Source organism: Neovison vison, chromosome 1 (genome assembly GCF_020171115.1).
Source record: "Neovison vison isolate M4711 chromosome 1, ASM_NN_V1, whole genome shotgun sequence".
NCBI lineage: Eukaryota > Metazoa > Chordata > Mammalia > Carnivora > Mustelidae > Neogale > Neogale vison.
Window position 1 is genome coordinate 108,723,972 of NC_058091.1, and position 288,358 is coordinate 109,012,329.

A 288,358-nucleotide genomic window follows, 5' to 3' on the forward strand; every position below is an offset into this window, starting at 1 on the left:
ACATCTTTCATTTTTTTCTATTGTCTTTACTCACACACCCATGCACATGCACACACATGCAGACATGTACATACACACTCACAAATATTTTGGTCACAGCCCAGAATTATTATTGAGAAGTTAAGTAAGCAGTGATCTCTCATAATTTGAAAGATAGAATACATGTATGAATAAGATTCTAACATGGCTTACACATAATATGTAGGTAGCATGTGCTTAGAAAGAACATTACTGCCTAATTTCTATTTTGTAGTTGTGGTGTGGGTGTCTGCTTCAAAATTATGAAGTTCAGGGTAATTCAAAACAGTAGATCAATGGAAGAGAATAGAGAGCAAAGAAATAAACCCCCCATTATACGGTCAATTAATCTTCAACAAAGGAAGTAAGAGTATGAAATGGGAAAAAGACAGTCTCTTCAACAAATAGTGCTGGGAAAACTGGACATCTACCTGTATAAGAATGAAATGACCATTTTCTTACACCACAACAAAAGTAAACTCAAACTCAAACTCTCTCTCTCTCTGCCTGCCTCTCCATCTACTTGTGATTTCTCTCTGTCAAATACATAAATAAAATCTTAAAAAAAAAATGGCCAGAAGAAATGAATAGATATTTCTCCAAAGAAGACATACAAATGACCAACAGATACATGAAACTGATACTTGATATCACTCATCATCAGGGAAATGCAAATCAAAACTACAGTAAGATATCACCTTACACCTGTCAGAATCTCTAAAGTCAACAACACAAGAAACCACAAGTGTTGGTTAGAATGTGGAGAAAAAGGAACTCTCATGCACTACTGGTAGGAATACAAACTGGTACAGTTACTGTGGAAGACAGTATGGAGGTTCTCCCAAAAACTAAAAATAGAATTATCATATGATCCAGTAATTGCACTTGTGGGTATTTACTCCAATATAAAAACACTAATTTGAAGGGATATGTACTCTCCTATGTTTACTATAGCACCATTTACAATAATGAAATTATGGAAGCAGCCAATGTATCCATTGATAGCTGAATAGATAAAGAAGATGTGGGGGATACACACACACACACATACACACACGCACACACACACACACACACATTATGTATGTATAATATATAATATGTATAACATAATATATATAATATTTATAATATATAATGTGTTGATAATACATATCACATGCACACATATAAAATGTGTATAATATATATGTATAATATGTATGTATAATACATATCATACATTATATATTTTATAATTTAATTAATAATTATATATAATATATATTTATTATATTCTATAATAAAATATATTTTATATAATGTATAATATTATTAAGCCATAAAAAAGAATGATATCTTGCCATTTGCTATCTAAAGAATATAATTATAAATATAATTATATATTAAAAATATAATTTTGCCTGAGTGGCAAAATAAGCCACTCAGGAAAAGACAAATATTACTCACAGTAGAAGTTAAGAAACAAAACAAAAAAATGAAGGGGGGGAGAGAGACAAACAAACAAACAAAAAGAAGTAAAGTATTCTTAACTTTGGAGAACAAACAGATGTTTGCCTGAGGTGAGGTGGTTGGGAGGAAGGGTGAAATAGGTAAACGGGATTAAGAGTACACTTATATTGAGTACAGAGTAATATATTGAATTGTTGAATCATAATATCATGCACCTGAAACTAATATAACTCTGTATGTTAATTGTACTGGAATTAAAATGAAATTTAAAGTTAACTTTATTGAAAAAAATAAAGTATTTAATCATGAAAAAATCAGAAACCATTATTTATTACTTATTACTCCCTGGTATATAATCAATTACAATAAACTCTTTAAAGGCATGTTATATGTGTGTTCACCATTGTGTATCCTGGCATTTAGACTGTATCCTGTTTAAGTAGCAATTATTGAATAAAGCATACATAATGCTGCTCCTAGAAAACTAGCCTAATTTCTATACATGTTTTTCATCTTGCACTTTCTGTGTCTGTATCTACAATTATCTACCATGCTTCTAAAAACAGGACTTAAGAGTTATTAACTGATGAGCATGTGGGAAATAAGCAGGTAATAAAAATGCATTTGGCTTATAAAGGTAACCTTTCTCATAATAAAGTATTTTTGTAATGTATATTCCAATTATTAGCAAATGAAGAGATAAAGGCACAATGTTACATTTTATATAACCTGTCCTTATAAGAGAGAGGCAGAGAAAGAGACTTGATGAAGAATAGGAGAAGGAAATTTGACCATGGAGGCAGGGATTGGAGTGATGTGGACAGGAGCCAAGGAATAATAACAGTCATCAGAAGCCAGAAGAAGCAGAAAATGGATTATCCTCTAGAGCCTCGTGGAAGTATGGTCCTGGTACAGCATGATTTCATCCTACTAAAATTGATTTTGGATTTCTGGCCTCCAAAACTGTGAGCAAGTCGATTTTTGTTGTTTTAAGCAACCAAGTCTGTGGTAATTTGTTACATCAGCCACATGAAACTAATACACACTCCTCCCTGAGCTTACACCTAATGCCTCACAGAAGGTCCTATATAACAAGCTTAATATGGGAGAAAATTTTAGATTAGTGCCTGCATATAGTTCCGAGATGAAAATGGACAATAGCTGTACTGCAGCCATGTTCAGAGGTAACTTTAAAAGACAATGCGGAGAGAAAATCTTCCTACATGAAGTAGGACACTTTGTTATCCCCATGGTGCAGAAAATGTGGCCTGAAGAAAAGCTACATATCTGTCTAATTATGTGATCAGGTTTGGAGACGAAAATGATCTGAAAGTTTGGAGACACAAGGCTCTGGGTAAAGGCATTTCAGTAGGCATATCGGAATGAGCATGCAGTGTGAAGATGTTCTTCATCACATTTTGATTCTCACCAGAAGGTTTTTATCCTGAAAGAGGTACTGAATGACCAAATAGACTAAATAATGTGGCCACTTAACCATCCACCTGTGGGTGGACACAAGAACAGAGTAGTCATGGTGGCTGACTGAAGCTATGCTCTGTATGGGCCCAACAACATGGATGCCCGCTCACCAATACCAGTCATTTTATCACTACCTCTGAATATCCAACCTATAAACAAAGAAGACTTATATGGAACTTCCAGAACAGCACTATTCCCTGAGGAGTTAAGAAGCTGCTTGATGACAAGTTAATTATATTGAGACCTTTCTTTCTTAGGTTGCTTTTCTTGCCTGTAGAACCTCAGCCAACACAAATGAAGCAGACAATGATGATTTGCTCTTCTTTCTAATCTCTATAACCTTTATTATTTTCCAGTTAATTATCTGTGATTTTCTCATGTGGAAGGTTGTGTTCTCAGTACACAATCTTCAATTTTGTTACTTCCATATGGCTTTCAATTTTGTCCTTTATCCTTCATTCATTTTCTGAAACCTAACACAAACGAGAAATAAGATTAGTTTTTAGCTGATTTGTGAGCTAAAGTTTATCTATCTTTTGCTTTCTTGTATCTCAATTTAGAATTATATTTTCAGGGTCTTTTTTCCCCTTTAATTCGCTGGGAACATGAAATGTTTCATTCTGATGTATAATATCTTTGCATTTGGGGGAGTTTGTTTTCTGTTTTATGGATACCCTATATGATAAATTATATATTTGTTGCTTGTTCAATGGGAGTAGTTTAATCCTGGCCTTCCATGTGCTGAAAAACATGATGTCAAAAGGTGGAGAAATGAACAAAAGCAACTGAAAGCTTTAATCATATTAAAAAAAAATGGGGGGGGCTCCTGGGTGGCTCAGCGGGTTATGCAGTGGACACTCGATTTTAGCTCAGGTTATGCTTTCAGGGTCGTGATATTAAGTCCCTCCTGGCATGGAGTCTGCTTGGTATTCTCTTTCCATGTCCTTTTGCCCCTTCCCTGCATGCTCTCTTGCTCTCTCTTCATCTCTCTCTCTCTCTTAAAAAAAAAAAAAAACTGTCACTTTATTTGTGAGTCTGAATATACAGAGTCCTGCAGTTTCCAGCATCCCACTTTTTAGGGCTGAGCAAGAGGTTTTCATCACTTATTTTGAAGTTAAGTATAAATAATGGACTTTTTTTTTTTTTTTTTTACTTTACATTTCTTACTTGGTTGCATTAGGCCAACAGCAGAAAACCTCTAATTTAGGAAAGTAGGCCAAAAGGGAAAAAAAAAAAAACAGAATGTCATTTCTTTTTAAATATTTCTGACGTTATGGATGTGGAATTCAGTGGGCCATTTATTATACCTTCTCTGTGGTCATGCTCAAACCACTGGAATTTTCATTGTTCTCATATTTTGCACATGTTTTCAACAACGTCCATTTGTTACTAGGAAAATCTGTACCCTGTCAGTTTATTCAATGTGTTTCAGTAAGGGAGGGAGTGCAGAAATAGGCAGCTTACATTTATCTTGAGAACTGTTCTCTGATTGTTAATTCGCTCCCTCTGTTTTTATACCTCCATGAGTGTGTATGGGTCTGTATGAGTGTGTGTGTTAAAGCCATGATTATGAAAAGTAAGGATGCACAAATTATCACGTCTCTGTTTCTTTTTAGTTGGATATCAGCAGAATAATAGTCATGTCACCCACACAGAAATAAATGCTCTTTTTCATTCACACCCTAGGTCCCAGTTTATATTTTTATAGCATAATTTATGTTATTTGAAATGATTTCTGATGGTCTACCCAATATGTGGGCACATTTGATCACATTATTGATAACTGTCATATTTTATTCACTGTTGATTCTACTTCTTCATACCGAATACAGTCCAACATCTTTCTTACTGGTTCTGATGTACAAGTCCAAGCAGCTACCACAATGCTCCTCTCAGAACTATTGCTATCTCCTTCTCAGAAAGAACAGTAATGTGTTTTAGCTTTTTAGCACAGTCTCTAACTCTTCTCCACAATGAATGTCCTACTGACAGGGAAACTTCAGACTACCACACTCCAAGATGCTTTATGGATCCCTTACTTCTGAATTCTATTTAGTTATATGTGCTGCAATATACTGCGGCTAGTTTTCCTTAAGTTTCACCAATTTTTATGTAAGAAGCTTTTTATTTTTTATTTTTTTAAAGATTTTATTTATTTATTTGACAGGCAGAGATCACAAGTAGGCAGAGAGGCAGGCAGAGAGAGAGGAGGAAGCAGGCTTCCTGCTGAACAGAGAGCCTGATGCAGGGCTCCATCCCAGGACGCGGGGATCATGACCTGAGCCGAAGGCAGAGGCTTTAACCCACTGAGCCACGCAGGCACCCCTGTAAACATCTTTTTAGAATATTTTCCTTTCTATATGATCTAAATGTAATTGCATAGACTAGATAGGTGACGTATGTTAATGACAGGAGCCTTGCTACACTGTGAATCACTTCCCCCTTCTGACAATCAAGGCTTTGATAATAAAACAAGCCCCTTGAATATGTATTCAACTTCCTTTAAATTTGTTTTCTTCCAGAAAACACATCAATCCTTTATGAAAACAGAATCTATAAGGTTTCAATGCACCATTTCTTAGTTATGCCTACAGATGTCTGAATCTGAATGGCGAATAGAGTTTTGCTTCAAGCTAAAATACCTCTATAATGAATTATGTATATAAGACAGTACATGTTTGATTATGTTGCTAGATGTTTTCCTAATGGGTATTTTAAATGTAAAACATGAATATTGTGATTCATTAAGTTGCTTTATTTAAATTACATTTTTCAAGTTAACATTAATAATATCCTTCAGTATGCATCAACTATCCAAATCTTTTGGATAATTTGATTAGTTTTATCTTCAGTCTTCAACCTTGGAAGTACTTTCTAAGCACTTTCTTGAACCTACTTTTGAGGTTAAATCACTGTGTCATTAATATTTAAAAAAGACTAAATGGAAAGAGATGCTCATAAAGTCCAGACATCTTTGTCACTGATATAATAGGGCAATGAGACAATTTCCCTCCTAAGAACCGGAAGATGGTTCTGTCTGTTCTGTGTTGGCTCATTTATCTCTGTTACATTGATGAATTCATTTTCATGACAATACTTGGTCTGAATAATGAAAAGCTGGAAGAGATAGTCTGATGGTCGAGATGGAATATTTAAAATTTTCTTTCCAATTATAGCTAACCATCTTTTTAAGATTTACCATTGAGATGATCAATCATTTAGGGTGAACAAAAATTCCTGGATGATATTTTTAACTAAATTACAAGTCATTTGAATAGCATGATCTCTTTTAAAGCTTTATTAAACTGGTATGAACTCCAAGTCATTATATCTTCTTAAACTTAAGTACATAAAGTATAACTATGTGTTTTCAGCTATTCATTTGGCCAAAACTTGAATACACATGACAAAAAGTTTATTGAAGTAATGACAACCTTTATAAAACAAATCAACTTTTTATTATATGTTCAGTTCTGTATATGCTCACTAGTTAAACAGATAGGCTAGACAGTTATTTCTTCAAGGTGACTTAAAGCACCACTTCTCAAACTTCAGGATGCCTAAGAAGCACTTGAGGATCTCGGTGGAAACTGAGACTCTGCATTTTTTTTTAAAATTATTTATTTATTTATTTGACAGACAGAGATGACAAGTAGGCAGAGAGGCAGGCAGAGAGAGAGGAGGAAGCAGACTCCCTGCTGAACAGAGAGCCTGATGCAGGGCTCCATCTCAGAACCCTGGGATCATGACCTGAGCTGAAGGCAGAGGCTTTAAGCCACTGAGCCACCCAGGCACCCCGAGTCTCTGCATTTTTAACAAGCTTTCTCTACATCTACCTAACTAGTCAAAATCTGGTGGCAAATTTTCTCTATAAGAAGTTCATATAGTTGGATGGATTCTGTTTTTTGATTGGTAGTTAAAACATTTACAATTCTGAAAGAAATGATGCTTTAAACTCAGTGACAATTTATAATATTTTAATGATAACTGAGAGGATAAGTTAGTGCCATTTGACTAAATTATGGCTATGAAATTTAGTAACAAAACAGGATATTATCATTAAAATGATGACTCTTCTTTCATAATTGTTACAGCACACCTCATATGGCTTTTTTTTTTTTTTTTTTTTTTTGGTGGTGCCAGGAATTTTTCTAAGGTTTTATATTTTATAAGTCATTTTCATGCTTCATGCTTACAAGAAGCTTGTCAGTTACAGAGAATAATTATCCCCATTTTACTGCTGATAAAACAGAGGTAGAAAGTGGGTCGCCTGGGTGGCTCGGTGGGTTAAGCCTCTGCCTTCAGCTCAGGTCATGATCTCAGGGTCCTGGGATTGAGTCTTGGGATTGATTCCTGCATCGGGCTTTCTGCTCAGTGGGGAGCCTGCTCGCTCTCTCTCTCTCTGCCTGCCTCTCTGCTTATTTGTGATAAATAAATAAAATCTTAAAAAAAAAAAAAAGAAAGTATTTAAGTAACTTTGTCGAGATCACAGAACCACAAGAAGTAAATCAAGGAGCCAGACTCAAAATTTAAGCAGGTTCTATAGTTTGAATCCTTAAACACTCTGCTATACTACTTGTGTTTCAGAATGAAAGCATTATAGCAATTTTAATTTTAAAAATTGAACTAATAATTTAATCAAGGTAGAAATGGAAGGGAAAACTTAAGGTTTTGTAAAGATGCTGTTTAGCAGATCTTCCTCCAGTTGAAGAAAGAACACACATGGAAGCTTCAGCAGTCAGAGACTCTTGCTTACTTATTTGTGGCTCTCTTCCTGTCACGTGACAGGGACACAGTAAGGAGATGGCCATCTGTAAGCCAAAAACAGAGCTCTCATCAGAAACTGAGCATTGTTAACACACTGACCTTACATTTTCAGCCTCCAGAATGTGAAAAAAAAGAAAATTTCTATTGCTTAATTTACATGGTCTATGGTATTTTGTTATGGCAACCCATGATGTGGTATTGAAAAGTGGGGTGCTACCATGTAAATACCTAAATAGGTGAAAGGAGCTTTGGTACTGGATAATGGGTGAAGTCTGGGAGAGTTTTCAGGTGCATGCTAGAAATATGGATATTAAATGTGATTCTGGTGAAATCTGAGAAGGAAATGAGAAGCATGTTACTAGAAACTGGAGGAAAAGTGGTTCTTGTTATAAAGTGGCACGGAACTTGGCCAAAGTATATTCTAGGGTTCTGTAGAAGGTAGAACTTGTGAGTGATGTACTTGTATTTTAGTTGAGGAGATTTCTAAGTATTGAAGGAATGGCTTGTTTTTTCTGACAGCTTATAGTAAAATGCAAGAGACAAGAAATGAATTGAAGAAGGAATTGTTAAACAAACAAAAAAATGAACCCAGAAGTTGAAGATTTGGGAATTGCTCAGCCTTTTCAATATCTATCTATCTATCATCCATCCATCTATCTATCTATCTATCTGTCTATCTATCTATCTATTTCATTATGTTTCTTCTTTGGTTCCCAACGTACTTTAGTATCATGTCTGTATTTCCTTGACCTCCTCTCCAATATTCCTCATTTCCTCTTTCCTAGAGTTTTCCCTACCAGGTCCTTCTTTGCAAAATTTTGCTAACCTTGATCTCAACACCCCATTATTATTATTATGTCTATAATTACCTCTGTCTTTCCTTGGGCCCTACCAGTCTATGAGGAACCAAGTATTTTTTTTGTCAGTTACTACCACCCCTTATGTGAAATTCTTTGCCTTAGATTCCCAGTATCCATTTCAGACTTTCTACCTTTAGCTTTTAATCTCTTTTCACAGTTTCACCTTATAGGTCCAAATAATTCATGTCTATTTCATATATGTCCCCAGCGACTTGCTGTCAAAGTCTGTTTCCTTGGTGGACAATCAGTGAAATTGCACAGGATCCTAAGTCAAAGGGCTCTAGTACTTGAGGTTTAATGTACTGCACATGCTGTTTTGATTCTTAATAAGTTTATCATTGCATTTATATTTTCTAAGTGGAATCTGAGGGAACCATGGAGCATGTGCCAGAGGCTCAGAGTGTCGGTTTTGGGGCTGGTAGAAAGGTCTTCTGTGACCACCATGGAACCTATTCTGGGCTGCCAGGATGTGGGGATGTGTCTGGGTAGGAGTGTGTGCAGGGGCAGGACCTGACCACATCACTTGGAGTCTTTGTTGGAGTAGGTCATTGAGAGGACATGGCCATTGGTTGACTTGTGAGCTGAACTTGGGCAAATGGAGCCTCCTCACCTCCTCCTCTTTCCTTAGAACTACATTCTGCCCACTGTTCTTGCCCACAGCAAGAGCTGTTTTTAAGGACACAGCCTTGAAAGAGCAGTGTGTTGTTAAGAGCCTCTGCACAGTGTACATGAATGGACCCAGTTAAGGCTTCTTTAGAAACTTTTCACATTTGGTCAGTGAGTGAGATCAGTGAGTGAGGAGATCTAGCTGTCTTGCAGTCACCCAAGATAATCTTTAAATGCCAATTCCTTGGTTGTTAAAACTGCCACCTACCGCTCTGGAGTCCTGTGTGGCTTTCTTTGGTCCTTCCTTGCCCTCCATGAATGGGGACAGTTACCAGTTTTCACTTCAGAAGCTCCCAATTTGCAAACCAACTGTCTTGAGATGGGACATAGCAGAGGCCTAGGTCCCCAGGTTGGCAGCTTCACAGGGTGTTTGGTGGGCAGAAGGCTGAAGGCTGCTTCTCAATGGGACTGAAGCTCCTACCCATCCCATTTGAGGAATGGAGTAGATCCGTGTAGAATCTTAACCATTCTTGAGTTTTGCCCTTCTGCAAGTATCCCTAGGCCAGCTTACTTGCTTAAACAGATCCTCCCTTCCTTCTTCCAAATGAGTCTGGTTTGCATTCCTGTCTTTGGCCAGCTTGAGGCATCCTCCAGGGATGAGCCATGATATAGGAATGAGGTTAATAATTAAACATTCTAATTTTTCTTTACTTAGAATAGAATTATGTAGAAAACAAAACCATCATGACAAACTGGGAGAGGGGAGAGAGAGAGAGACAGAGACCGATGGAAAGAAAAACACACTTTATACCATTAGCAACACTTTTTATTTGATTTTTTAAACAGAAAACCCTGCATCTGCACTTTGCATTGAGCTCCATAGATTCCGTAGCTGCTCCTGCTTGATGTTCACTGCCATCCTCAGGCCTAGGATACAGACCGCCTACCTGAGACCCACCACTTTTGGTTTTGCACCAGCATTTCTTCCTTCTGTCCTCATTTGATGCGTGGCTTTCTTCTAGGATCTTATTACTCACATTCCACCCATTCATTCTCTTTTTGAACTATATTTGAATGAAAGTGGGAGTTGATTTTAAAAATGCATATACTGATAATGATTATACTGAGATTATAAAATGTGCTAAAGTTGTACAGAAATGTTAATAAATTAATAACTTTGAGCAATGGGCTCCATTAAATACCTTTCTGCTTGAAATATCTAGAGGAGCTTTCCTTTTCACAAGTAAATATTGAATAATACAGTTTATAAATTAAACTAGACTAAAAGAAATCCCATTTCTTCCTTAATATTGCAGAATATCAAAAGTTACTGGAATGGGATTTCTCATGATATTTAAAGGAGGTGATATAGCTCCAAGGGAACCATATTTGAACAATTAAAAATATGGGAATTTTGAATTTAGGTTTAAGTCTAGGCTCTGAGTTTACAACTAGGAGACTTTTGCTAAGTTTAGTAACTGCTAAGATTTAGTTCCCTCATTTATACAATAGAGAGAGAATAGTACTTTTCACATGGTTAACTCAATGATTACATGGATAGTAACACTTCACAAGCACTATGCAAATATCTTTTATTGTTTATATAATATCTTAACTTCAGAATTCTTTATGGGGATTAAATATATAGAAATTTGAAGATTTTCATAACTCTAGTTTTTAAGACCCCAGTACTAAACATTTGATTTGGCACTTATGAGGTGCCAACCACACAAATTTAAATAACTCAGATTGTTTTTTTGTTTTAACAGTGTAGAATACAAAGTTTGTCCTCTATCCCACCATGCTTTTTTTTTAATAATGTTTTATTTTATAGTGAATCTTTAACATTTTTCATGCCAATGATTTTTCTTCTTTAGTATGGAACACAATGGGATAATAATTTAATCAATTATTTATTTTCAATAATGTGACTGCTTTCAAGTTTTCAATGTTCTAAGCAAAATTGTAATGAGACTTCTTGAGGCTAAATTTTATGGAAATGTGATTATTAACTTATATATTTTATTCTTAAATAATGTAATTTCTTAGGATGATAAAATAAAATTTTCATGTTTAACTTTAAAAAAAAATTATAAATTAAAATTTGTGGGTGGAGGGTCAGTGAAGTTAAATTTAGTCAACATAGGTCATCTTAAAAATGACCTGGTTGATTTCGTTCAAATTTAAGTTGTGTGTAATTGATGTTAGTTATGTAAGTGAATTCGCCAGGCAATTTTTAAGCACCTATTAAGGATAATTGGAATCTTAAGTAGCCAAATTTTTGTATTAAATACAGCAAAGGAGTGAGCCAATTGAGAAGCATGTGCAACCTTGACAAACTTAAGAAAATTCAAAAAATTTATGATAATTTCCACTATGCATGAAATAGTGTACAGTATGAATAGAAAGTTATAAGAGAAAATGTTATATAGGACTCAGGACGTTTTGTAATTTTCTGGTAACATGGTTTGATCACTTTTTTGCTTAAATTTAGGTAAGGTAAATCAGGATCATGATCAATAAAGAAATGACAACTGCTCTTGTTAACAACCGGGGTGCTATTGCCAAGATTGTTGAAAGAAGCAAACTATGTCTTCATATCTTTTGCTCAATAAGCACGTTTTAAAATCATTTCCTGGTATGCCTCATCAAGCCACTGCTTCATTTCTTCCCGCATAATTTTGACAGAACTGTTTGTAAAATCAATGCCTGAGAGCTGTGTTTGGATTTACTGCTGGATCCAATTACTGTGTATTATCATAAAAAGCATCAAACTGAAAATTATTGATGGTGCTTGTTTTGTGAGCATGCCACTGTTAATTCTAAATATAAATATTTTAATGTCATAATTTCTTACTATTATAGAAAAGAAAAGAGAAATAAGACTTCTGATATGGAAAAATAAACCACTTAAATTTAAACAAAGTTCTTACTTAAAAAATAAATGCAATTGTATTTTATACACAATTCAGACAAAAGAGTACTTTAAACAGCTATGATTAATAATACTTGCCAAAGACTGCATGAACGAGTATTTTTATGCAAAGAAAATAGTTTGTCAGGAATGTTGGCTTAAAATTTTTATTATGTCTCAACTGCACTTACGATGTAAAGGAGAATTTGGCAAACTGTAGAGCCTGTGGGCCCAAACTGTCCCACCCCATTCATCTGTTTGCAGACTGGAGTTGGTTTGCCTTACAACAACAAAGTTCAGTCATTGTGACACAGACCTTACAGACAGCAAAGATAAAGTACCTACTCTTGATCCTTTACAAAAGGAAAAAAAAAAATAGTCTGCTGGCTTGCTTTAAAGTATTAAAAGTAGATTTTTAGATAACAGTTTCAATATTTAAAGGAAATTTTGAAACTTCAGTACGATCCTAAATTTGTTAGAGGTATATAATTGAACTTCGAAGCTTGAAGTATAAAAATACTATAGCAAATTAAATTTCTATCTGTCTATGCTATTTGCAAAATGAAAATAACCGCAATTACAACTACCGGTCATTACAGTTACTTATGGGAATGGCTTAGTCTTCAAAGACTCCTACTGACTCTTACCAAAAGGGTATTTTTTGAAGAAAAAGTTTAGCATTGACTAAAAGCATTGACTTGGATAAAAAGATGATAGAAAAACATGCATATGCATAAAATATGATGATAGTTGAATACAAATGGCAAGAACTGCTGGTTCATTAAATGGGCACTGAGAGACTTAAGAAGGGAGATCCAACGATTCTGAGCCTAAATAAAGCCCTCTCATTTCCTTAAATCTACTTGAGTGTGAGAGTGTTTTCCATTACCCTACCTCTGTGAGTATCTCCAGCACCAACATGGTGATTCCCATGAGGAAGATGGTATTAGGAGAAATAAAAGAAGACAAGATCACTACAGAACTCACTGGAATGAGGGCAGTTACAATTCAGACATAAAGATGGGAAAATAAAGTACTATGTGTACATGTAATACAGCTAAGTGTTGTAATATTTGTTTCCAATTGAAGTATAATTTATATACTGTGTTATGTTAATTTCAGGTGTACAATATATATATTATTTTTATATACTAAGAAAAAGTGTTATTTTTTAATTCTTCTTTTGGATAAGCACTCAGAAAATATTAGATATATTCAGTTGAATTTTGTTTGTTTTAATTTTAGTGTAGAGCCCTTTAAAACGCCCCTTGAGAAACAATGGCATTTAATAAGTGAGGGGAAAAAAAATGGTGAATTACTTTTGCAGTCTTACCCCTTGGTGTTAATTCAAATTCATTTTCCCTGGCAGTTTTTTTTTGTCTCAATCATTAATCAACTTTCTTAGACACTAACTTAATGGAAAACATAATGCAAACAGCCTTTACTAAAAGTAAAATTTTAATTTTCTTTGCCAGGGCAAGCATAGTGTTCTTTCCCACTTCCCCCACCACCCCAAAGGGAAAAAAATAACTGATGATAACAGATAACAGAGCTATAAGAGGAGTTATCACAGTTCTCTATCTATTATAAGACAGTAGAAATTGTATATAGGAACAAAGTAAATGGGATTTTTGAACTCTCTTTAATATGTTTATTATGTCTTTTAAAAAAATATATTACTTTTTAATTTCTTTTCAGTGTTCCAGAATTCATCATTTATGCACCACACCCAGTGCTCCATGCAATATGTGCCCTTCACAAAATCTGTTATGTCTTAATATTAGTATGACCACTTATTTTCACATGTAAAATTAAGTATTTAATATAATTCATAAAGTTACACCCTCAGTATTTTCCTTTGTGAGAATTCTATTTAATATTAAAATTTAAGCGTACATTTTTTTCTTCTTTGTTACAATAGCTCTATTGTTGGAGGCCACGGCATGGTTGGAGTCATGGATCAAACCAAATCAAACCCTGACTTGTGTCTCCTTTAAAATTCGGACACCTTGATAAGGGGTTAAGGACAGGAAACTTGAGTAACACTGAGGAAGGGTCTGTGCTACATGTCGTGAGCTCCCTTGAAATGTGCTCAGGTCCCTGTTCGGGAGCCACTTGTCGCGGCCCACACGACAAATCGACCAGGAACGTGAGGGTAAGATGATGGTGAAAGGAAATTAAGAGACAAAGAGATGGGGGCAGGAGGAGCACTGAGGAGGATGTCCAACACTGACCATTTTATTCCACATCTTATAATCATTTATAAGGCAGACCACAATAGAAGGAGTTAAATACATCAGTATCTAGTCAGATGACCGCAAGTTCCTATAACAAGTTTACATTAACTACAAACAAATCTCGTGATGCCATAGTCATGGCTAATGCCATTAGCTACCATTAATGCAAGACAATCAACCAGGGAGTGGGTTATGGGAAGTACAGAAACAACAAGGACCAACTAAGAATTCATGACCCTGACCACATTGTTCCCTTCTGTAGGGAGAGCATGTGGGAAGTCACGTAAGGGAGCGCAGGACACGTAGCACAGATCTTTCCTCAGGGTTTCTCAACTTTCCTGTCCTTAACCCCTTATCAAGGTATCTGGACTTTAAAGGAGACACAAGTCAGGGCCTGGTTTGATCCATGACTCCAACCGTGCCGTGGCCTCCAACACTCTCTAAGGACTGTAAAAGTAGCAATTATTTATTTAATATGCCTGTAACAATCTTGCTAATACTAATGATCCGTCCAACATTTAAAATCCTTTTTATTTTCTCATCACTTTTTTTTCTAAAACATGTTTTTGTATGATGAATTCTCCAAGTTATGAAACATAAGTTTCATGATAGGTTATATGAAACTACAAGTTTTTTGTTATTTCCTCATTGTAAAAAACTGGCAAAACTTGTAGTCTCCCTAAGATTCTGCCTTTGCAAAAATATAATAAACCCTATCTCATAAGTTTGTCTTAAAGACTGAACAAAGTAATGCATGTGGAAACATTTTGTGAATTTTTAAACACCCTTCAGACAGGTATTACCATGGTCATTGTAAAACGTATTTCTTAATTAAGAAGAGAACCATTATTCTTGATAAATTGTTATTTAGTACCTATTTAAAAAAGAGAACTCCTAAGTAAGCACTACCTCAAATAGTGCTCAAATTCAAAGATTCTTCAATTCATTTAAAAGGTGTATATCTAAGTTTTCATTAATATCACACCAAAATGTTATTTGCGAAAATTAGAAAGTTAATGATTCCCTTAATCATGCTAATCTTTAAATTGAACAAACCCAGTAAGGAAACAGGAACATTCTGTTCAACAATGATAATGGAGATGATTACAGAATTTTAATCTAACAGACACAAATCTTAGAAGAAAAGTAAACCCAAGTATTTACTTGTCAAGAGGGAAAAAATGTTAGTTTTATTGGTTCCTTGTCTTGGATGGATATGAATAAACCAACTTAGAATAAATATGCCACTTTATTATTTTCTGATTTCTGGAAAGAACCTCTCATTAGCAAAGGGTATCTATAATTTTTCTAAGAAAAATGTTATAATCAATTATTTTTCTTAATATTAATAATTATGGCAATATTAATAATGCAGCCATGCACATTATAACATTCATACCATAAATAATTTATATACATTAGTAGTTGCTGAATAATTAATATAGCTCAAGCACACAGTAATTGGCTTGAATTGTGAGAAATATAATTGTGAAAATAAAAACAATTCAGATTTTACTTTTTACATTGCTTTCGTATGTTTTCAGCCATCTCAAAATCATAAGAGTTAGAAGAAATTACATTTGGAAATGGAAAAAGGAGGATTTTTCCTCAGCGTTTTTTTTTGATAGGTTAACCAGGCTACTGAGCTCATCCTATATTCACAAGAAATTTGTGAGATCCAGGAGCAGGTATACTAATGCATGTTTCCATTCAGGTAACTGAGGTTACCAGAAACTATAGAGTTATGATTTTCAAAAAAATGAATTTAGGGGCACCTGGGTGGCTCAGTGGGTTAAAGCCTCTGCCTTTGGCTCAGGTCATGATCCCAGGGGTCCTGGGATCGAGCCCCGCATCGGGCTCTCTGCTCAGCAGGGAGCCTGCTTCCTCCTCTCTCTCTGCCTGCCTCTCTGCCTACTTGTGATCCCTGTCAAATAAATAAATAAAATCTTTAAAAAAATGAATTTAATAAATGAAAAGATATTATTATCATAGCTAGTCAAAATCCTTGAATTCAATTTAATAGCTAAGCAATGTCTGTGCACAAATTATTTACCAGGTATTGTAAGATATAAAATATGAGAAAGTAATAATTCATACTTTAAAGAAACAGATTCAGCATAAATGTCCAGAACTTGAGGCTAGAGTGAATTCAGAATAAAAATAAAAATTTTCTCAACTACACATTGTCTTATTTCTTTAATTATTTATTTATTTCAGTGTTCCAAGATTCATGGTTTATGCGCCACACCCAGTGCTCCATGCAATGTGTGCCCTTTTTTAAAGATTTTTTAAAAATTTATTTGACAGACAGAAATCACAAGTAGGCAGAGAAGCAGGCAGAGAGAGAGAGAGAGAGAGAGAGAGAGGAAGAAGCAGGTTCTCTGCTGAGCAGGGAGCCCAACGTGGGGCTCGATCCCAAGACCCTGGGATCATGACCTGAGCTGAAGGCAGAGGCTTAACCCACTGAACCACCCAGATGCCCCAATGTGTGCCCTTCTTAGTACCCACCACCAGGCTCAACCAAACCCCCACCCCCTTCCCTCCAAAACCCTCAGTTTGTTTCTCAGAGTCCACAGTCTCTCATGGTTTGGCTCCCCCTCTGATTTCCCCCAATTCACTTCTCTCCATCTCTCAATGTCCTCCATGCTATTCCTTATGCTCCATAAGTAAGTGAAACCATATGATAATTGACTCTGTCTGCTTGACTTATTTCACTCAGCATAATTTCTTCCAGTGCTATCCATGTTGATACAAAAGTTGGGTATTCATCCTTCCTGATGGAGACATAATATCCCATTGTATATATGGACCACATCTTCTTTATCCATTTGTCCATTGAAGGGCATTTTAGCTCTTTCCATAGTTTGGTGAATGTGGCCATTGCTGCTATAAACATTGAAGTACATATGGCCCTTCTTTTCACTACATCTGTATCTTTAAAGTAAATACCCAGTAGTGCAATTGCAGGGTCATAGGGTAGCTCTATTTTTAATTTCTTAAGGAATCTCCACACTGTTTTCTAAAGTGGCTGCACCAACTTGCATTCCCACAAACAGTGTCAACTATGCATTTTCTTTTCAATTTTGGAGGCTGGAAAACTTCCACTGTTATATGTAGAAATGTTATCTTGGCTCTTTGGTATTTCTTTTTTTGTTTTAATATTTTTAAATTTCATTTAAATTGAAATTTCACTTCATTTTTTAATATTTCATTTGACTCAAACTTTTCAAAAATACTTCTAGATTATTTGATTTTCACTATCATGCTTATGGCCTATTAATATCACACATCATTGTGTGTTTAAATATTATATTTTTGGTACTGGTAAATATTGTGTCTTTTATTAAGAATTGCATTTCAACCCCATCCACCACCCAAGATATATCTATACTGGTATTTGTCTGGGACCGAACTTTTAGGTTTAAAACCTGTAGGTCCTTTAACTTAAGAAATCATATAGGGAATGAGCTAGTCTAAACTGGCTTAGGGCAGGTAATCAAATTTTAGCATTTAATTGGGTGTCTGTAGAATCAATATTCTTATGTAGTTCAGTCTTTTAAGAATCAAAATTCTTAAATGAAGGAAAGAGAAGAAGGCAGGGAAGCAATAAGGAAGAAAGGAAGGGAGGGAAGAAGGAGGGAGGAAAGCAAAGAAAGGGGAAGAAAAGAAAGACGAAAGAAAAAAATATAGAATACAATGGCAGGGAAAATAGAGTCTGAATAGCCAATTTTAATATAATACTATACTTTTCTTATAAAAATATAACCTTCATCATTAAAAAGACCAAAAAAAATCTGAAAATGTCCCTAAGAAGACATATAGTAGGCCACATTTTAAATAGCACCAATATTCTGCCTATCAGAGGCCAAATGGCTTTACATTGATTTTTATTATCACGAAGTTATTTTGTTTGAAATTCTTATTGAGTACCTTGTTGCTCTCAATAATTCAAGAAGGCCAGTACATTTCAGTAAAAGAATCAGTGTAATTCATTTGTATGACTCATTGAATCCAAACTAAGGCTGCTTCACAGTTTTGTTTTGTTTTTTTTTAAGTTTTTATCTATATTTTATTTTTCTTCAAAGTTTAATATTCAACTTCTATTAAAAGTTAGTACCTTGTGGGGCACCTGGGTGGCTCAGTGGGTTAAAGCCTCTGCCTTCAGCTTGGGTCAGGATCCCAGGGTCCTGGGATTGAGCCCCGCATCGGGCTCTCTGCTCAGCAGGGACCCTGCTTCCTCCTCTCTCTCTGCCTGCCTCTCTGCCTACTTGTGATCTCTCTGTTAAGTAAATAAATAAAATATTTAAAAAAAAGTTAGTACATTGTGACTAATAATTTATAAGGTATAAATGAACAGTATTTCAACTGAGACACACGTCATGTCTTTCAAGGAATGGTAAACAATTTCTTAAGTATATCAGTTATAGATACACACATGCTGTAAGAGAACAGCAATGACAGACCTACTGTGGAAATACATAGAGACATATTGGTGAACTTTCTCCTTGTAGTCCTGAATAAAATAGACTTTGACATTCCTTAGGAATTAAGTCTCATGATTTCAAAATATGAAAATAATAAACAACAACACAGACCACCCTTGAATGTTTGAAGATGCACAGAAAAATTTTTAGAAACTATCATGTCTGATTTTTTCTGAATAAAAATATGAGTCAACTATTTACATTGTAAGCAATTGCCAACTCCAAATTTGATCATTCACTCTCAATCTAAATGTTTTTGGGAGCTAAGAGCTACCCATTTCGAAGTAATAACTTCTTTCTCCATATTAATCTTATACCAACGTTAACAGTTAGATTTATATGAATACCAGTCTTTTTATTATTCTGTCATAAGATATACTATGCAGCCAGAAGAAGTGGAGAACAATCAAATTTATTTGATGAGAATTCTGGGTAGATGCCTGGGTTCCCTTATTGAAAAAAAAAATAATCATCCAGAATCAAATATCTTTTTTTTTTTAATTTTCAGCATAACAGTATTCATTATTTTTGCACCACACCCAGTGTTCCATGCAATCTGTGCCCTCTATAATACCCACCACCTGGTACCCCGCCCCTTCAAAACCCTCAGATTGTTTTTCAGAGTCCATAGTCTCTCATGGTTCACCTCCCCTTCCAATTTCCCCCAACTCCCCTCTCCTCTCTAACTCCCCATGTCCTCCATGCTATTTGTTATGCTCCACAAATAAGTGAAACCATATGATAATTGACTCTCTCTGCTTGACTGATTTCACTCAGCATAATCTCTTCCATTCCTGTCCATGTTGCTACAAAAGTTGGGTATTCGTCCTTTCTGATGGAGGCATAATACTCCATAGTGTATATGGACCACATCTTCCTTATCTATTCATCCGTTGAAGGGCATCTTGGTTCTTTCCACAGTTTGGCGACCGTGGCCATTGCTGCTATAAACATTGGGGTACAGATGGCCCTTCTTTTCACTACCTCTGTATCTTTGGGGTAAATATCCAGGAGTGCAATGGCAGGGTCATAGGGAAGTTCTATTTTAATTTCTTGAGGAATCTCCACACTGTTCTCCAAAGAGGCTGCACCAACTTGCATTCCCACCAACAGTGTAAGAGGGCTCCCCTTTTTCCACATCCCCTCCAACACATGTTGTTTCCTGTCTTGCTAATTTTGGCCATTCTAACTGATGTAAGGTGATATCTCAATGTAGTTTTAATTTGAAACTCCCCGATGGCTAGTGATGACGAACATTTTTTCATGTGTCTGATAGCCATTTGTATGTCTTCATTGGAGAAGTGTCTGTCCATATCTTCTGCCCATTTTTTGATATGATTGTCTGTTTTGTGTGTGTTGAGTTTGAGGAGTTCATTATAGATCCTGGATATCAACCTTTTGTCTGTACTGTCATTCCGTGGGTTGCCTCTTTGTTTTCTTGATTGTTTCCTTTGCTGTGCAGAAGCTTTTGATTTTGATGAAGTCCCAAAAGTTCATCTTCACTTTTGTTTCCTTTGCCTTTGGAGACATATCTTGAAAGAAGTTGCTGTGGCTGATACCGAAGAGATTACTGCCAATGTTCTCCTCTAGGATTCTGATGGATTCCTGTCTCACATTGAGGTCTTTTATCCATTTTGAGTTTATCTTTGTGTAAGAGAATGGTTGAGTTTCATTCTTCTACATATAGCTGCCCAGTTTTCCCAGCACCATTTATTGAAGAGACTGTCTTTTTCCAGTGTATATTTTTTCCTGTTTTGTCGAAGATTATTTGACCATAGAGTTGAGGGTCCATATCTGGGCTCTCTACTCTGTTCCACTGGTCTATGTGTCTGTTTTTATGCCAGTACCATGCTGTCTTGGTGATCACAGCTTTATAGTAAAGCTTGAAATCAGGTAATGTGATGCCCCCCGTTTTATTTTTGTTTTTCAACATTTCCTTAGCGATTTGGGGTCTCTTCTGATTCCAAACAAATTTTAGGATTATTTTCTCCAGTGTTTTGAAGAATACTGGGGAATTTTGATCGGAATAGCATTAAAAGTATAGATTTCTCTAGGCAGTATAGACATTTTAACAATGTTTATTCTTCCGATCCAAGAGCATGGAATGGTCTTCCATCTTTTTGTGTCTTCTTTAATTTCTTTCATGAGTTTTCTGTAGTTCCTTGAGTACAGATCCTTTACCTCTTTGGTTAGGTTTATTCCCAGGTATCTTATGGTTCTTGGTGCTATAGTAAATGGAATCGATTCTCTAATTTCCCTTTCTGTATTTTCATTATTAGTGTATAAGAAAGCCACTGATTTCTGTACATTGACTTTGTATACTGCCACATTGCTGAATTGTTGTATGAGTTCTCGTAGTTTGGGGGTGGAGTCTTTTGGGTTTTCCATATAAAGAATCATGTCATCTGCAAAGAGAGAGGGTTTGACTTCTTCATTACCAATTTGGATACCTTTTATTTCTCTTTGTTGTTTGATTGCTGTTGCTAGGACTTCTAATACTATGTTAAACAAGAGTGGTGAGAGTGGGCATCCTTGTCGTGTTCCTGATCTCAACGGGAAGGATGCAAGCTTTTTCCCATTGAGGATGATATTTGCTGTGGATCTTTCATAGATAGATTTGATGAGGTTCAGGAATGTTCCCTCTATCCCTATACTTTGAAGCGTTTTAATCAGGAACAGATGCTGGATTTTGTCAAATGCTTTTTCTGCATCAATTGAGAGGACCATGTGGTTCTTTTCTCTTCTCTTATTAATTTGTTCTATCACATTGATTGATTTGCGAATGTTGAACCATCCTTATAGCCCAGGGATGAATCCCACCTGGTCATGGTGGATAATCTTTTTAATGTGCTGTTGGATCCTGTTTGCTAGGATCTTGTTGAGAATCTTAGCATCCATATTCATCAGTGATATTGGTCTGAAATCCTCCTTTTTGGTAGGGTCCTTGCCTAGTTTGGGGATCAGGGTAATGCTGGCTTCATAGAAAGAGTCAGGAAGTTTTCCTTCTGCTTCAATTTTTTGAAACAGTTTCTGGAGAATAGGTGTTATTTCTTCTTTGAAAGTTTGGTAGAATTCCCCAGGGAATGCATCAGGTCCTGGGCTCTAGTTTTTTGGGAGGTTTTTGATCACTGCTTCAATCTCGTTACTATTGGTCTATTCCAATTGTCCATTGGTCTATTCAGGTTGTCAATTTCTTCCTGATTCAATTTTGGGAGTTTATAGTTTTCCAGGAATACATCCATTTCATCTAGGTTGCTTAGCTTATTGGCATATAACTGTTGATAATAACTTCTGATGATTGTTTCTACTTCCTTGGTGTTTGTTGTGATCTCTCCCTTTTCATTCATAATTTTATGTTTTTGAGCTTTCTCTCTTTTCTTTTGGATTAGTGTGGCCAGTGCTTTATCGATCTTATTGATTCTTTCAAAAAACCAGCTTCTAGTTGTTCTATTGTATCTCTGGTTTCTACTTCATCGATCTCAGCTCTAATCTTGATTATTTCCCTTCTTATGTGTGGAGTTGGTTTGATTTGTTGTTGATTCTCCAGTTCTTTAAGGTGTAGAGACAGCTGCTGTGTTCTGGAGTTTTCAGTTTTTTTGAGGGAGGCTTGGATGGCTATGTATTTCCCCCTTAGGACCACCTTTGCTGTATCCCATAGGTTTTGGATCGAAGTGAATGGATCCACTGACACATCCCTCATGATAACTTTACAATTCAGTTTTTCAAAACTAAGTGTGCATTTCTCCTTTAATTATCTAAATATCCTTGAATTACCTAATTCCTCAAGATTCTTGATACACTTGTCAAAAAAGAAACCAATATATCAGAGCTTATGGTATGGCTCAAGAAGGGCACGCTATCTTACATGGATTATATAGGACCGATTTCACTAATTATCTTTCTTCTATTGGACACCAAGTTTGATAAATACATTTACTATTTAAAAGCCACATAACATTACTGGTTCATATTTGCCAAAATATTTTTTAAAAGTCTTTAACAAGTACAGCAGTGGATCCAATTCTTACCAATTCTTGTACTTGCATAACTTTTTAACCTAAATGCATTAATTTACATTTCTTCTTGTTGAACACAATTCCCTTGAATTCTACACATCAATCTAGTCTGTCAAGAACTTTCTGAATCTTAATTTTGCCATCTATCATATTATATCTACTTCTGCTTTTTGTCATCTACAAAATTGATAAATATATCTTCTTTATTTTAATCAAAATTGTTTGGATAACAATTGCACAGGACAAAACTGAATTTCAGATGTGCACCTCTGAGCCTTGGTTTCTTTATTTCTAAAGAGGTAGAGCTGATTTAGCAGCTTTAAAATTCTATGACAAGCAAATCGAAAGCCATATTTTGCTAAATATATATTCTTTAGAATATATAGAAATAAATTTATATCATATATATGATGCTTAAAACACTTAAAGTGTCTAGTTCTTTAATAATTCTGCCACCAATTACTATTTTAAATTTAATGCATATTCTAGAAATTTCCAAGTGTAGGGTTACAATTCACTGGTAAATTGTGATTACCATAAGGCATTCCCAATGCATTGTTAATACTAATAATTAGGTGTCTATATTATTGTTATTTTATAATTTTGTCATTATAATATGGTATTCAACTATATCTCAAATATAACTTCAATCTCCTCCTGTTGTATTCCAATGATTTCTGAGTGAGAACGAAAGGTGTGGAATTACAGATACTGTGCCAAGCCTGTAGTACTCAGAGACCTGATTTCAAGCCTACTCATATAAAATGTGAAAGGAAAATTTGAAACAGCTAAATTTAAATGTAAACTCCTTGACTAAGATAATGGATCTTATTTGCCACAGTATCCCTGAAAGAATACATAACAGCATGGTACATAACATTTCTATTTTATTTTCTACTTGCATAACAAGATTAATTAAAGAGACATTTTTATAAGTAATCCTTAAATTAGCATTCCTAAATTAGCTCATTTTTATGTAACAACATTTCATTTCTTGGTAGATCATAATCCAGCACTTTACTTGAAACAGTTTTGTTTGGTAACACTATAGGCAATAATAAACAAGAACAATTTGGGGCACCTGGATGGCACAGTCAGTTAAGCATCTGCCTTTGACCCAGGTCATGATCCCAAGGTCTTGTGGTGAAGTCTTCATCTGGCTTTCTGCTCAGCAGGGAGCCTGCTTCTCTCTCTGCCCTTCCCTGCCACTTAAGTATGTGTGCTCTCTCCCTCTCTCAAATAAATAAGTATAATGTTAAAAACAAACAAACAAAAAAAATTTTTAAATAATCTCATATAATAATAAAGATCACCATTCCTTATTTCTAAGAACATGCTTCTCATTTACTTCTCTGCCCTCCATGAGGTGCCTTCAACTTTCCTATTCCAATGATTATATCTACTTTTCAAGATAGCACAGGCTTTATCTATCAATGTCTTGTTTCCTACAATTACAAAGAAAGGAAAATTTCTGGGCAATATTTAGCTGATGGGATTTCCAAGGAAATTGGTGAAGTTATATAGCCTAGTTTCTTCTTGCTACTTATTGTGAAATAGGAAGGGAAAAATAGAGAGAACATTGATTGAGAGAAAAAGTGGTAAGTATAAAGGAACTAGTACTTGATAATTTTGGAAATTGTAAGAATCTATATTCAAAATCATGTCTGGAGATAAACATCTGAAATACAGACACTTAAAGGGCCCTCAAATGTAAATTCAATATGAGCTCCTCATAAAGATTACCATCTACAATAAAAAGCAAGACACCATGAACATGAATTATCTGAAATAAGAAACAGCAGATTTAAATCTCAAGGAACATATGAAATGAACATATAGGAAATAAAAATGATTGTACATCCAATGCTTAAACATAAAAAAATAAAAATTATAAAACAGATATGAAAGAACCAAATAGAACTTCTGGAAATGAAAATAAAAACAAACCTTAATAATTAAAAGACCAACTAGACTAAGAAGACTAAAAAACACTAAACAAACAAAAAGACTAAAAAATACTAAAAATATTAGCTATGTCTGGGTGTCTGGGTGGCACAGTCAGTTGAGGAGCATCTGACTCTTCATTTCAACTCAGGCCATGATTGCAGGGTCCTGGGATCATGCCATACATTGTGCTCTATGCTCAGTGTGGATTCTGCTTGAGATTCTCTCTCTCTCCCTCTGCCCCTCCCACTCTTTTTTTCTCTTTCTCTCTAAAATAAGTGAATAAATCCTTTTTAAAAGAGGTTAATATGATTTTACCCAGATTAAATAAAAACAAATAAAAATGTGGGAAATTATTGTGGAAAGTTTCTGGAATATATTACAGAAAGAAAGGAAATAGAAAATATGAGATCAGATAAGGATATGGATGAGAGATTATTAAGGCCCTAGCATATATTAATCAAGGTTTCAGGAAAATAAAAAAAAAAAAGGAGAGAGAGAAAAAGAGAGAGAGAGAGAGACAATTAAGAGACTAGTTCAAAATCTACTACTTAAAAGGAAATTGATGATAATTTTACAGAATTAATGATAAATATCAATAAAAAATTATGAACATATTATTCTCATGTTAATATTTATGCAAAACATTTAAAAAATGCTCAAGACAAAAACAATAAGTAAAAGAGTCAGAGAAAAGGTACTTATAAAGTTAAATGTGTGCATGTTTAGTGGAGCAAAATGGAATTTATAATATTCAGATAAGAAAGAAGCAAACAATGGGATTTACTTAACTGCAAAACAAACACCTTTGTTAAAATTAACAACCGTTCATGACAAAAGTCCTAAATCAAGTATGAAGGATAACTTTGTAAGTTGATTAAATGTATCTATAAAAATAATCTATAACTTGCTTCATAATAAAGGTGAAGATTAGAAATAATTTTACAAATATGAGAACATAAGTAGGCATGATAAGTATCACTATCATTGTAATATAAGATGATATATTAAGAAAAGAAAAAAGTGTAAAGATTGGGTAATTGAAAAAATAGTGAAAGGAAGAAAATTCTCATCTTTCAGAGAAAAGTATTTGTATGCCTAGGTAACCCCAAATAGTCTAGGCTCAAAATATAAGAAAAAAGAGTATAGAAAACCTGTAAAATCAACATCCAAAAATCAATTATAAACCTAAATGTCAGCAAAGCTAAAATTCATGTGTTTGTAAAAGATCAAAACTGAAAACTGAAATCAAATCTATGTCATTTTAGATTGTCTGTCAAAAATGTGTAAGTTGTATATACAGAAAGTTTTATTAAGGATTCTTCAAAAAAAATAAAAATAAAGAGATAAGTCATAATCATTAGCTAGAAGGATTAGTATCATTAAGATACAAAAAATATTTCCCCAAGTAAGTCTATCTATTCAATATGCCATCAATTGAATAGATGTTTTGGCCTTGAAAAGCAAAATATAAAATGTACATAGGAATACAAAGGACCACAAATATCATATTACTGAAGAAGAGGAACACAGAAAAGGACCTAAACCATGAACTTTCTAGTTCTATTTCAAAGCAATAATAAGCAAAGTGTAAAGTTGATATAGGAATAGGAAAATAGACCAAGATATCATAATAGAGAGTATGGAACAAAAAGTAAAACCTAAAGTTGATTCACATTATTCACAGTAATGTTCTAATAAAGAGTCTGGAAAAAGTTAGTAAATGCTAAACCATTGCACCTATGGGGAATTATAAAATTAAGTTCCTGAGGACTCCTAATCACATACATCAATCCATCAGCACATAACCTTCTTTAAGTGTGTTTTTGCTTAAAGACACCTCATTTAATATACATTAACTCATGGCCAGAACCAAATATATGTATAATTTTCCCCCCCATAAGGCACATCCCAGACTTCATACACTCTATAGTATGGGGCAGCACTTTAACCTTATTCTTGGGACTATATGAAACAGCAAAATTACCATGAACCCTCACACAAATTCAAAATAGATCTCCCTAAAAAGTTTTAAAAGAACTCCCATTTATAATATGAGAGTTGAAGTGAAAAGGCAAAGTGTCACCTGGCTCAACTTCAGTTGGGAACTTCATATAAGGTACCTCAGTAAGCTACCTTTTTTTGGCTGTTCTGCATATGCCCATGAATTGTCATGAAAACACCAAGAGTATTGATTTGGGGGTTACAAATAGATTTTTGTGAGTAGCCAAGTTTTTAAATGCATAATATGCAAATAAAAACAAACAATTGGATATAGACGTTGGTATACAACTTGAAATGTCTTTGAAACTTACAGGAAAAGCATGGATATATTAGTTAATTAGTTGTTTCACTGGCAATCACCAGTTAAAAAATAAATATTATATCTTCCTCATTTTTTAAAAATTTTATTTATTTATGTTAGAAAGAGAGAGATAGAAATAGCAAGAACAAGAGCGGCAGAGAGTGAGAGAAAGAATCTCAAGTAGACTCCAAGCTGAGCTCAGAGCCAGACATGGGGCTTTTTTCCAGGACCCTGAGATCATGACCTGAGCTAAAACCAAGAGTCAGACACTTAACTCTGCCACCCAGATGTCCCATATCTTCCTCATTTTTAAAAACAATTTGATGACTATTACAAAATTAGTAAGAATAAAATTTTATTTTTTTATTTAAATTCAATGAACCAACATATAGTGCATCATTAGTTTCAGAAGTGGTGTTCAATAAGAGTAAAACTTTAAATGACTAGAAGAAAATATGAGATTATCTTTATGACCTTTTACTAAGGGAGTGTTTCTTTAAAAAGAGAAAATCTCAAACTAAAAAAAAAAAAATAAAACAGAAAATAATAAATTATATTATGTTAAAATGTAAAAATTACGTTTATCATCAAAAGAGATTATTAACAATAAATCATACACTGGGAAAAGTTTTTTGTAATACATAAAATTTTTTAAAAAGCGTTTTTTAAAAGACTTTATTTATTTGAGAGAGAGACACACACACAAAAGAGAAAAGGAACACAAGCAGGGGGAGTGGGAAAGGGAGAAGCAGGCTTCCTGCCGAGCAGGGAGCTGGATGGGGGGCTGGATCTCAGGACCCTGGTACCATGACTAGAACCAGAGGCAGACACTCAATGACTGAGCCACCCAGGCACCCCAAAATAAAAAATAAATAAATTCATATTGCATATAAAGATATAATCCCACAAATTCCATTCCTGGGAAAATGTCCTAGAAAAATTATTTTCCAAGCAACTTCAGATGTTTTGGATATGCATTTGGAAATGTTTATAGCAGCTTGTTTTCAAATAGAAAAATAGAACAAGTTAAAAATAATTGTACCTGCCTTGATAGAAGAATGTATGCATAAACTATAGTATATTTTGAAGAGATACTTGTTGGAAATGGAAGTGAATGAAGTATAGTTATGTAGCAAAACTTACAAACATGATATTAAGTAAGCAAATAAGTTGCAGAGAAACATGTGCATTATAATATCATGCATGCACTTTCAAAGTACTAAAAACTTCATAATGCATTACTTATAGAAACATGTGTATAAAGACATATAAAACTAAACTGGAAAGAAGGAGAAAATGAGTAGAAAATACAGACTAGTAAATACTCTTGGCATGAGGACAGAGAGTGTTTTTCGATTTGAGTGGTAGACCCAGGAGCTCCAAAAATACTCTTATTTTCAGTTTGTACTGTATAAACACATTCTTTTGCTTTTCTTCATTATCTGTTAATTTATTAGGTTTTTACATATAAAATATGTTACAGAAAAATAGGAATTTAATAAAAGTGAAAAAAGTTGTTATTTAGTAATCACTTTTCTGAAGTAATAACATATGAAATGTTTATGGAAGAAAGACATTTTTATGCCCTAATAAAGTGTCAAAAATTAGAAAATTTAAAGTTAATTTTTGAAACAACCAAGAGACAGGACACTAATGATACCGATGAGAGCATTTCAATCCAGAGGTTTATTTTGTGATGAGGCCCATTTCTCTGTTCTGATGTTACTTAATGGTCTTTCAAATGTCTAAGATCCATTATTTAATTTAACTTAAAGTTACCAATAATATTTTTAAATTAATTTGATTTCCTAAGAATTTTTAGAAATGATGATAATGTATTTTTCAAACAGGTTAAATATTTAGATATATTTAACAGATTTAATGGATGGACATCTGAGTTTATCAGAAAATCTCTTGTGGATTTATTTGGCAAGGTATTTTAGTAAGTATGAGTGTTGGTAAGTGGGATGAGTAAAATTCATGCTCTTTGCACTTAACAGGGCCTTCCCTGTAACTTAGCCTCTCTTGCCTTTGTTCCTTTTAATCTTCTCCTTTTTCATTTCCGTCACTCTTGCTACATTAGATCTCCTCCTACAGAGTTCGTTCTCTTGCTCTGCCTCTTTCCTCCACCTCGGTCTCTTTCTCACTCCATCATTTTCTCTCTTAATCTTGCTCACAGGATCCTTTTCAAATATTCCTTCATTCATAGAAAACTTTCCCAGCAACTGCCACTTTAATAGAATTTCAATGTGAATAGACTTGAGTTGAAATTATCTTCTGGCACTGGTTAAGTGATAATCATGTGTGGACTCATTTCCCTTATATATCAAAATTCTTGAAAGCAAGAACTGCTCCTCTCCCATTTTCTGTTTCTTGTAATTTTCACAAGTTAGTACAAACCTTGTACTTGCACTCTTGTAATTCTTGTACAACTTAGTAAACCAAAAATTTTAAGCTGAATCCTGATTTAGGTCCAAGATTTCCATCAGGATAGTAGTCTTAAAAAAAAAAAAAAATCTTTCAGATAGTTGGTAAATAAAGTTCAATCCTTAATAATTTTTATCCAATAACTAATTTTCTAATATTTTCCTAATATAAATATTTTATTAATTATAGTTATATGATTCCATTTACATATATATCCAGATATATTTATAAGAAACATGTGTATAATGAGCTGAGATATACCTAAAAGCAAACTTTAGTTTAATAGACTCAAATTGAACCTGCTGATTGTTTTTAACTTCAACTGTCCTGCTGCTTGGTATTCTTCAGTGAGGTCACAACCACTCATAAGGTCCAAATTAAAAAGTTATGTAGTGGCATTGTTGCTATAGGGCCCCCCAAAAAAAAAAAAAAAGACATTCCCATTTTCAGAGACGTTATTTGTTGTTTTAGTATGAAGTTTAACATTTATTTTTTTTTAAGATTTTATTTATTTATTTGACAGACAGAGATCACAAGTAGGCAGAGAGGCAGGCAGAGACAGAGAAGCACGCCCCCTGCCGAGCAGAAAGCCCGATGTGGGACTCTATCCCAGGACTCTGGTATGATGATCTGAGCCGAAGGCAGAGGCTTTAACTCACTGAACCACCCAGGCGCCCTTAACATTTATTCGTGATGCAACCAAAAATAAGCTTCTTACACTTAGAAACTCTTTATCTGTTGTACAGTAGACAAGTACAGTAGACAAGTACGTATTTTAAAATGCCATTAATTGTGTTAGATTAAACATTTTCCTGTGGAGATTGGATAGGCACAAATGACAAAGTATTATGTTTTTTAACCATACAGCAGTTTGAAGAGACACCTTTTTTTTTTTAAATCTCAACTGACAAATAGTTCAATCCTATGACAGAGTAATACAAATAAACAATAGGTGCATTAATTATAATCCCAATATTTCATGATGTTTAGCATGTCTTTTAGTGAAATAAAATGACCCAACAAGTCTAACTTTTTAGTTTTGTAAGATTTTATTTGAAAAAATAAGAAATATATAGCTGTCTATTTTCTTTCTATGAAAACAAAAACAAATGTAGCTAACCAATAGTCTTATTAGCATTGTAAACTAAGGCAAGTTAGCCAAACTCTCTACACTTCAGTTCCCTAGGTATGCTTACAAAAAAGTAGTTTTGTTTCTAAGATTGTAAAATTGAACTAGCAACCAGAAGCTACCTCTTTATACATCAATAAAAACTGTATAAATTACCATATTAACTGCCAAAGTGCTGAATCAAAGATCTGCTTTACTTTCAGAAGAATTTGATATTACTCAGAATTTTGATTATAACATTAGTGTTTATTCCTCAAACACACACTTGCAGCTTCAGTCATTGGTATCCTCCAAAAGAACTTTGAGAGTCACTTATTTTGCACATTTGCTACAATCTAGGGTTATTCAGTTTTACAGACCTTATTTATATCTATAACAATATATCCAGAGATCACATATTAACTATGCCAATAAACTGAGAAGTAATGGAAACAACATTCATTATTGAGATGTTATTGTGGGCCAGCCATTGTGGTAAGAACGTGAGACTTTCATTTTAAAAGTATTCCTAGAAAGTAGATACCATTATTATCTTCATTTAAGGAAGAACAAGTATAGAATGGCAACAGAATTTATGAGATATGTATCTGAGATTTCAAAACCAAGGTTTATCACACCAAAATGTGTATGTTTAAACATTTCAATTTATTGGTTTCTGGACTTGGTAATGAGGTGAAATTAACAAAACTCTTCAGGAATCACACATAGAGCTAAACTTAGTTTTACTATGTAAGATGCAAACTATCTATGTCTGGAGAAAATAATATTTACGCTTTCTATTCAATGTGCTTCGGTGGCACGGTGCTCCTCAAGGCTTTGTTGATGAATAGTCTTCAAGAAAGGATAACTGAGTACATCCTCAAGTTTCTCTAGACAACATCACTTTACTGTCTTGTTAGCTTCGGGAATTTAGGAAATCAATCCTATGAACAGAGCTGTAAACATACTACCAATTTATTTTTCCTCTGCTATATTCTTTGTACTGACACTGAGTTATTTTAAACAAGCAAACAAACAAACAAAATGCTCTTAAACCATGTAAATAGCAACCATAGTTTACATTACAGTTCACTCTTGTGTTGTACATTCTATGGGTTTAGCAAATGTACAATGTTATGTATCCATCATTATGGTATCGTGCAAAGCATTTCACTGTCTTCAAAATCCTGGGTGTTCCATCTTTTCATTCTTCTCACCTATTCATTCTTCTCCACCTCAACCCCCGGCAAGCATTGATATTTTCACTCTCTCCATATTTTGCCAAAATATCATATAGTTGTAATCATATAGTTTGCACCCTTTTAAGCTTGGCTTAATTCACTTAGTGATAGGTATCTAAGATTCTTCCATGCATTTTCATAGCTTGATAGGTCATATTTTTTAATGCTGGATAAGATTCCATTGTCTTGATATACAACAGTTTATTTTACCCTTTCACCCACTGAAGGACATTTTGCCATCTCTAAGTTTTGGCAATTATGAATAAATATCCTATAAACATGCTTGTGCATGTTTTGTGTAGACATAAGTTTTTACCTCCTTTGGTTAAATACCAAGGAGCGTGACTGCTGGATCACATGGTAAGAAGATGCTTAGTTTTGTAAGAAACCACCACCCTGTCTTCCAAAACGGCTGTACCATTTTTCACTCCCATCAGCAATGAATGAGAATTCCCATTGTTCCACATTCTTACCAGTATTTGGTAATGTCAGCATTCAGGATTTTTACCATTGTGATAAGGTCTATATTTCATTGTTATTTTAATTTGCTTTCCTTAATGATAATATGATGTGTAGCATACTTCTGTATGTTTACTTGCCATCTATGTATCTTGTTGAGTGATGTTTCTGTTAAGATCTTGGCCCCATTTTTAAAAATTGGGTTATTTTCTTACTGTTTAGTTTTAGAGTTTTTTGTAAATATTGGAAAACAGTCTTCCATCATCTTTATCAGACCTGTCTTTGGCAAATATTTTTTTCAAGACTGTAGCCTGTCTTTCACAGAGCAGAAGTTTTAATTTTTTTTTTAAAGATTTTATTTATTTATTTGACAGAGAGAAATCACAAGTAGTTGGAGAGGCAGGCAGAGAGAGAGAGGGAAGCAGGCTCCCTGCTGAGCAGAGAGCCCGATGCGGGACTCGATCCCAGGACCCTGAGACCATGACCTGAGCCAAAGGCAGCGGCTTAACCCACTGAGCCACCCAGGCGCCCCCAGAAGTTTTAATTTTAATGAAGTCCAGCTTGTCAATTATTTATTTCATGGATCATGACTTTTGTATTGTATCATTCTAGAAGTTTTATAGTTTTATATTTTAATTAGGTGATCTATTTTGAGTTAACTCTTGGAGAGGGTGGAAAGTCTGTGTATAGCAAATTTTTTAAACAACTGAAGTCATCAGAAAGTGGCTGAAGGAGTACATGTTTATCAGTGTATAAAAGAATATTACAGGGAGGGTCTGGGTGGTTCAGTTGGTTAAGCATCCAACTCCTGATTTCAGCTCAAGTCATGATCTCAGGGACGTGAGATGGAATCCTGTGTTGGACTTCATACTTAGTGTAGAGTCTGCTTGAGATTCTTCCATACCACCCTCCCCCATCCTTCTCTTACCCACTTCACTCTTCCTCCACTTGCAGTCTCTCCATCTCTCTATAAAAATAAATAAATCTTTAAAAAAAAGGGTGGGTTAGAGAGTAAATAAGAGGTAGGTGATTGGACTTATCTGAACAATGAGATGAAAAATGTGGCATAAATTAAAAACTCAGTAAGAGAGAAAGGAATTATGATATTATTGTTTATACTAGCACCCAGAACACTGTCCACTAATTCTTTGTTAAATAGAATGGAACGTTCATCCATCCACCAACCACCATGTTCAAACATCATGTATTGTTAAAAATAAAGGAGTAAGTAGCATTTAAATATAAACACATAAGCTGATGGATTAAAACATAAATTGGTTACATATGTGATATACAGTGATCACAGTGAGCAGGTTAATCTAGTCTGCAGGTAACCTAAAGTGTGTGTGTGTGTGTGTGTGTGTGTGTGAGCATGATGTAATAAACGCAAAGTCACAATGGATTGGGTGAGAATTATTGGGAGTTTTAATGAATATGAATTTTAGTCAAATGAGTAGCAAGGGGTGGTAATTTTTTAACGGTTTTTGGTGAGAAACAGTTTGGTGTAACAGGGACCTGTCAATTTCAGATTTAATTAATTATATGGTATGAGATTGAAAAGAGGGGTGCCAGGGATGGCCAGCAATCCCTGTATTAATGGAAGAAAGATTACTCCAAACTTTGCTGTGAATAAGAAGCCAAGGGTCAATGCTCACAGACAAGAGACCTTTGCTCTTCTTTGCTTCCAATTTTACTGGTCCTACAGGGTAATCATAAATCCTTATCACTGTTTCTGAAGCATGTGTTGAGTGACAAGGGGTCTTAATGAAACTGGGAGGATCTGTTTACCAGAAAAATATGATATGCTAATCTACATGTTCTGAGTTCTGCTAAACATAGCCTAAGGGACCACGCATACATTTCTTAGATCACAGGGCAGCTGTTTGGGCTAAGAAAGCAACTCCCAGGGGCATTCCAAGGGCAGAATGGTCACACAAACCTCCCTTGGAATTCCAAAGGCCTACACCCTTCTTTGAAACCTTTCCGGCGCTTAGGGGACTTGGTGTTACATTTTAGCAAGCCAGGTATTACATTGATTTCACTCTTTACAGAGGGGGTTAATTAGTAGATAAGAGGAGGTTTCTTTCTGGAAATGATATTTGACCTGGATGATGAGAGGACATTTGCTTAGTGGTGGTAGATGGGGTAGTATTTCAAGTAAAGGAAGCAAAGTACAAAAGTTCTGGGAAACAGAGAGCAAGCAGTGTTTCTATGGCAGTGAGTGAGAAAAGTGATCAAATATGAGGCCCTAGAGGTCAATGGGGCCATATCAGGAAGGATTATTGAATATAATTTGGTCGCTTTTTAGGTATGAAGTTACTGGAAGAATTTAAGCAAAAATAACTCTGGAAAAATGGATAAATAGTGAAAGACAGCAAAGTGAAAGAAGGGAGACAAGTAAAGGGATCATGGTAGTGGTCCAGGGAAGAGATTATGGGGACTTGGACTGGTGTGACAACAGTGAGCTAAAAATGACAATAAATTTTTATTTAATTTGAAAATGTATTACTTGCTAATATAAAGGTTTTACTTCTAGAGGATGGAGCTTTGTACTTATTTCAAGAGGCCTTATAAATTTTACTCTATTTCAAGGAAAAAATTCACCTTTCAAAGAGAGATTTAGGGACGCCTGGGTGGCTCAGTTGGTTGGACGACTGCCTTCGGCTCAGGGCGTGATCCTGGAGTCCCGGGATCGAGTCCCACATCAGGCTCCCAGCTCCATAGGGGAGTCTGCTTCGCTCTCTGACCTTCTCCTCGCTCATGCTCTCTCTCACTGTCTCTCTCTCTCAAATAAATAAAAAAATAAAATCTTTAAAAAAAAAAAAAAACAAAGAGAGATTTATATGTAATATGTTAATCATAATGTGTATGATTACATGATTATAATTGTACATTAAATGAACTGTACGATTACATAAACTTTGAAATTTCAGATAAAGACCTAAGAAAATTTCAAAAATTTTTATATTTTATAAAACTTTTCAAACTAATTCTTAAATGATGGAACAAATGAAAACACAAAAGTAGGCATGGCTGTCTGGCTCAGTCAATAGAGCATGCAACTCTTGATCTCAGGGTTGTGAGTTTGAACCCCACACTGGGTTCAGAAATTACTTAAAAATAAAAATTAAAAAAATCTTAAAAAAAAAAGAGTAAAATTTTCCATTTAAAATATAGTGTTCACAAAAAATCAATAATAATAAGATGACCAGGTACCTGGGTGGCTCAGTCAGTTAAACATTTGACTTTGGCTTAGGTCATGATCTCAGAGTCCTGAGATTGCTCTCATTTTCTGATTCCATGCTCAGTGGGCAGTCTGCTTCTCCCTCTGACCCTCCCCTGCTTCTGCTCGCTCTCTTTCTCTCTCAAATAAATAAAATCTTTAAAACAATAATAAGACTAATGCTTCAATAAAATATGAGGATAATGCATTAGATAAAAGACCCAATTTTATCCTCAGCAGAGGATTTTTTTTAACTTCAGTTTCTATATTTTTAGTGAAAGATTGTATTATGTACTGTGATCACTGCTAAAAACAATCACTCTTACCAGGGACAGGGAGCATTATAGTTAGGAAAACTTCAGTTATATGTTCACCCCTGACTTTCACGTATGGAGCACAGTTTTATATGGCTGAAAATTCTAGTGGGGTCACATACAATGAGGGAATTCTGGTCTCAAAGAAAATCCTTCCTTTAGCAATGGACTCTGTTTCCCTGAAATATACTTCAAAAATAAATGCCTATCTTAATGCCAGTGCCCATTATTAAAAAAGCAAAAAGAGATGAAAATTTACCCCTCTCCAAAGATGCACCTCAAAGTCATTTGTAGTTATTGCATCAAATTCCCATCTTCTGGTAGTCCTCTTTCTCTTAACAATCTATCCAGTTAGTCCTCTTAACAAAAATTAACTGAGATGTTTAAATGATTAAATGAAAATAACATCACCAAGGATAAACCTGAAACTAATGCAGCATTGTGTGTCAACTATAATCAAGAGAAGATGTATGAAGAAGGAGGAGGTAGAGGAGTTGAAGGAGAAGAAGAAGAGGAAGGAGGACAAGAAGGAGAAGAAGAAGGTGGTGGTGGCCTTTAGTACCATCTCATTTTGAAAGATGAAAAAGGTAGGAATTCACCACCTTGCTTGTGGCATTTAAAAGGATTATCATAATTGTGGTCAAATAGGAAATCCTTTCTGTTACTTTCCAGAACTTGAATTTGCTGGTTGTACAATTTAGTTCACTGTTACCACACAGGTCCTCTGCTGTCAGTTTCTGTATGTTTTTTGGATACTGGTTGTTACACATATATGACATTGAGATAAAACTAGCTCAGGCAGAAGGGACTTTATTGATTCGTATAACCATCCTTGCAACAATTGGTGTAGCCTCATATACCGAGGAATGCAAAGCTTAAACAGTAGGATCAAGCCTCTGACTCTCATTCCTTTCTATTTCGCCTACCTGTGCTTGTAGTTCCTCTCCTTTGCCTTCTCCCAGCTTTGTTTCCTTCTGTGTTGCCCTCACTTTCTCATAATACATTTAGCCTTCTCCACTTGACCTTGAAACTGGGCCATCAAAAGTACCAGTTTTTAATCCTTTGGAGTTACTAACCCCTGGAAGTCCTTATATTACCAACATTATGTTAATTACAGGGATCAGTTTGGATTAACCCTGTTTCCTAACAGGTTCCTACTCTGCACTATACGGGGTGTACACTATGTGTTCAGGACTGGGGCACGTATCTACTTTGAAATGTCTATGAATGTCCTGCTAAAAAGAATGGGCTAGTTCCTAAAGGAAGTACACCACATATAAGTAACGAACAAATTAATTAAGGTGCAGAATAAATGTTCAAAAACGGACAAATAGAAAGTCTTAAGAAACCATTTTTAATCCCATTGATAATTCAAGTAATACTAATTAGAACAAAAATTTCTCATTGATATTATCAATTTGAAAACATTTTTGTAATGTTAATAAAATGCAATGAAATGATTTAAGGGAAACTCTCATGCTTTCCTTTATTTAACTTATTTGGAAGTCAATTTGGAATGTACATCAAGACCCTTACGTGTTCATCATTATAATTAAGTAACCAATATATTTACATTAATATATCCAAAAGAAAAATCATATATTTACAGTAGACTAATATAGACTATTATTCTTTCAAGAATGATCTACCTTAATAAATTATAAATCCTCTGAAAAATTCAAACATAAATGACTTTATAAAAACATTAGTATGATAAACTTAAGGACCAATAAATTTACTGCAATTATTTTTTCTAATAAAAACTTCACAAAAATATAAATATTTGCTTAATGTAGGATATGAGATATCATATGGATATGAATCATAGAACATCATTCTTGGATATTAGAAATATATACCACATTCATAAAGAGTAAATATGTATAATAATACAGAGAATAATATAATAACAATATAGAGAAATATAAAGAAAATGCAAAGACCTAATTTAGGAATGATGTAGATAATATGTAAATATTAACAGAAAAAGATAATATAAAGCACTAGATAAAATATATATTATAATATTTAGAAATCCAATTATATTAGTAATTACATGCTGTATATTAAAAAATTCATGACATCTATGTAACATTGCATATGAAGAATCCAAGAAAATACATTTATAAGTAAAATATTTGTGAATATAGATGAATAAAATTTAAATAAGAAATTATAACATTATAAGAAATGAGAATACTTTAAAAGCAATGAAAATCAGCTGATCAGGATCTCTAATTTTCTGGTACTTTACTGACTTTGTTGAATCAATACACTTAATTATATACAAGCCATGATATAATACCTAGGTTAGCTAAATCAATGATCAAAAAGTACCTATAAAATGTTGTTCCTTTAATGAAGTAAAGTATAAAACATTAATGAAAATATGAAATTTAAATAATTTATGTTTTACATTTAAAAATAGATTTTGTATAATGAACAATAATACAGAATATTAATTATAATATAGAATATTAATTATATTGAACCTGTATGCATTAAGGACACGGACTTAATAATATGTGTTATTTTGTAATTATCTGTTTATCTATTTCATGAAAATTCATTTACAAGACATTTAGGCTCTACTGCAGTTTTTAATAATACATGGTTATGCATTAGCAGGGATAGTGTAATTTGGGAGACAACTATTATTATAATATATTTTTATTATTTCAGTTTTTAAAGATTTGTTTATTTAGTTCTCATTATACTTCAGAAACTTTGCAAGGGTGTAGATAGGTCCCTATTGAAAATGGAATTCTTACTTAATAATCATAATTGTTTCAATAAAGCACTGTTGAGTCATAATATCTATTTGAATATATATTACTAAACAAAATCAACTGCAGTATATTTTGTTTAATCTGAACCATATATTGTATATATCAACCAATGCTTAAATAAATCTGTATATCTTTACCTGTTTATCATTTACCTATCAATACCTTCTATTATTTTTTTCTAAACATAGTGATATTGATTATAATTTTAACCCAACATAATAAAACAGGGTAACTTGCTAGACTATTTCTTGTGCATGGACTTAATTTTTTATGTAACTATAAAGTAAGAATAAAAGATTTCAAGTAAGTGCCCTCTATGAAGTAGATAATACATGACAAGCCACATGTTGTGTTATTGTTAATAAAATTCAAAATAAGTACTTTAAAAGCACAGCATTTATTTCCAAACATGTTAGAATTACACTTCAGCAGTATATTTGCATGCTATAGATCCATTATTTATGAATACATCATAAAACACATCTAAAAAATACCAACTTATATGAAGCTCTTTATAAACATCAGTATCTCAATCTGGTTAAATGTTTATTTTATTTTACTGAAGGGTAAAGTGGCATACATAACACTTGATATCAAAATCTTTTCCCATCTTAACCATGTGTAAGAGTAGGAGGCTGGTAATATTGTACTTTTATTTTTTAATTTTTTTTTCAGGAGAGATAAAACTGTCTTGAGAGTACATAAAATATGTTTAATTCTTTTGGTAGGTCTGAGTTTGTTTGGGAACAGATTTTTACAGCCAACTTTAAAACCTGTAAATGAAATGGAAATTTAAAAACTCCAAACTGTTGCAGCCAAATTACAGAAGATGTTGAATTCAAACCATAACTTTTATGAAAAGTGTAAGTGAAAACTATTTTGATGCTGCCTGAATATTAAAATCTGGCCAATGTTTTGTTATTGCTTCTTTTTTTATAACCACCAAATTCGAAGTCTCTGCCCCTGAATTTAATTTTCTTATCCAATTTTTGTGTCACTCCTCTATACTTCTTTATTTAGCTTTCTCCTTTCTCCTGCATTTGTTACTTTTTTAGAAAAATGACCTTTCTTTGTCCTCTATTTAATTCAGTCTTCTTCCATCTCCTTTCTTCAATAATTTACATTAAACAAAAGCCTCTAAATAAATAACTTTTCTGTCTTCATTGGTGTTTTCCAGGGGAGAACAGTTTTACATACTTTCTTTCTTTCTTCCTAATTGCTGTGGGCCAGGAGGTCTCAGCTGGATCCATCAGTCTCTGGGGAAACCCAGGGTCTTAGTGCCAGTTCTGCCCACCCATTTCTCTCTGCACCCTCTCTAAGAAAGGGATCACTTTCACTGAAAGTGAAATTTTACTTCACCCACTAGAGAACCTGTACACGGGTTTTTCAGACACTCCTTCCTGAGGCACTAGTGTTTTTACTATTTCTCATTCTATAGATGACATGAAAATTAATGTAGGATGAATAGGTGGAGCAAGAGAACTTTTAGGGCAGTGAAAACATTATGTATAATACTATAATAGTGGACACATGTCCTCATACAATTGTAAACCCATAGAATGTACAATATCTAGTGAACTGTAATGTGAACTATGGATTTTAAGTAAATAATGTGTCAAGTGTTCATAAATTGTAACAAATGTACCACTTTAGTGGGAGATGTTCATAGTAAGGAGGCTATGTATAAGTCAGGGGCACATGGAAAATTTCTGTACTATCTGCTACATTTCGCTGTGAACCTAAAATTGCTTAAAAAAAAAAAGTCTATTTTTTTAAACAAGTGATTCCAGGGGTGCCTGAGTGGCTCAGTTGTTAAGCATCTGCCTTTATCTCAGCTCATTATCCCAGAGTCCTGGGATCAAGCCCTGAATCAGGCTCTTTGCTCATCAGGGAGTCTGATTCTCCCTCACCTACTCCTCCTGCTTGTGCTCCCTCTCTTGCTGTGTCTCCTTCTGTCAAATAAATAAATAACATTTTTAATAAATAAATAAAAAATAAAATGGTACCAGATAAAGGAAAATGTGAAGTTTTAAATATAACAATTAAATGTCTAATGCAGAGCTGTTTGCTGTAGCAGACAACTAAAGAATCATCAGTAGAGAATTAAAGAAATTATGACATTATCATTAAAAATGTGTAGCAACTGAAACAATAAAGTAAATCTTCAAGAAATAATAAGAAAAAAATCTTTAAGATTTCTTATTACATGACGATAACAAAGTTTGGAGCCATTTTTAGTTGTATAATAAAGAAATGTGTATTTACTAATCACACATTCACTTGCATATACATACACACACAGTACATATATATAAACAAATGATTTCTAGAGTAATTAAAAATGGTCACAATGGTTGCCTCAGTATAGGGGATGAAATACTGGGGGACCAGTGGCAGGAGGCAGACTTTTCTGTCACTCTGTAATCTTCATGCTGCATATCAGTTCCTCATTTCTTTGTTTAATCATGTACATATTACTCCTTATTAATTTATTTTGAGGTGAAAACATAGAGCATTCGAATTTAAAATTAATTATTTATAATTTATAATTATAAGCATATTTGGAATATGTAGGTGATATAATGCCTGTACCTTTACAAATATGTCGATGTAAAGCAGTCTGTATTTAATTATGATAAGCTGATAAGAAAACAATAAAATGACAAGGTTGCTTGTCAATAATATATTTCAGTCAAGGAAAGCTGTGAAGAATGAGTGAACACACGGGAATGCATGTCAGGATGAACTCCAAAACTCCAAAGCCATGGGTGCCGAATTCATCTTATGATAGATTTTTCCATTCAGCAAAGGAACATGATCAATCACATCAAGCTTGCCATTAATTTACATTGTATTTGTTTTATATAGTATTTACAGAAATTTTTGTGAATTGGATTTGGTTCCATAATTTTTAATATGTTAAGCATTAGGAGTTGAATCCCGATTTTGTATTGTTCAGACTATTTACTGGCCTCAGCAATTTAGGTCAACATAGAAGATCTAAGGAATTCTTTTTCTAAAAGAGCATATGCATCTTTTGCCAAAACAAAAACAGAAAATTAAAAAAAAAAAAAGAAAGAAAGAAAAACAACTGCTATTTTGCAGAAAATTCTTGAAATGAACTGACCTGAGTTTTCTGGGATGAGAGAAGTACAAAAAGGACAACAGTTAAATATTTTGCCATAATTTTAGTCTTTGGAACTCTCTGCAAATTTTACTATTTGTCATTGTTCAATTATGTTCTCAGAGTCTGCTTATCCCATATTTAATTCCAACTCTTTCATACTCAGAAGAAAATCTTGTATTTCACTGAAACCATTGAGACCAACAGACAAGCCGTCTCTCTTCTCACCCTCCTTTTCACATAAAATAGATACCTCTCTCACCTCTCTTTTCAATAGTCATGATGCTTATAAGTCCATGATGGAATGCTTAAAAGGAATAGTAGTAATTTCCCTGAGTTCTTACAACCTAATTCTCACTCAAATATTTTCTTCTCTCTTTGAAGAGAACATAATAGATTGCTATTTAATATGTGTTGAAATGAAGTAAAATTTAAATGTCTGAGACATCATTCAAAGTTTGCTTTCCCATAATATTTATTTTAAGGAAAGAATATTATAATTGCTTGTTTTAGTAGTTATAACAAATTACCACAAATTTAGCAGTTTAAACTAACACCCATTTATTATCTCACAGTTCTGTGAGTCACAAGTCTGGGTATAGTAGGATGTAGCTGGCTCCTTATTCTGGATTTCAAATTCAAGATGTTCCTTTCTGCAGACTCTGGGATGAATCTCTTTCCAAGGTCATTCAGGTTGATGTACTGATTCAGTTTCTTGTCAATTGGAAGACTTAGGTCTTTGCTTCCTTGGAGGCTGTCAACCAGGGGTCAGCCTTTGCATCTGGAGAGTGCTTATATTACTTATCATATTTTCCATCTGGTTTCCTTACATATTGCATGTACATGTAGGTTGAGTCTCCCTCAAGTTTCAAATCTCTAAGACTTCTCCTTTGGCTACATGTCTCTGATCGACTTTTCTGTCTTCCTCTTTTGCTTTTAAGGATCCATGTGATTACATTTACCTCCCTTGAGTAACCCAGAATAATCTGTCTTAAGGTCACTTGGTTAGTTGGATTAATTATATCTGCAAAGTCCATTCACAGGTTTATTAAGGATTAGCATTTGACTGAATAATCATAGAACAAAAATCTTGGGGGATATTTATAATTCTACCTTCCACATTAGTCTTGTCATCCACAGAGTCAAAACTTGGATTTAATAAGTAGTACCTCTAAAGGATGTAACTATAAAGCTCTCATAGGCTCAGACTAAAATCATCTGTTTATTCATTTAGTAAATATGTATAGAACACCTATCCTGTGATAGGTACTCCAGTTGGTATTGGTGATACAACAATCATAATATAAATATATTACCATTTTTATTAAAAAAATAAAAAAATAAACTCAATTATAGTCCATCACTTAATAAGCAAATGACTGTTGAACACTATTGAACACATAATCACATTTTGTGTGGGGAGGGGAAAGGATGGGAAAATGACCTAACAGGGACATAAAATCATTTTGACTAAATTGAGTTTCTAGTGGACTCATTTACTTAATTTAGTCCAGGGGTGGAGCTACCTCTCTTAAAACTCTTCAAACTTACTCAGTTCTCTTCCAGATATTTTGCAGCCTACCTCTGTCTTCACATCTTTGTTGATCAGCAGTCCCCAGGCACACAATACTTTCAACATGCTGAACTCTTTGTAATTATCTGAACAATCTAATTTTGCTTCAAACCTACCTGCTACATCTTAAACCAGAGTTCTAATCATTACACTGAATACTAATTTTCTCAACCATTAACACTTCATCATCCTTTCATTTTCGGTGACCCATAGCTTCCTGCAGATAGCTTCAATATAGCATACAGATTTCAAAAAACTCCACCACAATATTGAGTTATTCAAAATGGGACCCTATATCTTATGTTGCTCTGAAACACTAGTCTAGAGCCTAGACTAATAAAATTAATCAATGAAATCTGAGTTAAAAAGAAAAAGAAGGAATAAGGAACATGGAAGGAAAGAAGAATAGAATGGAGGAAGAAAAGAAAGACAGTGGAAAGAAATGAAAAGAAATAGGATGTACATCAGATTCTTTCTCATCCTATCTGTCATATGTACTTAGTTCCTACATAATGAATCTCACAGATTTATTTTCAAAATATCATGCCTATATCTTAAAAATTATTGCATTTGATACAATTTTACTGATGAATATCACAGATGAAAATTGTTTACTTCTGTATTTGTAAAATACTTTTAAGATTGTTCTGCTACTGTAAATGTCCATTTTGGAAGTACTACAGCCACTATATATTAATTAACATTAGGCATGTAATTTCTAGAACTTACTAAAAACTACAGATGGAAATTTTAATCCCTTCTATTTTTTTTTCCTTTTAATTTAAACCAGTGGAATTTGTGTAGGATTCATGAAGTATTTCATTTCCCCTCACATCGTTTAGTTGTCTTTATCTTTCATTGTGTTGACTGATAATAAAAGTGTTCTTAATATCCTTATATTAGTTTTAGGCATTTTAGGTAAGCAAAATATTTTTTTTTCTAAAAAAATTGTTGAAGTATCACTGTTATCACTTTAAATTTCATTATTTCTAGCACTTAAAATAGCTATAAAATGTAGCCATTACAAAATTTCATTTTTTAGATGTGTTTGTTTATATACTGATTGGTGGAACATTACAGGCTAAGCAGAGTAAACAACTTGGAGTCAGAGGACACGTCTTTGACCTCCTGGGATCTGTTTCCATAGGATGCTGCTGTTAGTTGTGACAGTTTCTTGGACACTCTGCTTTATGAGTGCTGAATCATAATCACCTCAGAACATTCCACGTTTGCCTGCAAATAGTGCTCTGTTTCACTTCCCTTCATTCTATTTCCAATATTTTTTTGGTATCGAAAAAACTCAAGGCACAATTTGTGAATGAGATTGTGCACATCTATCATGTCTGTTTTATGAAGCAAAAAGTGCAGACTGTTTTATGCTTCATCAGCAGGTGTAGTTGTAGCACTTCACATATAATAGTCCCCTCTTTCCATGGGGAATACGTTTTAAGACCCTCAGGCGATGCCTGAACTGAAGAAGCCTGAACTGAAACCTATATATACTGTGTTTTATTCCTAGATAAACATCCCTACGATAGAATTTCACTTATAAATCAGGCAGGGCAGGAGATCACCAACAATAACGATAATAAAATATATTTATTATAATAATATACTATAAAAAGTTATGTGAATGTGGTCTCTTTCTCTCAAAATATCTTACTGTGTTGTATTCACCTTTCTTCTTGTGATGATGTGAGGATAAAAACCTACATGGTAAGATGAAGTGAGGTGAATGATGTAGGCATTGTGACGAAGTGTTAGGCTACTCTTGGCCATGATACATTAGAAGGATACTATGCTTCCTGACTGCAGTTGACCATGAGTAACTGAAACTACAGAAAGTAAAACTGCAGATAAGGGAAGAGTACTGTGTGTCATGGAGACATGACTTAAATCAACCATCAAATACATCTGTGAGAGACCCTATCTCTTCTCTTGTCTGCTTAGACTGTAGTTAATGAAACTTAAAGGTAGAGTGAAGTTCCTTTATGCTTGAGTAAGTCAAAACTAATGTAAGTCTAGAGGGTAGAAAAGAAAATTATTCTATAGAAAATAAAAAGAAAGTCTCTAATGATGAAGATATTCAGCTTGGCTTACTTTGTGTAGAAAATCACAAAGTAACAATCAGAATTCCAACTCTTCATTTATTTTATTTTTTCACATCTAGTATTTCTACATTCAAATCATCTTCTCCATTCAGTGACAGTTAATTATCATGCACATTCCTTGGTTCTATCATTATTTTTGGAAAAACTTTCCATTTTCTGTTGGAAAAAACACTTAAAATACTTTTTAAAATTTTCTCCACTGTTGATTTTGTGATAGTTTCAAGCCAATGAATATAAAAAGAAATGAGTCAACATCTGACTCACGAAAAAATATCCCCAACATCAATTCTCTGTTTCTTTACATTTATATTTAGTGGAGAAAAGTAAACTTTGCTTGAATATTCTTAGTTCTGACATCTTCATTCTGTCTTTCTCACCTCAATCCATAGTACCCACTCCCATCTACATTTCAGATGAAATTATATAGGCTCTCATGAAGTGCTAAGTTAAATAGAAAATTAGAATAACATTTCATCTAGGCTAGAGGAATGGATGTGGAAAACTTTCACTGGGAACTCTACAAATTTAAAACCAGATAGTGACAACTCTGGGCCCCTCCATATATCTAAGTGAGAACTGGTTCTATGAAGAAACAGAGCTTAATTGACTACTATGGGAAAAGTAGAACACCAAGATAGGAATGAAATTTCTGAACATTGAAAGCTATTACCATTCTTATAATGCAAGCCACACATTAAATTCCAAAGGCCACTGGTATTTCAAGAACTTGCAATAAATTTTATAACCTTGCCTGAATCTGTAGGCAGTTGAGGTGTAATTACAAAATAAGACTAAAAAGGAGAGCTTCCTTCTTTCTATACCGAGGCCCTGCTGATGCCAAATCTCTAATGGAGTTAAAGTCTTCCTCAGTGGTAACTCCTCCAGTCAAAGAGACATACAGGTGCAGAGAAAATAACATGGAGCTGGTGACAAGGAATCTGGCAACAGAGATGAAGTATAGCTTACAAAAAACGTGTGTGAAGCCATGTGAGAAATAGGCACATTGAGAAATTGGAGAGACATGGGATTTTTGAGGATTTATGCAACAGTGTTGTGCTGAGAGCTTAATAAGGCTTATTTCCTTGACTTTTTCTAAAGACCTATTTTGCTATATTGAGGCTGGCATATCTCAGAATTTAGAGCTATACAACAGAAGGATTTATTTATTTATTTATTTGTTTTGTGAGAGAATAAAGCAGATTGACTCTTAATCCAATGAAAATATATATGGCAAAATTATATAGCAAACTGTGAAACCGATTTTGTCTTTATTGAAATTCTCTTTTTGCCAATTAATCAGAAGGCCAGGCTTTGTGATACCTTGTCCCAAGTACTATTTTCAGAGCAGCAAGGTGAAACAACAGGAAATTTCTGATTTCTGCATTTTATAAAAGCATAAACTATATAAAGAGGAAATTATTTTTTTTCTTTTTAAGATTTGATTTATTTATTTAACAGAGATCACAAGTAGGCAGAGAAGTAGCAGAGAGAGAGGAGGAAGCAGGCTCCCTGCTGAGCAGAGAGCCTGATGCAGGGCTCTATCCCTGGACCCTGGGATCATGACCTGAGCCGAAGGCAGAGGCTTTAACCACTGAGCCACCCAGGTACCCCTTTAAGAAGAAATTCTTAATCTTGGAACCATAGATGAGAATTTAGGGGTTCTGTGAATATAAATATAAATATTGCATCATTTTTTTTCTCAATTTTCCCTAAATATGAGTTAGCATTTTTTTCAATTACAAATGTGTACAATACCAATGGTACCTGAGACTTTGTTACCAATAGACATTACAGATATTTTCTGTCATGTCATACTGATTATAGATACCTCAAAATAATTTTGATGATTATCACAATGTCAAAATCACTATAAAAACCATCGTTATATTGACCACATTTATTAAGATGTTAATCATGGTACTCAGATATTATATCACAAATTTGTTTAGAATATTTGCTAATGTATTTCAATATAATTGGTCTTCTTTTCATTTTTTGAAATACATTTATAACATTTATTCTGAGAATGGATTTATATACACCATCAGGATGTCAAAAGGGTCTATAGTACAAAAATGGCTAGGAACTTTGATTTGAAAGATGTTCTGAAGTGTTAAAGCTTTTCAGAGGAGTCTCAAATGGAAAGACACAAGATAGTGAGTTCCATTAATACCAGAAGCACAGGCAGCACATGTAGACAGTGTCATGGGAGATACCAAATCCTCAGAGGGTATTGGCTAACTTTACAACCCAAGAAAAATGTAGTGTAGGCAACAAATAATGCAGACTTTAAATAGAGTCTTATGTCCCTGTAATGATCCCAAATCAACACAGCGTCACTTAGTCTGATAGAACATATATGGCAGAAGAATGGCTATCTCAAGTAAGGCTAGGGTGGAGAAATGGAATATAATCAGTGGTTTTTCCCAGCTGCTTGACAATGTCATTAAGACCAAAAAATTATCATACTGGGCTGGCAATGTCTAAAAATATCTGAGTTTAAAATGTCTATAAACTTGATGCATTGGGAACACAAGGTAAAGTTTAAGCGATTTAAACAAAAATGCATAAAAAATTGCAGATCATGCCTATGTTTGGGAACTGAAATGCAAAATCATTACACATGAGATCTTTAAAAATAAAATTTGGATCTTTTGCACTGTAAGCATCTTCCTTCCTATCTTTATAGATGTAGTTATTTATTCAAAGTTTATTAAGTCAACCAAAACAAGTTTTACTAAAATATAGAGCTTTATGAATAGAAAAGTAGCATTTGGTCTTGCTTGGTTTTGGAAGAGGGAATGTGTGTGTGTGTATGTGTGCACTTTTGTTAAGTGAACAAATTCTGTTCTCTCATAAGATTCATGTTGGCCAAATTTAAGTGCTAGCTATTGGTCTGACAGAAGATTAATAAATTCTCTGGCTTTTTCATTCTTTACCCTGCAGGAAAGACTTGTTTCTCTTTTTCCATCTGTGGTCATTCTCTACTGTGCAATAAATAAAAGTCAAGAGGATCTTTGGTTCACTTCCCTCAGGTGCTCTGAATCACTCTCCTAAAGCTATTATTACATTGAAGGACGTGGAAACTAGTACACTTACTTAGAATTTGCTTTGTGCTTTTCCAGTGAACAGATATGAATTAGCCTTAATTTTCCAACCATCTGTTTTCCTTCCACAGTTAAAGTTAATAAGAAATTTATTCTGATTTCTGGCTTGTTATTTTCTTTTGTGAGTTAGATTTTTCCTTGCTTTTCAAAAACCTTAGGTACTGAAAAACCACTCCAATGTCAGTACAAAGTGCAAAGTACCAACACAATTAACAAGTAGGGGGATGGAAAATTTTGTTAATTAATCATGAACTCTGCCAAGTGCAATATTCATTGTTGCTCACTGCCAGAAACATTAACTGTATATTTTTAATAAAGTATGACTTTTTTTTTCTCAGAAAGTGTGAATGCTTAATAAAATGAATAAATTCTTGGGGCAAATTTTCCTCATTAGTGAAAGGTTACTTACCACAAACAAGGCAGATAGCCATGTCCTTACTTCCTTCCTATCCTATCTTTTCTATTCATCCCACTTCATTTCATTGTTTTAAGTCTAAGACTGAAAATGAGGTGTGAATTTTCTGATTTCATAATTAGCCAATCAAACTGGTAAAAACATTTGATTAACATTTTTTGAATATGCTGTCAAGTTTTGCATGTGATTGCTAGATACACCTGTTAAATGTAAAGATCTACCTGACACCTAATTGTCAAGAAAATCCAGTGTGTGTCATACTTCTTTAAACTGGAAATACTTGGTAGCAGTAGTGGGTTAGGAAGGAAAAAAAGTTCCATTTTATATAATCTCATGAGTCTATTTCAGGAATACAGATTTCATTAGTATCTCAATTTATGTATTAAAGAAGAAAAAGAGAGAACGAGAGTTGGTATTGGTAGATGGTAAATTTTGATGTGGTTCCAATGGAAGAAAAATGCTGATTCTAGCATAAAAAATGATTAAATATATACAACTTTGATGGATCCTACATCTTTTGAGAAATAAATAACTCTGAAAATCCAAAGGAAATTAAATAGGAGAATATTTAAACCATAACTCTTCTGGCATATCTAGTAAGGATTATGAAATATACTTATATTAGAAAGTCTGGAGTTAAATCAATCAAAGTTCTTTATCTGTCAAGAATCTCTCTTGTTGACCTCAATAATCTGTTTCATGTCACCCTTTTCTTTATAAGAATGTCAACAACTTTGGCACATAAATTTTTTCAGTCTATTATTTTCTTATAAAGTTTCCATTCTTGACATGTTTCTGGGATTTTTCCCCCCAAAGGCAGACACATGATGTTTCACATTCACAGACAATAGATACAGCATTCAGTTTGGAAGGAGATTTATGAGTCACCTAATTAAACTCATTAATTGGAAAGGTGTCATGAATATAATGAAAAATAAATTCTCTTTTTACTCCCATGCATGGGTATATTACTTATGTACACTTTTGCTAAATAAGCCAAAAATGCAGTCTGAAGTATCTATTCAATCCTTCTCTTTAACTGAGATTAAAAGTTGAATAAGAATGACAAATCAAAGAAACAGAGCATCAAACAAGCAAGGCATAAGAAGAAAAACAAGTGAAATGAAGCCAGGCCCAGCAACATGCTTCTTGTTAGAAAATCAAAGGTCTTCCATGAAGTCACAGAGCTTTGTCCACGTGGTGAAAATTTTACCTCGAGAATATTACAATCACTTCAAAATACGAAAAACATCGTGGTGTAGTGGAATCTGTGCATACTTGGGAGGAAATGCTTGGTTTCTGACATTGCATAGTCTCTGGTGGTCAAGTAGAGGGAAAGATTGGGGTGGATTTAGCAGCGGATGGACAGAGGTTCCTAAAGATGGTGTACAAAGGGCAGCAAGATTTCAGGAATAGAATAGTACATGGGAAGAGAGTGAAAAGGAGACCAAGGGGTTCTGTGAGTTTTCCAGAGAAAAAGTGTCATTTTTTGACACGCTCTGGCACATATGTAAAGGGTGCTGACCATTGGCCTATGACAAAGTTTAAGTATTCTTAAGAGTATCTCAAAATCTATTACATAATTGATTAATGCATATTTTAGAACTTCAAGAAAGGTATCTATTTAAACTGTGAGAGTAGAGAGCAAATTGTGCTTTACAAGTTAATTATTTTGTGGTAAGTGATACAATAAGAGTATAATGAAGATTGTATTTTTATTTTTTTAACTACTCTCTGTTAATGTTGTAAAGTGTAGCTTTTATTTTTTCTTCTTTTCTTTTCTTTTCTTTTTTTCAAGATTTATTTACTTGAAAGAGAGAGCACACACAGAGGGAGATGGAGAGTGAGAGTGAGGAGGAGGCTCCTCACTGAGCAGGGTGCCTGTCCCAGGACTCATTATTAGGCCCCAAGACCAAGACCTGAGCTGAAGGCAGATGCTCAACAGAATGAGCCACCCAGACATCCATAGTGTAGTAACTTTTAAATTCCCTAGACAAGAACAATAGATTGTAATATACCCATTTCATTCAGAAGAGCCAAACACAATCTACTGAGGATACACCTAAGGATGATTGTGATTTTGAATTTTCTGAGATAATCTGAAGGGACTCTGCCCAGTCCAGATCTCTGATACAGCCAAAATGTAAATACAAATTGCCAGTGTCTTCTAAATAGTTAGGACCACGTTTAAGTGGTAAAATTCACAAGCTTTGAGTGTACCCCAGTACAAGTCTGCATTCCTGGGGGTAAGAAAAGAATGTTATACTCTAATATTGCCCAGGAAAAAAGAACAAAAACTGGACAACTTAAGAGTTATAACCTATTAGTCAAACATTTGACTTAAATACTTAACCTTACCTGAAGATACGTTTATAACTACACAAAAACACATCAACTTAAATTCTTATTTTATATAGGTTAATTGTAGATAAAGATAATTTGGTTAGTTCAAAAAAGCTTTTCTGGGGGCACCTGAGTGGCTCAGTCAGTTAGGCATCTGCCTTTGGCTCAGGTCATGGTCTTAGGGTCCTAGGATCAAGCCCCACGTCGGGCTCTCTGCTCAGTGGGGAGCCTCCTTCCCTGCCCTCCCCCACCCCCATTCCGTCTCTGCCTGCTTGTGATCTCTCTCTGTCAAATAAATAAATAAAATCTTAAAAAAAAAAAAAACTTAGAAAAAAAAAAAAGCTACTCTGTTATAAGGAGGAGCAGGGTTGGTAATGAAATTATCTGGTCCAGGTATAACATCTTTAGGACTCAGTGGGGTATCTGCCATTCAAGATAGATTGTGAAGTTACTAAAACTAGTCATATTTTGAGAAATAAAAGAGATTCATAAATGCTTTTCATCTTGCAGTTTCTATAGTCAAATCTTCTCTCTGTTCTCTTACTGGAAACCAATAACATATATTTTGGGAATTATCCATGATTTATTTCGAGTAACTTTCAAATGTTTAACCCTTTCTCTCTACCAGGTTTGGAAAATTTTCCACAGTCTTGTCATACACTTAGATAGTCTTTCTTTTGCTTTATCCAGTTTTATAAAGGCAAACTATTCATTTACAAAAATACCATGTTCATATTTTATTCCTGAAATTTCAGATTTGTTCCTTTTCACATTTTCATGTATTTATTTCATGGTCTTTTAAATACATTTTTTTTTCTTTATCTCTTTGGATGATCTTAAGTCATTTGCTGTATATTTTACATTTCCTCTAATAAGATTTTTTGTTGGCTTTTTAAAATGTTTATAGCTTCATAATGTCTCATGAGCTTTCTAAAACTTATTTAAAGCACTAGCCATGGATGTTTCTCCCAGCACATCAATGGGATGGATTTGAGGTTGCATTTGCTGTGATTCCATAAAATACACAAGTAAGAAACATATAATCTTAGCAGCTGTTTTCATGGCTTGTGTAAGGAAGAATATTACAAATTGTTTAAAGTACAGATTCAGGCCTCAGGGAAGTCTTTGTCCTGATTTCAAAGTGAGCTAGCTGGGTGCTCCTGGTTCACAGGAAATCGGTAAAAACGTATCATCATAAACACATTTGAATGCAAGAAAGACTCACAGATATGGTCTCTGCCTAGGTGAATTTGCACACAAGAAGAAAAACCTCTCTTTCTTCTTTTTTGAGATTTTGAGTAAATAATTAGCAGCAGTCATAATTATAAATATTTAAGCTTGACCTCCCCCTCCCATAGTTTGTTTATAACCTGTAGGATTTCTTATTAATTTCTTTTTTTAGTGGCTATATATTTAATCCTCAGATTTGGACTTTTCTCCTGAAATTTTGGCAATTATTTAATTAGTGTTTGACATGATTAACACAGTTGTTTAATATGATTTAAGGATATAGCAAGGTAAGTGAAGCAGGTTTTTATGTAACAACTCTCTTGTTTCACATTCATATAATTTTAATTATAAAAGCAGAAGAAAGACCTACTGAACTCATAGCATGTGTAACATATGCATTTAGAAACACTGACAACTTGGTGATCACAGCTTTGTAGTAAAGCTTGAAATCAGGTAACATGTAGAAACACTGACAACTAAGAAAGATAAATGACATAATTTGAAAAAAAATTAAAATGTTCTTCATGTAATATATATATATACTTTTTTTTTTGTAAGTGATGAATCAATAACATCATATATATATATATACATATATATATATATATATATATATATATATACACTCCCCCCCTCCCCCCAATAGGCATCTAAGATCTTCAAATATCTTATTTCAGTTCCATATGCCAATTGTGGTGACTGTTCTTAGTCACTGGATTTTTTACAATTTTGCACTTCTATATCAAAAATACTTTAAGTGCAATATTTCAAATTTTATATAATTTGTGCGTTGGTTGTAAAGCAAATAGTTAATGTAGTCATTTAGGATAGTAGTTTTGAACTAACTTCATAGGCAAACTCTCTTTACTGGAATCCTGTCTGTGTCATTTATAACCATGATTTTGAACAAGTTGCTTAGCTTCTAGAAGTGTGCCTCAGTTTCCTCATCTGAAAATGAATGTCATGTAATGTCTAACCCATGTAATTTCACTTTATCATTCTTATTATTCTAGATGTAGAATATAATAAGTAATTCTGTTACTAGATGGTTCTATACTGTCTCAAACACTAATCTCCAGAATTAAAGTTTTATTTCCATTGTTCAACGTAACAGGGGAACATTGTTTCTTCTCTTGAATTTACAAATTGTCTTGCTTTTCTATTCTAAATAGTTGTTATGCCTTGTGAATTTAATATATTTTTTCCCTCAGTTTATATATTTGTTCTTTGAAGGCAGGGATTATAGCTAAAACATAGGTAAACATACCATCATTCACATATTTTGAATTGCTGAATAGTGGCATATTGTCTGCACCATCTTACAGCATGTATCTTTCACTAAATGATGTATCTTGGGTATCTTTCTTATTAGTGATATAGAGATGACTCATTTGGGTCTCCAGCTTTTTACCTTGAAAAAATTAACATGTAGAGAAAAGTTAAAAGAATGAAAAATCGGTAGTATTACTTTAACCTGTATTCAGCAGTTGTTAACATTTACTATATTTACTTTATTTATTCTTTTTAAAAAAAAAATTTTATTTACTTATTTGTCAAAGAGAGAGAGAGAGTATGAGTAGGGTGAGCAGCAGGGAGAGGGAGAAATAGGCTACCCCCCTAGCAAGGAGCCTAATGTGTGACTGGATCCCAGGACGCTGGGATCATGACCTGATTCAAAGACAGAGCCTTGACCAGCTGAGCCACCCAGGCATCCCTGCTTTATCTATTCTTATATGACTATGTCTATACGTGTTTGTTGAACAATTTGAACAAAAGTGTTAGACGTCATGACAATATTCCCTATTTATTTAAGCATGATATTATGAAATATCAAAAACAAGGACATTCTTCTATATAACCTAATGTTATTATCACTACAAAGATACAGTAATATTTTGTGGTATACTCACCATGTTCAAATTTCACTTATTTTCATAGTTAAATATGCTTGTTTAATTTTTTTATCTTTTGCAATCTATGAGTCTCTTTTTTTTTTCCAATTTATTTATTTTCAGAAAAACAGTATTCATTGTTTTTTCACCACACCCAGTGCTCCATGCAAGCTGTGCCCTCTATAATACCCACCACCTGGTACCCCAACCTCCCACCCCCCCACCACTTCAAACCCCTCAGACTGTTTTTCAGAGTCCATAGTCTCTCATGGTTCACCTCCCCTTCCAAGGATCCTTCATTGCATTTGATATCATAGCTCTTTTAGATTTCATTATTATAAAGCAAATTCAGCAAACTCAGTGGTTTTTTGTTTTTTTGTTTGTTTGTTTGTTTTGGAGAGTTCTTACTATTCACACCACATGTCTGGATTGTATCATAATGACTGTATTCAAGTTCTAGGTAGGGATATTAAATATATATTGTATTTTAATCGCATCCCTCCTGAGGGCAAACTATGATGAAGAGACAAAAATATGAGGTATAGAATGGTGAAGAAGATCCCTATGATATTAATTTTAATGGCATTATTAGATTTATTTCCAGACGAAGTGCACACATATTTCAAAACTACTCACTAAAAGAAATTAAAAGGCATGAAATTACAGTTGCCATGAGTGCCTCAATGGTTAGAAATTGACTTTTAAACACCATTCCTTATTAAATGGCAGCAGGTCTGGGGCAGAGAAAGTTCAGGATGAGTCTGGAACATCTTACTGTTTTAAAAAGCAAAGAAATACTCACAAATAGGCACAATTCAAAAAGAACATAAGAACTAGCCTTCATTCTCAATTTTGGTACAATTTTGAAATGAAAAGGAACTAGAGTAGTAAATATTTTGACAGATTTAGTTAAAAAACACCTCCTGATACCATGATGCTACTTAAGATAAAGTTATGAGACAGAATAGAGAATACTGTTCTCTAGAAAAAATGCCATATTATAAGTGTAGATGAAATGATAAAAGTAGGCATAGCCTATATATATATATATATATATATATAGGCTATGCCTACTTTTATCATTTCATATATATCATATCAGTCTCATATATATCATATCATATATATATACATATATATACACACACATATATATTTAAGAAATTTAGTTCAAATTTTAAAGTGATTTTTACTGTCTTATATATATTGGTTCAAATGGACATTTTTTCTATTATTTTTGTTTCAGAAAGACTATATATTCAAAGTTATCATGAATAGGGTTTGCCCCATTAACTAAATACTTTACATATCTAAATTGTTAAATTACTTAATATTTTAAAAATATTAATCAAATGTTATACAACCTATGGAAATATTTTAAATTATGGCATATACTTAATATTTGTCTTTTTAAAGTTTATTTGAATGATTAGAGGTATCAGGGTTATGTCCAAGGGAGTATCTCTGAAAAGAGCTGATGTTCAGAAACTGAACATCTAAATGGTCTCAATGAACTGAACAACTAAATGGTCTCAATGAACTCATAGACAAATATTTGGCTTGTTACCATAGCCAAGTCCTAATAATATCAAAAATTATTCTTTTATCATTATTTATCTTTTTATCCTTTAATCATTATTTAATAAATTTCATTAATGCCTAAATATTTCATTTAAAAAGAAGAAAAATTATATGAAAATTTTTACTGTTCCTAAATATCTTAGTTTTGGGGTACTTAAAAAGTTAATATGCAGGCAATTGCTCTATTGCAAGAGGCAGGCACACAGTCTAATCCTAGAGAGAGGGATAAAAGGGAGCTAGGCAGGGAAGGAAGGAAAACAAAAAAAGGAAGTGTGTTACCAATGCTTAGCTTTGTCAGAAAACACATCTGCTGCAGGAATCATTGAGAAACACCTTGTCTGAAATCATTCCCTCAACATCCAAGAAGGGAGGAGGATGTACCCACCATTCTTTTTACTGTTTTCCTGTTCATCAAAGTTCACCTGCATGAAAAAAGAGATGCTCTGAGGGTAAGAGCAGAGCTACAACACATGATGTTTGAAGGCAGTATCAGAACTCAATAAGATTCTCTGTAGTGGAAACCCAAACTTCCACTCCATAGCCCAAGAATCGTTCCATAATTTATGGGGACAAGTGTGAAAGGAAAATGTGGACCTCTCATTGAAAAATTAGTAGGAATTTCATAGTGGCACAGCAGACTCTGAACCTTGCCCAAGGCCCTTCTGAGCGCACAGCCCTGTGGGACTGCACCAGTGACACATGCATGAAGCCATCTCTGCCATGGTCTATGCAAAGGTTACTGGTTGCCAGGTGATCTTCCTGGAGGGTGACAAAGATTCTGTCCTTCACCAAAGACTAACCAGGCTCCTTGGAACTGTCTCCTCAACTAGGCCTTAACCTTGGCCTATGAGGACTTGAACAAAACACAAACATATTTTTTAGTAGTCACATTCCTCAGATGACCCTGAACCTCCTTAAACTGCCTGCCTCAGAAAACTCGAGGCTACCAAAAGAATTTACTGTTCTTTATAGCAAACACCTGAAGAGACTGAGCCCCTACCTCCCAGTCTCTGTGAGAAGATAGGATCTTAACTTCCATAAGCAACATGTAACAATCACAGATGGCTTTCACCTGAACCAACACCTCCTTTCCCCTTTGTGTTAACTTTTCATTTTCCTGACTCTACTGAGCCCCCACTTAGCCTTCTTCTTATTCTCTCATTCTCCCTTTAAAACTTTCTGCCATCTTCATAAAATTTGAAGTTGAGTTCAGTTTACCCTGGACTCTGTTTCCTATTGCAATGGAATATTACTGATTAAACTCTGTACTTAGCACTTGAACTAGGATCAGTCTTTGTTGATCTTTGGCAAGATGGATAGAAAACCATGGTCCAGTGAATCTAGGGAGGTCCTGAGTCAGGATCTGTTATCCTGAAAGCCTAGTTTTTTAAAGAAATACTTTTTTTTTTTTTTTAAGATTTTATTTATTTATTTGAGAGAGAGAAATCACAAGTAGGCAGAGAGGCAGGCAGAGAAAGAGAGGAAGGAATCAGGCTTCCTGCCAAGCAGAGAGCCTGGTGCGGGACTCGATTCCAAGACCCTGAGATCATGACCTGAGCCAAAGGCAGAGGCTTAACCCACTGAGCCACCCAGCTGCCTGAAAGAAATACTTTTAAATTAAGTGAGTATTACTTCCTTTGCACATTTTTTCCATTAGCTTCTTAATTATTATTTCTTAAAAGTATTCATTATTGTTAGTTTTTCATTGAGTAAACTCTATAAGTCATGAATCAATGGCAATTATGACAAGTTAGGAAAGCATTTAACTTATTGAATTTCCTGATGGTGCCTTTTTTGCCTTTCTTCAAGTTCATTTCTAAATTTGTCTACATCACATTTGAAGAATAGTACATTTGTGAGACAATATTGGTAAAGTGTAATGGGATTAAAACATCAAAGATCGTTTGTCATAGGCTTGTACCTGATTCAAATATTTATATGATTTTTTTTTCTACATCTCTTAGTACATTTTGAAGTTGGACTTTAAAATTTCTGGCATCAGCCTTCAATGTCATATAAAGAATAATCTTTTGGGATGCCTGGATGGCTCAGTGGATTGAGCCTCTGGCTTTGGCTCAGGTCATGTTCTCAGGGTCCTGAGATTGAGCCCCACATTGGAGTCTCTTCTTGGTGGGGAGCCTGCTTTTTCTCTTTCTCTGCCTGCCTCTCTACCTACTTGTGATCTCTGTCTGTCAAATAAATAAAAAAATAGAAAAAAGAGTAGTCTTTTTCATATTTTAATTCTGTCCTAAATACCCTGAACATAGCTTCAAAAATTAATAAGTAATATTTTAATATTTACATTAAACAAGTATAATGGATCAATTTGAATAAGTCAGGTGCTATTTAAACCAAAATTAGTTAAGTGCAACATCTTAAGAATATTTTATATAGGCATGCATGTTTTACTAAAATAAAAATCATTTTTATTTGGAAATGTATATGAAAGTCAATATATAATTTTTTAAATGACAGAAAGAAATGATTATTTTATTATTTTAACTGCTAATAGTTTTTTTCCTGTTTAAGTAACAATTTAAGTTGTTAATATGTTTCTTTATAATTGCAAGCACCATTCATAATGACACTTCCTTGAATTTATTAGCATCATATTTTTCTTTTGGTATTTAATTAATCTTTCTTTAGTATTATATTATAATCTTAATTATGAAAATTGCATTATTTATAATCCTTTAAAAATATTTCCTCTTCTTAAAAACAATGTGTCAAATATTTTGTATAACAATATTAAAATTCAATCAAGTAAATTTGGGCTAATTTAAAGTTGTATATTCTTCATCAAAGAATAAAATTACATATGAAAAGATGGATTGATTGTTTGAATACACCATACATATACAGAGTGTTTACAGACTTATGATTGGACTGCAGACATATTCTCAATTGTTGTTCTGACATCCAATTTTTTTTTCTTTCCAATTCCTTTTTTTTTTTATTGTTGCCATACCGATTGTATATCTCACTAACTAGATTTACCATTAGACTTTCAAATTCTTCAAAAACTGCTCTGGCTTGAGTGTGTAGCTTCTAGAAACTTTTAACTGTATTTTTTCTATCAAGAAATTTAATCAAATTTGTTAAATGCTATTTAAAAACTTTATATATTGATCTTATTATTATGGTCAAGATATATTGTAAATGGTTTGATATTATGTAAAAAGATGTTTTATTTCTTCAAAAGCATTTTTCTAAAAGAGAAGTCACTTTAAGAAACCATCGTCTCTCTGGTTTTATTTGTTTGTTTATTTATTTATTTATTTTTGCAGGTCACCTGTCCTGCAAAACTGCAGAGAGTTCTAGGGCCAAAAAGAAACCTTTAGATTCTAAAAGGGAAGTAAAGGATTTATTATTTTTTGTCACATAGTCTAGTCTTGCTATGTTTTTCCCAGTTTGGAATATACTGTTCTAGCAAATGACATCTTAAGTGACTTCTTTAAAAAAAAAAAGAAAAGAAAAAAAATGTGGAATTGAAAGAAGCATATATTGTTTGTTTCATTTTGTTAATAAAAAGAGAAAAGAATCCATGAAACAAGATGGGATAGGGAGGGAGAGAAACCATAAGTGACTCTTAATCTCACGAAACAAACTGTGGGTTGCTGGGGGGAGGGGGGTTGGGAGAAGGGGGGTAGGGTTATGGACATTGGGGAGGGTATGTGCTTTTGGGTAAATTGGAAGGGGAGATGAACCATGAGAGACTATGGACTCTGAAAAACAATCTGAGGGGTTTGAAGTGGCGGGGGGGTGGGAGGTTGGGGTACCAGGTGGTGGGTATTATAGAGGGCACAGCTTGCATGGAGCACTGGGTGTGGTGAAAAAATAATGAATACTGTTTTTCTGAAAATAAATAAATTGGAAAAAATAAAAAATAAAAAAATAAAAAAAAAAAAAAGAGAGAAAGGCAATGAGGATATCAATGGATAAATCCTGGTGTGACCATGAGGGATTTTTTATTACAAGACATTTAGGAAAAGGATCATAGGAATTCACCCAACATGTCAGAATAGTCATATAGAGGAAACAATAAGTTTTTGTTTGTTTGTGTGTTTGTTTTTTACTACTGATAGATCTATCAATACAGAAAAAAAAATCTGTTAAGGAAGGCTGAGATTTCTGCTTTTAGTTGTCTCATAATTTTTGTCTATATTTTTATTTCAGCATTATAGGCTCACATTTATTTTCATAGGAATGCAAACTTATTTTATGAAACGTAAATGTCAAAGTTCAAATTGAGCTGCGTATTATTGAAAAGCTAGTCTCCATTAGCTTGTTTTTTAATGAATCTTGACTATACACATTTATTATCTCTAAAATATAGTGATTCTGTGATATAGAAAAGCTTGGATTATCTAATATCCCCAAAATAGTCTATCTGAAAGTAGACTCAGAGAAAAATTTACTGGCTTATTTTAAACAGAGTTACTGATCAAAAGCTAACCTAAGCACAGTGGTTTAAGAATTCAAAAATTTTGCCATAAATTCGATATTCATAATAAAAAAGGTGTTATCTAACATATGCTATAATTTCACAATATTGTAAGGACTGAAACAAAAGTGAATAAAATCTGGCCCCTATTCTGAAAAAGATTAAAAAAAAAAGTGTCAGAGTGCTTTATATTCATTTAAAATGCATTAAATATTTTTAAGAGCTTTAGAAGAAGGACCAGAAGATATAACCTAAAAGCAAAAACAATGTAACAACTTTATGTTAGGGTAAGTAATACTTTACAATTGAAACCTAGTTTCTTCTGCAAGTGATGGTCTGTGAATAAATAACAAATTGTGTTAACAGTACTGTTTGTTGCTAATTTCTAGCTGTAGCTACTTATATAATATCTCCAGATACCCTCAAAAATCTTAGTTATTTCTGAACATTCCCAAATATTGTCTTATGTGTACATACAAAGAAAGCTTATGATTATTGTTACAGAAAGAGTGTATAACATGGTCTTAATCTCTTGCTCTAGTTCTTCATTTCAATCTGTTGCTTGTAATGTCCTCAACCTTTTAGCTGCAACTTTCGTCGATTTTATAAACACTGATGGCTATAAGAAGGTGATGCTTCCTCATGCACATACTGCTTATACCTCAAAAAGTACCAGATTGCCACTACGTTTTTGGCATACTCAATATGTTAAAGCTTTTGGGCCTGTTCAGAAGTAGAGCAACCGTCACGTTACAGAATACGGCAGCAAAGAAGCGGAACAAATAGAAGGGTTCAGGGTGATAAAAGGTACTTCAGATTCTTTTTTCTTTTTTTTCTTTTTTAAGATTTTATTTATTTATTTGAGAGAGAGAAAGCGTGCATGAGCAGGGAGGAGAAGGAGAAGCAGGCTCAACGTGGAGCTCCATCCCAGGACCCCTGGGTCATGACCCCAGCCGAAGGCAGACCCTTAATGTACTGTGCTACCCAGGCTCCCCATTTCAGGTTCTGTGTTAGATCTTTCTCCCTGAGGCTCTGTAAGACTCTCAGGGTTGGACCTGGCATGTGACACATGTGAAAAAATAATCTCTGCCTTTCTCTTTACTTCTAGCATGCGGATCTTTAAACTCCTATAATTAATTTACTGAAATAGATGCTTCAGGGTCACCCTGTTCCCTAAGTGCATCAGATACACGTTGTGTAATATCTGAGTGTGATCTGTAAACTAAACCTGGGTTCAGGTAACTTAAAACTTAGATTAATTTAAAAATTACTAGGATGTTTGCATTTTTCTTGAAATTACTACTGATTTTCTTCATACTGTTATGCAGGATTAAGTACTGATAGTAAGCTACTTTGGTCAATATTTCATTTTGTTCAACTTTAAAAATCCAAGCTTGGAGTTCTAGCCTTTCAAAGTTTAATATAGACCTTCTTTGAATTATGATGGTTTAGGTCCCAATAAACTCACAGTAAGTTTAAACTATCATTAGGTTGAAAATGCATGCAATATACCTAACCTACTGTATATCACAGCCTCCCTTAAATGTGCTCAGAACATGTACATTAGGCTACAGTTGGGCAGAAACATCGAACACGAAGCCTGTTTTGTAATAAAGTGTTGAAAATCTCATGTAATTTTTGTATATTGTACTGAAACTGAAAAACAGGGTGTTATCTGGTACAGAATGACTTTTGGAGTACTGGTTGTTCACGTTCAGGTTTGCGTGGCTGACTGGGAGCCAGAGTTCACTGTCCACTGGCCAGCATATGAGAGAGGATCATACTGCATATTACTAGCCTGGAAAGAGATCAAAATTCAAAATAGTTTCTACTAAATGTATAACAATTTTGCACCATTGCAATGTCAAAAAATAATCATTTGGGCCATTGTAAATCAAGGGCTTCTACGTGGCTGGACAATTTTTACTTTACAATAATTATGACCACAGTGGCTCTATTTAATTATCAACAGCCTGTGTTACACCCAAAAATTCCAAGAATTGTACTTTGTTCAAAAGATAACAGCTATATAATTCAACTCTAGAAGCACAATATGTATCAAAGGGATAACTGATTAACTATGCCACTATAGCTGACTCATAAAGATCCATGCTCTACTACATCAAAAATGCAGGAAATGTGAATAGTAAATTCAAATCAATATTCTGCTGATCAAGATGTTATAGGATTTTTTTTCTTTCCTCCAAATAGGATGATAGCTATATTTTATGTCAAGTGAAAGTTTATCTAGCAAAATATAATTATCTAGCAAAATATATCATGACATCCTTGTGAAATAAGTTGAGGGAAGTGAGGAGAATGAACATAATTAAGGAAGTTGATAATTTGGTGAACTAGGTAATCAGTACCTGTAAAGTTGATGTCAATCTGGAAAGTAATCTTGAGTGGACAATCCAAGTTACTGTCTCAGGCTTTTCCTAACTAATAAGTTTTTATATATACTTTAGTGAGGATAGTCATGATATGCAAAAGGATTACAAATTACATAAAGTTTTGAAATATTAAAAGTATATAGAAGTAGTGAATCAGCATAAAAGAAAATCTAGACAGTAGGTTAATAAGAGGCAATAGGTTAAACAATCCATGAAACATAATACAAGGCAAGTATATTCTTTACACTGAGTACAACAAGAATGTAGGCAGGCTTCTAAAGCAGATGGTATGAAAACCTAAGGGTCTGATTAAATGAAATATAAATCAATAGTGCAAATTGTTTTTCAAATAATCTAATGATAATGTCAGGTATATCTAATTAAAACTATTGTGGTAGTCTCCCCTCTATAGTTGTGTTAGATGAACCACACTGGAAGCATTTTGTTCACTTCTGGGCATTACACTTGAAAAGAAATATAATGTATTAATCTTCTCTTGAGACTAGTGACAATGATTTTAAGGAGAGCAGAGACAAGGAAGGGAAAACAGAGAACAAGGAAACTAATGTTCGCTGGTTATCTACTCATTACCACATTTTCTCATTAACATTATGCTCTGATATTTGCATATGCCCTACAAGATAGGTAATACTGTATGTTATTTATAGGTGAAAAATCAGAGATATAGGAAGTTGAGATAATGGGTGGGGTCACAGATTGTTAAGAATTAAAGCCAAGTTTGAACATGTACCAGTCTGATTGTTGGTGACTGTTACTGACATTATTATGTTGTTCCATTATTACATGAAATTTAAAAATATTAAATGAGAATCATACCCCCTTAAATTTAATTAAAATATTTGAAAGCGTATCATGTTCTAAGCACTGAAAATACCCTTTACAGAGAGCTTGCCCTGGGTACTGACTTTCAAACATATAAATCCTGGAATTAGGGAATGATATTATGATGATAATCTGTTCCCCTTTGATTATGTTGTTTTGTTTGTTTTTGTTTTGCTTTGTATTGCTTTTTGTTTTGTTTTTGTTTTTTCTTTCCCCATAAATAAGGATTGAAAAAATTGCTTAGATTTGAGGCAAAATAGGATTAGATTTCTGGAACTCTCTCCTTTGAACCAGAACTTGGAATTGGATCAAGGAAAGAGGCATATATACAGAGAGAATGTTTAGCTGGGCAGCTGCTGCCTCATACCCTGTTAAGTGAAGACTCAAAGCACAAAAGGATGGTTTATTTTCTCACTGTTTTAACACCTTAAGTCTACACAGACAGATAAATGTGGACCGGGGTTTGTCAGATTCGATCACGCTCATCTATCAGCTACTGCCTACTCCTCTTAAAGTACGGGAAGAGTAAGTGGAATAAACTATCAGATATATGGTGTATTTCACACTCAACACAAATTCCCATAGCTAAAAACTCTATTTTTCTGACTTCCCTCTGATTAGGTACATGAATGTAAATTGGCTTTCGCAGTTAAACACACTGATGCAAGGTTTGAAAGGCGGAACACAGATGAAAGCAATGTTTCCACTGCTTTTTGAAGGTTTCTGCTGGCAAGCCAGGTTGCGGAGATGTGCAATTTTCTGAAGCAGGACTAGTAGACCCAAGCTGCAGTGTGTGGGTGCTGGGGTGTTGAGGGAACAGGTGATAACCTCTTGCCAACAACTCTGTCCAACCCAGCTAGCGCAATGCGTTCTTAAGCTAATAGACCCGGTGGCATCTTCCTGATTTCCTTCCTTCCTCCTAGGGTAGAGGGAGTAGAGCCTCTGGCAGGTTAGTTCTGTGATGTTCTGGGAACTGTGCCTAGATACGTAATCATCTGGCCTACTCCAGCAAGCCCAACCCTTTTTAAGCATCTACTTCTATTATGCTGTTTTCTATCTGAAATAATAGAATTTTGTCCATTTTCTTCAGTGAATGCAAAATAATAGCACACTGAGAGACATACCCTCCCTAATGCCATAAATGAGAAGAAATTTCTATGTCTTGGACAGATGAGAGGGTGAGAGAAGAAAAGATATCCTACCTCCAATGACTACATTTACGAATGGCATTAAAAGAATACAATAATGCAGAGATGAAGAAACTATTAATTCTGCCTTTGGGATCATAGAGGATTTACAGTTGATTTGACATTTGAATTTGGTGTTGAAAAAAAAGAAAAAGGATTTTATCAGGATGACTTGGTGGAGGTAGAGTATTTTAGCTAAAAGAAATAGGTAGAATAACTGCATGGCGAGTTGAAAGTTCATGGTGTATTTAGGGAGTCATGGATCAGACTATGTGATTAAAAAGGTGGACAAAACCTTTAGCATGGTGTGAGATAAGACTTGAAAGGACATTTGGGGCCCGAGTCTCTATTATTTTGATATGGCTTTAACACTAGAGAAATAAACTAAGTACTTTTCCTTGGGGTATATGTAATGTTTGTATATGTCAAACTGATTTTTAATAACTACACATCTATTTTGTTAAAGAAATAGGTCTTTTTGTGTGGCTTCAGAGAGAAGTTTAGGAATTTTAGGAGGCAAAAGTTATAGCTATTCACTGTGGTAGGTTGGGATATTGTTTCCAATTCTTTACATTCTGTAGCAGAATTATACATCCGTACTCCTAACCATGTGTCCGTACAGCCCTTCCACTTAAAGTAGATGACATAGTTGTCTGCCACGTTGACGTTAGACAGGCCCCTTTGAGTTGCACTGGAAGAGAAGTGGTCTGAAGAAACAGGGTTCCCATTCTGATGAAAGATTCCAACCCACTAACGTGGTTTGCCTTGCTCTCTGGTACTTTTTGCAACTGCCAGGAGAAGAACATTTCTTGAGCAGTCACTGTTATAAAGACACTGGGAATGCACACAGCATACCTGGCTCCCACCTAAAGCCTGGGGCCAAGCCCATCCAAATCTTAACAAAGTCAAGCTGACCAGCATACCAGTAAGAAGAAAATAAAGGTTTGCTGTCATTACGAGATTTGAGGGTGCTTACTATGAAGAAAAAAACCAGAATCATTCTGCAGAAAAGACTTTTAACCATCCAACCTCTTTGAAATAAATAAAAAAAACTTTGGAGGCACTATTTCCGGGAGTTGAATACTAGTGGCTGCCAGTTATTGCTTTTCATCTCCACTGTTGTATCCCTGGAGTTAACCATAGTTCCTTCTGCTTGGAAGACTCTAAAAGCCACTAAATACATCCCATTATTTGAACTATGTATCGCATGGTGGCAAGAATGGCTTTTTGCAAAGTTGTTGATTCATTTTATCTCTTTTTAAAAAATACTCCAATACTTCCAAATACACTTAGATGGAAACCCAAACTCCCTACAAGACCCTGCATGATCCTCTACCAGTTTTGGGCTATTCTTTACCTTCCCAAGCTTTTTAACAGCTTGTTTTTGTTTTTTTTTTTTCTCTCAAATAACTCAATTTTATTAAGATCCTCTACACACACACTTCCTACTGAAAACTGAAGGGCACAACAAAAAAAAAATTACAATGTCAGAAAACCAGAAAATCTAGCATATGTACCCACCTTAATTTTGCTTACCAAACCACCCAGAGTTTTCTTGTACTCCTTCTGCACAAGTTACTTGGCTTCTAATTTTTGATATTAGATCTTAATGACTTCAGGTCTCTCAAACACACAGGCAACATTCAAAACCTATTAGTGCTTCCTTAGGTCAAATCAAAAGGTGCAAGTATACTGAAGTCATCCAAATGCAAACTACAGGACTCCTCACAAATTACTGGCATCACGGTTAAAAAATAAAAAATAATAAAAAAAAGATATTAAAAAAAAACCCTTGTAATATCACAGATTATCAAAATATTAGTTTGCCCTAACATAGAGCAGCATTCCAAGCTGCTGCAAAATGATCCTAAAATCACTAGCAGAAAGAAATAGTTCAAGAATAAAAGTCTGTTTACATTGGCTCCACGTCATAATTATTCTCCATGCTGGTTTCCTCAGCAAGATCTTTGTGATACAGACAATAACGACAGCGACATCTGAATCGTTCCACTCTTGTTTCACCCTCCTCCGCTTCCTTTTGCTGTAGATCTTTTTGAAGCTGAGACCCCGGGTTTAGGTAGCACTAAACTCTGTGCCACATTATCCTTTCCTACTACACGTGAACCACATTCTTCAACTTTTTCTGTGCGATCAACATGCCTATCTCATTCTCATGTAGTGTAATTGGAATTACTCTCTGACAGATATTCTTTTCCCCCTCATCTTCCTGTAGCTGATTCGTTCTCATCCTTCATATATCAGCTTAAAGATCTCCTCTGTGTGGCTTTCCTAGTCATGCTGCCATTCTTTCTTTATTTTTTTAAAAGTATCTTACAAAACCAGCAACTTGTTTATTTATTCAGTTAATTTCCCCACAAAAATATATGTTCTGTATGGGTAGAAACCATGTTTGTGTTGTGATCTTTTTGCCTAAATCAGGTGTGTGTATATTTTCCAAAAAAAGAGAAAAGAGACTAAATGAATAAATAAATATATCCTTAGAGACATTATGGTGTGGGTTCAATTATTGGCTAAAGATTGAATAAAATGAACTCTATGATTCTTTTATCTCAAAAATTCCTTGTGTAATTAGACTTGTGTGATTTATTAAACTGTAACTGGGAGAATTTAAGACCATATCTAATCCCTTCCTTCTGCCTTATTTTTGCATGGTAAGCTTTGACCTAACACAAATGGAATAGCCACTGAAAGTATTATTTCTAATGTCCCCAAATTGAACCAAAAACCCACCAAAGCATTCTTTGCAAATTACAGCACTTATAGCATATATGAAAGAGGACGGCAGTTCCACGTTTTGGATGGCATTTTCTTCTCCAGTGTGGGTTAGACTATAACTTTCTTCATCATTTATTGGGCTCTAGAGACATGAACGCAATTAAATAAACAGGCTGGTCTGAAAACACAGTGGCGCAACAATTAAATCAGGCCTGGAGTTGTCATGTAAATTTGAAATCTTAAGTATTGGATCAACAGAACCTACTGCCATCCGTTAAGCACCACACCGCATCCGCACCTTCTCCTTGTAATCTGTTTTACAGGAATTTTAGTGTGTGTGTGTGTGTGTGTGTGTGAGAAATCTTGTGTTTCAGATTTGAAGCATTAGGATAAAAATGCCTAGGCAAAGATGCCTTAAAAAGCTTGGGAAGGTAAAGAATAGCCCAAAACTGGAAACAGCACAAAAGACCATTAACTGATGAATGGGTAAATACAATATAGTATATCTGTACAATGGAATATTTTTCAACATGAAAGGTATAAACCACTGATACATAGTATGTAAAAGAAGCAGTCACAAAATTATACGAATGTATGATTGTATTAAATGAAATGTCCAGAATAGCAAATCCAGAGAGATAAGTAGATTAGTAGTTGCCAGGACTTAAGGAAGGAGGAAATAGGGAGTGACGGCTAAATGGGTGTAGGGCTTCTTGAGGGTGCCAAAATAGTCTAAAATGAGATAATGGTGATAGCTTCAAAAAGCCACTGAACTGTATACATTAAGAGGCTGACTTTGATAGACTGTAAGTTATATAACAATAAAGGTGTTATGAAAAAAAATGCTTGTGAGGCAAGAGTCTAAGGAGTAGGGTTATTCTCAAGTTAGCTAGAGCCACAAAGATTTTTTTCTAAAAGAAATCACCTCCAAATTATGTTCTCTGTACTATGGAAATATATCAATGGGTTATTTAATTATTGATATATCCAGCTATATATCAGTAATTTCTCACTGGATTGTTTAGTGTAGGAATGACGTATGCTTCAGTAATTCTGAATATATGTTTGCCTCAAGCTCCTTTTATTTCTTTTTATAAAGTAGTTCCTTAGAGGTAGATAAGATAGTGATATCATTGAGACCACTAATCTATTCTAATAAACTGTCAAATAATTACTCCACACCTAAGATAAAACAAAATAAAATTTTGTATGGAAAAGAATAGTTTTACATATATCTCTGGAATTGTCAAAAGTATTATTTATTTATTTATTTATTTATTGGGGCAGCAGAGCAAGGTTTATTGAGAGATAGCAAAGTGATAGTACAAAGCCCCATGGAGGGAGGGGACCCTAGGGGGTTGCCATAAAACTATCCTTTTGAACACCACTTGGTTTAGCCTGTGAGTGTTTAAGGGTAAAGATTAAGTCTTATTCATTGTATTATTAGTCCCTAGCAGAGTCTGACAAAGTTTAGCTACTTTAAAAATGTTTGTCAAATATTTACTTGACAATAAGGAAATGGATTTTTTTTTCAAAATTTTATTTATATATTTGACAGAGAGAGAAATCACAAGTAGAGAGGCAGGCAGAAAGAAAGAGGAATGTAGGCTTCCCACTGAGCAGAAAGCCTGATGCAGGGACCCTGAGATCATGACCTGAGCCAAAGGCAGAGGCTTAACCCACTGAGCCACCCAGATGCCCTGTAAACAGATTATTTTGAACTCTATTCATCAAGGTACATTATATTGAAAAAAGAAGATTATATTGAAGTTATAATATGTTCAAAATTTCCTTTTGTCTTTTAGAGCATTTTGTCATCCTCAGAATCAGAACATTGCTCATTTTTGAATATTATAAACTGATGTATCATTACTTCTTGCACATTTTATTGATTTATTTTGTGTCTAAACAACTTCTTTTTTTTTAACCAACTTCTTTTTATGTCTAGACGACCTCTTACATTCTAACCCAGAAAGCTCATATTGTTACCTGTATTTGATCAACTGTGAGACATGAGTTTAAAGATGTAACCTCATTACAATATTTCTAGGGAGCCTATTCTAGAGCATATTCCATAGAGTACAAATCTCCTGGCACAGCTTACTTAAAAGAAGAAAAAAAATAACACAATGAAAGGTTACACATGCAAGTAAAATTAGGCTTTTTACACACTATTACCCCCCTTCACAGAGCATCACAAAGTCATTGGAATGTTAGACTGTGAGCCATCTTTGAAAATAGACCTATTATTTCAGTTTCTTGGCTGTGATATTACGTTAAACTTTTGTAAGATGTTACTGTTGGGGGAGACTGTATGAGGTCTGTATGGATATTATCTGTATTATTTATTACAGTGAATGTGAATTTACAATTATCTCAACATAAAAAGTTAATGAAATACACACAAACTGTGGAAGCAACCTTAGCATTGCCCTTTTAACATCATATGCATATATTTCTTTGTAAATAAATAACTGATTCCATTAACAAACTTACTTAGTTTTATCTAACCTAATATTTTCAAAACATATTTGATTGGAGATTTCTTTTATGAGATTTATGGAACATTTTGCAAAACATTGCCTAGAAGATTCCTAGCTGAAGTAGTTATGTTTGAATTACAAAATTTGGGACAATTCAGTATAAGTCAGATTTTCCCATTTTTTTCTACTGCTATTTGAATCTTATTTTGAGTTCACAGCTTATCTCAGCAACACCTAAGGATTTTTAGTGTGTCTGTTTAAGATAAGAATGACTATATTTCTTTTGTGCCACCAGTGCCTAATACAGAGCTATGTATAGGGTTGGAATGAGCTAAGGATGCCTGTGCTGGTAGTCAGTCTCTCTTTTCCTTCCCACAATAGGGCATAAGAAGGGTGTAGTATCAGGCGCCTGGGTGGCTCAGTGGGTTAAGCCGCTGCCTTCGGCTCAGGTCATGATCTCAGGGTCCTGGGATCGAGTTCCGCATCAGGCTCTCTGCTCCGCAGGGAGCCTGCTTCCCTCTCTCTCTCTCTGTCTGCCTCTCTACTTGTGATCTCTCTCTGTCAAATAAATAAATAAATAAAATCTTTAAAAAAAAAAGAACGGTGTATCAGTGACTAGGGTGATTTACATGAGAAAATTACAAATATCACCTAGTCCATTAAAGTCAATATTGGTTATCAAATGAGGTTTAAAACAAGTTTCCGTGTAGTTTTTACTTGGGACCTAAACCTTAAGGGGGAAAAAAATAGTTGTTAGGGAAATATTTCAATGGTTACTTTTGGTTCAACATCTGAAAGAAAAAAAAAAAGACAACTAGTTAAATGGAATATAATTTCAGATATATAGTGAAATAAATGAATAGTAATTTAGAGAATCAGAAGATAAAAGAAAGAAAATATCTGAAAAATAATATTCTCTAGTACTGAGAAGTTGATATATATTTTAGTCCAAAAACTCAACTGTATAGTAATTATTGGGATTTCTTTTTCCTTCAAATAAATTTAATTTCTTTTTCTGAGATCCCATTTATCAGGTCTAAGGAAAAATAAATCTAATTTTTTTTTGAGAGATCCCTCCTTTTTCAAAATTGTGCCACTTTTCTTTTTTTTTAATTTTTAATTTTTTTTAAAAGATTTTGTTTATTTATTTGACAGAGAGAGATCACAAGTAGGCAGAGAAGCAGGTAGAGAGAGGAGGAAGCAGGTTCCCTGCTGAGCAGAGAGCCCGATGCAGGACTCGATCCCAGGACTCTGAGATCATGACATGAGCCGAAGGCTGCTTAACCCACTGAGCCACCCAGGCACCCCTTAATTTTTAATTTTTTAAATTTCTTTTCAGTGTACCAGAATTCATTGTTTATGTACCACACCTGGTGCTTCATGCAATACGTGCCCTCCATAATACCCACCACCAGGCCCACCCAACTTCCCACACCCGACCCCTTCAAAATCCTCAGATTGTTTTTTTTTTTTTTTTTAAGATTTTATTTATTTATTTGACAGAGAGAGATCACAAGTAGGCAGAGAGGCAGGCAGAGAGAGAGGAGGAGGAAGCAGGCTCCCCGCTGAGCAGAGAGCCCGATGCGGGACTCGATCCCAGAACCCTGAGATCATGACCCAAGCCGAAGGCAGCGGCTTAACCCACTGAGCCACCCAGGCGCCCCAAAATCCTCAGATTGTTTTTCAGAGTTCGTAGTCTCTAATGGTTCATCTCCCCTCCAATTTCCCTCAACTCCCTTCTCCTCTCCATCTCCCCATATCCTCTGTGTTTTATACTCTACAAATCAGTGAAACCATATGATAATTGACTCCCTTTGCTTGACTTATTTCACTCAGCATAATCTCTTCCAGTCCCATCCATGTTGATACAAAAGTTGGGTATTCATCCTTTCTGTTGGAGGCATAATACTTCATAGTGTATATGGACCACATCTTCCTTATCCATTCATCCATTGAAGGGCATCTTGGTTCTTTCCACAGTTTGGTGACCTTGGCCATTGCTGCTATGAACATTGGGGTACAGATGGTCCTTCTTTTCACTACATCTGTGTCTTTGGGGTAAATACTCAGTAGTGCAATTGCAGGGTCATATGAAAGCTCTATTTTTAATTTCTTAAAGAATCTCCACACTGTTTTCCAAAGTGGCTGCACCAACTTGCATTCCCACCAATAGTGTAAGAGGGTTCTCCTTTCTCCATATCCTCTCCAGCACACATTGCTTTCTATCTTGTTAATTTTGGCCATTCTAACTGGTGTAAAGTGATATCTCAATGTGGTTTTGATTTGAATCTCCCTGATAGTTAGTGTTGATGAACATTTTTTTCATGTGTCTGTTAGCCATTTGTATGTCTTCATTGGAGAAGTGTCTGTTCATGTCTTCTGCCCATTTTTGACATGATTATCTGTTTTGTGTGTGTTGAGTTTGAGAAGTTCTTTACAGATCCTGGCTATCAGCCTTTTTTCTGTACTATCATTTGCAAATATCTTCTCCCATTCCGTGGGTTGCCTCTTTGTTTTGTTGACTGTTTCCTTTGCTGTGCAGAAGCTTTTGATCTTGATGACGTCCCAAAAATTCATTTTCTCTTTTGTTTCCTTTGCCTTTGGAGACATATCTTGAAAGAAGTTGCTGTGGTTGATATCAAAGAGGTTACTGCCTATGTTCTCTTCTATGAGTCTCATGGATTCCTGTCTCACATTGAGGTCTTTTATCCATTTTGAGTTTATCTTTGTGTATGGTATAAAAGAATGGTCGAGTTTCATTCTTCCACACATAGCTGTCCAATTATTCCAGCACTATTTATTGAAGAGACTGTCTTTTTTCCACTGTATATTTTTTCTTGCTACTTTTCTTATGTAGCATGAAGACTGAATGACTAGTACCTTTCCTCTGCTCCCACATCTCTCATACATATGATTATTAATATTGGCATTTTAAATACTATTTATATATCCTTGTATATTGCTTCTTTTTAAAAAATATTTTATTTTTATTTTATTCGTCAGAGAGAGAGAATAGCAGGCAGAGGGAGAAGCAGTCCCCCCACTGAGCAAGGAGCCCGATGTGGTACTCAATCCCAGTACCCTATTCCAGGACCCTGGGATCATAACCTAAGAGGAAGGCAGATGTTTGTTTAATCAACTGAGCCACCCATGTGCCTCTGTATTTTGCTTCTATTAGCAACCTCAGGACAGGGACAATTTCTTTGTTATCTTTTAGTTGATAATTCTTGAACAGATCCCATTATATAACAGTTTCTAAATATATGATCTCAAATGAAGAGTGGTCAAATGATACTTAATAATTGAGTTGTCACATGTGTAAATGTTTTCTAAAAAAGAACCAACATTTTTCAAAAGGGAGAATGATTCTGTTCTGTGAAACTCGGTGTCTTTTTATTGGTGATATCATTACTTATATTTCAAATTGAATACAACTTAAATGAATTTATAGAATAGTGAAAAATAAACCACCTAATTAAATTTACCTAATTGTGTCCTAGGCTGGAAAGGGTTAACAAAATAGTCAAAAAGGAGAGTGTTTCCAACAAAGGAGATTGAAAAAAAGTTTGGGGGAAAAAAAAAAAAAGGCCCATAGAACACTGTGTTTGGAATATTGTATCAGCTACACTTAGCCAGTAGGTTTTTTAACAACAAAAAGAAAAAAGAAAAAAAAGAACCGATTTTTCTAAGTGGGATATTGTTTCTCTGTGCTTTATCTATAAAATGAAAATGAGAGTAAAACAAACACCATCTTTACAAACCAAGGAACAGACACTTCACTACAGAGAACAAACTGATGGTTACCAGAGGGGAGGTGGGGTGGAAGATGGGTGAAATAGGTGATGGGGATTAAGGAGGACACTTGTGATTGGCAGTGAGTGTTGTATGGAAATTGTATATCTGAAACTAATATTACACTGTATGTGAACTAATGAGGATTTAAATAAAAACTACAAAATGCCATCATTAAACTCTTTCTCCTTCCTCTTCCAGGAGTAAAATGGCTCCTCATTACTGTTTCCATTTTTTGAGCTTCAAATTGTTCTTCTTCATTTTTTGAGGTATTTACTTCCTATCTCCTCTTCAAACTCTCTAGGCTAATTCTTTCTCCCACTCTTGGAAAATCCATCCACATTTGAGTTCTCCAATTGGTTCCTTCACGTACCTGTGATCATCTGACTTTTTCCCACTCTTCAATCATTCCCTCAACATTACCTCTCTGTGGACCTGGACATTATCGGAAACTGTACCGACCTGAAATCACATTTTCAAAAAACATTTCACTGTAAGTTTACAAGCTTCTGATTCATATACTTGCTTAAAGTATAAAATCTGTCAAATACCAGAATTGCCAACCCCACAAAAATAGCTCCATTAATTTCCTAGGACTGCTGTAACAAATTGCCACAAACTGGTTGGGTGAAAATGACAGAAATTCATTCTCTCCCATTCTTGGAGCCACAAGTCTGAAACGACAATGCTGACCTTGCTATATTCCCTAAAAGGCTGGAGAGGAGGATCCTTACTTGCCTTTTCCAGATTCTGATGGCTCCTTGTGTTTCCTTGGCTTGTGGCAACATCACTCCAATCTCTGCTTGTGTGTGATCATGGCCTTGCCTGTGTCTGCCTCTGTGTACTTTGCTCTTCTTAAAGAACCCTAATTTATTAAATATAGGACCTACTCTAAACAAGTATGACCTTATCTTAACTAACAATATCTAAAAGACCATATTTCCAAATAAGGTCATATTCTGAGGAAAGGATGAACATGAAGTTTTGGGGGGATGCTGTTTAAACCACTGCAACTGGTGTGCCCGGTGGCTCAGTTGGTTAAGTGTCTGTGTTCAGCTCAGGTCATGCATGATCCCAGGGCCCTGGGATCTAGCCCCATATTGGGGTCCCTGCTCGGTGGGGACTCTACTTCTCCACCTCCCTCTGCTTCTCCCTTCACTTGTGCTCTCTTTCTCTCTCTCAAAATAAATAAAAATCTTTTTAAAAATAAATAAATAAATAAACCACTGCAACTGATCAACAGACTTTACCACTTTCTTCCTACCCTTCACCAACGTCCTGTCTCTACCTTATTCATTATCCAACATAATCTCTTATGTTCCTTACTAGCATATTCACTCCATCACCCCTCACCAGCCCTCTCCAAAGCATTGAATGAATCTAAGCTTTTGCTATCTCAGCGTCTGCAGCAAACAGACAATAAGACAAAAGGTGTTTTAAGTTAATCACAATCTTGAAATGAGAACTCAGAATTGTCTAACAATTCTAACATCTAATAATGTTTCACCAATATTCCCGTGAGAACATTTCCTTATTTTCTAAGGAAAATATAGCATTGTTTCTTTTTAATCACTCCTTCTTTACTTTTAATCATCATCTACTTTTAGCTGATACACTTGTCTGATCAGTAGAACCCTCCTCCTTTCCTCATCATTACAATAAGTAAATAAATCACTTGCCTCTATCTGCCATCCTTCTTTACTCCACTAGGCCTAGCCTACTCTTCAGGAAATTTTTTTTTTTTTTTAAAGATTTTATTTATTTATTTGACAGAGAGAAATCACAAGTAGGCAGAGAGGCAGGCAGAGAGAGAGAGAAGGAAGCAGGCTCCCCGCCGAGCAGAGAGCCCGATGCGGGACTCGATCCCAGGACTCTGAGATCATGACCTGAGCCGAAGGCAGCGGCTTAACCCACTGAGCCACCCAGGCGCCCCATACTCTTCAGGAAATTTAATCTCTCTCTAAGGATTGCTGACCCCATTCATGTCCAAATATTTTGCTGCCTCTCTATTCTAACCATTTTCTTTCTCCAACAATCTATTATCCTATTTTATTGTCTTCAACATATAAAAATACTTTACTATTTTCACTATTTATTAATCCATTATACATCCTTTAATTTTTTTTTCAAATTATCTAATTCATTTTTATTATAAAACCACTGATTGCATACTCTGTACCTAATTTCTTACTTCTTGTTCTCATAATGATTTGCATTCAACGATTTTGTCCCCTACCTACTCAGCCTTACAGGTCGAGATCATGCCACAGGCCTTGTCATTGGCAATAAGTGCACCCATCTCATCATTCCATTTCTTTGACCAACATCTCCTCTTTCTAGTTCCTTTCCTTACTTTCTCTACTCAAAAAAAAAAAAATTCCCACCAGGTTGTCTAATCCATCAACTGACTTTGTTACCTTTTTCCTGTTATTTTTCTCCTAATTTTCTCCTTTCTAACCTTAATAACTTAACTCAAATTCTATGGTCCCTTGATTTAATTGCTCAAGTATGCATGCTCAATGCCTGCTCTCTCTCTCGCTTCAGAGGAAAACATGTAAAATTAAACTTAGAAATATCATTTCATAATATATGATTATATTTTTAAAATGATTTTAAATTTAAAATATGATTTCATATTTTTTAAATATGAAAGCAGTCAGCATATATATGTGTGTAGTGTGTGTATGTGTATATTCACTTATATATGTAAAATATGGAATCTGATCATAAATTTAGGTCTCTTGAAAATTTCCTAATGCTAAAATATGCAAAACTAGTTATATAATAGCTATATTAGTCGTATGCATACATTTCTTTTAAAATGTATTTTCTCCTTTTTAAAAATGTTCTGCCTTTCTTACATCCTATTTTCATGTATTTTAAGCTTATTATTCACTTCTAAAACATTCTTCAAACTTTTGCTTTTCTAATTTAGTCTTTATAGGTATAACAATCATATAGTGCATTTTAGAATTCTTTACTATTTATTTTGTTTAGGTTCTATAAATACACTTTTCCTTTTTTGTGGTACAGTTTATCTTGACATATAAGTTCCTTAATTTAAGAGCTTTATCTCATGTTGATTTTTCTGACAGCAATTGTAGTATATAGAAAAGTACTCTAATTTCAAAAATGGGGAAGAGTTTGAATTTGTAATCAATTTGAAGTATTTCTGATATTATACGTGAGATACAGATATAAATTTTTTTTTTCACTGTGGCTACCAAGACATCCAATCTCAGTTTATTGAATATCCCATTTTTTTCTTGGGAATTTGGTATGCTACTTTTATCATATTGTATACTGCCTTATTTATCAGTGTCAATTTCTAAATGTATTATTATGTATCTTTGGTCTCTTTGTTTTCTCTCGCTGTATTTTTTAATTAATAAAAAGTTTTGTAATATAAATTCATATCAGGTCAGTTTAGATTCTACCATCCTCCTTTATTTTTCCCTTCCAGAATTTTTCTATTTCTACTTTTTTATTATTCCATATAGAATAATTAGAATGAGCTTGATATTTCCCTTACCTCTCCACAAATAAAGCACTGTTGGTTTTTTGCAGGACATATAGAATATACAAAGACCTCACTTATTTTCTGTTATCATGTAGATGAGATTTCTTCTACAAATCTGTAGCTATTGGGCAATTCTTTTCACAGCCCTCCCTACTCTGATTATCTAAACTACTGGGTCAAGGAGAATTTCTTGGGCTAGGCCATCTGTCCATCCTAGTTCTCTAACACATTATTACAAAAACATGCTGGAAGAGAGTTTTGTTAGGACTCTTTGAAATCCATTGCTGCCTCTGCCAGAAAAAATCTCACACTCTTTGTGTTTTTGTTCTTTTTGTGTTACAGGGTAATTTAATGATTCAAATTTTCTAAATTTCCTATTTTGATTTTCTTTTAAGTTATAGTCTCCTTTGCAAAAACCATCTCTGTGTTTCTTGGAATGGCTACCAGTTAACACAATAACTTATTTCCTCATTTTGTAGAAGAAAGAACAATAAAAATAATTAAGTTTGGGGCCATACAAGTTATAATTAATTCGTAACTATTGTGATTATCCTTTGTTTAACAAAATAAGATAAGAATAATAAAAATGACATATTGAAAATCCAGTCTTCATAGTTTCACTATATATATAAATATATATATGTAAGCTATATATTTTACATATCTATATTATACATATGTATAATTGCTTCTTTCTAAGTTAAAGATACATATTTATATTAAATTAACAAATAGTTGCCTACAAATATAATAACTGTCTCCAAATTATTTTAGTTTCTTGGTTTGAATGCACCTGTCAATTAATAAAAGAACATTGTGATATGTGATATGGTATTAATTAAATGTCACTGAAAAATTGCTAATATCCTCACTGGGTAATCATGAACTCAATCCTTTCACGTTCACCTCAAGAGGGTATCCCACCTACATTCTAATAATTTTGGCTAACATAATTTATTGCCCAAGACTGTTAGTTTTATCTTCATACTAGAAATTAATTGACATCAAATATAAGCCCATCTTGTTGGGGTTATTTTACTCAAAATTGCTGAGGATGTCTCTGTCTCAGGTCCCATATGCCAAACTTGTAACCCAGGCCAAACTATAAAAGTGAGACATGGGTAAGAACTAAAGCTTTAAAATCTATTTAAACATTTGCAGATGGATTTTTTTATAATTATCTCTTGAATGGATATTAATATGTTCTTGCTATTGACTGTCCATATTTTGCATGGCTAAAAGCTTTTCCCATCAAAACACAACTACACAGATAGCAGAACAATAAAATAAGTAAACAAACTTAAAAAAGATTTTTCTGAAATTTGTGTTCTCAACTTCCATTATACCAACTACCTTATCAAGTCAGAGTATTGTCCATTGATAGCAACTATGATCAATAAGCTTTGTAAGACACTGTTCATCATACAGAAAGGAATTGCCCTTATCACTGTAGGTCATCACTGAAAATTAAAAGAGCAAATGACTTCATGAAATCAAACTTGCAAGTTTATTTGGAGAGTTATTATAAATTATTAAAGCAATATACTTTTTTTTTTTTTAATTTGGGTGTAGACAGTTTGTTCCATATTTAGGTATTAAAAACTCCTGCATGCCATCAGCTTTTAGACCACTGTTGAACCTTATTGGAATGACCCAAATCAGGAATTTTCATCTACTAACCAGTAATTAAGTTAAAAACAGACAACTTTTGATTCACATTTCATAATTATAAAAACATGAGTCAATGGCATGATATCTTCATTGCTCACAAACTTCGTATATAACTTAAAGATATTTCAGGTTCAATTCCAGACAACCCAAAAAAGTGAGTCAAATGAATTTTTTGGTTTTCCAGTAGATATAAAATTTATATTTTCATGATACTGTAGTCTATTCAGTGTGTAATAACATTATGTCTAAAAAGTCCCAATGTACATACCTTAATTAAAAAAAATACTTTATTGTTAAAAAATGTTAACCATCATCTGAACTTCTACCAAGTTGCAATCTTTCCTGATGGAGGATCTTGCCTTGGTATTGATGGTTGCTGACTAATCAGGATGGTAGTTGCTGGGATTGGAATAGCTATGGCAATTTCTTAAAATAACAATGAAGTTCACCTCATTGATCCTTCCTTTCATGAATAGTCCATCTGTAGCATGAGATGTTATTTTTTAGTATTTTACCAACAGTTGAATTTCTTTCAAAATTGAAGTCGATCCTCTCAAACTCTACCATTCTCAAACCCTCTCAAAACCCAGCTTTATCAACTGAATTTATGTAATGCGTTAAATCCTTTGTTGTCATTTCAATGGCCTTCACAGCATCTTCACAGGTTTTAGATTCCATCTAAAGAAATCACTTTCTTTGATCATCCTTAAAAAGCAACTTCCTCATCTATTATCGTGCAATTCAGTCACGTCTTCAGGCTCCACTTCTAATTCTAGTTCTCTTGCTATTTCCACCACATCTGCACTTACTTCCTCCACTGATGTCTTGAAACTTCATTTGTAAAAAATGCAATATCTGTGAAGTGCAATAAAATGAGGTATGACTGTGCTGAAGATCTCTCAAGATTCCCTGGGAACAGATGGCATCATGAAGGAGACAATTTCCCCCCAAAACTTCAAATTAAGCAGCAGACACCCATATGTAGACAGCTTCCACCCAAGATTCCCAGACAAAGACATTCCAATGCCAGGAGTCACTATCTATCACACAATTTCTTTGTGTCTATCTCCTCCTTTTTATAGGTATCTTTTAGGTTTTTTGTTTGTTTGTTTGTTTTTGTTTTTACAATTTAGATTTCTAGATTATCAGTTATCAATGATATAAACCTTCAGGTTGTTTTACCTTTAATTCTGTGATTTGACTTTCAAAGTCTAATCTTTGGTATTTTGTCAACATCCAACAAATAGGATAAAGACTAAAACAAAGATATAATTAAGCTTGGAAAACTGACAACTGTCAACTTCTGAGTCATCTGGTTAATAAGTTCAGATGAAGGATGGAGTTGGTCTTCTTTGCTCAGAACACATAATGTAGGTGTGTGGCTAAGAGAAGCATTTTAGAACTTTTTAGCAAATCAATTTCTTGCTGTCTTTGACATCTTAGTACCATGTCACATTCCGTTCTGCTTCTACACAACAGCTAATACAACATATGATTGAAGTTAAATACACAGACACACACAAATGAAATCACACACAAAAAAGATCTCACTCAAAACTCAACCATTCCTAAGCTTATGGACCTCATCAGTTTTTTCAAACTTACATGCTATCCAGAAGCAAAAATCTGGACTTTGACTTTTGCTTAAGCATGTAGGCCCTGAATCCAATGCTGCATGGAAAGAAAGACTGAGAAAGACCTTGAAGGACTAAAACTTTCCACTGAGACTTAGAGGACTTTAACCCTGTCTTATGGTCGGTTCTGTCTGCTATCACAAAAATACACACACAGACTGGGTGGGTTAAATAAAAGAAATTGATTTCTCACAATTCTAGAGGCTGAGATGTCCGAGATCAAGGTGCTGTCAGATCTGGTGTCTGGTAAGAGCTCACCTTCTTATTTGCAGATGGCTCTTTTTTTGTTATTTACACACACTGAGGAGAGCAGAGAGAGAAGCAAGCTTTCTGCTGTCTCTTCTTGTAAGTGCAGTCGTTCCATTGTGAGGGCTCAGCCTCAAGACCTAATTACTTCCTGAGAGCCCTACCATACCATTATATTGGAGATTAAGGTTTCAACATATGAATTTGGGGGGAGACACAAATATGCAGTCCATGGCTGCCCTTAATTGTTAATTTATAACGCTTTTGTTAAGTTCATATTGTCCCACCAATGTCTATCTGAGACACTAGCTTTGCTACCTTTTTATCCTGGCACATGACTAATTTAACCTCAATTTTCCTAAATCTACTGAAGAATTCAATGAGAAACAATTTTCAGAACAAGGTGTACTCTGACCAAATTTCCCCTGTCTGTGCTACAAAATCTTTAAATTCTTTGCTTTCTGCAAAACACTTATTTTAGAGTTGTCCTCAGGTAGTAATAATTTAGCAGACATTTAGCTAGTGGGTTTTGGTCTGTGTGTGTGTTTTTGTTTTTTTAGTTTGTTTGTTTGTTTCTTTTTTTTTCCTGTCATGTGTATAATAATATATAAACTAAAATTTCATGGAGAAAACTTTCTGGTCTTTTTAAAAAATTTCTTAAATTTCTATTTAATGGGACTACAGATTAATACTACTGGTTATTTAAAATAGATGTGGGTATCACATAGCTTGAGTATTATCGTTCAGGAAATATATTTGTGAGCCTACAATGGGTCAGTCATTGTGTTGGAGATTGTTAAGTAAAGTAAATTTTGTTCAAAAATTATGATATGATAATTTAATTAACACCAAAAACAAAAGTCTGAACTACATAGCTGTCAAAAGCTAACTATATTAACTTCACAATAGGTTTTTTACTAAAAGAAAACAATCTCATAAATGGTTATTATTGTTACTGGTTTGACTTTCAACAACAACAACAAAATGTTTGGTTTCAACATCTCATCACGTAGTAAAAAAAGAATATCTTATAAGAGCGTACTTAAAATGTCATGTTTATATGTTTCATATGAAAATAGATTTATTTATCACTTTAAATGGTGACAGTCAAATTTTCACCTAGGAAAATTTAAGTATTCTAAAGCTATGTGTAATAAAACTGGTTTTCCTTAGGAAAAACAATCAAGAAACAAAAAAGCCTGTTATTTAGTATCCTGAATAGGAATCAGCTATCTAAAATTTCTTATTTGCTTCAATGGGAATGTCACAACTTTTAGTTAAAGAATAGATCATCAACTAAAAACCAAGAAGAAAAACACCTTTAGTTCATCTTTCAATAACCATTCTTACTTTTTAGCTTTGATCAAAGGTAGTCTGTGACTGAAATAAACACAAAATAGAGTCCATGCACAGTCTTTGCATTGTATAGTGAATGTTGAATAATACTACATGATTTCATTGTGCTTTTCTTCATTTTAGTTAAAATTTCTTTTTTTTTCTTTTTAATTTCCAAGATTCTTTAATGTTTGCAGCTGAAGAACCTGGCACATTTCTGTGAAAATACAGTAGGAAGAAGAGAAAATAGAAAACAGGGCTTGGGGGGATGAATGTACTCAGTCATCACTTGTGTCCATGTCCTGTATCCAGAACTTTATCAGACTTATCCCAACCCATATATTATTACTAAGCAGACACTAGAATTCTCATATCACTCTTTAGTGTGCATATAAAGTAAAAATAGGTATAGAATATAGAAATGTGATTAATATATGGTTGCTGCTTGTGAGAAGTCATACATTTCAGGAAAAAAATTAAAATAACTCTTCATTTCACATAGTAAAGGGCATTTAAGATCATTTGGTAACTTGTTTTAAACAAGAGGCATGACAAAAATAAAATCCTAGATGAAGGGCGCCTGGGTGGCTCAGTGGATTAAGCCGCTGCCTTCAGCTCGGGTCATGATCCCAGGGTCCTGGGATCAAGCCCCGCATCGGGCTCTCTGCTCTGTGGGAAGCCTGCTTCCTCCTCTCTCTCTGCCTGCCTCTCGCCAACTTCTGATCTCTGTCTGTCAAATAAATAAATTAAATAAATCTTAAAAAAAAAAAAAATCCTAGATGAAGCTGGCCAATATTAGTCTGACACTTCCTCTCTCAGTTTAGCCATGGAGTTTGTAAATATTGAAATAATATCATAATAAGATATCCTTCTTATTTATTCTTTAGAAATTACATTTTATTATACTCATTAATATTATCTACTTATATTTTTATAACACATGTTGGCCACTGTAATGTTTAAAGAAAGACAAAATATATAAGGAAAATAAAGCTGCTTCAGAGAAAAATAACTGTGAGTATGAAAAACAAAATCCAAAATCAAAATTTGAGTGTGAGATATAACGTGGTAAACCAAAGAATGACAAAGATAGTTAATTACATCACTGATAATTGCAATTTAGAGCATATCCTACTGTGCTACCTTCTTCCCTATCTGCCCATTCTCTTCAATATGCCTTCACATAGCCTTATTAATTTTGTACTAGATCAATGAAGATGACTATCCAGAAGCAAAATAAAGCTTTGCCCACAGGTTGACTTGGCCAGAAAGAAAAGGTCTGTGTATTCTGCACAGCTCCTAAAGCCTTTTTTTTATGGTACTTTGATGAGTTAAGTGTTATACGCAATGGATAAATTATTGATCTCTACATCTGAAAATAATTATGTACTATATGTTGTCCAATTGAATTTAAATTAAAAAAAGAACTATTCAAATTTCAAAAAATGAAATTTTATAGAGAATATTTAAAGTCATTTATGGAAATAAAATTCTCAACAACTAAAATTCATTTATATTATTAAATAAGCCATGGGTGATATACCATTTTACTTGCAAATTGTATTCCTCAAAATCTAATTATAAACCATATATAAAGGTCTGACTTTTATTGTAGTAATGCTACTAAAAAAGAACAAGAGAAGTAGTAATTTGTTATGTATCAGTGAGTAATGGAGTCTGGTAAGAGTAACAAACACTTCCATAGCTCTTAAAAAACTCTAAGTACCTAATATGTTTACTTAAGACTCTTCACTAATCCCAGTTTAAAGAAGAGAAAACTGAGGGCAGTGAAGTTGTGTAATTTGTACAAGGAAACATATTTATTAAAGTAGGAACTTAGATTTAGTCCTAGACCATCCAGTCAGAATCTGTGCTCTTAACAATGATGTCATAAAAAGGGATTTGAAGGGAAGAGTAGAAAGAGAGAGTGAACTGGAATGGGAAAAAAGATAGCGGGATACAGATGATGATGGATGATAGAAGATAGATAAATGATAGACGATAGATCGATGGATGAGAGAGAATAAATAGACAAATGGTAGGGAAGCTTACAAACAACTTTGTTCTCTGCTTACAGTCTTAGGTTGATAATGACAGGCACGTTAATGTGCATAAGAATGGTGATGACCTTCCTGTCCCTCTTCAGCAGCCTTCTTGCCTGTCTATTCAGAAACCCTTGGGAAACGTCTCAAGTACAGCATCAGGGAGGTTATGCCCAGCCTCTCAGCCACACATATTACAGGTGGTAAATCAAATGCCCTCATTGTTGATACGAGTAATTTTAACATCTTTATTTTTCCTCTGATGGATGAACAGAGGGCACTGGCCTCTTCCGAATGACTGCAACTGCATAAAAGCTGTGGCTCTGGGTTATTTTACTACAGAAAACATCTTTTGCCATGGGTCATTGTAGGTTTTATTTCAAGGAGATTAATCCTCCTGAGGGAGAAAGATAAATTTGTCGTGTATTACTTCTGAGTGGCTCTCACAGATGTGCGGAATTAACTGATAATGATGCTTCCTGATGCTATCGAGGACAAGGGATAGTCATTCAGTCCAGGCTGCATTCATCATCTAGAGGATAACAAGGGGGATGTTCAAGGATCCTTTGCACACTTCTTTCCCTATTTCTGTGCATTGTGAGCTATGGACTGAGGGACAAGACTTGACATAAGCTTTAGCCAGGAAAGAGAAGCAGACCTTTGCTAGCACAGATACTGCTGAATCTTGCACATACTTATGGATTTCTACATGTGAATATTCTCTCAGTTGTTCCAGGTCAAAGATAGGGTTCCAATATTGGATCAGCAGTTGCTCATCCAATTCCATATACCAAAAGAAGATATATATATATTTTTCTGGTATATTCTTCTAAAGAGAGAGAATTAGATTGAAAAAAAAAAAAAAACTTTTATCTAACATTGGATTTATTGATTATGGTCTTTTAGTTATTTTAATCTTTTAAAAGTTGAGCTGAACACATTTGTATTCACTTCTCATCTAGGTTAACAAAGACTATATCATATATCAAAATGTTAATATCTCTTTATATTCCTCTAAAACTTTGTATATTTTACAATAAGGTATTTTATTTGAATGATTTTTCAAACCAATATTTTTCTATTAAGAATGTCCTTTTAAAATGTCAATAGTCCTTTTAATCTCACTCGTGCTCTTTCAAGTCCTGATACGTACCTGAAATACAACCCATTACACAAGAGATGGTGTCATACAACTCCTGAGCCTTGGTCATTTTAAAAGAAATCTATTTTCAGTCTCTCTCTGTTTTTTCTAAGCTACATCCTTTCTGGATTTTCCCCATTCTTTTCTTTTTCTCACTAATGTTTTATCCCTCTTTCCTTTAGAGGTACTCTCCCTTATTTATTGTCTAAAATTAAATTGTGATTCCTTTTTAAGCTCCTTCATTCTGGATGAGATAGGTAGTCACATGAGGTGTTAAGACATGAGAACTTCTTCAACAGCTATAGAAACAAGAAAGAAATTGATAGTCCTCTTAAGTTATAACAAGCACCTCTTTACATGACCAGAAATTTCTTTATTTCTGGTGTCAATGAAGTAAACAATGGCGTCTAAAATTACAAACAATAATAACAGCTACAAAAGCCCAATAATCTCTAATCACGTATCTACATTAAAACTTGGTGTAATTATAAGAAGCTCTATGAATTTTGAGGGCTGGTAGCTCTTATTCAACCAAAATTCTGAGAATGAATATTTCATTGTTTAATGATGCTTATAGTGAATAAGTGACTTATTTTCTTTTATGAACTTTAAACATTTTTTTTTAAAGGTAGACAGGGAGTGGGCAGGTGCAGATAGAGAAGGAGAGAGTGAATCTGAAGCAGGCTCTACACCCAGTGAGGAGCCCGGTGCGGGGCTCTATCTCATAACCCTGAGATCATGACTTGAGTTGAAATCAAGAGTCAGATGTTTGACTGAGCCACCCAGGTGCCCCAAAACTTTAAACATTTTAGTCTGCAACCTAAACATTGGAGTTAGGGAAAACTTGAAATGGAGAGGAAATAAACTACATAAACAAAAATCAACATTTTATTGAAAAAATATTGGTTCTGAATGACACCATATTATTAGTCTGTCTGGAAAATTTTGTTTCAGTCCATATAAAATCACATTTTATCTCACTTTACTGCTACAACATTTCCATTTCAAGTATGTTCTTTTCTTTTTTAAGGTACATGTTTTTAAGGTTTCATTTTTAAAGTACATATTACAATTCTGATGTTTCTATAGTCTCTTACTGAGCATAAGTCTTTAGTGAAATAGATACAAATAGAATGCTGAAAATTATACAATTATGCCTGTACATATATATGTGTTATTTTATATATGTTAAAGCACACTTTAAAGCACCTGTATTTTGATAAAATTGTATACAGTTTTCATTAAACCCATCATATTCCAATATGATATTATGCACAGACTTTGATGAAAAATATTATATTCTAACTAATCTTAAATTCCCTCTCAGAGTCCCAGCTCTCCTGCTCTGGGACATATCATTGAGGTTTCAGGGTAGCCAGAGGTTAAATCTTTCTAGAATGATTCCTTGAGTAATTTTTAGCTCTTCCCATTCATCCATTCATCATTATTGAGTTCTTATGTGTGCCAGATGCCAATATTAACTAAATGGAGGATGTAGCCATTTTCATCAAAGGAAGCTTAATTTGTTAAAGGATTTAGTAAACTTGAAGGGGAAGTTTCATTATATTGCAATGTACATTATAACAGAAATTTTGTGCTTGATTCTATTACCTCACAGAAGAGAAAAACTGATACTGAGGTGTGGAGAAAGCTACCTGTTCTTCAGCTTTCCTGCAAAACTGAAGCAGGATTAGCTTAACCAAAAAAGTGAGAAAAATAATATTTTGGTTGAAAGAGATAGTATGAGCCAACACAGAGGAATGAAAGAAAGCACAGACAATTGCTCATAATTTCTGGACTGCGATACATGAAGAGTTGATCACATTGGGGTGGAGTGGGTGGGATTGGGCATCAAGGCAGGACGCTGGAGAAATGTAGAGTGAACAGATTGTGAAGAGCCTCGGCTGATGAGCCAAAAGCATTCTTTTGAAGTCAATGAATGTCTACAAGAGGCAAGGACGAAATGGAAACCAAGAAGAAACCCAAAGACATGTACATTTGGCAAAGAGCACAGAGGCATTGCAGATGATACATTCTAGATAGTTATTAAAAATAAGCCAAGGACTCTCCTGCCTGTATTTTCCCTTCAATCTACCTCATCTATTTTACCACAAACTGAAGGAATGATCTACTCTTATAATCTATATTTCTTTCTTATTTTTTTCTGAAACCCATTTATTCAATATTCAAATTTTCATCTAACTTTACAGATGCATTTGATACATTTGATCACTTTCATCTTCTTAGCAACTTTCTTCATTTGGCTACTAGGAACCAACACTCTCTTGTTATTTCTTTTTTTTTTTTTTTTAAGATTTTATTTATTTGACAGAGAGAGAAAAATCACAAGTAGGCAGAGAGGCAGGCAGAGAGAGAGAGGGGAGGAAGCAGGCTCCCTGCAGAGCAGAGAGCCCGACATGGGGCTCGATCCCAAGACCCTGGGATCACGACCCGAGCCGAAGGCAGAGGCCTTAACCCACTGAGCCACCCACGCGCCCCTCTTGTTATTTCTAATACACTGGTGCTTCTTTCTTTTTCGTCTTTACTGGGGCATCCTCATTTCCCAGACCTCTGATGTTGTTTCTCATGGCTTTGTGAACTAATTTCTTTCTTCTATCTGTATTCACTTTTTCGGTATTTTTATGCTGTCTTAAGTCCTTCCTTGTCCTTTATAGATAATGCCCCATGAATTATTTATTTAATTTGTTTTTAAGATTTCACTTATTTATTTCAGAAAGAGAATGCTCAAGCAGGGGGAGCCATACAGGGGAAAGGGAGAAGCAAGCTCCCTGATGAGCAGGGAGTCCAATGCGGGGATTAATCCCAGGACTCTGGGATCATGACCTGAGCCTAAGAAGACACAACAAACTGAGCCACCTAGGTGCTCCAGACCTGTGAGTTTAAAACTTCAATTTAGTCTTCTCTCCTAAACTCAGGCTTCTGGTTTTATAGTGAACTGCCTCCTCCACATTGCAGTATCTTGGAATTAATAAGTTGGAAAACAAAATCCTAAACTCCCTCTCCAAAAGATGTCTACCTATGACCTCCCCAATCAGTTAGTGGATCCTCCTTGGTGGATCTTCCACCTATCCTGTTGCTCAGGACAAATATCTCTTGAGTCAAAACTGATCCTTGTATTCTAGAATGTAATCTTCAAGAAGGAAGAAATTTTGTGTCTTTTATTCACTGATATATCTCTATGACTTGGAAACATGCTTTATGTATCGTAGGTACTCAAAAAATGTTGAATTGAAATGAAGACTTATCTTAAAGTCTACATCTATTTAGTCAGGAAATAAGGTCATCTTTATTTATTTTTAAATTACAAAATTGAAGCACTTGTTATTATTTGAGTCGATACCCCTGTAGTCCAAGTCCACCATTATCTTGTGGCAAGGTTATTGCTATAACCTATTGTTCCTTTTGTTTGCCTTTATACTTTATTCACAAATTAGTAGTTAAAACTGATTAAAACACACATCACTAACTCTTCTACCCAAACCTCTCCCTTTGGACACCCTATCACTAACAGTAAATCTTACAGACTTAAAGCAACCACTCTGTCTCTTTATAACCTTTTTTTTTTTTTTTTTAAGATTGATTTTATTTATTTGACAGGCAGAGATCACAAATAGGCAGAGAGGCAGGCAGAGAGAGAGGGGGAAGCAGGCTTTCTGCTGAGCAGAGAGCCCAAGGTGTGGCTTGATCCCAGGACTCTGGGATCATGACCTGAGCTGAAGGCAGAGGCTTTAACCCATTGAGCCACTGGGGCACAACTCTTTATAACCTTCCTGAGTGCATTTATTACTGTTGGCTTACTCTTAGCAAGGCTCACATATTCCTCACTGTTGCTTAAATTTCAGGTATACTTCTGCCTCTGGTCCTCCGCACTGACTGTTTGCTGTGTCTGGAATGTTCTCCCTTCAGATATCTGCAGGATTATCCCCTCATTACTTTATGTCTTTACTCAGTATTATGGATGAAGTCTTCCTTGACCATATCATTCAAATTACCACCTCTCTCCAATCTCTGACAGTTTCTTGCTTTGTATTTTGCTTTGTTACTTTTTTATCTTCACATCTATTTTAATTTGTTTTTTATTTTTTTAATTATCTTTCTTTCTCACTGGAATGTAAGCTCCATGCAATTAGGAATTTTTTTTAATGAGAAATCATCATTGCCAAGAATGGTACCCAGTACATAGTATGAAACTGCTGTTTTCCCAAAACTTGTTTTTTTTTTTTCCGGATACTGTCCTGACAGTCATATCTGAATCATCTAATAACTGATCTTCCTGTCACCATTTTTATATATCTATAGTCAATTGTCTACAGATACATTCCCCATAACTGTACCTCAAAAAGGCTTCTTGAATAAATAAACAAAACTTCAGTTATGGATGGAACTGAATTGTCATGATTATGACATTTCTGAAATAAAATGCATCTCTATTCCAATAAAGTGTTTTTTAAATAAAGAAAACTTTAATAATGATCTAAGTTCTATTATCATACAATTAAAATACACCAAACTAATGTAAAAGTATAACAAAAATTTGGAACAAAATTAATGTTTAAGTATGATAATTTTATTTTTCTCATGCATTGAGATTAAATTAGAATTGAATATTATTATTAAAACTTTCACATCTTTGGTACATAACTTTGGGAAGTATTTGATACAGTAACTATAAATTGTATCATTCAATCACCTTCTGATGCTGAAGGGGTTTTTCCTGGTGAACATTGGCATGTTCTACTTTAACACATCTTACTAATTCCCATAGTGATTTTTATGGGGCTGTTTCCAACCCCCTTCAGCCTGTCAGTATGGTCAGATCCTTGGCCATTTCCCACAAGTTTGTAAAAACCAAGACAACATATCAAAAAGCATGCAAGTTAGCCCACCTTCTTTGATTAGAGTGGTGGTTTCCATACAGGTTGTTGTCTATTTACCTTGGAACTGCCGTCCACAGACCAAACAGCTTTTTGTTGATCATTTGAGTGCTGTTTATAGAGTATAGTCCAAATGATAGAATCTGGCAGCCCCTCACACCATTCCAAAGTCAGTCTTAGGGGAAAAGATACTCCATACTCATAAATAATCTCTTCCTTGCTTTCCCTTGTAGCATGATCCTGCATATACCATTTTCATTTTATTATAGAACTACTCTAGGCATTGTTTTTCCCGTTAGAATTTTTTTCTAGTATCACCCAAGACATCGTATGTGTTTCAGATTTCAAGATTGTTTGATGTCCTTCAGTCATAGGGGAAGTTTCATTAGTGTCTGATAGCAAGCTGGTAATTGGCCCTCAAATGGAAAATCTCTAGTGCAAAGTTCCAGCTATTGTCTTTGAAGGTGCTCTCAGGCTTCTTCCCAATAAACACCAGTCTAAACACTGTATGGAGGTATCAAGCCAGAATTTGTACCGGCACTCTACCCTCTATTCTACACTGTAGGGTCTCAGGAAACCTTTTTTTCCTATGTGACATGCTCAATAAAAATTGCTTGAAGGGCAGATTTACACGCCTTCTGTTTTACAGCAAGAGTTCCCCTGTCAAATACAATTTACATCCCTGAATATATCCAGGTAAGAAACATAACCATTTTTACCCCAGCTTTCACCTAATTTTATTTTTCTTGAAATCAAATTCAGGAATGGAATCTTACTATCAAAACTTTCACATCATTGGTACATGACTTTGGGAACTGTTTATATGGAAACTATAATTTATATCTTCGATAAGATTCACGAATATAATTTGTTAGGAGATGAGAAGATGAAAGTTAAACATCTGTAAAATAAGATGAAATGGAAAAAGAAGTATGCAAAGTGTGACCTGCTTGTAACATATATTCATTTGTTTCTGTTTGCTTGGCTTTCCATCTGTGAAGTGAATTAGATTTTGATCGCATATAAATCTTTATAAATTCAAAACTATGAATTTAGTTACAAAGTTTTTAGAGTCAATATAGGTCAATATATTTCTCATAAATAACTTACTTAGATTAAGATGAGTTCTTGGGAATTATATTGTTCTAAGTTAAGCAGAAATGTAATTTAACTTATTCTCTTTCATTTCATGTGGTGTTAACGAGACCTCAGATTTATAATTTGGATTGCTCTCCCTAAAAAAGTAAAAATAGGGATGCCTGGGTGGTTCAGTGGGTTAAAGCCTCTGCCTTCTGCTCAGGTCATGATCCCAGGATCCTGGGATCGAGCCCTGCATCGGGATCTCTGCTCAGCAGGGAGCCTGCTTCCTCCTCTCTCTCTCTGCCTGCCTCTCTGCCTACTTGTGATCTCTGTCTGTCAAATAAATAAAATCTTTAAAAAAATAAATAAAAAGTAAAAATAATGGAATATCAACAAGAGAAAAAGAAAAAAAATGTCAAACTGTCATTCTGGCATTAGTAAGAAATAAAGATGAATGGATATTTGACGCCCTGGATATTTGGATAACATTGAACTCAATATGTTTCTCTAATAAAAACGTATACATTCAAGTTTTTATTTTCCCTTTCAACTGCCTTTTCTGAACCTGGAGTCCCCTTAACTAACACTGCAAAGATTCGACAAAAGAACTTAGCATTTTATAAGAATTTAGACAAAAATAATTCTCATTTTCTCCATTTCTAAATGTGAAAAAATATTTGAAATATAATATTTATAATATAAATATAATATATATAAATATAATAAAATATTTGAAATAAAAGAATGGTTCTTTGCTATTTTTCTTTTTCTTCTATTTTTGTATTTTTAGTAACTTTTCTTTTTCTCATTTTTACATAGGAATGAAGTAGAAGATGTAGTGAAATTCCTTTTCAAATGATAATTTTAAAGATCAAATCAATATACTATGCAAAAGCAAACCAAAGAATAGCATTCTATCTCTTTGGTTCATGAACTTGTTCTTTTGTAAAACATCATACTATTTTTCAAATCTTATAATATATCGATCAATCTTATACACCAAGTATATTAAAGACATTCTGTGACATCCTCCATGCTCATCCAGAATGATTCTCTGTCCTTCTTGCCTTTAGAACCAGATGCAGCCTCTCTTACCACCCATATTGGATGAGAGGCTTCAGCAGGTCAACCTAAATGAGCTCAGCTTCTATTGTTTCTACTGACATACCAAAACCCAGGGAGTCACAACAGGATAATCATTCTGCTTTATTGCTTTAAGTCAATGGACCATTTCTGCTTCCTGTGTGGCAAAAGAAAGTACTGAAGATCTCTTTGAGTCTCTGGACTATGCCATTAACATAAATAGTATTTATCCTCTGTTGGATACAAAACTGATTCAAAACAACATGGCCATCTAATGACTAATTCATCAAGAATTGTTTCAATTAGAGTGTTAATGCCATGGTGTTTTCTGCATGGCACTCATGTAGATCATCTTGTACTTCCCAACTTACTATTGACTAACAATTTATATTTGTTTCCATGCAATTTCCCTCAGATAAAAGGATGGCCATGGACTCAATATATGATTATACAAAAAGATCTAATTTAACTTGGGGTTCTTTTTATTTCACATGCCTATATATTTTTATAATATTGAATTAAGAGAAGGAATGGCTGCATAGCTCACAGACCTCCAAAGAGATTTAGAATATTCTCCTCCTATGTGCTTACAGTTTCAAAAGGGAAAAAAATCCTGGATGGCAAACTCAGAGACACAGTCTTAACTTCTCCCTGGAGAAATTTATTTACCCTCTAACAGGTAAGAACCCAAGGATCTTCCTACAGTCTTACAAGAATAGATATACCCAGTTCTATCTAAGTGGAGACACTGGTATTTCTAGTTCCCTTTCCTAAAGGGTCATCCTTCTGAACATGTAGGTTTATGACGTCTGGCTCCTATCATATCACCTCCGGAGTATGATCATGGGGGAACCAACCCCACCAAGTTACTTCGTCTGGTGTTTTGGTTCTAATCCCTGAGCAAGGTGTCTCATGTTTCTGCCAGCTATTTAGGTAGCACTTTCTCTCCCTCAATATATATAAATATATAAGTGTGTGTGTGTGTGTGTGTGTAGTAATTCTGACTTAATAGGGTACAGATTCCCAGGTGTAGAGCCTGTGGTGTCCTGGGCAGCAGAGTTGACTGATGCCTTGACATCTATATTAAGGGAAAAGAGCCCTAAAGCTGGGATTGTCCAAAGAGTATGTCCTGAGGGAATCTCATTCTCTAAGGTCATCTATTTAAGAATTGTTTCTCTTGGAAACTTGAATTGGAAGAAGGAAATCTATATATGTGCATATTTTTGTCTTTGGTACAACAATATCATTCATTGTGTCACTCTTAGCTTTAACTTCCTTATCTCTTTGAAGATAAGATAATTGATTTCATTCCCAGGACCATCACTAAAATTAAGTTGCAATATGGTAGGAACACTTTGTGCCCTTTGATGTGTTATGCCAGGGAGTTATTTGAGATAAGTTTACCTTTCTATTTTCTACCTTTTTCATGTTCTAGATTCAAAATGCTTTGAAGAAAAAGTGTGTAATTTGGGAAATGCTGCATATTCTTTCCATTGCTTGAAGGTTTACAACATTGTATAATACAGAAAGTTCTACAAAGTTCAATACTAACCTTTTTCTTTTTCCTACTTGGAGTTCGGCCACGTTATTTGACCATAGAAAGCTATTTTCCTTAACAGCTTGCCATGAAATACATATTTTAGTGAAGGACAGCAAACCAACAAGGGCCTTCAATAAGCTTTCTTTTGACTCCACAAGGAATAATGATTATCATTGACTCCCATGGGAGTTGCTGCTGTGTAGTAACTACCAGAAACATTCTCCTTATGAAGAACCATGTCTACCTTTATAGGTTCTTTCTTCTTCTGTGGGTGAAACTGCTCTTTTTCATTCCCATATTAGTTCTTCTAGCAGCTTGACAGCAGAGTGTAGGAGTGAGGTTCTTGACAGTGAGGGGTAGGACTGAAACGGTCTGTGGAAGGCCAAGTAGTGATAAAGGAATATCCTCAAATTCCAGTAGATTTTCCACTCTTTATTATGTAATGTGATTTCTTATTTTTTGAAAGTTAAGATTTCACTTAAAAGAAACAGAAAGATGTTGACTTGGACCATTCATGATTCTGTTATAATTTCAGGTGTTTCACAATGAAAAGAAAAGAAAACTGTAACTTCAATGCCACTTTTATATCTGTTCTCTGAGCCTCATTATTTGGCACCAGGAGATATGCACTGATGCCAAGCTGTTAAAATTTTGACATTGCCTGGTCTGTTGGACTGGTGCTATATACATCCTTAGACTGAGGCTATTACAACTCTTGACTACTTTTCTCCATCTCTTCTTTTCTATGTTTAGCTCCCTAAGGGCTGTTCAATCAAGACTCAATAAAAATTGTTGAACTGTTCAGCTTTTTATTGAGAGTCTTGATGCTACAGCCCCACAGGAGCCCACTGAAAAGAGGATTAGCCTCGTTACCATAAAGAGGCAAAGAGAATGCCAAGGACAAGGAAAGGCATAAAACCAACGACTGCAATGTACTGTAATTGACCAACTTAGCTGACTTTAGAAAGGTGGAAGGTACACAAGACACTAACATCAGACAAGAGCTGATACTTTAAAAAGACAAAGTGTTTATTAACATTAAAAAGAGCTTTCATGTATAACTTGCATTTATCTGTTTTTATTTTCATAGACACAAAGGGCACCTATTAAGTAGAATAATATGCTTCTACTAAAGAGTTCAGTGTACCTTGATACAGAGGAGTTTATTTAAGTGCCAGTGCATACGTAAAGCCCCCTACTGAGAAGGTCATCTTTTGATAATTTTTCATTATAAAAGCATCCAGCTACAAACTATTAGCAATATTCTAAGAGCTTTTGTTCTGCTATCCTCCTGTATGAAAAAATTGAGAATTTGTTTTAAGAAATTTTGTAGAAAAAATGTAAAATCCAACATATATCAGCTGAAATAACTATATATATGAGGAAAAGAGAAGCCACACAATGACTTGGAGAACCAAATGAGCAAACCAAAAATGTGTATCATCTGAACTTCCCATTCATTAACTCACTTAACTTGGTCAGGCTTCCTGTTTCGGTCTAAGTGTATAGACATGACTATAACCTCAACTGTAACCTTAAGGCCTATGTTTACATCACTTGAATGGACTACAAAGTGATGTATAAACAGATGTAGGAAAATCCTTAATATTTGTGTCGGGAGAGACTGAAATATGATGAAACAAAGTGATCACTTGGTTTTTAATAAATCAAGATGCATTACTAAGCAATTGTTTTGGTAAATAAGCTTGAAATTATTGGGAATATTGTAAACGCTTTTGATTTGTACTAGGTCTTATTGGAAATAAATTACAAAGCATTTCACAGAATGAATGTGTTCGTTTTGCACAGTTTTATATAAAACTAGTAGGTAATCTCTTCTTGTCTAATGTATAAAAAGTCAACAATGTCTGAAACAATGTGGTAGATAAAACAATTATTATATTTGATGGTTGTATTCTTTTTAATTTCCTGGATCAAAAGAAGATTCTGTCCATTCACTAAGAACAGAAGCTGCAGTATCGACCCATCAATATTCCTTAGTTATTCTCACAATTGATCCTAAAACAGAAAGCAATACACTAGTTATCACTACTAACATTTGTAGCCTGATATTTCTCAACTCTGGTGGTGACCATGTATTTGTCCTTGGGTACTAGAGAAAATGGCAATGTTCATGTAACACCTAGACCAATTATATTATATTCTTGGGTGCAATATGGTCATGTGCATATTTAAAAAAATAAAAACACAAAAAAAACAAAAAAAAAACCACAACCCTGACTAGGTGAGTCTAACATGGAGTTAAGTTTCAGATGCATCCTTTTAACTCTAATTAAAAATGAACAAACTGGGGCACCTGGGTGGCTCAGTGGGTTAAAGCCTCTGCCTTCAGCTCAGGTCATGATCTCAGGGTCCTGGGATGGAGCCCCACATCGGGCTCTCTGCTCAGCAGGGAGCCTGCTTCCTCCTCTCTCTCTGCTTGCTTCTCTGTGATCTCCATCTGTCAAATAAGTAAATAAAATCTTAAAAAAAAATGAACAAACAAACAAAAACTGGAACTCAATATCATCCTTAATAGTTTAATTTTCGGGGATTCTGGTTTTTTGATTAGCAGCCACAAGTAACTTGAGACACTCTGGAAAAGATATTTCAATATTATAGATGACAATTTATTTGTGTATCATAAAACTATTTACAAGTTAAATAAAAATAAAAACTATTAATAAACATTATTAATATATAGCTCATAATAGAAACATGATACTTCTAATAAAAATACAAATTAGTATTATATATTCTATTTTTATTTTGAGGTAATTTCAAATTTATAATAAAGAAGCAAGTATAGTAGGAAAGTCATTTTTTTCCTAAGACTTTTAAGAATAAGTCATTGACAGGATACCCCATCATTCTGAAATCGTCAATGAATATTTCTTACCAAAAAAAAAAAAAGTGTCAGGTGTTGGCCTAGAAGGGGTTAACCTAATAGAGCAACAGTTCTTAGGACCCTCTTCAACTGAGGACTTTCACGGGTGGTGAGCTAGGGTGCCACCTTTTTTCCCTGGTGATTGATATGAGAACATGGTAAGGTTTGGCTTGTTGCCATTGCAGCTGCTGTCTCAAGACTAAGTTAATAAGGCTCCTGTGTTTTGTGAATATTGAGTTATGGCCTAAGTGTCCAAACCACAAAGGTCAAGGCTGTCTGATATCTCTGCATGGCCAGTTACTCTCTGGCCAAAATAGAAACTAGCACCATATGTACAGGAGGTGATTCCCTTACTGTGTGGTATAAATCAGAACTCTGCAAAATAAAATTTGGCCCATGGGGGACGCCTGGGTGGCTCAGTTGGTTAAGCAGCTGCCTTCGGCTCAGGTCATGATCCCAGCGTCCTGGGATCGAGTCCCACATCGGGCTCCTTGCTCGGCAGGGAGCCTGCTTTTCCCTCTGCCTCTGCCTTCCTCTCTGTCTGCCTGTGCTCACTCTCTCTCCCTCTCTCTCTGACAAATAAATAAATAAAATCTTTAAAAAAAAAAAAAAATTTGGCCCATGGGACATCATCCTTGGTGCTCCTCCTGCCCCCATCTCTTTGCCTCTTCATTTCTTTTCACCATCCTTTCACCCTCACGTTCCTGTTCGGTTTGTCGTGCTGGCTGCGACAGTTGGGTAATCAAAATATAAACCCCAAAATCAGGAAATTAAAGTTGATTTATTATGCTCTCCTCATTTATTGATACCATTTATGATTCATCAATTATTTCAATAAAGTCCTTTATAGCAAAATGATTCAATTCAGGATAATATGTCACATTCAGTTATTAATGTCTCTAACTTCCTTCAATCTGGAATAGCTCCATGGTCTTGCACTGACATTCATGACCTTGAAACTTCTGAAGATTACCAGCAGTTATTTTGAAGAATGGGCCTCTGTTTGGGTTTGTTTGATGTTTCCTTATGATTCAATTCTGGTAATGCATCTTTGGCAAAATATCATAAAAGTGAGAAGTAAAGATGTATTCTTCTCATTGCATCCATTACTGGGCAGGCCCACAATTTAATCTTCCCCGTCACTGATGATGCTAACATTGATATCTTGACTAAGAAGGTGTCTGATGATCTCCACTGAAGAGTTACTATTTTTTCTTTTTAATAAATAAGTATTTTGTGGGGATATTATATAAATATTTCATTATTTACCAACCTCTCATCCATTAGTTTTAGGATCTTTTGATTTGTTTCTCTTGGCTGAATTAATTATTAAAATAATGATTTTGCCTTTGTGATACCCTTTGGCAAGAGATATTAAATCAAGGAGTTTGGAATATATAAAAAAAGTTCATGCTTAACTCTTAGTGGAATACTCCCACATAGAAGGCATTTTCTCTTTTCCCAGACTTGGATTTAATCTATTATTGTCCTGTTTGGCTCTGTTTTAATATATTAAATCTTTTCTGTTGCTAAATTTAGACTGAGTTTCTGGAGTGGCTAGATGGTTCAGTCAGTTAAGCGTCTGCCTTTAGCTCAGGTCATGATCCCAGGGTGCTGTGATTGAGTCCCACATTGGGCTCCCTGCTCGGCAGGGAGTCTGCTTCTCCCTCTTCTCCCTGCTTGTGCTCTCTGTTGCTATCTCTGTCTCTCTCTCTCAAATAAATAAATAAAATCTTAAAAAAAAAATGTGAGTTTCTAATGAATGTGTGCTCAGGTTACTGGTGGAACTGTAATTTCACCCATCATAATTGTGTCACCTTGAAACTCATCTGTGATCATTTCCTAATGTATTGATCATTTCCTAATGATCCATGTAATCTTCCCTTCTGCAATGTGTCCACAATTCTGGTGTATGTTAAGAGACAATTCTCACAGAATATGCTCACATTTCAGCCTCTCTGGGCCTTCTGAGTAAATTATAAGTAAAAAGATAAAAGATAAAGAATTGTGATCTCTATTATTGTTATTATTATTATTACTAAAATTATTACCTTAATTAAACAGTTCTCCATGGTTTCCTTGTTTTAGGTTTCTTAAGGTAAATTCAGTCCCGTCTGGTTGTTGGAATCTGGTCTTTTTTAAGCAGTTAAGTTTTTTTTTTTTTAACAAGAGTCATTCTTTTTGATCTAATAGAGGCTAATATATCAAAGTGCATCCTTACATTTTAAAAGCTTACAAGTGTCAAAACAATGAAAAAAAAAAAGAAAGATATGCCAAAATAAGACAATAGGCAGAAATAATGAATGTTATGAGGACTAAATCAGGAAAGTGTATAAACAAGGCTCAAGGAGAGTTAAAAAATCCCCCTGAACAATCACGAAAACCAACTATAATTCCAAATATATGTACAACAGATAAATTAATCAGTATGAGGGAGTTTTTACCATGTGGATTAGTGCAAAATGAAACTGTACATTCAAGTCACTCTGAATATTCCCTGCATCAAAGAAACCACAAATCTGAGGAATTTCACTCACATGCCCCCTTTCCCTCATTTCAGACTGAGGTGGTCAGGGACCTTTACTTCCTTTCCTTTCATGATCACTGTTCCCCAATATGCACCTCAGCTCTCAGGGATTGGAAGTTGATTTTCTTAAAATTACTTTTATACAGATTGGTTCAGAAACTAGCCATGTTTTAAAAATATGAGAAGTAGGGGCACCTGGGTGGCTTAGTGGGTTAAAGCTTCTGCCTTCAGCTCAGGTCATAATCCCTGGGTCCTGGGATAAAGACCCTCATCAGGCTCTCTGCTCAGCAGGGAGCCTGCTTCCACCTCTCTCTCTGCCTATCTTTCTGCCTACTTGTGATCTCTGTCAAGTAGGTAAATAAAATCTTTAAAAAAAATGAGAAGTAAGAAGTTTATGGTATTCATTTACACAAGCATGCAGATACTGATTTTGACATTTAATGACTAAGGGCAGAACAGGAGAGATAAAGGAACATGATTAGAGTATGTCAGGTGTGTGTGTATGTGTGTTAATTTTTTTTTTTTAACCAGATTATGGAAATTAGAAAGGGAGGAAATAATTTCAAGGAAACCTAAAGCACTAGTTAGAATTTTGATTAAAGGGATGTTCAGGTCTTATGTTTATATTGAATACATAGAATTAAGACAGCACATGATATACTTAGAAATTAAGAAAAATGTTTGGTAAATCTGGAGCTGAGAGAAAAAAAGAATGTGCCTGGAGAGAAAAGCAGAAACTCAATTAAGAGAAAGAAAGAAAGAAAGAAAGAAAGAAAGAAAGAAAGAAAGAAAGGAAGGAAGGAAGGAAGGAAGGAAGGAAGAAAGAAAGAAAGAAAGAAAGAAAGAAAGAAAGAAAGAAAGAAAGAAAGAAAGAAAGAAAAGAAGAAAACTTTTATTATCATTTGGAGGAAACTGAACTCTAACCCAAGGATTCTGAAGAGGTCACAACATGGTGTGATCCAAGGTTTCAGAAAAGGACTTTGTTGGTTATGCGGTGATGGGACTGGAAGGGGGTGTTATCAATACATTTGGTGTTGAGTACACTTGCAAAGGTGTCACTTAATGCAGAAAAGCAAATGTTGACATTTTAATGCAGGTGATCATAGTGGATCTGGATGAGTAGAATGCAGAGATTCTAGAGATCTTTTGGAATGATGTTTACAGGACAAGGTAATTAAATACGGCTATTGTTGGGGAATGAGGAACACAAATGACCCGAAGAAGACATGCAGTGATCTCTCCTTTCCAACCTCACCTACTAAGTGGATGATGGTGCCTTTCACTAACGGAAGGAGCAATAGCGAAAACGTAGATTTGTAGATTTGTAGCGAGTAGGGAGAGCTTATCTCTGAATAGTCTTTGTTGTAGGTGCCTGTAGGGCATATTTAAGTGGAAAACTTCAGCGGACATTTAAACCTCCAGCACTGAAATTTACAGGAGAGATTTGGAGAGGGAATACAGATTTGGAAGTCATAAACAAGACAAAGACAATAAAATCTCCCAGGGAGAGCAACTAGAGAGATAGGAAAATAACTGTGATAAATGCCAATATGACTAAGGCAAGTCAAAGGGGAGGATGTCACAAAGTCACCTGAAAAGGAACAAGTGAGATAGCAGAGAGCTAGGAGAGAGTGGCACATTATTGAGTACAAGGCACTTAGCGGAACACTTCAAAGTTACTTCTGATGTTTGAAACCTCAAAGCAAAACAATGTGGCTTGTGCCACAGGGAAGCAATTCTGTGTAGATGCAATTTTTAGTGTAAACAGCTCCAGAAGGATAAAATATAAAATACAATAGTATACTTATGTCTGACTCAGGACAAATAACACTGATGATATGGGAAAAGAGAACAAAGTGGTTTCAGGATATTTTAAGAAAAACCTAAAACATTAACCGTTAACATATTTTTTTTTTATTTGCCAGAAATTATCTTAGTACTTGTAGTATTTTTATAGCATAATTTACCAATGTTTTCATGTTCATAGTATATTTTATTAGAAAGAAATAACTATATTGGAAATGTCTCTGTTTATACCCATGTGGACTTTATTACTCAGGTCTTAGTTACGTTATTGAGAGACTGAGCTAAATAGGATAGAACTTTGAATTTTGGCCAGAAATCCTGGCAGAATAATTCTCACATCTTTCAAAAAAACAAGTAAAATGAGTCATCTTCATGTACACTTCCTCCAGCAACTTCATTGCCAAACTTCCATTCTAATTTCAGTGTTTGTAGACTGTATCTTATTACACAATGACAACTCGGATAGACTTCTGATACAGCAGGACTGCAGCATACTTGATCTCCTTTTCCCCAGATACACCCAAAGGAAAGTATCCTACTTCTAAAACTGATGTATTTCAAAAGCAAGAGTTCATATTTTGCTATGTAAGCCATGATCTTACTAAGAGAGATTGGCTTAATGACACATGCATTTTCATAATAGATAAGCCAAAACGTAAGTTTATAATAAATATTGATGTGTCACCGCAGATCCTGGTATTCAGTTCCCATTTTACCTTTCCCAAATCCAATTTTATATGGGCAGCAATATAAAAGGTAAACAATTTCTTTTTTTTTTTTTTTAAGATTTTATTAAATTTCTTGAGAGAGAAAGGGAGAGACAGCATGAGTGGATGTGGAGGAGCTAAGGGAAAGGGAGAAGCAGACACTTCTCTGAGCAGGGAGCTCTATCCCAGGATTCTAGCATCATAACCTGAACTGAAGGCAGATGCTTAACTGACAGAGCCAGCCAGGTGTCCCTAAAAGAAAGATGAAATATTTCATTCTAAGCCTTCTATATAGCCAGGCGGGACCATGCGACTGAGTTCTAGCCAATGAGCAGTGACCTGAAGTCCTTGGGTGGGATTTCTGGAAAAGAACTCCAAAGAAGAGGAGATAGCTCATTTGTATGTCTTTGCTCTTCTGTCCTTCTTTCTTCCTAATGCATGAAATACAGAAATAGTGGCTAAAACTCCAGAAACCATTATGTAGGTATTTGGATGAGGGTCATATTCTAGGGTAGGTGTAGAAAAGAACTGATTCCCTGATAACACTGAAGTGCTGTCATTCTAGCCTTTTCCTCCTGCTCTGAACTTTCATTTTTAGGATGCAAAATACTCTTCTATTTTGTCTGAGCTACTTTTTTGGGGTTGAATATTGAGGCTGAATATTGAGGTCCCAATTCCTGGACTGGATATTGAGGTCCCAATTCCTGGAATCTGTGAATATCTCCTTGTATAGAAAAAATTACTTTGCAGATGTGACTAAATTTAAAAAAAAATTTGAAAAGGGAAGATAATCCTCAATTATTTGGGTACCTTAAGAGAAGGAGGCAAAAGGAGATTTGATCACAGAGACACGCTCCCTAGAGCTGCTGGTTTGAAGATGGATAAAAGGGACATGAGCCAAGGAACGCAGCTCTAGAGTGGGGAAAAACAAGGAAACATAGTCTCCCCTATAGTTTCCAACAGTAGTGCAGGTCTGCTGACACCTTGATAGAGTCCAGGGAAATTGATTTTGGACTTTCACCCTCCAGAACTATAAGAAAATTAATTTGCATTGTTTTAAATCCCAAGTTTGCGATACTTTGTTATAGCAACAATAGGAAACTAATACAGAGTTCTTGCTATTTGGAAGTGAGCATAATTCTTAAATAATGCAGTACACAATGGTACTGTTAAGAAATAAGGGTAAATCGTTTTAATTTAATGTTTTAACTCCCTGAAGAGAAGGAGGATTTTATTAATCTATGTGGCCAATACTAATAAAGAGTAGCTGGTACATAAGAGGTATTGAATAAACATTTGATAAACTAAAATGGATTTCAGCTCTTTTATTATTGCATGTGTTAAGGAAAAAGGGTTTTGAAAAGAAAACAGTTATTTTCTCCTCCATAATATGGATATGACATTGAATCATATTTTTCTGTTTTGTGGTTCTGCGGGGTGTACAATAGCTAACTGTTTAGATATAATTAATATACAATGAAAATGCTTTTTGGAATTCATATGGTTACATCAAAATGATCAAATTTCTAACTTAATTACTTGTTTATCCAGTCTGAAATATTGCAACATCTTTCAATAATTTCCAAAAGAAAGTGTCTGTTTGTTGTTGATTTCAGTTTGCCTTAGGTCAAAATCTATTGATATAAATATAGTGAGATGACATCAACTTCTTGCTGAAGATAAATTATTTGCTTTCTGACATTGTGTCTATGTGTCTACATGTGTTTTGCAACACACCCAACTACTGCGTTTAAAACTTATTTTGTGAGTATATTGTTTAGTAGATTTTAAACTATAGGGTTGATAAGAAATAAAAGCCATTGTTACAATGGATATATGGGGGCCCTCCTTCCTGTGGATTCTGAGCCAGTAGGTGTGGATAAAATGGAGAAATCTGCATCTGAACATTCTCTCCAAATCATCTGTACATAGGCAGTCAGACATTTACACTCACGTGTTGAAAACCAGTTTTGCAATTACCTTTAGCCTGACAAGAAACAACTTAAGTTACACATCTTACCCCAGTACATTTTGTTTTAGTGCAAATATTTTTGTGAGACTCATAATAAATAGTATTATAATTGGAGAATTTCCATCCTCTAAACAATTGAATCTATATTCATAGTTTCCTGTGAAGACAGCTTTATTTGAGGGAGAATTCCCAGGGTGAAACATTAAGGAACATCTGTCATCTTTGTAGAACCTCATAAAACAAGGGGCACTGCAAGTTTTAGTAAATGGATTATGCTACATAAAACTCCGAAAGTACCTTCATGCATTGAAACACCATGGAGTGCATTTTACAGTCTTCTAGTACTCAAAGGTGGTTAATATTACACTGTAATCTGCATGATAAATTTTCAGAGACTTGCTGGGAAAAACAAAGTATCTAGGGACTACCATAAAAAATAGTAAAATTGAACATATTCTTTCATGTATAAGAGAGTACACTTAATTTTAGATGAACTCTAAAATATTTAAGAATAATTAATATCTAAATAGAGTTGGGTTCATATATGGAGGGTTCGTTATTTTTATAGTTAAGATAATGCATTCATAATTTCTTGAGTTATTAATGAATGGAAACCTTTAGGTAAACAATAGGAGCTAATATTTACTGTGTCCTAAGTATTTGCCAGGCACTGCGCTATAGCCCAATATATTTAAATCATATAATGGTCCTGTGAGATACTGTATTAGTCAGCATTATCCAGAAAAACAGAATCAATAGGATGTATACATATGATGAGAGAGAGATTTATTTTAAGGAACTGGCTCATATGATTGTGGGGGCTGGCAAGTCTGATACCTACAGGGCAGAGCTACAGGCTGGAAATTCCAGCAAGAGTTGATGTTGCAGGTTTGAGTCTGAAGGCAGTCTGAGGACAGAATCCTTTCCTTTTTAGGTATTTTCTCTTAAGACCTTCAGTTTAGTGATAAGAGACTTACCCACATTTTGAAAAGGGATCTGTCTTATTCAAAGCCTACTGATGTAAATATTAATCACATCTCAAAAATAGTTTCCAACCAAAAAAGACTAGTGTTTGACCATAAAGCTGGGCAGGGTCACCTAGCTAGGTTGACACATTAAATTAATTTTTGTGAGTAGGTACTATAATTATTTCATTTTGTAGAGGAATAAACTGAGGCAAGGAAACATTTAAAATTTATCTAAGATCATGAAATATGTAAAAGTTAGATCCAAGACTCAAAGCCAAGCTGTGAAATACCTGAACATATATCATTCAATTCCCCCTTCAAGAAAAGACTTATAACCCAGCTCCATGTTGGAAAGGGGACTTAAGTGTGTGTGGTGGGGACATGGGGAGAATTCAGTCAGTAAACAGATAGCCTTCAGTTTCCAGTTTCTTTTGGGTCCACCTCAACTACAGAAAACCCACTCTTCCCGGGGAACTTTTTATTTTACTGGTGTGTAAAGCATGGATATAAGGGCCAGGTCTTTTAAGTCCATGTAGAACAATCTGAAGGGCAGTGATCATTCTCGAGTTCCCTCTTGGTGTGGCTTTGTTGACACTACATATGACTTTTACCACTTTCTCTGCCCAACTCTGCTTCTTCTCTCTTTCCTTCACATTGGTTAATTTCTAGGTACCACAAAGTTCATCTTAGTGTCTTCTTCCAGAATTCTCAAACTGTAACACAGACAAGGCCATCTTATCTGGAGCATCAGTTCATAAACCCCTATTGAAGCATTTGATATAGTATACAACTATAGTCCTTTCTCTACAAATAATAATGATTCTTAGGCATAAATGTAAGAATTAAATCTTAATAAGCTGTGGACAATTGGATTATAGCTGAATAAAATAGAAAATACATATTAATCCCAACTCTTCTTCCATAACACATTTCTTCATCTTGCCCACAAGATGATTAAAAATTTGCAACAGAAATTAAGACATGTTCTCTGTAACCATTCATTCATTAAGAGGGCCACAGTGGTGGTTGTGGAAGAAATTGAACTTCACTTGTTTTTCTGTTTAAATATGCAAGAGTCACATTTATCTTTCAAGCACCCTGGGAGAAAAAGTAGACACTTGGTTTCTGAGATTTTGTCAGGATAGCGAAGGAAACTAGACAATTTATGTAATAATAGTACAGGTAAATGCAAGGTTATTCAAGTTCATTTACTACTTAAGTAGAAAAAATTTCTTTTTCTAAAACAAACTTCCTTTAGATCATTTGAATATTGCGAGTTTTACACTCTTTGAAGTTGAAAGTTGTTTACAAGATTTTTAAAAGTACCATGTACTAAATAGCTCAGAGAACATTTTCTTACCACTTATGAATATCTTAGGAAATTTTTCATTCCATCCCAACAATTGTAGTAAAAGAAAGTAAATAAATCTAAGTTCCAGTAAGATTTTTCTCCCACTCTTCTGCTCCCTTTGTTCTATAAGAGCCTGAGGTCATATGTACTCTTATCTTCAGACTCCTTTAGCTTATCTTATCAAGAACTTAATTATTAACTTGTACATTAAAAAAATGAAAAGTAACCAGTCTGTGAGTTTTCTTCCTACCTAACAGGTTAGTAATGCCAGTGTGACTTATAGCTCTCTTAAAATTTTTAAAATAGGCTAATTAGGGTATAATTTATAATCAAATGTACCCACTCTAACTGTAGATTTTAGTTAAGTTTACATAAATTCATATACTCATCTAACAATCACCATTAATAAAATATAGAAAGTTTCTAGCACTCCAGAATGGCCCTTCCTGTTACTTCTCAGCCTTTCTCCTAGCCCCAGGCAATCACTGATCTGCTTTTTGTCACTGTAGATTTGAATGGTCTTTTCAGACTTCTACAAAAATGGAATCATATAGTAAATACTCTTTCCTGCCTGACATCTTTCAATCGATAAAATGTTTGTGAGAGTCACCTATGTTTTCCATGTGTCAGCAATACTTTCTATTTATTGTTGATCACTATTCTATTGTTTCGATAGTAGCACAATTCATTTATCCTTTCACCTGCTGACGGATATTTGGGTTGTTTCTAATTTTTGTCATAAAGCAGTGGGAATTCAAAATGGTACAACTATGTTGGAAAATAATTTGACGATTCCTTATACATTACATATAAACTTACTATTGACCAAGATGGTCTTACTGTTTCTCTTGGCTTGACTAAGCTTTCGATATGTTTCTTTCTGATACAGGCTCTTAACCTCTCTTTTTTTAGGGTATTTGTTTTACAAAACCTTTGATAAATGATAAATTTTCCTCAGACCCTTTGAGATATAAGCCTTCTCTGGTCTCTTGAAATTTTAGAACCCAGGGAATGTGTGTTTTTGTTTTTCTCTAATACGTGGGAGGCACCCCTTTAAAATGTAATCATCATGAAAATAGAGCCCAGTTTGTGGTACAGGAGGGACCCAACTTTAATAAATACCCATCAGCAAATATAGACAACCTAGTCACATTCACCAACCTTCCACACTTAAGTCCTCCAGTATTTTTCCACTTGTTCACACCAGTGCTCAAAAACCCTCTTGCCTTTTATTTCAGTGGAATTGGGTTTAATCTCTCTACCCTATTGCAATAATTTTAAATAAATTCTTCTGTTGCCCATTTATTTTGTTTGGTGCTATTCTTCTTTGCTACCACATGACTCAGAGATTCCATTCATACTTAATTATCAGAGAAAAATTAAAACAGATCTACAGTAATGTACACTGAAAATGTTAAATTTTACCAAGATTGTGATGCTGGAAAACAGGTATGTTTAAAAAAAATCCCTGTAAATTCCAGGAAAAGGCTTATTAGAACCACTCTTTCCCACGTGTCTCATAGATTTCCTCCTTGTTTACCTATGACGAGGTCGGCACATACTCTCCAAAAGACTTTCACGTGTCTCATAAATAATTAGTTAAACCATCTGTCCCCAGTGATCAACTGGAACAAGATGCTCATCAATCTAACTCGATCAAACTAAATTCTCTCCTTCCAAGAAACTCCTAATCTGCCCACCCCCGCCCCGCCCCCCAACCCCTCTTTAACAACTTCTCCAAGAGAGAGAATAGGCTGACTTCAGGGCAAAATTTTCTCTTATCAACTCTCATATCACATCACCTGTATGCACTCTTCTAATTTCCTCACATGTCTTTTTTCCCCTAGCATCATTTATTTGTCTTTATAAAAGAAAAGTCCTTTTTCTGCCTGATGTTTAAGATTCTTCCAGATCTTCCTGTGGGGAGAAGTCCCACTGTTGTAATGTCCTCTCCCCCTTCTCCAATGCAATAATCCATTCAAAGAGTCTCTCCTTTGTTAAATCCAGATTTGTTTTTATTTGACAATGCTAATGTTCACAGCTTCTTCTAATGTTAATCACGTTTGATTTGCACACAAAATAAAATATGTTTTGTTTGAGATGCCCTTGCCAACAACAGAATCACATAGTCAGGTTTATAAAATGATCTAGTTAAAAGAAAACTTAAGCAACATCTAATATAATCTTTCACTTTTCAGGTGACAAAACATAAATCAAGAAAATGAGGTATCTTGATGACAATTACAGAATAAGGAATTTGAAAGATAAGGTTTAGAATGTTGACATTTTGGCCCTTTGCTTACAAACCACCTGGTTTATATTTAATGCCCCTAATTTGTCAAGGACGACATTTAATGCATTTTGCCTATAGATTCCAGAATACATCTTTTTCTCATTTATAAAAAGTGTACTACGTTTGCCTGTTTTTAAATTCTTGTCCTAATCCTATTATTCGTAATACTTCATAGATAGCCAGCAATGATTGCACAATCACACTCTAAACTATTTATCAGTCATATTTATAATCCTCAGTGTCAGAAGTTTTAATTCATTTAATGTTTTTCTTCACTTGTCATAGGCAAGAGGTCCCTCAACAATAAATTTCTAACCCTTTCCAGTTTGCAAATTGTTCTCTTTGACAGACAAAAAGCAACATATTACATTTAGTAGACTCTTTTTTATTTAAGATTTGCCTAAAATAGTGAGTGTATCCATATTCACAAATGTTCTTGTTCTTTTGGATATATTTTGCAAGTGCTGACTTATTTTTGATAACAGACACAGCGAGACTATTATATTTTCCTTCTATTGATGTATTTTTCCATAGTTAAGTATCCTTTCTTTACATACTTAAAAAAATGCATGTATCCTTATTAGAGAAATATCTGAGCTGATAACAGTGCTTGTTTTATTATTATTATTATTATTATTATTATTCCTCCTTCACTTATTGAAATGTTAGAATTTCAATATAAATCTCCCAGTAAGATCCTTTGCCAGGTGCTCTTCTAAGCACCGCATGTATTTCAACTCATTTAAGCTTTACAACAAACCCTTAGGATATGAACTATTATTATCCTTTATTTTACAAATAATGCAGATGGTTATATCATTAGAGGTTATATGGTTAGAATTAGGTGTTCTTCATTACTCTGCAACATCACCTCCAATCTCTGCAGGTCCTCTGTATTATTATATTCTATTACCACAGAATTGTCCATTATCTTAAAACTTTAAAAAATCTCCTTTTTGGCAGAGTGAAATAGTAGACTAATGCTACTGCTATAGAAGTAGAATAGCTTATAACTATGCCCAGAAAGTTGATACTTTTCTCTCCAAATTTTTCATCACTACTCTTCAGTAGGCAGGACTTCTTTTTGTTAAAATTAAGTAAAAATTGAAGTTCCTTGGTTATGTTCCCAATCTTCTGGAAGATGACCCTGTCAGCAAGGCAAAGAAAGAATTTATTACATGGTTTTATTAGATGTACAGTTGGAAGAAAATGATCCCTTTCTAAAACCTCATCCAAATACACTCTATCACCCTTCCACTATCATTTCATTGATTTAGAACCAAATCAAGACCATTGTTGAAAATTTTATCTGTAGAAATAAAAGCCATACATTTGAAGGTAAAAACTTCAAGTTATTACTGGAGTCATAGCAGTTTAGATAAGCGCTGCAGTTCTGTACTGAAAAGGTCCCTATACAGCTGGGGATGGACCATATTAAGCCTGTGACTGGTTGAGACAAGAAACCAGCCAGCTTAGGAAAGAGAGAGCCAGGAGCGGGAACTCATGCTCATTTCAGCTAGGGAAGTGAGAAAGCAGTCCTCACAGTTTCGCCTGTCACTGCATATGCATACTTTGTTCTGCCAGAATTATAGGCTTTCTCATTTTGTTTATAAAGGACTCATCAGAGTTATTTGAGATTTGATTGTAGGTTTAATGACCATAATTTACCATGATCTAAATGACTTATGTAAAACATATTTTCTGAATTTAATTGAGAAGTATTTATGTTGTTCCCTCTAGTTGGATCAAAGTTTACTGACTCCAGATTATCTAACCCACAAGTAAGGGTATAAAGAGCTATTTTAAAACTACCTATATACATGTCTGAATGTACGCCCCAGATCAGAACTTCTCTTCACCTGAAATAATACCTTGAGCTTGACAGAATGTGTATAAACTGAGTAAGTATAGCTAACAGATACCCTTGCTACTTTCCATCCTCCATCTAAATTGTGGATTTTAGTAAATTTTTATATAGTATTTAAAAGAAGAAACTGACAATACAAAAAAAAAACCAAAAAACAAAAAACAAACTTCCAAGAAAGCAAAGCGCATGGACAAGGTCTATATACCATAATAAAAGAAGAACAGTGGAAATTGCATTCTGAATAAAGGGATATTTAGGAGAAGAGGATTGAGTCCACAAAGTATTTGAGAATTCCCATAAAGAGCGAGAATATCTGTTCTATGCTTTGGTAAAGGACATATTTAGAACTGAGAATTAGGACACCATAAAAAAGAGTATATAGGAACGCCTGGCAGCTACAGTGGGTAGCCCACAAAGATTTGAAAATGAGGTAAATAGGAATCTTTTTTACAAGACCAAATATAAAGCTAACACATATAGGATCATTGCAGATATGGAAATTTCTATTAATGGAATAAAATATTTCTCATGATAATACCAACTTTGACGGTAAACTAATTACCCATACCATTACATTAAAGAAATTGATTAATAGAGAGATGGTTAGTAAGCAATAGAAATCAAAACAGAACATGAGGGGCACGTGGGTGGCTCAGTGGGTTAAGCCGCTGCCTTTGGCTCAGGTCATGATCTCAGGGTCCTGGAATCGAGTCCCGCATTGGGCTCTCTGCTCAGCAGGGAGCCTGCTTCCTCCTCTCTCTCTCTCTGCCTGCCTCTCTGCCTACTTGTGATCTCTCTCTGTCAAATAAATAAATAAAATCTTTAAAAAAAAAAAAAAAACAGAACATGAGTCACAAAAAACTCTTTGGATTCTTATACTTTAAATTGACATACTTCTAACTTAAATATATATGAGAAAAAAATAATTTTGGGCTCACTTTAGTGGGAAGATTAGATATGGCTCTAATTTTAATAAATACTGGATCCTGGACATCAAAGAATGTTAGCAAGCCTCTTAATCCATCTACAAGCTCTGTTTGTCTATCACTACCTACATTCTAAATGCAATTTTTTAGTACTGTGAACTTATTCAATGTCAGCAACCTATGTTCTCTAAGCTTAGAAATATCAGAAGAAAGAACAAACTTTTAATATTTTTTCTTCAAGTACCAATCTCATAAATTAAACAGAATAACATTTATTAGATTTCAACCCCTGCCCTCCCTTGGACCACTGAGAAACAAACATATAATGCTGGGTGTACATCTGAACTAACATAACACTCTATGTTAATTATACTTCAATAAAAATATTTTGTAGGAAAAGTAACATAAGCTGTTAATATTACATATCAAAATCCTCCCATACATGAAGAATAGCATTTATGGTCCCTGATGTAAAAAAAAAAGAAAAGAAAATTTGTAAATTAATTCATCTTTTGTTTAGTAAGCTTTAAATAGTGAACCTGCTGGTGTTACAAGTGATCTTTAAAATTTAGGTATTTTCTATAGCACTTGTAAGTTATTTTTGGTCTGGTTAGGACCCTGTTTGTGATATATGTTGAATTTAGCTTAAAACAGATTCCATCTATTTATATAGAATATCATCATGTAATTTTACTAATATTTTTCATATTTCAGAATGAAATATGAAATTTCATATTGTTTGCTTGCTTTTTCATTTTGGTGACCCATATAAAAAAGAAACACATTGTCAGCATGTAAATTAAAATATTTAGGTCATTTTATGACCTCTTTTTTAACCACTTAGTGAAACCTAATCTAGGCAAACACAGTATATAAGGACCATAATTTTATTTATACATGAACAAAGATTATACACAAAACTCTGATGTACAGGGGCGCCTGGGTGGCTCAGTGGGTTAAAGCCTCTGCCTTCGGCTCAGGTCATGATCTCAGGGTCCTGGGATCGAGCCCCGCGTTGGGCTCTCTGCTCCGCAGGGAACCTGCTTTCTCCTCTCTCTCTGCCTGCCTCTCTGCCTACTTGTGATTTCTCTCTGTCAAATAAATAAAATCTTTAAAAAAAAAAAAAAAAAAGAAACTCTTTAAAAAAAACAAAAACAAAAACAAAACAAAACAAAAAACTCTGATGTACAGAACTTGATAAATTTTACCCTCATTTATCTGCTGAGTCACCAACCAAGTATTTGGTAAGCACCAAGTTTGTGCTTTGCACAGTGATAATAATCAATGCAGGGATTGGTAACCAGAAAAAGCCCTATCTTCAAGTTACTTAATGATTAAGGAGTGGAGGCAAACTGGAAACAATACAGATTCTGACCAATTGTGTAGAAATGAAGATCACACCTGTTGTTTTAAAAGGGAGTGAGGTGACTTCAAAGATTTAGATGATAAGAAATCTCACTGACAAATTTCCTTCTCTATGGTTACATGAAGTAACACCTTTAATGTCACACCTCTGAAAATAAAAATAAGACTATAAGCATGACACATTGTTTTTGTTTGTTCTCTTTTTTTTTGAAGATTTTATTTATTTATTTTACAGACAGAGATCACAAGTAGGCAGAGAGGCAGGCAGGGGTGGGGGGCAGGCTCCCTGCTGAGCAGAGAGCCCTATGTGGGGCTCATTCTCAGGACCCTGAGATCATGACCTGAGCTGAAGACAGAGGTTCAACCCACTGAGCCACCAGGCACCCCTAAACCTGACACATTGTTAAGAAGAAACTAGAGTGGTTTGTGTTTTCTTGAATAGACCTATTATTTTTTTTCCAATTTATTTATTTTCAGAAAAACAGTATTCATTATTTTTCCACCACACCCAGTGCTCCATGCAAGCCGTGCCCTCTATAATACCCACCACCTGGTACCCCAACCTCCCACCCCCCCCGCCACTTCAAACCCCTCAGACTGTTTTTCAGAGTCCATAGTCTCTCATGAACATATTATTTTTTAATGCAATAGTTATGAAAAAACTATAAAAAAAAATCTTCGTCAGATTGCCCAGTCCCTGTGACTGAAGCCATACTGAAAACAATATTTTTTCAGGTGGTCTTATGTTTAATTTTTATCAACTGTGATGAACACAGGATGTTGTATGTAAAGGATGAATCACTAAATTCTATACCTGAAACTAATATTATACAGTGTGTTAACTAACAGGAATTTACATAAAAACTTGGAGCTACAAAAAATAAACAGATCAAAAAATACATCAGAGATATACCTTTTCTAAATTTTTTTACTCATTGAGCAAAGTTATGAGATTGAAAACCTAATTGATACAAATGTCAAGGAGTATGTGAATATTACACACACTACTTAGGACAAATCTGTGGCAAAAAACCTGTAGCAATTATAATGACTAAATATAGAAGATAAAGGTATCTGAGAGTTTTCATGTTTTTATCTTTTTTTTTAAGTGTAACGATTTGCAGGATCTCAAGTTTAAACAGCAAAAGGGAATTAATATGAACATACAGATTCAGTAACCAGATCAGATGTGCTCTGATACCTTAAAAAAATTGCTTCCCACAATTGTTAGAAATATACAATGACAGAATATTCTAGTGATAAATATGTATAATCATTTTTAAAGATTGAATACTTCATTCTAGAAAGAGTAAAATGGTGAATAAAAGGCATGAATAGGAGTTATCACTCTTTTATTATCACAGTTTTCTAAATAATATTTAAATTAATCTTAGTAGATATCACCTCATTAATAATAAGCAACATTACAGAAAGCTCATAGGAATCGAGGGTGTTCTAAAGCTGGATTATCATAAATGCCTAAGTATATTTCAAGTATAAGACAATTCCCCCTTTCCCAGTGAGTAGACCCCCACCAGGTAGCTTCTTGTGCAGTTTGATAATGGAAATTTTGAGTAATTGAAAATTTAACAACAAACAATTAAGGCATGATAGTTGATGTCACATATGCATATTTTAAATTGCATATAAGTTAATGTTTAGAAATATTTCCTTTTTAATAACAAAATTCATGAAGAAAAGTGTTCATTGTTGTTGTTTTTTTAGATGACTAGAAGCATTGAAAAACATGACTGTGTTTTTTTATCATTACAGTCAATTTTGAGTCATTTAACTAAGTTTTCGAAAGCAAGTTACCCTTTATTCCCTTAAGCTGACTATGACAATGCACTTCCTGAATACCTTAGGGATGTAATCACTAGAAATTTTATTCCAATTGACATTTTATACCACATAATACTTGGATAGTTTTAGAAATTATTATTCATTTCAATGTGTATATTTGTGATCTATAAAATTTAGCAATTGCTGTTTTGTTGATCTGTACTGTCAGTTTTATTAGTTTTTGATGGCCTTGCATATTTTAACTTCCAGCACTTGAAACTGTGGGGTCACACTTTGAAAAAGAGTTACCAAAACACAATTAACATACTTTACCTGTTTTCTCCCTCTCCTTTTACTGTCTACTCTCCCTTTTCCCTCTCTTCACTTCTCTTTTCTCTCCTTATAACTAATCGCTACTGTAAGTATTTAAAACTATCACTGAATGGAGCTATATCAGCCAAAACGTTAGTCTTGACTCAACGTATCCTTATTCACTTAATAAATGTTTCTTCACTAATTATGATGTGTACTATGTGCAAGGCTCTGTTCTAAGTGGGGTTATAAATGATTAAGATAGAACAGAAAAAATACTGCTGTCAAAATTATTTGAAAATTACCACATCAGAATTAAACTCAACAAATATTTATTGATTTATATGATATTATATATATCCATATATATACACACACATACATATCCATATATACACACACATACATGCACCTATATATACACACATGCACATGCACACACAGAGAAACACATACACATAACATACAAAAAGTCTTGTCTTTATGGAACATACATTATAACAGGTATTTGAAAGTTGTTTCTTTTCATTAAAAAAGCAATGCTTGTTTCTCCTTTTATATGCTGTATTTATATTACATTGATTAAGATATGATTAAATCTTTATGTAAAAATAAAAATCATATAATTGTTTTTTTAATGTTGACTAAAGTAATCATTTATGATTAGATTTGTATCTGAGTACAAAGAACTTTCACTTTACTATACGGACAAAAGAATTATTCGTATATCTGTGCAAAAAGCAGCCACAGTCTTGTGACATTTTCAAGGACCATTTTGAACTTTTGATACAAACATCATTAGTAACTATAGAGTGTATTCTGTATATATTCAGCTCTTTAAGGGGAAGATAAAATAAACAGAGGTTATAGTCTCTGATTTGAGAAGAGGTAATTTTAGTCTAATTTCACGTTAAAACATAAAGACATATAAACCATAAAGACAAAGTTTTATTCTCCGCGAAGCAGGAGAATGGAGTTTTACTTTCTGCAAAGTTGAATGGGAGGTTTCCAGACTCTTTCTGAATGAGTGTCATCTTAAGGAAGCTGAGACTTCACTGTTTTCTCAGAAAGTTCAAATGAAGCTTTTTCGCAATGTGTTGGCCTCCAGAACAAAGTTGTGAAAACCACCGCTCAACCTAAACCAGAATGGGAAAGGAAAAGACTCATATCAACATCGCCGTCCTCGGATACATAGATTCGGGCAAGTCTACCCCTCCTGGTCATGTGATCTACAAATGTGGTGGGATTGGCAAAAGAACTATCGAAAATTTTGAGAAGGAGGCTGCTGAGATGAGAAAAGGCTCTTTCAAGTATGCCTGGGTCTTGGATAAACTGAAAGCTGAACATGAACGTGGTATCACCATTGATACTCCCTGTAGAAATTTGAGATCTGCAAGTATTATGTGACCATCACTGATGTTCCAGGGCACAGAGACTTTATCAAAAACATGATGACAGGCACATCTCAGGCTGAATGTCCTGTCCTGATTGTTGCTGCTGGTTTTGGTGAATTTGAAGCAGGTATCTCCAAGAACGGGCAGACCCATGAGCATGCCCTTCTGGCTTACACACTGGGTGTAAAACAACTAATTGTTGGTGTTAACAAAATGGATTCCACTGAGCCACCCTACAGCCAGAAGAGATATGAGGAAATCGTTAAGGAAGTCAGCACCTACATTAAGAAAATTGGCTACAACTCCGATACAGTAGCATTTGTGTCAATTTCTGGTTGGAATGGTGACAACATGCTGGATCCAAGTGCTAACATGCCTTGGTTCAAGGGATGGAAAGTCACCCATAAAGATGGGAATGCCAGTGGAACCACACTGCTTGAAGCTCTGGATTGCATTCTGCCACCAACTCGTCCAAATGACAAGCCCTTGCATCTGCCTCTCCAGGACGTCTACAAAATTGGTGGTATTGGTATTGTCCCTATGGGCTGAGTGGAGACTGGTGTTCTTAAGCCTGGCATGGTGGTCACCTTTGCTCCAGACAATATTACAACTGAAGTCAAGTCTGTTGAAATGAACCATGAAGCTTTGAGTGAGGCTCTTCCTGGGGACAATGCAGGCTTTAATGTCAAGAATGTTCGTCATGGCAATGTGGCTGGTGACAGCAAAAATGACCCACCAGTGGAAGCAGCTGGCTTCACAGCCCAAGTGATTATCCTGAACCATCCAGGCCAAATTAGTGCCAGATATGCACCTGTGCTGGATTGTTACACAGCTCACATTTCTTGCAACTTTGCAGAGCTGAAGAAGAAGATAGATCATCATTCTGGAAAAAAGCTGGAAGATGGTCCCAAGTTCTTGAAATCTGGTGATGCTGCCATTGTTGATATGGTTCCTGGCAAGGCTATGTGTGTTGAGAGCTTCTCTGACTATCCTCCTCTGGGCCGTTTTGCTGTTTGTGACATGAGACAGACGGTTGCTGTGGGTGTCATCAAAGCTGTGGACAAGGCAGCTGGAGCTGGCAAGGTCACCAAGTCTGCCCAGAAAGCTCAGAAGGCTAAATGAATATTATCCCCAACACCTGCCACCCCAGTCTTAATCAGTGGTGGAAGAACGGTCTCAGAACTGTTTGGGTCAATTGGCCATTTAAGTTTAATAGTAAAAGACTGGTAATGATAACAATGCATCGTAAAACCTTCAGAAGGAAAGGGGAATGTTTTGTGGACCATTTGTTTTTTTTTGTGTGTGTGTGGCAGTTTTAAGTTATTATTTTTTAAAATCAGTACTTTTTTTTTATCATGAAAAAACCGTATTTATTTATTTATTTATTTATTTTTTAAAAAAATTTTATTTATTTATTTGACAGAGAGAAATCACAAGTAGATGGAGAGGCAGGCAGAGAGAGAGAGAGAGAGAGGGAAGCAGGCTCCCTGCTGAGCAGACAGCCTGATGCAGGACTCGATCCCAGGACCCCGAGATCATGACCTGAGCCGAAGGCAGCGGCTTAACCCACTGAGCCACCCAGGCGCCCCGAAAAAACTGTATTTAGATTTAGCCAGCTGGACTCAGTTTAGATGATGCCAATTTTGTTGGGAACATCCAAAGCATCATAGTCAGGGGCCAGCCGAACGTATGTCTTCTTCTCTCCATCAGGCCTGATTAAGGTGTTGACCTTGGCTACATCAATGTCATAGAGCTTCTTCACAGCCTGTTTGATCTGGTGCTTGTTGGCCTTGACATCCACAATGAACACAAGTGTGTTGTTGTCTTCTATTTTCTTCATGGCTGACTCAGTAGTCAGGGGGAACTTGATGATGGCATAGTGGTCAAGCTTGTTTCTCCTGGGGGGCGCTCTTTCAAGCGTATTTGGGTTGCCTTCGGAGACGCAGAGTCTTGGGTCGTCGGAATGTAGGTGATGTGTGGATCTTCTTTTTTTTGTGACTGTGGACGCCTTTCAGCACCACTTTCTTGGCTTTCAAAGCCTTTGCTTTGGCTTCGGCTTTGGGAGGGGTAGAGGCTTCCTTCTTAGCTTTCGGCTCCATCTTCTAAAATCAGTACTTTTTAATGGAAACAACCTGACAAAAATCTGTCACAGAATTTTGAGACCCATTAAAACAAAAGTTTAATGAGAAAAAAAAAATCAAATGAAGTCACAGTAAAGGTATAAAATTGTAGAACTGAGTAAAAGAAAAGTGAGCAAAGTATGGGAAGGAACCACAGAAGACAAGAAAAGCCAACACAATTTTGAAGATTGATAAATGTTAATATTATCAAAGTAAGGGATGCTGAGATCTATCACTACCAGAGTGTGAAGGGAGCCAATCAAGATCAAGAAGACTTTGAAAGCTTCAATCACCTAATACTTGGATTGTGAGGTCTGTGAGAGGTTGGAAGGAAACAAAAGAACTGATTGAAAATAAGGTACAGGAAATATTTAAACTCCCACATCTCTCCCCAAACCAGGAAAGCAGACAACCCTCTGTCTCCACCCAAGCAGGAGAACCGAGTTTTACTTTCTGCAAAGCTGAATGTGAGGTTTCCAGACTCATCGACATCAAGTAGGAATGAAGTAGGGGTGAATTTTTACTGAGGCTAAGAGAAGTAAGTTTGAATCTTCATTCTGAAATATCACCAGACAAAAATTTCAACATCAATTCTAGAAGTTAGGAAACGACAGATGAATGTTTTAAACTTGAGAGGGAAAATTATTGCAAAAATTATAATCAACTCCCTAAAGTATTCGGTTGGTAAGATAATGCAGTATAATTCTCACCATAACAATAAGCAAGGTTCAAAAACTTAGTAAATTTACCACTGAAGTTGTTATTACTGTAAAGTTAAGCCTTCACATCTCCCTGTTGAGAAGTACTGGGTTCTCACTGCATGTTCTAAATGTTCTACATGTTCTAAAGGCCCAAGTTCTCGTTAGATTCACATGATGGTGTTTGTCCTCTCTGTTAGTAAGGTCAAAAGGGTTGGTTCTGTGTCCACAAGGCCATTTAGGTATCAGAACTGAGGAGGAATTCCAGTAAATACAAGTTTATTTGCTGCTAGTTTCATTCATTCCCAAATGGACCAGGAAAAATAAGGATAATGGGACTATCATCTGTCTCCCTCCTGTCTGTGAAAAAGTTCCCTGCCCTTTCCACACACACCACATTCCACCTTCCCTCCACTTAGATCTTCACTCCCAGAAGGTAAGAACTGTATTGTGCTGCATTTTTGAGGATAGAACTGGGTTAAGGACAGGATCTGCTCACTATTTTTGGTATATGTCTAAATGCATTTTTACAGTGTCTTATTTCTGAAAATGAAATGCTTCAGCATGCAAATTCTCAAACCTAATGTATCACCAAAACACACATGTTCAGGATACTACTGTGACTATATGCTTTTCTAAACAGGATGGGAAATAGTCAACTAGAAATCAATACTGTACAAGAGATCCAACACGAGAGAGAGCTTTAAGTGACATGGTTTCACTTATTTGTGGAACATAAGGAACAGCATGGAGGACATTAGGAAAAGGAAGGGAAAAATGAAGCGGAAGAATCAGAATATATATATATATATATATATTCATATTGTTGTTAAGATCAGTAACAACATCCAATCCAGACTGGAGCAGTGGGGGAGAATGATCAAGGAGGAAAGATACCCCTAACAAAATAAAAGTTATTTTATCTGATGTGTTTTGCCACATTAAGTGGGGATTATGAGGCTCCAAGTCAGACTGGAAAGCTGGAGAAAAAAAATATTCACAGATATAAGGACAAATAAGAAAACAAAGATGTCAAGATTATTTCTTCAAGAGAAAACTATGAAATGTTCAAGAAATAGAATGAAACATACTAGAGCCTCTTAGTGCGAGTAACATCTACATGATCCAAGTAATGTATTGATTCAACTAGAAATTGTAGTATAAATATGCTGGGAAGTTGTAGAGAAGGAGGAGAGAGAACATTTGAAAGCATGGATGAAAAGAAGGTAATTTTAAGAAAACAACATCCTCATTTTCTATATTTGGAAATTAATAAATAATAAAGGACATGAAAACATAAAAGTAGATTACATGTTTTTAAAAAGATTTTTACTTTATTTGCTTGACATACAGAGATCACAAGTAGGCAGAGAGGCAGGCAGAGCAGAGAGCAAGATGCGGGGCTCCCTGAGCCGAAGGCAGAGGCTTTAACCACTGAGCCACCCAGGTGCCCCCAGATTACATATTTTTAAAATATGGAGGCAAGTACAAGAAGAAGTGATTAAATGAACTGAGAGTGGTTAACTCTAATGAGTGTGATCCAGGAGTGAAAAGAATTTAGAAAGCAGATTTCTGAGCTTGGTTATAAGGCTTGAGGTACTATTAACTTTTAAATTATGTACATGTATTTCAGAGAACAAAACTGAGGACTCATAATATTTAAACATTAGGTCCATCAGAAATAGTAGAATGAGATTCAAGATCATTAGTTTTACTACATTACTTTGGAACTCTTATGTTTTCCTCTATTTTTGAAGTATTTAATTTTAACATTGTGAGAAAGAAAAAAAGGAGAGAGTAATAATGCTGGAATAGAATTAGTCAGGAAAGGTACTGAGGTGAATTCTGTCTTCTAGAGCTACTCTGCCTGACACAATAGGTACCTGCCCCTTTTGTTTATTAGAAGACTTGAAATGTAGCTAGACATATTTTTGGTATGTTAGGTAAAATGACTGAGCCACCCAAGCACCCCAATTCATTTTTTAATACATTAAAGTTTGGTTGCAACCAATTGTAAATAAAGAAAGCTAGAAATATGGTATTGGAAAAAAGATTAGGAACTAACATGTGTGAAATGCACTTTGGAACTATTTACACAAAAATAAAAATTGAAAATGTAAAAGTAAATTATTTTTATAAGAAATGTGTAAAATGATCTAGGAGTATTACCTAGAAATATGCCATAATGTGGTTATGCAGTGATCAAATCAATACATAGGAGCACATATAATGTGTTAGGCATATTATCACTATTAACAAAAGCCCTTCACGAACTTCCTAGTATTTTAAAATGACTGGGAACTACCAGAGTCATAAATCAAGAGTAGAAAGCAGAATTTTCAAGGAGATTCTTAGAATGACCAGACATCATAGAACAAGACTGCAGAATGATTAATGATTGATCAAGGGCCATCAGCTAGTCTTTGGATACTGTGGTCATAATATTTTTAATTTTTACAAATTAATGAAAATTAATTGACATACATTATATGTATGCATGAGGTAGTATCTCCTTGTGGCTTTGATTCGTACTTCCATGATAATTAGTGAGATTGAGCACCTTTTTATAAACCTGTTGGCCATCTGTATGTCTTCCTTAATTTTTAAAACTTTTTAAAAAAGATTTTATTTATATATTTGACAGAGAGATACAACAATAAAGGTAGCACAAGCAGGGGGAATGGGAGAAGGAGAAGCAGGCTTCCCACTGAGCAGAGAGCCCAATGTAGGGCTGGATCCCAGGACCCTGGGATCACAACCTGAGCCAAAGGCAGACACTTAATGACTGAGCATCCCAGGCACCCATGTATGTCTTCCTTTAAAAATAAAAATGTCTATTCAGGTCCTTTGCTGAATTTTTACTTTTTTTTTTTTATTTGTACTCAGTTGTAGGAGTTTTACACATCTTGGATATTAACCCCTTATCCAATATATAGTCTGAAAATATTTTCTTCAATTCTATAGATTACTTTTTTTTAATGCACTGATTGTTTCTTTGCTATGCAGGCGCTTTTGAGTTAGATGTATCCCAGCCTGTTTATTTTAGTTTTTGTTGCATGTGCTTTTGATGACTTATCTAAAAAAAGCATTACTGAGACCCATGTCAAGGAGTTTTTTCTTCCATATATTCTTCTAGGATCTTCATGCCTTCAGGTCTTACCTTTAAGTCTTTAATCCATCTTATAGTTGATTTTTGAGTATGGTGTAAGATATGGGTCAAGTTTCCTTCTTTTGCATTTGGCTGTCTAGTTTTCACAACACTAATTATTGAAGTAACTATCCTTTTCTCATTGTGTGTTCTTGGCTTCTTTGTTGTAAATTAACTGACCATATGTCCATGGGTTTATTTCTGGGTTAGCTATGCTGTGTCTGTTTTTAATGCCAGTACCATACTGTTTTGATTAATATAGCTTTGCAATATAGTTTGAAATAAGGAAATATGATGCCGTCACTTTTGCTCATCTTTTTTAAGATTTCTTTGGCTTTGCAGAACCTCTTCTTGTTCCATACATATCTTAGGATTTCTTTTCTATTTCTATTAAAAATTGCCCTTGGAATTTGGGTAGAAATTGCATTGACTCTAGTCAGCTTTGTGTAGCATGGAAATTTTCACAATATTAATTCTTACAATCCAAGAACTTGAAATATTTTTCCACTTATTTGTTTCTTCTTTAATTTCTCTCATCAATGTCTTATAGTTTGCACTGTCTAATTCTTTCAACTTCTTGGTCAAATATATTCCTGAGTAGTTTATTTTTTTTTTTATTTTTTTTTTTTTAAAGATTTTATTTATTTATTTGAGAGAGAGAGAGTGTGAGAGAGAGCATGAGCGAGGAGAAGGTCAGAGAGCGAAGCAGACTCCCCATGGAGCTGGGAGCCTGATGTGGGACTCGATCCCGGGACTCCAGGATCACGCCCTGAGCCGAAGGCAGTCGTCCAACCAACTGCGCCACCCAGGCGTCCCTAGTTTATTATTTTTGATGCTAGTTTAAATGAGATTGCTTTCTGTATTTCTCTTTCAGATAGTTCATTGTTATTGTATAAAAATACAACTGATTTTTGTATGTCAAGTTTACATCCTAAAACTTTACCAAATTTATTTATTACCTCTAACAGTTTTTCCTATGGAGTCTTTAGGATTTTCTATGTATAAGATCATATTATCCAATCAAAACAATTTCACTTCTTCTTTTCTAATTTGGATGCCTTTATTTATTTATTTATTTATTTCCTGGCCTAATTGCTCTGGCTATGACTTTCAGTACTATGTTGAATAGAAGTTAGGAGAAGAATCATCCCTCTCTTGCTCCAGTCACCAAAACACTTTTCAACAAGCTACAGTAAAATTCTGCATGAATTTACATTACCTTTCTATTATTTTCTATTTCTTTTACTCTCAAAAATATATGCTGCTTTATATCTACTAATGTTAATAAAATTTAGGCATGAGTGGGTCAAAAGGAGATTCATAAAAGATAAATCATTAAGCAAAATGACACTTCAGGAAATGAAAGTGATTTTTAAACACCTAGCAGGGAAAAAGATATTCATGTCGTTTGGAGTAAGCTAATGGCTTGACGCTCTATTTAATACTACTCTTTAGATAATAACTTTATTATAACTTTATTAATGTCTGGAGGAAAAATCACTTAAATCTTTTGCCAAAGTACCAGTGCTTGCTTACTGCATAGAAGCAGCTTTCTCATTCCTATTTTTTTTTTCCTTGAAGCTGTTTGCATATTCCACAGGCTCATTTGTTATGTTTATCTTTCTTACCATATCTAATTGAATGGAATAGGATGATTTGGCTCATTCTGTGCACAGTGTGGTCTCTGCAGGCATGCTTCTCAACTCATTTTAATATCCTCAAAGAAAACCCTATTACTGCAAGATAACTTTCAGATTAAAATGTAAACATGCTAGTCTATTGCCTCACCTTGTTTGAAATCACAGGAGTCATGAGACAGAAATTCTTAGGGTCTAATACAAATATATTTAAAATAAGGATAATGAACTTTGTATTATAGAGAATAAAACTCCAGAAGAGTCCTTTACTTTATTCTGGTCATGTGAGATGCTATGTATCATATTCATCTAATGTACTTTCATACTGTAGCTACAGTAAAGGAACTAGAAAGACTCTTTGGAAGTTATAAGTGAATTTTAACAAAGCTCAATAAATAAGAGGAAGGTAGAGACTAAATCAGCGATTCAAAAAGGACTAAATAATCAGACATTATGAGTTTACTCTATTCATTTCTACCATCCATAGGCCAACATGTAATAGAGGACGATTGTTAAGTAATTAGGAGATTAAATTTAAGGAAAAGGAAATGAGATCATAAATTATAATAAATGTTAAAGACGAATATAATGGCATAAAATGTAGTGATCAGGTCTTTATAATTTCAACTTAAAATAGTAAGCCTTGGAGCTAGACTAATGACAAGCCAAAGTTTTCTGCTCCTTTGGAGATTTGAACTCGGCATAAGAAATGGGTGGATCTGGGGCACCTGGGTGGCTCAGTGGGTTAAGCCTCTGCCTTTGGCCCAGGTCATGATCTCAGGTTCCTGGGATCCAGCCCCTCATTGGGATCTCTGCTCAGCAGGGAGCCTGCTTCCCCCTCTCTCTCTCTGCTTGCCTGTCTGCCTGCTTGTGAACTCTCTCTCTCTCTCTGTGTCAAATAAATAAATAAAATCTTAAAAAAAAAAAAAAAAAAAGAAATGGGTTGATCTGGCCTGTAGTGGTTATCCCAAGGCTTTCTCTGTAACTAAACTATATAAATATGTTTTGTACTGTAATTTTGGTACATGCAAAGCAAGAAGATGGCACAGAAAACTGTAAATAGGTAAAACAAAGGTACATTTCAAGGTAAAAAGCAGTGAGAAAACATGGGAGCAAAGACATTGTAAAAATCCATCAACAAAAAGAACATTTGCGTTTATGAGGCTCTATCAATATGCCATGTCCCTACTTCCCTAGCTCATCTGGGCAGTTGTATTTCAGAAGCCACTCAAGTTTAACAAAAACCTTGATTTCAAAAGAACTGTCAAGGTTATTTGAGAAAATAGTCACAGGATTCTTAATCATTGCTTTAACTGTAATGATTGTGACTGAAAAACATTTCCTAAAAAATAAATTACCTTGTAGGAAATAGTCCTTTGACAATACTACCTTGAAATGTACATACTATAGTTTGTTCAAGCCAGAGTATAAGGCCTTCCCATATGCATTTCTGAGATCTCTCTGAGCTTTCTGGCTAGGACTAGGGTTTAGTTCATATTAATAATAAGCCCAGTAAATGGATAAAACATGGGTTCTCAAATTTTAGCATGCACCAGAGTTACCTGGAAGATTTGTAAAAATACAGATCGTTAAGTCTTACTTCCAGAGTTTCCAAATCAGTAAGTCTGGGGTGGATCCTGATAATTTATATTTGTAATAATGTCTCAAGTGGTACAGATGCTTCTTGACTGGAGACCACCTTCTGAGGTTTAGATCTATAAGATGCAGTATAAATATTGCTAGCCTGCTCATTTTGAAAAAGATACTAACAATTCAGATCCAATTATATGGCCTCAATTCATATAATTTTATGTATTTGTATATTATATGACATTTCCACTATTATTAGGATATATTATATGTTATAAATTGTCTAAATGAACATGGACTTTTTTTGTACTTTAAGGAAAATGAGCATGGGATGTACTTCAAATAAAAATTTGAGTATCATTCCCAATCTATTTGCAAACTTTACATAATTTTACACAATTTTCATCATTTGAAGACATATAGAATTCTACAATGAAAAGTGTACTTTTTAAGGTAACATATAACTTGTATAAACTTGATTTACTGAAAAATTGCAACATATTACACTGTCATTTGTGGCTAAATAGCCTCACCAGAAAAACTATATGGACGCTTAGGTCACCAGAGTACTTAATTCATAAGAGCAACATTTTTGCACAATCAATAGGGTAATTAATATAACATCAAAACAAATGGAACATACAAACAATGGTGAGCTACGTTGCAAGATAAAAGTCAATATGATGATCTAATAGTCTTCCTGTGGAGATATTAATGTTGTGACCACGGTTTTAAATGAAGCTGTAGTTGACACTTGCAAGCCAGTTTCTGCAATGAATAAAATGAAAAGGCACTTAAATATGTTACAGTGCAAACCTATAAATTTCTGTAGAAGTTATTGCTCAAATTTTACTTTTTCTTTTTGTTCAGACTGGATATTCACACTTTTTTTTTTTAAGTTCCTAACTTGGCTTTCTCATTTTCCTCTAAACAGTATTATGTTAAAGATAAGATGAGCCAAGGGAACAATATGATCTAAGTAACTTTAATTTCAAAGAGAGAGCAAGAAATTTAAATTCACATTGGAAATTTCTAATTATGATTTTTTATGATTCTTACTAATGTAGTTAATATTAACACTTCCTGTCCAAGATAAGCTGGGATGGGTTTAGAAATATTCATGGCACAATGTAAAAACACCAACACACACACACACACACACACACACACACACACACACACTGCACCTCTGTAGAGTAAGTCCAGATGTACTGAAGGCTCAAACTCATGTATAAGAAATATAAATCCTAAATGTCAAACGTATCAAAAACCATACAATGGACATGCCAATATATATTCTATTTCAGAAGGTTTTTTGCAAGAAGCTCTTCTGTGACATTATTTTGCCTCCATCAAGAGATATCTATGTTCCTTTTGTCTGAACAGTGACTGAACTTTATAACTACCTCATCTAATAGAATACAGCAGAGTGGACACTAAGGGACATCAAAAAAAAGGTAATAAAAAAGGAGTGTAGGTTCTGCTTGTGGCTCTTCCCCTTTGTTTGTGTGTGTGTGTGTTTCACTTTTATTTCTAATGTTTTAAGCTTTTTTTTTTCTTTTTGTAGAATGTGTTTTTCACATTCTATATCCTTAAAATTTTTGTTCTTGTTAATTTCCATCAGTTTCTGCTTATGCTTTTTTGATACTGTCAGGTTGGGTGCACACAAGTTTATTTAAAAAAAATGTTCGGAGGCTTTTATTTTGTTTCTTTCAATAACTATCATTCCTGTTTGTCCTCCACAATTTTTTTGTCTTAAAAACCCTTCGAAGTATACCAGCATTACTGTACCAGCTGTTTTCATTTATCATTTAAAAAAAACCCTTCTATTAGAGTCTGTTTGTAATAATTCTAAAAGTGATATAAATCAGTCATAGATTCTTTTAAAAATCTTAGTGTGTTTTTGAATAGGTATTAATTTATTAAAATTACTGTGTAATATAATATTTGAACTATTTCCAAATGTCACTTTGTATTTTGCTTATAATGCTTTCTTTATTATTCCCCCTCATCTTTAACTGAAAGATATATATTAATATATAGTAAGTTTTTAATAACTTACCTTAAATATTTTTTACAGACAAAGGTGTTTATTATAACTACCTTCTCCCAGATCAGAACAAAGTACTTAGTATGTGTTAGTGTTCTCTGAAATGTATTCCTGTATCTGATTTGTTATTGTTGTGTGGTATCTTAGATGTGTCTTTCTAAATTGACCTGCAAATTGATCATTACTATTTAAAATTAGATGGAAAATCATGTTATTAAGTATTTGCTAACCATTCTATCTTTGATTGCTTATGCTTTAGCTGATATATGCTTTCAGTAACAATTTCAGAAGAGATACATTTGTATCGGTATGCCTAAAAATATTTTTATTTCTTTAAGTCTTAGAAGATATATATTTTATGTTCCCTGAGAATTTAAGTGGTATTTTAATTTTGGAAACTAATTTTATTTTTATTTATTTTATTTTATTTTTTAAGATCTTATTTATTTGTTTGACAGAGATCACAAGTAGGCAGAGAGGCAGGCGGGGGTTGGAGGGAGCAGGCTCCCCGCTGAGCAGAGAGCCCAATGTGGTGCTTGATCCCAAGACCCTGAGATCATAACCTCAGCCAAAGGCAAAGGCTTAACTCGCTGAGCCACCCAGAGAATCTTTGGAAACTAATTTTAAATGTAAGAAGTCTTTAGGGGAGCCTGGGTGGCTCAGTCATTAAGCATCTGCCTTCAGGTCTACTGATGATTTCAGGCTCCCCAGGAGTCTGCTTTCTCTCTCCCTCTGCCCCTCCTCACCACTCATGCTTTCTTTTTATCACATAAATAAATAAAATCTTAAAAAAAAAAAGTCTTTAGGAATCTATTGTAATTATTCATAAAAAAATTCTAAATTTTCTCTCTAGTTGCCATGAATATTTTCTCATTTACTTCATTTTTAAAAATTTCTTTATGTTTGTTTCTCTCTGTTCATACTTCCTTTCCTTTATGTGCCTTTTCAGTTTAAGGATTCATATGTTTCTTAATTTAAGAGGCATTCCAGATAATATGTATTTGAATATTGTCTCTTCATTGTTTACTATATTCTTTCTTCTAGAATGTCTATAAACTGTCCACTTGAAGCTTTCTTTACTAAACACACTCTATAGTTTATCTCAGTTACTGATGCATTTTTCATTTTAATAACTGATTTTTATTTTTGTTTGTATATTTTTCATGCTCACATGTGTTATATTCATATTATTAGTTTTTCTAGTTTATTTGTTTTTGTTTTTTCCCATAAATTCTTGTCTTTGTTGTAGATGTAGTTATTTCCTTTAGATCTGAGAAACTTAAACACACTGATAAAGCACACTTTTCACATTGCTTTATATTTGTAATTTCCTCAGGAATAAATTCTTTAATGTTTAAAGAATTACAAAAATTGTTGTAATTGGTATAGATTTTTTTTCTCCTGGGTTTAAAATTACAGCTTGCAAATTTATTTTTTTCTGGTAATTTCTTCTCCCCCCCGCCCATTTTCTTCACCTGACTACTTCTCTGTGTTTGGTGACTTTATTCTCATCCTACCCTTCTCTCTACCCTCCAGTGAAGTCTTATAGACAAAAACATCCGTATACTGGTAATTTAATTGTAATAGATTGTATGGGTATTAGATATTTATTCCTCAAGCCAGTGCCCTGTTATCCATCCTATAAGGCTGTGTACAATATATCCTGTTACTTTAAGAAAGTTGTTTCTTGTTTTGAACAGCAGTCTTTAGTAGTGGGCATGTTTTGTAAATCTTTGGTTCACATAGTGAGCCTGGGTCAAGTCTTAAGCCACCATTGTCCTTTTCCTATTCAAGTTTCTACCTCCACAGTCTGGTTTATCTGTTTCATTTAAGGTTCACAAAGAGTGTTTTAATTTATAAGTACTATGTTTGGATTTCTCTATAAATTCTTCACTTTGTTATTTTGATCAGAATTACAAATATATACATATATACATATATATATACACACACACATATATATACACACATATGTGTGAGTGTGCAGGTGTTTGTGTGACTTTTTTGTTTTTTAGAGAGAGAGAGAGAGAATGCTTGCAAGTGGGGTGAGGGCTGGAGGCAGGAAGGGCAGAGGGAGAGAGAAAGAATTTTAAGCAGGCTCACACAGCACTGAGATCAGGACCTGAGCCAAAATCAACAGTTGAAGGCTTAACTTACTGAACCACTCTGGTGCCCCTGTATATCTTTTTTTTTTTTTTTTAAGTCATGTTTTTCTCTTTTGAATTGAGGTGCAGGGTATAAGTATTATATGAAGAAGGAGATTAGCCTATAGATATTATATGAAGGAGATTAGCCTCTTTAATGCCTTTTCCATATCTTTACTTCAGTGTTATGCTTGTCATAAAATGATATAAAGACTATTCAGTGACTGTTTCTAAGAAGTGTGATGCTGTCAGATACCCTTCTGCAAGACTGTCAGAGCTCCAAATTTATTCTAGTAATAAGACTTTTAATTTATGAAATGTGTCTCCATTTAGGAAATACTTTTATAATATGTCTGTTTGCATCCTATGAAGAGAATTATTAAACATTTCTTCAATAGTTGGATTGTGCTATAATTTGAGAACTGACTATATCTCAAAATAATGTGTCATCTGATCTGTAGATTCACCAGCTACTTGGTTTCTAACAAGAGATATTCTGATGAGATTAAATGTTCTTAAAAATGAAGTGTATCTGTTGTTACTTGAAAAATGTATTATCTTTTTAAAGAAAAATTAACACATCTTTCAGATCACCATACACATTCTTGAATATGTGGCATGTGTTTACATTAATCACCACTTTTTACATTTTAGATAAATTAGTGATTAATACTAGTGTGTGTATACACACACACACTCATGTGTGTGCACACACACTTATATATTATATATATTTCTTATAAACTTTCTCTTACAAGAATGCACCTTCTGTGCACCTTTTAACACAAGTTTACAAAAATAATCATCTTGTATTTGGAATTTATGTCAAGAATTATTTGATATAGCAATCTGATTGCAAACACGTTTTGGAGAACTGTCAATTGGAGGAATTAAAAAGGAGAACTATAACAAAAAAAAAGAATAAAAAGTAGAGTGCTTCAAGGCAAAGAGAATATCTGAATAGGGCCTACAAGAAAATCTATTGTATTGCTGCTACCTAGAGGTTGGAATATTAATCAAGGCTAAATATTAATTCTCTTTTTTACCTTTACATTCAGAACTTTGATTTTTTAAAGTAATGTCATATTCATAAGCCTTATTAAAATTAATTGTTCTTTTCATTTTCAACTTGGCTTGTCAAAAATTGTGATTTCAAAACTATAACTTTCCTATTTGCCATTATTATGAGCAAAGACCATAAAAATTTGAGAGTGCAGCAAAAGAAAAATCACCTTAAAAAGAAAAATCTACTCTAGCTTAGAACAGGGGCCATTTAAAACAATCTCTTTTTACTCACTAGTGTATTTCTTAACTATCTAGAGCTTAATGTTTTGTACTTATAATTTGTTCATCTTAAACACTTAATAAGCAGTATTTTCTATGAAAGGGCCAACCTCTTGAAAATAAACAATTTACTTATGTTTTAGGGATGCCTGGGTGACTCAGTGGGCTAAGCATCAGTCTTCAGTTCAGGTCGTGATCTCAGGGTCCTAGGATCCACCCTGTATGAGGCTCTCTGCTCAGCAGGGAGCCTGCTTCCCCCGCCCCCTCTACCTGCCTCTCTGCCTACTTGTGATCTCTCTCTCTCTGTCAAATAAATAAATAAAATCTTTAAAAAAATAAAAATAAACAATTTACTTATATTTTAATAAAGCTTTAATTTTATAAATTTGAATAATTTTTAAAATATCTTTTTAAAAAAGATTTTTATTTACTTATTTGACAGAGAAAGAGAGGCTAGCACAAGCAGAGGGAGCAGCAGACAAAGGGAGAGGGAGAAGCAGGCTCCCCACTGAGCAGGGAGTCTGATGTAGGACTCAATCCCAGGACCCTGGGATCATGATCAAGCAGAAGGCAGCTGCTTAAATAACTGAGCCACCCAGGCATCCCAATAAATATGAATAAATTAATGCAGTTGAGGATTTGTCTTATTATTTGGAGGCCCAATACACTGTCATAACTTCATAGTTAAGCTATGTTTGCCCTTAATCTCATATCCTCTATATAAATGCAACATGCCACTGTCTACTTAGGTATACACACCAACATCCTAGAGGCACCTTAGACTATCCACTCCCCTCTTTCTCTAACCCCTCCAAGGGCTACTCAATTACCAGATCATGTGCTCTGCTTTCTAAACATACTTAAAATCAGCCCCTCATCTCCACACTCTTTCTGTAATAATTTCCAAAATGGGGACATTTTCAAACTTCTTCAGATTCATCCACCCCACCAGTCATAAATAATTCTTTAAACATTTTCAGATCTCATAATAACGGTCTCTCTCTTTTTTTATATTTTTAAATATTTTATTTATTTATTTGACAGACAGAGATCATAAGTAGGCAGAGAGGCAGGCAGAGAGAGAGGAAGAGAAGCAGGCTCCCTGCTGAGCGGAGAGCCTTATGTGGGGCTCTATCCCAGGACCCTGGGATCATGACCTGAGACGAAGGCAGAGGCTTTAACCCACTGAGCCACCCAGGCGCCCCCTAACTGTCTCTTAATTAAACCATTTGAAGAGCCTCTCCATTTTCTTTAGAATAAAATTCACTTTTATGTTAAGGTTATTTATGATTTTTCCCCAATGATCTCTCCTGCTTTCATTCCTTATCATATATTTCCATAATAATTATTATTACATAAAATATATTTGCAGTGCTTATTACGTGTCACGCACTGCTCTAAATTCTTTACAAAACACTTCACTATAAGTTGGTGCTGCCCTCTTTCCATTTAACCAGTGAAGAAGCTGAAGAACAGAGCAGTAAAGTCACTTGGCCATAGTCACAACTAGTAAGTGGCAGAGCCTACATTTGCACCCAGGTTCTCTGGCTCTAAGATCTCGGCTTTTGATCATCCTTCCTCCTGCCTGTGTTCTTTCTGCTTCATGAAAAATTTAATCATACTGGAATATCATAATTGTAGAGGTTATTTTTTTTCCTACTAGATGATTCATGTTTCCTCTTGTCATAGCGTCTCAAGTATTCTGTACTTTGGACTGTGTGTGTGCATGCGCCACACGCATGCGTGTTTCTCTGCATACATATTTTTTCTCATGTTATAAAATGAACTCTCAAACAGGAATTCTTTGAGACTTTAAATCTCAAACATTTCTGTGATTCCTTTTTCCCTTGCCTTCCCACATTTAACAAGATGTCAAGGGCACACATCTTTAGCTTAAAAAGAAAGAAAGAAAGAAAAATAAAAAGAGACTTTTTTTTTTCCACTTCTCTAGCTCCATGGGTATCTGTGTAGTTCTAGCTGTATATCCCTATACACAGGCCACAAAAGGGACAGTTTAACAAAGAGGCTAATTCACAGTGTGGCTGGGGTAAAGAGAAACCACATAGAATAGTGCATAGACTAGTAGCATTCCTTCCATAAAAGGGTTACTGAACAGCTAATGGAACCAGGAAGCAGGGCCTGCGGAGAAGACCACTTTGCATGGAGGGATGCTTCCAGTCAAAGGCCACCCTCCAGGGAGTGATCTGGGGAAATAAACACCTTGATCTCAAACTCTTTTCTCCTATACTTTTCTCCTGGGGCTCCCACTGATGGAATTCACCTAAAATGCGAAAGGTAGGGAGGCTCATTGATCTGGTGCATAAAGCTCTAGCTCCTGGGGCAGAGAACAGATTGGAAAGAGTGAAGGGCAAGATGAAGGGCACACATATCCCTTACATTAGAGAAGGACATTTCTCAATCCTTAGGCACTTACCAGGATACGAAATAGATTCTGGTTCAAATGTACTTCAAAACGTACCCCTCTACAGAAATGATTAAAATGATTAGGTTTGTTTAAGACTGATTATTTAGGCAGAGTTGAATGTTTGAAAAGTTAATGTAAGTGGTGTCAAGCTTTGTGGTTGTCAATAGCTAATCCATATTAAGACCAGACAGACAACTAAAACTTACACAAAGTCAATGATTTCTTGCTAGGCTAATTTAACATTTTTTGCTCTTTGTTATTTGTCTTTTCCAATCAGGAAATAAAAGATTACAGATCTGCACTTCCATTAAATTCCCACCAGTGTATCAGAAAATATGAATATCCACCTGTACTGATATTTTTATGTCAATCATTAAACAAATCATAATGTGACAAATTTGTTCAACTGACAAGATACACAAAACAGCTGGCGGATATCTTTAGCAACCCATTGTTATGGGTGCCATTTTAGCACAGTTATAGTTGATTAGGATAACCAAAAGGGGAAGATTAGTGCTGTTTTTGACAATTAAAGCAAACAAATGAAAAGAAAGGATAGTAGGATAACAATTATAAGTTTCGTGACTCTTGGTTTCTTTTCTGTCTCCTTAAGTATAAATTTCTACTATTTGTCATTAGTGCACTCAGTGGTCCCTGTATTCTTGTTTTAAGAACTGAAATTCTACACAGACTTCTTTTTTTTTTTTTTAAAGATTTTATTTATTTATCAGAGAGAGAGAGAGGGAGAGAGAGAGAGCACAGGCAGACAGAATGACAGGCAGAGGCAGAGGGAGAAGCAGGCTCCCTGCCGAGCAGGGACCCCGATGTGGGACTCGATCCCAGGACGCTGGGATCATGACCTGAGCCGAAGGCAGCTGCTTAACGAACTGAGCCACCCAGGCGTCCCTCTACACAGACTTCTAATACCTATACTCTCCTCTGGAATGGATTATTAAAAATGACTGTGTATATTGGTGCAGAGAGAGGAAAAAAAATGGATGGTGCTATGAAGAATTTAAAATGATACAAAGTTTGATATAATCAATATAAGCTATAAGGATATTTCTATTTCTGGCATTTTGTGAATCTAGATTTCTTGCACTACTAATCTTGCATCCAAAAAGCTCAAAATGCTAGATATAATTATATATGCATAGCTGAGCTGGCAAAAACTCAACAGATCCTCAAAAACTAAAAGCAAAGTGAAATTCCTAATCCTGAAAGGTAAGAAGCAGTCAAGCTGATTTTACTTTAGAGCAGGTTCCAAATCCTGGTGACTTCAGTTTTTAACTGCCACCTGTACAATGAACTGGAGAAAAACCTAGGGTTTTCATCCTAAGTGGGAGTCTAGTAGAAGCTTACAGAAAACTGTTTCTACTCTTAGTGAATGGGTGAGCTGAAATAAATCTAATCTGAGAAGGTGAAATGAAGAACATTACCTGACTTGAATTTGGCTCTGTGGAAAGAGAAAAACAGTATCCTTTAAAAAATTACAAGCACAAACTAGATCTCATGAGGTTTTGCAGCTAATATTCTTATAATCTTGTCTGAGAAAGATTTCCAAGAGAATGGTAAATGTTGTACTATGTTGGAGGAGCCATGGATCAAACCATGGCATGAGCTATTACAAATGAAAGTCACCATCAGCCAAGGCCTAACTCCCAAAGAGAAAAGAGTAAGAGCTCACAGTTCAAAATGATTGAATGCAGAGAAAATGTAGCACCATGAGCAACAGAAAGCAGGTCCTCATAATAGAATGAGATCAGCAAAGACTCACATACAGGAATTATCAAACGCTGATTATAAAGTAAATATGATAACTATGTATTAAAAAGCAACAGATAGGAATTAAAATATGTGTAAGAAACCAGAGGTGTAAAAATAAGCAAGTAGTTCCCAAAATCTATGTAAAAGGTCACCCAGAAATTTAAAAAAAAAATTGAAAAAATATTAAAGAGACTATTTAAACAGTGGAAGGTGTCTTTAATGAATTGGAAGCATACATAATGATTATTGGGAGTGCAGTGAAGAGGCAGGCAGTACTAGATATGGCCATGCAGCCTCTGAATTATAGATATGCAGAAACACTCATCTCATACTGTGGGTGGAAATGGAGAGGGGGAAGCAAGCATGAGACATAGGGAAAAAAAAGTGGCACTTCTGACATACTCCTAATTACAGTAAGGAGATAATGAGAGATGATAGCTTAAAATTTTCCAAACTCAGTGAAAGATATTCAAATTCAGGCACTCAAAAGAAAATTACACTTAAAAAAAAGTGTCACCAGACATATCATACTGAGTGTATGGGACACCAAATACAACCCAAGAGCTTAAAAACTGAAAGTTTCACATTTTTTTTAATAAAATAAAATGAAAGCAAAGGCAAAAGCAAAAGAAAATCCTATCAATCCACTGTTGATCAGCGTTTCACCTTTCAGCAACAGGAAAAATAAGAGTAAGAAAAAAATGGAAACATTTCAAAGAATACGGGAGTGTTAAAAAAAATCAGCAAAAAACCCCACAAAAAAACCCCAAAACATAGTGAGGAGACGGTGTATATAAGATAACAAGAATTAATCCATATGTATCAGTAATCACATTTAATACAAAGATGTTGTCGGGCTATTTTTTTAAAAAGCTCACAAAATGAAGTTACATGTGGTTTACAGCAGGCACTTCTAAAATATAAGAACGTTGAATATTTGTTTAAGTACTTGTCGTTTGATTTAGATAAACTTTCTCCAAGAGAAAAAAAAAAATGTCCCTAAACAGATAGCTTATGAGAATCACTAGGTTTGGCAAATCAGTCATGCATTAGCTATATATCAGAAATGTATTACGAGCTTAGAATTATGCTAGCTTTCCTGGGTAATTTGGAAGATAATTAGGAAAACAAGTCTGGCTATTGAAAAAAATAAATATATTAAGAATAAAGTCATATTTTCTCTGTATGTGTACCCATAGTGTCTAGGCAAGATGAAAAGCAAGGCTGACTCACTTAGGTGGAATTTTTACAGAAGACGGGAATAACAATTTAAAATATCTGGGAATTAATCTGATGGAACAAAGAAAGTCTGTCTATGTGTTTCTTAAATTTGAAAGTTTTTACTATCAGAGATAAAGTAATAGAAATGTCTGACAAATGAATATTAGGGTCTGCATTATAAATTATCCATTTCTTTAAAAATTCTTAAATTGGACATTCTAAACAAAAGGACAAATGATTAGAAAGCAATAATGAGATGAATATGAGGGATTGTGCTTGTTTATTTTGTTTGTTTAATATCTGGTCATATTGGCTATACTTAGAATGCTTTTGGGGAAAAAAATCCATTGGAATTGAGCTAAAACTTAATGAAGGCCCTTATGATAGGGAAAATAATGGCCCCTCAAAGATATCCACATCCTAATCCCCACAGCCTATGAATATGTTAGTTTACAGGACAAAGTGAAATTAAGGTTGTAGTTGGAATTAAGGTTGCTAATCAGCTGAATTTAAGTTAGGAAGTTTATCCTGGATTACTTGAGTAAGCTTAATATAACCATAAGTGGAAGGAGGCAGAAGAGTCAGATAAGGAAATATGATGAAGCAAGATTACCGTGATGCAATTTGAAAAGAATTTGACCCATTTTGGTAATAAAAGAAGGGGGCCTTGAACCAAAGTCTTCAAGCACCGACTAGAATCTGGAAAAGTCAAGGAAACAGATGCTCCTCAAGAGCAACTAGGAAAATATGCACCCCTAGCAACACCTTGATTTTAGCCCAATGAGATTCAAACTTCAGACCTCCAGAACAGTAAAATAATAAAGTTGTATTATTTTAAGCTGCTGTTGGTAATTTATTACAATAGTAATGAAAGGAATACTGTTCCTAAAAAGAAGATCAGATATTATGTAACAACTGTTACTTCTATTTCAGCATCAGAAAGGCTTAACAAGATCTAAATTATTAAAGTCAATCAAACCCTATTGAACTACTGCTATGTATTTAGCGTTTTGCAGTGGCAATAAAAATATAGTCAGTTAAAATCTCTTTAAAGGATTGGAGGAAGGAGAATATGTATGCATTAAAATATTAAAGCACACAGCTGTTAAACTAGAGTCAAATATGGCTCAAAGCAGTGAGAGAAGACAGAGTGGTAAACTCTACGTTGGAGGAGTCTGGATGTACACAGAAGAGTGAGAGAGTAATAACCATCTCTGGGACTAGTCTGAGTAGAATAATACAGCTGAATAAGCATCTGTACAAGGGAAAGCCAGAGGAAAAAGACCCACAGCCTACCAATTTATGAAACCCTCTCACACATTCCCTTTCACAGTCTTCGCGAAGGTGACCTACAGCTTTCATATTCCCAAAACAATTTTTTTTCTCCCTGGTTCCTATGGCTTTGCTTAACACTATCCCACTCTGCTTGGCATGCCTTTTCACCTCTTTCTCAAGCTATCTATAAACTCTTTCAAAACGTAGCTCAAGGATACTTTTGATACTTACCTCTCTCGTATGACTGGTTTGCCTTTTTATCATAAGGCTCAAAACTGTTAAGTTTGTTAATATGTTCCCCCCCCTTTTGTTCCTACTATTGTTTATTCAGTGGTTCCTCATGGAATGATTTTTATGTAACCATCCTTTGTATTTCAAAGGAATAGTGTATAGCTCATAGTAGGCATTACAAAAAATGTAGGGAATAAAGTAAGCATTTGATTCTTTTTTTATGCTAACATGACAAATTTTCAAATTCATAAATCTTAAGGAATATGTTTAAACTTTAGAGAAAGACTTCAGCTTATTGAAATATTTTCTCTATTATTTTGGTCAGGTAGATCTTTCATCAGGAGTTCTTTATAAAAGATAGAACAAGTCTCTGAGATACTATTTAAATTATTTTTTCTGTTAGTCACATTATTTGTTGCTGCTTAATTAAGATAAAGCTAAATGATCTTATTTTTAAGCTTAAAGAAAAATAAATGGATCATGAATATTATATTTTTAGAATTTAGTAAGAAGTGAATAATTGAAATTTAAAAAAAAAAAACTTTAGAAATGATTCCATATCCCAGTGAGCTTAATTTCATTTCTTATTGCTTTCTCTTCCTACAAATGTTACCATAAGTGAATAAAGCATACTTCGTTAAAAAAAAATAACATTTCACATAAGTTAGAAAATGGATAGGCAGAAGTATCATTTGGTAGATTTGAATCAAATTTCAGTAATTAGTGAATCTGTTGGAAGTACATTTTTGGGGATGAAAATTATAATAATGTCTTTATTTAAATTCTAAGTATTACATAAAAATAAAATTATTATGAGACATTTAAAACAATGACAAAACCTTTGGTCATTTAAAGGAAATAGTAGAAAATTATTATGAGACATTTAAAACAATGACAAAACCTTTGGTCATTTAAAGGAAATAGTAGAAAACTATAATATTTGAAAAATATGGACTGTCCCAAGAGCTACACAAGACAAGGCCGGGGTAGGGCGGTAGAAATCCCAACACATTTAAGAATTTTTGACTTTTCTTTCCTCCAGAGAATTGCATTAACACACACACACACACACACACTCACATTAATTCAGTAATATTTGCTAGAATTGTTCCGTTACTTCTTTGTTGTATCTCTTTTGCAGCAACACTTTCCCTGTCCTATGTTTCTAGGGAACAAAGAATAGGAAATTATATGCTTGGGTAAATGTTAAATGTAAAAGCAACATAAGTTTTGTTTTGTTTTGTTTTTCTGCCTAACTAAAATAAAATTTTCAAAACTACTTAAATTTTCTGTAGAACATAGTAGAAAAAATGAGAAGTTGCTTCTTTCCATGTTTACATTCTCTTTATCTTTTAAAGTTGAAGGACATGCTACAGTGGCTACTAGTGAATTAGACTGCCCATTCATTGTGAAGAGCTGGCTCTTAGATTAAAAATCATATTCTCCATCTTAATTACAACAAATTTTATTGCAGACTAGATATTTGAATTCCATTTCTTCACCATCAACCCGTAGATACCAACCATACTTTCATATAAATTTGAGCATAGTAGAAAAAAAAAGTCACTTTGTGCTTCTTTTCACCCCATGAGCAATAAAAATTTATTTTAAATGAAGGTTTGTTTAGCTCCTAAAACAAGACAGTGTTTTGTAACAAAACAAGGATGTGGCATTTTTGTGGATTAAGTGATTAGCTGTAACTTGGGGTTGCCCTCTTTTTAGAAGTGGCTGAGCATATTACATTATATTTGTGGAAGGAAGAGTAAAATGGACTTTTGATTATTGTTAGCCAACTTGCTGTCTCTTCAAGTATTTCATCTTCTTCCTGAGCATAGATCTATCCCTCATTTCCTACCCTCCTTCTTAGTTTAATGTCACCTGTAGCTGAATTGGAGCCAGTGGAATGTGAGAAGATAGAAGTTCCACTTTTAGAAAACTTTCATGATTTGAGACAAGAAAATTTAGGAGAGGGGGAATTAAACAAAAAAGCAAACAAACAAACTTGGAAGCTACATGTTGAAATAAACCATGCCACAAAAAAAGCCTTAACTCTGAATGAGCCCTTGGAAAAGGACTGCTTCCTGGTACGAAGTGGACTACTCCATTGGGATGTGGGTTTTTAATCTTTAATAGCAGCTTGTAATTACCCTAGTAAAAGGATTTATGATAGCAGATCACCCTTTTTGAATAAGTACTTTCTTTTTTTTTTTTAAAGATTTTATTTATTTATTTGACAGAGAGAGATTACAAGTAGGCAGAGAGGCAGGCAGAGAGAGAGAGGAGGAAGCAGGCTCCCTGCCGAGCAGAGAGCCCGATGCGGGACTCGATCCCAGGACCCTGAGATCATGACCTGAGCCGAAGGCAGCGGCTTAATCCACTGAGCCACCCAGGCGCCCGAATAAGTACTTTCTGATAAGCAGTTTTTCAGATAAGGGTAAAAAAGATTAATAAAATATTCAAGAGTTATTCAACAAACATAGACTACAAAATTAAACTTGGTATATATTTTAAACCTACCGACTATTTATGATCCTTGTTTATTTAAACTTAAGGATACTCATCTGTTAATTGTTAATAATAGTATCTTCTTTTGGGGATTGTTTTTCAGATGAAAAAATGTTTATAAATTCTCAAGCCCTATATTGCCAATACCAAAGAGTGCTTATGTACTGGCTCCAAATATAATGGGATACAGTTACTACTGATAAATAGTTTTGTCTTAGTTTCCTTCTACAGACTTGATTTATGGTAAATCACAAGAAGATATTTATTGTGTCAAAGAGAAAATTTACATTAACAAATATAATAATATTTATTATTATGTTTTGCTATTATATGTCATTATTCATCATTTGATTTCATGGCTTAGTCTCCTGGATACTTTTTCTTTTTCATTTTCTTTTTCTCTTTTCCTCAAATAGATCCCCTGTAGGACCACCTCTTGACATTGTAACACTGTTGTGTAATATACAGAACAACTCCCAGGGAAAAGTCTTCATATTTTAAGGCTACAATCTGAATAACACATATTTTTTTAAACTATATTGGAAAAAAAATAAACTACTTTGGAAAACTACCTCGTGTTTGGTTGTGGACTCAACATCTGAAAAAATGCAAGTACATATTTGAAAATTTGACTAAGTGTATGCCTATTAAGACTTTTGAACTAAAATAGAGGGTTATTGGGACACCTCAGTGGCTCAGTCAGTTAAGCATCTGCCTCGGATCAGGTCGTGATCCTAGAACCCTGGGATTGAGTGCCATGTTGGGCTTCCTGATCAGCATGGAGTCTGGTTCTCCCTCTCCTCTACCCCTCCCCTTGCTTATGCTCTCTTTCTCAAATAAATAAATTAATTATATTAAATTAAATTAATTTAATTTAATTAAGATTTTTCTGTCATATCTATGTTTTAGGAGAATCATTTTTGGTAAGCAGATAAATATTTGAAATAATCAAATAGTTGGAACAAATAAATAATTTAGCTTATAAGTGACACAGTTAAATGAAATTTCAACTACAGGGAGATAAAGATTTGAATACTAATTATGTTATATATAATCTACGCATACTTTCTTTAGAATAGTGACATCTCTCCTCCCTTACAAGAAAACAAATATTGAAAACTCTTAACAAGAGTTTAGTATATTTATTTTTCCAACAAATTAGAGATGAAATGAAAGGCCATGGTTCTAGTTTTTATTAGACCTAGTTTTTAATAGATCAGAGTGAGTTTTATCAGAGTGAGTTTTTCAGATTGAGAAAAGAGATAACTTGTTTGTATATTACAGAGATACAAGGAAGTAATTTTCATGTAACTCAGACCTGCACATGGTACGATATTTTGCTACCTCCAACTGAAACCTGCAGACTCAAGGAAAAGTCCACCAAGGAGACACATCAGGAAATAGATGGAAAGCATGGATTTACTGATGGTAATTTAAATCTCTGGAGATCATTCAGTATAAATGGGAAGAATGGAAACTTGAGGTAGGAAGAATGGAAAGTCCATATAAGATGTTATTCCAATTTAAAATTCTTGCCCCTAAGGGCATCTGGGTGGCTCAGTGGGTTAAAGCCTCTGCCTTCGGCTCAGGTCATGATCCCAGGGTCCTGGGATCAAGCCCCACATCAGGCTCTCAGCTCAGCAGGGAGCCTGCTTCTCTTCCTCTCTCTTCTGGCTGCCTCTCTTTATACTTGCTATCTCTCTGTCAAATAAATAAATAAAATCTTTAAAAAAAAAAAAATTCTTGCCCCTAAAGTATTTCTATTATCAATTTCAAAACACTTTTTTTTTTTTTTTTTTTTTTTGCTGCTGCTATACACATTTTTTAAAAACAAAAATAAGCTCTTTGTGGATTTTTTTCTGGATTTGTTTTCAAACATTGGAAAAACAACAAGATTGCTTGATAATATGCTGTGACCTGCAAAACTGCCTTGTGGCCATTTTTTTCAGATTCTACATCATCTCTCTCTGAGTAAATATTTTACTCCTTAAATATAATTAAACAATTCAAAACTGTATCAAGTAATCCAGTGAAACAGTTACTATCTTTATGCTCCCTTTACTCAGAGGTTAATGCATTATTTTATTCATTTATTGAATACATATTTATAGAGCACTAGAAATCTACCACCTAACTGTTTCAAGTACTGGAAATGTGATGATGAACAAGTTAGATCTGATAATAGCAGGGAAAAATGGTAAGTTCTTACCAATAAACAGAAGCAGCTGATTTTCAAAAGTGATAATAGTGTTTCAAATCAAATAAGAAGGGATTATAGGAGAGTGACTTGGGGAGGAGAGGGTTTCCTTAAATAAAAAGGTAGTGGAGGAGTCCTGGAAAAAGATATATTTTAATTAGATCATAATGGAAAAAAGCAGCTAGACATATAAACTTCCTTATATAGATTACATTTAGCAGAGGAAAAAACAGTTGAAAGAACTAAGATGAAATGAATTTGGATAATTATGGAAGAGAAAAAGGAAGGAGCCTGGAGCTTCTGAGAACAGGCACATTCACAGATGTTGACAAGAGGTCTGGGATTGAAGGCTGGTCACCGATTCTCAGTGGAATGCCTCTGGGCATGCAAGTGTGGTTCAACACTCACAGATCAATCAACATGATAGATCACATTAATAAAAGAAAAGACAAGAATGATATGATCCTTTCAATTGATATATAAAAAGCATTTGACAAAGCACAGCATCCTTTCTTAACTAAAACTCTTCAAAGTGTAGGGAAAGAGGGAGCATACTTCAATATCATAAAAGCCATATCCAAAGAGCCCACAGTGAATATGATTGTCAATGGGGAAAAAAACAAGAAATTTCCCCCTATGGTCAGGAGCACAACAGGGATGCCCACTCTCACTACTGTTGTTCAACATAGTACTGGAAATCCTAGGCTCACCAATCAGACAACAAAAAGAAATTTAAAAAATAAATTCAAATTGGCAAAAAAGAAGTTAAACTCTTATTCTTTACAGATTACATGACATTTTATGTGGAAAATCCAAAAGATTCCACCCCAAAATTGGTAGAACTCATATAGCAATTCAGCAACATGGTAGGATACAACAATCAATGCACAGAAATCAGTTACATTTCTATACACTAACAATGTGATTGAAGAAAGAGAAATTAAGGAATTGATCCCATTTACATTTGCACCCAAAATCATAAGACACCTAGGAATAAACCTAACCAAAGAAGTAAAGGGTCTGTACTCTAGAAACTACAAAACACTTACAAAAGAAACTGAGAAGACATCAAAGAGATGGAAAAACATTCCATGATTATAGATTGGAAAAACAAATGTTGTTAAAATGTCTATGCAGAGCAATCTACATATTCAATGCAATTCCTATCAAAACACCATCTATATTTTTCACAGAACTGGCACAAACAATCCTAAAATTTGTATGGAACCAAAAAAGACCCCAAATAGCCATAGGAAAACAAAGAAAACCAAAGTTGGTGGCATCACAATCTCAGACTTTAAGCTGTTTTACGAAGCTATGATCATCAAGACAGTATGGTCTATATACACTATGGAGTATTATGCCTCCATCAGAAAGGATGAATACCCAACTTTTGTAGCAACATGGACAGAACTGGAAGAGATTATGCTGAGTGAAATAAGTCAAGCAGAGAGAATCAATTATCATATGGTTTCACTTATTTGTGGAGCATAACAAATAGCATGGAGGACAAGTCGTGTTCGAAAGGAGAAGGGAGTTGAGGGAAATTGGAAGGGGAGGTGAACCATGAGAGACTATGGACTCTGAAAAACAACCTGAGGGTTTTGAAGGGGCGGGTGGTGGGAGGTTGGGAGAACCAGGTGGTGGGTCTTAGAGAGGGCACGATTGCATGGAGCACTGGGTGTGGTGCAAAAACAATGAATACCGTTATGTTAAAAAGAAATAAAAAATTAAAAAAAAAAAAAAAAAGTATGGTACTGACGCCTAAGCAGACACACAGATCAATAGAACAGAACAGAGGCCCCAGTAATGGACCTTCAACTCTATGGTCAACTAATCTTCAAGAAAGCAGGAATGAATATCCAATGGGAAAAAACTCTCTTTAATAAGTGGTGCTGGGGGGGCCCCTGGGTGGCTCAGTGGGTTAAGTCTCTGCCTTTTGCTCAGGTCATGGTCCCAGGGTCCTGGGATGGAGCTCCGCATAGGGTTTCCTGCTCAGTGGGGAGCCTGCTTCCCTTCCTATCTCTCTGCCTGCCTCTCTGCCTACTTGTGATCTCTTGTCTGTCAAATAAATAAATAAAATATTTAAAAAAAAATAAGTGGTGCTGGGATAATTGGACAGTCACAAGCAGAAGAATGAAATGGCCATTCTTTTATAGCATTAACAAAAATAAACTCAAAATGTATGAAAAACCTAAATGTGAGACAGGAATCCATCAAAATCCTAGAAGGGAACTCGGGCAGCAACCTTTTTGACCTCGGCCACAGCAACTTTTCGCAAGACACATCTCTAAAGGCAAGGGAAACAAAAGCAAAAATGAACTACTGGGACCTCATCAAGATAAAAAAAATTCTGCACAGAGAAGGCAACAATCAATACAACTAAAAGGCAACCTATGGAATAGTAAAAGATATTTGCAAGTAACATATCAGATAAAGGGCTAGTATCCAAAATCTATAAAGAACTTACCAAACTCAACACCCGGAGAGCAAAGAATCTGGTCAAGAAATGGATAGAAGACATACAAACAGTCAACAGACATATGAAAAATGCTCCACGTCACTTGTCATCAGGGAAGTACAGATCAAAACCACAATGAGTCAGTCAGAATGGCTAACATTAACAAAACAAGAAACAACAAATGTTGGTAAAGATGTGGAGAAAAGGGAACACTCTTACACTTTCAGTGAGAATGCAAGCTGGTACAGCCACTCTGGAAACCAGTATGGAGATTTCTCAAGATGTTAAAAATACAGCTACCTTACAATACAGTAATTGCACTACTGAGTATTTACCCCAAATAAAGATGTAGTAAACGGAAGGGGCACCTGTACCCCAGTGTTCATAGCAGCAATGTCCTCAAGAGTCAAACTGTGGAAGGAGCTGAGAAGTCCTTCCACAGATAAATAGGTAAAGAACATGTGGTTCCTATATACAATGGAATATTACTCAGCCATCAGAAAGGATGAATACCTATGATTTACACTGACATGGATGGAACTAGGGGGTATTATGCTAAGTGAAACAAGTTTATTAGATAAAGACAATTATCTATGGCTTCACTCATATGTGGAATATAAGAAATAGTGCAGAGGATCATAGGGGAAAGGAGGGAAAACTGGATGGGAAGAAATCAGAGGGACTATATTGGACTAGGGTGGTAATAGAAGCATTGGGGTAAAGGATTATCCTTTGGAGATAAGATCAATAGTATTGCAATTAACTTGAGACTGAGAATGTCCTTTAGAAGAAGGTCCAGCAAAGGAACTGAAAATGAGGATACTTTTAAAGAGATTATTGATATATTTTGGATCCTTGACCATATCAATGTACCTACATTGTACCTACAACAATGTGCCTACAACATATTAAGTGGTAGTATGAATATTATATGAAACAGGAACATTTCTAAACTGAAGGAAATCTGAATTTACCATTCTTTCTGAATCTCTCCCATTCTCACTCCCCTCTTGCATGTGTGTGAAAGAAAGAGAGAGAGAGGGAGAGATAGAAAGTGAGGGAATAAGGGAAGGAGGGAGGAAGACAGAGAGAGAGAGAGACAGAAAGAACACTGCAATTCATTACAGGAATTAGTTTGTCTGAGACTGTATCATAAGTATCATATGCTAGTTATACAAATGTTACTTAAGCTTTAATGTATCTCACTTTCCTTATCTGTTAAAGAAGGAACATGATAACAATTGCCTTCATAAAGTTATTGTCAAGATAAAAAATGTGTTTAAAAAGATAAATGTGTTAATACATTTGAGCTTTAGGAAAAGTATCTGGCAGTTAGAATAATCAATACATATAAACAATATGATTATTATTATCATTATATTTTCTTGCTCTTTTTCCTGCTCTACATAGAGTAAAAACTTATTAGACAATCAATATATATATTTGATACATATTAAGTAATACATTTAATGTTCTTTTTAAAATTTAATACATATTCTTGAGGAAATACATGACAAAGAGTAAAAAAATCTTTATAGAATTTCAATAAATTTAAATTCATATTTTATGAATTACATAGTCCATGGAAGATCTGCATGTGAACACCACTTTTAACTAAATTATTCAACTCATATTAAAAATATTAGTCTCAAAACTTTATTGGTAAACATTCTGGATAGTTGGACTTTCAGAAATGAAAATTGGACAAACTAACCCTGTGATATATTCTATACGAAGGCTACCTTTCTGGTACATTGAGACACATTATTTGGACAAAATCTCACTGGCGTGCCCTGGAATGATGGGTGGAAGAGGTCCTTTCATGCAGGTCCTGCTTTATACATGCCGAATGATGCATGGTTCTCAAGTTCTTGTTTCCCATGTTTCTGAGAATACTTTTGCTTCTTTACGATTTCTCCTCCTTCTGCATCTGCACATTTCTCCATGAAATGTCCTTGTATATTTATGGTTTATATATTCTGAAGCCAACTCCTCCCTTTTCTCACATTCTAATGATTAATAAGAGACTATTTTGCCAAAGACCAAATGGACCGATGAGGAAAACAAATGAAGCTACTTTTATCATTTGTAGAAGCTTCTCAGAATTAATTTGACACCGATTAAGAATTCAGAAATGTCTTATTTTACCAAAGCATAAGGATAAAAGTCATGGAGTATTAATGCTAAATGATCTCTGGAAATGCAAAACAAGGTGGGTCAGATTAACTTTAGGTGGTGCAGTTCTTTAACAAAGAAACATTTTCATTGTCTGAATAATCAACATGGTCAAATTAATTGCACAGTTTTCTAGTTCAAAGATTTGATTAAGTTTACATTGGCAGGAACACCTGCGTGGCTCAGTGGGTTAAGCCTCTGCCTTAGGATCAGGTCATGATATCAGGGTGCTGGGATGGAGCCCTGCATTGGTCTCTCTGCTCAGCAGGGAGCCTGCTTCCTGCCCCGCCCCCACCCCTCACCCCACCTTCTCTCTGCCTGCTGCTCTGCCTACTAGTGATCTCTCTCTCTCTCTGTGTCAAATAAATAAATAAAATGTTAAAAAAAAAAAAAAACATTAAAAAATTTTAAAAAATTACATTGACAGCCACTTTCACAAACTGCTATGGCCATTATTTTTAAATGTTGACAGTATTATTTAATTTTGCTTAAAAGACACAATGGGAGTATCATCTTTTTTTCCTGGCTATCATTTCGTTCACAGCTGCTTCTCTTCTTATATTTTTTTAATAAGAACTTCACTCAAGCATTCATTATTGTTAAAAATTCATCTGGATGACTGAAATATATGATTATTAAGAATAGGCACTGATCATTCAAAACCTGTATGATAAAACCTGTGGTTATTTAGGGTAGGTGACTATGGAGTTTTTTGGCAGTTTCAAGCTGTTTGTTCAAACTGATGTCAGCTTTTAGTAGAGCCTCCATGGAATAATCAATAGTGATTTCACAAAACTTTTTTTTTTTTTTTACAATATGATGTCATAATTTCTCTAATGTTAGAAGATATAGCACATCACTAATAAGACAAAAATATTGAACTAAGAACTTGTCTAAAATGTCTAAGTCCTTAAAAAGAATGTTGTTTTATTAACAAATGTAAAATGAAGAGACAAAAGAGTTTATAATATAGAGAGAAATGGAGTAACAGTGGGTAGTTAAGCAGATAAAATAAAAAAGAAAAACAACCCAAAAAGTACATTGTTAAAAAAGCTTAATAGAACCTAATGAAAACAAATACAAAAACTTTGAAAGTGAGCTTGAGAATATTAAGCAAGATCAGCTATAACTAAACGACAAAAACAGGTTTACCTCTTTCTCTTCCTTTGAAACTAGTATTACTTGAGATGGCCAAGTATTTGTACCCAATTACTTAAACAAGAATTGAACTAAAATGTCTTTAAAGTCCCATAAAGCTTGAAATTATATGAGCATTATACTTACAGCACATTCTATTATATTGTTACATAATCTTCATATAAACTGTGTACAATGTAGGATCACCAAGCCAAACAGTTTCTGTAAGTGTTAAATACATATTTTTGAATGAGCAAATAAATCACTGTATTCATCACTTCCATTCTTGTTATATGAAAGGTAATATTTTCTTGGTAATAGCAGTGAAGATCAGTTTTGCCTCTTTTTTTTTTTAACATATTATTTATTTCAATCTCAAGTAGGTGGAGAGACAGGCAGAGAGAGAGAGAGAGAGGAGGAAGCAGGCTCCCCACTGAGCAGAGAGCCCAATGCGGGGCTCGATCCCAGGACCCTGAGATCATGACCTGAGACGAAGGCAGAGGTTTAATCCACTGAGCCACCCAGGTGCCCCAGTTTTGCCTCTTTTCTATACCAGTGTCAATGCTGATTTACCCATTACCTGCAGATGTTCACTAACAAAACTTGCATTTGCATGCTGAGCTGCTGACCAAAATAAGGGTGGTAAAAGAATGTGCTCAACTCTGACATTTTCTCAACAAGGACATGATATTAACCTCCCACTCAATAAAATAGTTCCACCCAATTTCCCAGAATGAGTTCTTAATTTAATTGGTCATTTGAAGTGCACTTATGTATAAAGAGAGTATAGCCTTATATGAAAGGAGGAAATCACTTACAGATTAAAATTTTTAATGTCAAACAGAAATGGAAGAAGAATATTGATGGAACTAGTGAAGGTTAAGAAGAAAATATTACCTAAAGTAAAGATGGTTGAAAATCATCAGAAAACATGTACAGAATTTAATGATAAAATTTTAATTGTATTCTTAAAAGATGAAGACTAACACATTTAAATATTATAATATGTTAAATACTTGGAATAACTTCTGGGGAACAAAATTGCAAAAAAGTAGATTGTTTTTTAAGAGGTTAGAGGGGCACCTTCGTGGCTCAGTCATTGAGCATCTGCCTTTGGCTCAGGTCATGATCCCAGGGTTCTGGGATCAAGCCCCAGCCTGAGCTTCCTGCTCAGCTGGAAACCTGCTTTTTCCCTTCCAATTCTCCTGCTTCTGTTCCTTCTCTTGCTGTGCCTCTCTCTCTCTCAAATAAATAAATAAAATATTTTAAAAAGAGAGAGAGAGACGGAGAAAGTGGTTAGAGCCCCTTCTTTGGAAATAAATCATCCTGAAATGCTATAATGCAATTCCATCATCTATGTTCCTAGAAGAAAGCAAAACCAAATAAATCACAAAAAAATCTTTATCTAAAGCAATACTTAGAGCATTACTATTCATTTTACACATTGTGTCAAGAAGTAGATTATATTCTCTCTAAATCTGATTCTATTTATAGGTTGAATTCCTGTGTATCAGAGAAAACTTTTTCTTCAAGATTTAAGGACTGATTTGAAAAAAAAATCCTTTCTTTGATATCATCTTGCACAAACTCTTGTCTTCTGATATCACATATTCATATTTTAATTTTTTCATATAAAATATTGCATTTTAAAATAAAACTTGAAGTGTGTGATTGCTTGAACTTACATTCCTCAAATTTTTAGTGAAATTAACTTATACTGAAACAACTATATATAAGCAAACTTTATTCTGTATACTTGCCTGTTAATAATTTGAGATAAAACATGACAATTAAAGTTTCCTTGGCAAACCATCAGAGACTCTTAACAGAAGAGGACAAACTGAGGGAGGCTGAAGAGGAGCTGGGCGAGGACTGGACTAAATGGGGAATGGGCACTAAGGGGGGTACTTAGATGAAGAACTGGGTGTTGCATGTAAGTGATGAACCACTAAGTACTACTCTGGAAACTAATATTACACTATATGTTAACTAAAATTTAAATAAAACCTTGAAACCTTAAAAAAATAAAGTCTTCTTTATCTACTTATTTCTTAAATAATTATTTATGAAAATAAGAGTCTTGAGTTTATTCAATGTTTCCTTTAAAGAAGGATGCTTATTTAAAATGTTTAAAATTTAACTCAGTACCTAAAACTTATTTATAAAGCTCAAATACTACATGGATCAGCATGATAAAAAGTGAATTTTAAAAATAAACTCTCTGGAATAAAAGTTTTCAAGATGAAATTTCCTTTGTCCAAGAAGCTTTTATTTATTTTTTGTCCAGAACAACTTTCTAAATCAAGTAATATAATTTTTTGAGAGTCCAACGTCACACTGAAACTCTTTTTATTATCATTGTACTATTTTTTATTAGGAAAAAAGAAAAAAAAGTTTTACCCTGAAAAATAGTTTTGCTGACAACCTTGTTCCTAATTTTTATTTCACTGTAGGATGGCTGCAGCTACTCTAGAAATATTCAGACTTTTCAAACCTGATTACACAGCCCACGTGTCTTTCCCTCCTTGTTTCCACACAGCTTTCCACATAAATACATAGCTCCTGATGATGTGGCAGACTCTTCTTCCCCAGAATAGATATGCAGCAATGCAGGGGAAATGACAGGAAAGTCAGGTCCCCCATTGCTCACATAATACACCCTTTGGACTGTTTGCCTGCTAATGCTATAACATAAGAGTATTGTCTATAAAAGCATAATGGATGCTTTGAATGTGTCCTAATTCATTCTGGTGATCTAGACAAATTAAATGATAGGAAAAACAGCACCTTATGACATTTTAGGGGACCTCCTAATTCAGCTCTATTTCATTCTTCTTTCGGGTCTTCTTTTATTTGGTCCCTGAAATCTTGGTCATTGTGCTCTTGCATAGTTGCTTTAATTTTTATAATAATTTATTTCCTTCATAAACTATTTTCTTGAATATATCAAATAAGAACTCATCAGAAACCACCCTGGAGTTCAATAAAAGTAGAAATAGTAAAGCTTGGAACAGTCCCTCCCCCTTTATAAAGGTAACTCCTGAGGGCATTTCTGGCCAAGCACTGATTTTTTTTTTTTTTTTTAACCCATCAACCTTTAACATTTTAATTGTTTAATTGTTTCTTGTTACTACACTGTGAACATGTCTACAAGTATGCTCTTTGTTTAGATTTGAATATCAGCATGATTGTGCATTTTAAAATATTATGTATCCTGTTATTGGGTACAGTATCAGGTAAAGAGTAGACATTGAATACATCTTGGCTGAATGACTACCTTTGTAAGTGAGGAAAAATCAATTTGCATTCAAGATTTTAAAATATGTATCAGAATGTAAGATTACTATATACATACATATTAAAGTACCAAAGTATAAAATGCTTTTCTACTTTTAAACATAAGAGAAAGTTGTCCACATCTATGCTGTGGAGGAAAACAAGTCCTGAGATTCTACTGAATTCTGAATATAGGATATATATATGAATTCTGAATATATGGCACAGTTTTAACTTCTTTGCCTTTTTACCTGCTCAAATGACATAGGGTAAAATAACAAAGTGACTAGCAAGATATTCCTCTTTGATTGTGATCTTGGTTAAACCTGCTAAAATTCCTGAGCCTCATTTTCTTAATCTGTAAAATAAGAATTATAATAACAGATTTAAAATATTCACAATATTTCTGGGAGGATTATGTGAGAGGAGTCTTAAAATCTTTATAATCTCTAATATATTTTATAATTAAATTATATTATTGGTGGAAATTAAATCCATTAATAAATAATTATTATACCCTAACACCTATGTTATTCAAAATGTGAACCTATAAGCTAACTGCATTAATATCACCTCGGAGGTTCTTAAAAATACAGAATCTTAAGTTATCCCTCAGGAACTCTGACTCAGTTTTTAACAGCATTCCTGAGCAATTCAGGTAAATGTTAAAGGTTTGGAAATTCTGGTTTAAAATATGTTTGAAATAGGGATGGTTGGGTGGCTCAGTGAGTTAAGCTGACTTTGATTTCAGCTCAGGTCATGATCTCAGGGTGATGGGATTGAGTCCCCCTGGGAGTCTGCTTGAGACTCTCTCCCTTTCCCTCTGCTACTTGCCCTGCTCATGCTTTCTCACTCCCTCAAATAAATAAATCTTTAAAAATAGAAGTACAGAAAATATGTTTGAAATTGATAAAAATGGAGTGGGAATCACTGTTACACAAGTTTTTGATAAAACACGTGTTCTTATTCAAGATAACAAATGCTATATGAATATCTTTTTGCCTTTTGACAAATAAAGGGTGGATTTTCCCTTCTAATTTGAGCTTAAAAGCACAATATATTTCCTATCTTGTTTCAGAGATGCTATAGAATGTGTAGGAAAGAGGGACTCATTTCTCAAGGTAGTGTTTCTTGATACGAACATTCAAAGAATACTCTTGGAGGAGGTGAACTGGATAAAATATATTTGTGAGACTTTTTTCCCCTCTATCAGATTCCTATTTTGACTGCCTCCAATGGCTGGTTTTTCGGGGACTATTATATTTAGTTGTCTGTCTCCCTCTTTGAATCTTTTTTTTTCTCAGACTCTTGGCAGTTTGTGAAGTTTCAGTAATGGGAAGAAAGTCAAAGCTTAGCAAGTCTGAGTCAGGGAATTATAAAAGCTCCAAAGAACAAAATAATGATGAGGATGCAGCCTTTTTTTTTTTTTTTTTTTTTTTTTTTAGCAAAACTCCTTTACAGCTTTCTCTTATCCCAGTAGCAGTTTGAAACCTATAATCTAGGTGCCTAAGCAAGGATACAGATGATGCTTCTTTGTTAACGGTGTTGAGTTCCAGGTATTTTACAGAATGCTTTGAGGGCAGAAAGATGAATTTGTGTAAGTCTAGCAGCTCATGAAAAACATTTAAACTTACAGCAATTTCCATTACAAATATTATTTTAAATGTAGTAATTCATCAAGGGGCAGGATTTTGCCTCAATGTGGTACAACTCAAAGCAGTAAAGCTAAGGGACTCACCACTCAGGTGGTGCAGTCAGTTAAGCATCTGACTATCTCATTCGTTTAGCAAATACTTATTGAGTACTTATTCAGTGAGTCATGAGGCTCCACACTGGGCATATTTTGTTGAGTGAAGTAAATGGGGTAGTCACCCTGTAAATATCAATTGAAAGCAAATAAGGTACCTGGATGTCTCAGTCAGTTAAGCACCTATGTTTGCTCAGGTCATGATCCTGAAATCCTGGATCTAGACCCACATTGGGCTCCCTGCTCAACAGAGACTCTGCTTCTCCTTCACCCACAGCTCATGCTCTGTCTCTCTCAAATAAATACATAGACTGTTTAAAAATAATTGAATACAAAAAATTAAATGCAATTATTTGGTAATACAAACTTGTTAAGTTATCTAATATGTTTCATATAATCATGTAATAAGAAAGCTTACCAAGAAGTTCTCATTATATTAACATTTTAACATCACTGAGTAAGTGAGATGTTTAGAAGTTCTCATAAATGGTGGGGAGTAATGACAGCTGTAGATATAACATATGGAAAGATTAAACTGGGAGGTTGACAAAAAGCCTTCAGTAGTAACTGTCAGAAAATTAGCAGAAAATATACCAAACGTTTGAAGAAATCAGATGAATGATTTCTTACCATCAACATCATCACTAGGAGAAGAGTCCACAAAAAATAAGAATAACCAAAAAGATATACTCATTTGAACTATGTTTCTAAAAAAAAAAAAAAAAACCCTATATATCACATGGGAAAAAAAAAGAAGAAAATTGTCACAGAAATTAGAAAAAACAGTTTGCACTGTGGGAGTTCATCCAATAATTATAATAAAATAATTATAATAAACTAAATGTTGAATACCTACTATTTATTGATACTGTATTAAGACCTATATGTATATTTCTAATTTTAATTAAAGCATCCTGTTCTATGCATTCATTTTTATACAAAAAATCAATTATGCATTACCTTTTTAACTAAACAGTCCTTTCTTGAATTGATTTTTAAAACTTATTAAATAATCAGCTGTATTTATTGGAATAACAGGAGTTATGAATGGCCTCTAGAATTTTAATTACATATTACACATACCTATATCCTTTTCCATATTTAATTAGATATTAAAAAAGTAAAATTATTTTTGATCCTGGTAATTATAATGCCTAATTCAGTCATTTAAATACTCTATCACTAGGTGTTGAATAGAATTCTCATTTCTGACCAGTTTTCTCAGTTAAATAACTAGCCAGAGGAGATTCCAGCAATAGCAATATCATCTAAAATTACAATATATAGAAAATAGAAATAGATATATGTATACTTATAGCTTTTCCTAATCCTATATGTATACCTATCTATATCTCATTCTCTAGTCACATCCTCTGTACTTTTTATATGTATCTTTCCAAAAGTTTTTAATGAATGGATGTCAATGTCATTACATATATATATACATAAAATGTGTCTTTTTATCAAAATAAAATTTAAAAATTTTATTTTTTTATTTTAACAGATTATTTTGAATATGCTTAATATAAAAAAATATATAATGGTGCTGGTGAACCATAATTTATTTGAAGATTCTCATTTACTTATTTTCTGACTTTTTAACTTTCCAAATAATACTGGTATGAAAATTCTGCTTCACAATAACTGAAATAAGGAAATGATATGTGAATACTTCAAAGGGATAAATATCTAATGTGTAATTGCTGCTCAGTAGATTTTAATGTAATTGTGCTAGATATGGCAATGTTGAAATTTTCTTGAGAGTCTTAAAATTTTCCTTCCTAACCTATAAGAATAACCAATACTAAGTATCATCAATATTTATATTTTGTTAAATTGAAGTCATTTAGACCTTATCTTATATTGCTTTGACTGTTAGTCTATTTTTTTAAAGATTAATTTTATTTATTTGAGAGAGACAGAGAGAGAAAGAAAGAGAGATCACACAACCAGAGGGGAGAGGCAGAAGGAGAGGGACAAGCAGACTCTCCACCAAATGTGGAGCCCAACATGGGGCTACATCCCATAACCCTAGGATCATGACCTGAGCAGAAGGAAGATGCTCAACTTTCTGAGCCACCCAGTTGCCCCTGGATTGTTAGTCAAAACAATACCATCCAGAATTTTAAATACCATTTAAAATCATTATCCTAGAATTTCAAAATAGAGTTTCTTTATGAGTTTTTATTCCATATAAAACTATCTTCTCAGTGTATAGCATAAGTTAAGGAGTCTGAATGAAATTTGTAACGATATTTAAGAAATGTAATCATGAACAGTAGCAATCATCCAAAGATTTGTAGTAATGAAGTTAAATTTAAAATAATATTTAATTATATTTTTCCTCAAATTTGAAAAAAGTAACGAACCACTTTGTTTCATTTTATGTGATTAGTAGATGATAATGCTGATGCTGATGATAATTATACATTAAAGACCCCTTGAGAACTTAAGGTCTTTTTGCCAGTTTGACCTTTGCAGGAAATGCAAGTGGTAAGACTCTTTGTCTTTTAATCTGTCTTGACTTGGAAATTTTTTTCCAGATAAATATCTCCTAAATACAATCCAAAGATTTTGGGAAGTCTCTGAACGTTAAATAAGGCATTAAATCTAGATTTTATAAAGCCAGCAATGAAGAAATTAAAGAACGTTTTTTTTTGTAAAATTATAATGATAATTTCATTAAAACAATCAGCCAATGTTTTAAAGGCAAATGTTACTTTTTTTTTTAAGATTTTATTTATTTACTTGTCAGAGACAGAGAGAACAGCAGAGAGTGGTAGAAGCAGGGTCCCTGCTGAGCAAGGAGCCTAATGTGAGACCTGATCCCAGGATTCTGGTACCATAACCTGAACCAAAGTCAGATGCTTAACCAACTGAGCCACTCAGGCATCCTGAAAATGTTACTTTTCAAGTGACCAATAAATACATATATATATATACACATACATATATAGATAGATAGATATATTTATTTTACATCTATCTATCTAATCTGCAGTCTTCCCATTATTTTTCAATGTATTAAGCACATATTCATATATGGGGTGTTAGGCTTGGTATAGTAATTTGTATCATGATGTATAAGCTAGTCTCAGGCTTCAGAAAGCATACAAGTTAGTAAAAAAAAAAAAACCCTGGGATGGCTGGGTGGCTCAGGTGGTTAAGTGACTGCCTTCAGCTCACGTCATGATCCTGGAGTCATGGGATCAAGTCCTGCATCAGGCTCCCTGCTTGTCAGGGAGTCCGCTTCTCCTTCTGACCCTACTCCTTCTCATGTTTTCTCTCTCATTCTCTCTCTCTCAAATAAATAAATAAAATCTTTTTTAAAAAGTTAGTAAAAAAAAATCAATAGTGATATCTATATGTATATCTACTTATCTATCTATATCTATTTAATCTCATCAACACCATATGAGGGTTACAAACTCTTTGTTTTGCAAGAGGAGACTGGTAACAGTCATTTCTAAAGAGAATGAATAGAGATTTCTTCATGAATTTAATCCTTTAAAAAAGGTTGGATTTTTAACAGATAGATGGATCTGCATTTTAAACCCAAAAAGGGCCATGGACAAAGACTAATAGCACGGATATGTTCCTGCATGTTTATTGTTTATGAAATTGACTGAAGACCTTTGAAGATAATAGATATTTAGTATCAGGAAAGAAACAAGAACACAATTTAACTTTGTTTTACAGAAATATGTAGGAAAGAGTAGAAAGAAGATGATATACCATTTACCTTGTTTTTTTTGAAGGCCAAGACAGAAACTGAGATTGTTGAAATGAATCAGTATGATTTTAAGAGAGACACTGGAGGAGAAGACATTACCTACCGCAAAGAACAAGAAGAGCAAGGGTAAAATTACCATCATGAACATAGTCTAGATAAAACAAACAAAAAAAACCCCAGAATGTACATATAATTAACACAATATTAATTTCAGGTATACAACATAATAATCCAATATTTGTATATATGCAAAATCGTGGTGGAAATGGGTAAGTCTAGTTAATATCTATCACCATAAATTGTTACCAATGACTTTTCCTTGCAATCCCTATAATAACTGTAATTTATACCTGACTTATATTTTTCCCATATTGTTACTATCTGTCCTTGTACATTAGTCTTTTTCACAAAGTCTATAAACACTCTGAGGTTAGAATTATGTAGCTTACTTTTTCTAGATTCCCTGTTGTTGTTATCACAATTCTGAGGCTGCATTAGATGAGTTCCAACCTTTGAGTAGGAGATTTGAATAATTTACTTCAGTTCATTTATACCCTACAAAGTAACACTAACAATGGTGACATCAAATGCTCAGTAAACTTGATACTTGATGATCGATCTCATAACACACATTCCATTTTTTTCACAACAATAAATGTCAAAGAAATTTTAAATCCAAAATATATTCCTTTTGACATTTTATAAATGTAACTGAAAATGAAAAATAGATATAGATATTGTTGACATTTCTATTAAAGAGGTACTCTTTATAAAGGTGCTGCATTCAAATCTTTAAATAGGCTTACCATGTGCTATAATTCAGAATGCTTTAGTCCTCCTTCATGATATGATATTATAGGTAGTTATTTAAGTTGCTGTTGTTTCTACATTTATTTCAAAGTTACAGTTTATGACTTAATAGGGAACATATTAGAAATAAAAGCTAATGGTATCTCTTCCAGAGAATTCTTTTTCTTGACATGGCTTATATTTATTTATACATATATACAATAAGTCACTTGAGTAATACAGACTTCCATGTATGGTTAGATGGTTTAATGATGTCTGGTTTTTAAATATGTATAATATTAAACATCAAAGATAGAAAAGTATGAACCTTGTAAAAGATGGAGTTGTATACCATAATAATGTCCAAAATAGTTTTCAGACCATTTCATCATGTAAATTATTAAGGAGTCAATTACACTTATTTTAAATTATGTTATATTTTTATTATGATTTTTTAGACCTTTACTAAAAATAATTTAGAAATGGTATTATTTTCCTCTAAATGCCACATAAAACATCAATTATAGGTATTGATATTACACATTAATTTTCAAACTGGAGCATTTCAATTCAACATTTATAGATTTTTTTCTTTTTATTTTAAGTAATATATATAATATTTGAATATTCATATGTGTAACTATAAAAAAGTCCAATTTTTACAAAGAAAAAATTTATACTTCATGTAATCAACAAATGCTTTTCAACTCTTTAGTGGCTGGTTTCAGTCTTACATCTCATCTCCTAAAAGACAGTTGGAACTCATATTGGCAGGCTTTGTAGCATGGTGTTAAGAGCTCATGATTTGGATTCAGACTGCTAAGAACTGAAGTCCAAAACACTCCAACTGTGATCCTGGGCAATTTATTCACTCTTTCTCTGTATTTAGGTTTCTCCTTTACAGAATAAAAATAATGATAGTAGCTACATTGCTGATACGCTTATTTTTTTTTAACAATCTAGCAAATATTCAACAAATACTTGTTGTTATTGTATTTATTTGGATTTTTAAATTTTCAATAAGCTCTAATATTTGATCAAAAAATAACGTGTCATTCATAACTTAGACTCATGGACCACATCCTTATGAACTAATATTTAATGAGAAAACTAATTATTTTAGAACATACAGTGTTTTATCACATTGACATTTCCATGACCCATTTACATGCTCATAAATTTTATTTGACCTTATTGCTAGAAATTTTTCTAGAAAAAAGTAAATTTATTTTTTCTTTGTTGTAACTGTTTTATATAAATTAAATATAGTTGCTTCTTTAGTAAACATAATTTTTTTCAAAAACTATTTAACAATAACTCCAAATAGATATGAATTACTAAAGCAAAACTACTACTCAAAGGTATCCTGACCAAATCATTATGACCAGTTTAGATACTTTTCCCATTTTTTTTATAACTAGCAATAATTATAATCAAGAACTCTAGACATTTTTATAAATGCTAACAGAAGTGCTCACTTAAAAAACGCATGGCATCTGAAGATTTATGAATACATGTGTACACCCAAAAGGTAGTTTGGTCTGAAATAGATGACACTCAACTACTTCCCGTTAGAAGTAAGAAAATGTGTTAATTGCATTTAATATAGTTTATTACAAGTAGTCAACACAGGCCATCTGTCCACACAGCTGCCTCTTGGTGGTTTCAGCAAAGTGAGTGTATGTATTTTAAGGGGAAGCACAATTGAAAAAGTAAAATAGCCCACATTGATTGACTTTGTATTACATGACTACATGCTAATCCCCCCCCCCAAGTAAATACAATGTAAACCAGATTTTCTCTTGGGGTAAGAAGTGGCTTTATTAGGAATTCGTCTTGATAAACTACTTGATTGAGAAATAATTGTCAGGGTTTGCACTGACTGAAGACAAAATTTTTAAAACCTTAAACTACTTTGCTTAATATATATAAGTAGAAATGTGGGTCTGGGGTTGAGGAGAGGAAAGAGAAGCAGGGAGAGAGGGACCAGAGGAGAATGAGACAACATGACAGGGACCTAGAAGTTGTGCTGGGGAAATGAGTGGAGTACTATACCCTACCTTACACCCTCCCACACCCGCCATAACAGTCATCTCTTATTGGGTGTTAATTCTCAATCAGAATATGTTATGATTCATAGATGAGAGGCAAAAGTCAAGGTCAAGAATGCAGAATGTGCCTCCACACTGGGCCCTCTTCAGTGGTACTTGAGTAGCTGCTCATGACTCCTCGTAAGAATGACCTTAGTTGGAAAGTCCTTCAAGGGCCAGCACCATATGAAATCGCAGTAATACCCCCTTTCTTCGCTTTAATATACTTGTAATACCGGTAGCAACCTTTCTGAAACACCCTAGTGATGATTTTGGGATGAAATCTCACATCACCATCCAGCTTGGCAGTTCTCCTAGTTTGACATTCAAGAGCTTCTCCTCCACTGGCACAGAAGACGTCACCTTAGAGCTCTGGGTGTCCACGATGTCAGCCACAGGAGAACTTGAGTTGGGGTATTTTCTAAGAACAAGAATGTGAACCATGCAATCAGTCATTAGCATTCTGTGATGTATTCCAGGTCATTTAAAATCTAGTAAATTCTACTAGTTATCCAAAAAATGGTCATATATAAAAGAAATTGTCCTGTATGAAAGAAATGAATATTATGTTTTTGTTTGGTAAAGATTAGAGACAATGCTCTATTGATTTGATGGTTGGGTTCAGGTAAGCATCAAAGGGAAAAGCTTTGGGTGATGGAATCAAACCTGAGCTGGACAAACGTGGGTGAAAAACTTTTAGAAATATAGAAGTTCAATCCTGTTATGGCCCTCTAATTTCACAGATACCTTGAGATGAGGATGCAACTCTCCTCAAGCAGATGAACCTTAGCTAATTGTAATTGAACTTAATATAATTAATTGTATTATAATTAGCATATGTTTATTTTATGGAAGTAGTAGCCTCAGTAGGTAACTCTGTTGTGTTGCTTTATGAAGAATGACACTAAAAGATAAGTTCATTAATTTCAGTCAAAATATAATGAGTGCTTTCCTACGCCAGATGGTTTTTAAGTCGCTGTGTTTATCACAGTGAATAAAGGAAACAGAAATCCTTGCCCATGTGATGATTACATTCTAATGGAGAGAAGCACCGAAGAAAAAAAATATATGAATCAAATATCCAGTATGTAAGTTGATAATAAGTTCTATGAAGTAAATAAAGCTGGCAAGGAAGTATTAGGGAGAGGGCACAATTTTAATTTGAGCAAAGACCAAAGGAAATGAAAACACAAATCACAGAGAGCTCTGTCTAGAGTCCTAGAGGAATGAATGTGTAAAGACTCTGAGGTTTTATTTGACCTGGCTGTTCAAGAAAGAACAGAGAGTTCTGGAATCACAATATATGATAATACTTTGATGTCAATTTTCTCTTGATGGAAGTATCACCAAATTTGTAAGCATTACCCTAACTAATCAATGTAGATTTATTTCTTATTTCTTTTTTTAAATTTATTTCATAAACAGAAATATCTGATAATATTTCAAATTGTTCTGTCTGAAATATTTATAACCTCTAACTTATACAAACTCACATAGTATCCTGGAATGTTATTTCAATATTACTCTTTTTATCCCTACTCTATTAGCAAAGCAACTAGGTATTATTTTAGATTTCTGTGTTATTTGATGCCATGGTTAGACAGGAGGGTTAACCAGGATGTGTGAAGTTTTTCTGGAGCTCTTTATTCTCTTTTATCAAAATAAAACTAATAGGGTGTCAGAAGTACCAGAGAAAAGAAACAGGAAATATCTTACAAAATATACATGCATTCATTTCCTCATTTCAAAGTATTTAATGAGAAACTGCTGTATGCCAGCAGTGTGTTAAGCACTAGAATTATGGTACTATAAACAGACATTTTATTCTTAAGAAGATGGCAGAAAATTCATGCGGTATGCAAATCATACAAAGAGATCTGAAAACAAACGAAACAACAAACAAACATTCATGTTTTATGGAAGCATGTTGTGGCAAGGGACTCCTCTTGTCTTAGAGATCAGAGAAAACCTCACAAAATAGAATATTTTAAAACTCTTTTATGGGAAGTATTATTTTGGTCAAGGATAGAAGATTGAAGATACCAAATGATACTGAATTTCCAAATGATACAGAATTTCCAGTTCTAAATATTGGCCACAAGATTGGGCAAAGTGGATACAATATCCTGTACAGACAGTCTGGGCCCAGTGGTAAAAATGCAGATTAGGGTTCATAAGAGAATGGGGGAGAGGAAGTGGAGACCAGACCAACACTTAAACCAACATCCGCTGACAACCCCTTTAAGAACTTTGTGATGGGTGGTGAAGATGAGGCAGGCAGTGAAGGTGGTATTAAAAGCGATTTTTTATAAGATTGAAATTATGTGTTTCTATGTTTATAACCACTCTTTTAAATTTCTGCTGAACATAAAGCTGACATGAATCACCCAGTGGATTTCCTTTCATAGGGGGAGGGGAAATGATTTAATATGGAGATGAAAGTGTTGGCCTTCGATAATGGCAATAACTATTCATCCAGAAGGCACAGTATGTGTTTCCCATGCAAGGAGATTCATATACTCAGGAGATAAAGAATTTCTCTTCTCATGCCTTTACTTTTCTCAGCGGGGGAGGGAGCAGGATACCAGGATACCAGTTAACTGGCAGATTAGGAGGTCTTGGTGATTTAAGGAGAGATAGTACATGAAATAGCAGCTGAATTAAATGGTCTCCTTGATGATAATGGTCATTAATTTAAATTAAAACCTTCAGGCAGCCATGTTCAGGAACTGGGTTTGCAGGCAGGGTATGAGTGGGTTTAGGTTAAACTAAATGTTGGAGTTTCATCGGGTGCATATGCCGAAAGGAGAGAGTGGCAGGGAAGTTGAGAATGTACACAAGGGAGTAGGTAAATGATGGAATATAGAATTTAACCTGTGTGAATGGAGGGGTAAGGACATCAGAGGCTCTAGACATTACAAATGTAGCTGGGTCATTCGATAAAACATTCTAGTGGTATCCAAGAGTTATTAGAGATGGGATTGTAAAAAGAGTGAACTGGAAAGGTAGAGGCGGTGTCCAGAGAGTCATGTTGATATTGTGATTATAGTGGCCGGCTACTGATATTGACAAGGGTAGATAATGAGCAAGGGATTAGGTAATGGTCACTGGAGGAGAAGGAGTGAAGGAACTGGGAAGCCAGAGTATCAGATACATTATCTACCTTGACTTGGAAATTATTATGACTTAGCAGAGAACTACTGTTGCAGAAAGTTTAGGGCTCCTGGGTGGCTCAATCAGTTAAGCATCTGCCTTCGGCTCAGGTCATGACCCCAGGGTCCTGGGATCAAGTGCTCATCAGGCTCCCTGCTCAGCAAGGAGTCTGCTTCTCCCTCTGCTCCTCACCACAGTCGTGCACTCTCTCTCTCTCTCTCTCTCACTCTCTCAGAAAGATAAATAAATAAAATCTTAAAAAATAAATGTTGCAGAAATTTTAAATGTTTCTACCACAATCCACATCCAGTACCATGTCTGCGGGCCAAAGTTATCACACATTTAAAATTTGAGAATTGGGGTGTCTGAGTGGCTTAGTTGATGAAGTGTATGGTTTTGACTCAGGTCATGATCTCAGGGTCCTGCTCTCAAGCCGTCTTAAGGCTCCATGCTCAGCACAGACACTGTTTCTCCCTCTTCCTCCCCCTTACTCTTCTCCCTGTGCTTCAACCCCACCCCTCAACACACATCTACACTCTCTTTCTTCCAAATGAATAAATAAAATCTTAAAAATATAAAATAAAATAAAATTTGAGAGTCATTTCAGATCATTTTGTCTCCAAAATTGCTAAAATCTGAGGTGGCCATGAGGGGTTTCAGGGACATGCGTCTCAGCAGGTGTGACACAGTCTCACTCCTCAGACATAAATAGCAGTTTTCCTTAGTAAATGTTCAGGAAGTCACATGATTAGCAGTTTTCCTCCAGTAAGTTGATGGGCATTTCTAATTTATTAAACACTTGCCCTCTGACTCTGGCTTTGTTTTACCCAGCTGGAGTTCAGCTTTTCTTTAAAGTGTATTAATTCTCACCACTGACAGAACAGGCAAGAGGACCCAGTGGCATATTCTGAGCAGCCAGGGAATGGCCTGGTGACCCCATCTGGCAGATAGATAGAGGCCTAAATTTAGGATGCCACCATGTCTTGAGGAGCCATCAGTAATTTTCTAAACTTTTCAAATGCTCATTTTATAAAAGCTGTGATAATCTGTGAACTTCGCATTATTGGAGAAATGCAGCATTTAAAGTAACTCATGCCATCTTTAACATCCAGTGTGTTTAGACCTCTGAAGTAGGAGATAATTTTATTCCACTGTTTAGATTTATATATGAGAAATGCATTACTGAGAAATCTTCTTACTTAGTAAAAGCTTATATTAGTTTACTAGAGATCCGTATATCGTGTGGTATTAACAAAGTACAAACAAATGGGCTTCACACTCATTCTCCAGTCTGAGGATAATATGAAGCTAGTTAGAGTTTCTTCATATTATTTACCCATCATGTCCTAAGGGCTATTTCCCTCATTCATCATCTAGACAGTGGGATAACAAACAAACAAACAAACAAACAAACAAACAAAACAGAGTAAAAACCAGGAGATAACTTTGTGCATAATTGCTATGACTACTTCTGGATGATTTTTTTTTTTTTTTTGCCATGAAAATATTCTGATAAGACCAATAAAAATGCATCTTTGAAACTAGCAGTGAAATGGGGGGCGCTTGGGTGGCTCAGTGGGTTAGTGGCCTTCGGCTCAGGTCATGGTCTCAGGGTCTTGGGATGGAGCTCTGCATGGGGCTCTCTGCTCAGCAAGGAGCCTGCTCCCTGCCTGCTTCTTGGCCTACTTGTGCTCTCTCTCTCTCTCTGTGTCAAAAGAAATAAACAAACAAACCAGCACCACCAACAACACCAAAAAAAAAACTAGCAGTGAAATGTAATTAAATAAAATAAATTGAAGCATGAGAAAATTTCTGTGGCAAAGGCAGAATTAGTGATTAGTGTAACCTCAACATGAAATAAACTCTTCTATATTAAATTTATACTATCTTCTCTTTTCCAGAGACAGGATCTCCAGGTATATAACTGTGGATGTTTTGTTGCTTTAAATATTTTTTCCCCTACTAAAAACAGTCTACAAAGTATTTTATATATCAATAATTCTGCATGTGAGTATATTACATATAGGTACCATACACTTCTCAAAATAGAACTGATAGATTAAAGATGGGATTTTCCATGTTGATAAAGATGGATACAAGGTTTCTTGGTAGGGGTGCCTGGGTGGCTCAGTCAGTTAAGTGAATGCTTTTAGCTCAGGTCATGATTCTGGGGTCCTGGGATCAACCCTGCACCGCGCTCCCTGCTTGGCAGGGAGTCTGCTTCTCCCTCTCCCTCTGTCTGCTGCTCCTCCTGCTTTGTGCTCTTTCTCTCTCCATCAAGTGAATAAATTATAAAAAATCCTTAAAACAAAACAAAAAATAACAAAGTTTCTTGGTAGTTTGTATCAATTTGTGCTCCTAATAATAATGTGCAACAATAGTTTCACACAAATTAGCAAAGATTTGTATTAATTAATTTATCCAACTGCCAATCCGAGTTCTGAAAATTACATAGTATTGATTGTTACATATATGTATCTTGTTATGCTAGAGGTCATAGAGTTCAAATTTCTTTCTTTTTTTCTGTTCTGCCTTTTCAGGACTTTCACCATTTGCTCTGTTAATATTTTCTTTATTTTTCAAAAGAACATATATATTGCAGACCTTATTCCTTTCTCATTTATTGCAAATGTACTTTTTTATTGAGTTTATTTACAGGAAAAATTAACCTTGCTAATACTTAAAAAGATATATTAGTATATTCATCTGTCATTTTTATTTTGATTGCCAAATTTCAATCATGTAAATAAAAGCTTTCTCTAGTCTTATATGTCATATTTAAAGATCTTCCTAATTTTTTTAGTACTTTTACAGTAAATTCTTTTTAAAAACATAAGTATTGATTTTACCTGTCTTTTATCTTGGTTGTGTAATGGAGACTGTAAATGCTTTTTATTTGAAATGACTACATAATTGTTAGAAAAAAGTTCATTATATAATTAATCATTTCCATACTAATATGAAGAACTACATTTGTCATTTGAAAAAAGGCTCTACTATTTCCCATTGATTTGTGTATTCCTGTCATGATATATAGATAGACATAAATACAGATATTTTACTGTTATACATTTGAATGGTTAATTTTTGTTCAATTTTTTAGTCACTCTGAGTATTTGTTCTCCAATATGAAATTTAGGAAAATTTAGTCAAGTTTCAACATATTTCTTTGACATTTTGATGGGATTTCTTTGAATTTTATACTAACTGGATGAGACTTGACAACTTTATTAAATCGTGTCTGCCTATCCAAGGTAAGTTTGGGCTTCCATTTATGAAGTTCTCCTTTGTGCCACTCCTTAGAAACAAACTTTTCTATTTTTTTTTTCATATTGGCCTTTTATAGTTTTTATTAATGAATTTCCTGAAGTTGTTTTCTGAATTTTCATTTATTTGGCTACTGAAATTGCTATCTACTCTCACATTGTAGTATCTAGCTAGCTGCTGTTTTTATGTGGTTCAGTCTTACCTATATTGTAACCAGCCATTTAACTGAATTTTAATATTGTGCCTATAGAATTTTAGTATTAAATTATCTTTGAATCTTCCACAACTCTATAACCTATTGATATTAACATTTCTTTTTTCTTTTCAAAATATATGCCTACATTTTTTTTTCCTTTTGTCAAATTTCTTTAGACATACTTACAGGATAAACTTTAATGAGAGTAGTGTGTGCTTACTTACAGTCCTCATAAATACATTTAGAGCATTTTTAGTGGATAAATGTTAAGCATGCTCTTAGAATAACCTTGTTAAAAGATTAAGATTCATGGGTAGTGGGGTAATATAAATTATATATGTTTGTGAAAAACTTCCAACACCAAAACTTAGTTTTTTATTTGTTTTATGACTAACCTTGTTTTTGACTGAGATGACTTGCTCTGGAGCTAACTGACACAATTTAGCTTCTAAATTCCAACAGAGCCACTTCAGTAATAGAAACCAGCTGCGGGACTTGCGATGCAGTCTGTGTGGTAACACCTCTGCCCCCCGCCTCAGGGCTTTATAAAGATGGCATTAGATGAAGGAGGTATCTTCGTTGTGGGAGACAAGAGTTCCAGATCTTAATAAATCCTCATTCCTCAGTATGGTTTGGTTTCTATCACAGAGCTTCAAGATCCCATAGGCACCCATTAAAACAGAGACCGTTTTAGTCATCCCTCTGAAACTTGGTCTAGAGAACTGCCAGAACTTTATAACATGCCGTGGAGGAGAGCCAAGGCCAGGGTGAGAGATGTCAGGGGGTGTGCATTCACTGCTTGCGTGGATAGGGCTCTGGCATATACCTGAAGTTGGCACAACTCCTGCTTTAAATCTTTAAATATATCCCAGCACCCTTCCCAGCTGCCCATAGCACAGCCTTGGTGCCATGGGGTGAGGGGAGGAAAAGGCTGCAGCAGGCAACTGCTACAGGAAGACCGACAGAGCTCTGAGAGGGGTGTCAGGGAGCTATGGATGCAGGAGCACAGCGGGGTACCAGCGCATAGTCAGGACAGATACAAACTCATCAGCAACTGCTGGTAGTTAGTAACCTTCATAACAACTCACTACCCACCATCCTCTTCCCTCCTGCCTCCCACAGTTGAGTGTTAGACTCAGGTAAACCTTGTGCCTAAAAAAGTGGGACCAGAAGTAAGAGGAAGGGAAATATCCCAAGGAAGCAAGGGAATTCTAACATTGAGATCGGAAATGATACAGTGACTAAAATTTTCATAATTAAATTATATTACAAAATCACCAGATAAAGTAAATTTACCAGAAAGGATGAGATATGTTCATTGGTAACATAAAAATTTCCCCACAACAATCAAGCCATATGGTCCTAGCACATGATGTTGATATCATTTATTAACAAAAACAAAAATATTTCATGTTTATGCACAATTCATACCTGATACATATGCCTAAGTCTGGTTCTCCAACTTAGAACAATATTTTTTAAAATTGTTGTTGCCTGGAAGCCACTCCATAATTTTATTATTATCTTAGGTTTGAGGGCCACAGCCTAACAACTATTTTCCTGTTTGTTTATTATACAGTTTTTAGGTGATTCTCATATGTGAACGTTGCCAAGAACCACTGCTCTAACACAGGACTCATGTGTAAATGAATTACTAAGATGTCTCGTCAAGCTGCCTCCTGATACTAAAGCTGCTTGTACAAGGTTACACCATTAGTAGGCGACTCCATAGTGCACTTTAAATGGATAATTGGAATTATCTACTTTGTGAAATTTTATTTAAACTCACTTTTGAAATATCTGTACTTTGTGTTATGGGTGTGTGGGTGTGAGGGTGTTTGTGAGGGAGAGAGATCATGCATTGCATTGAAAATTTACTATCCTTTTCACATGGCAATTTTCTTGGAAATTATCATCTCTTAACTGTTTACTTTTTTTTGTTTGTTATGTTTAAGTTTGGTGCATTTGGAGTATTTTTTTCTTAAATATTAGCTAATGGCATATTTGTGTATATTTTTAATGAAGAGTTTACACGGTTCTTTGTAAAAATATACATTTTAGCATTTTATTATTTTTCTAATTTATTAATTTTATTTTTCTTACATTATTTCTTCTGTTTTCCTTATATTAATTTATTATTATTTTCTATTATTTTTATTCAATAAAATCTTTTAATTCAATAAAATCTTTATTCAATAAAATCTTCCTTTTCTTTTTTAGGACTATATCTTTAAATCTTTAAATATATCTCCATCTATTTTTAGCTGAACAACTAGATTTAGCTATCTTTTTTCATTACCAGGAGTTGGGGGAAATTAACATGTTCATCGCAGTTATTATCTGTTTTCTGCAGTTTGTGTTTACATTTTTCTCTTAATTCAATTGCTATTTTTTCTTAAATTTTATTGTTTTTGTTGTTGTTTTCTTTTCACTATTAAGCATGTTTTTCCATTTTTCATAAGGAAATGTAATTTTACATTGTGTAAATGTTGACATGTTCTATTTGTCCTAATTTATGGGTAAAATTTAGAATATTTCCATGCATTCTTTTTTTTTTTTTTTTTTTAAGATTTTATTTACTCATTTAACAGAGATCACAAGCAGGCATAGAGGCAGGCAGAGAGAGAGAGGAGGAAGCAGGCTCCCTGCAGAGCAGAGAGCCCGACGTGGGGTTTGATCCCAGGACCCTGGGATCCTGACCTGAGCCAAAGGCAGAGGCTTTAACCTACTGAGCCACTTAGGTGCCCTATGCACTCTTAAAAAGAATAATAGTTTGTTTTCACATCATACAGGTTTAAATTAATCTATTAGATCAGACTTATCATTTTGATTATTGTTTCTCTATACACTTTAAAAATCTTTATCCATTTGATCCATTATTTCACTTGTATTTTACTCTTTTTCCATTTGTTTCATATAGGGTTTGAATTTTCATGTGATAGTTTTTGGTTACCATATAGTCATGATTATTTTTTTTTTAAAGATTTTATTTATTTATTTGACAGAGAGAAATCACAAGTAGACGGAGAGGCAGGCAGAGAGAGAGAGAGGAGGAAGCAGGCTCCCTGCTGAGCAGAGAGCCCGATGCGGGACTCGATCCCAGGACCCTGAGATCATGACCTGAGCCGAAGGCAGCGGCTTAACCCACTGAGCCACCCAGGCGCCCTATAGTCATGATTATTATATTTTAGGATTCTTTTTCTCTTTTTCTTATCTATTGCTTTTCCTTTGAAATCAAACTTTGCTCTGTTTTCTTTCCATGTATTTGTCATATATTTGGTCAAACATTTCATTTCCATCATTCTGGTAACTTTGTGTTATATATGTCTGTAATATTACAAATATTTTATTCTATGTTTAAAATTTAACCAGACACAGTCACTCTATGTACATTTACTTATATAAGAGTTTTATAGGCATATTCATTTTGTTTTTACTTGTTTTTAATGTTTTCTTTTACTTGTTTTTCCTTTTCTGCCTATTTTTTTCTTTTTATCTTTTCTCTTTATCTCCATGGTAGCATTAATGTACTTCTGAAATTTTATTGATTTTTTATGTAGCAATTACTAGAATTATTAGTTTATATGTCTACTTTTTAAATTCAGGTATAATTAACATACATTGTTACGTAAATGTCAAATTTATAATATGATTTAACAAACCTAAACTTTTCTCAGTGCTCATCAACATAAATGTACTCTGTGTGTGTGTTTGTGTGTGTGTGTGTATGTGTGTTAGGAGTGGAATCCAGTGATTCATCACTTACATATAACACCCAGTGCTCATTACAATAAATGCCCTCCTTAGTACCCATTACCCATTCCAAAGTTACTTTTTAGTTTGATCAACTGTTTCTTTCACTCTGAATAAGCTCTTTATCTTGATAAAGTACCCATAGTTCATTTTTGGTTTTGTTTTCCTGGTCTCTGGAGATGTGTCTAGTAAAAAGTTGCTATGGCAGAGGTCAGAGATGCTACCTTCTCTCCTCTAGGATTGATTCTGATGGTTTCCTGTCTCACATTTAAGTCTTTTATCCATTTTGAATTTATTTTGGTGTATAGGTTAAGAAAGTGGTCCAGGTTTTAGACATTCTGGTAGGCATAATTTCTAATGGCTAGTTTTTATTAACTATGAATTTAAGCATATTTTAATGTACTTATTGACAATTTGAATAAATATTTTAGCAAACTTTTTCTTTTTCTTCTTCTTCTTCTTCTTTCTTCATTTTTTGCAATGTCTATTTTTATCCTCAATTTAAAAGAGGTTTTTTTGTGTGTGTTTTCTGTATACAAGTCCTTTGAAGCCTATCAGAATTATAAACCTACATTCTGTGGCTTATTTTCCCACGTTCTTAAAGATGTCTTTCAGTAGGTACAACTTCTTGGTTTTCACTATTCTATTTTCTTTAATGGTTCACATGATTTATACCTTGTTTAAAAATCTGTTTATACTCTGTGGTCATAAAAATATAAGGCTTATATTTTCAAAGTTTCACTTTATATTAATTTACCCATTTATTTAACTTGCCTTTTCACTTAGTTTTATAACCTATCTACACTTAATATTTTAATATAATAGAGGTAATCAGCACATTTCATTGTTTATACACTAATACCTTATTTTCCAATTCCAATGTATTTCCAATACAGTGTTTTCCACTTTATTAAAGATCCATTTTGTTATAAATAACTCCTCAAATATCATTACATAAAAATTATATTTATATTTTAGCTTCATTTCTCTATTTGCTAGACATGCACCACTACTAGAGTGACTGACTTACTATATATACCTCTATTAGTATTCTTTTTTCTTTTTTTTTTTTTAAGATTTTATTTTTTTATTTGACAGAAATCACAAGTAGATGGAGAGGCAGGCAGAGAGAGAGAGAGAGGGAAGCAGGCTCCCTGCTGAGCAGAGAGCCCGATGCGGGACTCCATCCCAGGACCCTGAGATCATGACCTGAGCCGAAGGCAGCGGCTTAACCCACTGAGCCACCCAGGCGCCCCTCTATTAGTATTCTTGATAATGAAAAGCTTCCTACTTTATTTGTTCTTATCTTGACTACATAAGGTCATTTTATTTTTCTTATGAATTTTAAAATCAATTTGTGAAGATTTTAAAAATTCTATTAGGATTTTGAGTATAAAATGTGTAGAACAATATAGGGATAGTTGACAAATTTTATAGAACTGAGACATAATCACCTATGACTATGATGTAAGTTACATTTATTCAGGATTCTTTAATGTCTTTCACTGAAATATTAGGTCTTTTGTAATAAAATAAACTGAAACAGTGCTATAAATTTTTTATCCATGCCTTGAATATATTTTTTATATTTATTCCCTAACATCTACTTTGTTATATGCTGTTTTATTCATTTAATGACTCTTTTTCTGTTTTAGTTTGCATGTGAAAATGAAATATTGAGTGTATTGATTTGTGTTGATAAACCTTGATAAACTCTTAGTAATTCTTCAAAGTTCATTTTTTGCCTTTTTGAATTCCTTACATGTGAAATCATATCTCCTTCTTCCATAATAATTATAGGTATACACCTTTTACTTTTCTTTTGCATTACAATTCTGGCTTAGTGTGGAAAAAATGTGATCATAGTGAATCTCTTTACCTTCTCAATTTCAGAGGGAAAGTATTGATTTATTTATTGATTGAGTACAAAATGATAACTCAATATATGTCTATGTTGAGAAAATAACCAACAATTAATTAATATGCGTCACCTCACTTAATAGCTCATTATTAAGCATGATGGTGACTGCAATTTATTGTTACATATCATTGTTAGTTTCAGTAAGTTGACTTCTATTTTTAATTTACAAATAAAGTATATTTGTTTTTAAATGTATAAATTTATGTTCATGAAAGATATTAGACTTTAATTTTCCTAGTTGATAGTGTTCTTACTGAATTTATTTTTGTCAAAGTTTTACTGTCATAAAATGAGTTGGAAAGTATAATATGTATTTTATTCTAAGTTTTCATGTACTATTAGAATTTTTTTTTTTCCTGGGTGTTCAGTGAAATTTAACAGTAAAGAAAAGAAAATTTGAAATATTTTTTTCTCATGTAATTTATTTCCTATTGTTATGGCTTGGTATTTATTTTACAAATAGTTTTTGAGTGGTAGTAATTAAAATTTATTGTAGTACATTAGTTAATTTGTCACAGCTATTTAAGAATTAAATATCAAAATCTCAATATATTAAAAAATTGCAAATTAATTTCATTTTTTGTGTGAAATTGTGAGTGGACATCATTTGTTGTGAGGTGTTTGTTTTCTACTCAGTGACTTCACAGACCCAGGCCCCTTTTCCTCTGGCTTTGCAACCTACTGTGCATGAAGCTGGAATGTTGAGACCATGAAAGATTGAGCATAGAAACTTTATGAGATTAACCTGGAAATGAAATATTTACATTGTGTTAAATTTACTGGGACTCAGTCACATAGCCTTTCCACACTCATATCTGGTCTAGTTGTTTGTCAAGAAAAAAAGATTGTTAGGAAGATCAGCTAATAGTATAATAGTATAGTAACAGTATATTGTTTCTAGTAATTTGCCTATTTATTTTATATATTTAATGTTTCCTGAAAGTATTCATAATTTAACTGAATCATGCTGCTAATTATTTAAGTTACATAGTTACTTCAAGTTTTCAAATAATTCTATTCATTTTTTGTGTCATATCTTTTTTGTTTCTTGGTCAATACCACCAGACTATTAACAGTGCTTTTCCCTTTTGAAAGAACTAACTCTTGGCTTTGTTGACCCATCTAATAAATATCTATGTGTGCAATTGATTTCTGCTCTTCCTGTTTTTTGTTATCTGTTTTCTTTTATGCTTCATGTGTGTGCATGTGTGTGTTAATATTTATTAATACTGGTCCATTACATTTGATATTCAAGTCTGCTCTTACAACTTTTTAACCTGAAAAAAATCTAATTGAACATTATTTAATTTGTCAATAAACTGATTAATTTGCATATCTTTTTGTTTCTCAGCTATTCAATTCTGACCAAGAATGTTAATATATCTTTTCCATCAACACATTTTGGAATCCATCCAATCCAACTTCCCAACTAAGAAAATACTTAACATGATGATTTTTATAATGTATATAGCTATGAAAATGGGGCTGTAGGAAGGAAAAGATCCGAACAGTTGGTTATTCTCTGAAAGACAGTTTACAATAACTAGTGCTGTATACAGGGTCTCTGTGCTCTGATTTACAGTGATGTCTATCCCCAAATGCCTCAGCACATTTTACAGGGTAGGTAAAACTGGCTCCTGTATCAAAGGCTATACTTACTCTCCTGGGAACAATTACCATACTTGTGTACCTCAGACTTAGTTTAGATGTCTGTTGCTCTTAAATACTTGAATTCTATTCAGTGTTTGAGATAAGGCTGCTCATAGAAAAATATAATAGATAATGACTATTCAATAAATCTTTTGGCCATTCCCTTCTCAAGATTCCAAATTCCCATGATCTTACATTCTGTCTGGATACTACAAATCTTACTTCTATTGTACACTTTTCCTAAAAAATTAATGATTTGTATATCCCATGAACATTTTAACACACCGAAGTTTCTTAGGCAAATCACTTAACCTTGGATGCCATCCCATCTCAGATCTTACTCCATAGATTAATAAATCTAAATCATTGCCTACAGTCTCCTATGTTGTGAATCCATAGATGATTCAGACAGATTTTCTTTTTATGTGCAGGTGGAGAGTATAGAGGATGTGAGATGAACAAGAGAAAGGAGAAAAGAGAACACTCAAGTTCGAAAGATAAGTGAAAAGGTGTGAGTGGCAGATTGGTGTAGGAGGCAACTAAGAGGTGTAATTATCTTGGTAGTAGATTAAACGCAGTGCTTAGGCTTTAAGTTTATCTACCATGTGTTTACACATGTATTTCTAGCCCATTTAAAAGAAATTTGAGGGGCGCCTGGGTGGCTCCGTGGGTTAAAGCCTCTGCCTTCTGCTCGGGTCGTGGTCTCAGGGTCCTAAGTTCGAGCCCCACATCGGGCTCTCTGCTCAGTGGGGAGCCTGCTTCTTCCTATTCCTCTGCTTGTCTCTCTGCCTACTTGTGATCTCTGTCAAATAAATAAATAAAATCTTTATAAAAAAATAAAGGAAGTTTGAGTTAGATGAACAGACACAATTCATACAATTAAATACATATTTAATTTAATTGTCCATAATTTCCGAGTTTCACTCAGAATTTATTCCTTATTCACAATGTTTGCAAGTTCTTCAATTTGGGACACAAATGTAGGGTGCACAACACTTGCCTTCATGAAGCTCATGGAAAAATAAATGAATAGATCCCAATATGAAAAAACTATTACAAAAATAATAGTACATATGTAAGTGGGCAAAGAGAAAAACATGCGATCTGATCATATTGTATAGTAGGTAAATTGGAATTTTCCTTCAGAAGAATGTTTATGTGAGTCCTATAGAATAAGCAAGATTCCCTAGGTATACATGCTAGCAGAGGTCAGTGATGTGTAGCAACTGACCTGTTCTGGGGAAAAAATCTGTGCAAAGACAAGAAGATCTGAAAGGACATGATGTAATAAAACAAATGTAAGTAGCGTGAAGTGAAACTGGAAAGGGTCTTTTATGACCCTTTAAGGTTTTACTAATTAGATTGAACGAGGTCAAACTGATTACAAGAAAATATAAACAATATGGACACAGAAAACAAGAAATATGAATGATGGAATGGAGAAGAAGAAATAACATGAAGATAAATTTTAAAAATTCTGTTGCGGTTCTTTTTTTTTTTTTTAAGATTTTATTTATTTATTTGACAGAGAGAGATCATAAGTAGGCAGACAGGAAGAAAGAGAGCGGGGAAGCAGGGTTCCTGTTGAGCAGAGAGCCCTGTGCCCCTGAGATCATTACCCCAGCCAAAGCTAAAGGCTTAACCCCCGACTAATGCCAGTCGCAGTGCTTTTTGACAATGGGATGAGGAGCAATGAAGGAAAAGCAAAGATATCCCATCCACTAGAGCATGGGAATCTTGAGTGATTCCCAGATTTCAGGTATGATTGGCCAAACAATTGATGCATGAAATAGGACAGAAGATGGTGGATGGGGTGCCAAAAGGAGGATGAGAGTTGAATGTTAGCCCGTATGATTACAGATACATAGACGTGACACCTAAGTGAAATTCCCTGACATAGATGCTCAAGAAAATGACCTGGTGTCATCAGACTCTTGTGTCATCTGAACACGATGATATAAGTGACAAGGCTAAGCAAGATTTAGAAGAATAAGAAGTGTGTGGGTCTGTATGCTCATCTCTAAGAATGGCATGTGAAAAAACAATCATTTTGTGGGAAGGCCAGAAAAAAGAGCATTTTAAAAAGACTGAAAAGTAGTGAAAAAAGGGGTTGAAGGAAAATTATTATTATTATTATTTTTTTTTGCTTAGAACCCAAGGAAAGTGAATTTCAAAATGTAGGACATTACAGAATAACATCACAGAAAAAAAAAAACATAAAGTATAGTATGGTCTATGATGTATCTTATAGACCTATCCTCAGAACAATCATTAGAGATCTAGTGAAGTGTAGTATTTACAACAGGCCATTATCAGAAATGTAAATGGAGGAAGAGTAAATGAGAAATTGGGGAGTGGAAAATATAATTGTAATCTAGCCTTTCCACTAAGAGGAGGCTGAAGTAAAGGACAGGCTGGACAGAAGGAAAGATTTTAAATGGTGGAAGAAAATTCTTATTTCAAAGATGAAGAAAAAGAAGTAAATCCTTAAGAAAGTGTCAAATAAGTATAAAAAACTATGCAAAACAACTTAAGCTGATTGATCTTAGAAATTATAAATCAATCAACAACTGGGTTGTTGTATTTAAAAATAAAAATGATTTATGTTGGTAGGGTGAGGCCAGATTATGGATGGCGTTGAAAATCAGCGAGAGATTAGACCTGATCTCCTTTTTGGGAAAAAAGCAAGGTTGAATGTTACTGGTACCTCTCCAGATGGTTATCTTCTCTCTTTAGCAAATGCTCAAAGGAGAAGACTAAGCTGTCATAATTTAAAAAATCTATTCCAGTATTTTGAATATCATTGTCTAACAATTTACTAACATTCAATCTGATTGTACTATCAGCAAAATTAGACATGAGATGCTCAGTGGCTACATTATAATAGCTTCTGGTATGTATACTAGCCACCTATAAACTACTTTATGTCTTTTGACAATGTGAAAATTATCCTTAATTTTATCTCATCAGGTCAATAATCCAGGAAAAAACAAATAAAAATTATTAATCTGATTGCACCTTTTAGTTTCACAGGAGACATGAGAAGACATTTAACACATCAGGAGGTGAATACTGTCTTTTTATTCCAGTTTTTGTCTTGCCATTGTTTTACCACTAATGCCATTCATGAGGACCCAGCCCTCATCATCTCATCTAATCCTGATGATTTTCTAGTAAAGGTCCATCTCTTAATACCATTACATTGGGGGATAGGGTTTCAACATGTGAATTTAGGAGGAACACAAATATTCAGTCTGTAAAAAACCTTCAACATTTGTTTAAATTGTGTAAAACAAAACCATTTTGAAATCATTAAGGAGAGGTGAACTCAAAATATCCAACTCATTGTGAGAATACACATTCCTGAGTTTTTTTTCTAAGACACCAGTGCCTCAATGTGGCAGCCTGGCTGCATGAGTGTGTCACTCCTTAACACGAACACAATAATGCGGGTTAAGAATGAATGGAAAGGGTAATATGCACACACTACCAGCAATAAAGTTACAATGGTGTTCGGATTTACTCTAAGGATGCCTCTCACCACCACTCCATGGTTCCCTGCAAGGGATGCCTGTTTCCACAGGCTAAGGACTCAAGACAGTTTATGCTTAAAATGCATCAGTACAAACTTAAAAAGATCAGATGATGACAATCAGTGCAGGGTAAAATAGTTTTTAGTCTTCCAAGTAACTTTTATATTTCATTTTTTTGTAGAAATATCCACTTTGAATTAACTCAGTGTGTCTCTTTAACAGGTTTTTTTTTTTCTGTTACTCTTTTCTAGTTAAATAATTAGTGACCATTGAATAAGTTTTTTTAGCTAGATCAACAGAATTAAGCAGGACAAAGATTTGCAGATGAAAAGATTATTGGACTTTTTGCAATCCTTAATTGATATTTTAAAAACAAAGTATCTTAAGAAAAAGTCTATGCATCTGAATCCTATTTTAATTGCCTTGAACATGTATTATTTTTCCCCTTTTGCTGAGTTACCCAGTTTGATTTTAGTGTGACCTGCTATAAACTGGTGCCCACAATACTTCAAATGTTATATTTTGTGTATTTTGTGAATATTATTTGTCAGGGTGAGAATTTTTTGATAGAGAAGAGAATAATGGACATAGCTATACCTCTGTTCTAAGTAAATGATGCAGCAATATGGAACAATGCATTTTTAAAGCAATTCTAGTTGTATTTTATACCTGGATACATGTGACTTTGGTTTCTGCCTGTAAATGCCAAATATGTTTCTATGTGTTCTCACACATACTACTATATTGTTGCTATTTTTGTTTTTTCTTTCTTCTTCTTCTTTTTTTTTTTTTTTTTTTTAAGCCGTCATCATATCTGCCCTAACAACTGTAAGACTAAGTTCACATTTCTCTGCAGTCTGACTCAGTCCCATGCTGCTAGAGATTACTGGGTGTTCCTTTGTGACTATGATCCAGTCTCAACCCTGTTTACACAGGATTCTGTTTCAGTCAATGCTTGAATGCCTTTCCTGTTCCTTCTGCTTTTAAGCCCCTGATTCCAATCCAGCAACCTGGATAGCTAACTATGGAGACACATTCCCAATTTTTAATGCTGCACAAGGTAGGCTTTTTTTTTTTTTTTTTTTTTTTGCATGTGATTTTTAACCTGCCTTTTTTTGTTTTCAAGACCATTTGCATTAAAACTCTGCCCTTCATTCTTAAATGCCCATCTGTTCCTGCTGTTTATTTCTAGACTTAAATAGTGAGTGACATCATTATAATTTCTATGGCAACCAACTGCATTGACATTAAAAGATGATACAGCCTTCAGATAGTATAAAAACAGCAGAAGCTTGTGAACCGTTAAAAACAATGTCTTCTGTTCACGCAAATGTCTTTAATAAAAAAGGAAGGGTTTGTTGTAACTCTTTGAAGGCACATACACTTTGAGACTCTAAAATTCTGATGAGCCCAAATCATTTATGTCCTAAATATTCTTGTTTTCAACTTTAATATTTTTCTGGATTCTATACAAACACTCCATTTTTCTAAATTTGGAATGAGAAATCATGAAGGGATAAAAGAGTATTTATAAAAATGTCATTGTAAAATTCTAATATACTAGCTCATGGGTTTACTCAAATATCCTCTAAGTCTTAAAGTCTAAGATCATATAGAGCTAGGCCTTTATAATTATGCCAGAAATTAAGATTGTTCCAGCAGGAAGTATCAGGAACCTACCAGAATAAAATAAGCTCTGAAACTGAGAGGATGGAGAGGTAGAAGCAGGTGGTCAGAGATACACTCACTCAGTTTATGGTATGGTATGTTTAGGTCATAGTCAAAGCCAGTGTGTGTGTGAGGCAAGGAAGAGACAATATATTGTACAACATGATGAATAATCTAAATAAGAATGTTGGAATATTAGGACGGAAGCTATGATGAACCACACAGATCATCCACCCAGGCACACAACCCTGAGCTGCTGAGAATGTTGGCAGATGACCACTCTCAAATGATAAGCTTTCCAAAAATTACCTTCAGCCAAACAAAGCTGTCACATCCAATGTCACACTGTACCCCATGTAAAGCCTGCATTCTGTGGCAGAAAAATAAAGGCCATTCTATATGGAAGAATGTAGAGGCCCAGCTACCTTTCTGCAGAGTTGGACATTTTCAAAGGCAGGCCCAACTCCATATTTCCCTGAAGGGAAACTGAGACTTTTGTGCTGTGACTGTTTCACAGTTTAATTTCTCTTTCTGCCTAATCATATGTTTTTCATCTTCCTATAGGTGATAATTACTAGGGTATTTCTAATAATTTCCTGTATACAAATCTCTATCTCAGAGTTTAATCCTTGGAAATTTACCCCAAGATAATTGATAATATGAAGTAGTCCAAAGAAGGGGACTCTAAAATTAGATTTTTGAGGTTGATCATCTAATTGCTAGCTGGCAATAAAAAGATCAACACAGCTGGTAAGTGGTGATTATCCCTGTAGTGATCTTGATGGGGAACAAGTGGAAGAGAATACATTGGTGGGAGCAATACTGCAGTCATTTGAGAAGTTCAGAGGAAGTCTTTATTGTAGGACTGTGGAATTGGTTGGCTGTTGCTGGGTCAGTGGACCTACTGGAGAAAGAAAATGAAAGGCTGAGGATGTGAAATTAAAGCTAAATCTGAAAGCATGAGGTCTTTTTTGGCAACACAAAGAGTCTCATCTTCTGCAGCTAGGGAGCAGAAGAAATTGAAGACCAGGAACTTAATTATAAGGATAGCAAAGCTCTGGAGGAGGTTGAATTCTCAACTTCATCAAGCTGGCCACACAAAGATTAAGGCCCTGATTAGGAAGGAATGATACCCTCAGGAAAGGCATGGAGACACTGGAAAACCTTAAGTTCCCATATCCTTGTGAGCTCTCCAGGTGGGCAGGAGTGCCCAGAACTTTTTTTTTTTCCCCCTAAAGATTTATTTATTTTTTTGAAAGAGAGAGAGAGAACACGGGTAAGTTTGGGGAGGGGCAGAGGGAGAGAATCTTTCAAGTAGACTCCACGCTGAGCACACAGCCTAACTCAGGGCTGATTTCACAATCCATGCGATTATGACATGAGTGGAAACCAAGCACTGGATGCCTAACCACCTGAGCCACTAGGCCATCCCCAACCCCCACTACTTTCTTTTAAAGAACTCCCTTCCTTGAGGGAAATGTTTCCAGAGCCTCTACCTTTCAATAGATAAAAACACCATATCTGATCTATTACCACTTCCCCCCCAGGACATCATTAGAGTTAACTGACCATACAGTCTTGCTAGAGAAATGCCCGACCTGTTAAGAGAGAAAAGGAGCTATACTTCAAAGGAATTGTAGGAACTAACCAACTGGTTAGTAAGAACTAACCAATATGTACCAACAGGAGCCTGGAGAGTACGTAGTGGACTGGATTCTGAAGTGCTGGATCATGAGGGAGCAGAATATAAACGTATAGCAGGAGGAGTTTATTGATATAGGCTTACTCTACTTGTTACAGGTATTAACACTATGGTAAGACTCCTGCCCACAAGAAACTGAGTGATATGGAAGGCTGCCAGCTTTTAGTGAGTCTAAGAGAAAGAAAGAGCCCTATAACCGATGGAAGTCATTTGAATTGTACCTAGTCAAAAACAGCTACTGGATTGCTCCTGAGTTTTGGGAGAGGAAAAGCACCTGACTATGGGTCATCAGATGGATATGTAGCTGGAAATCTTCCATGGCTTAGATTCTGTTAAACTCACCAAGTCTACTGCCCAGTAGCAATCCATCTTAAGACAGAAGTGATATGCCCAGGATTGAAAATCAGAATGTACTCACTTTCCCCTAGCTCACACATATGGCTGGTGGGGATGTGGGTGTCCCTTATGACCAATGAATTGAGGAGGAAATAGGTCACCCTTGGTTAGGAGATGGTTTGACTCAGTGATGGCAAACTAAAAATGGAAGCATATTGATCTAGAGTCCATTTATGTATGGCACTGAAGGGAAATGTCTAGAGACAATGGTAAGATTGACATTGACATTGACAGAGAGACAGTGGTCAGATCTTTAGATAATGTTCCTTGACATCTACTTTTTGTTAAAAGAGAAGTGACCAGAACCAAGAATACATACTTGCAGGGTCATGAGAAATTCAGCTGGTTTATTTGAGTCCTGGAACCAACTGTAAGACTAGGAACAAAGAAATCTAGAGAAAAGAGACAAAGACAGGCTTCATAAACTTTGATGATCTTTGTATTGCATGTTAATTAAGAACAATGATGGAAGAGGCACAAAACTACCACAAAAACAGAAGGAATCTACCAGCCAGCCTTTCTTATCAGTGTTTAATACTGGCACAATGACATCAGGATAGGAGAAACTGAGATAGCAGGGATATAGACTACAAATAGACCCTATGATTCAGGCCCAACTCAACAAATCTGATCTAGTTATTGTTGTTGCTGAGTATCAAAACTGCCTACAGCAGAAACCAAAAATTATGCCCTGATATGGCACTGCCCTCAAGGAGATCAGTCATTCAGACAGACCTCCAAAACCCTACTGTCTGAACTAGAATCCACAAGGGTTCCTGTATGGGCTTACTTTTCCTGCTCTTAAGCCCTTAGCCAGCACCAGTATCTGAGTCTTTATAAAATGTTTAATTTTCTGGCAGTATCTCATGTAACATCTAATCAGCCCAAGAGATCCAATTTATAGCAAAGGAAATGGGCACATGGCAGTAAGATCACTGGTCATATCCTACCTTGTGTTACCCAGAAGCCTGTGACCTGGTAACTAGAGCAGAGTATGACCTCTGAAGGTGGAACTGAAGCACTGACTCGGAGTTGATAATAAGTCATTGGTTATAATATGATGTTATGTTTCCAAGGGGCAGGAAACTTGATTCTGGGAACACAGCAGTGAAAGTATGATGGCCTTCCTTCCCATCATGTCTACTTACCTTCTTAGAGAATTATTAATACATCTCACAGCAATTCCCTGAGTTTAGAAGGGCTTATTGTTAAAGAGGAATTGTTCCCACCAGGAGAGCATAGTAATAGATCCAATAACGACTGCTGCTTGATTAGTTCAGGCTTTTTGTGCAAAGATACCATGAGGCGTGAAAAGACATTATTCCTTTCTCTTCAAAAATTTGCCACAGTTATTAATAAAAGATGGGGCTACCCTTAAAACTTGGGGACATAAAGGGAGATATGTGGGTCATCCAGTTACCAATTGGGGACATCTCTTGATATTCTCTGGTGATAGTTTGATAGTAAATGGACTATTGTATTTACCCTGACTTGAAAATGAAATGGTAACTAAGGACTTATACCAAGAGAAATTACATCGTTGATCATACCTCCACAGAGGTACCAGCGTAGGTTAAGAAAAATCTTGAATGAAAAGTAGTTGAGAGAATAGTTATATATCATTTGAGCTCTCTGGTCCAATGGCAGTGGTGGGATGAGAAGGTGGGGTATGTAGTTCATCCCATTAAACTTATTAAAAGTTTTCTCAGTAAAGTAGAATATTATTTAAAAAGAATATTATGGCACTGTTTAAAAATTTTATTACTAAAAGAAAATTGACCTGAGTGTAACCAGGGTTGATCTGAATAAAATCTTTGGTAGGTCACACACTCTATCCTTTATGATTGAAGCACTCATCTCCCATCTGCTGAATATGTTGAAAGCTGATAGCTCATAGACACGTTGTTCTGCAAGAAATGTTACCTATGCTAAGATCATGGGCCCTCCTCAGGGCATCCTAAACTCAAGGATGGGTTTATACAGTGATGTAAAAAATGAGCCTCCCTGTTTAAAGGCAGGATAACTAGCTCCAGAGCTCTCAATCACATTGGCTGGGGCCTTTGTGCAATTGCATTCTAGTTTAATTCTTTCATCTGTGTAATCCTTCTTCCTTCACTCCCTCACAGATGTTGATTCCAGGGACACTCCCACCTCACATTGAGTAAACCTCCTACATGGGCTCCTAGGCAATCCAATCTAAGAAAAATGTCTCTGAAGTTGAAGTCATTAAAGGTGAATGTCATGATGTCCTATATTTTCTTTTACTGGAAGCAAGTAAGCCTAACTTAGCTAACTCCAAGAAATGCATTACAGATGGATATTCTTATATTAGATGAGAATTTGATTCTAAAGGATGAATTCATAATTTGAAAATTATTTGGAATATATGTAATTCAAACTCTTATCCACTGTAAGAACACTCATCAATAATATATTTCTTGGGGCGCCTGGGTGGCTCAGTGGGTTAAGCCGCTGCCTTCGGCTCAGGTCATGATCCTGGGGTCCTGGGATCGAGCCTGCTTCCTCCTCTCTCTCTCTGCCTGCCTCTCTGCCTACTTGTAATCTCTCTCTGTCAAATAAATAAATAAAATCTTTAAAAAAAAAAAAATATATATATATATTTCTTGGAGTTAGCTAAGTTTATGCTTACTTGCTTCCAGTAAAAGAAAATATACTACATAATGACATTCAGTTCTAATGACTTTAACATTCATAGACATTTTTCACATATGTATATAATACATAAATTCATATAAATATATCATAAATATGTATTGTAAATACATATATAAATATTTATAAATATACATTCTATATGACATAAAATAAGTGCATGATATGAGTGTTAAATGCATCCCTATGGGTATTAAATTAAGAATGACATCTTCCCAGAGGCTGAGAATATTCCCTCTTTTTCCCAACATTAAGCTTAAATCTATTTAGACAGGATTATATAGTTGTGAATCTGGATTAAATAAATGACTACATAATTAAAGGAAGGAGAAATTCTGATTAGAAGTAAATTGATATGTCAGCACCCCCTAAATTAAAATTTTGGTAAATTATAATTATATGTGTTTGAAGAAAAATATTCCATTAGCATTTCAAATGGAAATTTACATTTTTTTAAATCTCTTTCTCCTCATATTGGTGCTACTATCAGCACTTTTCTTTCCTAGAATTGTCAGGCCTCTATAAATATGGTTAACTGCTTGACTAAGAAAATAAATTAAACTTTGAAGATGGTAATTTAAACTTCAGTTTATTTGATAGGGGGAACTAATGAAAGGAAGTGAATCAGGACTCCACAGCCATGTGGCCTGTTTGCTGACTCAAGTCCATTTGCTCTACATGCTGTTTCCAACTAAATAGATGTTGTTTTTTTTTCTTCCCCCACAGTGTGATAGACTTGTGATTGAAAGAACTATAATACATAACTATAGATACATTCTCATAACAATTGTTTTTATTTTCTTAGCAACTTCAAATACATTGTTCTGCAATAATCATTATCATATCCTTTGGTTCAAAGCAATAATAAGAAAATAATGTGCATTTCTGATTTTCTTAAATACACATATTAGAAATTATTACATTGTGTGAAATAAAATTTATTACATTGTGTGAAATAAAATTTAATTTTATCCTTTCTCTTTAATCTTTTAATTTTGCTTGCCTTATTTCTCAAATCACACTGTCCTAATTAAATTTAGCACACACATGCATTGTATATATTATATATGCTGTATTTTTGTTATATATATATATCACAATTTTTAAAATTTCTCAAAGAAAAATTTATGTTCTCCACCTATAATAACTCATCCCTTCTGCTCATTTAAGAAAAATTTTTTTTAAAGATTTTATTTATTTATTTGACAGGGAGAGACTACAAGTAGGCAGAGAGGCAGGCAGAGAGAGAGGCGGGGAAGCAGACTCCCCACTGAGCAGAGAGCCCGATGTGGGGCTCAATCCCAGGACCCTGAGACCTGATCTGAGCCAAAGGCAGAGGCTTAACCCACTGAACCACCCAGGTGCCCCCAAGAAAATGCTTTAATTGAGAGGACACAATGCCAATATGTCCTTTGACCCTAGAATTGGCTTTTTCATTTTTCATGAACTTCCATTTAATGAAAAATTTTAAAATATGTCATAAGTGCATTGATATTATATATATTGTTAATTAAATAGTCATATATTTCTATATATATGAATATTTTTTCTTTACAGAGTGTATTTCCCTAACATAGCAAAAGCAAAACTTGAAAACATTCATTTTTTTGCTATGGATTTTTATCTTTTCATTATATATTATCATTTTCATTTATCTTTTCATTCTCTTTCATTATCTTTTTATTCATGCAAGTAAAGGAATGAAATTAAATTGTGCATGCCTCTGGATGTTCTGATATATGGAACATATCAGAGGAGAAATCTTGGATGTTCCTGTAATTGTATCCTTTAGAGTGAGGAATTATCTTCACTTGTTTCTGACTAGACAAAGTGTTGCTATTTGTTTGTTTGTTTGTTTGTTTGTTTTTGGAGATTATTCTTTTTTTTTCCAAGATAGAATTGTTCTCTTGCATTGTTGTATGTTTTAGCAGGTGGTTTGAAAATATGTTCGCTGAGATTCCCTACACAAAAGTTTACAAGGATTGGAAATTTATCATCACATAATGTTTCCTGTGTTGGAAATATTACTGTATTTTATTTCAAATTTCTCTTCCATGAACATATAGAAGACTCACTTCCAGCCTATTTATTTTTGTATGTAAATGTATACTAACTTTACTCAATAATAAATGGGCTAAGGTGATCTATTTCACATCTTGGCTGTGCCAGAGAAAAGTCTCTGCATTGTTTTTTAGTCTCCTTTCACCTCTTCTTTTTTTTTTTTTCTTTTTTAAATATTTTATTTATTTATTTGACAGACAGAGATCACAAGTAGGCAGAGAGGCAGGCAGAGAGAGAGAGGAGGAAGCAGGCTCCCTGCTGAGCAGAGAGCCCGATGCGGGACTCGATCCCAGGACCCTGAGATCATGACCTGAGCCGAAGGCAGAGGCTTTAACCCACTGAGCTACCTAGGTGCCCCTCCTTTTACCTCTTCTTGATGAAGAGGAGGAATTCATATCTCAAAGGGTAGATCTCAAAATGGTAAAGCCCCCATTATTCTGAAGCTCTGAGTGGCTCTATGACACAGACATCTACACCAGCTTATAGTGGATATATAGTTGAAAAGGTATTAACATTTATCACATTTCACTACAAGCATCTGGGGGTTAATTGTTGCTTTACCCTAAACTCACCTATCTGTACCAATAATACCTGTACTAATACAATAATACCTGTACTAAGAGATATTGATATACAAAATTTATTTGATTAAAATTTGAGATGGCAATAACAAGCAATTGGTATAGTGAAATAGTATTGTATTTTATTATTTTTTTTGTGTGTGAAATACTATTTTAGAAATCTTAGCAGACTTTTATTTTTGTTTCCCAGTTTTCTCTTCCTTTTTTCCTCTCACCTTTATTTAAACTGACGATATTTGGGCTCCTTGCTTTTGCAGAGATTTGGCAAGATATATGGATATGTGCTCATCTTTTGAGCTTCTTTTGTAGAGATCATAGACTTTTCTCACAGGAGACCACTGAGTATAAACAAATGTATTGGAAAAATGGGATTTTAGAAATTCTGGGCTTCCACAGAATGGAGGTAGACAGAGTGGAAATGATAAAGCATTGGTGTATTCTGGAAAAGGGCCTCTGTTCCTTGTGTTCAGGCAGAGCCCCAAAAAACCCAGATGAAAAAGATATAGAGTAAGACTAGATTAGTAGAGCCTATGGGTATTTCTCTCCACAGAGGATTATAGGAAGAACAAGGTGAATCACCAGTCCCCATAAAATGGCTTTGAAATAGAAGTAGATCCAAAAGACATGAAAAGGCGCAGAGGTAGAATAATGTCTCATGACGAACTGTCTAGATTGCCATGAGCAAATGTCATAGAGAATATTGGATAGCTCTGGGATCACATGTGTGGATTAATGACTAAAACCAGGCAAGAACAGTGTTGTTCTTGTCAACATCCATGAACAGTCCTCCCAATATTTCTGTAGCTTAGGCAGACATGGAAATTGTTAAATAAGGAAAAATCCACAAATTGAAACACTGAGTCTAAATTTTTATTACCCCAGAGGACTTAGAGTTCAAAATTGAATTATACTAAAAAAATTAATTTTAAAATACACTTATTGTACAGTACATTTGTGAGCTGACATCCAATTCCTATTGTAATAACAAGGAGAGAAGGTGAAAACAAGAATTATAATCTAAGCTTATAAGTCACTCAGTGATTTACTCATAACTAAAGATGTAAAAGTGTTCAGAAACCAAAGTTAAAGATGCCAGTTTTCTGGGATTTTCAGCCAAAGAAATATTCCTTCTATCTACATACCATTTTATAACTCAAATAACTTTTATCTCAAGACAAATTAAAAAATTATCTCAGTCTAATCATTGATCAGTGAAATAGTATAAACCAAATAGTAAATATTTTAGGTGTTATGGGCCATATGGCATATTTTACAATTACTCCATCCTACTATTAGAGCATGAAAACAGCCATAGATAATTCCAAAATAAATGAGTGTGGCTGTGATTCCAGTAAAATTTTACAGAAATAGGTAATGGGCGGGATTTGGCTCCTGGACTAGTTTCCCTATCCCCAGTCAGGTTCAATGCATAGATGTGGGTATTTTTAAACAACTTTAGGATCATCACTTCTCAGCCTTTTGGCTAATATCAAATATAGTATCTGTTCTTACCAGTTTTATATCTGATACGTCCTCTATCTAAGGACAATACATCAAATGGATTTTTGGAGCAAGGAGATAGAATAGGAGCTTGGTCTGCCCATTCCATGCATAGTATTACAGTACCAGGAACGGAGCACCTTCTTGGAGGAATAGTCAGGCAGCTCTGGTTGTGTTGACCCAATATGGTGATTCTTGAGTCTCCACCTGGTGGTCCTTGGACCACCTACCTGTTGTGTGCCTTCCCTATTCAGGTGCAACTAGAGATAGCAAAAGACCATCCAGAAGGCAATGCAAAAGTGTGTGGAATATATCTTTATACATGCCCTATGGTCTTGCACACTACAAGTATAAGTCAAGTATAAGCCACAGTGGAAGTGGTTTTACTTATTTTTTCTTTCTTTGTTTTTGTTTCCGTCTTTAGTGATTTCTTCTCCTAGATTTTGTTTTCTTATACGTAAGTTCTTATTTTTCGAAAACAAAACAACTTTGAGATCATTTTTTTAATTTTTAAAAAGTATTTTAATAATCTTCTTTTTCTGTGTTTATTCATAAAATGTGACTTGGCTTCGTCCATTGACTATTCCAAATCTCCAAATGATTTTATAATTAGAACATTGGAATGAAGGATAACGGAATGTGTTCTGAAGGGAAATGGAGATTGACAGGCAACTTCTAAAACTGGCAGTTGGAGAAAAAGTAGCAGAAAGAAAGTATGTCACATTGGAATATTTTTTGAAATATATTGAAACTTGTGGCATTTTTTTCCCTCATTTTAACCCTGCATGTGTGTGCTTTTTCATAATTGCTAGGCAGAGATGTTTATTCTTCCTGAAATGCTGAATCTGACCCAAACTCAACACATTTCACAAGTAAGAATCTACGGTGCAGAATATCTTTCTTTTGCACAGTTAACAGCATTCCTAATGAGCTGTTAATGAGCTGTCAATTTCTAATAGAGGCTAAGGAGCTGGAGTAGTCACCGAGGAATTCTAGAAGCAAAAATGTTGCATCCCCAAAACATAATCAAATGAATTATTCTAAGATTTATAATTACCTTAAGTTATACTGACTTTTTGTGTCATTTCTGAATTGCTAGCAGTGTTTTTGAAGATTAATTTATGATCTTGGGTATTATCTATTGCACAGTTACTATTTTTCAGAAGAGTTATTATTATTTTAATTATTACTAAATATTATTTATTATGGAACTACTCTGTGCCAGCCAATGTGTTCTCAGAATTTATAATCTATTGGGGAATATTCTGAGATGTGTACTTATTTTAGTAATAATAAATGATAATATGGTAATACCTGGAGAGATAGGCAAATGAGTCTTAAGGTAAACACCCTGAATTATCTTACGCTTTCATAGAAAACTTTGAAGTAAGTCTAGTGGAACTTATTTGACCAAATTCAGACTTTCAAATAAAACATTGTTTTATTTTATTATTTTATTTTATTTCCTTAAGGTCATATCACTAAACATGATCACTCCCCAGTTTAGAGAAAGAATGAAAGGAAGAGCAGGGTAGTCCTGGCAACAGTCTCTTTATGCGAGCTGGTTCTTCTTGAAGTGAAGCTATTCCTCCCCTTCACTGCCTCCCCCAGGGGTACCCAAAATGTGGTTGATTGAAATGTTCTTCCAATCTATTAAGTCAAAAGTGTAGAGTGAAAGGCGAGGGAGAAATTGTAGAATTTTCCAGTGAGAGGGCTTGCTAGTGAGTCCTATTGCATTTCTATAGTTTAGGTCTGAATATATAGGTAAATTTCCCCAAGCCATGAATCAAAAAGACACAGTATTGAACTGTCTTTCTAGCATTTCATTCAAGAGGTTCATCAGGGACAGAGGACTGAAGACATCTGTCATCATCACTCCAAACACATTGAAATCAACATGAAATGCAATCGGATATTTTTTTATTTTATTTCATTTTTAAAATTTTTAAAGGATTTTATTTATTTATTTGCCAGAGAGAGAGAACACAAGCAGGGGGAGCTTCAGGCAGAGGGAGAAGCAGGTTCCTCGCTGAACAAGAAGCTGATGCTGGACTGGATCCCAGGACCCTGGGATCATGATCTGAGCAGAAGACAGACACTTAACCGACTGAGTCATACAAGCATCCCAGAATTGGATATTTTAATGCATGCTTCAGTTTTAGAGCAAAAAGGGAATTCCCGCATATTGGAAATGAAGAAAGAAAGAGTGTCATTATAGAACAAAAAGTGGAGCTGCAAAGCTTTGGAGAGCTACTTCTTTTGGGCAGGGCTTTCGCTAATAAATAAGTTAGGGTGCTGAGCCCCGAGTCTCTTCTCTACTTTGGAGCTGAAACTCCAAGGAAGGGCAGATCATTTCACACAAGACAGTTTAAAATAATTACAGCCCTTGGCTTAGTGATCTATCAAAATGTAAGCAACTTGGGCTAGGTTATATGGGTGGTAAAAATGTGTCACTGGCAAGTAATGAGAAACTCAGGCTATGCCACTGGTATAGATCCATATGTACATTAACCACGTTATTGAGGTAACCTGAGATATTGATACCGTGTCCATAGTTAGTTAAGGGTACGATATCACAATAGAGTGGTATTTCAGGCAAAAAGCCCTCAAAACTTCCCTTATTTCTACATTATGTAGTAGATAACTCAGAGGACAAAAAGAATCTCACAGATCAGAAAGCTGGAAGAAGATCACTTCAGAATTTAAATTACAAAACAAAAAAAGAAACAAATTCAATGAGAAAGAAAAAGCAATAAAACAAACATGAGATCTGACACTCAAGAAATGGGTAAAATAGTAACATGAAAGATACTTTAAAATATGTGTATTAATGTGTTCAACAAGGTAAGCAATAGAATTGATAAAACACCAGTAGTACATTTTGAAAAGCACATGAATTTGAAAAGGAACAAAACAGAAAGTCATAAAAAATTTCAGCAATTGAAATAAATATTAAATTTTGGGCAAATTACACACAAAACTGAAAAACAGAAACCACCAGAATGCTAACATGAGACCACCAGCAAGTTCGTCTATGTTTTTTAGATTCCAGTACAATTCTTAAAAGTTAAGTGTAAAATGCTTACACAGTTCTTGGCACACTTTTAATGTACCATAATGGCAGCTGGTATTATTGTGTATTGTTTGTAACAAAACCTGTTGTAAAAGATAAAATGATGCTAATGGAGTAGAGAATAAGGTCCGGCTTCCATCTATAAGGTGTTCAGTGAGGACACAATAGAAGAAATGAAGGCAAGATAATATTAGAAGTGATATGGTTGATAATTTTTCAGAATGGATGATACAATCCTAAAGTCGAAGAAGCACTAAATTAGACGAATTTTTGTATTACCACAGAATATAAAAAATAAGGTGAGAAGAGATGCTGTAAGATACTGAGATGCTAAATACAAAGAAATTACAGTTTTGAATTTACATCAGCTTTTTGAATGTCAAAAAATAGCAAGATATTTTAATTGTTGAAAGGAAATAGAATTAAATCATACTAAATTTATCCATTTTGTTCTAAATTTTGTCTCTTTTTTCAGATTTATAAAAATGTTTGCTTTTTCATCAGCTAGGTCAATTTTTATAGTTTTCATTTTCCTGAGAAAAATTCTCAGGCTTGGTTTAGTTTATAAACTGTGTTTCCTAATTCTATTGTCTGAGGTGCCTATGGATCTTTTTCTGTTAGTTTTTGTTTCTGCTAGTTTCTCCTCAGTTTGTCTTATCTCTTCAGGTATTTGAAAAATTACATGTAGAAAAAAATTGAACCCCAGCATTTTATCTCATTTCACAGATGCTTTTCATTTGCTCCTACTCAGATGCTTGGAGGCATTAGCACTTCTGGATCAACTTGATAGGAAACCCACATGTCTAGTTTGCCTGAGGAAAGCCTATTTTATGCCTGTTTATCTGGCCTTCTATCTGGTTTAGTTTTTGCACCATTTAAACCAAATTTGATGAATAATTATCAAAAGTTGTTATATTAAAATAAGCCAGGATGGTTTGGGAAAATCTCTGCTTTTATTGATGGACCTCTATGAGGACACGGTGGTTTCAAATGCTGAGGAGGTCAGGCAGATTCTCCAGAGTGCTGTGGAGTTAAAAGAGCATGATTTGCTCACCTACCTGAACTCTATTGGAAATGCAGAAGACGACTCAGGAACACTCTAGTTTAATGCTGTGAGTCTCCATACTGGGCAGCAGCAGAGCTAAGATAACTGAATCTGATGAACGTTTATTCACAATGTATTGTGTTAGTAGAATTCACAGCACGGTCAGTACAGTTATGCAAAATGTGAGGGCACTAGACAGAAAGTACCGGGTCTCTGATAGCAGCAAGGGTCACAGTATATGGAATGGAAATATGTGATATGAATAAGAGAGACCTGAGTAGACCGAGTTCTCCCTAATACCTGGACCAGTTGCTCCCCGCTTTTAAATCTAGTGTGATGCTGTGATGCTGTTCCTGAGCATCTCACCTGGGAAAGTTACCCAGAAAGGTGAAGCCAATTCAACTCAGGCCTCACCCATGACTGATCTCATTTTCCCGAGTTTGTACAGTCAGATCCCGGTGCACTTGGGGACATGGATGCTCTTGCCTCAGGTTTATTGATGTCAGCCCTACCTCTCTGCTGTGATTTAGGCCTTAGAGGCCTTCATCTGACCCTGCAGCATACACGTGCGAGCCTTTTGGAGTGAGGACCTTATGCTGACATGTCCCAAAGTGCAGAGATAATAGACAACTTGGATGCCTAAGACACATGCATGCCAAAGTGTGGGACAGAAACCCCAGAGAAGTGCAGAGGCTTATTTCTAAATGAAATGTCTGTGGGCCTAGTGGTTTGTTGAGATATCTCCTGTACAATGTAAGGAAAATATTCTATGCTTTGCATAATATAATTTTGTACATGAATTGTTATAGCCTGTTCAGTTGGTGTCTTGATAGGCTGCTGTTTTAAGGATTTCAAGTTATGAAAGCTTCCCCAGGCTGCAAGGCAAGGAATTCTGCTCGGTAACTTGGTATTGAGACCCAGAAATCCAAAACAGATTGGTATCCCTTCTAGATGCTGTGGGATGAGTCAATATAAAATGACTCCCTAGGATTTTTTAAAGAACGCTGGTACCTTTCAACAAGTAACTATTTTTAGTTGTCTACGTAGGTACATATGCAAAGATACTAATTAAATTTTATTAATGATACTCACATTTGAAACATGCTGAGCATATAAATATTTACATAACTAATATATAACTAAACACTAATATAAACCAAATCTATATCTATTATCTATGTTGTCTACATATCTCCAAATCTTATTAAATCACATGAGATAATAGTCCTGAATTTTAGGGGGGAAAATGTCATGTAACGATATCATGTAATAGTAAAACCCCAATTTTATATAGTATCTGGTACATATTAGGTACTTAATAATATGTACCTTATTGATGAATAAAACAGCAACACTTTATTGTCCTGCAACAATAAAAAGATGCACACTCCAACCTAACTTTCCCTCCCTATGTCACCCTAGTTTTCCTTTCCAGAGAATAAGTTTTATCGTGAATGTGTGTGATTTTTTTTTTTAATATGAGAGCATATTTCCTGTCTTATGTTCCTCACATCATATTTGCTCTTCCCACCCACTGCAATCTGGTTTTCAGTTCTATATTCCACTAAAATACACTGGAAAGATTTAAAAGAATCTTTCAATGGAACGTTGAGGATAAAGCGGACTGCAGGGACCGTGGGCTCCATTCACTCTGTGGATACCCCCTCAGCTCCTGAGCATCTCCTTCCTTGGTTTCTCGGCACCAAACGTTTGTTTTCTCACCTCCGTGACCATTTCTGCTACATCATTTGTTTTTGCTCCTCTTCCTTAATGTTGGTAACTTTTATCTTTTACTCTCTTATTTTCTCCCTCCAGGGTATTACCACTCTTGTAGCTGCCATGTAAATCCCAAATTACATTTCCACTGAGCTCTCTCTTCAAAGAGTTCTGATCTCATCTATTCACTTCATTATCTTTCTCCCTACTTTCAACCTTGCTCCATCTTCGGCATCTCCAATCTTCCTTAAGACACCTTTCTCCTTTGACATGCAAATCAGAAACACAGGTAATGTCACACCTTCTAATGACACACAAAGCATTTTTTTTTAATTTATTTATTTTCAGATAAACAGTATTCATTATTTTTTCACCACACCCAGTGCTCCATGCAAGCTGTGCCCTCTATAATACCCACCACCTGGTACCCCAACCTCCCACCCCCCCGCCACTTCAAACCCCTCAGATTGTTTTTCAGAGTCCATAGTCTCTCATGGTTCACCTCCCCTTCCAATTTACCCAAATTCCCTTTTTTTATTTCACTCATTAACATATCTCCTTCCTCTTCCATCCTCCCCATTTCCTTGGCTCCTCCCTTAAATTTAAGCCCTATTATTCTTCCTCTAGTTTATTGCAGTGGTCTTTCCATTCAAAAAGTTACCTTTATTTTACCTCTCTAGAATTCTTACTAATATTGCTAGTGTAGAAAAATTACAAATACTAAATGGCCTTGTCATTCCTTAATGTTAATCTGAGAATCTGAGAATGCTGTTACTAATTTTTTTTAAAGGGTATAGACTTTTTTTTTTTTTTTTTGGCCAGAATTCACAAGAATATCTGTCTATCTTTCCAGACTTAATTTCATGAGGCTCTTTTCCTAACTGCTTGGAGTATTCCTGATGCAGAATTGTTTTTCACACTGCCTTGCCTCTATATTGCTAAAACTTCTGCTTGAAAAACCACTGTATGCTGCTTTCTTCTTTCTTTCTTTTTTTTCACTTCTTTTTTTTTTTTCCAATTTATTTATTTTCAGAAAAACAGTATTCATTATTTTTTCACCACACCCAGTGCTCCATGCAAGCTGTGCCCTCTATAATACCCACCACCTGGTACCCCAACCTCCCACCGCCCCCCCGCCACTTCAAACCCCTCAGATTGTTTTTCAGAGTCCATAGTCTCTCATGGTTCACCTCCCCTTCCAATTTACCCAAAAGCACATACCCTCCCCAATGTCCATAACCCTACCCCCCTTCTCCCAACCCCCCTCCCCCCAGCAACCCACAGTTTGTTTCATGAGATTAAGAGTCACTTATGGTTTGTCTCCCTCCCTATCCCATCTTGTTTCATGGATTCTTCTCCTACCCACTTAAGCCCCCATGTTGCATCACCACTTCCTCATATCAGGGAGATCATATGATAGTTGTCTTTCTCCGCTTGACTTATTTCGCTAAGCATAATACGCTCTAGTTCCATCCATGTTGTCACAAATGGCAAGATTTCGTTTCTTTTGATGGCTGCATATTATTCCATTGTGTATATATACCACATCTTCTTGATCCATTACATTGTCATTTTAATGGCATTTTTGCCATGTCATAGGGAACTCCTTTTCTCATATTTTGTGTAGGCTGCTTATGTTGATGTTTGGGGTGGAACGTTTCCTTTACTCCCCAGGGAAAGTATTGTCAAATCTCATGTGGAATAAATTTTTAGGAACTTTTCTAATCTCTCTTACTTAAATTAGTTGATCTTATGAAGTAGATATGTTCTTCTCCTGTCGCTTTCCCATTTCTCTTCATGAAGTCAGTCTTGATATGGTTTTAAATTAGGACTTCCCTTTCCCTCCTGGAACTTATATTAGAAATTCTATCCTTTTGGAGCCAGAAGATTATCACAGACCAATAATGATAAAGATTAAATATTTTCCTCTTTTACGCAAATACATGCACAAACTCCTCCTCCCACTCCCATCCATACACACAGTCAATAGAAAACCATGTAGCTTAGGATTTGTTGCAAAATTGAAAGAAGAAAGTAATTTCAAATGTACTCAGTGAAAGTAAAGCATAAACTCTATCCTACTGGAAGAGCTAGATCATGTTAAAACATCCTGTGAAGGATATTGTTTACTTATTTATCAATATTCCATATTAGAATCTCAGAGTCTATCCATCCGTGCCTGCATGTATATAGACCACAGAAAGTGTATTCTTTAATTACTAAACTTTATAGAGACATAGTAAGGTTTCTTGTGGATGACTGAACATACCTTCAAACAAAATGATTTCTTTTATTTTATTATATAAACATATAGGTTAAAAGTCTCTAGGGGCCGACAGCTCAAAATTGGACTGTAACTTTCCCTACTGAATATAACATAAAAATTTCACAGAATGTCAAAAATATTTGGACACATTCAAAAACAAGATCAATCTGGCCTCCTTTCTAAACATAAGCCAAAGAAAAGGACACTGTGCTACCACAAAAATAATTTAATATGCTCCTTTTCTTGGCTCAATCAGGGACTCCTGACATTAAAAATGACTTGTCTAGTACTTTTGTTTCTTCCATCTTGTAGATAAAAATCATTAAACCCAATCATCAATTTACCCCTGCTTCTGGACAGTACCCAATTCAGAATACACTCTTCCTTCATTAAGCCCTCTCTCAAAAACACAATCAGGACAATCTCAAATACTATAGCAAGACTTTCTTAGGTCTCTCTTATTTAGAAGCTCCAGGATTCCTCATAGAATGATCTGATGTTCTTGATGAAGAAATTAATAAATCTCATGTTGTTAAAGATTATACTATGTTCTTGGTGTTTTTGTTCACTGGGACTTACCAGTTATATAATTAAACAATAATGACTATAAAGTGTGGTCTGATATAACTATCTAGATTTATCTTGAAATAAAATAATGATAAATGCTAGCCACTTCAGGTGGGCAGTAAACCCAATGACTCATTAGAATCACCTGAAAATTATAATTTTGTGTTAGTGAGGCTTGTTAGGGTCACTTTTTAAAAATGTCTCAGATGATACTGTCATACAGAAAAGATTGAGTAATTTTGGTTTAAAAGAATGATGCTAGATTAGTTTGCATTTTTCTTCTTCTGAGATTTGCATTCCAGGTCTATACATTTCCATGGCATCTTGCCCTGTGACACAAGGTTCATACTGTTAGGATTCTTCCCTAAAGGCAGCAAATTCTTTGTCTCTGCAATTTCTGAAAGTCTTTTGAAGAAGTCTTTACATACCGAGTTTCTATCAGATGGTTTCTATGGAAGGCTTGGCTTCCCTTCAATATTTTCTTTGAAATTCTGAAGGCCAACTTTAATAGAATTACAAAATTTTCTCTTCATCTTAATCAATCTGTCTTTTCATTGTTGGCTTCATTATTTCTGATCTCCTCAGCATTCTCTGTGCCCTCTAGGCATAGGAAGAGCAATTTTACCCCAATTTGTGTGAAGAGTAATTTCTTGAAAATATTTCTCTTCCTGTTTGGGCCCATTTAACTCTCCTCTGTTCAGCTATTAAACATCTCCCAGTCTCAGCAACTCAAAGGCCTTGCTGTTTAATGAGCTGGTGCTTGATGAATTTTACTCGGTGGATGTTCTTCAGTTTACCATTACCAGGGATATTACAGCAGCTTCAGACTTCTGCTTTTTGGGAAGTGATATAATCCTAGGGAAAAAAATAGGCAACTAACAACTTATTTCCTTTCCAAATGCAGTTAAGTTTTTTCATTAAAAAGTATAATCCATTTTTTGTTGTTTTTCTCTTTCCCTGACCAATCCCTACTTGTAAAAACTTTACAACAAGCTAATATTGACTAGTGTTTAGAACCCTCCAGGCACCTGGGTGGCTCAGTTGGTTAAGCACTCGCCTTTGGCTCTGGTCATGATCCTGGGGTCCTGGGATTGAGACCCCCAAAGGGCTCCCTGCTTAGCGGGGAGTCTATTTCTCTCTTTCTCTCTGCCTGCCTCTCGCCTACTTGTGCTCTCTCTTTGTCAAATAAATAAATAAATCTTTAAAAAAAAAACCCACATATATTTTGATAGAATTACTTGAATTAAAAAAAATAAATAAACACATATATAGAAAACTGGTTTATTAACTGGACTTTTTTTAATATTTTATTTTATTTGTTTGGCAGAGAGAGAGCACAAGGAGGCTGAGTGGCAGGCAGAGGGAGAAGGAGAAGCAGGATCCCTGCTGAGCCGGTGGTCCAATGTGGTGCTGGAACCAAGCACTATGAGATCATGACCTGAGCCCAAGGCAGATACTTAACTGACTAAGCTACCCAGGTGCCCCTGAACTTTTTATTTATTCAGCTGATTGCACCAGCATAATTCTAATACACTTATAGGTAAGATGCACAAATAATATTTATATATCAAACAAATTTATTTTAAAGTAAAAATAATTATACGGTAACAGTAAACCCACCATATATTTGAATCTCAAAATCAAGAGTATATTTTACATTAAAGGACCAGGAAATCTTTTTTTTCCTTGTTATTCTTTGATATCAGTGTCTTCAGAAGTGTCAGACAGAAAGTTAGTAAATTCCAATAATAGTTTGATTTTCTCACCCAACAGACTCCACCAAAAAATGCTAGAACTGATGCATGAATTCAGTAAAGTCACAGGATACAAAATCAAAGTACATAAATCTGTTGCATTTCTTTCTATACACTGATAATGAAACAGCAAAAAGAGAAATAAAGGAATTGATCCCATTCACAATTGCACCAAAAACTATGAGATATCTAGAAATAAATCTAACCAAAGAGGTGAAAGATCTGTACTCTAAAAACTATAGAACACAAAAAGAGAAATTGAAAATGAAACAAAGAAATGGAAAACCATCCCATGCTCCTGGATTGGAAGAATAAATATTGTTAAAAAGTCCGTGCTACCAAAAGCAATCTACACATTCAATGCATTCCTTATCAAAATACCCCAGCATTTTTCACAGAGCTGAAACAAATAACCCCAAAATTTTTATGGTACCACAAAAGACCTGGAATAGCCAAAGCAATCTTGAAAAAGAAAAGCAAAACCGGAGGCATCACAATTCTGGACTTCAAGCTATAGTACAAAGCTATAGTCATCAAGAAAGTAAATCTTTTGGAAGTTCATTTGTTGAAAGCAAAATGTCAAACATTACTGTTAACGCTATTATAAATCCAGTTTAAAACTTCGACACTGAGGATAAAATCACTTGTTTATGCAGAGATAATGTTAATAAAAATTCTGGTGAGGCATCTTGAAAAAAATAATATTCTTACTAAATTAAAGAACCTATAGATAAAAATGTACTTAAAATTTATAAATCAGAAATTTTTAACAATTATTAACATTTACCTATATGAAAGCAAAGAGTGCATTAAAGGAAAAGTTGAGAGTTTTAATAGCACTGTTTAATTATGAAATTCAATATTTGAAATATTTCAACCTATAAGAATGCTTATTTTTATGAATATTTTATTTTTAATTTGTTGAATATGTATTTAATACTGATGAACTCAAATTGAAAAGCCTTATAATTTTGCAAAATTTGTAAAATATTCAATACTCCTAAAAAAACACATTGGATTCTGGCTTGTGAAAGTATTGAAGAAGTGTTTTCTTAATGGAGAAAAACAGTTATCTGTGAGAACATTTTCATTGAACTATTAATGTTTCAATATGAATAATAAATAAATTTGAGAATAACAACCAATTTGCAGGATTTGTTCTGAACTTACTAAGTAGTGACAGCTCTAGGAAAAAAAAAAAAGTTTCTCAATTCAAACCCCACGTACTTCAGGGAAAATTTATATGAAGAGAAAATTATTTAGAAAAGTTTGAACTTTGTTATAAGCATAACATGTAACTTAGAAGAAAATTACTGTTAATTTTAAAAAGTATATTAAAAGTACCAAAGAAAATACTGGGAAAAAATCTTGAGGAAGTACTACCGAATATAGTATTAAAGTTTTGAGTATTAAAATACGTGTGTGTGTGCCAAGAATAACTTGCTTACGCTATTTTAAGTGTTTAATCAGTGCTTTCCATTTTGTTTCAATGTACATGAATATGGTATTTAGTTTTTGATAATGATTTAATGTTTTTAAAATAGCTTTTGAGAGAGTGTGTTAGAATAGGTATTCCATGAATAATGAAAAACAAATTTATTGGTCAATAACATTTTAAAAGCTTTATATCAATTTAAGTATTTTCAGTGTCACCTTACACTGTTAAATTTGTCACTGTTTAGAAATAACTTGTGTGATGAACAGTCTTAGAATTTGAAATTTTCTGGGAAATGTGGAAGCCAGACTTGATACTATGTTGTTGAAGTCTAGTTTACTTCCAAGTTACTCTTACCCCTTCAAATTACTAACCCTAAATAGCAATACTTTAACGAAGGCATGACATCCAGTATCTTTTTATCTGCCTGAGGTGGGGTCATCTTGGATTATTCTTGTACTTTCTTAGGTTCTGGTGATCTTAGATTCTATCTTGCTAGCTTCATGACCCTTTCTAAAAGATATATTTTAAATTATATCTGGACATTTTAAAAAAAATATTCAATAGCATTTTGGTTTGAAGTTCCTAGTCTGCCTTTATGAAAAGCTATTAAAACACACACACACACACACACTCACACACATTATCATGATTCTTTCTATCTCTTGAGTAATATCTTGAGTTAATACCTAGTAATAACTGGGATTCAGATTTTTTGACTCTTGCTTCATGATATTATTTTTAGTCACTGTCACTCTTATGTTTAATTGGACAATGTATAATTGGACATTCTTTAGAAAAGTATGGCAATCAATATTTTTACATACTTTTCATTTTACATCAAAATCACACATTAATAATTAATATTTTTGAAGGTTGCAGGAATGAGTAGAAATGACATTTTTAGGCAAAAAGTATATAAATTGTATGGAGCAATATTCTATTTATAAATTTCTTTCAAATTAATTCAGTTTAATTTGAATCATTCAATGGCAAAGTAAGTAAAACAAAAGTCATCTATGTGGTCATTTAAAACCTTACAAAACAATTTATCAAAATAACAAATATATAACTTAAACTATTTTATTAATTTCAAATATGCTGCTTTTCTTACTTCTTCAGCCTTGTTTTAATGAAGTAATTAATCTACAATGACAAAGTCCCTTTTAAAACAGTTAAGCACTACCAAAACAAAACAAACAAAAAAACCAAACCAAACAAAAAAAACCTCAAACTTGCTTATTTTTCTTTTACTCTCTCAATAACCTGATTTAGTATTTACGAAACAAAAGCTAAGCAAGATGTAACAAGCTATTTCTTCCTCAAGTTCTGTGTCATGTAAGAATGGAACATTCTTTGCTTGAAGATAATTAAATAGATCCTTGTGTGGTGGAATGGGTTAAACTCTCCAATATAACCACATGCAGTGTTAATCACCAAAGGGAAGAATAAAGTAGGGACTAGTACTAGAATCTATTTAACCAGAATCAATTCTTTTGTCTTTTTTGGGATAAAAGAAGACATTGCTTATTTTAGTCCCAACTTAGAACATCTGGCATGCAATAAATAACTATGAGACTTAGAAAAAAACTAGAATTTGACCTATGTTAAAAAGAGTAATTAGTCAATGAAAGCAAACGCAGAGATAGCCCAGATGTTGGAACTGGAATTATCACACAAGGGCAATGAGATATCTAGTAAAATATTTTAAAGTATTTAAATGGAAAAGTATGCATAATTAGATGGGGAATTTTAGTAGAGAGATGAATAATATATAAATATTGAATTAGAAGAGATTGCAAAGGAAAATTTTCAAATTGAATCCCAAACAGAAATAAGCACTTAAAAAAACAAAAAAGAAAAGAAAAGATAAGAAAAGAAAAAGCTTCTAGGAATCTATGTTATGTGGATATAACATATGTTTAGTGGAGCCACATAATAAGTAAGAAAGTAAAGAAATGAGTAATATGGCAGAAGAAATTTATGAAGAGAAATGATGCTAAGAGTTTTCTAAGATGGATCAAAGGTAAACTTCACAGATGAAAAAAACTCAGGAAAACATAAAGATAAATACGGAGGAAACCACATCCAAGCATTTTAGAATGAAACTGTTGAAACCAACGTAAATGAGAAAATCTTAAGAGCTATCAGAGAAAACAACAACAACAACAAACAAAGAGAAGCAATCATTAGAAAAAATAATTTCCAAAAGACAGTGAGATGATATCTTCAAAGTGTTGAAAGAAAACAAAAATCACTAACAACTTAGATTAGGATATGGAGTAAAAATTAAGTCCAAAATATATGCATAAAACTCTACATTTTCAAACAGGCAAAAGCTGAGACAATTTATCCTTAGAAGATCTGCCCTATAATAAGTGGCAAAAGAAGTAGATAAGTGGAAAATAAATTACAGCAGTTGGAAGTATTTATCTATTGGAAGTAATGAAGAATACCAAAACAAAAGAAAAAATAATTATTTTCTTTCTCTCTCTAAGAAAAAGAACCTGATGCAAAAGATCACTTATTTTGTTATTCTGTTTGTATGAAATATCCAGAATCAACAACACACAAATCTTTCTTTGCTTGGGGATGAGGGAAGGCAGAGAATAGGGGAAAGTTACCTAAGGAGTAAAGTTTTACTTTAAGCAAATGGAGTATTTTGGAACTAAATGGAGATGGTGGTTTACACAACCTTTGTGAATATTATTGATGTCACTGACCATACACTTAAAATTTGTTAAAATGAAATATATATATATATATATATATATATAATACATGACCACATTGAAATTTTTTAAAAAATATGAAGAAAAAATAGTTAAGGATGAGAACAATAGACCATGAAAACACTAAATAAGGAAAAGGCGGTGGCTCTATTAATATCAGAAAACTCAATTTTAAGACAGAGTATTATTAGACATGAGGAAATGCATTTCATAGCAATCATGAGGGCTTTGAGGAAATAATGCAATCTTAAATGCATATGTGTACAATAATTCTTTAAAACACACAATACAAAAATAGAACTAAAATGTGACATTGAAAAACATAAAATCTTTGGATCTTTTAATGCTATTAACTTAGAAGTTGATAAATTCAGTAAAAACCATCTCTACAGTTATAAAAGACTAGGACAGTACTATGAAGGAAAACTACAGTGAACAATGACAGAATACATATTTTTTTAAGTTTTTTTTTTGTTTGTTTTTTTGCTTGTTTGTTTCTTTGTTTGTTTTTGAGAGAGTGCACATGGGAGTTTGGAAGGGGCAGTAGAAGGAGAGAGAGATCTTAAGCAGGCTCCAAAGCCCGCATGGAGTCCAACTCAGGGATTGGTATCATGACCCTGAGAACAAAACTTAAGCCTAAATCGAGAGTCTAACATTTAACCAGCTGAGCCACCCAGGTACCTCATAAGAATACATACCCTTTTCAAGTATGCTCAGATACACAAATATAATTTAAAAATTGGGCTATAAAATTAGTATCAATAATTTCAAAGAACTAAAATTATATGTTTGTTTACCACAGTAGTTTAATATAGGAATCAATGAAAATAAAAACCAATGACAACTGGAAATTATGCAATTTCTTATTTCTCTCTCTTAATCCTCCTCAGGTCTTTCAATGAACTAAAGGTGAAATTAAAAAATATTTTGCACTGAATGAAAATAAAAACAAAATATGAAGGTTTATTATCTGCACCCAAACTATGGTTTATGGGATATTTTTAAGATAAATTATCTACATTGGAAAGAAGAAAAATGGAAATTCAATGTTCTAAACTTTCACCTTAGGAAATAGATGATAAACTGATTAAGTGTAAGTAGAAGGAAGAAATTAGTAAACATAAAGCTTGACATTAATAATCGAAGTGAGTAATTGAGAGAGAAAAATCAACAGTCAAAAGCCTCTTTGAGGGGCTCAGTGGGTTAAGCCGCTGCCTTTGGCTCAGGTCATGATCTCAGGGTCCTGGGATTGAGTCCCGCACCGGGCTGTCTGCTCAGCAGGGAGCCTGCTTCCTCCTCTATCTCTGCCTGCCTCTCTGCCTACTTGTGATCTCTTTCTGTCAAATAAATAAATAAAATCTTAAAAAAAAAAAAGCCTCTTTGAGAAAATTAGTAAAGTTGATTGGCCCTAGCAAAGCTAATCAAAGGGAAAAAGAAAAACATATATAAATTTCAAAATCAGGTATAGAAACATTAGACATCACCAGAAATTCTATATTCATTGAAGGGATAAGTGTATTAAGAAAATGTATATGTAAATAATTTTGCAAGTAAAAAATAGCTGACATTTTTAAAAAGCACAACCTATAAAATAATTTACTTCCCCTTCAGAAAACACTAAGCAGGAACACCTGGGTGGCTCAGTGGGTTAAGCCTCTGCCTTCAGTTCAGGTTATGATATCAGGGTCCTGGGATCCAGCCCTGCATCAAGCTCTCTGCTCAACAGGGCACCTGCTTCCCCCTCCTCCCGCTCCCGTCTGCCTCTCTGCCTCCTTGTGATCACTCTCTCTGTTAAATAAATAAATAAAATCTTTGGGCGCCTGGGTGGCTCAGTGGGTTAAGGCCTCTGCCTTCAGCTCTGGTCATGATCCCAGGGTCCTGGGATCGAGTCCCACATCGGGCTCTCTGCTCAGCAGGGACCCTGCTTCCTCCTCTCTCTCTGCCTGCCTCTCTGCCTACTTGTGATCTTTGTCTGTCAAATAAATAAATAAAATCTTTAAAAAAAAATAAATTAAAAAAAAAAAAATAAAATCTTAAAAAGAAAGAAAGAAAGCAGTAAGCACAAATTATTTCACCAGTTAATGCTATCAAATATTTGAAGAAGAAATGATATTAATTGTGATAGGCGATTTTGTCTGTCAATTTGACAGGCTTTGGGGGGCCCAGGTTAAAGATTATTTCTGCTAGGGTATTTCTGCATAAGGTTAGCATTTGAACTAATTAGCATTTGAACTAGTGGACTCAGTCTACTCCTTAAAGTAGATCGCCCTCCCATTGTAGTTGTGCATTATCCAATCCACTGAGACACTGAATAGAATAAAAGGCAGAAGAAGATATATCTTAAAAGAAGTTGCTGTGGCCAATGTCAAAGAGGTTACTGCCTATGTTCTCCTCTAGGATTCTGATGGATTCCTGCCTCACGTTGAGGTCTTATCCATTTCGAGTTTATCTTTGTGTATGGTGTAAGTGAATGGTCATTCACTTACACCATACACATACTCATTCATTCTTCTACACATAGCTGTCCAATTTTCCCAGCACCATTTATTGAAAGAGACCATGTTTTTGCCACCGAATATTTTTTCTTGCTTTGTCAAGGATTATTTGACCATAGAGTTGAGGGTCCATATCTAGGCTCTCTACTCTGTTCCACTGGTCTATGTGTCTGTTTTTGTGACAGTACCATGCTGTCTTGGTGGTCACAGTTTTGTAGTAAAGCTTGAAATCAGGCAACGGGATTCCCCCAGTTTTGTTTTTCTTTTTCAACATTTCCTTAGCGATTCAGGTTCTTTTCTGATTCCTTACAAATTTTAGGATTGTTTGTTCCAGCTCTTTGAAAAATGCCAGTGGAATTTTGATCAGAATGGCATTGAAAGTATAGATTGCACTAGGCAGTATAGACATTTTAACAATGTTTATTCTTCTAATCCATAAGCATGGAATGCTCTTCCATCTTTTTGTGTCTTCTTCAATTTATTTCATGAGTGTTCCTCAAGTACAGATCCTTTACCTCTTTGGTTAGGTTTGTTCTCAGGTATCTTATGGTCCTTGGTGCTATAGTAAATGGAATTGGTTCTCTAATTTCCCTTTCTGTATTTTCATTTAGTGTATAAGAAGGCAATTGATTTCTGTACATTGACTTAGTGTTCTGCCACATTACTGAATTGCTGTATGAGTTCTAGTAGTTTGGGGGTGGCGTCTTTGGGGTTTCCCATATAAAGTATTATGTCATCTGTGAAGAGAGAGTTTGCCTTCTTCATTGCCAATTTGAATACATTTTATTTCTCTTTGTTGTCTGATTGTTGTTGCTAGGATTTCTAATACTGTGTTGAACAAGAGTGGAGAGAGTGGGCATCCTTGCCATGTTCAACATTGGCCAGAGCAACTTCTTTTAAGGTATGTCTTCAAAGTCAAAAGAAACAAAAGAGAAAATGAATTTTGGGACTTCATCAAGATCCAAAGCTTCTGCACAGCAAAGAAACAGTCAATAAAACAAAGAGACAAACACAGAATGGGAGAAGATATTTGCAAATGACAATACAGGCAAAGAGCTGATATCCAGGATCTATAAAGAACTCCTCAAACTCAATACACACAAAACAGATAATCATGTCAAAAAATGGCAGAAGACATGAATAGATACTTCTCCAAAGAAGACATACAAATGGCTAACAGGCACATGAAAAAATGTTCATCATCACTCATCATCAGGGTGATTCAAATCAAAACTGCATTGAGATACCAACTTACACCAGTTAGAATGGCCAAAATTAACAAGACAGTAAACAAGTGTTGGAGAGGATGTGGGGAAAGGGACACCCTCTGACACTTTTGGTGGGAATGCAAGTTGGTGCAGCCACTTTGGAAAACCGTGTGGAGATTCCTTAAGAAATTAAAATTAGAGCTACCCTATGATCCTGCAATTGCACTGCTGGATATTTTCCCCAAAGATACAGTTGTAGTGAAAAGAAGGGCCATCTGTACCCCAATGTTCATAGCAGCAATGGCAACAGTTACTAAACTGTGGAAAGAACCAAGATGCCCTTCAACAGACGAATGGATAAAGAAGATGTGGTCCATGTACACTATGGAGTATTATGTCTCCAACAGAAAGGATGAATACTCAACTTTTGTATCAACATGGACAGGACTGGAAGAGATGCTGAGTGAAATAAGTCAACCAAAGAGGGTCAGTTATCATATGGTTTCACTTATTTGGGGAGCATAAGGAATAACAAGGAGGACATGGGGAGCTGGAGAGGAGAAGGGAGTTGGGGGAATCTGGAGGGGGAGATGAACTATGAAAGACTGTGAAAAACTCTGAGGGTTTTAGAAGGGAGGAGGGTGGAAGGTTGGATGAGCCTGGTGGTGGGTATTATGGAGGGCACATATTACATGGAGCACTGAGTGTGGTGCATAAACGATAAATTCTGGAACACTGAAAGGAAATTTAAAAAAAAAAAAGAGCTTAAAAAAAAAAAAAAAGAGGAAGGAGGACTCTTTCCTCAACTCCCTTCTATTTCCTTCCTTACTGTTTGAGCTGGGACATTTTATCTTATCTTCATTGACCCTCAGACTAAGATTTACACCACCAGCTCCCCTCTTTCCCAGGCCTTCAGACTCAGACTAAATTTTATTGTTGGCTTTCCTGTATTTTCAGCTTCCAAATGACAAATTGTGGGACTTTTCAACTGCTATAACCATAGAAGCCCATTCCTTATAAATCAACCTCATTTTCCATAGATAGATGGACAGATGGATGGATGGATGGATGGGTAAATAGTGGGTACAGACAGCGAAACAAAAGTGTGTTTATATGAGAAAGAAATGAACTTCAAACTTTTTTACTCTGTATATAATACACTCATTGCAAAAAGATCATCATTAATATAATAAATGTAATTATAAATTTAAAAACTATTTCTAAAAAACATGAGAACATCTTTTCATTTAAATAAATGGCAAATAATGCATGAAATATTTCTTTTTATTAAGTATCAGAGAAATACCAATCAAATCCCATTGAAATATTTTATATTGTGGTACAGGTAACAAAACAACAAACACAAAAATGTACACACACAAATCCAAAATAGTACTTATAAGATACAGCAAAAAGAATCTTGGGAAATATTTTATTTAGAATATTGTGACAAATACATGGAACACACTAGAGCTTTTTTGTTGTTGTTGTTATTTTTGTTACATGGTAGGTAGAAACGAAATGAAATAAAAATGTAAAAAAAAAAAAAAAAGTCAAGCCATTCTATCCAGTAGTCATATTTGACTTCTCATTCTTCAGAACCTCTAACAGTTTTAAATTAAATCTAGGTTGCCTACTAAAAGATGAGAATTTCCAATTAAAAAAGAAGGTGGAATGACTAGATTCTCTATTCAAATCTTCAGAGCATTTTGCATGGCAGAGGGGTAGGAGAAGAATGACTCTGTGAGTCATTGGAATTCTAAGTATTATTCTTTTAAACTCAGAGAGGATGACATGTCATTTAATAAGCACAGAGCTGTCATTCAAAAAAATGCCAATTAAATTGAAATATGTAAAAAAATTTTCTCACTCATGTCAAGTCTTATATTCATGCCTTAGGACAATATGTTTATAGATTAATATTTGACTTATATATTCTACAGAAGTTTTTAATAGGAAAAGGGGCATTCAAAATGGATCTATATAATTTAGGGATGGAACAAATGAAAAAGTGAGGAAGCACTGTTTTGTAGATTTTCTTGATTTTTGTTTTTCAAAAGAAACTTAAAAATACGGTGATGTGCTATTAGATGGAAGTAATGCCTTATTTAAATGGTTTTAATCAGTGCTGCATTCTATTATTGCTATTATTTGTGGAGTAGTGGCAACAGTTATAATAGTACTATTAGAGGTGGAAACTCATGCATTTGTGGCTGATTTAAACATTTCAAATGTAGCTGAAGCATATGGCTGGGAAGCATCCTTACTCTTTCTGCTAGATGAAAACTGTACACCATAAAAATATACACTTAGAACTCAAACACATAAGCAATTGTTTTTAGTTGTTACTTTAAAGGAATTTGTTTTTCTATGAAATTGGCAATTAAGTGATAAATGGATGACAGAGAGATGACTTCTTTTTTCTAATTTTCTCTTATTTTTCCTTTCTCTTTTTCCTTTGCTCTAAATTTATTTTCCCCTCTTAATTTATATCCTACTTTTCTCTTTTTTAGTACTTAAAACTATGTTATTAATATGTTCTATTTAGTCACTTTTTAAAAAATCTTTGTCGTTATTTTCCATTTTGTTTATTGGTCATTACTTAAAATTCTAAGCATTCATTCAGGAGGAACTGGTGTCAATTCTGAACATGCCCCCTAGAGAAGAGAATATTCAAATATAGTACAAAAATCTATGAGAATTAACCAAGATTTAACAAGGTTTGAAATGCTGCATACAATGCCCATTCTACTGTAGAGGGAACAGTTGTACAGTTGTAGGATCAAAAGTGAAGCTAATTATTTAATCCTAGTTAGGAAAACAACATAACACTGAAATAATTGAACATGAATTCCCTCCCAATAACCATATTTTTATGATGAATTTTAACCCTACTCTTTTGTACAAGTCTGACTTCAGAGAATTTTCTTAATCTCTCAGAGCTTGAAAACATTATCTATAAAATTGAGACTATGATATTCCCCTATTCACCTCAGAAGATTGTTTTTGTAAGGATAAGGGGAGAGATAATGCATGGGAAAATACTCTGTACTCTACAAAGCTTTCTTCCAATGCACAAAGTAAGGTAAAAAGAAATGAAATTGTATTAAGTTCTTTGGTTCTCTAAATATATTTTCTCAGATAAGTATGATGTGATATATTACTCTAACTACAATATATCTTACTGAAATTACAATTTTTAAAGCTGGGTCAATTCCATGCTCAGTAAAGGGTGGGGTTTTTAAGTAGAAAATTACATTCTATTGGTGTTTTACTGTATTTTATTTAACATTAAGTGCTCATTTTTAGTGATTGAATTTGTCTTAAGTTTGAGACTCTATCTTTTAAATAGTACTTTGAACTGTACTTCAGATATTTTGAGAATTCAACTATGTGTATACTGTATACACAAACATGCATACGCATACACAGTTTGTACAATGCATCTTAATAATCATGCTAATTATATAAATGACATAGTAACACTGGAGTGCACTGGAAGAAATGCATTATTAATGTGCAGTTTTCTTTTTGTCATTCAGTAACAGTAATAAGTTTAAAAAAAAAAGCCCCTCATTTTGTTTTATCTAATCCTTTACACATTTGGAAAATGATATACTAGTCTGTGTATTGAAACAGAATTCTTCTCTTTTTGATGATAGTTATTTTGTTCATGTGTTCAAATTATGAACTAGAGGCACAAAGTTCTCCATATTATAAACAGAGGTAAATGATCACTTTGAAATTGTGGATATGGAAGGTAGGTAGAGAGATGATAGATGGTAGATAGTTAGATAAATAAACAGAAATAGATATGTACTTTTTTGTAATTTTTCAAAATTTTCACTTTTTTCATGGTGGCCATACCATTCATATGCAGGTGAAGGAGACTGATCACTAGTCCTTCAAAAGGACACACAACTGTAATTTTCATTTTCTTCTTCTCAGTGGCTCTTCTCATCCTTTGCTGTGATTTACTGTCTCCTTCAAACACGTGATGTGATAATAGCTTCTTTGCCCATGAGAATGATATGATGCAGTGCTAGGCAGTTACACATCTTGAAATGCAATTTCATAATTATTTTTAAAAATTAAGAATGTGAAAATTGTCAAAACTCCCTCTTGTCTCTACTATTTGTATACAGAATAACCTTCTTTGACCAGATTCTAAAAATCCTTGACATACCTCATGAGAGAGTTCGAACCTCCTTTCCTATATTAGTAACACTAATAATAAGTGACAGGTATAATAATTACGTTATTATCAGGATGTTCAGCTCAATACTGAACCAATTCTAGACCAGAGTAATTTTCTTTATAAATCCACTCATCTATGTGTGTATGTATAATGGCTTTCTTCCAAGGAATTTAAAGTCCCATACTTAACTCCCTCATTTATTTCCAAAATGTGCTTCAAAAAATATGTCATGATTAGAAGTGAAAATAAAAACAGAAAGGATTTATATATCAGCTAAATGAAATGTATCGTGTCAACACACTGAGGCTGTAACCACTGACTTGCTTTTCTGTAGCAAGAAAAAGAAAAGAATTACAGTGCATTTGTCCTCTAATCTGTTATTGGTAATTTTTGCATTGCTACACAATTATGTATTTGGATGTTGCACACTTAATGTAAAGTGATCATTAAAAAAATTACACACCACTAGTAATCTGTAAGGTTAAAAATAGTATTTTATTATTTTAATACAGGAAATAAATTTGGTGAGGCAACTGTTCCTTCTGCTAATTTCATATTACATAGCCCTTGTTATATAAACTCAGTAAAATTTCAACTATATCTATATGTGTTTTTAAATAGTGTTTAATTTCTTTGATATGTGAATGGTCAGGAGTCTTTAGAGAACTGTTCAAGGACAAAGTTGGTGGCAGGGTTTTTAATCTGATATGGAGATTTTGAATTCTTTTTTTCTTGTATGCATTCAATAAAAAATAGATTAAGGTATTGAATTTCCAGAAGTTTTTATATAGAATTGAAATAAGTTCCTGACTCCCTCCCAGATCCTTTTGTGGTCAGTAGAGTCTCCCTTGCTAATATATCTAGATATTGGCTGATATCTGCCAGGAGAGTAGTTAAACTCTTGGAGCAGCTTCTCAGTGGGGCTATGATTTTTAAGTTACTGTGTAATGGAGTGTATTACCATTTACCATATGATGAGATAGCCTGTCTGTCAGCCAGGGAGCTATTTAAAGTTATATATAGGTCAAATGAGCCAAAAAGAGCAAAGGAAGATCAAGAATATTGAGTATCTCAAAAATAAAAAGATCAAAATATTTCAGGTACCAGGTGATTTCTTTCAATGTTTTTCTTTAATCTATTGATGAAATTGATTATGAATCATTAAATGCATTACGAAAAATGTATTTCAAGGGCATACATTTTCCTTCTTGAATCAACCGTATGGTATACAGATCCTATTTCTACAAATGGTTTCATATATTACTATTCGTACTTACTAATGGAAGGTATCTTAAAATTTCCAATTTACACTTCTGGGATCAGATTATATTTTCATCTCATTAAGAATCATTAGATGTCATTTCCTGAGTTATATTTTGTAGCTGAAACTACCATTCATTTACCTTCCACTGTTTAAAGATACTAAGTAAATTACGTTAAATGATAAAAAGAAACATTTCATTTGTCTTTCCAAAGGCACCTTCACTATCAGGAGTTCTGCACTAGCTTGCAAAACATGGCAGTGTTTACTGTGTAAATGATTGAAGGATTTAAAAAGGACATATGTTATTTTCTTATTCTGTAGTTAAGTAGTTGAAAATGAGAAACAGGAAATTACATTTTTTAAAATTACTTAAATAACTCTGACTCCAGGTCAGATGAACATTGGTATTTAAGATATTTTAAGTATATCTTTAATTATAGATTTTCTATTTACCTTTCTGTTTTATCAAAATAAATAGTATTCAGTGTTCTTTTCAGTTTGGTTATACAACTCATTTTTTTGTAATAATCATTCTGTTCAAATAATTAAAACAGTGTTTTATAGAAGACCTAATATTAAATATTTTACATATAGATTATATATATATAATACATAAATAGGTACGATATACATATACATATATGTATAATAATAATAATTTTTATATCTGCACATAAGCAGTCCATATAAGAAAGGCAGAATCCTGAGCAAATGTTAGGGAAAATCTGTTCCTCTAAGTATAAAATCCTTTTCCAGGAAAGACTGCCAAATGTTATATTAGAGGAACGCCAACCTCATATCCAGCATTCTGAAGCCCAGTTTAAATCCAGCAATTTACTCTTTTAGCTTTACATTTTTTTTTGCTAGAATCTCCATTTTTAACCAAAATGTTTTCAAAGTATTAATATACAAACAATGCAAGCTTCAGAAAGTTGTATTCATGTTTTACACAACTCCACTTCTTATATCTAGAAAGACAACACCCTATTGACCCCTCACTATCTAGCACATGTTCTGAATAATCATGTTCTGTGTAAGCATTAGTCACTAAGGGAAAAAAGAGTCTAATTCCTACTCTTATTTCTTATTTTAGTGGAATCTCTGTCTATATATGGATTAATATAAAAGTTGTGTCCAAATATTTAAAAATCAACTGTATTTTGTGTTTTTAGTTTATTTCTTCATAACAGTAATGAGACATGACTCTTCCTAAAGCTCTTTGTATATTGCCTCTGGGAGCGTCAATTAATATAGCCAACTTTGGAAGACAATTTGACATGTACCATATGATCAGTTCTTCCACTTTTCTAACACACACTAGAGAAAAAGTCCACTTATGCATACAATGAAATGTATGATAATAGGTTTATTTATTTATGACAGCACCAAATTGGACACAACTTATATATTAACCCATTGGTACAAAATCTAGATGAATTATAATAGCTTTATAATATTAGATAACCTGCAACTTCAAAAAGAACGAATGATACTGGTTGTTAAAAAGGCTCATAATTGGGATGCCTGGGTGGTTCAGTGGGTTAGGAGCCAGCCTTCAGCTCAGGTCATGATCCTAGCGTCCTGGGGTCGAGTCCCACATCAGGCTCCTTGCTTGGCAGGGAGCCTGCTTCTCCCTCTGCCTTTGCCTGTCACTCTGTCTGCCTGTGCTCACTCTCTCTCTCTCTCTGACAAATAAATAAATAAAATCTTTAAAAAAAAAAAAAAGAAGGCAACTTAAAAAAAAAAGAATGCTTATAATTGTAAAGCCAACTAATATTACATCAAGCACTATAGTGAGGAAGAATAATAAAATGAGGTTTAAGAGTACAAGAGAGTCAGATCTTCTGGAATTGAATCCTAGATCTGCTACTTAATTGTTTTGTGACAAGGAAGAAGTTAATCTCTGCTTTTTAGTTTCATCCTCTGAAAATTTAGGGTTAATAATATTTACCTTGTATATATTTGTTGTGAAGCTGTGTGTGGATAATATATATTTGTATATATTCTCTAATATTCATGTATGCATATATTCTCTAATATGTGTATACATATAAATAGATATGTACATATACTCTAGTACTATACTACAACAAACATCATAGAGCAGCATAGACAGATATCAATAACAGTAGTCATATATGGAGAAGGATATAGGGGAACATTACTCTTATTTCTCATATTTTGACTCTTAAATATGAATATTTCATGTATTAAACACATAATGGAAAATAAAAATATAAATAAGTGAAGCAAAGCTAATAGTAATATTCATCTTCAACTTTTTCTGATGTACAAAATTTTATTATGTTATTTATTTTTTGAAATCAAAGTACTAAATTGTATGGTAGTGATTATAATTCAACAGGAAAATAAAAAATATAAACCAAATGATAGAATAGGTATCTGGGGAATCTTTCAAGGAAGGGAGACACTTTGGGTTGGGATTTTCACATTTAGTAAGATGGATATGGAGATCATAGTGGGCCCTGGGTATCAGGTAATTGGGACAGAATAAGCCAAACTGGGAGTGAGAACAAGCGGAGGTGGGGGGCGGGGGGGGTTTCCTTTCAGGATCCTTTACTTGAAATGTACTTTGGCGCAAGCCATCTGACCTCTCTAAAACTCTGTTTTCCCATTGAAAAACGAGTGTGAAATTGTTTATCTCAAAGGGATAGTGCAGGATTGAAAGCAGTAGTATATGAAGAAGCGATTTATTTCAAATATGTATTAGTTATTATTTTATTGTTATTAAGAAATACATATATACAGAAACAGGGAACTCAGCCTGATTAGAAGGAAAGGATTACTTTGACAAGAAATAGAAAATGGTGTTTATATGTTGGATACACCATATTATGGAGATATTTGGAAACACATAGGGCTTGGAGAATCAGTACAAACATTGTGCTTCAAAAAATAATTTGACAATAATATTTGAAATCATGTCTGTTGGGGCGCCTGGGTGGCTCAATCGGTTAAGCCTCTACCTTCAGCTCAGGTCATGATCCCAGGGTCCTGGGATGAGCTACGCATAGGTATTGACATCTGGCTCCTTGCTCAGCAGGGAGCCTGTTTTCCCTGCCAGCTGTTCTCCCTGCTTGTGCTTGCTCTCTGTCCCCTCTCCCTTTCTCTCTGTGTGTCAAATAAATAAATAAAATCTTAATAAATAATCATTTAAAAATTTTTTAAATCATTTAAAAAATTTTTTAAAAATATATAATCTAATTCTGAAGATTAGATTCTATGCATGGCATTATCCTATGCATTTTATATATACTAATTCTTTAATCTTGCAAAAGGATGAGGAAAACAGTATTATTATCCTAAAGTTATAAATTAATAAACTGTGTGTCTCTAAGTCCCCAAAAGGTTACATGATAGGACTGAGGAAAGACCTAGTGAGTATTAGATCTGAAGTATGAACACACACAGCCATGCTTTTAGTACAATTCCATGGTTCTTCCTTTCCATGCACTACTTCTTCTTGGGTAATGGATATAAATAAGGAAAACTGTGACTATGCAAACTTGTTTTTGAATGTAATATAAGAAAAAAAAAACAATGACTTAAATTAAGGAAAAAGAGATCAGTTAACATATGTTAGGATGCCCCATTAGCGTCCTCCTCCTTTACTCACATCCTTTGGTGGAGGAACCATGATAGATGTCACTAATAATAGGTGTGCATGGTGAAAAGTATTGATATAAAGAGAATTTTTAAGGTAGATGTTCTTTATTTTCATTCTATCATCTTTTCTCCCTCAAGAGTAGTTGTTTGGGTCCAATCCTTGAGAAAATAGAATATATTTCCAGATTTGGTTGCTATTTGGGAAATAGGTTTCCTTCATTCTTAAAAACAAAAGTAAACTAGAATAAAGCACACACATGTTTAAATATTTATGTAGGCTCTACTTTCTTAATGGAATAGGGTAAATTAGACACCAACTTTGTTTTAAATTTTTTTTTAAAGATTTTATTTATTTATTAGAGAGAGAGAGGGAGAGAGAGCAAGCACAGGCAGACAGAATGGCAGGCAAAGGCAGAGGGAGAAGCAGGCTCCCTGCCAAGCAAGGAGCCCGATGTGGGACTCGATCCCAGGATGCTGGGATCATGACACGAGCCGAAGGCAGCTGCCCAACCAACTGAGCCACCCAGGTGTCCCGACACCAACTTTTCTTGCATGTAATCGTACTCATGTATGTGACATCCTTGTTGAGATGAGAAGTGTACATAGCTTCTGCTTTTAAAAATCTATGTACAGCAATAGGCAACTAACCATGCAGATATAGTAGAAGAAAGATAACACTGAAAAGACAAGAACAGAATGGTAAAATGAAAATTAATAAAAGATAATGGATTTCTAAATACCTAAGCCAAAATAAGATGAGACACTATAATAAAAAAATCAGATGGAAAAACACTGAACCCTGGGAAGACTTCATTTTAGTTGGGAAATGTTTCTATGTTTTTAGGAATACTGAAACCTATCTTTAATTATATACTACCTAAGGACATGATCATTGGGAGCATGTATTTAAAATAAGGAAGCTAATGATAACAGAGAAAATATTTTCTTATAGGAAATTATTCAGGTTTGATAGGAATCTGATTTGATAATATAGGAAGCCTACTAATGATTCCATTATTAAATATGGGGAAAAAAGAAAAAAAAAACTACGTATTTGGAGCAGAGAATTATTCAATACAGAACACTGGAATCTTGCACAGTTTTGAAAGAGCTAAAAGAAGAAAGATTAGGAAGATTAGTTCTAGCTTCGATGGTCTCCAGAAGTGAAGAAATAGGAAGGAAGCCACTGATAATGACCTGAGTTGCCACAGGCATTTAAGTAGGTGATTCTCACAGCAGGAAAATCTGAAGCTGCTGGCAACACTCCAGGTCAGCTAACAGTTGATTACCGCACAATCACTGGTTCTTGCATGAGTGCTCCTCATTAGTTGAATTCTAATAGGAAGATGTTGTGGGAAAACAGAGCTCGAGAACAGCGAGACTGTAGAAGGAAACAGATACCATGCTAAACTAATCACAGACAATCCAGCACCAGTAGTGAGAAGGTGGAACGGTTAGAGGCAAATTTTTTTGTTGGTTGTAATTCAAGAGCAAGCTAATGAAAACATGGGCTAGAGTGGAGACGACGGAAGCCGAGAAGATGAATAAATCATGATATATAGAGCTAACATTTAACATGTAGCTAGCATTTTTGAGGGCTTACAACATGCCAGGATCAATGATCTACTATATATGTAGATATGGTCTTCATTTAACAAATACTTATCTAGCACTTCATGTGTGTCAGGAATAATTCTTAAAGCTTTACACATATTTGCTCATTTATTTCTTATAACAACTCCATGAAATAGATGCTATGGATCTACATGTTTTTTGCATGCAGTGAAATTGAGTAATGGAGCTCACACAGCTGGTAAATTGCTAGAGTTCTCCCGGTAGTGCAGGGTAGAGCTATGATTCAAACCCAGGTAATATGGGCTCCAGTGTCATACTCTGAACCTCTACAGCATAGTGCCTCTCATTCTAAATTCAATAGATTATCCTTTTTGTGAGAAAGGTACTCCTGCTTTGTTGAATGAGAAAATGGAGGCCCAGAATGTTAAATGATTTGCCGAACATGATACATATAGTAAATTATCTAAGTATTTTGACTTAATTTTACCATTACATAAATTGGTGTTTAACTAACTATATTAACAAAGTAAAGAGAGAATTTGAAAATAATTTTTAAACTACCTAACCTTGAAGGTCTAAAGCATAGTGGTGCCACTGAAGAAAATAATGTAGTAATGCGGATGATCATATTTGAAAAATGATATTCACACTGGAATGGGTTGAATCTGAGGGGAACAGAACAGGTGGACATGTTTTCCATCCAGTTACAAGTCAGTTACAAATCAGGAAATTAAGTTTCTCCTAAAGAAGAAAAGTACTAATGAAATGTATCTGAGAACTGACCAAAGGCTGTATATCAGGGCAAGATTGGCAGAAGGATCACTGGACCTTTTGAAGAAAACATGGATACAAGGGATAAGACATTCTCAGTAAGAATTCTAGAAATACTTCATACTGCAGTTTGTAAGAGTCAGGAGTGGTTGCAAAGAAAGAAATAGAATAGAGAAGTAGCTAATTCCACCCATCTTTTCACGTGTCCCATTGAGTCCTCCACGATCACATTCCATATAGAGCATATCAGATAAAAAATATATTTATAATATATAACTTGTAGCATTCTATAATATATAACATGTAATGTATATAACATATATATAACATGCAACTATATTCTATAATACACATTATATATTATGTATAATAATATATATTGTGTATATTGTATATTGTATAATATATAATATATAATTATATACAATACATAATATATTATGTATAATAATATATATTTATATTATATATTATATATGTATAATATGTATAATAATATATATTGTATATATATTATATATATACTATGTATAATACAAAATATATATAATACATAATATATATTATGTATAATATATAATGTGTATAAAATATATATTCTATAATATGTATAACATGTAATATATATTATATATTATATATCTATTATCTATCTATCTATCTATATATATATATACTGAAAAACCAGAGGCCTGTTAATGTCACCTTTCCTCGCATCCCTGTAATCCCTAAAAATCCTATATATGACCACCTATATTATTCATCTATTTTTTGTCCTTTCCTCATCACCTTTATTTTCCCTCATGCAATTTTTATTCTGGAGATCCTTAAAAGAACATAACTTTTTCTTTGGAAATAGCTCCTTTTGTAGTCTCATACTATGTAGTGAATGTTCCTTCCAACTCCACTTGCCTGATAAGAACATATGATCCTTCACTACTCTACTAATGACAATTCTACTACATTCCAGGCAGTTTGAATTTGGATTTGGGAAGAGATGAGACTTTTCTTATTCTTTAACCTCTCTCTGAATCATTACTCACATGCCTCCATTAAAACATATGTTACATCAGTTGATGTTACTCTTCTATATTTAGTGAAATTTAAAAACTAGACTCAATTCAGCATCAGAGCTGACCATTGTCCCTGGTGAACTGAATGTAGTTTATTGCAACTCTCATTTACATGGCTACACTCGGGACATCATTCAAACAGAACTCTTCTTGAAACTTGTTTAGATATTCTCATCTGCATTTAACTCTCACGCCTTTATGCCACCTGCCATCTACCCAACTGCTTAAACCAGAAATCTGATACCATCCTAAATCCTACTTACTTATCATTTTCCCTATTCATGAACCAATAAAGTCTTTCTGTTCTCTCAATTTTTTTAAGATTTTATTTATTTATTTGACAGCGAGAGATCACAAGTAGGCAGAGAGGCAGGCAGAGAGAGAGAGAGAGGAGGAAGCAGGCTCCCTGCTGAACAGAGAGCCTGATGCGGGACTCGATCCCAGGCCCGGAGATCATGGCCTGAGCCAAAGGCAGAGGCTTAACCCACTGAGCCACTCAGGTGCCTTTATTCTCTCAATTTTATACATTTTTCTATCCTCTCTAACTAACTATCCTTCCCAAAGCCACCATCATCTTATCTATGAATGAAAAGCAAAATAGCTTTTTCATTTCCTTTTCATTCTGCCCTTCTCCAATCCATTTTTTATACTGTATACAGAGTGATATTTCTAAATGAAAATTGATTCCATCACTTTCCAGCTTGACACCTTTGATTTTCATTCTATTGCCTATAACAAGGGTCCACAGACTTCTTCCATAAATGACCAAATGGTAAATATTTTAGGCTTTACACGTCATATGGTCTTGTCCCAGTTTCTCGGTCTTGATGCTGTAGCACAAAATAAATCATAGAAAACATATAAACCAATGGGTGTGGCTGGGTTCCAATGAAACTTTATTTACAGAAACAAGTGGCAGGTGGATTTGGCCCATGGGATTGTAATTTCATTCCCCAGTCAGGAGACAGAAGTTCAAAGTCTTGACCAATTGTTGATGTACTTGTAGTCGCTATTTCCTATGTTATTTCCTCAAGCTGGAATAGACTGTATGCAGCTGTTCATGAAGAAGCAAATATTTTTTCTTTCTTTTTTTTTTTTTTTCCGGTTTCAACCTAAATGTCAAATCCTCAGAGAAGACTATGCTGACCCCTGATTTATTATTATGTTCCTATGGCATTCTATTTTTCTTCTCCCTTCTGCATATTTTTTGTACTTATTTCAGAAACAACATAGTGTAGTGGTTCAGTGAATGGAGCCATGCTTCTTGGTTCAAATCCTGACTCCACCATGTTCTAGGTGTGTGATTTTAAACAAGCTACTTAACCTCTCTTTCTCTGTTTTGTTCATTTATAACCTAGAAAGGATGATAGTAACTTAAAAGATGTCATAAAGATTAAAAGAGTTAATATTTATAAAATACTTAGAGTACTTCCTGGTGCATAGTCAATGCTAAGTAACAGTTTATTTTCATTAGAGTCCCCATTTTCCACTAAACATAAACACTAGCTGGTGAAAGATACACTTCCTGCTCACTATTCTATCTCTAGGATATGTCACTAAAATATATACTGTGAATAGTAAATTAACAAATGGATTATAACCATTATTAAACCATTATGGAAATTTATTTGATTCCTTTATTTTCTCTTTCAAATTGTTTACCTGATTTTTTTCTAGAATATAAACTCTATGAGGGTAAAGACTACAGGATTCATAAATATATAACAAAACAGTAGTTGATTTATAAACAGATACAGATGAGTCTATATCTACCCATAATTCTCAGAATAAAGTCCCAACTCTCCAGCTCCAAGGCCTTTGGTGATGCGACCAATGTGCTGGAACCTAATCCCCACACTTGTTACTGTATGTTCCGATCAGAATGGAATACTTGGCAGTTCACATCAGCTCTTTCCATGCCTGTGCACATGCTCTTTCCCTATCCTGAGACATTCCTTATCCACCACACATGCCTACACAACACAACCTTTTCTAAACACTATGAGTAAACTCTTATTTATCTTCCTACTTTACACATGTATTTTTATTTCTGCAATCATAGTTATCTCCTGACTCCAGAAACTCAAGATAGGCACCTCTTCTTTATGTTTCCATTGCAAGCACCCTGTGCTTACTATAGTAAATACTTACACATTGAATAGAAATTGCCCATTTGATTGTTTTCCCCACTAAATTGAGCTTAGCTATTTCAGAAATTATATTTTGTTCACTGTTATATCTCAAGAATTTAGAGCAGTGACTTGAAAGAGTAAATATCCAACATCTATGTGGTGAATAAATAAAAATAGATGTTTATTGTGTATCCATCCAGTAGTTTTCGTGTGGAAAAAAAGAGAAATCAATCATTCTGCACTTAAGACATCCATAATTTGGCCTATGCTTTGAGATTTAAAGTCTGAAACCTACATTGCATTTGTATTCAAATTTATTATGAAAATGAAGCAAATGTCATCCTGGAGGTTAGGAGTGATTGCATTTTTTAGAATGTAGAAATAAGATGTTAGTGATTGGTCTCTTAGCTGGTGATTAGATCATCTAAATTTATAAAACTCACAAATTAAGAAGCCAGTTTTTATGAAGAATTGTAAGTTGATTTGTCTACTTTAAGCAGTGCGTAGATGTTATTTTACACCTGAGATATACTCTTCTTGTTTAATATTTTACTAGTCATCTTTATTACCCTCTCACATTACATTAGAGACAATTTTCATCTGTTAGAATGATTTTTATGTGACATTCTGAGCCTAACTGGTCTCTTGCTCTTCAGAGATATGGAAGGAAAACAACCTGCTAAAATACAAAATAAATTGCTACTGAAATTTATTTTTTATTATTTTTATATTATTAGCTTCTCTCCTAGTTCTTTGTCATGATTACTTAGAAATCAGATGGCTTACCAAGAACAGTCTGCCTAGGCAAGGAATTTACTCTTTGATAAAGATAAAATTTATAATATGATACAGATAAAATTTGATACAGATGAAAATGTCATATTTACATTTTTTAAACAGTTTTCTTTAGTTGTATAGCAGAACAAAGCATATCCTAGAAGTATGTATATAATGCATATTTTTAAATTATGTATTTTTTTAAAAATTAACTAATACATTAATCACCTCTTTCCCGAAAGTTACTAAAATATGGTAACAAATGCATCATATTTTTTAGTGGTTTAAACTTTTCATTTGAATACAATTTCAACTTACAAAAAATTTGCAAGAATTAGAAAAGTAATAAGAACCTCTGTATATTCTTTGCTCAGATTGCATAGTTGTTAACCTTTTACCACATTTGCTTTGTCATTTCTTCTGCATCTCTGGTGGACCTCTCCGTCTCTCCCTCCTTGTATTTGAGGTTAAGTTGCATATAACATGGCCTTTCCCCCTAAATACATCAGTTTGTAATTTCTGAGAATAACTTTTTTTTAACAGAACCACAGAATAGTTATCTTTTTAGTAAATTTAATATTGACTCTTACATACCATCCAAAATCCATTTTTGTCAGTTAATACCATGCTATCTAGAGTACTTTTTGGGATCCAGTCGAGGATTCAGTCCAGACAGAGGGATTGCATTTTGCTGCCATGTCATTTTGGTCGCCTATAATGGGAAAATTTTCCACAGCTTTTCTCTGTCTTCCACGAAATTGACTTTTTCTGAATATTACTGCTTCCTCCTCATTTTAAAATATAGAACAATTATTTTGGGTTGGTCTAATGTTTCCTCATGATTATAATAAGAATATGTAATATTGTCTGCAATATTAGTGTCTTGTCCTCTTCAGGGCATCGCATCTGGAGGCATCTCTCTCCACTGGTAATATTAGTTCTCATGAGTTTATCAAGATATTTTCTAATTTCTTCACCCTATTCATAATGATTATTTTTCCCTTGCAACCTGTAAATAGTTTTTGGGAAAACACTTTGGAACATGCAAATAACCTGCTTCTCATAATAATTCTTCCTGACATATAAACATCCACTGATGATTCTTGCTTGATCCACTCTTAATATGATGGCTGTATAGCATTGGTATTACAAGTCAATCACTCCTTCCTTCCTCACTTAAACATTTCTATTCTAATTTATGATGTATTACCTTATGGACTCACACATCTCTATTTTTAATTATTTATAATTCACTAATGTACTGAATTAATTTGCTCCCTTAATTGCCACAGATTTGACTAGTAACATGGCCCAAATATTATTATTATTATTATTATTACTATTACTTTATTATTTTCTGGTGTAAGATACTCCAGAATCATCTTACACATATTGTGAACCAACCCTATAAGAAATTTCTCTTAGGATCCCTAGTTCCTTCTAGGAAGTATGGTATCTGTGACCAAGATGACGTACTAGATGTGCTCGTTGCTATTAGAGTACAATTATTACCTAGTCATTTTAGGGCATAGTGCTAGAAAATATATGCATGTATATACATATATACATAGCACATATATACAAATGCAAATATACCTATTGCCATGCATATGTACAAACATAGAAAGGTACATGCATATAAGTATACACACACATACATAAAATTATGCATATGGTATACATATTTTAGAAATCAGGAATTTACATTAATAACTTCAGTTTCTAAGCATCATCACATGTTTCTTTCTTGCTTCCTCTATTCCATATTTGCCATATTTTCTTCCTCAGTAAGAACACTGGCCTCCAAAAGTATCAAAACATATAATTTTTTCCTCAGTCCTGTAATACATCTAAAATTGTCTCGGGCACCTGGGTGGCTCAGTGGGTTAAGCCGCTGCCTTCGGCTCAGGTCATGATCTCAGGGTCCTGGGATCGAGTCCCACATCGGGCTCTCTGCTCAGCAGGGAGCCTGCTTCCTCCTCTCTCTCTGCCTGCCTCTCTTCCTACTTGTGATCTCTCTCTGTCAAATAAATAAATAAAATCTTAAAATAAAATAAAATAAAATAAAATTGTCTCAAATTTCTTTAGCCATACCACTACAAAAAGTGAACCTACTAAAATGGTTTCAACATTTGTTTGCAACTTTCTCTCCCACCAGACTTAGAATATATTGGCAAGTATTATGTTCCTAAATTATTTTGGTTCTTTCTTTTTTCTTCCATCCCTACCTTCTTCCCTCTCTCATTCACTCCTTCTCTCTCTTCCTCTCTCCCTTGCTCCTTCCTTCCATCTTTCCCCTTTGTCATCTTGTCTTCTCTCTCTGTTTCTTTCTTTTCTTCTCATCAGTATAGTTATGGTATTCCTTTGAAATGTATCTGGAAAACACTTATTTAAATTTACCTCTCTTGCTATTTGTTTATTCTTTGTATTATTAATAATTTAATAGTATTTTATTGAAAATGTAGACCATTAAATACTCATAAAAGTCAAAACAAAATAAAAGTGAGGTATATTCTCTACCTTGTTTCTCCTAATCCCAATAGGTAACCAACTTAACGCTGATCCATTTTGTCTCTTCAGTATTTCTTTCATAAAAATTAGCACTTATATACATGCTATATTATTATTGTTGCCTTTTTATACAATGAATATAGGCATGATATATTATAAACATATATATACCTGTTAATATTTTGGTATTCTTTTTACTTGAGAATATCTCCTTAACTAGCTCCATAATAGTACATAAACATTTCCTTTTTTGTTGCTGATATTGTTGTAATTGTACATTTTCACTTCTGTGTATGTGCTACTGTATATTCACTTAATCTCCTAAGATTCTTCCAATATTTTGCAATTACAAGTGATGCTCTGACCTCATGCATGTGACTTTTTGTATTATTGGATTTGTATCATCAAGATGCATTCCTATGAGTGGGATTGCAAAATAGAAATGTAAAGGCATTTACAATGGGGTTTTGTTAAACATTGTCAGACTCCTTTCCAAAGGGATTGTATCGCTTTTCATTTCCATCACACAAAATATGTAAGTACCTAGTTTTTTACAGCTTTGCTCACTTTCAAGCTCCTGCTGGTTTGCTAATCTAATGGGTGAGAAATGGAATTTTAGTTTCCTTTTCAGTGCATTTCTCTCATTATGAAGTTGAATTTAATTCCATCTGTTTAAAAGCTACTTTTATAAATATTTTTGTTTATGTCTTCTCCCTATTTCCTAAATTTTTGGAGTTTTGTCTTTGTTTTTAAAATATTCTTTATGTATTAGTAATAGTAACCCTGTATCTGTGATATATGTTAGAATATAAATATATTTTTATATAATATATGTGTATATAAATATATGTGTATATAAATAAACATTTATTTTTACTTTATATAAATATACATTTACATTATACACACACACACACACATCCCTGACTCATTTGGAGTTTATTCTTGTGTATGGTGTGAAAAGTTTTAACTTTTTCCAGAAATATTCAGTGGTCTCAGCACCATTAATTTTTCAAAGAATTATCTTTGTCCACGTGATTTCAGCTATTTCAAATATCATGTAGTAGATTTAAATAGATCAGCAGTTGGCTCTATTTCTCGATATTTTTTTCTATTCCGTTGACATTTACGTCTATTCATTTTAATTAATAGTATACTTGTAGTATGCTTTAAAACCTGGCAGGACTGGTTCTCCCTCATAGCTCTTCCTGTATACTGTTTTCTAACTATTATGACATCACAATTTTTTAAACCTGCAAAAAAATGGAACATAGGCAGTAATCTCTTTGATATCAGCCACAGCAACTTCTTTCAAGATATGTCTCCAAAAGCAAAGGAAACAAAAGCGAAAATAAACTTCTGGGACTTCATCAAAATCAAAAGCTTCTGCACAGCAAAGGAAACAGTCAAAAAAACAAAGAGGCAACCCACGGAATGGGAGAAGATATTTGCAAATGACACTACAGAGAAAAGGTTGATATCCAGGATCTATAATGAACTCCTCAAACTCAACACACACGAAACAGGCAAACATATCAAAAAATGGGCAGAAGATATGAACAGACACTTCTCCAATCAAGACATACAAATGGCTATCGGACACATGAAAAAATGTTCATCATCATTAGCCCTCAGGGAGATTCAAATTAAAACCATATTGAGATATCACCTTACACCAGTTAGAATGGCCAAAATTAACAAAACAGGAAACAACATGTGTTGGAGAGGATGTGGAGAAAGGGGAACCCTCTTACACTGTTGGTGGGAATGCAAGTTGGTGCAGCCTCTTTGGAGAACAGTGTGGAGATTCCTCAAGAAATTAAAAATAGAGCTTCCTTATGACCCTGCAATTGCACTCCTGGGTATTTACCCCAAAGATAGAGATGTCGTGAAAAGAAGGGCCATCTGTACCCCAACGTTTATAACAGCAATGGCCACGGTCGCCAAACTATGGAAAGAACCAAGATGCCCTTCAACGGATGAATGGATAAGGAAGATGTGGTCCATATACACTATGGAGTATTATGCCTCCATCAGAAAGGATGAATACCCAACTTTTGTAGCAACATGGACGGGACTGGAAGAGATTATGCTGAGTGAAATAAGTCAAGCAGAGAGAGTCAATTATCATATGGTTTCACTTATTTGTGGAGCATAACAAATAGCATGGAGGACAAGGGGCGTTAGAGAGGAGTAGGGAATTTGGGTAAATTGGAAGGGGAGGTGAACCATGAGAGACTACGGACTCTGAAAAACAATCTGAGGGGTTTGAAGTGGCGGGGGGGGTGGGAGGTTGGGGTACCAGGTGGTGGGTATTATAGAGGGCACGGCTTGCATGGAGCACTGGGTGTGGTGAAAAAATAATGAATACTGTTTTTCTGAAAATAAATAAATTGGAAAAAAAAAGAAATAACAAAAAACAAAACAAACAAAAAAAAGGAACTGTTACTTTCATTTTTCTATATGTCTCATGGTCAGTGTTAACTTTTAGAGAATTTCTATGACCCTTCCACCTAAACTATGCCTAAAGTGTTTACTATTTTACTACATCTTCCTATCCTCACTCATAGTATATATTAACATACATAATTATGTGCTTGTTTTTGAAACCAATTACTTAGTGTCCAACTTCTTGTATGCAACCGGTTTTTGATGATGGTCACCATGCTGGAAGAAATAGTATTAAAGACAGGACATGGGAGATACCATGCATAGCTAAAAACAAAAACAAAAACAAAAAACAAAAAAAACAAACTTTTTATGAGCACATACAGAGAACCTACATGACACTCCAATAAATAATTCCTGGGCATTCTGAAGGAGGAAGGGTTCAGTAATAGTAAGTATGGGAAAGAATTGATGAAACATATGGTAAAATTTATAAAACTGAACTTTCTGTCACTTATATGCAATAAAATATTCATGAGGGATGGGTGGAGAACGGGTCACAAGTCCCTAATGAGCTGATGAATATCCAGAAAGTTAGATGATGGATAGCATGAAGAGTGAAATGAGGTGTGAATTTTTGAGTTCTTGCCGTAATCAGAGATATCTGATACAGCTCTATATGCTCTGTGTCCTTTCTAAATACTACGTAGTTCTTGCCTCCGATACATTTTAAGAATGAATATTAGAAAACACACTTTTTTTAAAGATTTTATTTATTTATTTGACAGAGAGAGAGATCACAAGTATGCAGAGAAGCAGGCAGAGAGAAGAGGACGCAGACTCCCTGCTGAGCAGAGAGCTCGATGCAGGGCTTGATCCCAGGACCCTGGGATCATGACCTGAGCTGAAGGCAGAGGCTTAACCCACTGAGCCACCCAGGCGCCACAGAAAACACACTTTTAATGTTCAAAAAGATCCAAATGCCAAAAGAAAAAAAAAAAAAATCATGGCTCTAGGGAAAATAAGTCAAAAGAAAAAAAAAAAAGATTTGGAAGAAATGTAATAATAGCAATATAAACACTAATGTGTTTGATGATCATTGCAGGATACAAGTATTAACACTAGATTGTACAAAATAGATCTCGTCACTGTATTTATATTTAAACCTCAGATCTTTGTGGAAGGGTGCGTTCTTTGAAAAATGTTAGAAGAGCATTCCCTTTTGAATTATATCAGAAGTTATTTCCCAGAATTAGTCAAATGGGTAAAATATATCTCTCACTTGGATTTACCAAGTTCTAACTTCATGACTCTCATTGTTAGAGGAGTTGGAATCTTGACTTCTGTAATATGAGAGGGAAATTAAACTATTTTTAGAACATACTACACATTTTAAATTTGAATATCACAATAAACTATAAATTGACAAATTGTACCATGTGGAAGAATCAGAAATTATTGACTTCTTTCTCATGTCAATGTCCTGACCTCTACAAAATATTTCTTGATGAATATTATTGGTATGAAATATTTATGAATTATGTCATATAGTTTTATTTATATTTGTTAAGTTCTTCAAATTCTTTAAAGGAAAGTTGCTAGACTTTCCTTCCAGTTAATCATTTTAAATATGATAGACCATTCACACTTTCTAAGTAAGTTCACCATGTAAAAAGATCAATAAAAAGTAACAGATGGTAATTTCTTTAAATAAAAGTATAAAAAGAATATGCACAATTAAACTCTAATTAGAAAAGATCAATTAATTAGCAGACAGGCAAAATGGTTTGCAATCTTAAGCAACATACTGAAAATTCAAGGCTTGAGGATTTCTACTCTTCCATAGAAAGAAGTTAGAGTTAAAGCATAGTGAAGGATAAAGTAATTATCTGGTAAACAGATATGTTCGCATTACAATCGTGAGAAATCATACAAAAAAAATGCCTTTAGAGTCTTGGTTAACTATGCCAATAGGCATAATTTGTGGAAAGATATCAACAATGTTTACTATATTTTAGTTTCTTGACACAGACAAGATAGGGACTTTAGCAATTATAGTTGATTAATATGTATTTAGCATCAAGCTATGCATAGCACAAGTATAGGTTTGCAAATAAGTTACTTAGAAATTCTTTAGAATATTCGGCCTTTTGACCTACGTACTTCAGCACTTGCTTTTCAGAGAAGAAAGATATTAAAAGAAACACTGAGGTAGACACTAAGCCAGTGTGAATTCTATGGTAAAGAGGTTTTAAAAGTTTTGTATGTTATATGAATGTATTATATTTTATCTTTTTGCAACAGTATCACTTTGGTGAAAGCTATTTGAAGGTTGCTTAGTGTTTTAAAAGGTAAATTGATTGAAAAAGAAAAGGTGGGATAGAATAGAACTGAAAATGATGCTGAATACCTATTTTAAAATTACCTATAGTTAAATTCACACTAGTTTTTGGCTTTTTGTCAGGGAAATGTTGTATTTTCCTCCTAGGAAAACAGAAGACACTAAAAGTCTGTACAATTACTTGGTAAAATAATCCAGATAGTAACATGATTGAGTTGACCGTGTTGCATAGAAAAAGAAATCACTGAGTAAGCATCCGATTAAAAGATTTAGGAATCTTCTTGAAGAGTAGCATTGACTATATATCTATATGTTAGTTCTATATGACTGAAAGAACCAGTGCAAGTCCAATTAGACAGATTGTTGTGGACATCCATGACTGGCTTTAAAACACTCAAAGTAAACAAGATCTACATTGACTATGAACAATGTAACAGAAACAGTGTATCAGTCAAATAGAATGGGCTTAGATACATTAGGAAAATGATCAAAAGCATCTGATCAACTCTACTGCACTTCAGTTGTTTCAGCTGGGTCTATCGGACATTTGTTCTAGGTAGTAGATTTTGCAATGAGAGAATCAGGCTCATTAACTGTTAAACACTTTGGGGTATAAAAATTCCAGTGCTTCATTTCTTATGACAAAATTTAATAAAGAACAGAAATTAATACAGCATTAATCTATGCTAGTGACAAGAATTGAAATATAAATGAGAACTGGAAAAGGTTTCCTACTGGTTATGCCTTCAGATTATAATTCAATATTATTTTCTACTTCTATGTCTAAATAGAAAATAATATAACCTATGAATTTTTGTGATATATTTATGTATTTATTCTTATATTTATTAACTTTCTTAAAACTAGTTTTCTTTCTAAAAACCATGGCACCATATATAAAACATCATATATTAAATAGATAGGGATACAGAATTGAAAATTAGGGGAGCAGGAAGAGCAGAGTAAAGATTAATGTTGCATTAGGATAACTTAATGAGAATGAATTTAAGGAAGGTGTTGGAAAAAAAGTCCCTGACAGATCTCATAGTGTCCGAAAATGATGTGAGACTGTTTTTTCAAATTTTACTGAACTATTTTCAGATTACCAAAAATTCAGGATAAGGACGGTCTCAAAGTCTCATCTTTTCGTCTAAATCATTTAAATGCATATGTAATTATAGAAGGATCTTCAAATCTATAACCCCTCAGAGAAGGATGGACTTGGGTAAAAAAATGTTAAAAATAAAAAAAAAAATTTTGATATAGAAGTACCTTTTGTAAATGTAAGTGAATTTATGACATACTATGTCCTGCCAATGTGAATAAAACTTAAATCAATACTAATTTAATGTTATGAATTACTATATTTACTTTTCAAAAATTATTTGATTTGAAGATCAATTATATTTCCTAGGATGCCATATGCTAACTATAAATTTATATTTTGAATTAATTATGACCCTTTAATGCAAACATAATAGTTTCCTTATATAGTAATTCATTCTAAATATAATTATGTGAGATTCTTCTTGAATAATTAACATTGAGTGCATATCATAAAGCCAAAAATTTCAAGGTTATTTTAGTTCAGAACTGGCAGAACTCTGCTAAGTTTTGCAATATTTTAATCCAATTTGATCGCTCTAAGTTATGTCTCCAAAGTCTTCTATTAATTAAATCAGATTTGGATTACTACAGCTCAAGTGAAAGTTTCTAACGTCTTCATGTTTTCCCCAAAACTTGAACTATGCGGTATTTTGGAGGTCTTCTTACATACTCAGACAAAGAGAGACTAATCTAATTCTCTAACTCTCAAGATGAGGAAAATATGGGCATTAAAAACATTTCTTATTCTCTGAAGGATATTGGTTCTTAATTGTTTTTATTGCAGTAAGAAGCAAAAAAAAAAAAGAGTAGTTAAAAAAATGAAATAATAGTAAAAGAAACCAGGGCCACTGTAAATTATCTAATCTTATTTAGTTTGTGAAGGAAAATAACCCTAGTACTTGTATTGTATTGTCTTAACCACCAAACACCTACTCTGAGATATTAATTTGGTTTCTTAACTTAATAAAATAAATTCAACAGAGGAAAACTGCTACTTTACTTACCAACAAATGCATTAACCTACTTTTCCAACCCGCATGTACACTCCCGCGTTTTCTTTTAATCAGTGAGTTGTGTTTACTTGCATTAAATTCCAACAATTTCATTTATGAACTGGATCTCATTTCATCTCCTGTTTTTCAAGGACTATTCCTAAAGTTGTTCCTTTTATCTTTGTCTTCTGCCTGATCAGTGTTTCCCCTTTCTAGTGGATATTCCAGTCACAAAAATGTCATGAAAATGATTCTCCCTCTACTGTGTATCTTCTTCCAGTGCCTACTTCATATCTCAGCTTCCTCTTGTACCAGAATGTTGCAAAATTATCTGTTTGGTATCTGTGCTTCTGAATATATATTTTTTTTTCGTTAACAGACTACAAATTCATTTAAATGAAATAGTATTTGCCATTGTCACATAAGATCTTAGTCTTAACACGCTGATGGCCATTCCCATCTTCATTTACTTCATCTCTAAGCACTTTTTGATACTGTTGATCTATTCCCAAAACAGAAGATTTATTCTCCACATTATCTTCATACATTACTGGGTGTTTGTTTTCTTGTGTCCTAAGAAGATTCTCATCCTTTTCTCTCTAATTACTGCAAAAAATTTCTCTCTTATCCTTTTACTATTCTTCTGACATATGATTTTTAGTACCAAACCACACTGAGGATTCCAAATTTATATCTTGACCTTTGATCAAGACTTACCCAACTCTATTCATGGCATCTCCACTTGGATATCTAATAAACATTTCAGATGTAATGCACCCAAGAACAAACCTTTGACTTTTCTATAGCAAATTTACTCCTTCCCTAAACTTTATTAACTCAAAAAGTTGACCACTATCCCCCTTAGTTGTGTAGGTTCCAAACCAGAATTAAACCTTAATTTTTCATTTTCCCTCACATCTACATGCAATCTATTTATATTAAAAAGTTTAACCATCTTCACTTCAAAATCTTGTCCTAAATCTAATAGACATTTACTACCTCCATGTCTTAGTTAACCCACTGTAATCTCTTCTTAAGAACTGCAATCGTGGCTAATTGAACATAATAACAATTAAAAAAAATACTCCTGATCATAAACAAACAAAAAAGAACTGCAATGGTCTCTAAACTAACCCTCTTGATGCCTTACTTTATCCTTGTAGTTGATTCTCCAACCAGATTAATGTTTTTTTAAAAAAAAAAATCAGATCACATAATGCACTTGCCCAAAACTTTCCAAAATTTCCCATGACAACTAGGATAAAATCCAGACTCATTACCATAATCTTTAAAAGTTTTCAAGGTACCCCACCAACCTGTTTTAATTATAGCTTCAAAATATATCTTGATATTTGGGTAGGTTTCCATGCTTATTTTTCTTACTTAAATTTTCCTGGATATTCCTTATCCTCATTGAAGAATTTATGAATCATATTGCTTAGTTATTCTAAACCTCTCTTGGAATTTTTGGTTGGAATTTAATTGAATTTCAGGCAATCTTAGATAATCCCAGTATACATGCTTCAAACTTTTCAATATAGTAAGAATTCTTTATTTCATTTTCTATTTTTTAAAGATTTTATTTATTTATTTGATAGAGAAAGAGAAAACATAAGCAGGGAGAGCAGCAGAGTGAGAGGGAGAAGTAGGGTCCCCGCTGAGAAGGGAGCCTGATGTGGAGCTGCATCCCAGGATCCTGGGATCATGACCTGAGAAGATGCTAAACTGACTGAACCACCCAGGCTACTCCAAGAAATTATTTTAAAAATCACTCATTAAAAAAGAGAGAGAGAGAGAGAGAGATGAATTAACAAAAAATATAAAATAATAATAATTTGTTAAGAAGAGAATTTTAAAATAAGACTATAAGAAAGATTATAACAATATACTTTTAAATAAGAAAATTTAATCAAGTAGAAAAAAATAAACAAGGCAGATAAAAGAGATAAAATATTAGCACCATGATGTAAAAATAAGAACACACAATTAGTATATAGTTGTATGCAGATAAACCGAGAAATTTAAAAGTAGTAAATTTTATTTAAAAAATAAATTAAGATTATAATGATGAGGAGCATTTAAACTTAACATTTTAAATAAGAAGTTAAAGAAAATAATATAAAAGAAAACAAGTTTAGATCATGAAAATCGCAAATCAAGTGTTGAGAAAAGTATATATATACATATGTACAGACATCATACAAGGAGAAAATCCTGAGACGTTCTAATTGTCTCAGTATGGGTACCAGATCACTGGTACCAGACCAGAAGATAAAATAATTCTCAAACTCTAGTGACCCTAGTACGTGTATTTTGTAATGGTCTTTGAATAGATATTTTCTTGAACATAACTGCGTGTGAGTTCATCCCTGATTTCTTCAAGTCCTTGGTTAATTCATTTTGTTCTCTGCGGGTCTGCGGGCCTCTGGCACTCCCTTGCTCCTCGGAAGCCTGAGGCACCTGCCGCCTGCAGAGGGCGCCATGGCTACCAGTCCATTGATAGTCTTGCAAGAGCAAGATTTTAAATTGTAAATAAACTTGCTGTTATGAAAAACAAAACAAAACTGCAAAATAAGTAGAAATAAGTAGCAGTATTTAGATTCATATAATAATAAATTTCAATTCGAATTTTAATGGGAAAAGAGATCATAAGAGGTTAGAACCTGGGAGTGAAAGTGAAATGGGAAGTTGATAAAAGAGCCGGGTCCGTGAAGATCCGTGACTACAAAGAAGATGATATTAGATATTAGGTAAACAGAAGGTACAAAGGAGTAAAGTGCTGAGTAAATACTAAGAGAAGCGACTAGCAGGTATGGAAAAATAGAGCCAGGGTTAATGACAAAAGTCACTGCCTTGGAGATTGCCAGAGTTCCCAGCAGTTCTAGTTCTCCATTAGGTCTCTGCCAATCCGTATTTTTGTTATTTGATTTCTTTGTCGTTATGCTTTTTTTTTTTTTTTTTTTTGTATTTGTGTACTTATACCAAATTTTCATCACTTATACTAGCCCAAATAAGTTTATTTTTATGAACTATCATATCTGGTAAAAAATATTCCCAAAGGAAAAAAGAAAAATATTCCCAAAGAATTAGAGTGAAATTGCTTTCAACAAAGTAAAAAGCCAGGTGAAGAATCATAAAGGGTAATATTTTGATGATCACTGGAATTAAGAGCATAAAAATAATCATGACCAAACTAAATTCCTGGTCAACGTGCAAAGGAAAACATTTATATGCTCTTGCAGGCATACGAGTAATTTTTCTCCTTTTGCTATTTTGATTTAAACTTCTAATTTTTTAAGCTATTTCGTTTGTAAAACTTTGATGCATAGTTTTACCAACCAGACTAGGCAAATGATAGTGTGACTATTATTTTCAAACAAAAGGTGGATTTAATATAGAATAAGAAAAACATCATGAAAAAATACATTTAATACGTGAACACTGGGCAATTGATTTTATTGAGATGCAGAAAATGCATAGGGATTTGTGCCACATACACATTTTGCTTTAGCTCTTATAAATACAAATCCCTTTTGATAAAAAGTTTATCTTTTAGGCTACAATTTGTTTCTCCAGTTATTAAGTTAAGCTTCTTTTCATAATAATTTCTGTCTGAATCTCTTTTCCAAGTCTTCTTTACAATAATAATAATTTACTTGAGTTGACCTCTTATTTTTCCTTGCTTCAGTTAGATTTTACTTTTAATATTTCTAACACAGTTGCCGTGTCTTCCTCCTGTTACACTTTCTTTCCTCCAGTAATAATCTTTTCTTCTATTGTTTAAATTCTACCATTTTAATTTTAACTAGCTAGAAAACACAGACGAGTAATGCATTCTCATTGCAAATAAATAAATAAGTAAATAAAGTAAAAATAAAATTTTTATTATACAAGTGAGTTGCATTAGAATTAAAAACAGAAATATAGTTAGAATACCAGCCATAAGAATACGATTAAAATTATTTAATTTCTTTTGAAATGATCAAACCTTTTTTTTCTTCTTTTCTTAGAGTATTATGCTTTTATATGAATCCTTGTTGTTTGCATGCTTTTAAGAACTATTTCTAGGCAGATTTTAAAGATTTTATTTATTTATTTGAGAGAGAGACAGTGAGAGAGAACATGAGCAAGTAGAAGGTCAGAGAGAGAAGCAGACTCCCCGTGGAGCTGGGAGCCTGATGCAGGACTCGATCCCAGGACTCCGGGATCATGACCCAAGCCAAAGGCAGTTGTCCAACCAACTGAGCCACCCAGATTTTAAATTCTTTGAGAACAGAGACTTAATTTTGTCATAGTTGTGTCATCATAACACCATGCAAGAGTTCAGTAAAATGGAATCATTTGAGCATATTTTGCTCATTATCTTGCTCTTTATTTATTATACATGTTTATTTATGTAATTTGTGTATATTGTATTTGAGTAATGACAATGCTATTAATAAATGCCAACATTATCATAATAACCATAAGTGTTTACACCATTTTCTTCTTTAGACTTCATGCCCCTTCCCAACACCATAACTCAGTACATGAGAAAGGCTGGAGGTCATTTTGAAAATAATATTATCTATAATTGTCATTAGAATTTTGTAGTGTTTTTTGTTTATTTGTTTTATTTTTTCCCTTAGAATTTAAGCAGATTTTGTGGATTAAGAACAATCCTATTGAAAATGTTCGCTAGCAATACCATCTTAAAAACTGGAGAAAAAAAATTAACTTTATTTTATTTTAATATTTTATCTATACCACATCTTCACACATTCTGGATTCCTTTTAGGCACCTAGCTGACTTATGTGACACAGTGCAGAGAATTAAAGTCTTCACTCATGAGTGGAAGGTTTTATTGATTTTAGACACCCCCCCACTCCCACTAGAATTTGTATTGTGCACTCTCCTCTTCCCAATTCCACCAGGCATTTGCACTGAAACATGAACATTTTGAGTAGAATCATTTTAATTCCATGCCACAAATATAACTTCTAGTTAATCTGATTAACAAATCATACTATTGAGTTAATGAAGCTTTGAGAAATTTTAATAAGAAAATTTCTAACTTAATTAATTTTTTTGATGAAAATACTATGCCTCATAGACTTTTTGTAGCAAGTCTTCAATGTAGAAAGCCTATACAATCCTAGACAATTCATGATATACTATCAAGTTATGTAAGAATCACTTTCAATGTATTTTTAATAAACTTGTGTTTGAAGAAAGTCAGAAACTAGCAAGAGAATCATAAAATGTATTGCTTTGATGATGGATAGAATTCAAAAAATAGTATGAAAATGGTCAAAGTATATTTCAAAATTGAAGGAGAAAACATTTATATTTTCTCAAAAGCATGTGAATAAAAATATTTCTACCATTTGCTTTCCAATTTTAAATAATAATCTAAGTGTATATATATTTCATATATAACTATATACATTTCAAATCTATATATTACACATATATTATTATATATTTTAATACAGAAGGGGTATACATATATAATACAATTTATATATTATATAAATGTATATTATACACATGCATCTTAACACAAGAGGAGTACTTGCTTTCAGTTCCTCCCATCTCTGCAATTTCTCACTAAAATAAACTAAGTCCTCTATTGCTTAGGCACTGGGTGAGACACTTCTTGGAGGCCTGACATTTTTACTCCAGATGATGCCCTTTTCGCCAGCCTTCATGCTTAGCTATCTGGAATCATTATCATTTACCTATGAGCTTCCTAAAAACTCATTGCTACTTCCCTGTAATTGAGCTCAATCACACAGTGCAGCCTTATACATCTGACTCTGCACCCCATTGTGTTTTTAGGCTGCTTACCAGTATTTTAGGAGCTTAGAAGGAATACAGAGAAATATATTTCTTTAAAAATAACTATAGTTAACCTAAGACCTTTTGTTTTTGTTTTGTTTTTATTTGCTTTTTTTTTTTGCACCAGAGATTAGTTTTCTATATTCCAGGTGATTTTCCTTGCATGTGTTTACTTCCTCATGTTTGCATGATTCCATATTTTTATTGTGATTATATCTATCTTTCAAATAAGAAGATTGAAATAAGTGAAAATAATGAACAAACATCACTTCATATTATAGCCAGAACCACACTTTGTTTGCTATTCAAAGTAGACTCAATAGAATCTTGATTTGGTAAGGAGTTCTTACACTGAAAATATAAAAGAAAGAATAAAAAGAATAGTTTAAGATCCAGTGGTAATTTAAATAGTTAAAATGCAGTCAGTAAAATCACTGGAGTAATCCACATAGAATTAAAGATTATTTGAGTAAATCTTGCTAACTTGTTCTTCTCAAGCATCTACCTACTATATGTATATTTATATCTCTAGAAACACCAACTTTAAAGTAAATTGCATTTATCCATAGTATATGGATTCCTTAGATCATGATAAAGTTAATAAAATACTAAAGTTTTGAGGACTATCAGAATAATGTTCAATAAAACAATCTCCAGGAGGATTCCAATAAATCTAAAGAATGTATAACTTTAAAATTGCTCATGTAACAAGTGATAAAATACATTTCCAAATGTATTACAAATCATACCTTATGGTGTCCCCTAAATCCATAAATACAAAGCCCAGATATGACATATTTGCATATAAGCATCCAATGACATCAGTCTTCTTTTTTGTGAACAGCCCCTTGAAATGTGCTCATTTCACAGTGAATGAGGATATGTTGATATCCAAATGTGTGGAGGCATTTCTGTGTAGATTTGGAATAAATTTTCCCAGTATATGCTTATTTTGACACCTATTTGACCTTATGATACATGTCTTATTCTTTGGTCAAATTTGGCAACTCTGTTCAATCAGGAACTTTATTTCAACATGTTTGTGTTTTACTTTGGAAAATAGCAGATAGTGCACGTCCCTCCTCCACATGACTACATTCTTTAAGATCAAGATTTTTCATTTACTACTAATTGCAAATACCATTTACTCATTGTTATTTGTGTGGCAGGCACTCCATATACATTATCTTTTTTTTTTTTAAGATTTTATTTCTTTATTTGACAGATAGAGATCACAAGTAGGCAGAGAGGCAGGCAGAGAGAGAGGAGGAAGCAGGCTCCCCACTGAGCAGAGAGCCGGACGTGGGCTTCGATCCCAGGACCCTGAGATCATGACCTGAGCCGAAGGCAGAGACTTTAACCCACTGAGCCACCCAGGCGCCCCCATATACATTATTTTTGTAGTACTCGAGCTAATATTAATTCCCTTAATTCACAAGAAGATTCAATATTTAGACAAGTTAAACAACATGCCCAACATCAACAACTAGTACCTCAAAGAAGTAAGATTTGAACCTAGACTCTTGGACCTTAGAGCTTCTGTTTCTAACCATCATGCTTTAGAGCCACTGGTTTAATGAATAATTAATTATTTATTCACAATTTAAAAGTTTTTCATTCAACATCTACTCTTTGCTCGTTAGCTATATTAGTGCCTATTGATTTATTGCAACAATGAAAGCGACTTTTGAGGCAATATGATATGGTGGAGCAGCAAATAATGTCATTAAAAGTGGACAAATCCAGAGAAAAATACAGAAGTCTTTAATTTTTTTTAAATTCAAATTAAAACAATAGTAAGACTTGTGAAGAAATCCAACCTCAAAATTAATTATATTAAGGATAAGGTTAATGCTAATGAGGAAAAAGCTGCTTTTAAAATATAGATTTTCTTACTTCCCATTGGAAATGTATTTTTGGTGCAAAAAAGGAAAGGCATGTTACAGGTAACCCAGAATCCAAAAATTCCTCTTCATTGCTATATGTGAAATAGTCCTGACTTTGAAATCATTCAGAGGTGGATTGAACTTATTTTCTGATACTTTTTAATTGAATTACTGACTTATAAAGCAAAGAAAAATAATAAAGGAACTCTGTAATTTTAGGCATTAAATAATATACATGAAAACAGTATACATAAAAATCCATTTGTGGAACTATGCTAGATGATCAAGAAGTATTATTATCTTTTAAATAATTCTTCTTGCCCCTGTCCTAAATAGCATACACCAAGGTAAATGTATCTGGATCTCTATTCATATATTCATTTGTTAATATATTCACCCCACACATTTATTCAAGGTACCTTACTCTTTGCATAATGAAGCTACATTCATGGGCTAAAGAAAGATGGACACTTACAAAGTAAATAACAAAACTCTGAATGAGGTTTTAAAAATTTGGATAAAGTTAAGTTAGAGAAGTGTTGTTTATGGGTACATTTACCCACAAATCTAAGACTTTTTCTCAATGTTTTTTTAAAATAAGTTTTCAATAAATTTAATTTTAATGCATGTCAAGCTTCTCCTTTATAGAACATTCCTTGGAAAAGAATGGAATTTTAAAACTAAATACGTTTTGGAAAAATATTGGAAGGGTTATTTCTTTCTAAAAACAAAACAATGAAATTTATAAAAGTGAGTAAAGTTAGGTACAAAATGCATTTATATGGGAAAGGCATTTCTAAACTTTACATCTAAACCAGAAACTACTCAGAAAAATATTGATTCAAAGTGTAACTGGTGTTCTAGCAAAAATGACAAAAAAATCACCACAGGCAAAATCTAAAGGTGTTGGATAAGCTGCATGAAGTATATATATATATAATATATATACTATATATTATTAACATTTTCATATTTGATAAACAGGAAACAAATGAATGCTTTAAAAATGTGCACAAGGTTGGAATTACCCAAGAAATCAAGGAGCCAATATATGAGCAAATTTTTAAATATGTTATTAATATTTGCAGGGACTTCAGGGAATTATCAGGAAACAAATCTCTACTAGATGAACAAACATAGAAACAGAATTCAGAGAATAATATGAAAACATCTTTTACTTTTCCCTGTATATCAGCCCATAATCCATGCTGAAACACTATCTTCTTTATCTTCTCATATTTCTTTGGTAAAATTAATTCTTCCACCAGTTCCTTCAGATATACTTCCAGAATGTAATAGAAAAACCTGATTTTTTTTCAGTATAAGTTGGAACAGAAGTATCATTGGTGATTAGATTAATAAGGGAAACTTCCTCTGAAATGGTGGGTTCTAGGGATGAGGACAAACACAACTGAAACGCAAAATTTTTCGTGGCAGAGGTTTTAAGACTCTACTCTTTCTCTTGTCAGATGAACGGTTGATTTACAAGGCAGATAGGAGATAGAGTGGGAGTTAGGATGTGGTAAGTGTGATAAGACTGGAACTGAGAAACATACTATCCTATGTTGTCTGTTTTCCCTGTTTGAATTAAGGTGCTTGTTGCAAGTCTAGAATTACCCTAGCCTCAAAATAACTCTGCAGAAGATAAATCCACATTAATTATTTTATTACTAATTATTAATTATATTGATTAATAATGTAAACTATATTAATAATTACTTGATTTGATAATTTGATAAAAATAATTATTTGATTAATGATTGAATAATTGAGTGAGGGAAGAGTTTGCACGGAATAAATCTTTGGCTATGTTTACCCCAATTAAAAAAATGTTATTTTGCCAAAACTTTTTTTTCATACCTGTTAAGTTTATTGGTATTGGATCCTATCTACCAGATTCAGAAGAACATATTTCTCTGTTTCTCTCTGTGGTTTTCATTGTAATTAACAGAGAACAAGAAATGAGGTACAGCATGAGTTAGCCTAGATAATAATTTGGATATCTCAAAAACATTTAGAGTTATAAGTTGTTATATTATTTGTGTTAATTTTATCTATAAATAAAGTCCTCTCCATTTAAGACCAGAATATTTGGAAATAACTTATAAAAGTATAGAAAATCATAGTGATCTAAATATAAATCTAATGTTTTGTGAAATGTGGAGCATGTGGAACCAATTCCCTGTGCTGATATAAATGTGGTATGAACTACTGGAATAAGTCCTCTTGAGTATTTTGGGTAAAAGTATATAATGTGGTTGGATTTGCCAGCATTGTTTATTGTTCACTGAAGGCAAGAGAGAGGAAATCCTAGATAAATGAATAGCTATTTTTTTAACTGAAGAATTTTAAATAATGAGACCTTAACACTAAAGCTGCCTGGGATAAAAATAAATTAGGACACTAGGGCCCATGAAAATACAGAACTTTAGAGAACTTTAGGCAAGATATTAACATTACATATTCATGTGTGGATGATCAAGAAGTCCCTTTTGTTCCTATTTTCTCATTGCATGTGATTCGATCTGAGATACTACATATACTGGCTTGATTTGGGAGGGGACTAAGCATTTTTAGTCTTTCAGAAAGTTGATACTCAAAACAAGAAGGGAAAAAGTCAGAAATTGAAATCTAGGAGTCAATTTCAACACATAAAAGCCAAGGGTTGAGAGATGAAATGAATTTGAGGAGACATTGTAATTTAAACTATTTTTTTTTCTTTAAGTTCAATTAGCCAACATATAGAACATTCAATATTGATTTCAGATGTAGAATTCAGTAATTCATTAGTTGTGTATAACCCCCAGTGCTCATTACATCACGTTCCTTCCTTAATGCCCGTCACCCAGTTACCTTATCCCTCCACTACAATAAGTATTAGGGAGATCAAAGTAAAAGAGGGAAATTTTGGAGTGTCATGGTGGCTCAGTGCGTTAAGCCTCTGCCTTGGACTCAGGTCATGATCTCAGGGTCCTGGGATTGAGCCTCACATCCAGCTCTCTGCTCAGCAGGGAGTCTACTTTTCTCTCTCTCTCTGCCTGCCTCTTTGCCTACTTGTGATCCTTCTCTCTATCCCTGCCAAATAAATAAATAAAATCTTAAAAAAAAAAAAAAAAGGAATTTAGAGAAGCGCACTACCTTCTGAGACTAAAGGTAAAAAACAGGAATTGGGAATAACAGTAAATTTATTTACAATTTCAAAAGAAAATAAAAATTTTCCTTCTCCATAGCTATATTAATATAAAAACCTACTCTGAAATAAAATATTGTATGCAGAAGTTTATACCCCCAGTCCTCTGGGGGTATACACATTTGAGGAAGAGAGGGAAGAAGAATTGGGAAGAACAAAAAGCTGACCACTAATGTGGTTGCACGTCATACACAGAAATTTAGGATGGCCATGCAGAGTTGTCCTAAATTGAGGCGAGGCTGCTGACTTAGTACTCCTGTTATCATTGGATGCTGGTTGACTTCTGGGAGGGGGTGTAACTTCACGTTAAGTAGATCCCTTTGGCCCAAGCAATTCTCACTGACAGCTGAAGGTATAATCCATCAGCAGCCAATATTTCTAGCAGCCATGGAATGATTGTCTTTCCTGAAGAAGGTATTAGGCAGAACACTGCAGTATCTTCTGCAGAAAATATGTATGTTAGAAAGTGATAAATCTTTCAGAGACATATCAAGCAGGGCAAAAAGTCTCTTGTGTCTAGAAGGATCAGGCTGTGGTGGAACGGGGTGCAGTTGTAAACTGGTTTTATAACATACACACTTTTTTTTTTAAAGATTTTATTTAGTTATTTGACAGAGATCATAAGTAGGCAGAGAGGCAGGCAGAGAGAAAGAGGGGGAAACAGGCTCCCCGCTGAGCAGAGAGCCCAATGTGGGGCTCGATCCCAGGACCCTGGGATCATGACCTGAGCTGAAGGCAGAGGCTTTAACCCACTGAGCCACCCAGGTGCCCCACATACACACTTTTTGAAGAAGTGACTTTACATATAATTCCCCCACCCCACCCCGTCCCCCCAGTAGAGACCAGCATAATGTTACGGAGCATAGGAAAGTTCCCAAGATACAAGTTAATGCCTTCTCTATTATCTGTATCACAATGTTCATGATTAGTTAATAGAAATGTAACCATAATGAAATACCCAAGGCACAGCTTCTTAAATCGGACATGGAATTTATTTTTGCACTATTTTTAATAGCATTTCTAAGAGAGGTTTGCACCCCTGGGTACCTAACTCAATCCCTGCCTTTTGTTTTCCTATGAGTTTCCATAAGAATCTTTCTGAAAAGGAAAAATAACATAAACCTAGTCAAAAGCATACTTTTTGGAATTAGGCTTGTTTTGAATTCCAAATCTCCAGTGTGACTTTGAGCAGAACCTTAAGCCCTTAAGCCTCAATTCCTTTCCATGTATGTAGTGACAGTGCTCATTACACAGGGTAGTTTAAATGTTAAAACAAGAACAAGTATGTAAAGTGCTTAGCACAGTACATCACATAGACTAAGCATTGAATAAACTATATATCTGAAATAGAAGATTGATTCCGATAAGAACAGCTCTAGCAATGGCAACAGGATCGCCTCATTGACTGTAAGTAAGCTCTCTCAGCGGACCCCACTGTTTCTAACTATATGTGGATGAATTTACCATAACAGGACTGAAGTCAACTGAAGAACCATACATATTTTTAAAATTTTGCCTCATGCTAAACTACACAGTGCTACCAATTGCCGTGCTTTTGTTTGTTTGTTTGTTTTTTACTCATTTCTGTTAGCTTAGTAGATTCTTAGTTATGGATACATGTTGTCAAATCAGTTAATGTAATAATTGAATTCAGTTGTAATCAAAACTGGATGAATTCTAACAGAACGTAACACAGGTTATATGAAGTTTAAAAAATACACATATGGAAGATATTAGGGAACAAATTTTAAGAGTGAGCAAGACAGGCGATGCATATGTGTTACCATGACAACCCTGTAAGAAGACTTTATTTCAGCGCATAGCACCACACCAAAGAAAATTTCCTTTCTAGGCCGACAATCCTGTGATAGAGGCACCCACAGTGCCTATCATTTGAATTTAAGGACTCAGAAAAAAATTTGATTTTGCCTTCTCTGGTGAAATTCCTACTTTATTACCTGAAGAGAAATAAAGTGGTTCTTATGAATGATTTATTTGGAACAAGTCACTGCGATCTAAATGAAATAATCTTTGGAAAAGAAGAGACCCTGGGCAGTAATCTGTTGAAGTAAAAAATAACACACGTAGTAAGGGTCTTTTTCTATAGTCCATTGGGGCAGAAAAACTAGTGATCAACTCTAAAAACTTTACATTTCAGGACATCTAAAAACTGTGAAGCCAAGTGGAATGTGTCTTGTAGAGTTAATGAACTGTATTTGGTCAATTTAAAGTAAATTTTTAATTGTAAAATTAAATTGTATTCTCCCTAGAAAAGTCAAAAGGCCCTAATCTTTAGTTATTTTGCTTTTCTCTGAACTAGTCAGGAAATAGAGCAATTTAACACTCTCTGAAGGTTACCTTAAAGTTGGTATGTAAGCTCCCTTTGGTCATGGGTCACATATTAATTATTTTTGTATTTTGCTCAGGATATAGTAGATGTTCAAATACATCTGCATAATGTTTGGGGTTAGACATTTAGAACAACTAAAGTATTTGCAGTATTGAACAGAGAGCTAAACAAAATGCTAAATAAGGAGTTGTTATTGAAAGCTATGTTTTTTATTTATATAGTACTTACATTTATAACCATCCCTGTCCTGATGATATCTTCTGTACAATACAAAAGATCATATTCGCAAAATAAATTGTGGGCACAAGACTTTTATGCTTAAAGGCTTTTAGGATATGGAAGAGAAATATAATTATATCCCTAGGTTGACATAATCAAGAGTTGAGCAGTTAAAAGTCTCTCACTAGACAACCTCCTTATGGAGCTGGAAAGTTTTTTCTTGAGAGTGATTTGGGAATTACCTCCACAAAGCAGGAAAAGTGAATTGAAACTTGAAAAGTAAATTGTTTTGGTTTCAGGTCAAGGACAGACCATTGATACAATGGCAAAAATTCAACAAAAAAAAACATTTTAGGAAGGGAAGAAGACATTTTATACCTATAAAAGTTGTTGGGATATATTTATACCTGATGTCACACAGTGTATGACACTAGATCACAGCATCTGATGGATAGATGTCTGAACGAATTTCTCTGATTCCAACTCTCTATATACATTCATAGCACTAGGTTGGAGCTATTCAGTTACCCAAGTATGACTACTTTTTAGAACTACATATACTATTGTTTGTTTGTTTTTAAAGATTTCATTTATTTATTTTTTTAAAGATTTTATTTATTTATTTGACAGACGGAGATCACAAGTATGCAGAGAGGCAGGCATAGAGAGAGAGGCAGAAGCAGGCTCCCCTCTGAGCAGAAAGTCCAATGCGGGGCTTGATCCCAAGACCCTGAGATCATGACCGGAGTCGAAGGCAGAGGCTTAACCCACTGAGCCACACAGGTGCCCCTACATATACTCTTGTTAACTAAGGTTAAAGTTTTAGATGTCAAGATTTACATGTTCAATTCTCAAGATGTGTGTATCATTTAGTCATGTACTGTCCATGTAGAATTTGTCATAAAATTCTGCTGATATATGTCTCTTTTCTGGATCTCGCATGTATTCTTCCTCTCCCTCACTATTTTTAACAGCATCTTTACTTATCCTGATGACCAGAGACAATTATCCATGATATGATAATAACTCTTCTCTTCTTGTTTCTTTGATACTAGGAGCCAAAAGTACCAAGAAGCAGCTCTAATTCATAATTCAGAGACTTTTTCTATAATAGTTAGCTAAAGCGTTCCATTTCTGGGAATCTGGATATCTAATCCTATAGATCCCAGAGTTATAGGAACAGGAAGTACAATGTCTCCTAGTGAATCACTGGAAACAATAACAGGTAGAGCCTTTCCTGCTTCCATCACTTGTGTGATGGTTAATTTTATGTGTCAGTTTGGTTGGGCCACAGTTTCCAGACTGTGGGATCAAATATACTGGATTTTTCTATAAGAATGGTTTTACATAAGATAAGATCATGTCTAAATCAGGGCACATGGGTGGCTCAGTGGGTTAAGCCTCTACCTTTGGCTCGGGTCATGATCTCAGGGTCCTGGGATCAAGCCCCACATCGGGCTCTCTGCTCAGCGGGGAGCCTGCTTCCTCCTCTCTCTCTCTGCCTCCCTCTCTGCCTACTTGTGATCTCTGTCTGTCAAATAAGTAAATAAAATCTTTAAAAGACAAGACAAAAAAAACAAAATCTAAATTGATGGACTTTGAGCAAAACAGATTATCCTTCATAATGAGGGTGACTCTCATGCAGTCAGTTGGAGACCCGAATATACAAATGACTGTCCTACCCCTAATAAAAGATCACTCAGTCACCAGTCAGTCTTCAGACTTGAACTGCAATTTTGGTCTTAGCCTGGTATCCAGCCTACCAGTACACACTACAGATTCTGGCTTTCTAGATTCTATAATGTCCTGAGCTTTGAACCAATTTCTTAGAATCAATCTCTCTCTCTCTCTCCACACACACACACACACACACACACACACATTTTTTTCTCTTTACTTTTTTTCAGTGTGATTAATTCTTCTATGAATACTATGTTAAATATTTCCTAGTGCACTTGTGCAAGTGTTTCTCTAGGTTATATACTTAAGAGTGAAACTGCTGGGTCATAGTTTATAAGTGAATTAAAATTTAAAGGACAGAAGTTGTTTAATTATTTTAGTCCACTTGTGGGATACAGCCAAATGCTTTATATTATAATGTGACATATGAAAAATTAATGAATTAAGCAACCACCTTAAAATTAAATAATATTGAAGAAAGGAAATAATATACATAAAAACAGAATATAAAGTAATAGAAAACATATAAATATAGAGATTAACAAATCAGAAGTTAATTCACTGAGGAAAATAACAAAATAAATAAATGTAGGTTTATTATAACCAGAAGGAAAAAAGAAAAGCACATCCACAAACAACAATTGCAACCATAAAAACCCAGAATTTAAAACAGGTACAGTTGAATTTGCAAAAACTTTGTTCAAGCAAATTTCAGTTTTCATTAAAACTTTCAAAAGGTTAATTTTTTCAAACTTTTCAAATTTGATAATGTGTATTTACCAAATTCTTACAAACTTGTCTGTGAGTCTTTAGAAGGTACACATTAAAGTCAGAAACAGACAAGGTGTCTAATATTTCAACTTTCATTCAACAAGGTATTGGAAGTCCTATAAAGAACAATAAGACTGGGAAAGAGATATAAAACTTACGTAAAATAAAAGAAGAGTGGAAATTCTTTTTTCCAAGGTTATGATTATCTACATGCATATAAACTCCACAAGAATACAAATATGCTTAAGAATTAATAATGGTTTTCAAAAAAAGAACTTAACAGTGATATTTAATAAGCTTTCCAGATAAAATATCAATATAAAGTTTTATTTGCACAATGAGAGGAGTAGAAAACATAAAATAAAATTTAATGAAAAAATATATATAATAATAATAGAGTTAACATATTCCTATATGTAATCCCATCAATTATATGCAAGAGATTCATTTTTAACTTACTACATTTTATTAAATATCATTGAAACTACAAATACATGGAAATACATATTATGTGAGATTTAATGGTGAATAGAGGTAAATCCTCCCCAAATTGATCCACAGTGTCAGTGAAGTTCCAATAATAACTCCAAGCAAATTAGAATTTCCCTCTAAAACATATTAGGAGAAGCAAAAGGTAAAATACAATAAATACATTTTTTTTAATTTTATTTATTTATTCGACAGAGAGAGATCACAAGCAGGCAGAGAGGCAGGCAGAGAGAGAGAGAGGAGGAAGCAGGCTCCCCGCTGAGCAGAGAGCCCGATGCGGGACTCGATCCCAGGACCCTGAGATCATGACCTGAGCCGAAGGCAGCGGCTTAACCCACTGAGCCACCCAGGCGCCCCAATAAATACATTTTTTTTAAGATTTTACTTACTTATTTGAGAGAGAGAATGAGTGAGAGAGAGCAGAGAGGGAAGAAGATCAGAGGGAGAAGTAGATTCTCCATGGAGCTGGGAGTCTGATGAGAGACTCAATCCGGGGACTCTGAGATTATGACCTGAACGCAAGGCACTCACTTGACCAACTGAGACATCCAGGTACCCTCAATAAACACTTTAAAGAAAAGAACTAGAAAGGACAATTACCATTTTAGATAATAAGATTCATTATAGACTAATAGTAATTAAGCTGATGTTATTTAGTTGCTTGTAGAGTCAAACTGACCGATCATAGAGCATAGGAATAGGGTCATATGAAGATAAAAATATGAGAATTCTCCCACTGAAGTTCCATTAAAAAAAAGAACACATCACAAAATGATACCTTTGTCCTTATCAACAAGAAGAAAAAATAAATAAATAAAGCCTGAAAATGCATCACAATTTTAAACCTCACAAATACTACTTCCAAATGAATTGCATACTAACATTAATATTAAAATTTTAATACTTCCAATAGAGAATATAGGAGTATATATTATTTCATGGAATGAAAATATTTTACAAAATGCTTAAAACATAAGGATAGATAGATAAAATAGAATACATTAAAATTAAGAATTTATGTTCATCAAAAAACACCATACCTCCATGGACAAAATAAACTCAAGATATATATAACATGTGTGAAGAACAAACATAAACTAGAAGATGTTTGTATTACTTAGGATCTAATAGAGAACTGATTTGAATTTTAAAGAAAAATGAACAACAATAAAAAAATGGGAAAGAGAATTAAAGAGGAACATCACTGAAAAATCAATGACCTAAAATATGAAACGATTTTCAACCTTAATATTTATCAGGAAAATGTTAATGCAAAGTGAAATTCTGTACCCACTAATTTTGTATAAATTAAGAAGTCAAATAATACCAATTTTGGCTAGTATTGAACAAAGAAAACCATTAAACCATGAGAATATAAATTAAGTCAATTAGTTTGAGAACCAATTTGGCATTACCTAGTAAAGATGAATATGACGCAGTACATCTTCTGCAAACACTATCACTTAGAGAACATCTTTATATACACCGGGAAGAATTTATAAGCATTTTAGGAGCTTGTTATAATGGATTAACCAAGTTAATATTTGTAAAACATATACTAAAAATATGTTTGATACAAAGTAAATATATGTTATTTAAAACATAAATATAAAAAATTGGGAATCTACATGCTCATCATTAGTAAAACCGATATATTGAAGTATAGGTATATAAAACTGCAGTGGAAATGAATGAACAGTAAGTATATACACAAACATGGATAAGTCTCAGAAAATATTTTTGAGGTGATAAAGTTTGAAGAAGTAAATACAAAGCACAAATCCCCTTACAAAATATTTGGTAAGAGAAAAACTAATTTGCCACCTCCTGATGGCACATGGGAGAAGAATGAGGCATGAACAAGTCAGCTGCAAGAGAATGGGAGCAGGGGGCGACAGTAGAAAAGACTGTCAACATGAACAACTCCTCAGTGTCATATGTATTAGAAAGTGGGTAACAACCAACTAAGAAGCCAGAGTAGATTCCACATTGACCATGAGTCGTGTAGATATGTAAGAAGAAAGGCAAAATATGTCTGTTCACATAGAACATGACCTATAGTGAGCTAGCCCAAAGTACAGGATTGTCTGACTAACTGTTGATGCTCTCTGGGGAAGGGGCAATAAAGGAAAAATGAAGCAGGAAGCGTTCTGCCCTGAGCTAGCTGGGCATCCCCAGCTGCTGGGCCTCAAGGACATCTATTGTCCTCTCTTCCAGAGGGCTTCTGCCAGTACATCTAAGCATGCTTGGTAACTAGTGTAATTTCTCATAGGTTGTATTTTAAACAGTATGTTGTTCTGAGGGATGGTTACACTCATTGATATATCACTTAAGATGATATATGTAGAAAATCATAAAGTGAAGGATGAGAATATCTCACATTAAATTTAGGGTGATGGTTACTTCTAACATGAGAAAAGAGGGACTTCGAAGTTACTACAAGTGGTAATTATGTTCTGTCTATGAAGCTGAGTAATAACTAATGGGAGTTCATTTGATTACTAATATTTGTAAATTTTTTTATATATACAATCATTTTGAGTTGTGTTTGAAAACAAAACTACATTTAAATATATTAGAGAAAGTCTTTTGGTTTATAGTTCCATACATAAAGAGTTTGGAAACTGTCATTGTCCCAACAATGAGTAAAAAGCTTTACAGACTGAAAAATCATCAACTCTTTTGGGCTCCGTAAGAGAGGGAAGAGTGCAGGGCAAATCTCTGCCCCAGGATTGGAGAGGTGGACCATCAAATATAAGGAGTTATGGCTTACTGGAACAGAGACAGAGGAGTAGAAACCACTTTGTGAACCAGTGCCTGTAGAGGAAAACCTGGGTTGCAATGGACTAAATACTGGAAGCTCAGTGTAGACAAATCTGAGAGTTAAAGCCTCTAAAGAGGCCTAGTCGTAGGAGTGCTCCACAATATTGTGAGGTCTACCTTCAGAGTAACAGTAAACCTTGCCCCCACAGTAAACATCAGAGAAAAATCTCTTCATGCTCCCAGCAGGGGAAGAGGAAGAGGAACCATTTTGAAATATGAGAGAGCACTCTCTTCTTAACAAGGACGGGTCTCAGGGGAAACGAGGTAAGCAGAGCCTAACCTGCTGAGGTATTATGAGAACCCAGCTGACCTAGGGAAGAAAAATACCAACTCCAGCCCACTCTAGTCATTCCTAAGGGAGGAGGAAAAAACAGAAAATTTTTGAAGTTTTTAGTGCAGAGGCATAAGGTCACTAAAAGAAGACATCTAACTATAAGGGTATAGAACACTTCCTCTCCCCTCACAGGTCAACACCACATTGTTAAAGGCCTGCTTATATTAATTCCTTGTATCTGGTTCATGCCATCAAGAAAACAATTACAAGGTATACCAAAAGACGAAAAGCATAATTTGAAGAGATAAAGCAAGCATCAGAACCAGACATGGCAGTGATGTCTAAATCATCAAACCAAGAATTTAAAACAATTGTGATTAGTATGCTAATGGCTTTAATGGATAAAGTAGACAGTACGCAAGAAAGATGGAACATATAAACAGAGAGATAAAAATTCTAAGAAAGAAGCAAAAGAAAATGATGGACAACAGAACACTGTAAAAAAAGAATGCTTTTTATGGGCTTATTAGTAGATTGAGGAAAGACTCTCTGAGCTAGAGGATATATTAAACAGAATCATTGAAAGTCAGAAAGCAGAGAGAACAAAGACTGAGGAAATAAACAACAGAATATCCAAGGACTGTGGGACAATTACAAGAGATGTAATGGAAATGCCAGAAGAAATTATTTGCAGAAGAAACATCCAATAAATCCATAATATACAATACACTCTTAAAGCTCAAAATAAGAAAACAAATAAACCCAATAAAAGAAGGTCAAAAACTTTAATAGGAACTTTATTGAAGAAGATACACAGATAAATATGTGAAAAGATATTCCACATGATAGGACATCAGATAAATTTAAATTAAAACAATGAGAGGGCGCCTGGGTGGCTCAGTGGGTTAAGCCGCTGCCTTCGGCTCAGGTCATGATCTCAGGGTCCTGGGATCGAGTCCCACAGCGGGCTCTCTGCTCAATAGGGGGCCTGCTTCCCTCCCTCTCTCTCTGCCTGCCTCTCTGCCTATTTGTGATCTCTCTCTGTCAAATAAATAAATAAAATCTTAAAAAAAAAAAAACAATGAGATATCACTGTACATGTAATTAAAATGTGCAGAATCTGGAACAATGATAAGATCAAATGCTGGAAAGGATGTAGAGGAACAGGAACTCTCATTCATTGTTGGTGGGAATGCAAAATGGTATAGCCATTTTGGAAGACAGTTTGCTGCTTTCTTACAAAACCCAATTACTATACTATACTATATGATCCAGCAATCACAGTCCTTGGTATTTACCCAAAGGTATTTGAAAACTTATGCCTACACAAAAACTGCCCATGAGTATTTCTAGCAACTTTATTCATAATTGCCAAAACTTGAAAAAAGATCAAGATGTTTTTCTGTAGGTGACCAGATAAACTGTAGTAGGTCCCAACAATGGACAATTACAATGTGCTAAAAAGAAAAGCTATTAAGCCATGAAAAGACATGGGGAAGGCTTAAATACATATTACTAAATTTAAAAAGTCAATTTGAGAAGGTTATATCCTGTATGACTCCAACTCTATGACATTCTGCAAAAGGCAAAACTAGGAAAAGAGTAAGAAAATCAGTGATTTTGGAGCTTGGGGGCCAGGGAGAAGAAGGAATAGACAGAGAACAGAGGAGTTTTGGGGCAGTGAAAATATTCTGTAGGTTAGTATGGTGATGGATAAAAGTTATTTTACATTTGTCCAAACCCATAGAATGTTTTAACACCAAGAGTGAGCCTTTTTGTAATCTGTGGACTTCAAATGATTATGATGTGTCAAGGAGGTTCATTCTTGAAAGATCTATATTGTTCTCCTGAGGGATACTGATAATTGGAGAGGATATGTATGTGTGGGGGCATGAAATATATAGGGGATTTCTGTACTTTTCTTTCTGTTTTCTTGTGAATCTGACACTGCTCTAAACAAATAAATAGATAAAAATTAAAATGGAAATAAAAAATAATTTGCAAATTGAAATTTGTTAGTTTTTGTAACAATTTGTGACATACCCTTATCTTTTATTTACTCCAGGCAATAATTCTCCTTAAATTTTTATTGTAATCTATCAACCTATTATGCTTTTAAAAATTATTGTGGTGTCAAATAAATTTGTTAACTTTTAGATAATGAAAAGAAGTAAATTTAAAGATATTTTAGGATCAGGTTTAAAAAGGCTTTTATGATATAATAAAAACGTATATTTCATTCCTTCAGACCAATTTTTAAAAAACAAGAACGTGCTTTGATATTTTTAAGAAACTATTTTCAAAATAATGAATAAATGGTATATCTAAGAAACTATCACTAGTTTTGAGGAAATTGGTTTTTGATTATTTTAGCTAAATCTGTAAGTTGCCAATATATTTTTAACCAAATGCTATTGGGTGGAAATTAATAGTCTACAAGTTATGAAGTTGTGTATATAACCAGTTTCTTCCATTTGTGAATTAGAAACATACACATTAATTAACATGTTTTCTATATTTTTACTGTAATTATTTCAGTTGTTATGATTAAATAAATTCAAAGCATATACTAACATGATAAGAAATGGATTATTTTGTTAATTCAGTTTTATCAGAATATTCATACATAACATTTTTATACTGTCAGAATTCATGTTTAGTTAATAAACAATTGCTGAATTGTGACCTCTTTATATACAAATTCATCTGTATTTGCTTAAAAAAGCAGTAATTTTTGTCATAATTCTAAAATTAAATTGTAATTGCACTGTACTTTGAAAAAAATTCAGCAAAAACATTTTGATTGTTCACCTTTTAAATTGGCTCTTGTGTTACTTTGCTTTGGTTTCTTTCATTAAGAACAATATTTTATAATAAACATATTGTTTTAATACAATACTTTTCTTTCATATATTTTCTTGAAATTTCTCTATAAAATTGATTGGGATGGTTAAAAAGCAATTTTCAGATTGAAGGACATCAAAAAGCATAATCCATATGTGCATCTAAAAGATGCTTAATGACTACCATTAGTGATTTAGTCAAGTAAATAAATAAACATGTACATAGCCTAGGCCATGATCTGAGGACCAATAACTTCAGCTGGGCTTTGCAAAATTAAGAATACTTTACCACCATGTTTTTAACCTATTGTTTATCAAATATCCCATAGATACTATAAAATGTTCTGTAAAATTTCATTGTTTATTTATTTTTATCTCCTGTAATGTACATCATCTTTTTATTTTATTTATTTATTTATTTATTTATTTATTTATTTTATTTTTATTTATTTATTTTTTTCTCAATTTATTTATTTTCAGAAAAACATTATTCATTATTTTTTCACCACACCCAGTGCTCCATGCAATCCGTGCCCTCTATAATACCCACCACCTGGTACCCCAACCTCCCACCACCCCGCCACTTCAAACCCCTCAGATTGTTTTTCAGAGTCCATAGTCTCTCATGGTTCACCTCCCCTTCCAATTTACCCAAATCCCTACTCCTCTCTAACGCCCCTTGTCCTCCATGCTATTTGTTATGCATCATCTTTTGTTCTATGAGCCTTCTGCAACTCCCCATGAAACTGAAACCATTTCATGGTGGTGGCCCACTGGATAGCAGTTTTACAGCTGTTCAGTTTCCCTGGTTCAGTTTTCTACTCTTATCACCTCCACCGGTTTGATTCAAAACCCTACTAACAATTTTGTTCTTCCACTTTTCCACTTTCAGCATTAATGCTGGAATAGATTAAGAAGTGCAAAGGATTATTCTGTCTCCAATCCTTCACAAGACTTATATTTTGTTTTCATCATATAAGAATCTACATCCCTATAAATACTAAAAGCAAGTGTCCTGCAGAAATTGCCTGTTTTCAGATGGAAGTAACTTAGGGGTCAAGTTTGTCAGTCTCAGAAGGTCAGGCTGACAGTTCATCTGTCATTTCCTTTCATCTATTCTCTCTAGTGTCCCTCTTGTTTATATCTGGATCCAGAAGTGTGCTAGTTGGAGTATATAGATAAAACACCAGTTTAGCCAATTTTTTCAGACTATGTAGTAATTGCCTTGAAACCTAAAGAATGGCAAAAATAAATATTTACGTTCATCCACTTGATCTATTTGTAACAGTCATTTAGAGAACCCTTTTGCCAGGTAAAATGGAATCATATATTTCTCCCTAGTAAGCAGGGGAATTTTCTGTGTTTTTGTGTATGACTGATTTGTCCAACATGCCCTATATTCCAAGTTCAGATTTCATGGTACTTGTTAGCACAAGATCCAAAAGTACATTGTAGGCAGGATAGTCCATGAAAGAAAAATATATTAATCAATATTGCATGTACTATCCAAACAGGATTTGATGTCTGATCTCAGTAGAAAAGCTATGATTTATCTCTCTGGTTGCTAATAATAGTGTCTGGTCTTCTTAGATATTCTATACCATCTATTTTCTAGCTATTTTCTTTCTGTGCTTGAATAACATTGTGAAATTGAGTGAATTCTCATCTACTATTTCCTTTTTTATTCCTCAAGTCATCATATTATCTAGATGAGTTTCTCCACCTCAGAAACTAATCATTTCCACTGTTTCTCAGAAAAATACTTGTTAATCTCTATTCTATTTCTGCCTATAAGTGTCCATCTAGTCCTCTTTTAGGGGAATAATGGCACAATATTTTTATATTTGTGTTCTTAGTATTCATATTTGGACAATAACTTCTCTGATACAAAAATTGTTATTTATCTACTAAAAAAAAAAAAAGGCTGCAGCAAGTTCAAATTGATAAGAAATAATAGACTGGTGGAGGGAGGGGCTTCAGTATTGACTGTGTCCAGACTTGGGCCCAAGGCAATCACTTCTTTTTCACTTCCTTATTTTTTGCTTCAGAACACATTTCCTTGTCCACTCTTCTAATAGAAGTTAACACCTATATAGCTATTTCTTTCAAGATTTTCACGTTTGTTTTTTGGTTTTTACATTTTCTATGATATTATTCCTTTATGACAGCTATCATTTAATAAGCACTCAATAAATTTTTGGTGAGGCTAATTTAATAAGTTTAATTAGGTTTTGATAGGTATAACTAAACACTTATTCTCTTTTTTCTTTCTGTCTCAAAAGAAATATGCTTATTTCACATAGAAAAAAATATATAAACTTGCACTGCTGTTCCTTTGCTCTTTAGTAACTTCTGGAACTGACATTTCATCTTCTCATCATTGTCTAGTATTAAGAAAAATAATTGAGGTAAAATATTTCACAGAGGCAGACAGCTATATTTTCTTGAATACAAAGTAGAAAGAAAAAAAGGAAAGAAAGAAAAAGGAAGAAAGAAAGAAAGAAGAAGAAGAAAGAAGGAAGGAAGGAAGTGGAGGGGAGGGGTGAGGGGAGAGGAGAGGAAGGGAGGGGAGGGGAGAGAATAGAAGGGAAGGGAAGGGAAGGAAAGGGAAGGGGAGAGAAGAGGAGAGAAAAAGAGAAGGAAAGAATCTCAATGTTATTTCCTTGGAGAAAGAACCTCATGTTATTTCTTTGGAGAGATCTTGAGAAGTGTGTGTGAAAAAAAAAAAAAAAAAAAAAACTTCTTTTTTTTTTTTTCACCACAAAACAAGATTTAATTTTAAATATGTTATTTTACTCCTATTTTACTCTTTACCTAAGAGTAAAGACCTTGGTAATATGGTTCAAGACTAGAGTAGTGTCTGCTCCAAAGACACTTTGAAAAAATTTGTTTGAAGAGTGAATGAGGGGCGCCTGAGTGGCTCAATGGTTACGCTCCTGCCTTCAATTCAGGTCATGATCTCAGGGTCTAGGGATCGAGCCCCACACTGGGCTCTCTGCTCAGCAGGGATCCTGCTTCCTCCTCTCTCTCTGCCTGCCTCTCTGTCTACTTGTGATCTCTGTCAAATAAATTTCTCTGTCAAATAAATAAATAAAATCTTAAAAAAAAAAAGAGTGAATGAGTGAGGTTCACCTTTTTCATATATACCATGAAGATAAAACACTAGCTTATAAGTACTTCATGAATATTGGATACAAATGATATTTATGTGATATATATAATATCTATGCAATTTGTAATATGTATATATACATACATTTTACATACACACAGAGACTATCTACCAATCTATCATAATTTAAATAGTTTATTTTAGAAGGCTTGTTTTATTTCAAAAAATATCTTCATTTTTTCAAGATCTTAAAATTACTTGCTGTAGGACCAGTTTGGCATGTCGCTTTGAGTCTTGGTATATTCATCTCTGAATGGTATCTACCTTTTAGTTTGTTATGAAGCTTATATGAGCTAATGTATATAAAGTGCTTTACCTATAGAAGGTGATAAAAATTAGTTCAAGCCGCAGTTAACTATAATTTTTACCAATAAAAATTACTATAAAGTAATAAAAATTGGATGACACAGATTTCATATTAAATTATTTCTTCAGACAAGCTACTGAATAGCATGGTTATTTTCTTGTACAAACATGCATTGGAGATTGAAAACTTTACATATCCAGAATCAGATATTTTAAAAAGTCTTGAATGGGGTTCTCAAAATTAAAAGTCCCAATTTTAGTGTCAATGAGTAAAATTCATGTCCAGGTTTGGTTTTAGAATTTTCTCTGGTCAATAAATACAGAAACTATTAGGAGTGAAAAAATACTTTAGGTCTAATTCTCAGAAATATTTATTTGCTCTGAATCAGACAGTCCTTTAAGAATATGGAGTATAGGAAACACCTAATTTACATAAAAGGGCAGTTTTGGTGGTATTATAAATTAGCTTAGTTTCTATTCCTAGGAAGTAGTGGTTTCTATACATAGATTTGTTAAAAGACTAAAAAGAGTATGTTAATTTTTCATATGATTTTCTGGCACTTTGTCTTCTATTTACCCCATGATAACTTTGATCACATTTTCACATTTCAAGTATTATAATCTCTCTCTCTATATATATATATCTATATGCATAAATACATATAGATATATATACGATGCATCACCTATCTGAGAGTCATCTAACTTCCCTAAGCACTAGAAGAAATACAAGACATTTTACAAGAATACAGGCCACAGCCAGTTTTAAAAGCTATATAATTACTGGCAAGTTACTTCCTGTTTTCTGATTTTACTTCCTTCATCTCTCTTGTTTTTCTGTCTGCATATTTTTGTGTAATAAACCAAAAAATAGTGACATAAAGGAATTAATTAATTAATTAATTAATTAAAATTCTTCTGCTCATCAAAGCATCTTTTAACTCCTTTTAAATTACTTTCACAGCTTAGTATAGTAGTTAAAGTAATTTTTGTTGATATATAATTTAGTTATAACAACATGCATAGATTGTATGTTTGATAAGTTTTATACAACCTCTGACCCAATCGAAACACAAAATTTCTACTTCCCTTGAATTTCCTGCATGTCGGTTTTTCAGTCACACCACACGCACTACATTTTTATCATTTGCATCTCTGTAGCTAGTTTTGGCTTTATTTAGAATGATGAAGTATCTTCTATTGTATTAGAGCGATACAATTTGTTACACTACCAACATATTGGTAGACATCTGAGTTCTTTCCAGTTTTTAGCTATTTTTTTATTATTATGTTCAGTTTGCCACTGTATAGTACATAATTAGTGCTTGATGCAGTGTTCAGTGATTCATTAATTAAGTATAACACTCAGTGCTCATTGTTAAAACTGCTAATAACATTCTTGTAGAGAAATTTTTGTGGATATATATTTTTATCCTTTGGGGATTTCACAGAAATAACAGTCCTGGGTATGTATGTATGTATATATATATATGTATTTATTTTTGAGAGAGAGAGAGAGAGAGAGCTCATGTGTTCATGTCAGAAGCTGATGAGGCAGGGGAGGTGCTGAGGGAGAGAGGAAATCTTAAGAAGGCTGCATGCTTAATGCAGAACTCTATGCAGGGCTCAATCTCATGATACTGAGATCATGACCTGAGTTGAAATCAAGAGTCAGATACTTAACCATCTGAGCCATCCCGGCACTCCTATTATTCACCTTTTATATACTACATAACTAACTTTTATATTGTTTTTGTTGTTTCATTTTACAGCAGGTGAATATAAGCTGTATGAAAACAGGAATATGGTTTGTTTATTCCTCAGAACATTCTATATTATAGAAAAGTGCCTAACACTTGGTGGTTGTATATTTTGACCAAACTATTTCCCTAAGTAGCTATGTTTTATATGCTCCCACCAACAATGTGTGAGTTCTAGTTGACTTACCCTCACTAAAACTGGTAGAATAGGTCCTTTTAATTCTATCAACCTTTACAAGGGTCAAGCAGTTTATCATTATGGTATAAATTAGCATTTCCCTCACAACTAAGAATCTTAATTATCTTTTCAAGTACTTACTAGTCATTTTTATGTGTGAATGTGTGAATGTCTATTCAAAACCTTTCTGTTTGTTTGTTGTTTTTTTTTTTTTGCTTTTTTTCTTTTTAATTATAATTTTATGTATTTTGGGTGCAACAATGCAGCAGTTTGAATATTTACCTTAAAGGTAAATGACATTATATCAATATATTAGATTTTTCAAAACATCAAAAAAAAATGAATGGTTGTACATGTTAAAAAAGCAGATAATCACAATTAAAAACATCAACAAAATGTAAGAGGAAAACTATTTTAAAAAATCTCATTCTTGGGGCGCCCGGATGGCTCAGTGGGTAAAAGCCTCTGCCTTCGGCTCAGGTCATGATCTCAGGGTCCTGAGATCGAGTCCCGCATCGGGCTCTCTGCTCAGCAGGAAGCCTGCTTCCCTCCCCACCCACCTGCCTCTCTACCACTTGTGATTTCTGTCAAATAAACAAATGAAATCTTAAAAAAAAAAAAAACTCATTCTTGTGTGAGATGCAAACCAAACCTTTATTAAAAATAGAAATTTTAAAATTTATTTCTGGTGATATTTTCAGAAGTCTCTGGTTAGAAGACACTACACTGGTTGGGTGGCACAAGACTCTTTCAGATCTGAGGTTCTAGTCTGTTAGAAAAGTCTGTTGAATTTTATTGTGAGGTTTTTTTTTTTCCTTCTTAGGATTATTTAGATATTTTTGATAGACTATTTTTTTATGGCAATTTTAAGTTCATGGAAAAATTGAGCAGAAGAACAATGTCTTCCCATATATCCTTTGCCTCACACATGTATAGCCTCCCCACCATCAATATTTTTCACCAGAGGGGTACATTTTTTACAGTTGATGAGTCTACATTGATACCTAATTATCAGCCAAAGATTACAGTTTATAATAAGATTCACTCTTGGGGTTGTGCATTCTATGAATTTTGATAAACACAATAACCTAAATCCACCATAAAGTATCATAGGGAATAGTTTCATTGTCCTAAAAATCTCCTGTGTTCCCCCTCCTTCCCACACTTTTTATCTCTCCCTCTCCTCAATCCCTGTCAGCCACTAATCATAGTTTGGTCTTTTCAATATGGCACATAGTTGGAATCTTAGAGTATGTAACCTTTTTAGGTTGGCTTCTTTCACTTAGTAATGTGCATTTAAGGTTCCTCCATGTTTTTCTGTTGTTTTGTGACTTGATAGTTCATTTCTTTTTAGCACTGAATAATATTCTATTGTCTGGATCTATCCCAGTTTATTTATCCATTCACCTACTGAAGGACATCTTAGTTCCTTCCAAGTTTTGCCAATTATGAATAATGCTGCTATAAACATCGTGTTTATATCTGTACTTATCCTTGCATAAGGATTTTGTATGGACATAAGTTTTTAACTCATTTGCATAGATACCAATGCATACAATTGCTGGATCATATGGCAAGAGTATGTTTAGTTTTCTAAGAAAGAGCCAAACTGTTTTCCAAATTGGTTGTTTGGTTTTGCTCTCTCACTACCGATGAATGAGAGTTTTTGTTGCTCCAGATTGTTGAAAGCCATTTGGTGTCATCAGTGTCCCAGATCTGGCCTTTCTAATAAGTGTGCACTTACATTTCATGTTGTTTTACTTTGTAATTCCCCAATGACATGTGCATCCTTCATGACAGAAGCATTTTTTCATATGCTTAGTTAACATGTGTATTATCTTCTTTGCTGAAGTCTCTGTTCACGTCTCGTATATATTCTTGATTGGGTTGTTCATTATCTTGTTGTTGAGCTTTATAATATGCAGTATTCCCTTTTTACTTCATACTTATCAATAAGATGAAATGCTTCAATGACTTCCAAGCTAAAAAGCAGGGGGTGTTAATGTGATCTATATTTCTAATAGATCAGTGACTCCTCAATCTGTCTGATCAGAACTCCAATCCTTCGGAGTTCTATAAGTGATAAAACATTTTTTTTTCCACTAGGGATTCTATTTCATAATTTCTACATCTTGTTGAAAATTAAATAAACAGGAAAAAAGTCTAGCCAGTTTATGGCTGTCTCACTGGGGCAATCACTAGAATAAACTAACCTTAGGGTGTTAGATATTCAAATGAGGAACCAAAACTTATTGGGTTTCTGTCAAGTACAATTCATTTTGCTAACTCCTGGGAACATATATAAGTTTCCATTCGATGATGTCATTCAGTAAAACTAGAAAGTAAACAAGCAAGCAGATGAGTAAAAGAAAGATATAGCATTTTATTTAATTACCATAAATGCTGGAACTAAGAAAAACTGAAGAATCCTACATTCAGATTGGAAAAATGAGCAACAACTTAGAGAACATTATCACTTAGTGGTGTCTTTAAGGACAAATGAGAATCCACTAACTGTAGAAAGGAGGTTAAGTATATTCAGATATTCTTGCAAAGACAAAACAAGATAAGAAAGTGATTTATTTATGTTAGGAACAGCAAAAATTCCTTATAGTCTCAGGATTGGGTTTAAATGGGGGGTGGTAACAAATCAGGGTCCTCTACAAACAATAACCATATAAAAGTAGGTATAGGCACACTGCTCCCCAACTATATTGTTCTTCTTCCGTTTCTCCTTAATACTGCCTTTTTTTCCCTAGAAATATGCACATATATATTATAATATATAAAATATAAACTGCATGAAAGTGGGAAACTTCTATGTTTCTTTTTCCTCAGTGTATCCTATGGAACTAGAACAGTGTCTGGCACTTGTCACACGATGAGTATTTATTTGTGAAATAAGTGAGAGAACAGATATCCCCATATGTAAATTTGGTAGCATTATAGGAAGAATTGCAGGTCAGAATTATAATAGTTACAGAGTTGGTCAGACCACTGTTGGACCAGTCTCGTAAATTTTATCAATTTTCTCATAGGTAATTAGAAAAAGGGATGCTGCCCATGTAGCGTCATAAAAGATTAACTATTATACATGAAAGCACTCTATAAACTCCACATTATACAAAATAAGGATTTTTGCTTATGCTAAGGGTTTGAATGGCAGCATGACATCGTGGAAAGAACACCAGGTTCATGGTGAAGAAAAAAAATGAAATATTATTGATATCATTTATCTTTCATTTATTGATATATTTTTGATATCATCTGCAAAATTGAATCAAGCAAATGTATTTGAATATATAAATTGGTCTCAGACTACACTACTCAATACTCCTTCTACTGCCATGATGGGTTGTTACACAGACCATGAATGATAGTTTATGAAAAACTATGGTTTCAGCTATTTTCAAAGCATAAATATTCTGTTGCTCTTTGTTGTCTCTTTGTTTTTACCTCCATCTTTCATTTGGAGTGCTTCTCCTGAGAGTACATCAGACCCTACACCCTATTTACTGCTACAACTTAGTGTTCACTGTCATTATAAGAACACCTCGTGCGTGTTTCCTTCATTTTAGAATTTGTCATGTTATGAAAACATCATATCATGACTGATTCAGGTGTGATTATTTGCAACAGTGAGAAAGAGGGTCCATATGTCCAGTTCCTTTGCAGCAAATGCTATCATATTGCGTTCTATGTATTCAGTGAAAGGAGATCGCATAATCTTAATGAAACAAGACAGAAAGTATATACAATTAGGGAAACATGATTCTTCCTCATGATCCTTTTTGCCTGCATTTTGGTGAAAAAGCTGGAATGGATTCTACAGGTTAGAAACAGTATGATATTAATTTCAGAGAAAATGTGTTTAAAACCATTATGGTAAAACAACAATAACAAGTCACGAAGCAGTAAAATGTATATTTACTGGGCAATAATCATTTTGAGGGCTCTTTCAGAACTATTTTCAAAGGAATGAGTTGCCTACCTGGAGTGCAATTATATTATGCAAGAGACAGCTCAGCTTGCTTATGTGTAGTTAGCAACAGCTTGTATTTAGCTAAGATACATCTATTTATGCTAATAATTTTGTTGTGAAATAGTTTTAGTGATATGGTTCTTACCCGGATGCTTTTAAAATGCCTTTCCACAAATGAAACTGTGAGGACAGGCTGTAATAAATGGATACTAACAGGAAAATAAGGCAAAGGAGAAGATTGTGATAATAACTCAATGCTATCATGAAAAATGGTCTGTGTCTGAGTAAAAAAGACATTTTTTTCATAGAGAAATCAGAGGTTCCTGGATGAAAAGTTAAACTTCAAACTCTGCTCTACAGATGAAAATACATCCATTACCCAAGGTATTATGATTATGATATCAGATAAAGTGCCTATGGAACACATCGACTAGCTATTAATTTCAAACTGGAATTTCAGAAAAATTTAAAATACAAAGAACTTAAAATAAGAATATAGCAAAATAAAGTAGTTAAATCAGATCTAAATATATAGACCATATATATTTTATAGAATGAAATAAGATGAGCTTGTATTAATATATCCAGTTGATTGTTAACAATTCCAAAATACACAAAAACTCAAAGTATTGAAAATATTTTGTTTTGTTTTTCACTTTCTTTCCCTTATCCCTGGAACAATAATTTTTGTTTTGTTTTGTTTTTCTTTTGTTTTCTAGTGTACTACATTATGTCCCTTTGACTTGAATACATTAATATGATTTTCTTTTTGGGAACAGAAAATTTCCACAGAATTTAGGACCTATTTTGTAATTGTACATTCTTTCAAATATATATTTAATATTGAACTTTCTGGGTTTCACTCCTGCTGTATTTGTACCACATTTGACAGACCTAGTTATACAGGGATGATGGTGCATTAGGGGGTCTATTATAATGCAGTTTCCTTTCAGATTAAAATTTTCCAAAAGAAAGTTAACATGATTCTTTCTTTATAGTACAGATAAAGGAGATAAGTTTTCTTAGCTTCTTACCATATTTCTGTTTCATTTAAATCTTAGTCATATAATCGTTTTCCTTTCTTTAAAAAATGATTTGTAATTATAAAAACTCTCCCAACTTTTCAGATAGTGCTGGGACTGTGGCAAATTATATTCATTGTTCCATCAGTCCAACATTTTGAAAGGAAAGGGTGAAATGGTGTTAGCAGATTTTGGCAAATGTATTATTCAGGAAAGGTTAGTGAACTGCTTCTAGCTGAGCCAGAATACCCAGTCTTGTTTTATCTTGTAAAAACAAAAGCATACATGAAGATTTCCCCATTGTGCTCAACAAGCTTTCTGAACCCAGACAGAATGTAGCACTTGCTCAGAACTATTCCTAATGATTTCCTCCACAGCCAGACCGGAAACCTAAAGCTCTTTAATATTCTAGCCTCATTATTCTCATTTTCTTTAATTTAACAACTCCTCATATTATTCTTAATGGAAAAGTCATGCAATATTGAGCAGTAACTGCTGTTAATTTCCTGCTGTATATCATTTGCATTTTTTGTTGCTGGTGGAGAGTAATTAACATGCTCTAATTATCATACTGATTGTCTTTTTAGCTTATGAGAATATAGTCTTCTCAACCCTCGTTGATCTTACAATAGTATATTTTATTGTTCCCAATAATAGTATCCCGGGATATACAAGACTGAAATTGTTACAGAAAAATTGTGTGATTCTGCAGTAGCAGGTTTTCTAAATGGTTCAATTTAAAACAGAGTAATGTAAGTTTTTATAGTTCCTATCAAAAAACATGGAGTCTTATTTCTGTGACAGGACAATGCCATCCTTTTTTGTGAAGTGAATTACAGTTATATTACACTATTATCACATGAGAAAATGTTTTCTCATATTCCCTTCAGATTGTATCTTTTATTTCTTCATATTTCAAAGGTTTATGTTAAAAACTTGCTATGTATATACTTGCAAGAATTTTTAGTACATTATATTTTTTCTACTAAAAATAACATTTTTCTCGATTTAATGTATTTACTTTGTAACTTTTAAAATTATCAACCAAAATTTTATAAAATAATATGAAGAAAAAAAAGATAAAAACAAATCATGCTGTACTTTTGAAATAGTACAAAAAGCCCTATTGATAGTTCAACAAATTGTTGACAACGTTCAACTCATATTTTATGTCTAAACAAACCCTGAGCACAGCTAGCTGCATTATCATAGGAGAGTTTGTATGTTTATTTGGTGAAGGGCAGACTTCAGGACAATCAATATTTATGACAGACATATTATATCCAAGGAATGCTATCCCACAAAAGTTACAATGAGGAATAGAACTCATTTCCATATTAACTCCCATTTTGTTCCAATTACCGATGTATTCTATACCATGGAAAACAAAACAAATAAAAGACATAAAGATGACCTGAATATAAAACACTAGACAGAGGTGCACTTTTTTTTTTTTAATTTACTTTTAGAAAAAAAAAACTTAAAGTAAAATAGAGTATCACCAAAACAGTAAATAGATTAGAAAGGAAGGCTATGATAATTCCTTTCTGCATAAAGAGAGTTGTGATCAAATGAGCTGAAATGCAAATCACATTTGCTCAAAAACATCAGTACAGGGTAATGTTAGACTTTACATTTTGAGTGAATAAATTCTGATCATCACTCCACCATTTCTTTGAATTCTGACATATTACAAGTTATATAAAAACTTACAAGCTATTTTCTTTCTCTCCTAAATAGAGGTAAATTATAAACATATATTTTTATCCCCATAAATAGAGGTAAATTAACATCTCTCTCACATGGTTGTTTTGACCATTACAAAGTTACACATCAGATAAAACACTTCCCATACTGTGTGCATCAAAGAAAAGAAATCAATTAAAATTGGCTATTTATATGTTATTTTTAAAAGGAACTTTATCTAGGCGGACATAATTGACTTTAGGAATTTTTCAATTCTGGACTCTAGTCTCATAATCAGAGTTAGGTTTGTTTCTATACCTTGGTTCAGCACTGCTCTGATGTGTTGGTTTTAGTCTCATTTTGCCTATGATCACAGGACGACTGTAACAACTCCTACTTTACACACTCTGAAGTTCAAATCCAGTGTGCCCTTAAAGTTTCTCTGAAATATCCAAATATGACTTTTTTTTTTTTTAAGATACTCTTTTTTGACAGGAAGAGAGATCACAAATAGGCAGAGAGGCAGGCAGAGAGAGAGAGGAAAGCAGGCTTTTTGCTAAGCAGAGAGCCAGATGCAGGGCGATCCCAGGACCCTGAGATCATGACTGGAGCTGAAGGCAGAGGCTTAACCCACTGAGCAACCCAGGTGCCCCTCCAAACATGACTTTAAAAAAGCCTGGTTGATATGACATGAATCATATGCCAAATCCAGAGTTACTGTAATCAAAAAGTTAAATCCGCCAGCTGGTTTAAAACCAGATAACACGCTTGCTTATTTGCAGTTGTAAGGTCCCACCCAAACCACATGCCCTAAGGATGATTGAGCTTTTGATTCCCGAATGAAAACTGTGGGTCTTTACCACAAATATGGCACAAGGATAGTAGGGGCCCAAACAATAAACCTAGAAAGCAAGAAAAAAAGCAAAGGATGTTAAAATATAAGAACTATAATTTATAAATGCTACAGAAATAGTTGAGTTTGATTAAACTTTTAAAAATGAGTATCTGAGCTTGAGAAAAACTTCTAAACTCTCAGAATCTCAAGTTCTTCATCTCCAAAAAAAGCAAAGATTTTTTTTCAAAGTTTTTGTTACAAAACAGAGAAAGTATTTATAAAATAATTAATTTTGTGTTTGACAAAGAAATACTGTAGGTAACTAAAAGTCCTAGTAAAATAATATAATAATTACAGGGAGATGAGTCAAGATGGTGGAGAAGTAGCAGGCTGAGACTACATCAGGTAGCAGGAGGTCAGCTAGATAGCTTATCAATCCATTTCAAACACCTACAAATCCAACAGGGGATCAAAGAGAAGAAGAACAGCAATTCTAGAAACAGAAAATTGACCATTTTCTGAAAGGTGGGACCGGTAAAGAAGTGAATCCAAAGCAATGGGAAGATAGACCACAGGGTGGGGCATGGGGGGTGGCTCCCAGCAAGGGACAGAGCAACGGAGCAAAAAATCAGGACTTTTAAAAGTCTGCTCCTCTGAGGGACATCACTCCAGAGGTAAAACTGAGGTGAAGCCCACGCAGGGTCAGCGTGGCCCCAGGTCCCGCAGGGTCACAGAAGGATGGGAGGTGTCTGAGTGCTGCAGAGCTTGCAGGTGTTAGAGTGGGGAAGCCGGCTACAGAGACAGAGCGGAGGAGTGAGCTCTCAGCTTGGTGTTATCTTGAACTGGTCACAGGTTGGGTGAGCTCTGAGGGCGGCCAGAGGCCAGGGAGACAGTAGTGATTGAGCGCTTTTCTCTGAGGGCGCACTGAGGAGTGGGGCCCGAGCCCTCGGCTCCTCCAGGCCGGAGATTGGGAGGCCGCCATTTTCATTCTGGTCCTCCGGAATTCTACGGAAAGCGTTCAGGGAACAAAAGCTCCTGAAAGTGAACCCGAGGGGATTACCTAGCCTGGCCCCTGGTAAGGGTGGTGCAATTCTGCCTTGGGTAAAGACACTTGAGAATCACTACAACAGACCCCTCCCCCAGAAGATCAACAAGAAATCCAGCCAGGACCAAGTTCACTTACAAAGGAGAATAGCAGAATTCCAGAGGAGGAGAAAGCAAAGCATGGAATTCATGGCTTTCTCCCCATGATTCTTTATTCTTGCAGTTAATTTAATTTCTTTTTATTTTTTTTTCTTCTGTTAATTTTTTTGAACTTTTACCCTTTTCTTTTTTAATGTTTTTAATTAGTTTATCTTAACAGTACCTTTCATAAAAGATAATAATAATCTTTTTTGAAACTTCATTATTATAGTCATATTTTATCCTTCATTGTATTTAACTTTATTTTTTGTATACACATAGGGTTTTTTTTCTAAAAAATTTGGGGTACAACTTCTTCTAATAGATCAAAATATACCCTAAATCTAGCTCCGGGCTTGTTCTAGTCCCCAGCCCAAGCAAATTCTCTCCACTTTCTTTTTCTTTATTATCCCAACAAACTTAGTTTATCAACTCCTTTTTCAAAAATTAAAAAAAAATTTTTTTTCATCTTTATAGGCATATTCCATTCCTTCATTGTGTTTACTCTTATATTCGTTTTTCATTCTTTAAAATATTGGGAGGTAGTTTCTTCTAAGAGACCAAAATACTGCCAAAATTAAGTGGGTGACCATGTTCTAGTCACCAGTCTAATATATATATATATTTTTCTTTTTTATATATTTTTTCTTTATTTGTTTTCTTTTTTTAATTTTTTTTTTTCCTGAATTTCCTTTTGTCCCCTTTCTCTCCACCACAATTTGGGGTCTCTTCTGATTTGGTTAGAGCACATTTTCCTGGGATCTTCGCCACCCTTTTAGTATTTTAGTAGCTTCTTCATATACTCTTATCTGGACAAAATGACAAGATGGAAAAACTCAGAACAAAAAAAAAGAACAAGAGGCAGTACTGAAGGCTAGGGACCAAACCAATACAGATGTTAGTAATATGTCAGATGTAGAGTTCAGAATGATGATTCTCAAGGTTCTGGCCGGGCTCAAAAAAGGCACAGAAGATATTAGAGAGACCTCTCTGGAGATATAAAAGCTCTTTCTGGAGAAATAAAAGAACTAAAATCTAACCAAGTTGAAATAAAAAAAGCTATTAATGAGGTGCAATAAAAAATGGAGGCTCTCACTGCTAGGGTAAATGAGGCAGAAGAAAGAATTAGTGATATAGAAGACCAAATAACAAAGAATAAAGAAGCTGAGCAAAAGAGATACAAATAGCTACTGGACCATGAGAGGAGAACTCGAGAGATAAGTGACACTGTAAGACAAAACAACATTAGAATAATTAGGATTCCAGAAGAAGAAGAAAGAGAGAGGGGAGCAGAAGATATATTGGAGAGAATTACTGTAGAGAATTTCCCTAATATGGCAAAGGGAACAAGCATCAAAATCCAGGAGGTGCAGAGAACCCCCCTCAAAATCAACAAGAATAGTTCCACATCCTGTCACCTAATAGTAAAATTTACAAGTCTTAGAAACAAAGAGAAAATCCTGAAAGCAGCCTGGGAAAAGAAGTCTGTAATATACAATGGTAAAAATATTAGATTAGCAGCAGACTTATCCACAGAGACCTGGCAGGCAAGAAAGAACTGGCATGATATATTCAGGGCACTAAATGAGAAAAACGTGCAGCCAATAATACTATATCCAGCTAGGATATCATTGAAAATAGAAAGGGAGATAAAAAGCTTCTAGGAAAAAAAAAAAAAAAACTGAAAGAATTTGCAAACACCAAACCAGCTCTAAAGGAAATATTGAAAGGGGTCCTCTAAGCAAAGAGAGACCCTAAAACTAGTAAGTCAGAAAAGAACAGAGACAATATACAGTAACAGTCACCTTACAGACAATACAATGGCACTAAATTCATATCTCTCAATAGTTACCCTGAATATTAATGGGCTAAATGCCTAATCAAAAGACACAGGGTATCAGAATGGATAAAAAAACAAAACCCACCAATATGTTGCCTACAAGAAACTCATTTTAGACCCGAAGACACCTCCAGATTTAAAGTGATGGGGTGGAAAACAATTTACCATGCTAATGGACATCAGAAGAAAGCTGGCATGGCAATCCTTATATCAGATCAATTAGATTTTAATCCAAGGACTATAATAAGAGATAAGGAAGGACACTATATCATACTCAAGCAGTTTGTCCAACAAGAAGATCTAACATTTTAAATATCTATACTCCTAACATGGGAGCAGCCAACTATATAAACCAATTAATAACAAAATCAAAGAAACACATTAACAATAATACAATAATAGTAGGGGACTTTAACACTCCCCTCACTGAAATGGTCAGATCATCCAAGCAAAAGATCAACAAGGAAATAAAGGCCTTAAATGACACACTGGACCAGATGGACATCACAGATATATTCAGAACATTACAACCCAATGCAACAGAATACACATTCTTTTCTAGTGCACATGGAACATTCTCCAGAATAGATCACATCCTGGGTCATAAATCAGGTCTCAACTGGTATCAAAAGATTGGGATGATTCCCTGCAAATTTTCAGACCACAATGCTCTGAAGCTAGATCTCAATCACAAGAGGAAATTTGGAAAGAACCCAAATACACGGAGACTAAACAGCATCCTTCTAAAGAATGAATGGGTCAACCAGGAAATTAAAGAAGAACTGAAAAAATTCATGGAAACAAATGATAATGAAAACACAATGGTTCAAAATCTGTGGGACACAGCAAAGGCAGTCCTGAGAGGAAAATATATAGCGGTACAAGCCTTTCTTAAGAAACAAGAAAGGTCTCAAATATGCAACCTAACCCTACACCTAAAGGAGCTGGAGAAAGAACAAGAAAGAAAGCCTAAACCCAGCAGGAGAAATCATAAAGATCAGAGTAGAAATCAGTGAAATAGAAACCAAAAAAAACAATAGAACAAATCAATGAAATAGGAGCTGGTTCTTTGAAAGAATTAATAAGATTGATAAACCCCTGGCCAGACTTATCAAAAAGAAAAGAGGAAAGGACCCAAATAAATAAAATCATGAATGAGAGGAGAAATCAAAACCAACACTAAAGAAATACAAACAATCTATAAAGAACTTAGCAATCTCAACACCCAAAAAACAAATAATCCAATCAAGAAATGGGCAGAGGACATGAACAGACATTTCTGCAAAGAAGACATCCACTTGGCCAACAGACACATGAAAAAGTGCTCCACATCACTTGGCATCAGAGAAATACAAATCAAAACCACAAAGAGATATCACCTCGCACCAGTCAGAATGGCTAAAATTAACAAGTCAGGAAATGACAGGTGCTGGTGAGGATGTGGAGAAAGGGTAACCCTCCTACACTGATGGTGGGAATGCAAGCTGGTGCAACCACTCTGGAAAACAGCATGGAGGTTCCTCAAAAAGTTGAAAATAGAACAACCCTATGATCCAGCAATTGCACTAGTGGGTATTTACCCTAAAGACACAAATGTAGTGATCCTAAGGGGCACATGCACCTGAAATAGCAGCAATGTTCACAATAGCCAAACTATGGAAAGAACCTAGATGTCCATCAACAGAAGAATGGATAAAAAAGATGTGGTATATATACACAGTGGAATACTATGCAGCCATCAAAGGAAATGAAATCTTGCCATTTGCAACAGCATGGATGGAACTAGAGGGTATCATGCTTAGTGAAATAAGTCAATTAGAGAAAGACAACTATCCAACTATCATATGATCTCCCTGATATGAGGAAGTGGAGATACAACATGGGGAGTTTGGGGGGTAGGAAAAGAATAAATGAAACAAGATGGTATTGGGAGGGAGACAAACCATAAGTGACTCTTAATCTCACAAAACAAACTGAGGGTTGCTGAGGCAGAGGAGGGGAGAGAGATGGGGATGGGTTTATGGACATTGGGGAGGGTATGTGCTATGGTGAGCGCTGTGAAGTGTGTAAACCTGGTGATTCACAGACCTGTACCCCTGGGGATAAAAATGCATCATATGTTTATAAAAAAAATTTTTAAAAAATAAATAATAATATAATAATTACAAAAGATAATAAAATGAATATTTAAAGACATAAAAGATTAGTAGTGGGAATTATTTAAATAAATTGCATTTTATATGGATGACATAAAATTGAACAGTAATCAGAAGGTTGAAGGATGAATAAAGTTATAGACAAAATTGCCATATTGTTAAGAGCAAATACAAAAATTATGAAGAAGTATGGTTAGCATTTTTTTTTTTTTTTAGAGAGAGAAGAGAGATAGAGTAGGTGGCAGGGAAATGGGGAGAGGGAGAGAGAGAAACCTAAACAAGTTCCACACTCAGTGCAGAGCCTAATGCCCCTGAGATCATGACCTGAGCCAAAATCAAGAATCTAATGCTTTGCTTACTGAGCCTCCCAGGTATCCCTGGTTAGTGTATTCCTTATGAGCACTTAGAATCTTTTACACTTATAGAAACATAAATATGGAAAAGGCATTTTTTCAAATCTGTAGAAACAAGCTTAAGAAAACAGAAAGACCTTTTAAAGCAAACAGAAGGAAGCAGCCCCCCTTTTTCTCTTCCAGCTGTGTCATTTCCACTCACTCTCTTTTGACCCAGATTAATGTGGTAAAGCAGAAATGTGGTTTACAGAATCTAGTATAAATATCTCAAAACAAGTTATGGAAGGGTGATTTTAGAGCTGAAATACAATAACTGACACAGTTAATTAGGTAATATCAACTTGTTTATCAATAGAACCATGTAAGAACAAAGGGATGATATAGTTAAAATGATTAAAGAAAAGGACCATTGAATTAAAGAAAATGACCAGCATTTTTACTCATTACCAATATCCACTGAAATGTAAATGGAAGTTTTGAACAAATGAAAAGTGTGGAAATATGTTTACCAAAAGACAAATACTGAACAAAGCACAGAGGTGTGTTTATTAGGCAAACTTAAAAGACTTGTTTCAATTGCTTAAACAGACTAAGTAAAAACAAGATAGGTGGTTTTATTTCTTTTCTAACATAAATGTCTAGCGTGAGAAAAAGGGTGGGTTTCCTCTACAAGGCTCTTCAGAAATCAGATTCATTGAATCTGATACCCTCTAGTTCCATCCATGCTGTTGCAAATGGCAAGATTTCATTTCCTTTGATGGCTGCATAGTATTCCACTGTGTATATGAATCAGAAAACGATTCATTCTTTTCATTGCTCTGTCCTTCCCTAAGACTTGTCCTCATCCCAAGTACCTACAGATTCACCCCCACCACAGCTCTGTCCCGGACTGCAGGAAAGGTCCCAGAGCAGAGAAAATGGAAATTAGCTTCCCTTTAAAGTTATCACCTGAGAATTGAACATGATAATTCTAATCATATCCCGTTACGCAGAACTTAATCACTGGGACATTCTTCACTGAAAGAGAGGTTGAAAAGTGTGGTATAAGAAAAATTAAGTTTTGGGATACCTGGGTGACTCAGTGGGTTAAAGACTTTGCCTTTGGCTCAGGTCCTGGGATGGAGCCTCTCATCGGGCTCTCTGCTCAGCAGGGAGCCTGCTTTCCCCTCTCTCTCTCTCTGCCTGCCTCTCTGACCACTTGTGATATCTGTCAAATAAATAAATAAAATCTTTAAAAAAAAAAAAAAAGCAAAATTAAGTTAAAAAAAATATGGTTTAAGGTAACATCCAATAGTTTATTCTGAGTTGCTTCTCAGAGGTACCCTTGCAAATTGATTGCATTGTATGTGGGAAGAAATGGTTGACATTTTGAATGGAACAATTGAAGTAAAAAAATCTATTGGCTAATCTGAATTAAGGGTTTTTTGTGTGTGTGCTGAAGACATCAAAATACTCTGGGCAATTTGAACATTATAGATTCAATTTAGGAATCCTGTGAAGCTACACCTGAAATATGAGAGCCTCAATTTATAATATTATCCTCTTGATAAAGGTTTTCCATGGCCATTTTGAGATTATGATGCAGTGAAATTGAATCTGTATGTTACTCATGCCAAAACCTTTCCCAGTCATAAAAAAACATATCTATTAGGATTTAGAATCATAAACAATATTTAAATATTGCTTAAAATCCTTGCCAAAAATGTTGAAGATTCTTTCTAACCAACACGGTTTTCTTCCAGGTGGCTATAAGGAAAAGAATGATATTCATTCTTACCATTTTCCCAGGCCACTAGCTCAGTGAATTGAATTCATATGTAAAGAAATTTTATCAGTCTTTTTGGAAGTTGTGGTCTAATGCAACCTCAATTCAATTCTAGTTGTTCATTCTTTTCTAATTCAACAGAACTGAATGGCAGGTAAAATAAGAAAGGGAAGTAGCTCTTCCTATTCTTAAAATAAAGAGTTAATTTAGAACACCTTACTGTGGTTTGATATTTCCTATCCTCTTTGAAGTCCTGAAATTTTTTTCTCTGATGAACATGTTTTAAGTGGTAGTTCTAATGAGAAATCATGCAAGTTCTTCATGTATCAGATTCTGTATTGCGATAAGCCAATGGATATGTAGGTAGCAAAAATCCTTCTGAAATATTCACCTTGTTATTTTGGGGAAACCATTCAACCATGGAAAAAAGAAGATGTACATGTTCGAATCTCTCCAAGGCTATTTTTGTGTATGTACAGTTCAGTGTAATTCCTAAAACTGCACAAATACATTGTTGATAGAAAATTGTTTTTCTATCTACTTATTTGTTGATAATTTAACATTTCAGTTAGAACAAAAGATAATCTCACCATCTTCCAATCATATCCCAACAAAAATTACCAGGATTTTTTTTTTTTTTTTAAGAGGGTGGCAAGGGGCTGAAGAAGAGGGAGAGAGAGAATCTTAAGCAGACTCCGAGCCCAGCAGGGAGCCCAACACTGAGCTTGATCTCCCAACCCAGAGCTCATAAGCTGAAATCAAGATCAGTCACTTAACTGACCCAGGAACTTTTTTTTTTTTTCTTTTAAGGCAGAAAAAATAAAAATAGAAAATAACGAAATGGGATAATTCACACAGTCCAGAAGTTGTTGGGTTTGGCCTGCAAACCCTGAGATGGTGAATGGAAAGATTACTCCAGACACCTAAGCAGGAGAAAGGAGAGGAGCTGGGGACAAGACAGTCTAATGGCGAAAGGTCATGAGTCAGATTCTGCCTCCAGCTTTATTGTGAATAAAGGGATTAGAAGGGGATTAGAAAAAGAAGGGAATTAGAAAAAGAAGAAGAATAGAACAAGCTGTGCTCCTGAGGGCCATGTAGACTGGGAGTGCCTGGTGTGCATGACCTCCAAAGATACATGTTTATCCTAAGTCAAGCATTTACTCCCTGGATGAGTACATTGAGCCCCACGGAGGATCCAGCTGTTTTCAGCCCAGAAAACATAAAGGGCATTCAGTTTTCTGGACATTCCTTCTTTGCTTTCCAACTAGTCTCATCCAGGGAGGCATGTGTTTATTAAATCTTATCCAGCGAGGCACTATGAATTCACAGAAGTATCTAAAAATTTTAAATGCTTTAGAAATATGAAAAAGATACTTAAAATCAAATGGAAAGTGAAGAAACATGTGATACTAGGTGAATAATTAATGTAAAAATAATAAAGAATTTCACTTTGAAAATAGGACAAAATTAGTTTTAAAAATTTAGGGAATTCAAATTAAGATAAAAGTAAAGAATAAGATAATACAATACAGTAAGAAGAAAAAATGCATTTACTTTTATCTATGATTCAAAGGAAAAATGATTCCTGTATGTGAAAGTAGTAGAAGAAAACATAAAATGAAAATGCAAGAAATTATATTATAAAAGTTTAAAACTTTAGTACATCAACAATATCATATAAACATTAAAAGTCATGCAAAAACCCTGAAAAAATTCAAATAATGACATAATGTAGTTAACACACAAAGTGTTCATAAATCATTAAGAAAAAGAAATTACACATTCTCACATAAGTTAATGCTGGAAAAAGCCATGGACAGGAAATTCAGACATTGATCCAAGAAACATGAAGGTGTTTAAAGGTTACTAGAAATAAATGAAAACTTCCAAACATGTGACTCTTCATAACTATTTAATATCATGACAGTATTCAGTATGGTGAACTTTGTGCACTCCTAACTTAGGTTTAAATTATAAAAATACTAATTCAAAGGGGTACATGTACCCCTGTGTTTATAGCAGCGTTATCTATAATAGCCAAATTATGGAAGCAGCTCAAGTATCCATCAACTGATAAATGGATAAAAATGTGATATATATATATACATATATATATATGGAATAATACTTGGCCATAAAAAAGAATGAAATTTGGCCATTTGCAACAACATGGATGGAACTAGAGAGTATTACACTAAGCAAAATAGTCAGAGAAAGATATGATTTTACTCATGTGTGGAATTTAAGAAACAAAACAAAAGAGCAAGTGGAAAAGAGAGAGGGAGGGAAACCAAGAAAGAGACTCTTAATTGTGGGAAACAAACTATGGCTACCAGAGGGGAGGTGGGTGGAAGGGTGTGTTAAACTGGTGATGAGGATTAAAGAGACTTGTGTTGAGCACTGGGTGTTGTATGGACATGTTGAATCACTCTATTGTGCACTTGAAACTAATATTATGTTGCACTTGAACTAACTGGAATTTAAATTAAAAATTTAAAAAATAAAAATAAATGTTTTGTAATTAAATATTTGTAATGCACTTTGTAAACAAATCACATTTTAAAACTTTAAAATATTAATTCTTTTGAGGGGCCCTTGGGTAGCTCAGTCGTTTAAGTGACTGACTTTATTCTGGCTCAGGTCATGATCTCTGGGTTGTAGGATTAACTGCATGGGCTCTGCACTCAGCATGGGATCTGCTTGAAATTCTGCCTCTGCCTTTCCCTCTGCCCCTTTCCCAGCTCTCATGCATTTGCGCGCTCTCTCTCTCACATACATAAATAAAATGTATAAAAAAATAAAATATTTATTCTCTTTGAATCATTAATTTCACTTTAAGAATGCCATTAATTATCCAAATTTACTAATTTATTAATTTATCCAAAGAAAGCAGTAAAAAATGTGCTCAAAACTTTGGGTCTGAAAGTTATCTCTAAAATGCAATGTGATAAAATAACCAGGATAAAATACTCACTATAGACACTTAGTTATATTATTTATGATATTTTAATTATCTGGAATACAGTTTTCAAAGATTATTTGATGTCAATGGAAAATGTCTCTTTCAGCGTTGGAAGGAATAAAAATACATCAAAATATACAGAGATTCACTATTCAGATTGTATCTGAGTAGTGAAAACAGAAACACACACATACATGCACCTGCAATAAAATGTTTTATTTTTTAGTCAGCTACAAAAGAAATACGTTACTACTACCAGAAAATTCAATAATTTACATTTCATACAAGATTTATAAGGATGGGCAAAATATATAATGACAAAATTCTGGTTGTATGATTTTTCATAGTGCTGGAACTTACATGTTTAAGAACATATCTTTACATCAGAAAAGATACTTAAACTTAAGCAAGTTGCAAACATATCAGCATTTTTCTTGTGAACCTTTTTAAAACCTGCTCTTAAATGGTTGCCAAAATAAAAATATTATTAAATAAAGTTTATAGGTAGCCATAGATTAAACAAAAATGATAACATTGGCTATGAAAAGTCATAGTGACTAAAAAGTCTAATTGTCAAAACTGTGGCCTTACTTATATTCTTCACTTCTCATCAGGGCTCTCTTTAAGGAATGATACTGTACCCTAAAATAAATATTTCTATTTTAAGGAAGTAAAACATATTTAAAGGTGTTTAGGGATACAAATACCAAGTTACTAGATGTAGTTTTCAAAATGACACATAAAATGGTAATAAGGAATAAGAAAAAAAAAATTTTAAATAAATAAATAAAATGGTAATAAGAGTTCCCCAAATCACCATTTCAGATATCTGAGAAGCTTCTCAAAGTGTTTGTCGTTAGCAATGAGTTTGAGAAAATCTTCAGAAAAATAGTCAGACATTGGAGTTTTGTGTTCCATGAGTCAATGCAAATGGATAGGAAAAAAACTCAAGAAAAAATGTTCCAACACTTACTTAGTTTTTTTGTTTTTTTCCCTACAATAGAACAAAACCAACAAAACAAAGATTAAATGACAGAACACTTTATAATGCACATTTTCCAACAAACCCATTTGTCTATATTTTTAAATGACATTCCATAATCATATCTCAACTGTCAACAGTACTCATGAAATTGTTTTTTTCAATCATCAAATTGGGACAGGGAGAAAGGAGCTGTCTTTTACCACAAATAAAAGAGCTCCCTCTGCCAGGAAAACTAATTAGGCCCTCAGTGTCTGCCTGATTACTTGGCTTAAGCATGACTGCTTCCTCACAGAGACCTCCAGAGATTAAAGCATTACTACCAAAGTGTGGCTTCATCTTTCATTGAAGTGTTAGGACGTGACATAGGGGATCAAAAAACAAAACAATTCACTACCTTTGCTCCTACACGTTTTTCCCTACCATTGCTCCACAAGGGACATCGTATATTACTAATAAATACTTTTAAAATCTAAAGGATTCATCCGTGAATTCATCTAAACCTTTCTTCATTCAATTATGTTTTAAACCTTCATGTACTTCTTGGAGATGATTTCCATTTGCACTTTTGCCATATATTTTTGCCACACAATGCTTTGAAACAAATCTCATCCAGCTACTTAGAAGCATTTTTAATCCAAAATTATATATCTAGGATTCATTCTCTTTTAAAAGAATGGAAATTAATTTTCTTTGGACAGACTGAGTATTAGAGATATGCCAAGTGCCCAGCAGAGTGCCTGGGACACAGCAACCACTGGACAAATTTAGTTTCATTTTGTATTCCCTGTAATCACCTTGAAACCACTCCTTCAAAGGTTAAAGCTACTTCAGTGTTTTACAATTTTTTTCCAGTATTTATTAAGCCACATTCATGTATTCATGATTTTATGAAGTCTAGACATTAGCCATCATCATCTCCTGCCAGAATTATTACAACACCTTTTCAAGGATTTCTTTATTTCTGTTTTCATTTCCATGGAAGTCTATTCTCAGGACAGATGTTAGAGTCCTGAAAAGCCTAACAACAGTAACAAAACAAAAAATCCAAGCCCCTTCTCCTGCATTGTTGTTAAACTCCAGTAATTTATTATGTGACACTGAAAACTTCAGGTTCCATATTGTTATTCCTTTTTACCTGTCTACTGATTATGCTTTTCTACTCTAGCCTTACTGATCTGCTTGCAGCTCTGTTTGTTTGTTTGGGGTGGGGGTGATTTGAATGAGAAAGCCCAAAGATGCTCCTTATCTAGGAGGGATAACTTCTCATTACTACCCTCTAGCAAATTCCTTCTCAGGTATATCTGTATCAGATACCCAAAAAGTGAGAAAGAATCTCTTGCCTCATCTCCATATTTTCTTAATGTACACAGGGAAAAAACATGGGAATATATGCATACAAAGTGATATAGCATAAGAATTTGTAATATAAAGAGGTTGAAAGAATAAGGAAGGATATAAAAGTGATAGGTTATTGTATCTCCAAAAAAGAAAAAAAATGGTAAGAAAAATTTTAAAAATAAAATAAAAATATGATGATAGAACAATTCACTTGAAGTAAGTATTTTTTTACTCCTAAGATCGAATTTATGTCATATTTAAGAGGCTGAATATCTTGAATTCTGAAGCAGGAAATAGGGAAAAATAATTAGAAGTAAAGTGATTTTTTTTTCAGATCAACTTGGGCAGATGATCTCAATTACTTTATGCCTTTTACCCATATATTGTCAATTACATGTATTTATATGATTATATAAAGCCTTATTGTAATTGTGTCATAAAGGAGCTTGTTTTAAATTTGAGGGAATTTGTGAAAGATTACCTCTATTACAATGTAATTTTCAATCTGAGGGCAGGAAAAGGGTACTGTAGGAAGCTAAAAGGAACATCCTATAGCTACTACATGAGAAAAATTCTAGTATCACTCTACTGAGAATTCAGAAAATCTTAGAAATTATCTTTGGGAGTGCAGAAGTGAGAAGTATTCCCATGTGTGTCTCTTACCTCACACATTGTTATAATTTTCTTTTTTATTATCTGGTTCTTGTTTTGTTCTATTTCATTTGTTTTGTTTTGTTTTTTGCAGGAAACTTTAAGTAACTTCAGGTACCAAACATTTATTTTTGCTTTTCATTCCAGAAAATAGCAAGTGTCTACTATTGTTCACTTGTTCTAGAATGGTGAAGTGAATTTCTTTTGGTCATATAATTTTATAATTTTTAAAGAAAAAGGCAAATGCTCTCACTTGGAGAAAGCAATAGACTCTTCTTCTTTTTTGTTTCCCCACAAAATAAACTCAAGGAATTTGCTATTTAAATCATATTTTAAGAAAATAAGTTCATTTTACAAAATTTCCCCAAAGCATTTCTTACATAAAATTTTAATATTTGGCAAATTAAAAGACATACATTAATTTCCAACACAAAATAGATTGAAAAGTATCTGAGCCATTTTAGCCAATGGATGATGATAAACTGCAGTACAGAAAACAACTAATGTGTGCAGCCAAGTGATACAGAATTTGGTGTTAGAACTAATTTTGTTTAACATCCTCACTAACAATCATTTAGATGTGGTAAGCAGCAAATTAATTTAGCTCACGGTGAACATAATATTGGGAAATTTTGTGAGCACTTTTTGGTCAAACGTGAATTTAGTTCCTCAAAATCATTTAAAACGAGATTCACACCATATGTTTTGTGTAATTATAAAAAAAATAAATTAAAAAAAAATCACAATCATTTAAAGTGTATACTGAATCCAGGAAATTTCATTTAAAAGGTGTTAAGAAGCTACATTAATCTAACACTTTATAAATATATGAAAAAACTTCAAGTGTCTCATAACAGGAAATATGTTCATCATTATTCAGTAGTATAATGTGATGAGACCTTGAAAATTATGTCATTATTTCTTTTGTATGCTAGAAAATGGACCATACAATAACCTAGCAACTTCACATCATTCTATCATGAAGGTGAATAAACTGGAGTAGCATAAAAAGAAACAATCATGAATTTATTATAGTGGAGTCTGCATAAAAATATGTAAGGCAGAAATAATGTTAAAATATTTTAAATAATAATGGTTTAAAATATACTATACTGTGAGGAAAGTAGTGAAGGGATCAGATTTGTTCTTTAATGTGTCTTGGAATACTGTCTTGGAACAGAGCCCAGAGACAATTGGGCATCCTCCTGAAAGCTTGGATCCAGAGGTGACTAGAGGACAACCAAGAAAAGTGCTTCTGGCCTCTGACGTGACCAGTGGCGCTGGGTCCCAGGGCACACATCCACTCTAGGTAATGTCACAGGAAGCTCTAGTCTCCTCTTTCTACTCCAGCGGCAAATGATGTCTTTCTGAGTAAGATGAAAACTTGCAGCCCATCTATCTATTGAACAAATCAGAATCCGTCTTTTCATTTTTAGTTGATATTTGAAAACTAAGTGTTGTGCTGGTGGTTGGTAATTGATTGATGTAACTCATTTATATTTACAGAGTAAGATATGCATTTAGCTCTTGGAATGACACTGGGTTACACTGGAATTTTTGAGTCATAAGCAAGAAAGGATGAATAAAGGAGGGAGCAATAGTTTGAAAAATGAGAAAAGAATGGGAAGTCTATGATAGAATTTATTTTTAAACTATCATAGACATACTGCCCCTGCTTTTAGTTAAGTCAAAAATGGATTAGGCTCTCCTAGTGTCTTATAAAGTAAGTCTATGCACAGAATGCATAGAGAAAGTAGAGCTGTGAGGTTGAAAGTTTATTCTTTTATTTAAGCAGGCAGGCTGGACCCAAATTCCACAGCTAAAATTTATTAACTTTGTGAACTTTGATAAAATCAGTGTACTGCCTATGTTTCAGGGTTCTCAACTAACAAATCATGTCACAATAAGACATACTTAATATTTGTGCAAGTGTTAAATTAAATGATATATGAACACAAAGATTATTAACTGTGCTTACTTTCAAAGTGTTGCCCTTTTACTTTCTTTTTATAACATCCTTATTAAGCAAAATACTATATTTCATATGAACAGTACCTGAAAATAACATAATGCTCTTATACATTTGAAATATTAAGTTCTTATTAAATGATCTCTATTTCTCTTCCATACCCCTCCAATTGAAGCTACTGTGTACATATTATATATATATATATATATATATATATATATATATATATATGTATAATTACATAGACCTATTTTCCATCCCTCAGTAAGATTTCCTCTTCTTTCCCTAATTTGTACAAACCTCTTTTTTAGGTTTGTACTTTTTCTCTAAAAATCTCAACTTTTCTTTCTCAAGACTCAACTAAATCTATATCCCCTCTTTGAAACCTTTCTTAAAGCAATCCCAAGGCTAAGAGGTTGATTCCATTTCTTCTAAAGTGCTAACTTCTGCTCTTTCTCAATTGGAAAGTTACTCTGGAAGACTACTCATGATACAGGATTATTCTTCAGTAAAGAGTGAAGAAAGAAAAAAAAATTAAACGAGTTTAAAGAAAAAAAGGAAACCAACATTTATGTTTACTGGAGGAGAGTTTAATCTTTTAAACAATATTATCACCAATAAAGCGTATGGAAATTTTAAGATAATTTTAATAGGTGGATAATCATAGTCCGACAAAAAAATAAGGTTTCTATTACAAGACAACTCATCAAAACATTAAATGAAGTAAGAGGGGAATGAAACACACAATAGATGAGCAACAGATTTTGGAAAACATCACTGTAATCCAGAGAGGCACATGATGATAATGTTTTATTTAGTCATAACTGTATAGAAGTGTTCAAGAGGGACTAAACATATGAAATTTTATAAAAACTTTCTATAGCTCATTCATAGTTTGTTGTAAATAGGTACGTATTTAATGCCATCATAAAATATATATAATTTTAGATAAAGTAACCATTCTGTATGATGTTATGTGGTTTTAATTGCTATGAACTAGAAATAGGTTTAACTAGTTCTGCTATCTGATTACAGTTAAGGAAAATGGACTCAAAAACCAATTTATTTTCTTTATCAATACCTTGTAGCCCATAGCAAAAAAGTTACATTTACTTATATACTACAACTAGTTCATCTTGGATGATTCAGCAATAATTAGATTACTTAAAATAAAAATCCTATGGTTTCCAAATTCATTGATTACAAGTTAAATTGAAACTTTTATGGGCAAAGGGAAACTCTTGATTTAATAATATTTTTTGACTGAAGTCCTTTCACCTATGTTTTGGAGTGGTGGTTTGGGACCTCAATAATATTTGGGTTTCAGACTGTTTGAGAAAAATGTGGACACTCTCAGTAGATCATCTATTTCATAAAGCTTCTGTAGAGTGTATCAATTCCATCACTGATTAAATGACTATTAAAATGTATGGGAGTGTCTTTACCAATAAAAGTAGAATTTCTTCAATACAATTTCTTCAGAGAATATGATATAAAAATCTATGTATTTCAATAATTATCAAATCTTTGAAAGAGATTAATTTTTATGGAAATTGGCTGAATGAATAGTTCATAGCATCCTCTATGTATTAAAGTATGTAATTAGATTGAGTCAAGTCATCAGGGATCTTTTATATGGTCACATCATTTTGGCTCTTTACAGAGCTCTTTTTCCTATATGTCCTTTGAGATTTTATCCATGTGCTCCTTTGTCCAACATGATTTCCTAGATTGTTTATTTAAAATTTATTACTTGTTTACCTAAAGTATACTATTGAGCATATAGTCTCATATATCCTATGAACTTATGGGAAGCTAACAGTCATATATAATGGCATAGCTGGTATGTTAAAATAAAACCAGTCCACATGAAGAGCAAATATAAGGCTATGTGGGGATTTGATAGTAGAGATTGGTTTATTACTTCTTACTATTGTAAGTTAACACTTACTATCATAAGTTAACTTACTATCATAAGTTAATATATAGTAGAAATTGGTTTATTACTTATTACTATCATAAGTTAACACATAGAGTTTTGTTTTATTTTTGGTTTTGTTTTGTTTTGTTTTTATTTTTCCCTTTGCTTTACTTTTATCCCTCATAATATGGATGGATTTTATATTTGATTTGAACATCATGTGAAGTCAGCTTGGGGTATGGATATAGGCCATATGAAAAACCAGCATAGTGGTCATCGGTTTTTTCCTTAGTCAGCACATCTCGACTATTTTAGAAAGAAGCCATGTGGTTAGAATGGGGACAACATCATTAAAATCAAGGTCCCACATTAGGGAGGGTATATGCTATGGTGAGTGCTGTGAAGTGTGTAAACCTGGCAATTCACAGACCTATAACCCTGGGGCTAATAATATATTATATGTTAATTAAAAAATAAATAAATAAAATAAAATCAGGGTCCCCTGATCACTGTTAATTTGTCATGGATATGTATAAAACACACACATTCAAGGGTGCCTGGGTGGCTCAGTCGGTTAAGTGACTGCTGTCAGCTCAGGTCATGATTCTAGGGTCCTGGGATGCAACCCTGCATCCGGTTGCCTGCTCAGTGGGGTGTCTGCTTCTCCCTCTGTTCTTCCTTGTGTGTGCCTTCTCTCTCTCTCTGTTTCAAACAAACAAACAAATAAATAAGATCTTTTAAAAAACACCCAACAACAAACAAACAAACAAACAAACAAAAAACAATACACACATTCAGCTGAACAGAAATCCTGATCAGGATATTATTTTATTTGGAATCAAAGAGAGAGTCTTAGTGCCTTTCCAGTGGGGGACCTGTGAGATTGTGCACTATTGCTGGCCATGTTTCTTCCACAAGGGAGATGGTCTGTAACAGAAGAGGATGTTACCAGCACCTAGCAGAAGAAGTAGAGCTCAAGGTGAAGAGAGAAAGCTGACAGCATTTAAAGGTCTGGAGCCCCAGCTGCTCCTCTCCTCGTCTCATGATCTAATTACATGAACCAATACATTCTTTTTCCGAAGACTTATTTTAATTGAGATTCTATTATTTGCACCGAAGGGGAAAAAAAAAAAGTCCTAAAATCATGGAAACTTATGTTTTGAAAATAGTATGCATTCAATGTTTATATAATAGATAGATGAAAACGCACACAGAGGAAGATGGTAAAGAGGAAAGTAACAGTCATTGAGGAACCAAAAAAAAAAAAAGAGGAAGTCTACAAAGCCTACAAAGCCTACAAGACAGATCAAACTTACTTCCAAAACCATTAACTATGGTGTCAGTTGGCAAAAGGCCCAACAATACCTAATTTGCATAACGTCACAAAATAAAAACACAGTGTTAAAAAGAGTTCTATCTTAGAAAGACTTGTGTTAGAATTTTAGATTTATCACTGACTAGATACATACACGTGGGAATGTTAACTTTTTAAATTTTTATTTTCCTCATCTGTGAAGTGGAAATAATAAAATAACTGTCATAGCTGTCATAGTTGCATAAGAGAATTATTTACTAAAGAATCTAAAGCACTTAATGAAGTACCAAATTTTTAGTAAGGACTCAAATTTTATTATTATTACAATAAGTGCAAATATATCAGTTTTATTTTATGTGTTGCAAACACTTTGCTAAATAAAAAGTGGCTTGTCTAACAGAACTCCAATATATATGTTTTAAAACTAATTATAGTTAAAGGCATTTTTTTAATGCCTAACCTTATACCAGATTTTTTAAGTGCAATAGATGTATAAAATTCATAAATGAAATCCAAGTTTGGGGAATTTATTCACTTATTTACCCATTTGATAAACCAATAAACATTGTTGAGGCTCTATTGGATATTGAATTAATTAAGGTATAAATTCCAGTGAAGAATAAAAGACACACAAATGTATAAAATATAGACATATATATTTTTGCCTAAGATGACCTTACTTAATGAGAAAATAAAAATAATACTGTAATAGTGTTCTAAAAAAAAGAAACAATTAGTAGTATACATATATATGTATATACATATATATGTATATATTCATTTAGAGAGATTTATTTTAAGACTTTTTTTTATTTTAAGACATTTATTTTAAGACATTGGTTTTGTAAGTGTGGGCCTAGCAACTCCAACATCCACAGGCTAAATTGGCAGACTGAAAATTCTGAGTAAGAGTTGGTATTGCAGTGTTGAGTCTGAAATCCTCAGATAGGCCTGAAACTCAGGCAGGTGTTCTGGGTTTTTTTGTTTGTTTCTTTGCTGTTCCTTTTTAGTTTAAAAAATTATTTATTTCGTCATTTTTATGTTGCAGTCTCAAAGTTGAATTTCTTCTTTGAAAACCTTGGCCTTAGTTCTTTAAAGCTTTTAACTGATTGGATGAGGCCCACCCACATTATGGAGGGTAATCTGCTTTACTAAAAGACTACTAATTTAAATCTTAATCACAAGAAATACAGAGCAACATCTAGACTGGTGTTTGACCAAGCACTGGGACATCATAACTTAGCCAAGCTGACACATGCAATTAACTATCACAAGTGCTCAACTGGCAAATCTCTCGAGTGACTAAATGGCTTGGCAATAATTATTCAATTTACAATTTGCATTTCCATGGTCTGAAATGGAATTTCAATTTCACAGTTTTTACTGGCATTGCAAAAATGTTACCTTAACTTCCTGGAACTCAGTTTTCTCTCTCCACAATGATGACAAAAGTAACCCTTTCCAATGTATTAAGACTGACACTTAGGAACAACAACAAAAAATAATGCAGAAACAAGTACCATTAATGTATAAGTCATAGAAAATAAAATATCATGTGTTCAACTGTTATATTCTGCTTGGGATCCTTAGATTTCCTCTCTTACACCAACTATATATACATTTAATTAAACCATTCTAATTAAATGGATCACATACTAACCAATAATTATCAATGTATTAATTGTATCATATTGATTGGGCAATGGTGAAAGAAAGGGTCTCACCAGTGACATCCTAAGCTGCTGGGCCCAAAGAGGCTTCATTAGGTGACATAAATTTGATTATTGCAACATGATCCACTAAGCTCCTCAAAAGCTGAAGTGAATAACTGCAATCTAACACACTCTAACTGATAAAATCACCAAGATTATACAACTCAAAAGTGGTCAAAGTAAGTTTTGAATCTTATTTGTCAGACTCTAAGTCTATCTTCTTAATAACTACTACCTTGGTTTTACTCACATGAAGAACTACTTTTTGAATTGTTACCCTGTGCCAGCAACTTGTAAGTGCTTAAGAGACACCCCAATGGAGATGGGCCAGCTCTCAGTTAATGCAGATGTTCTGTGCTATCCTCTATTTTCAAAGTCAATGTTCCTTTAACTTTTAAAGATGACTTATTCCTTGAGGAGGAATAGTGACAAAAATGGAGACTTTAGATTAAGTGAGAAAGAAATAGCTGACCAATTTAATCTTCTTTAAGTAAATGCAGTTGTGCTAAGTACTTTACTACTACTTAGTCATATAAATGAAATGGAATATCTAGATTAAAGCATTAGGGCTTTATAATTATACAACTGCCCCAGTGCTATTTAAGGAGGAAAGTAAGAAAATATATGTGATTTGTCAGTAACTTAGATGTCTTCTCACTACACTAATAATACTCATCCAGTTCCATGGAATAAATTTAAGTAGTCATATGTAAGAAAAAGATAGACAGCATTGACTCCAAGAAATCACTGCATTATTTATACTTGCTTTGAATGAGTCTAGTATTTAGAAGTTTTTGATTTATATCTTTCAAAAATAACTTTCACATACACAGATTACACAGATTAACAATAGCCAGAAACATTTTATTAGTGCTCTTACCATTCTTCCTACTGATGAGAAATACTTATGTCCTCTCCCTTTGAAACTGAACTGGAACTTTGTTTTAACTACTACAAGATAGTGAAGGTCCTGGGATGTAGCCTGGAAGAGGCCTGGCTGTCCCTACTTTTGCATTTCTTGGTGTTCTTGGGAAGGCCACAGAGAGAGGAGTTGTTTAAGTACTCCATCAAGAACTCACCAGTCCAGATTACCTGTTCAGCCCATCCTTCCAACCACCCCTCCAAGACAATAAATAAGAGACACCTTGCAAGTTCCAGCTCACTGGAGCCCTCAGCATACACAGAGCTCCCCATGCAGCAAAGCCCAGTCATGACCACCTCAAAGTGTTGTGAGTAGTTTAAACATTGTTGTCACTCCACACCACTTAGGTTGGGAACTTATTTTTGTAAAATAATAGATATTTTCACCACGTTAGCAACAACTCTTCCAGTTGTCTCAAGCAAAAAGTCATTGATACAGCTGATAGTGCCTCAGAGGAAAATAAATACAACAGAGTCAAGAGGAATAAAATTAGCAGGATAAAATGTTCTCATTTTATTCCTGGTACAGTGTTTTCTTCAATTCCATCATCCTTAACCAAAAAAGTCTCTTAACTGCCTTATTTTTAATACATAGTCTAATTAAACAAAGGACCATTAGCAATACAAACATTACTCAATTTTATCGGTTTTCAACCACAGGTTAAGCTTAAAAGTGTAAAAAAAGATTCTTATTGTGGTGATCATTTTGCAATGTACACAAATAGTGAATCATTATGTTATACACCTAAAACTGATAAAATATTATATGTTAATTATGTTTCAATAAACAAAAGAGAACTATCCAATATGTATATGGTTAAAAAAAAAAAAAAAAAGTTGACCAGGTTGTGAAGTTGGAAGCTCAGGGTTCTCTGCTAAGCTCATTCAGCTTGTGGGAAGAATATATTTCCATGAGCATAGTGCTGTGGTCTTGATTTTCTGTTAGTGATGAACTGGGG

At 34.1% G+C, this 288,358-nt stretch overlaps 2 long non-coding RNA genes, 1 other non-coding gene and 1 pseudogene across 4 annotated transcripts; all 4 read left to right on the forward strand.

The window, feature by feature from the left end:
* The first annotated feature begins 36,321 nt into the window (after positions 1-36,321).
* LOC122909531 lies at positions 36,322-39,559 on the forward strand. The gene is made up of 2 exons (XR_006385158.1): positions 36,322-36,441; positions 39,372-39,559. It is a non-coding gene; the product is annotated as an uncharacterized LOC122909531 (long non-coding RNA).
* A 34,624-nt stretch (positions 39,560-74,183) lies between these two features.
* Positions 74,184-146,092, forward strand: LOC122909537. 2 transcript variants are annotated; one of them, XR_006385159.1, is made up of 3 exons: positions 74,184-74,390; positions 141,621-141,819; positions 146,082-146,092. It is a non-coding gene; the product is annotated as an uncharacterized LOC122909537 (long non-coding RNA). The 2 variants fall into 2 exon arrangements; XR_006385161.1 differs by lacking the exon at positions 74,184-74,390 and adding an exon at positions 126,824-126,891.
* On the forward strand, positions 115,973-117,373 carry LOC122909528 (annotated as a pseudogene).
* Positions 146,093-187,958: 41,866 nt separating the features above from the next.
* LOC122896806 lies at positions 187,959-188,140 on the forward strand. Its single transcript, XR_006382438.1, has one exon. It is a non-coding gene; the product is annotated as a U2 spliceosomal RNA (small nuclear RNA).
* Positions 188,141-288,358: the final 100,218 nt, after the last annotated feature.